This window comes from Amphiprion ocellaris, chromosome 2, assembly GCF_022539595.1.
Source record: "Amphiprion ocellaris isolate individual 3 ecotype Okinawa chromosome 2, ASM2253959v1, whole genome shotgun sequence".
Taxonomy (NCBI): Eukaryota; Metazoa; Chordata; class Actinopteri; family Pomacentridae; genus Amphiprion; species Amphiprion ocellaris.
Window position 1 is genome coordinate 33,877,611 of NC_072767.1, and position 255,010 is coordinate 34,132,620.

At 39.2% G+C, this 255,010-nt stretch overlaps 11 protein-coding genes and 2 long non-coding RNA genes across 40 annotated transcripts; 6 read left to right on the plus strand and 7 right to left on the minus strand.

The window, feature by feature from the left end:
* Positions 1–1,899: 1,899 nt before the first annotated feature.
* LOC129350156 (uncharacterized) lies at positions 1,900–9,319 on the minus strand. Of its 2 annotated transcripts, XR_008603450.1 has the most exons (5): positions 9,165–9,319; positions 8,080–8,180; positions 4,358–6,321; positions 4,136–4,294; positions 1,900–4,034 (listed from the first exon to the last, which is right to left on the minus strand). It is a non-coding gene; the product is annotated as an uncharacterized LOC129350156 (long non-coding RNA). The 2 variants fall into 2 exon arrangements; XR_008603452.1 differs by lacking the exon at positions 4,136–4,294 and having other exon boundaries at positions 1,902–3,917.
* A 776-nt stretch (positions 9,320–10,095) lies between these two features.
* traf3ip2l (TRAF3 interacting protein 2-like) lies at positions 10,096–17,768 on the plus strand. 3 transcript variants are annotated; one of them, XM_023290094.3, is made up of 10 exons: positions 10,096–10,304; positions 11,193–11,306; positions 11,524–12,164; positions 12,554–12,596; positions 12,717–12,781; positions 12,873–12,970; positions 14,058–14,126; positions 14,342–14,458; positions 14,574–14,648; positions 14,744–17,768. In XM_023290094.3, exons 2-10 carry the CDS (start codon positions 11,248–11,250, stop codon positions 14,888–14,890), a joined length of 1,314 nt encoding a protein of 437 aa, XP_023145862.2. In that variant the 5' UTR covers positions 10,096–10,304; positions 11,193–11,247; the 3' UTR covers positions 14,891–17,768. The 3 variants fall into 3 exon arrangements, with proteins under 3 accessions (XP_023145862.2, XP_023145861.2, XP_035813084.2); XM_023290093.3 differs by having other exon boundaries at positions 11,214–11,306; XM_035957191.2 differs by lacking the exon at positions 11,193–11,306.
* An 823-nt stretch (positions 17,769–18,591) lies between these two features.
* wwc3 (WWC family member 3) lies at positions 18,592–56,849 on the minus strand. Its single transcript, XM_023290122.3, has 23 exons — positions 56,156–56,849; positions 42,175–42,284; positions 41,792–41,992; positions 41,234–41,310; positions 39,911–39,990; positions 36,156–36,285; positions 34,697–34,846; positions 34,440–34,513; positions 31,242–31,490; positions 29,946–30,035; positions 28,951–29,522; positions 28,759–28,879; positions 28,273–28,353; positions 28,079–28,165; positions 26,680–26,875; positions 26,396–26,566; positions 25,103–25,227; positions 24,863–25,010; positions 23,045–23,209; positions 22,816–22,908; positions 22,500–22,730; positions 22,282–22,409; positions 18,592–19,368 (listed from the first exon to the last, which is right to left on the minus strand). Exons 1-23 carry the CDS (start codon positions 56,299–56,301, stop codon positions 19,302–19,304), a joined length of 3,492 nt encoding a protein of 1,163 aa, XP_023145890.1. The 5' UTR covers positions 56,302–56,849; the 3' UTR covers positions 18,592–19,301.
* A 3,006-nt stretch (positions 56,850–59,855) lies between these two features.
* LOC111581784 (putative claudin-24) lies at positions 59,856–61,271 on the plus strand. Its single transcript, XM_023290121.3, has one exon. It carries the CDS (start codon positions 60,073–60,075, stop codon positions 60,724–60,726), a length of 654 nt encoding a protein of 217 aa, XP_023145889.1. The 5' UTR covers positions 59,856–60,072; the 3' UTR covers positions 60,727–61,271.
* A 5,893-nt stretch (positions 61,272–67,164) lies between these two features.
* cldn34a (claudin 34a) lies at positions 67,165–72,317 on the minus strand. The gene is made up of 2 exons (XM_023290110.3): positions 72,166–72,317; positions 67,165–69,766 (listed from the first exon to the last, which is right to left on the minus strand). Exon 2 carries the CDS (start codon positions 69,708–69,710, stop codon positions 68,973–68,975), a length of 738 nt encoding a protein of 245 aa, XP_023145878.1. The 5' UTR covers positions 69,711–69,766; positions 72,166–72,317; the 3' UTR covers positions 67,165–68,972.
* Positions 72,318–72,385: 68 nt separating this feature from the next.
* shroom2a (shroom family member 2a) lies at positions 72,386–115,413 on the minus strand. Of its 10 annotated transcripts, none has more exons than XM_035957187.2 (13): positions 115,150–115,413; positions 112,623–112,833; positions 100,683–100,831; positions 88,152–88,253; positions 87,763–87,780; positions 86,986–87,108; positions 84,121–86,533; positions 83,225–83,310; positions 77,810–78,415; positions 76,693–77,265; positions 75,738–75,909; positions 74,219–74,491; positions 72,386–73,843 (listed from the first exon to the last, which is right to left on the minus strand). In XM_035957187.2, exons 2-13 carry the CDS (start codon positions 112,827–112,829, stop codon positions 73,571–73,573), a joined length of 4,995 nt encoding a protein of 1,664 aa, XP_035813080.2. In that variant the 5' UTR covers positions 112,830–112,833; positions 115,150–115,413; the 3' UTR covers positions 72,386–73,570. The 10 variants fall into 10 exon arrangements, with proteins under 10 accessions (XP_035813080.2, XP_035813078.2, XP_054861490.1 ...); XM_035957185.2 differs by having other exon boundaries at positions 84,121–86,557; positions 115,150–115,412; XM_055005515.1 differs by lacking the exon at positions 87,763–87,780.
* Positions 115,414–115,666: 253 nt separating this feature from the next.
* Positions 115,667–119,791, plus strand: LOC111581781 (synapse-associated protein 1-like). 3 transcript variants are annotated; one of them, XM_023290112.3, is made up of 10 exons: positions 115,667–115,767; positions 115,884–116,089; positions 116,979–117,097; positions 117,185–117,251; positions 117,742–117,815; positions 117,926–118,065; positions 118,207–118,358; positions 118,592–118,653; positions 118,759–118,903; positions 119,000–119,791. In XM_023290112.3, the coding sequence occupies exons 1-10, from the start codon at positions 115,682–115,684 to the stop codon at positions 119,125–119,127; spliced, it is 1,179 nt and encodes a 392-aa protein (XP_023145880.3). In that variant the 5' UTR covers positions 115,667–115,681; the 3' UTR covers positions 119,128–119,791. The 3 variants fall into 3 exon arrangements, with proteins under 3 accessions (XP_023145880.3, XP_023145881.3, XP_035813083.2); XM_023290113.3 differs by having other exon boundaries at positions 118,595–118,653; XM_035957190.2 differs by lacking the exon at positions 115,667–115,767 and having other exon boundaries at positions 115,774–116,089.
* Positions 119,792–119,913: 122 nt separating this feature from the next.
* On the minus strand, positions 119,914–141,289 carry LOC111581783 (AP-1 complex subunit sigma-2). Of its 6 annotated transcripts, XM_023290114.3 has the most exons (7): positions 141,191–141,289; positions 140,384–140,562; positions 137,431–137,539; positions 137,032–137,169; positions 135,259–135,289; positions 130,959–131,021; positions 126,805–129,787 (listed from the first exon to the last, which is right to left on the minus strand). In XM_023290114.3, exons 2-6 carry the CDS (start codon positions 140,560–140,562, stop codon positions 130,969–130,971), a joined length of 510 nt encoding a protein of 169 aa, XP_023145882.1. In that variant the 5' UTR covers positions 141,191–141,289; the 3' UTR covers positions 126,805–129,787; positions 130,959–130,968. The 6 variants fall into 6 exon arrangements, with proteins under 6 accessions (XP_035813087.1, XP_023145884.1, XP_023145882.1 ...); XM_035957194.2 differs by lacking the exons at positions 126,805–129,787; positions 130,959–131,021; positions 135,259–135,289 and adding exons at positions 119,914–124,291; positions 133,386–133,472; XM_023290119.3 differs by lacking the exons at positions 130,959–131,021; positions 135,259–135,289 and adding an exon at positions 133,386–133,472.
* A 1,924-nt stretch (positions 141,290–143,213) lies between these two features.
* Positions 143,214–148,115, plus strand: LOC111581787 (retinoschisin-like). Of its 2 annotated transcripts, none has more exons than XM_023290124.3 (6): positions 143,214–143,339; positions 143,813–143,838; positions 143,924–144,143; positions 145,762–145,903; positions 145,994–146,189; positions 147,407–148,115. In XM_023290124.3, the coding sequence occupies exons 1-6, from the start codon at positions 143,288–143,290 to the stop codon at positions 147,557–147,559; spliced, it is 789 nt and encodes a 262-aa protein (XP_023145892.1). In that variant the 5' UTR covers positions 143,214–143,287; the 3' UTR covers positions 147,560–148,115. The 2 variants fall into 2 exon arrangements, with proteins under 2 accessions (XP_023145892.1, XP_054875058.1); XM_055019083.1 differs by having other exon boundaries at positions 143,229–143,339; positions 143,816–143,838.
* Positions 148,116–151,097: 2,982 nt separating this feature from the next.
* On the minus strand, positions 151,098–196,285 carry LOC111581777 (cyclin-dependent kinase-like 5). 6 transcript variants are annotated; one of them, XM_023290101.3, is made up of 18 exons: positions 196,070–196,285; positions 193,718–193,752; positions 169,188–169,233; positions 168,883–169,019; positions 168,656–168,776; positions 167,935–167,994; positions 165,342–165,432; positions 165,033–165,222; positions 161,315–161,395; positions 160,269–160,435; positions 158,284–159,319; positions 157,762–157,863; positions 157,131–157,236; positions 154,977–155,082; positions 154,684–154,789; positions 154,330–154,452; positions 152,883–153,050; positions 151,098–151,663 (listed from the first exon to the last, which is right to left on the minus strand). In XM_023290101.3, exons 1-18 carry the CDS (start codon positions 196,131–196,133, stop codon positions 151,304–151,306), a joined length of 3,099 nt encoding a protein of 1,032 aa, XP_023145869.1. In that variant the 5' UTR covers positions 196,134–196,285; the 3' UTR covers positions 151,098–151,303. The 6 variants fall into 6 exon arrangements, with proteins under 6 accessions (XP_023145869.1, XP_023145868.1, XP_054875052.1 ...); XM_023290100.3 differs by having other exon boundaries at positions 154,977–155,100; XM_055019077.1 differs by lacking the exon at positions 157,762–157,863.
* An 8,985-nt stretch (positions 196,286–205,270) lies between these two features.
* LOC111581775 (sex comb on midleg-like protein 2) lies at positions 205,271–220,352 on the plus strand. Of its 2 annotated transcripts, none has more exons than XM_023290096.3 (15): positions 205,271–205,410; positions 206,787–206,899; positions 207,528–207,602; positions 208,080–208,150; positions 209,077–209,311; positions 210,582–210,670; positions 210,779–211,022; positions 214,501–214,766; positions 214,866–214,959; positions 215,075–215,278; positions 215,403–215,564; positions 215,918–216,046; positions 217,023–217,244; positions 217,369–217,532; positions 218,495–220,352. In XM_023290096.3, the coding sequence occupies exons 2-15, from the start codon at positions 206,878–206,880 to the stop codon at positions 218,618–218,620; spliced, it is 2,103 nt and encodes a 700-aa protein (XP_023145864.1). In that variant the 5' UTR covers positions 205,271–205,410; positions 206,787–206,877; the 3' UTR covers positions 218,621–220,352. The 2 variants fall into 2 exon arrangements, with proteins under 2 accessions (XP_023145864.1, XP_054874245.1); XM_055018270.1 differs by having other exon boundaries at positions 217,372–217,532.
* A 388-nt stretch (positions 220,353–220,740) lies between these two features.
* LOC111581776 (retinoic acid-induced protein 2) lies at positions 220,741–235,411 on the minus strand. 2 transcript variants are annotated; one of them, XM_055018273.1, is made up of 3 exons: positions 235,257–235,377; positions 229,126–229,175; positions 220,741–226,127 (listed from the first exon to the last, which is right to left on the minus strand). In XM_055018273.1, the coding sequence occupies exon 3, from the start codon at positions 226,048–226,050 to the stop codon at positions 224,422–224,424; it is 1,629 nt and encodes a 542-aa protein (XP_054874248.1). In that variant the 5' UTR covers positions 226,051–226,127; positions 229,126–229,175; positions 235,257–235,377; the 3' UTR covers positions 220,741–224,421. The 2 variants fall into 2 exon arrangements, with proteins under 2 accessions (XP_054874248.1, XP_023145867.1); XM_023290099.3 differs by lacking the exon at positions 229,126–229,175 and having other exon boundaries at positions 235,257–235,411.
* A 9,232-nt stretch (positions 235,412–244,643) lies between these two features.
* Positions 244,644–250,421, plus strand: LOC129347782 (uncharacterized). The gene is made up of 4 exons (XR_008600037.1): positions 244,644–244,783; positions 246,337–246,437; positions 248,188–248,288; positions 250,016–250,421. It is a non-coding gene; the product is annotated as an uncharacterized LOC129347782 (long non-coding RNA).
* The last annotated feature ends 4,589 nt before the right edge of the window (positions 250,422–255,010 follow it).

Consider the following 255,010-nt stretch of genomic DNA (forward strand, 5'->3'; position numbering starts at 1 on the left):
AGAACATAGAAAGAGGAAATGTTTGAAGAAACAACTTGATGTTTTCATTTCAGACTAGAAAATGCTTTAAGGCTTTAATCTGTTTTTGCTCTTTTTGATCGTTTGTCTCTTCTGTTTAATTTGATCTTCTGAAGTCTAACTGGTGTCTTTTCAAATGTTTTGTCTTTAGTTTGATTCTTCTTAAATGTTTAGTTTTGCTCTTTTCTCAACTTTTATTCTTTTCTAATGTCTGATTTGATTTTGAAATGTTTTGTCTTTTTAATTTTTAATTGTTTTTTCAAATGTTTTATCGGCTTGTTTGAAAAATTTCCTTTTCTTTCCCAGTGTTTAGTTTTTCGATTAAATCTTGAAGGTTTTTCTTTTTAAATGTTTCATTGTATTTTCTGTTTAATTCCTATTTAAAGTTTTATTGTCTTCAAGATTTAATTTTGTAATTAAACATTTAACTTTTTAATTAAATGTTTTGTCTTTTTAAAGGATTAATAATCTAATTAAATGTTTTGCATTTTTTAAAATGTTTAATATTCTTCTTGTTTAATTGTATTATTTTAAATGTTTAATTATCTAAAATATTTCATCTTTAATGTTTAATATTTTTGTTTAAAAAAATTTTGTTTAATTTCATAATTACATCTTTTGTATCTTCTGTTTATTTAAATAAATATTTTGTCTGTTTAATATCATTTAAATGTATTTAATTTTTAAATGTTTTATTGTATTAAATGTTTTTTTCCTTTGATTTAATTGCATTTTTTAATGTAGTTTATTTCTTTAATCTTTTTTTCTGTCAGGATTTTAACCCCAACCTTAAAAATGAAACAAACCCTGAAATCACAATGAAAATACTTCTGTTGTCACAATCATGAGTTAGTCAGTTATTCAGTTTATCAATTCAGCTTTATTTGTTTAGCACCTTTCACACGGATGACAAAACTAAACAAGCAAAGAGAAAAAACTATGCTAAAACTATGATTAAAACTCAAAAACATATTTTAAAAAAAAAAAATTTAACATGGTCATAAAATATGTTGTGTCCAGGGGATGGAGGGAGTTTATTGAAGTCTTCTTGGGCTCACATAGTAAATCATTTAAAATATAAACTCGATATTCAGTCTAAGGAAACTGCAGAACAGAAGAACCAACAATATCTCCTGTTTTCTCCTTTAATGAGTCGACTCTTCTTGTGCTTTCAGACCAAAGAACTACAGACTCTTCACAACCTGCTCAAACTCTTGGTACAGGACCTCACCACACGGGTCAAGAAGGTTTCCTTCTCCTCATTTCTACTCTGAAGCTCACCTTCTCCTGCTCAAACTGCTGACAAATGTTTCTGCTGCTCTAAAGTCTGGTCTCCAGAACTTCCTAAAAACTCTCAAAGTCTCTTCTGCTGCAGGTTGCTTTGTAGAACTGTTCCAGAAAACCTCACTAAACCACATGGAGGGGCCTCAAGATAGTCGTCCAAATGAAACCGTACAAAAACCAAACTAGCACAACCCAAACGCTAAAGTCTCCTGCAGCCTACCAGAGAACCTCTGAGAACAGAGAATCAGGACAGGAACTCTTACCTTCTGGACAACCAACGTTGGTTCACAAACAAGAATACAGAATGTGTCTGACCAAAAACCTCTAAAGACTCACTACAGCCAAGATAAAGACACAACTCAGCTGCACCAAATCCACTAATCACTGCACACATTAGCACCATGTGCTAACTGTGGCTAAAGAACCACATTTACCAAGACAACTATCTGGTACAAAGCCCTAAAACACACCAAGAAACACATTAAAGACGATTTTACTGCTGGAAGCTGCAAGCCAACGCCTAAAGAACAAACTAAAGCAACGGAGCCAAACCCGGTTCAGTGGTGAAGACAAGCAGAGGAAATGTTTGTCTGCAGCCAAATAAAGCAGGAAGACACTGAGCTGCTCAGGTGTTCCTGATAACACCAAGCAGCCACCTGGACAGCCAATAGGAACACAGCTTACTGGAAGTCCAGAGGGCTGGCTTAGTCAAGGAAATTTAGTTTAAAGTTGAAGCAGAAAGTTAACAAAGAAAGTTGAAAACCACCTTCTGATACCTGAAATCTCTGAGTTTTCACACAAAGAACACCTGAACATGTCAAACTGGTTCCATAGTAGAACCATCATTGTAAAAACGTCATAGTATGGTGTGTTGCTCAAAAAACATTAGGACCCGGCTGTCTAGGGTCGCCGAGGAGCAACACAAAAACAGGACAAACGCTGGTTTCCAGGGGGTTAGGAGGCTATTTATTTGAAAGAGTAAGTTTACAACAACACAACATGTGAGCAGAAAAATCACAAAGTCTGTCTTTAGTTCAGCTGAAAATATTAGTTTTTGTCTTTTTTATTGACCAAACTTTTCAGGAAGTAGATGAAGAATAATTAAAGCTCTCATGTAGAAGTCCAACTTATTTTGGATCCTTGTGGAGAGTTTAATCTTAGAGTTTGTAAAGCTGTTGAGTTTTTAGAGTCACATGGATTGTTTTGACATTTAATAACCGAGTCCTGAAATAAAATTACAGTTGTGGATTTCTGTCATTTAGTCTGGACTAAACAAATAACAGCAGCATAAATCTCAAACGTCATTATGAGGAGTCTGGATTGAGGTTTCTCACTTGATAATGATCAAAACATGAAATTTAGGTTGGTTTAAAGGAATATTCCACCTTAAATCTTTGAATGTTGACCTAAAAGGTTGGTTTCAGGAAGTATTCCACCTACAAGGTCCTCACACATCCACCTTAAAGGAACATTCCACCAAAAATCCTTGGACATGCACCTAAAATGTTGGTTTAACCGAGTATTCCATCCAAAATCCTCAAAGAGACCTGAGGGGCTGGTTAAAAGGAATATTCCACCTAAAACCTCAAATATAGACCCGAAAGGGTGGTTTAGAAAAAATCCTTCAATGTAGACCAAAAAAGTTAGTATGGAGGAATATTCCACCTGAAATGTAGATCTGAGAAGTTGGTTTGGAAGAATATACCATCCTAAACATCCTTAAATGTAGACTAAAAGACGGTTTGGAAGAAAATTCCACCTAAAATCCTCCAATGTAGACCTAAAAGGTGAGTTTAATGGTATATTCCACCTAAAATTCACTACTGTAGACCTTGGAGGTTGGTCTGATGGTATATTCCACCCAACATCCTTGAACATAAACTTAAAAAGTTCGTTCAAAGGAATATTCCACCTAAAATCCTTCAATGTAGACCAAAAAATCTTGGTGTAAAGGAGTATTCCACCTTAAATGTAGACCTAAAGGATGGTTTGGAGTAATATTCTACTCTAAAATCTTCCAATGTAGACCTAAAAGGTTGATCTGATGGTATATTCTACCCAACATCCTGGAACATTTACCTAAAAGGTTGGTTTAATGGTATATTCCCAGAAGAACCCTTGAACATTGGGCTTAATGGTATATTCCACCCAAAATACTTGTACATATACCAAGAAGTCAGTGTAAAGGAAATGTAGACCTAAAAGGATTGTTTAAAGGAATATTTAAACTGTTATTTTCATTATTTAATAATCTGTTATCAGTCAGAACCCTGGCAAACTTATTTTCATCAGTTTTTTTTAGTGGAAGTCACAAATAAAGGAGCTCTTGGTTTTTCCTGGCGTTACTGAGTCCAAAGCTGCTGTTTCAACACAGAACGTTCACATGCATCCACAAACCTCTCAGCACTCAAACACCCACAGACAGGAGGCCGGCTGGACCGAGGCTCGGCGGCGTCCTCAGACCCACGAGTCGGGGAGTCGCTGAACTTGTTGGTCCGGTTTGAAGGCCTCCGTGTGGTCCAGTAGAAGTCCACGTAGTCGGTGTTGGCTTTGAACCGCAGCGACTGGCCACCATCAGGTGGACCGGCTCGTCCTCGTAGGACTCCTCCTGTAGCCTTGAGGGAACCACAGGAACATTCAGTAGCTGTTGGAGTTCTTCCTGTCAGGCTCGTGGTAGAACGGCTCTGAAGAATCTTGTACTTGTCTTATCTGGAACAATCTAACAGCCTAAACTGTTAACAGCGGTGTAAAGAAGCAAACACACAGGCATAGATTAGGACTCAAACTAGATTTATTTTAGAAAACAAATCAGCTTAGAGGCATTTGTTCACACATGTGGCTGAATAGGAGGCCGTCCAATCAGATTCGAGGTCTTCACTCTGTAGGTTGTTTGTTGGGTGAGACTCTTGGACCTCCATCAGCTGACTGTGGATGTTTGATGGTCTTCCTCTCTAGTGCCAGATGATTCATCCATGAATTCAGCAGCTACAGACTGAAATGAAGCTCATGCTGCCGTTATTGAATTCCTGTTCCAGATCAAATGTTCAGAGCTCACCTTGAATGCAGCCGTCTGCTGTCTGATAGTTTTTCTCATTGTAGTCTTCAATAAAGTCTTTTTCCTCATGTCAGGATGTGGTGAGACTCTTTCTCAGTCTCTGCAGACGTCCCTCATTGTGCATCTCCAGAGAAGAAACAGAAAAACTGATCACTGCTTCAGCATCACAAACGCTCTCCAGCATTGAGAGTGTTTTAGGAATTCATTCATTGTGTTGTGAACTTTGAAGGAGCAGAAACTTTACAGCTGCCAAAGATATGAGCTCCAATTCTGGATGTTTTAGGAAATGAAGTTCATCAAATGAACACTTGATTTTTGCTGATAACTCTCATTAAATTACTGAAGAAATCCAACATAAAAACCTGTAAACTCTCAGGCAGCTTTTGTTAAAGTTTGTCTATAATTCTATCATCATGTTCTGGAACCAGGACTCTGCAGAAGTTCCTTCAATCAGATACTTGTGTGTTTCTATTTAAGGCCTCAGGTTTGAACGTACAGCAGAGGATTAGAAAGGAGTGATTTTAATATTTAAATCAGTCCAGTAAATGTTTGGAGTAAAAATGATTAAAATTTTGATTTAGATAGATTTGTGTCAAATAATATTGTAGAGTCTCACTTAAATATATCCAAATGAGTTCAGTGTATTTACATTTTATAGAATATTTGATTTCTTAATCTCAATCCTGTAGGGTCTGACCCTAAATATTATAATAATGATGCAAATTTAAATAATAAATAATATTGTAGTGCAGAGTCATAAACTTTAATCAGCTAAACTTACATAATAAATATCACTGTACAATCTTAACCTGAACATTCATATTATTGAGGTAAATTTACATAAATCATGATATTCTAGAGTCTTAACTGGAATATTTCTAACATTAATCTTTTTGTATTGTGCTGATAAACAACAATAACCTGACTTTCAGATAATATTTATTGTCTGTGATTGTGAGACTAAATTTCTCCACATTCTGGAACTTTACCTGCAGCACTTGTAGGAATAAATAAAAATAAAATCTGTTCATTTCCACATTATGCACATTTATTTATTCTTAATATCTCAGACTGAATGGTAGCTGGCAGTAAAAACAAACTCATCTGCTGGACTGCATTTCCCAAAATGGAAACATGGACAGAATTTAACACTCATGTATCCATGGCAACGCTAAAGTTTCTGCTTCTTACCAAAGTTCACAACACAGGTAAAGATTTTAATGTAAAACTTCAGAGATGACTGCTAACCATAAGTATTCTGATCAATACTTCATGATCAATATCAGGACAGATGTTACAACTCCAGCTGTTGCATTAGACTGCAGTTATTCACAGAGAAATTAAAACATCACATTCCTCATAAAAACTAGATGGGACTTTTATTAAATAAAGTGTTGGTGAATAAACAGTGTAAAAAGTGCAAAGCAGCTCCATTAAATCAGGAGATGTGAGACTTCCACAGCATGGATCACCATCTGCTGTGTTGATTCATAGCTGAATGTCAGAATGAACTGAGCTAGAAAAGCTGCTTTGAGCTGCAACATTACAGTCTGACAATCCAACACCATCACAGTTTTCATCTGGTTGTTTTGCTCCAACATGCTGTGAAGTTCAGTTTTTACCTGAATCAATACAGAGATTCTATTTCCAACCAAGACTGGAATAAAAATTAGAATGTTATGAGGTTATTAATGCAACTAAATCCTTTCAGATGGAAGGATTTACTTCTAAGTTCTAATTCAAGTTTCAGTTGGAGCACATTGCATTCACAAAGAAAAACAGCGATACCTTCATAGCAACATTTAATAAACCTAAAGCTTCCCTGTTGGCACATTGGTGGAGTTTGTTACTGAGCATCTGAACCTTAAATCCAGTGAGACGACCATCTTCAGTCGAGGCCAGTCAGAGAACTTCAAGACCTTCCATCAGCTGGACCAGATGTGGCATCATCTCCCTCTGAACATCTGGATGACAGGAGAAAAGACAGAAATCAAACACAGATCACAGAAATACAATTTATTCACTTTCATCATTTTATAAAAGTAGCATGAACTTTATTAAAACTTGACAACATCAGTAATGAAAGTAAATGTTTTTATCTCGTGTTGAAGCTAAATTTAAAGTCAATTTTAATGACAGTTTATCCTGAGAGGAGTGAGAATGGAGCTTTTCTTTCCTTTTTAGAATATTCCCTCAAAACATTCTGTTTATTATTGGCTTTAGAAGCATTTTTCTTTACTTATTTATTTTTAGATACCTCAGACTGATGCACTTTGCTGGTTTGCAGATAATTTCATGTACAATGACAGTAAAGATCTTCTATTATAACATATTTTGCTAAATCAAGAACTGCAAACCTTCTCAACCATCTCTCAGGCTGCAAAATTCCAACTACAACAAAGAATTATCTGATGTAGTTATTATAATCTTTACTGAACCAGCCCTGGAATTAATAAAAATCTGTATATGGATATGATTTTCTCTGATGGGACCACTAAAACTGCATACAATAAAGTAAATCTCTTCTGCACTGCACACATACTACACTTTTGTAGAACTCTGGATGTCAGAGTAAAGGCAGACAGATCCACCGATCAGCCACAACATTCTGACCACTGACAGCTGAAGAGAACAACATCCATCATCTTGTTCTAATGCAACGTTCTGCTGGGAAACCTTGACGTTCATGTGGATGTTTGACATGTACCACCACCTAAACACTGCAGGACAAACAACCCCCTAGTCTCCATGGCAACAGCAGTCCTTGATGCCAGCTGCCACCCTCAGCAGGACAAACTAAACTGCTCAGGAGTGGTCCGAGGAACACGACAGAGCTAAGCTGTTCACCTGGGTTCCACACTCCCCACATCCAGATCTGATTGAGCATCTGTGGGATGGTCCAGGATCAGCCTGGTCTAGGTAGGACCCACCCTGCAACCCACAGGATCCACAGGATCCACAGGACATCCCCAGAGGTTCTGATGAACCACTGGGTCAGAGGAGTTTTAGCAGCATAAAGGGACCAACACAGTATTAGTCAGGTGGTCAGAATGTTATACTGTTATATTGTCATGCTGATTATATGATCAGTAAATGTTACCATCAATTATAACATCCACATTGATCAGGAAAAAAAACAACTATCAGTTCATTCAGAAACTGTGGGGTTAAACCTAAAAACACAGACCTCAACAGCAGTTTGTTTCAAAGCAGAACACCAGCCGGTTTTCACTAAAGAAGCTTTCAGAGCAACAATTAAATGACAGTTTTGTTCTCATTGAGTTCAGTCAGAGTCAGCCTAAATAATGTATTCACACATTAGGAAAAGAAAAACTTTTATCAATATTTCATTTGTATAAGTACTTCTACACATATAGATTCCTCTTTCAAAGTCTGATCAAATCACGATAACTCTGTGTCCTGTTGTACGATGTTTTCCCAACAGATGGCGCTACCCTCATGAATGGAGCATCAACAAGTGACGTCTACAACACAACAGAAATGTCTGGAAGCCAGTGGCCACCACTTTGAGCACCTCTTGTAATTGTAGAGGCCAAAGATAACTTTTATTAATCTCGTGATGTCTGAATAAATTTGGTATTGAAGTATTTATGCAAGTTTTTCTTTTCCTGATGTGTGTAAACATTATTTTGGCTGACTCTGTATAATGGGTTTCTGACAGGTCACCAGGCAACATCTTTTTATAATAATGACAAACATACCTGCATTCTACAGGAGTGATTTTCCTCATGTGCAGGTAAAGATGTGTGAGGAGCTTAGAGATGACAGGAGCAGGAGTCATCCTCACTAATTCAGCTTCCACCTAGAAACAGAAAGACCACAAACAAACACACTGATATACTCTCAAACGTTCAACCTCACAGCCTCAAAATATCTGTTTAGGAAGTGTTGTGTTTCTAAATTCTGCTGAAAGCATTGACAGACATTCTCTTACAAGGTTGTGTAAAAAGCAGCCTGTCCTCTGAGCTACTGAGAAATCTTCCTGAACAAAGTTTCTACGTGTAAATCGGCTCAACAAAAACTAAAGCCTCAGTCAGAGATAACAGGTATCGCAAATTATAAACAACTTTCTTTGTTAACTCAGACTTTCTGCTTCAACCTCACATAAAAAGGGGAGTTTAACTCGTCAGGTGACTGAAAATGAACGGCTTGTGCAGTTCTAGATCCAAAAGTAGGATGTTTCAACTCATGTTTTACTACAAATACATGCAATAATAAATAAATACAATGGTTGGTTGTTAGTTTATTCACTATTAATGTCACTTTATATACTGGATTGAACTTGAGCAGTGGAAGAGAGAAGGAATTTAATGAAATTATGGAGATTCAGAGAGGTAATGTTGTGCAATGTTAAGTTAAGCGCGGTTTAATTCAAACCAGCTGAATGTTAAACTTCAGTGCAGCTGAACGGGTTTCAGTTAACCTTAAAGTAAAATAACTTTTTTAAAAGCTCAAATAAACAGCAGAGAAATACAGGTTGACAAGTTCATTCTAATGACGGACAGCTGCTGCAGCAACTAACACAGGTGTTCAGCGGTAAGTTAGCCACCTGTGTTAATTAGCCCGCTAGCTAACTTAGCTGCTTAGCTAGCTAACTTAGCCGCTTAGCTCGCTAACTTAGCCGCTTAGCTAGCTAACTTAGCCGCTTAGCTAGCTAACTTAGCCGCTTAGCTAGCTAACGCGTCCGGACCAACTGCTCAAACACGACAAAACACAACTCTTCACAAGTCGCTGACTTAACGTACAACAAAACAACGCTACAGGTTAGAAGTATTTATCTTCTTACCGTGTTTTACTCCAAAAACAAGGTCAACAGCAGCCAGAGATGCTACCAGACGTGCTGACCACAGATATATAGAAGACTAGATACGCTAGCGCGCTGTCTTCCATATATTTCTATGGTCTGACCAATCACTGCTCTTTGGCTCCGCCCTCTGAGAATCTTGTTGTCGTTTGGCTCCACACTTGCTGATGACCACTTCCGGTCTCAGAAAATGAAAAAACGGACCTTTTATCGTTTCTGTCTCTTACTGATTTTATTTTTTTTGTTATTCTAAATATAAAATGAAAATCAAAGCATTTTTTAAAATTTCGTATATCCCTTTTTGATCATGAAAAGGAAAAATGCTTTGTATTTCAATTTTATTTTTTGTATTCTAAAACGAAAATCAAATAACCACTTGTTTTTTGTTTTTCAATACCCGTTTCAGAACGGAAAATCCAATTGCCCAAATATACACGGACCCTTTTGCTTCTCCTTGTTGCAGTTTCGCTTCTATGTGGTTCTTTTGCGTCTTATTATATTGGAGTTTTTTTGCATCTCCATTTACATGTCTGTTTCTGGGCTAAGATCAAGGACACCCGGGCCGATTCCTTGTAGACGTATTGGAAAATCCGCCCATAATCATTAGAAAAACAGCTAAGAATGTTTTTTTTAAGCGAAAACAGGAGTGAATAAATGAACATTTATCTCTGCTGCTGTGTTGGAGGCTGGTGTTGATACATGTGCGGGTGTTAGCGCCACTGTGACATTAGACAGGTTATTAGTAATAAATCCTGTGTGTGTGTGTGTGTGTGTGTGTGTGTGTGTGTGTGTGTGTGTGTGTGTGTGTGTGTGTGTGTGTGTGTGTGTGTGTGTGTGTGTAGGAAGTGCGGTGCGCGTGCACGCAGAGGGCGAAGAAACTCCACCTTTCGAGCGTGTTCGCGGGGCCGCGCCTCGGCGGCGTATCAAAAACACAAACGGACTCCGGTGACTGCGTCAATATTTCACATCAGTGCTACAGACGTGACGCTGAGGACAACTTTTAATTATTATTTAATAAAGAGGCTTCGAGGCAGTTCAGGCTCATTTTTCAGGTCTATTTTCTTCGTTAACCGGTGGAGGCTGAGTTACCTGAAGGAGGTTTGATAATTTCAAGCAGCGACGGTGAGTTAATTTGATGTTATGTCACTTTTCCACGTTACCTGTTCATATACTTCAGCTATTATTCTATATTGTGTATGTCCTATGTGAATTTGTCTTAAGAAAAACCCATTTCATAAGTTTGGAGTAGTTAACTTCTATATTTACGCATATGTTTTGGAACAATTACGCTTTAACTTCGAGTAAACTGAGCTGAAACTAGTCACATGTCGCTTTGAAACACCGGTAATAGTTTCTAACTGTAATATTTATTTATGTACCTGTGTTCTAAAAGTCAGCTAGAAATATAAAAATAGACGGAGAAATATGTGGGTCAGCCTCAGTGGAAAGTGCGAACGACAGGCGACCACAGCTTCTAATGAGTGATTTACAGGAACAGTCTGTGATGTACTGGAAGATAAAAGCCCCTAAGACGAGGTTACATAAGCTTGAAGTCATATTCAGCAGCTTTATGGAGAAATTGTGTTCTGGAAAAAATTATATTTGACCGTTAAAATGTGTTCAGATTAATTTATTTCTTATTATATTTACTCAAAGTGAATAAGTTGCGTGGGACAGTTATTAAAGCTTATATGCTGATATAAAAAGTGAGAATATAGGAAAGTGTGATCATTATTGAATACTCAGAAATCTAGAGATGAGGTTCATCTTTAGAAATGTCTGAGGTTTGGCTCTTCCTGTCAGTTAGATTCTGCATTTCCTTATTCCCACATGTGCTTCTCCTGAGTATTAAACCAACCTCACATTTAGAGAAAAGTCCCCTGTGTGGGAGACTCTGTCATGTGCTGCTGCACTTTCGGTCAAGTCAAAAAGACACTCATTGAAGTGTGGGCTGATGCATGAGAAGAAATGCAAATATCAGATGCTTGGCTCCCTCTGTGCTGTTTAAAGTGACACCCAGATCCTGGACAGATTCTCAGGTGCAGCTCAAACCAGACACACATGGATGTCAGCAGGACGAGGCCCAGTGATGCTGCCCACTTCAGTCTACTCGGCACCAAATAGGTGACAAACGCCGTCGCAAACTGCAACACAGTGCAACGTAACATGAAGGATTTTTTTTGTTGTTGTCGTGTTTATCTGCAAGGCGGATGCCACAAGTAGATTCCTCACTTTGATGAGAAATGATAAAAGCTTGCATGTTAAAAAATGCAGCGCTGCAGCCTGACCTTCGTCTGTTTGACGTTGCTGCCTTTGATGAATGTGTTTTCCTGCCTTACAGTCACATCAGCCAGCTGAGCAGCCGCCACAACACCCCTGAAGAGGACGATGAGACCATGAGCACTGAGCAGCAACAAGCCGTCCACCGTCCAGACTCCACCTCCACCCGTGACGTCCGCCACACTCCTCCAGACCACGTTCTGCACCGCGATGACTCCGTGTTCAGCAGACAGCGGTCGGACCCAGACGTCCACACCCTCCCCCAAAGCAGCTTCTGCTCGTCGCAGCCCCATCGCAGCCTGCCGGCCGGGTACGTCCAGCCGACTCCGTTCCCGAGCCACGTGGACGGCAGCTGGCTCCACCCGAGCTTCCCCAGCGGCTCATCGGAGTACCCCAACAGCCTGCCGTCCTGCCTGAGCCAGAAGGATTACTCCAGTTACTCGGCAGAGAGCTGCCTGTCCAGATACAAGTTCCTGTCGCTGCCCAACAGCCACATGGCCAGCATGAGCAACCTGGAGCAGCCGATGTCTCTGCGCTCCAACCCGCCTTCAGCTGAGCTCCGCCACCACACGCTGTCGCCGTACTCGTGTTTACCGCAAGGAGCCGCCTGCTGCGCTCAGTGTCCAGCTGAGGCCTTCAACAGAGGCCCAGTGGCCAACAAACCCCACTGGCCTCAGTACCACCCAGCATACCCCCCCTACTGTAAGTCTGCCCAGCACAAAAATGACAACCCCTGCTCCATTTATCATGCTGCAGTATAACAGAGTAGTATAGTATAACAGATGAATTGATTAGTTATCAACATGTTAGATTCATGGTGAACTGCCTTGATGATCAAGTAATCCAGTCAAAACTCCCAGATTGCAGCTTCTTTAATGTGAATATTTTCATTTTTTTCTTCCACTATGACAGTAAACTGATTGTGTTTAAGTTTTAGACAAAGTACATTTGTCATCTTGGATTTTGGGAAACACTGATCAACATTATGCACCATTTTCTGACATTTTTACACCAAACAACTAATTGATTAATCAAGAAAAGCATCAGCAGTTAAAATGACTGTGAGTCTTATTTTGTCTGTGCTGCTTCAGATCCAGGTGACTGCAGACTTCCTGGAGCTGAATACATGCACATGTGAGTTGTTTTTGTTTTGTTTTTTTTTAAATTATGCTTCTACTTTACACTGATAAGATTGTGTGAGATGTTGTGTGTTTGTAATAAAAATATTTTTTGTTTTTTTTTACCTTTGTGCAGTGGCCACAACACTCCGCCCAAAGAGAGACACCCTCCCTTCAGCACGCCGCTGTCTCTGGAGCAGAGTGAGTGTTGACCACCAGATCTACAGATAATTGTTGACTGAGCCGCTGTGCAAACTCCTTCAAAGGTTTGTTCATTTGCTCTTGAATGCAGGGAAGGTTTTTGTCACTTACGAGGCGGACAACGACAAACACGTCAAAGAGATCATCAACTTTGTGGCTCTGCTGCGACACAATGGCTTCGACACGCATGTACGTACAGGGTTTTATTTCTTAATGTTTTATCAGAAACTGTAAAGGGTATACACTCCAGAAAAGCTCAGAAAAAAGAGGTTTCAAGAAGGCTTGAGTGTTTTCTGTTTTTAAAAAATCCCCAATATACGCTTTAAGGGATATGAGAAGCAAGCACTGTATCACCAAGTCTCAATCTAACACTGATAATTACCCTGAAATGACAAGCATATAATTACCATTGCTTTGAAAATTTTAATGATCACTTTTAAAGCTGGACAGCCTCTGGCCAGAGCTAAATAGCAGAAGCTCCATGAAAACCAGCTCAGATCCACAGCTGAGGCCCTTCTGGCTGTTCTGAAAGTCTGAATCTGAGGGAGAACTCAGCGTTTTGACACTCTGCCTGAGGAGATGAAACTCACTGACTCAATGACTCATTTTATAGACTTGCTTAATGGGCTTTTATTATTCTGTACGTTAGTACTGACATGCAGCCTTTTGTATTATTGCATCTTTTGTCTTTTTGTTTAGTTTTTCCTGCTGTATTTGGCTTTGAAGTGTGGCTTACTGGTATTATGTTGCCGTCTCGGTGTCCTACTTTTTGCTTTGTCTGTCAAAAAAAGTGCAATATAAAAAAGTTCTTATTAATATTATTAGAAATATTACATTGAGGCCATTTTTACAGCTTGACCAATATTACATTTAAAAGGAGTTTGAAAACACCGAAATGTTTGTTTCACTAGAGTCCAAAAGTACTCTGAGCTCAGCTCGTAACCTTTTTTATATCAGGGTTAGTTCAGCAGTTTATATTCTCCATGAATGCTGCCTCATTTATGTGACTTTAACAAATTAAATGGCAATAATGTTAGTTAGTGAAGGCTACCTGTGGTTATTTATAGAGAGGATTTGGCTGTCATGCTTTAGTTGTGCTATTTTCTGTCAGATGATCAAATTTTTTTTAGGCAGAAAATTTAGATACTGCAAAAGAAGCAGGTTTTTTTTATTAGTAATCGTTGACTACATGTAATAGTGTATGTTTTTGCCTTTGTAGGTTGCTGTAGATGTCATTGTTGGGTGTCAGGGGTTAAATAATCCGACTTCGTTTCAGATCGACATATTTGAGCAGCAGTTCAGAAGTATAAGCAAGATCGACTTCATGGAGCGATATCTCAGTGAGGTAAGATCAGTCAGAGCTTTCTAAGGAGTTGTAATTTATAATAAAACACAAGCAAAAAAAATGAAGCGAATACCCCTGGCGTAATACACCAACCTAGCCAAAGGATTGCACCACCTTCTGCAAGAGTGAACATGTTTAACGAGCAATTTAATAACCGCACAAGAATGAAAATGGCTCAGAGACGAGCTGTCATCTTATGTCATCTGCTCACCCAGAAAGAGTATCTGATCATCATCATCATCAGTCCTAAGTACTACGAGACAGTGACGGCCTCCCCCGTCGGCCTGGAGAACGACGAGAGGACCTTCAACACAGTTTACATCCATAAACAGGTCAGAGTCTGTCGCTGCTCCAAACCAGCACTGACACATTTACTGTTAATACTGTTGAGACTGAGGAGTGTATGTGTGTGTGTGTGTGTGTTTTTTTTTTTTTTCTTGTGTGCAGCTGCAGAATGAATTCATCCAGAATGGAAGCAAGAATTTCAGGTTCATTCCCATTTTGTTCCCCGGGGCCAGAAAGGTAGGTTTCATCCTGGGTGACAGGAGGTATGTGATTACACTTCAAAACCTCAACCGTCTCATAATCTGCTCGCTCTGTGTGTGTTTTGGAATCAGTGTCACGTCCCGAACTGGCTTCAAAACACACATGTTTATGGATGGCCACGGGATCGAGATGACATTCTGCGGCGGCTGATGAGGGTGGAGAAGTACAACCCGCCTCCTATTGGGGAACTACCGACCATCGTTTCCATCCCCATATAGAAAACTCAGACTGGACTGAAATTCTGGAACGCTGTCGGTCATTGTTGAGGTGAACAGGGACACATGTATGGAAAACCAATGCTGTCATAATTAGTTTCATTCTTCTTGGCTTTGACATTTTAATAATAGCGCTTGTTATTATTGAAAGGCACAACTGTAAAAGTCGGTCATTCGGTGGGAACAAATGTCAGTTTGTCACCTCACCTCTCGGTGCAGAATTGGAAGGCTAAAGTAGTCCAGAGATTTTCCTAGTCAGCTAGTTGTCACACATTTATGAACTCCATCATCTATCATCTAAATATACACCATAAAAAGATCTGAGGGGCTCAGAGAATGTTACAAGTAAGCTATCGTTGCTAACATTGTGCTACATCACAGACAAATACAAAACAACAGCTAACATTGAGACTTAAAAATATAAATATTCCAAGTGTGCAGAGAAAGCAGGCCGCAGCAACACTGACAAAAGCAGTAATTGTTGTGAATGCTTCAGAAAAACCAGCAAGGAGGCTGAACCTTTTAGTAATGAGCCTAATCATATAGTGACCGCAGTTATCACAGAAACTATAGGAGCCTGTCAGTCCGTTGTTGGCTGCACTGGACTCCTGTAAATAAAAACACATGGCCGCATCATCAGTCGTTCGGTGAACTATCAAAGAAATTGTATGTTGCATTCATGTTTCAGGACTGGACTTAACCACCCGACTGAACAGCTTTTCTTGTACAAACCCTAAGTTTGTATGTGACCCTCTTAGGTTGTCTTTCCCCCCTTTAAAATGAGCCCACACTCTGCTTATGTAACTACTGTCTAATAACTGCAGGGACCATCTGTGTAAACAACATCTGTCTGTGGGATTAAAGTAGATTTTTTTCCTTCTTATAACCATCTGACCAATCAAAACTTAGTCGATTCCCCTCATTGACTAGAGTTTGTTCAACTATTAGGAGAAAATCCAGCAAAATTTCTCTTTTTTCTGAATGTTCAATGTTTTAATGACAGTACTTGATGATAGTGTCTTTTTCACACCTGCAGGGTCCAACATTAACCAACTGATGCAATTATTTGTGTTTTTGCTTTCAAGCTGATGCTAAATTAAGTGGAGATTGTTAATTTGTCTATAGCACATAGAATAGATATATAATAATGACAATAACAGATATATAATAATGTAGGTCCCACTCCAAAAGGTCCCACGAGAAACCAGTGCTTGCAAAAGGTTCCTAGATACATACTGAATATGCACAAACCGGCTTTGGGGGAATGGATACGCTATCTCAGCTGCAGTCTGAATGCAGTTATTTTTTAATTTATGATGCGAATACGTGACGATCAGCGTTAAAGACTTAGAAGCAGCTCCTTCATCGGGGTCTGACTTTTACTTATAGTTCCGCTGGTTAGCCTCTTTGTGAATATTTGTGCTGAAAGATACCCAGCTAGCTACCAAATGTCAGATATTCAACTTCTTACTTTTTGGAGTACTTTTTGGAGTTTTCTCCAGAAAAAAAAAGAGTAACAATTAAATGCCATTTCATTGTTTTTGCCTCCCTGTGCGGTCTCTTAAAGTGGACGTGTTTATAGTTCTATACATGGTTCAACACTTTAGTCTGCTATGCTAATGGTCATCCTCTTATCAAACTCAGAAAAAGTCACGGGGCTTCTGAAAGTCTTTGTGCTTTTTACAGGATATAACAACTACTTACAGATTAAGCTGCAGCACTGTGTCAACCTGCTTATTCCTGAGGTGTGGCGAACACAATAACTGAACATAGCACAAGATTCCTGGAGAATTTAGAACTTCCTACGGTGCTTCGGCGTTGGTTATAGACAGCATGTACAAATCAAAGCATGTCTAAAATCCTGCAGCAACTACTTCAGTTCCAACTCTTTTACTGATGAGATAGAACGGTGTGGATGACGCAGAATCTTTACATCACACCATCCAACATGTGGTCACATGGATGTGGAAGGCATTGATTCACCTTTAGCTATCTGCTGTCCTCATGTTGCTTCTATGTTATTTAATCTAGGGTTACAAAGGATCATGGGATATAGGAGAAGCAAAAGAACAACTCAGATTGTTCACAATGGAAGTGTGAAATGCTGCTTCACCTATGCCAACCATAGATGAAGCCAACCACTCAGCTCACAGTATTATAATATTGAAAGGTACAAAAAAATGAGATGAATTGTGACCCCATTGGTTTCCCATTTTCATGTGCACGACGTCTTATTTTACTGGAGTGTGGCTGTGTAGAGATTGTAAGATGCTTGGTGAGTCGTTTCACTGGGATGTACTGTGTGAGATTCTTTAAATTCAACATTTTAAATTAATGCACAGAGAAGTACCAGCACTGATGTACCATAGAGGCTTAGCTTGTCACACTGATCTGCATTATGCTGAATGTTTACTGGTGCTACTCCAAGTTTATTCATTTTACAGCCTGACAAGTTTTTTGAAAATGAGTCAAATGATTGTACAATCTAAACACGTATCCTCATAAAAGTAAATGAGATTTTTCTAATTTTACCGGGAGTCACGTGCACATCTTCTAAATATATAACTGATATGATGAATGGCCTGATGATGTATTTACAGAGTGGGACAGCAGAGCTTTTAATTATGATACGTAAACATGGACAGGTTCGGTACACAGTCTTATTACAGGTGCCTGTTCACTGCAAACAGCTGCCCAGCTGGATGCAGTTACTGAGCAACAAGAACAGAAATGTCCTGATTTAATTTGATGTTTTGTATGGTTTTGTTGTCACATGTACATTGATCAGCTTTAGGTCTGTGGCTGGTCAGTTTTACACACCTCTGTAGGCAGCACTGGAATCACACATTTTCTTCTGGTATTAAATTATGTCAAAACTAAATTATGTTTTCAGCACTTTCCTCGAGAGTTGCTTTTACTGATTAACCAGGAACTGACTTGCAGGATGACTGTCAGCTTTTTCAGAGCACAAGGGAAAAAAAGCTAGCAAAACTGTTGTTTGATATCGTTCCAACAGATTTTTCATTTTATGTCTGCCTTGGAAAAACGTCTCAGTGGATCTTAATGTTAAATGTCACGATAATTAAACATGCAGCACTGAATGGTGCGTTTGTTGCACCAAAAGCTTGTTGCCTTTGGAAACACGAGTGTTTGTGAAGCTTGGCCCAAACTTCACATTTAACTGCAGACAAGCAGAGACCTGGAGTTATTTGCCTGCAGGGTCATGTGAGCATTTTTCTAATAGTGAGCTGCATTTTTTTTTGTTTGTTTGGGAGCGAGCCATGAGAGCAGAAAGCACTCTTTACTATCAGCTGCAGATGTTCCAACACGCTGATGGGTTCGACACTGCGATCGAGCTGCTCGTCTTGTATCGCTCAGTAGGATCGAAGCCTCAGAGCAGAGAAGCAGAGTAGATTGTGTCTCTCCTCAGGTTCTGTAGAAAGGCTCAAACAGGATGTTGTATCAAGATAAGTAGCTGACACAGCTGCCTGCCTGCCTGGTGTGTGGTAGAGCTTCTTAAGAATCTGCAAATTTAAGCTCAAATGGGTCATCGCAACCCGGTTGTGGTTAGAGAGAAATCATGTGTAATGCTGTGACACACAAATAGAAAATGTTTGCGTGTGCAGAATACGTCGTGTTCCTCATTCCAGATCAAGTTCATCGTCGGATAAATAAATCCTAGTCACCCATAAAAAAGCAGAGTGTCGAGACGCGAATTAATGCTTTTATCTTCACAAGAGGAGGTAACACTGCAGATGTTCATACAGACATCATAAAAAAAAAAAAATCTGAAGACAGTGTTTCATATATTCATCCATATATTGAAAAGTACATGAAATAATATTAATTTTAATAACATAACAAAAGGACAATGACATCTGTAATAAAAGTGGATTACAAAGTGACATTTTATGTAAATAACTCTTAAGAATTAGGTAACAGAAACAAAAATCAGACAATAGTTCCATTTTACTGTATGTAAAAACACTGAAGTGCTATTTGTTCAAAGCTACAAAATACACTTAAAAAGCAGGAAGCGTTTTTTTTTATTTCCTTCAAGGAAAAGTACTATAAAATAAGTTACAGTACAGTGAATTTCTCCAAACTGACTTTTTGTTCCCGTCTTCCAGCCTTTTGTAAGCACAAACAAGTAACTCATAGGAGGAAAGAGAGATCGTTTCAAAGTCATTTTCCCCCAAAATAAGGAGATGAACAGTCGAGCTGTCGTCGATAGCTGTGTGTCTAGTGTGTGATCGCGTTTATAATATTCGCACAAATGCTTCTGAACACGTGAAATCTTCATCATCTGCGTGTCGCCTTGTCTGTGTCCTCAGTAGAAAGAACTTTGTACTTCATGAGCTCAGAAATTTTAACAAATACTTCATGTTTAGTCACATAATACGGAGGCAAGCCCTCATACATCGTCAGCCGGCAAAGGAGGTATGTTGAACCTTGGTCTTGTGAAAAAAGCCATTTTCTCTCTGCAGACAAGGAACACAAAACGATTCAATCAGTTATTTGCATTGTGTCTGTAAGTTAACTGTTCAGTAACCTCTTTCATGCATGTTAAAGTCCAAGCAACTTTTTTATGCTCCTGTTCCATTTTTACTGACTCTGGGCTCGTTTTTCACTGCAGCTTTTAGTCCTGCACCTCTTTGGAAACGGCAAAATACAGACTAGAATTAGGGGGAACTCACAAATGTTTTGTGCAGTATTTCACGTGCACTGGTGTTACCAATACACTTAATTTGTTTCTGTATCTGTCTCGTATCTGCTCTGTCATCAGCCTGCAGCTCAGACCGGTTTAGCCAAATAGTCCCTGAATTTTTGTCACATGACTGTTGCTTGTAGCTGAGCCAATCGTCCCTGCTGCACCAGGGAGCCCAGAATGTTTAGGTTTTTACAGAATGTAGCTAGAGCAAAGATGGTATTTTTGGAGAATTTTTAAATGAGACATATACAAAAAAGTGATTTACATTACAGATAGATTACACCTGTTATTTAAAACTATGACACATCCCATAATATTGATGCTCAAAGTTGATTATAGAGGAAATGAACAGAAAGTGTGACATCTGGATGGATGTCAAACTGATCTGGTGTCAGTTTTTACCAGAACTCAAATGTGTTTTAGGTGCGGAATATCACACAACTAGTTAAGAGGCTGTTTGAAAATTGACATTTGATGATTCGTCCCATTTTTGCAGTTTCTGGCTCTGATAAATGGTGTACTTGAGGCCATTTGTTTGACAGACAGTGGTGTCTTAGGCTCTAGAGGTCCATAAGTCAAAATATCTGGGGGAGGCTGGGATATTAATCCAATTAAAGCTAAGCTATAGAGTGGTGCTTTTACCTGTGGGTCCACATTTTGTTAATCTAAGAGCGCCAGTGGCAGTGGTTTTAAAAATATTTCACTTTCACTCAAATGTGCCAACAAACACAGTGATGTGCTGTTGTTGTGTCAACAACTGATCACCTGCCAAGAACCGATTGCTGTTCACAGGAAAACGCGTGCTTGTAAAAACTGTATCACCAAGTTTAAAGATACCTACTTTTATCTCGATCAAACAGTCATAAAGAAATTAGCTTTTTTGCAATCATCCTCATGTCTTTGTGTTATTGTGCCTCATCTATGCTGAAAGTTATGACCAGTCCAGTTGTTTTCACTGGTTGAAATAACTTTGAAGAGCCAACTTGTAGTTGCAGTTTTCTACTTGTTAAAATGACTCACACAATGTGACTGAAGTGTTAATAATGCATCAAATGACTTCAGTTATTCATAAGGGTTACTTTTTAAAGGTTACAGCCCACAGAATAATTGCAAAGAAAATTCTTCTGTAAATCACTGGTTATTATAGTCTAGATCCAAAAGATTAACAAGGATATTGGACATAGCAAACATATATAGGCTACACATTGGAATCAGTACTGCATTATTGCCCCTCATGTAAATCTCATGTCTGATTACACTAAAAAAACCACAAAACATTGCTTTGGTTATTCAGTTACAAGAAAGGAAACACACCTTTGTTGTCACCATAGACACAAAGTTACGCAAATGTATGCGTCATGACTGTTTAACCCATATATAAGCAGCAGGAGACGTATATAAACTGGGAAACAAACCGCACACCCCCGCTGACAGCTACCAGATTTTGGCAGACGATCACATTTTGACAGTTTACCAGCAAAGGTAGGAAATAATTCTGCTGCCACGAAGTAAACATGGATGTAAACAATGCACAACTATTATGAGAAAAGAAACGCACTCAACAGTTTAGTAAGACTTTAAGCACACAGTAAGTCTTGCTGAGAAACACTGGATGTAAACAGAAACCTTCAGGGGCCACCTATAATGCTGCAAGGCTACGGAGTTCCAGGTGTGCATCCAGCAACGGCACATTAAGTTTGATTTGTACTTCTGTGTTGAAGTGCTGTAACCAGACGTGCAACTCCCCAGAAATGTGGTGACGCACACCGCAACAGCTGTGGTTCACTTGGCAGTAATATGCCACGTTTGGAGAGAATGTCACTTTGTGAAAACGTAATGCTCCTGTGAAACTAAAAGTAACGTGTAAGAGGTGGGAATTGTGCCTTGCTTACTTATAACACAAATCCAAGAGCCAGTGTGACTATATACCACTTCCTCCTTTTCATAACTCAATCAACTTGTGGAAACAAACTCGGATGTGTTCCCTCTTTTCTGAATTGTAGTAATTTTGTTAGAGGTACCTGTTGTGTAATATTTTCAAGTCCAACTCTAACATGATCTGCTGTTTCAATAGTAACTGTGTGAAATACAACAAGAACCTCAGGACTGTGGCATAGAAACCCCACCTCTAACTACAGAAGAGAAGAAATCAAGCTTTAGTATGAGAGTAGCTGTAATCAGTCAAGACTATTTCATCTTAATTGTAAAATTTGGTTGTGGGTCTCTTCTCAAATTATGTCGTGCTTAGGCTATGATTTCGTTGTCAGTGTTGTGACATTTTTATTGAGCTGAAAGACTAACCCCTCTAACACATCATATAACTGTCAGCATTTCTATATATACATATTTTGAACCTGTAAACATGCATAATAAGCAGACATTCAACAAAGCTAAGACAGCATTATATCAAGGTGCATAGAAGTAATGTGTTAGATGTCAGAATGTGGCTGACATCTAACTTGTAATTTTCCCTCCACCTCCTGATCTAAGAAAGCAGGCGAGGAAGTTCTATGTGGAGAAAAACTGAAGTTTTCTAAAATATAACACCTGTATACCCGGTTCACTTGGGAATGTCACATTACAAAGACTGTACACTTTCAGTTCTTCTCTTTAATCAGTGTGATGTTAACGTTCTCAGGAGAGTAAGACTATGTAAGCTGAGCAGGAGTCAGGAGATTCCAACCTGAATGTCTGCACAGGCAGAGGCTCCTTCTGGCTCTGTCCTCTCATCTGCAGGACCTCTTTGGAAGCCTTCCTCAGCCTCCTCTCTGCCGCCTCCTCCTGACGCTGCTCCTGCTTGCTTTGGCTGGCCTGTAAAACAGCAAAAACAGTCAGCTGCTGCTGGGCGAGGCTGGATCCGGTATGTGAGGTGGCTGTAGCTGGCTCCGCCTCCAGTCCCACCTGTCTCTGGGCCTCTCTGAGCAGGCAGCGGAAGCGCTCGTCCCTCAGGGCCCAGTGTGGGAGCTCGGTGGCCTCCTTGGATTGTGGCTCCTCCAGTCGCAGCTTCAGCTCTCTCAGGGCGCTCAGCTCCTCCATCAGCTGCCTCTGACGGGTCCTGCAGGCCTGAAGATCCAGCTCCAGGTCCAGGGAGGTGCGTGTCGGCTGCTCTGCCAGGGAGGAGCGATACGACTGCTGCTCGCACACATAAAAACACACCCCAGATAAACAATAAAAAGACACTCCTACACGCACAAGCTTAAAAACAGAGATACTATACCTGCTTGTATCTCAGTGTTCTTCTTTCCAATGTGTTTCTGACAAAAGGTGATTTCTTTGGCAAAGTTGAGCTGTCACTGTCACTGCGATATAACTGAAAGAAAAGTAGAACCACTCACTTCATGTAGAGAGGGTATTCACACTGGCGGTCTGAACAGTTGAGTCATAAACGTCAATCAGCGCTGACATCAGTCTTAAATCTTTCATTTAACTTTTTAGCAAAAACTCACCCGGCAGACATACTGACTCCGAGCACCAGGTGAGAAAGTCTGAGAGCGAACGATGGTGCTGCCGCGCATGAACGGTGAGGCGTGACCCCAGCGGCTGCCCCTCTCTTTAGGCCGGATACGCACCGGCTCTGGGAACAGGCCGTCTGTCATGGTGGCCTTCTCCACCTGCAAACAATGAACCACAAAATCCACCTGCAGGTTTAAAAGGAATGTAATCACCAAAATGACATTGTTTATTAATACTGTAAAAACATCTGGGTCAATATATAGTTGCGGGACTTTTTGTATCATAGTTGACATTTTTGCTGTTTTCAGGCCTAAAATCAACATGAACGCCTATAACTAAACATCACATGGTATTTTTAGTGAAAGATTCTTCTAAATATTATATATATAATTGAGCAAAACTGAAATTGAAACTTATTTCTAAAGATATTGTAGTAAACCTGTTGACATGCCATAAATCCACACTTGACTCACACACTACTTTATATTAAATAACTCAGAAAGCCTTGGAGTCTTGTCAGTCTTTTCTTCAGGAGGAAATGACATCATGTGGAGCAGGTCATGTGATCTGGAATTAACACACTTCCTTGAGAGATGTTTTTGTAATGGGGAACTTAGTTGAAAGTGATTTCTCAGACAGACACAATTTGTTATTTTCTATATAAAATTTGATATATTGCCAAAAAAGAAAGAACATGATCAAAACAATTTTTGAATAATCTCATTCTATTATTGTTTAGCTAATTAGAAGGTGGTTGTTATTAAATTCGGACGGCTATTTAGTTGACATTTTAGTGATATCCAGTTGTTTTTTATTAATAAATGATTGTTTCATAATAAATAATAATGGAATATGTAAAGACATGATCATAATGAATCTAAAAAAACATTTTTTTTTTACTTGTAATAACAATGTATGGAAGATGTATCCTATGGACTTCAAAAGTCCCTCAGTTATATATTGACCCAAGAAAACTCTGCACATTTTCAACTTTGTGACAGTCCTTGAACTACTCATGTTTGACGTGAGGTTCTGTTTGGTACATTGAGCAAATTCTAAATGTAAAATCACAATCTTTCATTAAAATCACTTTATATATTTTGCTTAAAAAATAGTCAAAAATAAGCCAAAAAAAAAAAAAAATCATGAGGTCTTCAGTGAAACCAAGCAGCAATTAGTGACTCAACTATGACCAACAGTGACAAAAAAAAAATCTGACTTTTGGCTGAACTGCAGGCAGACCAGAGAGAGGACAAATATGGAAACAACTGAGAGCGACTGAGCAGAAAATAAAACATACTAACAAAAACAATGAGGCATGGTTCAATGGAACACAATGGAGCAATATGCGATATATTCAGCATGGTGAAATGTTTTTACAGAGTTAATATGCACAGTAGTTTGAGAAAGGTTTAGGTTGTAAAAAATTAAGTAATAAGATATCCATAGCATGTAGAGTCACTGTTTTGTCCTGACTATTGGTAACACATGGGCACTAGGGAAAAAAACAGCTTTTAAGTTTATTCAATTTCTGTAAAATAAGCAAGGAAATTCATTTTTTTGTTTTTCTTTTTTGATAATTAATGGCATTCTGACTTTGTTTTAGAGCACAGAATAGATGTCTGAGTCCTCTTCTAGTCATGGTTGTGCTGCAAGACTTTATAGTGCTGTTGAGCTCACAGTGAGTGAAAATGTGACAGAAGCAAAAGATGATCAGAAACTGCTCAGGAATCAGAGTGTTCATGACCAATTCTTACTTTGTCAGTGCATAAAAATGAAAATCCACACAGTACCGATGCTGCAGACTTTACCTTTATAGCAGAGTGTTTGCTGGTAGTCTGGTCACAGCGCCCCACAGTGGTGATGCAGATGCCTTCTGCACACAGGCCCTCTGAACAGGGAGCTGTAAAAGCTGTGCTGTTACTGCAACCACTGTCCACCGACTCTGCCTGCCAACTCCTGCAAGACACATCCTCGTCACGGCATGCACATATGCTGGAGGCAGAAAGAAACACTTACAGCTCTTTGGCCTGAATGGAAAATACCGTCACCTTTCAGATGCCGCCTCCCCCGGCTCATCCTTCTTCTCCAGCCTCTGCAGCTCCAGCTCAGCATCCCGTTCCTCCAGGTGGGTGGTGGTTGTGTTGGTGCGTGACAGCAGAGTGCATACAGTGTCCTGTAACATTACGCAACTAACTCTCATCATCTTCACACTGTCAACATTCCCCCTCCCTCTGCTGACAGTTTGCTGAAGCTGCAGTGTGAAGGCTTGTTTGGCTCGTGATACACATTCTTGTCAATTACTCACACGAACAAGTTGTACACCTGCAGGATGTTGGCGAAAAGCTGCGTAGCAACACTACGAGGAGGAATTTCTCTTGAAGACTTGGCATGGTTTACAGCTTACAGGAATATTTATTTGATTTATTTTATCTTTGTTTAAGGCTTAAAGTCAAATCTCTGATCAGAAGATGTGTAACTGAAGAGTGCAATCACAACTCGCAAGCTGGATTTAGTTTTGTGTTTCTAAATCTCCTGGTTGTTTAATTTGTTTTACTTTTGTCCGATGCCAGCTGCAGTCATGCTTCATTTCATAATCTTTCGTAACTTTACAACGGTGTACCTTCTTGCCAGGTCTCCCATGAAAAATAGATTTTAATCTCAGTTGCCTTCCTGGTTAAATAAAGCTGAAATACATAAAATAGACACCTAAAATGAGGTCCACCTACATCAAAATAATCTATATCCATTTAAATGTACATTGTTTATATTTAGAACTTCAGGTACTAATGCATAACTACACCTAATGAGTAGGAATATTGATGTTCTAAGGTTCACAAAATGAAAAACCAAAGGAAAGAACTGTTTTAAGTCAAGGAGAATATACGCTGATCAATCACAATGGAAAACCACCTGCCTAATTTTGTATAGCCACCAAAACCCCTGCTCAGACATGTCAAAGTAACGTCCACATGAATGAGAGAACCCAAGGTTTCCCAGCAGAACACCACATTCTAGATGGACTAATAATGTTTTTCACTTCACCTGTCAGTGGGTTTTATGTTCCAGCTGATTGGTGTAGTGTAATGATTATTTTTTGAGGGTTGTCCTCTTTTTAGGTGGCTTTGCGCATTTCGCATTTTTCTGGTCACACTTCAGGATCACAGTTTTTTTTTTTTTAGCGAAGTTCCAGCAGGTGGATGGACTTGATTTGAAGGCTTTGAAGGCTAATAAACTTCTCTGTGAACTCTCTCCTGATCATGTCCTGATGCAATCTGAGTGGTCACTGTCATGCTGTTACCTGACACTGCTGTTATTCACTGATAAAACACATGAGTGTTTACCATGGCTCTGGGCCTTTGATCCTCATCCTGGCCATCGTGGTGTCTGCGGTGGCTGAGGCTCTTCTGTTCAGGCCTCTGTGACTCTGTCCCGCCCAACATCTGGACTCGCAGCCAGTGGTAAATCATCTCTGCACTTCCCTCGCAATCGGCTAGGCTCACCTGGGCTGTACCCTGCAGGAACACGCACACACAATTTCATCATTTTACTGTACAAGAAGAAAATCTAAACAGCTGAGGCCATTCATCAGCAGTGAGGTTGTTGCTGTCGAGGCTTTCAGACCCACCAGTAGCTCCTCCTGAGCCTGAGGTCCCAGCGAGCAGACAGATAGCTGCAGAGCGCACACCGCCAGGGCGTTTGCAGGGACAGGAATGCGGAAGCCTTCATTGAAACTCATCTGGCATTGTGGCTCCAACGCTGTACAACAGTAAAACGCACAGGCCCTGCCGGCGTCCAGTGGAATCAAGTGCACCTTCACATACCTGTAGGACAAGAAAAAACACAATAGAACAATATTCACACAGATTTCTGGGTGTTGATAAGTACTTGTCTTCAGAGTGTAGTCAGCAGATAATCAGTATCCCAGCTCCATCCAAAGGTTGCTAAACTGGCCAACCAGCATCTCTCCAGATCACTAATTTACATGTTGTATGTTGCACTTCATATTTTAATCTGTAAAATATCAAGTGTGGTTTTGTGGTTTGTACCATTTTTAAAATTTAAATTCAAGATGGTTTTATGTCTCAGATGTTAGGGTGCGATAGAAAAGTTCCAAGACCGACTGTAAAAAATGATACCGTACCATACTTAAATTTGGCTGCAACTCCTGTCAAAGTAGTCTCCATGTGCAGTGAAACACCACTTCCAGTGCTCATGCAACAGTTGTAAGTCTGTTGTTGTACTCTACGACTATGCTAATGCCCATATGATGGAAATTTTGTTATTTCCCCAAGTCCATGAGAGGCTCAGCAGCAATAGTGTGCTTGCACGGAATACATAGATGCACCTCCTGCACATCTGTAGTGTCCACAGCTGTCCCACCGTGACCATAAGGAATTAGAATCAAGGTTTAACACTCTCTAGAAGTCTTGTTATGTAAACTTGTCAGGCACTGTCTGTGATAGGTGACAAATCTCCAATGCTACAACTCTGCTCCAGTTTTAACTGAGAAATCGCAATTGCGCACCTTCTAGTGGTGACAAAAATGTGTGTGCCGCCGTGTCACGTGGTCTACTGATTTGTGACAGTTACTGCTTGTACACGTTACATGGGCATGACCATGATGTACTTCCTGCATGCCCAATATGAACAGTCTTGTAACTTTTTAATCACACTATGTATTTATTTCCTTGCCATGTATTTTTTAAGCCCATCAAACCCAGAGACCTGTCTGTCTCCATCATACTAATTACAAGAGCTGAGGGGCAAATATTGGATCCAGTCAAACTTTTTATCATTAAAAACTGCCGAAATGCTTCAAAAAGTTGAATATCAAATTGGAGAATGTGGCACGAGTATTTTTTCACCTATCAATAGGGCCAGGAAACCAGTTTGTCTGTGTTTTCAACAAACTAAGCCGAGCTACGCTAACAGGCTGACAGGTCTTCTTCTCATGTAACTTGCAAAAACAGCAAATAAGCCAGTACAACTCTATTGCACTAATCATCATTGCTGACAGCACTCACACTTTATAGCCGTCTCTCACGATTGACCTATTCAAATTCTTGAGCTGTAGCAGATGCAGTCGCAGAGACTGACAACTGGACTCCCACCTGTAAACAGGAAAGTTTGACAAAGAGAATGCAGCATTAATACAGAGACACTAACAGGGACTGAACTTGCCACCCACATACAGTCTCTACACTAACAGTTTACTCACAGCAGTCCCAGTTGGATCTGGGTGGGCTCGCTAACAGATGTCAGCTCTTTCATGTATGACATCTCATCGAACTCCTCTGCCCTGTTTGAGGAACGACAAAACAATGAATCAGCAAATAGTTCTCCTCCGTTAATTGGCACAAACTGTTTGCACAATCATCTAAAGATCGTCCAGCAATCCAAACAGCAAGATATTCGCTATATTTATTTCTTTTAGATATCAAAAGCAGTTTCTGTAGGAGGGTGATATTATTACCTAATCTTAGGATGGTTAAGATCTCAAGGTAGATTTTAAAGATTTAAAGAATTTGATGTTTTTCCTTGTTCTTTTGCAGACACTGATACCCTGTGATAGCATTCAATGCAATCAAAGCTGAAAGTGTTCTTTATTTTGACTGTTGCAGTCTTCTCCTCTTTCACTAGGAGGTGCCAACAGCTTGATGTTCATGTTTTTTTTTCAGTCTTGTTAGGGTGGATCTCCTCTCACCTCCTTCCCCAGGCCTCGAACACACCGCTGTCTGTAGCTAGAGCGTCTTCAGAAACACCTGCAGAAACTCTCCTGGCTCTCCTGCCACTTCTGTTGGCACTGTTGCCCCTCAGAGTCACTCCTACAGAAGAAAGCACGGTTATTTCATGAACAGTCACCTCTTGGGAGAAAGGTCAGATCTCATTCACTTGCCTGTGGAGGTGAAAGCCGCCTGAGCTCCGCCGTCTCTATGAACCTTGTTGTCCAGCTGATGCACAGCGGCGGGGCTGACCGTGTCCTCGCTGCTCAGCATGGCGGTGTGCGACAGCGTTTGAGACTGAGCCCGCAGCCCCTCCAACAGGCCGCGACTTGCCTGCTCCATGTACTCCTCCGTCATCTGGGTGAGTGGGCAGTCCTGAGGGGCAGAGTGGTAGGGAGTGTCCATGGGAGAGCTAGGCGGCGACAGGGAGGAGAGAGAGGAGCGGGAGGAGAGGGAGGCCAGGGACTGTGGGGTGTCGTGGGAGCGTTTGGGTTTGCTCTGGTTTATGGGGTCGGGAGTGAACATGGAACAGTCTCTGGACACGGTCTCTGGGGGAAGCAGGTAACGAAAGTGAGGGTCGAGAGGCTCTCCGGCCCCCTCATGGCGCTCATACTGAGGGAGACCATAGATGTCACTGAAACTGATGGAGCTCAGGGAGCCTCGGCTGGACGCCAGGGAGCCTCGACTGGAGGCCAAAGAGCCTCGACTGCTGCTGGACGACACCGTCAGAGAACTGGCTGAAAGGCTAGAGACAAAAGAATATTAGAAAACGGAAACAGTCATCAAATGAACAACGAGTAAATCTTTACAGAATGAGTGTGTGGACTAAACTTCTGGAGAAATTTAATTGTCTTTTGTTTCATGAATATTTCTTTCTCAAAGAATAAACATACAAGTGAGTGTGGAGTGAGAAGTGGGCTTTTGTTGTTGCTTTGGATTTGTCACAGAGACTTTTCTTTCATCAGCAGATTTGATCTATAAAATCGGTCACTTACTGACTCCCTCAAGGACTGCTGCTGTGCTAATGAACCTTTGAATCACTGATACTGTGAATGCTCCAGTGATTATGCATTATTTTGTTTAATCTGTGGTGTTTTGGTTCTTGTTTAATCACGTTAATGCTCCAGTAAAAAATTCAATAAAAATAAAGAATGAGTTTGTGCTTCACCTTTTCAGCTGGGAGTGAAGGTAGGTGGTGATGCGTGTTGCCTCCTCCAGCTGTCTCAGCAGGACATTCCTCTTCTCCTGCTGCAGGATCCTGTCAGGAGTTACACACTGATTTCATTTCATTTATTTCAAACATGCCACTGTATCATAAAGGCAAAAAAGAAAATAAATCCACAAAACAAAACAACTGAACCACATCCAAAACCTAGAATAATGTCTGAAAACGAGTAGGATGAAGTTTAATTTATTAACTCCGATATGCTAATTGATGAATAAGAAAGTCACTATTTAGACTTAAATGAGCACATCCATGTCTAGACATTTACTCAAGGGTAACATTTAAGGGCAAAATGTGTGGTCAGAATTCCTAAAATTCAAAGCTATCATATCGTCCTATATCAGAACACATCAGCCCTGCTTCTACTTTACTATAGCACCATACAGCAGCCAGCAGGTTCATATCAGAGAGCAGTGTGTTTATATCTTATAGGATAAACTGGGCTATGAGGGCACCCTTATTTCTCCTCCAGTTTCAAGAGCATAGCTGAAAAATTAACAGATAACCTAAGAGTGAACACACAATACAGTATCATATGTAAAAAGACTTACTTTAGTTATCATTTCCTTGATCAGCTGGCTTTTATACACACACGTCCCGACCCCTTACCAATGACTGTATAAAGTATGCATTATTACTCCGTCAAGGAACGCGGCAGAGTTATGTGACAATCAGCGTACGTTTGTCTGTTAATCTGTCTGTCCATGCGCAACATTATTCAAAGAAGGACTAACGGATTTGGATGAAATTTTCAGGAAAGGTCAGAAATGTCACAAGGACCAAGTGATTAGATTCTGGCAGTGATGTGGCTTATAATCTCGATTCATGGATTTGTTAAAGATTTCTGTGTCATTGCGAGATAGCAGCACGGTGTCACTGTAACTATGACAACAAGTGAACGCTACGTCAGTTGCCTGCTGATGATCCTACTACAAATCCACCGCTGCAGTCTTATCGGGACTTATCAGTAGGAAATTATACAATGAGTGAGCAGTCTTGGCGGAGTACTGTGCTCTCTGAGTACTTTTCTTGCATTAATGCTGTACTAATGATGATGATTTTATTATTGAATTATTAATACACCTAGTATTTATTATATGGATTTAATGATAGTATGTTATTGATTAGGCACTTTGACTTCTGAACCCGTACCAATTTTGCATTAGAAGGTCCTTTTTGGGCAAAAAAACAAAACAAAAAACAAACAAAAAGAGAGGTGACCATCACTATCATTCTCACCTCTGATTGGCTCCCTGGCTCTGGGAGCTGTGGGCCCTCTGCACCTCCTCCTCGAGCCTGGAGCGCTCCTCCTCCAGCTGCAGCAGGGTCTCTGGTGGATGCTGCTGCTTGCTGACCAGGATGATCTCCTGCAGGAGGGCCTCCTTCTCGCGCAGAAGCTGCATGAAGTCCCGATCACGGTCCGCCTCCGCCCGCCCCGACCAGCTCTCACTGTCCAGCTGTGCTAGCTGGTGCTGAATACTCTGCACCCTGATAGAGCAGTGGGAAGGATTAATGGGGGGAAGAACTGGTTTAAACATTTTACTGCTCTCCTCATACCTGGCACTGCTATGCTGACATGCATACAGCTGACAAATTTATAGTCAGAGGTAGGCAGGTACGTGCTGTGTCCGCTTAGTTGCGAACATTTGTTTACATAAACTCTGCTGGAGCCAAATGTGCCTGGCACTCTCACTGAATTACAAACAGCATGGAGTTCACATGCCATGATCAAGAGTGAGTGAAAAAAACCCTCATTCCTCTTGTTTCTCTTACACACTGCTCTCTCAACTCAGATCAGGCACTTTTGGATTTACTGTCATCGACAAGTTGACATAAACACACTGATTGTGTATATGCTGAAATTAAAGTGCCACAATAAACTGTTGTAATTGTTAACAACATCAAATCACCAGGGTTTTACCTGCAGAGAGGAAAGGGGTGTTTTACTCAGTGCCAAAGGAAATTCAATAGTGCCAAAATGATAAAATGTTACGGCAGTTGGGTTCTATTTACTGCAGCCTAAGAGACATTCTTATCAAATGTCCAAAAATAACAGGAAAATGCATGGATTTCTGTGACAAAAGGTAACAGTGATTCATCTTGCTCACAGATCACGTGTATTGCTGTGCATAGTCTCCCCACAAAGTCCCACACTGAGCCAGGAAAAACCCTGATTACATTTGGCAATCACACTGTAAGTTGCCACAATATTGTGACAGTATGTTGCCAAATATTGCAAGTCCACCAGACAGTGAGTACACTGGTTAGAAATACTTGACATACTTCTTTATAAGTCTGATCTGGTCATATATTGTATAATTATTTACTGCATTACAAATTGTTTGGCATCTGGAGTGGTTTGGGACAAATATCTGAGCCTTTTTGAAGACAGGCAGAAAAACATGTAAGCCACACAACCTATCACTTAAATGAAAAAAAAACTGTTATAAATTAGGATTGAGCATACTGAGAATGCTAAGTTTTTTAGTCAACATAATTGGTAATTTATAAATACAACTCTCTCTAATAATAATTCCAATTTTGCTTTGGTACAGGGTTTGTATCACAAGATAAGGAATCAAAACATAACTGTACCAATCTTTTGGAAATAAAGAATGTTGTTGGTGTGCTGTACTCATTATTACAAATAGTTTAAGCATAATTTGTGGTAAATTCAAATAGAGCTAACATCTATTTGTATTTTTGATTAATCCAACAATTGTTGTAACTTGATAATTCGATCTGGATTTTGGTCTATAAAATGTCAGTAAATGATGAAAATGTGTTGTCCAAAACCCAAGATAACACCTGCTACTGCCTTGTTTTTTCCACAACTCAAAAATATTCTGTTTACTGTGAAAGCGGAGCAAAATAACAGAATATATTCACATTTAATTAGCTGGTATATTTAGTCTTTTTTCTCTTAAAATATTACTCAAATCAATTATCAAAATAGTTGGTGATTAATTTAATACTTGATATCTATTCAAGTAGTTGCAGCTAAACTTGAATCAAGCTTGTTTATTTTTTATTTTATTTTATCATTCTAACTCAATTATGCTAAATATTAAGATATAGCCTGCAGGCAGTTACCTTTGTTTAGCAGATGAAGCTGAGGAAAAGTCTGCCTGCCTCTGTCCATAAATTCTGCCTACAATAAATCTAAAGTTTGTACTATGTATACAAAAAAGTGTAAAAATGACCTCAGTTTCATATTTATAATATGACAGTGATATCAATCCCATCATAAAATTCTCTGCCAGAAAGTAAATAAAAAAATGTTTAAATATTCCTTTGGGTTTAGATAAAGCTGTGCACTAGCATAAAGAAATATTTATAACTAGCTTCTAAACAGTTCTGTTGACTGTGCATTTTCTCTCTGAAGTAAAGCCCCTACCTGGATGGCTACATATTAATATTTGCAAGACAGGTTATTGAGTTAATGCTCCCTGCAGCTTGGCCTAAAGCTCCTAAAGTTCCCTGCACAAGTGTTTATGGCAACACTGGACAATCATCCCCACATAAGATCACATATTTGAACCCAGCAGACACTTCATGCCAAGACTATAATGACAGCATTCAGTGTGGTAATTTCTGCCTGAGCTACCTGCTGCATCAGCCAGTGGTCTTACAGGTGTACATCACTAAGATGTTTATTCAGAGTTAAATGGGATCTCAGAGAGTTAGCTCTCAGCTCAGATGAAATAACTGTGTTTATGTGTGTTGGATTTCAGACAGAGTGACTCAGTGACAGAGCATGCAAGTTTCCACAGGTCTCCCTTCTCTCTCCCTTTCCCTCCCTCCCAACCTCCCTGATGTCATGGTTGGCATTGCTGCTGCTGGGTCACCACAGCAACATGAATCTTGTAAAGAAGTGTGCATGGAGCCAGCGTAATAACACTGTTGCACACTGCAGCTCCTTATGGCTGCAAGACAGTGTCCGACCAGGAATGTATCAATCGTTAGATAACACACACCCTAATGACATACCTTTTGCTGAATTCATAGGTACCCTCATTCAAAAGTCAAGGAATTTCAGCCTCCATCCAGTGTTGATTTTGCCAACGTATAATATAACATGCACTATAGGGTGAGCTGGGATATATTTAACCGAACAGTGTGTATATTAAACCACCTTGTGGAGGAGCAGGGTGTGTGTTGAGGCAAGCGGTGGGCAGTCCTCTCTCTGGCTGCGCACACAAAGGCAGCACACAGTCAGCAGCAGCGTGGCCAGGCAAGAATGTGACCACCCAGCTCATTCTGCTGGCCAGACATCGCTCAGCAGCCACGGCCACCGGGCGCAAATACTATTCATAACACATCCTCCCACTGGACGACGCACAGGGAGAGGGGGTGACGGGGCCTGTGAGTCACTGCTGCATGCCAGTGTGTCACACTACTACGACTGACAAACAACAAACACCCAGACACACTTACTTTTTCTTGGCTTCCTCGTACTGCCAGTTGAGTTTCACTTTGTCCACCAGATGCGAGGAATCTTGGGGACCATACTAAAGAGAAATAAAACGTTACATGCATGGATCACAGGAACACATATTAACAGATTAGTCATTTCAAATATATGATGGGAGTATGGGAAGCTTCATGTGGTATAAATAAGTTAATTTAGTCATCACTGGAGCTACGGATCATAACTTCAGGCGCAGACAGGGAGGAGTAGCAGTGCCTCCTACCTCTCCCATGATGTCAGTCTGACAGCCAGTGTCACAGTACTGCTGCAGATTACACGAATCACCCACGGTTCCAGTGCTGTTCGCCACCTCGCTGGCCGAGTCGCTGATTGACAAGCTGCTTTGGAAGTTAACTGTCAGCTTAGCCAGGCTCTGTGAGATTAAACAACAAAACAGAATATTAACCCAGCTGAATCCCAAAACCTGCATGCAGCTTTAAAAACAAAAAATCATTGAAATGACACAATCTATCAGAGGCAGAAACTGTAAAGAAAGAAATAACAGCCACATTTTTTACTTCACTGACAGCCATTGAACTAATCGTGTGAGAAAACTCACCTACTCTAGATTAAAATTGTGATATTTCCTGAAAATAATTTTATACTACAGCTCCTTTCAAATATTCACGAAGAAAAGCACCACATCCTGTAAGAAAAAAAAAGGACTCCTGGGTGCAACTGAGAAGTCATGACTGATTCAGTTGTGACCAACACTGATGTGACAAAACTAAGGGACTATTTGGCTGAACTGCAGACTGTGGTTACATAGAGCACAGAAGTACGGAAACAAATTAAAAATGTACTGTCATAAAATATGTATAGTATGTAGACCCACCACTTTCCCCCCCTCAGTACTGGAAATACCTGTGAGCACTTGGAAAAAATTGTGCATGTTGATTCCAGGCTTTAATTATTTTTTTTTTACTTTCTAAAATAATAAACTTAATAAATTAAACTTTCATTGTGTCTTCTTTTTAAGATTTGGTATGATAGCTATCACACTACACTAAAAAATATTTTGAGCCGTCTCTATTTTTCGCCATGGTTGTGCTTTTTCCACTGAGGGATTTCATATTCCAGTGAAAAATGAGTCCACGTGAGCACAAAAAACAAAACAAAAAACTAAACATCAAAACAACTGCCAAAAACTTCATAGGTTAAAAGGGTTAATAAAACAGAGGTGTCTCTGGACCACTACAGCAGGAGTTAACAATACCTCAGAGTAAAATTTCCGCTGATAAAAACAACCAAAAATGCAAAGTGGCCTGCCAACAGGAGGTTTCAGACATGAAAAATTGATGCATCTCTTCTTGAAATTATCGCAACATCTAAAATCATCTGCCGTCACTACGTGCTCAGCTACATTTAGACATTGCCAGGAAATGCCTGAGCAAATGTGGCCTGAAACTTGGCCTGAATCACCGTCTTCTTACCACTCGATTATTCACTATTTATTAATACACCGTATGTTTTGGTCTGCTGACAAAATCGTTAGATGTGGTCGGTGATTCACGTCTGGAAATGTGTTTTATAAAAAGACAATGAGGAGAAGCTGCAGAAGAGTAGAGTTTAACAGACACTAGAGGTCAGCATCCAATATGCCAACAACAACGGTATCAGACGTAAACATCTGATGACTGGAAGTACAGATCATCTTTACAAGAAAAAAATAAAACTGATACCTGGATGAGGTCCTGCCTCTCCTTCTCGCCTGTGCTGATGGCCTTTTTGATGCTACGCAGTTCATTGAAGATGGCTTGAGCCTCGTCCAGCTTGTAGTTTGTCTGACTGCAGGACATCTTCCTGTCAATCCTGTAAAAATAAAAAATAAAAACATCAATATGGCCGCTATGATTTGTGACAAAGTGTCATGGAACTCATTACTTTAGAACCTGCAACCGACAAGCTAAGATGATCAATATATTATATCAATAAAATTTGGGACCCTTTCTTGAACAGATGTCTGCTTGGGTATGTAGGTTTTATCTTTTCCTTCCAATATTCTTATCGGCGTTCGGGTCTACAGTGTATAGTCTGACTCAGCAAATGTAGACTGCAGGTATCAGCCTGGCATTTCCACTCTATATTTCACATGACATTCTTCTCCTCCTCCATTTACATATTACCTCTTTCAAAATACTCTTGGCTACAGGAAACAACAACAACCACCTCCATTCAGCAACCTACATGTTGAAAATGGCAAGTTTAGCCAAAGATATGGAGCATGCTACAAGGCAGGCATGCTTGGTCTGTTTGGTAAATTAGCCATTTTAATGACAGCGCTTACCTCCCTGCATGAAAATAGTCCTCCAAAGTAATTCCCCCGCCAATATTTTGCAGGGACATGGTTACTCCATTCTGGGTCTAGCTTGGCCCATAACAATTGTGGTTGATTTAAGTGTTGGTACCCCTACAGTAGAATGATAACAGGTGCAGCCACACAATTCTCCAGCACTGACACAGCATTGTGGAGACTTGTAAGACTATAGTCTATACATGAAGGCCCCAAACTGACAAAAAGTAGTAAAACCAAACATTTTTTTTAGGGTGCTGCTATCACGTCACAGTGCACTAGTTGTCCATTCTGTGTGAAGGCTGAAAAAACAATCCAGAGTTGTAACACAGCCCTGGCTCTGTAAACAGAAAACAAACAAAGTGGCTTGGACCAACTGAAAGAACACTATTTCAGCGTGTCCTGTGCCTGTTGGGTTTGTGTGTGCATGTGTTCTTGCACAGGGCAGTCGGAAAGGGGGCAGTAAGAGCAAAAGGGACAGTAAATCTAATACATGCTAAAGATGCAAACTATCGAAAAATTAACAGTTGCTCTCCACACACACAGAGGCGCCATATTTAAAAATGCTGTTTAGGCAATTACACAAAAAGGTGTGAAAAGAAATACAAAGCTTTATGCTTATGCTTTATACCCCAATCAGATGCTAACAATCAGATGATGGTTTTAATTGTTTAAGTAATTATAAATATATTAGCAACTGATGTTTTGTTTCATTTTTGACTCGTTTTATTATTTTTCACTACATTTTGTCAGCTCTGGGATTTCATAGAAGTAGATATAATTTAATAATTTGGTTTTCTTTAAAAACTTAAATTGTGGCAGAATAGCTATCTGCTGCAATGTTTTTGCACATTTATGAATACACTGTAACTTTATATCAATATCATGACAGTGGTGAGGATGAAAATGTGTGGAAAGAAGCAGTAAGACCACTGATGAAAACTGTTATAGGTGGTTATTAAGCACTTCACTGAAATGTTAATATTTCTAATCTAAGCTTCTTTTTTTTTTTTTTTTTTTACGACAAAGACAAGACAGCAACTTTAAACCACATATACAGTCAGAAATTATAGCTTACATAAGAATTCAGTACAATCAAGGAGTTTCACTTCTTAACAAGAGGGTGGTGCTTTATATCACATGACAAGTCAGTGATAAATAAAGAAAAAAAATCATCCAATGAATATCTGAAGTATTTTTGTGTGGGAGGTAACATTCATCAATGACTCAAGTGTTTTCTTAGCTTGTGGTCAGTTATGAAATAATGACACTGCATGTGACAAACCAGTGTAAAGGTTGATTTCTGTCTAGTTAAGATTCTCCCTAATTTAGCAGGTGAAATCGGACAAGCTGTTTCACAGAAAACTTAAGGAATCCAGATGCCACATGGTTGAATTGTCTACTGATTATAAAATAATAAACAACAGAGCCATAACACATAACGAATCTGCATACTGATCTATGTTATGCCCAGTTAATCATCTTGCTTCTTCAGTGTGTTCAAGTGTGTTCATTTGGGGGGTGGGGAGTTGGTTGGTTGGAAGTTGGAGGAGCACAGCTCGGTGTCTCCTCCATCAGTGGGCCTGGCACGTGGCCTCCCCTCACCACAGCCTGCTTCCCCCACTCTCCTTCAACAGCAGGTACTGTTCATCCACCCGACCCTGCCTCTTCCTCCCAAAACAAGCCCTGCTTTGTTCCCCCCACCCCATTGGCAGGGCCTGGGAGTTTATAAGTTTATATGCTTAGCAAAAAAAAAAATAAAAAAAAAAAAAAAAAAGCACTACCCACCCAACCCTCTGTGCCTGCCTGTACTGACCCACCACCCAACCCCTGCCCCCATCCTGTGCACTGTAGAGCAATATAGATGTTCAGTCAGTTAACTTCCCAAAACTACCATTTGGGATTTTGGCTACAGAAACAGATCAGCGAAAAATGCAGCGTCTCAAAATTTATCAAGATAAGGTGGAGCACAGATGAGTACAAGAGATACTTGTGTGACTCCAACTCCTGAATTCTTTAAGTTAAGTAGTGACGACAACAGGGAGTGGGGTTCTACACCAGAAACTGTTTGTTTGCTTTATCTGATGTGACATGGTGTGGAGAACAATTAGCTATATTGCTGACAACAGCTGAGATTGGAGAAAAAACAACAGCCATAGGGTCCTCTCCTGGCCTCAGCCCTACTGGGCAAAAACTAACCCAGAAGGAACAATAGAACGCGCACACATACGCACAGACAAACAAAGGCACAAACACGCATACAAGCACGTATACACACACAAAAAAAAAAAAAAAACTCAAAAGGAGGATGCATCCATGTTTTCTGCAAGCTGTGTATTCTCTTGGCTATTCTGAGAATCACTTGAGTTGTGTATTATCTAAGAGATAAGGGACTCTTTGCCAGGACTCAGGAAGTGCAGAGGAATTTGCTGCCAGATATCTCTGTGTTTTTGAAAACTGCTTTTGAGCCCACACCTCCTCCTCCTCCTCCTCCCCTCTCCATGGAACAACTTCCTCTCCAGGCTGAGCCTTGGCTCCCTGCACTCCACTGGTGCATCCTCTTCCTGAGGTGGAGTCCCCTTTTCCATCAAAAAACTCCCTCCATTTGCCTTTTCTCAAACACTCTCTTTTTTCCCCCCTCAGAGAGGTGGAGCTTCTATTTCTAACATGAAATTTGGAACCATTTAGAAATGTTCCCAGAACAGAAAGACGCTATATGTATGTGTCTGAAAAGTAACACAAATTTGAGAAAGGACACTAAAGATTCAGGAAAACTTCCTCTAAAACAATTGGTGGAAAGTATATTCTTCTTTCAACATTCTCAGTTTCTATAATATGGGTCAAAGGGCTTTCTGCTTCAAATCGTTGACAGTTCAACAATTTTCTGCTGAATGAAAAGGACTCAACTATTTTTAAAGGGATATTTTAGCATCCATGTAACATTAACATGCAACAGTTTGGACATAGGATGTGGGCAGGAAAAGTAAAAGACAGTTTAAGATGACCAAGCATAGAGGGTGAGAGGGAATATGAAAAGGGAAAAGGCCGCTGGGTGGGGAAGCAGTGGGCCTGTTGTAGGAAGGAGAAGGGTGGTCATGAGAGGAAGGGTGGGCCTGGGACACATAGAGGCAGAGGAACACTCACTCCTGGAGGGTCTCCACTCCCATTTCCTTATACTGCAGCTCCTGCTTCACCTGGGCCAGCTCCTGCTTCAGTCTGGAGAGCTGCGGACACAAGTGAGCACCGGGTTACCATGGCGTACAATGGGCTTCTCTCACCACCATCGCTGGCCAAAACTGCTTAGTCATGACTATTCACATACAGGAATGCTCAGCTCTGTTTATACAGAGGCACACATCAACTCACAGCGGATCACACACTGAGGCATTCTCTCCTGAAAAAGTGATCTGTTACTGATGCAAAAATAACATATGGTGGTTGTGAAATGTGACACAGTCTAATGTATTTTTGAGTATTACAATAATATAAAATAGGACACCGGTGCTGTAATATACTAATTTTAAAGAGAAGTTTAGTTTATCATCGGTTTTATCTTCGTGTCGGCTCAGAGACTACCATGGTTTAGCAGAAAGTGTGTTATGAAATGGAGTTTTAAACAGATGAGCATTTTCTAGACAATGAAGGACTGGCAAAGGATGCTGTGTAGTGCCATACTGGGAAATGTATGACAAACTGTTGTTGGGGGGTTTGAGCTATAGTGAATCTGAAATCCACCTCTGTTGCTTTTGTTTTTAAAATTTCCCCACCCCTATTCTGGAGCAAAAATGCCTAAAACGACAAACCCAAAAAAAAACAGCTGAACCTCCTGAACCACCCTGCTTGTATAAATGAATCAAATCTTGCCAGAAAGAATCCCCCTGAAGTTTGTTATCAAAGTGTCTAAGAGCCTGAACATGTTGCAGGCTACACCCTCATATATTTACATTTTAGAACAGTGTTTGAGAAGGAAAATAATCTCCATCTAGAGGAGCGATTTAGCACCAGTTCCAAAATAATTTCTGTGCATACTAACACCATCTCACATGACCATTCAGGTCATGGCACAGTTGCTGCCTACATCAAATTATAAGTGTTGATTAATGGGTGTTGTCTGCTGTGTCAGTACAAACCTCAATTTGTCTCGAGTTGTTCTAGGTTTGTTCCAGTCGACGGATTTCTATAGTAACATTACAATTACGTCTTACTCATCTTTTCAGTACAAGACTTCAGGTTAAAATGTCTCGAGCCACCCTCACTCATATTACTGATCTCAGAGCAATGTCCTACTTGGCCCTGTGACTCAAGGACCTAGCCTCTGTCTGACCCTTTGATGGTGATCTCATCCTCATCCTCTTGAGGCCCCGGGCCAGAGCCACAGTATCCTGTAGGGGCCACACCCCAGCCCCCTTCTCTGCCCAAAAAGGGCCCCTCACTGCAGGCCATTGTTCTCCTCCGATAATGACTTACCCGCTCTCGTCTACAGGCTATTTCCACTTTGATTTGGTCAGGGTCGTATTTCGCGTTTGAGGACGAGCCGGAGAGCGCTGTGAACACACAAAAAGAAGAGAACACAGGGAGGACCGTAAGTGAGTGAATAGTGATGATTTTAAGGTTAACCTGTGATGGCAAGAGATGAAGGGGGATCCAGTGTCGTCTCCCAGTCTTTGTGTGTGACAGCTGGCTGGAGTCAGAGGAACTGGGTGGAGGTGGTTAAAGGGAGGGTGGGGTGAACAAGGAATGAGGATTTGAAAGATTTTCTATAGATCTGCATCCCCCCACCGGGTCTTGAAGGGACATCAGCAATATAGCATGTCCAGGCCAGATGATTAGGTCAACCAAGGTCGGGATTTTTGTTCTTACTGAGCCTGCAGGTTCACACGCTTCTCATCCTTTAATTTTCTCTCTCAATCTATGGTCATATATATGATTTTTTATTATAAAACACAGAGTTGTGCACATATTCTCAGTCAACTATGGGAGCTGGAAGTCTGTAGGGGACTTGAGCTGGAAATTAGTGCAGCTTACTGCTGGTGATGGAGCGATTGTCCTCAGAGAGCTCATGGAAGAGCAACATTTCCTGCTGAGCCAGCTCCAGTCGCTGCTGCTTGACCAGGTACATCTCCTTCTTGGCTTTGAGGGCCTCCTGGGCCACGACAAGGTACTCCTTCAGCATGCGCTCCTGCTCCTGTCGCCATTGAGTCCGCGGGTTCTCAATCTGGGTGGTCTCTGACAAAAGAACCAAGCAGAAAGGGCAAATCAGCAAATAATGAAGACACATATTCTCTGTATTGATATTAAGGGGACATCTAATGTTGAGCAAAAAGTGAAATCTGGTATTCGTAATATAATTTTTTCCAATCCAGAGTAAATTTTACAGTGTGGACAGAAAGGGCATGGGATGTACTCACTGTTAATGTGGTCGATGTAGTAAACTCCCACTTGCTGATCATAAACTTCCTCCCACCCAAGAGGAAGTTCATCGCCAACACAGTCTGCAAATGTCAGCGGTTTGGTGATCCTGAAAATATTTGAGAATAATTCAGTGCAACAGAAACACCAAGAAATTATCATCTACGCTTTTGTAACAGCTGCAGAGATAATAGACAAACTGTTAAGATTCTCAGTATCCTGCACTTTTTCTTACAAGCAATAAAAACTTTCCTTTACCAATAATCAGAACATTTCATCCATTAAAATGAATGCTTCTGATATAATACTGAGAATCAATTCCCACAGAAAACAGAAAAAATTATCACCATATTTAGTTTTACTGCATTCCCTTGTGAAATTGTACTCAGTTATTCTAGGAATACAATTCAACAACCAGCTCACAGAATACTGGTTTTCTGTCCCTCCCCTCCTACCATCAAATGCTCTGTCTCATTTATTACACAAATAAAATGGCATTTTCAATGGCAATTAAGGGGAAAGAAACAAAAAAAGCAATCATTTGTTCAGAAGGATATTCTCTCCCCAGCATCTCAACCTCTAGTAGCAAAAATACAGGCAGAGCCTATTTAATGAGCTGCAGTTATAGCACTGCCTCTATTATAACTTCAGATTTGTATTCTATTATTATTATTGTTAAGAAAACCCTTGTGTTAGCACATTTTTCATTAGAACTTCATGGTCACAAGCCAGAAGCACACAGTTTTTGTTTCATAGTGAAAAAAACTACAGCATTAAGAAACCAAGAATCCATTATTTTAGAATTGTAGAAAAAATATCACACATAAGTCAAATACTGAATATTCATTAAGCAGAGCATTAAGCAGCATTTCTTTGTACTTAAAACTACTCTTCTTGTATTTGTGAGATTTACAGGATTTCAAATGTACTCCTCAAGGAAGGAACAGATCAATTCAGGTAGCCAGCTGTTGCTAGTTCTGAAGGTACGTCAACGTAAACTGTGTTGATGCCCAGAGACTTCCACAGGACATTTCACACATAACATATCCAAAGAGCCTCATAGCTTGCTGGCTACACCTGCCTCACATAGTCCAAATTCTGGAAAAACGTACTTTAGTAAAGACTAAAGTTTGACATTTCTATGACATAGAAATGTATCATTTTAATGGCATAACAACACTGAAATGGCGCTAAAACAGAGCCAATAAACAGTCAACTGCAAAAAAATAGGCCAAATCCAAATCAAACTGGCTAAAAATAACAGCAGCTAGCCTTGACAAAACCTGATGATAAATTCACTTCCTTTTTCCCCATAGCTGTTTCTTGTCATTGAAATTTTTTTCACCCACCAGCACACCCCGCGACATGCTGCAACAGTGACTACGACAGGGCAGAGCTAATGACATCAGGCTGATACATGACTATGTCTACTAACCCAACACGTATCTGTGAGCTGCGAACCAGTGAGTCTGATGACAGCAGCACATACAGTAACTGATTACTATCAATCGGCACAGACAAAAGGGGGTCCGGCGACGGTGACCCCTTCCACCACAGTATGCTCACAATGCAGACGGTGCAGGAGGCCTGATCCTGGTGAGGTATGCATACAATGAGGGGACGGCCCAGAGAGTCGCTGAGACATTCTGCACCACATTCCTCAGGAGACAGACACTGCAGTGCTCCCCTTTGCACACACTCAGGACAAACTCACTTCACAAGATTATGCTTCCTTGTTTTGTTTTTTTTAAAGAGACAAGAAACAGGTTTTCATGCCAAATGCCAGCAGCACTGAGACACATGCTGATGGTTCAAATTAAAAGAAATCACAGATTTCATCCTCGTCTTTCAAAGGGGCCTTTCACAAATTGGTGTACTAACAACACCTGAAATATTTTCCAATACAAACATCTTGGAGCTGTTGAACCCTCCTTGATGATGAATCACACAGGCTTGTCAGTAACCTTTAACACATCAAATTCAATAAACTCTCAGTGCATTTTGGGAAATTCTGCATTACTTATATGCAAAGCAATATTATTGTTTAGTTAGTTATACAATAATGAGAGAAAATTTACTTGAGTGTGTCGTTCAAATACCCACTCTCAAATACTTACAAACATATTTTAATAAATTATCAGAATACAGAGTACAATTATACTGCCATGGACCTGAAAATATAAATACTAATTGTTATAAATGTTAAGCCTCCCACTAGAGAGGCCAAAATGAGAAAATATTTTATATTTGTGTTTGGAATATTACTTAATTGATTAACAAAACACTTGCCTATTCTGTCCAATTGACTCATCCAGCAACACTGACCCATTTTTAGCTTGTGACCTTTAAAATAAGGCTTAACCAATTATTGGTCTAGCCAATTATCGGGCAAGGTATTCAGCATTTTTTTCAATAATCGGAATCATTATTCTCTTTTTTATCCAATACCTACTTTAAAACGTTTCATGATCCCTCATCATATGTCTGTGAGCAATTCCAGCGAAGTATTACATCCTCTGATGATCGACTTAGAAACAATTCCAGACCAGGTCAAGCAACTCAAACAGAACAGAACAAAAGGTCTCCCGGCTTCGTAGCTGATCCCTACTTCCCCTTAGTATGGCCTGGACTGATCAACTCTGTATCTATTTTTACATGTTTTATACGTGTGTTTATGTACATTTCTATATTTATATATGAAGATTATTTTTTTAATCTAATTTTTGTTTTGTTTTTCTTTTCTTTTGTACTGGCAACTGTTGGGTGTTCTTTGATTGTGTTGTAATTGTCTGAAAACAGAAATTATAAATAAAATATGTAAAAAAAAAAAAAAAAAACAGAACAGAACAGAACAAAAAAAGGTAAGTGATACAAGATAAATATAAGAGAAATTGGGCATAATTCCAGTTTGGGAACGACTGGACTAAATGACTGATCAATAATTGCTACCTATTCGTTTCGCCTCTACACTATTACAAGCATTTTCTCCACAGAAGCACACAAGCTGTTCAGTCCTACAACAGACCCAAACATTCTCCCAAAAAAGAACTGCTAAGGCCCTTAGCAGTTTCTTAAATAACTGCACAAATCTACAACAGACAGGCAATAAGTAGCATGGTGACAGTGTTAAAAGGACCGTCACGTGAGCTATTGAATGCCAAACATCAGGACAAGACAAACACGAGCGCACTCCCTACCTGCTGCTGCTTTAAGTGTTTGTTAAAGGTAAACAAACGTCCAGACACTAACTGCTCTTGTAAATACTTAAACACTTAGAGGAGACAGTTCCACCTTTGCAAACAGGTTTTTATCTAAATAATGACTGAAGGAGGAACCATGACAAGACAAAGCAAAAGCATTAAAACAATATGTTCTGGACTGAGTCCAAACAGAGAGGATGACCACAAGTAGCTTTGGATGGGAAGCTGTGCGACGTCAGAGGGAAGTTAGTCCTGAACTGGCCTCTGACCTCCCCAGGGAGAGAGACGGGGAGAAAAACATGTCCTCTCACAGATCTGAATATCAGAAAATCTGAATGTTTGGTTTGTTACGCAGTCTTGTGACAGCAGCCTGTGTTTTTCCAAGTCATGTCTTGGTCTTGGGAGAGTCTGTAAACCGCTGCATAACAGACTCACACAGAGGAGAACACACAGCAGCATACAGCAGCAAAGGGGTAATGTGACAGCATGCATTTAAAGAATTCAGCCAGAATACAGTGAAATTGAAGCTAGCTCTGCCTGGTATGTCTTCATTTAAACCATTTCTGTCAATCAGCCTCAGTCAGACAAGCTCAAAGAGATATAATTGAGTCAATCCCTTGTCAGTGTGACACAGTGACCCTTAAAAGTCATGTTTGCTGACACTGCGAGACAGTCAACAACATGCATTAACCAGCAGAAAAATGCAGGTCTGACACTGCTTAGCTTTGGTTTTTAACACTAAACACTTATTTCTATAATAACTATATTCCTATAGGATTATTGTTTAGCTCCAATAGGATTACTGTAACTCTACAACAGGTGCTGGCAGGGAGTTTTTAGCCATGCTAATGTTGTCACTGTCTGTCTGTGGACTGGTTGTTTTGGTCCAAACTGAAATATCTCAACAACCAGTGGATGTATTGTCATGAAATTCAGTCTCCCGAAGATGAATAGTAGTTACTTCCTAACTTTACATTCATACAACCATCAGTTTTATATGTGCAGTTTTGAGTGAAATATAAAATCTGATTTTTAGGAAAGTAATTTAGAGCATGTTGGCATTATGATATTAGTTTTCAACGTACCCTCAAACGAACTAGATGTGTGTGATGTGCAGTTTGGTCAAGAAAATTAACCAAATCTAAGCTTGGAATTGTGATGCATTCATCAAAATGACTGTAATTCACATTTCTCACTTGAAATGAAGTATTTACAATAGCTTTGGTAAAAAACAAGACATTATGTGCTCCTTGGCACTGCCGAGAAACAATTACTGAGTCAACAGTCGCATTACGAAAATTCAGGGACTAGTCAGCTGAACTGCAGCCTGAGTTCACACAGGAGCAGAAAACAGACAAGTATGGAAACAAGTTGGAATGATGGAGAAAAAAAAAACACTTGGCCAATACAATAAATACAGAATGGCTCAAAAAAATTATACAGAGGAGCATGTTCTCAGCAAGTCGTTGGGAAACACATTTAGCAGAGTGAAATATATCTTTAGAGTTTATGTGCAGAGTAGTGAGATAAGTGCTTAAGTTTGTAAAATATCTATAGTATAGTAACCAGTATTGGTATCACCAGTGGGCACTTGGAAAATTGTTGTACGTGTAGATTCCAGGTATTTTCAATTTTTGTCAGATAACTCAAGAAAATACATTTGTTTACTTTTTGAACAATTTCTGGTACTGTAAGTTTGTGATACTGCACAGAGGACATTTTTGAGTTCTTCTTACTTCTAACCACGGCTGTGCTGTTTCCACAGAGGTGCAAGACTTTATAATGCAGGAAAAAGTAAGTCCACAGTAAGAAAAAATTTGCAGAGTCAGAAATGGTTTTGGAGCATTAAAACACCACTGTGCCCAGCCTCTCTAGAATCACCGTAGACTTATAGGTTGCAGTCTAATAGCTGGCTAAAAATTACAGCTGAAATTTTTTCCTAAATATTTTTCCTTGACCTTGATGGAAAATGTCATGAGGTCAAGGAAAGATGTCAATGAGAATTGAAAAGGACATAGGAAATGACAACCACAGTCCAAAGACTTTACCAATACTCAGCTATGCAAATTATGCTGCGATGGATGTTGTCATCTGTGAATAGTGTGTTGCTTTGAATGCTGTTACTAAAAGGAATTGTGTATTCTATGCTAAAGGAGAAAAGACGCACTGAAGCACCTTTTTCTTGGCATTTAAAGAATTCAACCTTATGGCTTAGATACTTCTGGGTCACTTTACTCAGTTAGGAACCTTTTTAGATTTAAAGACTATTCATTTCTATTGCAGAGTGCAGATTTTCAGCTTTTCTCTGTCAATATCTTGAAACTGTTGGTCTGACAAATCAAGACATCTGAAGATGTCACTTCAGGTTCTGGAAAACAACTGGATTAGTGGACAATTAGAATAATGACTGGTGGCAGCTCTAGTGCTGTATCTCAAGTCAAGCATTGAAAACAATCAAAGACCACAAAACAAACAAACAAACAATAAAGAAAAAACACACGCACGCACGCACGCACACAGACACACAGTACAATAGATTGGAAAATCACCAGAAATGTGAAGTATGTACAAGTTTGTAATGTACAACTGGGCTTAAGCACAAAAATATACATGCATGGCTAGTTAAGCTGCTCAAATAGAAACAAATGCATGCGGTTATTAATAAGGGCCGATGTTTTGTTCTAAAATTTTACACATTCTCCAGGATCCTCTTTCGATCCAAGAAGAAACAGAAAATGAGACACTTATCTGAAATAGAAAAACTAGAGACCGAGAGAATGACAAGCATGTTCAGCTGTGGAGGAATGAAATGCTGCAGGGCCTGCTCGTGTCTCACAAATTCCCAGCAAAATATATTTAGTTGTTGAAGACATTTGCTAATTCTAGAATAATCTGTGCCATCCTGGGTTGTCCCACAGGATATTTCTATCTGTAGCGGGCCCCCCTCTCCCCTTTGCCTGGTGACGGGCTGCTGCATGGGAAAGGCATGTGAAACAGGAGTCTGGGCCACCGGACCTCGTCTGGTTGGGTCATCCCCACCAGCTCCTTCGCCTTTGTTCCTGCACTACGACAATTAGGATGTGCCACCAAGATGACAGTGCATTACACTAAAAATAATATTGCTTCTCACATTTCATTACGGGACCCAAGAAGCTGGGTTTATGCTCTGGATTTGGGTTACCATCCTTCAGTCTGACCACAATGAGCTCACTAAGAATTGACAGCCACATGTTTTCAAGCTCCTAACAAAAATTCAAAGCCACTCCTGCCGCCTTTCATATGGTTCACTCAGTTCACATTAAATTAAAAAACATTTTGTTGACTACTCCTCCAACTCCTTCAATTTAGACATCTTGTCACCACAGAGTGTAGATGTACTGCTTTTATGACACTGGTGCTTAATTGTGTGATGGTTCACTATATAACTGCGCCAAACACTAGTGTGATAAAACACCCAGAGTCAACCACAGCAGAAGACTAAAAGCAAGCTGCATGCCTCAAATCAAAATCACAACGATAAACTTATCCAGCCACTGAGAGTCTTTTATCGTCACCGCAAACCAGCTGCTGAAGTCTACAAATACGATTTGAGGCTCGAACTCTGGATAACAAGCATTGCACATGCAGCCAGAAAAACAACAAATGTGATGACAGCAACACAACGTTGTAGGCATGAAGCGAGATTAGAAATTCTGCATGTTCCCCTTTTAACTCCAATTTGCACCACAAATGCCACCTGCTTTCATTCTCATATTGTTAGAGGGTGACAGACACAGTCTCTGAGAAAAAAAAAATCCCCAAGTGTCGTTGGCCTAAAAATTCCTTTCTGTGTTAAAAAAGAAACGTGAAAACAACTTTGGGAGGAATGTCATTTATGTCCAGCCTCTCTGAGGGCTGGCGCAGCATTTCAGAGCGTGGCCTAAAGCAGCCGACTGACAGACAGACGGACAGACACCCACTTCTCCCATTATGTGTTGAATCTTATGGAAATAGGTCTCTATAAGTAGACCAAGATCCCTGTCTCTGTACACATTTAGACAACGTCTGGACACATGGAAGGGAGCGGAGCACAGTTGGGTCAACTGTGATCCAAGTGAAACTGTCTCGCTATCAGGGCTGGAAGAGGAGGCTGTGTTTCTCAACTCTAATATTACTCAAGTACAGGTGGAGCACTTAAATAAAAAAGCAAAAGGAGCTCTTTAGAAGATCACTTTGAATACTACAGCACATATAAACACGGTGACAGGACCATAACAGCATCCAAGCCATAATCACTTTAATCATTCATTTACCCTCAACCAAGCGGTCGAGGCAGATGGCTGCCCTCCCTAAGCATGGTTCTGCTGGAGATTTCTTCCTGTTAAATAGGAGTTGTTTTCCTTCTCACTGTCACAATGTGTTTGTTCAAAGGAAATCATTGGATTTGTTGGGTTTCTCTCTATAATTCAATATTATATGATCTTGACCTGTGTTCTGCATGTGAACACCCAATCTGGATGTTAAAAGCCCATTAAATGACCCATTATCAAAGCACATCATTACTGTACACATGGGCCAGTAAAGACCCATTGTGAACATTGATAAATAGTAAGTAACCCTGACAACACAGGCAACCTCTTACAGTCAAGGGATTAAGGCCATGCAAACTCATCACCCTGGAAACATGCAAAATCTAATGTGCTAAACATAGTGGCAGGGTGTATTTTAACCCAAATCACAGTCCTTTTCTAAAACTTGCCAAGTAGTTTTGGTGTCTAAACTTAACCAAACACCAACAAAAAAGCAGCAAGTGAAAACCAAAATCAAAATAAGACTTAAGTCCAAAAATAATACTAAAAGAGACTGGACTTTAAATCCAGTTTCCTGAGTGACATTCCACTGACTTATGCCTCTTTCATTCCCTTCCCCTCTAAATGCAGACCTTTTTTCCTCTTTGTCGGCACAAAACTACAGCTCTACCATCATTAAATAAGGTGGTAATGGAGTAGCATACTGGCCTGTACATAAGTGGAATATATGCACTGATAAGAGACAGATGTCCTAAGATGACTTATGATGTAAACTGATGCTTTATAAATAAAACTGAACTAAACTATTGCATCCAATCTCTAAAATCAGTAACGCCTTTCATTGTAGCAAACGTATTCTCTCTGTAAAGAAGCTTCGAAATGTACTTTATTTTAAAACAACAGTAAGGCACTTTTTTTCATTTAAAGCTCATCAGTTAATATGTTGTATTTTTCAATCGTTTAGTCTGTGAAAAAGTTAAGTGTTAAAACAAGAATGGCTTCATAGTGACTCCAGGAAGTAATTGTGCCTGGCCAAGAAATACCTTAACACATAACTCCCTGTGAACAGAACAAAAGTAAGCATTGAAATGGCAGTTAGATGGACTTTATTACCTTTGGACAGCTGCTGCTTCACATTTGCTGTACATACATGAGAGCAGCATCAAGCGTCTCCTCTCACTATCAGCAACCAAACAAGTAATCCTTCTTTCCAAGTGTCAAGCCACCACCCATAGTCAGATTAGCATTTATAGTACAAATATAAATATTTAATGAGTAGTTTATTACACTACAATGTAGTTTTAAGTAGCTATAAAGCAACTCAAAACTATGTGCTACTGTACAGATAATAAACAGATAATTAATCACTATATTTTATTACAAAGCTGTAATAATGTCAAATATGTTTTGATATGGGAAGCTATAATTGTAGGTAAAGACTGTACACTAATAAACACTTAAAGATGGATTTAAATCTACTTGAGGTTACATTATATAGTGTAAACTGCTTCTGAAGGCTGAATAGACTTGTTGGGCAAAGTTAGAATCGTGACCACACTAGACTACTAGCAAATAAAAAGCAGTTGAATCACAGTAAAAGGAGAAATATTTCTAGTTTCTTGTTACCTCGAGTGTGATGTAAAGAATAGGCTGCAAAGTACAGAAACTTCGATACCAAATAGCTCTGCCGGTGTTGTCAACTGCATTTTTCTTTCTTTCTGAATAAGAATTGTGCAGATGTGTGGAAGGGAACAAAAAAAAAAACAATGGTGGCCCAGAGCTCGAGGTTGGTCCACAGAGTCTGGCATGTCCTGTTTAGGTAGCGTTCTTCACAATATACACATAAAACACAAACAACCTACAGGTCTGACTGCCAACTGCAGCCGTTGAAGAAGGGCATCAACTGAGAACTCGTGCAAAGCAGATTTTAAGCCATCAGTGACAGTTTTTATTGTTGTAAATCATTCAGAAAACAGGCTTGTCAGTTGAGAAAGCTGGACATCAAAGGGGGGGAAACGCCTGTAACACTAACTGCTGGAGGAAAGTGGTTTGAGCTTCCAGAACAAGGAGCGAGGTGAAAGACGAAGACAAACATATTGTGTGTCAATGAAAAAGAACACAGAAAACACATAGAGCCAAATGACACCGGATCAAGCAATGGCATGTTCGTAACCTCCCCCCACCAAAAGACAAAAAAGAGCCATCATAATGAAAACACTGGGGGAAGCAAAATAACAGCGGGGTTCAGCGCATGTGAATAACCTTTCGGTGCTGGAAACACAGCTCACCCTTTCCAGAATAATTGAATTTGGTGTGCTTTGTGACCAAGTATAAAGGCCTCCCTTTGCTGAGCGGCAGGCCGGCCATGGCTGTTGCATAACAGAGCTAATAAAGGAGGCCTATAGGGCCCTGGATGAGAGGAGGAGGTAGACACGTGGGAACTGCCTCTGTTCTGTTGCTTTGTCTGGGGCCGCGAGCAAGCACAGCCCCTGGGCATTAGTGTAGGCATGCCTAACATAACGCTCATTCCACAGTAAGAAAAAAGCCCCATAGAGAGGCTTGGCTTATCTTCAGGAGCTGGCCAGGATCTGCTTGAGGTATCCACCTTCCTCAAAGACATGAGCATCATCAAGAGTGAACGCAACAGTGAGGGAGGAATGTCAATGTGAGCGTGAACAGGGTACATGCTCATAGATGCCAGTTTCTCAGGTATCTGTGCACTGCATTCGCACATCGATTTAATTTTTCACTACATGCTGTCACCAAACCTAAACGGCTCCATCTCCAGACCCTCCACAGTCTGCATACATCCAGCGGGCGTGCAGGAACAAACTTGAACTCTGGCTGATACGCGGCTCCATTACAGCACATCATGATCACCACTGACAATTATGTTTCAGCTCAATGGCTCTTGTGTTTCAGTGATTAGGCGATAATCCACCATCGACACGCCTCTCTGCGGGTCAGCAGACTCGAGGCTCGCGCACAGCCAACAGCCCTTGCTGCAAGCTATATGACACGCCGGATCACAGGACGGCAGCACCTGCACGCTGCATCGACACTTAAGGTGGTCGCACAAGACACTGCATGGTGCTTTTGTTTGCTAAGCATGAATGAGGCCTTGGTTGTGCTTCAGACAAAACACACTATGCCCAACATACAGAGCGTTTGGTCACTGCCAAATAAGGCATGTTTCAGTCCCCAAAATCCCTAAGTTTCACAATGTCATGAAAACAAGTCTCCAATATAAACTACCAAAGCCAAATAAATATTGGTATCTGATAACTTATCAAGCATATTTTTACAATTACTCATTGGAGATTAAACTCAGACTTTCTTGTAATCCCAAAAGAATTTACCAGGTCTGTGATAGCAGCTTTTGAAAGTCTGGCAACTGAAGTTATTGTCAGAAAATAATGATAATATAACAGCAATAACAGCATCACACTCAAGACCTTACATAACTTGGTGGGAAGATTAGAGAAACTTATAGAACTAACATATTACTGATCACCAAAAGATTTTATTCCCTAATTAACTGTTATAAAGCCAATATGCTGAGCAGTCACTTGTTTTGCTGCTTACATTTTTAAGATATACAATTGGCTTTCTGTCTTGTATGACTGTACACAGATTATTTGGGGGGTTTCGGACGGCTATTCAGACAAAAGATGTATTTGACCGCATAAAGAGGACTTTCTGAACAAGTAGTGAATTACAAATCAAAATCCCAAGTTCAATGCAATTAGGAAATCACAGGGACAATTTGGGATATACATTATGCGGCACATATGACCAAAATGTATTTTATATTATTATTAATTTATTTAACTTGACTGCAAGGTATGCAGTACTAATATGCTGCTCCTGAGCTAATTTGAACGTCAGATATTCTGTACAGAAAAGTTGTATTATTTTTTTGCTGGAATTATTTTAGCATTATCAATTTATTTGTATACCTTAACAAAGTCACAGCTTTTGTGATTTGAAGCAGTTTCTATCTTTAGGTTCTCATCACTGCATTAGAATATAGAGCAGTTCAGTTTTGATAGTATCTCATGACTCAATGAGGCATCACATTTTAAATCTATCACACAGTGAATAATGAAATGAAGCTTTAAAAACTTGGATCACAAATCTCAACATTTGTAAGAAAAATCAGAATTAGATATTTTCCTCATATCGTTCAGCCCAACTGCATGATCCCCCGCAGGAAACTGCATTTAGTTAGGCTGTCTTCTCTTTCAGGGAATCACATCAATGGAATTTAGTAACACAGTCAAATAGATTGACCATGTCTTGTAACCATTTAAGCATAACTTTGACAAATAGCTTATTGAGAGCCAACTATGTGACACTGATGTAGTCTTGTTCCACATTTAACAGGATCACAGTCATAATATATCTACATCTGAGTAGATTAACTGTATTTAAGTGTATTTTATTAATTGTTTATGCCTTTTGTTTTCTACTGTTTGTGTTTTTATTAGAAAATAGCTTGACTTAACTACTATACAATCTGTGCTATATTAATTCACTTTGGTTGGGCTACTTTTACATTTAATTAAATGTTTATTGATGTTAATTATCTATTTTCAAACAAATAAAGATAAGGTAAGCAATCAACTTTAGATAGCAATAAGTCTTTTTTTCATATGCTCTAAAACAACACAAAAGTAATCTTGAGATAAATCATCATATACTGAATAGTAATATTTAAATACCCAAGCTGCATCTGACTACATTTTCTGATTCCACATATCACCTCTAAGAAATCTGATCAGTATGTTCCCCTCAGTTCAAGCCTCTAACTCATGATGAAGGTCTGTAATGAGATGTGACAGATACCAGGCAGGAATCCTGACACTGTCATCCTTTGATTTTAGTTGTACTTCAACAGAGCAGCTGTCAAACCACTATGAAACTCTTGTAATGGGTACATTCATCCTCTCAGCTTCTCTGCCATCCACATCATGCTTAAGTGGCATGCAAACAGTCATTTATCTGCAGCTGATGCAAACAACTGCATTTTTCAAGAGTGGCAACACCAACTGAGAAGCTGACACCTTTTTGTATCTGTTGCATGTTAGCAGAAAGTCAGCTTTAGCTCTGCGTTGTGATGTGATTTATTGGAAAGTCAGCATCAGGTGGTGACAGAAGACATTCCTCTGGCTAGATAACCAATAAATCACCAAGCAGCACCAGAACAAATGCAGAAAACATTCTTTAGTCATGCAAACGCACAAGCGCAGTGTGCCCTCCCTTGTACACTGACGACTATAAGATCTTGTGAAACTGCTATCAGCTGCACACAACAATGCTTAATCAACTTGCAGGGAGGAGGAGGTGGGCCCTTCAAGGAAATCAGGTTCTTCTTATCTAGATTACATGCAGCTACTGCATTCCCACTGCTGAAATCAGCTGCAAAAAATCCGGTGCAGAATGCGCTGTGCGCAGCTCCACATTGCCCTTTCCTTTTAAACAAAATTCAAACTGGACTTGTGCCTCCTGCCACACTCGGCAACTTTGTTTTTGTGCATTTCTGCCTTTCCCTCATTATACATCAGAGTGAAAATACTTGCTATAATTCCCAGTAATCTCACAAAGTCTGCTTTGAACGCCTGAATGAGCCAGTTTCTGGGTTGGTGAAATCCCAGTCCCCACAAAAGCACATCCTTGCAGCTTTCCCAGTGGCCCAACTAGCATTCCTCACATATTTTCACAAAGATTTCTGGGAGTTGGAGTTTAAAGCTCTCCTTGTGCTACACTACAGTCTCAAATCCAGTGAAACACACACATTGATGGCCATTTTGGGATGGCAGTGATATTAATAAGCGGACTTTAAGAGCTGTTCTTGACTCTCAAAGAGGTGTCTGCATGAAAAGGAAAGGAGGGCCGGATAACAATAGCTCTCTGTATTAGGTGTGTGAGCCAGGAATGTTTCAGGTCACTGGAAGTCATAAATCTACAGAGCTTACTGATGAGTCTGAATGACTGAGGTTTGAGGTAGACATCAACTTTTCTCCTGCATGCAGGAGGCAGCTCAGGTGACCATAATGACTGGACTGAATACAGATTGCTGGTTTGGTGACAACAAACTAACCAAGGGAGGCAGAGCTGCTGTCAAATATAATGTCAAAAAACTGTCAGACTTTGTGTTTTTAAAAGGAGAAATATCACTGTGAACATCTGCTGCATGGTAGGTGACCATGGGCGTGTTTGCAAGGGAACTTCTTCAAGAGTTGGGGAGGCCACAACTCCTGCCAAACCTCAGCTGATCCATCGGTTGTGGCTACATTATCCACCGCAACCTCGTCTCACATTAAAGGGAGGGGGGCAATTTTACAGCCCCGGTCCCGAAAAAACACAGCCGTGACTGGGAGCCCCCTCCCTGCAGCCGTCCTGCCATCTCCTCTGCAGTTTGTTAATTTAACTTTACTTGTGTGAGTGTGTGTGTGTGAGATCCCTCTCCTCCCGGGCCTTTAGCATACCTATCTCTGGGGTCAATCCACGAAGTTTGCCGGGTGTTGTGGTCGATGAAAAACACTCTGCCATCGTAATCCCGGGCTTCCTCCCAGCCCGCGGGCAGCGGCAGCTCCGAGCTCTCTCTCCGCTTACCGCCGCTGACCCACGGCATAGCGTCGAGACGGTGAGAGGGCTGAAGCCCCCTGCCCTGCTTTTTATCCCCCCGAAAAAGTCGCTCCTCACTGCATTACAACCAGCTCGACCTCGACGTGCTGGAGAATAGTGAGGCGAGTATGAAACTTTCCACCAAGGTTGTCCGTAGAAAAAGTCCCGCCGGAGGTACATCCAATGTCCTCTGTCTACAAACCCCCCGACAAACGGCGGTGCGGCGCTCTCACGGTCCTCGGTCCTCCATGTTCGCCTCCTCCACCATATTTCATTCCTCCGTGTCCATATTCGGAGGCGGATTTGCATAAACGGTCGGACGTACGACTGGGGGAGCTGCTCCGTCCAATGGCTGAACTTCAGAGCTCCACACTTTCATTAGAACTTATTAGTGCAGCGAAAACACGTTTATCAAACGGTTCATCTCGAAGATAATTCACTCAAAACTAAAAAAAACTAGCTTAAATTCTTTAGCTAACGCAGCTTTTTATCAGCAACCTGTTGATTCCCACGACAAATTTGTCCACTAACTCCACTAAAAAGTTGCTATTCTAATTATATAAAGATGGAATATGACTAAAATATGTAGTTTAAACGTGTTAAAGTTTAATTTAAATGAACGGACAACTCCCCCTGAACACTAACCCTGGTTTGTTGTTGACTGCGGGACCGTTGCAGCGGTGCAGCTGCGACGCCTTCCGTCTGTAAAGGAAACAGCAGCCGCAGTCAAAGGTTCCACAGCAGACACTGACTGTTCCTCAAGTAGAAAAAGCAGAGTACCAATACAGCAACCAAAATAATAATAATAATAATAATAATAATAACAATAATAATAATAATAATAATAATAATAATAAATAATAATAATAATGATAATAATAATAATAATAATAATAATAATAATAAACGCCATGTAAAAGTCCTGCATAGAAAAAAATACACTAAACATGACTACAATATAGCAATGTATAAATACTCCACTGCAAGTAAAAGTCCTGCATGAAAAATCCAACTTAAGTAAAAGTCTCAATACAGGAAGGTAAAAATGCTCAATGAAGTATCCTACTTAAACCAAAATACCAATTGCACAATGTAAAAGTGCTCCATTACATAAATGTCCTGCATGAAGAAAACCATAATTTAGTAAAAGTACCAATACAGCAATATAAAAGTACTTGATTACATATAAGACCTGCATGAACAATCCTGCTAAAGTAAAGGTGCCAATACAGGATGTTAAAAAAAAAAAAAAATCCATTACAGGTAAAAGTACAGATGAAAAATTCTGCTTAAGTAAAAATACATTATCACAATGTAAAAATACTACATTATATGTAAAAGTCCTGAATGAACAGTCCTGCTCAAGTGAAAATACCAATATATTTAATAATATATCAATGTAAAATACTCTGTTACATCAAATTTCCAAAAGAAAAATGCTACTTAGCTAAAAGTGCCAATACAGCAATGAAAAATACTCCATTACAAGTAAAAATCTGGCATGAACAATCCTAATTAAGTTACTAATACTGCAATTTAAAAATACTTTATCACAACTAAAAAGCATGTATGAAAAATTATTCTTCAGTAAAATTGCCAGTACTGCAATCTAAAAATACTTCATTACAAGTAAGTCTTGCAAGTATTAATACCACAATGAAAAAAAAAATCTTCTATTGCAAGAAAGAAGTCATAATGGAAAATTCTGCTTATGTAAAAGTACAATATCGCAAAGTAAAAATACTCCATTACAAAAAAAGTCCTGCATGTACTATCCTGCTTAAATATAAGTATGAATACAGAAATATAAAAATACCTGTTACACATAAAAGTCCTACACAAACAATCCTACTTAAGCAAAAGTACCATGCAAATGTCAATGCTAATGCCAATGTAAGAGTAGTTCATTATAAGTAAAAGTCCTGCATGAAAAATCCTGCTTATAAAAAAAAACACCACAGACATGTAGAAAAACTCAGTTAGAAGAAAAAAAGTTCTCTCAAAAAATCCTGTAAGTAAAAGTATCAAAACAACAACTTAAAAAACAAGAAGTATCTGTAAAGTCCCACCTAAGTAAAAGTGCTAATACAGCAATGTAAAAATACTCAATTACAAGTAAAAGTTCTGCATTAAAAATCATACTTCAGTAAAAGAATCAATACTGCAATACAAAAATATTCCATTTCATAAAAGTCCTGCATGACCAATCCTGCTTAAGAAAAAGTACTAATATGGCAATGTAAAAATACTTATTTACTTCAAACTAAACATTTATGTACCCAGTTAGTGTTCAAGTGTTTGACTGACATATTGCTCTCTAAATGGATCTTTGTCGACCTCTATATGTGAAGGAAGGAACTCCAACAACATACCAAATTATTTCCTCATGGTTCTCTGGTGCAGTGACTAAAATTCAGTTTGACACGAAATTCAAGAGGAATTTCCAGAGACGGGGAATTTCTGTTGCCAAACAGGTCCTGATTACGGTGTCTTCCTTCTACTTGTGTCACTGAAGAGGTTTTCCTCTGAAGTTGTGTTTCTCTCACTGTCAGAACACAAGCATGACAGGAGCTCATTTTTTCTGGCAAGAGTTTAAGTCTTCTTTGTGGAGACATCAGAGCAGTCAGCTGAGCGTTTTCTTCTCAGCCAGAGGAGGAGTTTGACAGGCTGGGGATTTTATCTGTGCATTTTTGCTTGTGTGTTTGTTTGCGGTTTGTACAGCTGTCTGTGTGTTTATGAATGGGAAACATTTTCTCACATCGCAGCTTTGATCTGCAGCCCTCCTACAATCGTTTCCCACAGGCCATGTAGTGTTCATATGAGAGCATACAATAAGCTGCACTGTTGTTTCACATTCAGTCACATGCAGCAAAAAGCCTGACAGAGAGCAGCGGATGAACATGACAGAAATATTCATGTATTGTTATATCTGCTAATGTCAGTAAACCTCACTGTCTGTGGGACACTTTTATTTTCTGAGGTAATGTTATCATTCATAGCAAATTAATTGAATCCCTAATTGTGCTTGTCTTGTGCAAAGGTGATTTTATGGTACATTAGTTTTACATACTAACAAGCTGATATTTTCAAAATTTTCAAAATATATCCAAATAAAAGTCCCCCTGTGGGATCAACAATTTCAAATAAATAGAAATTACCATTAGGGTGTCTTATGAGTGTTTAGCTAATCTCACTCACACAGATTTCACAGCATATTTAGAGGCCCAGCCCTGTTTATGAGAAGTTTATCTTTGTATATCATACAAATATTATAACCATGTTAAATTGTTTGATTATTTACACACTGATATTGCCGTCTCTCAGACAGAACACATGATGCAAAAAATGGACATGAGGGAGATCATTTTTGCAACATTAGCTATCCTGTCTGCATTTAATGACATCCCTTGTGGCCTGCAATTTTCAAGCAAAAAAAAAACTTTTGCTAGTGGTTTTGTCAAATAGTGGCCATGGCTGCCTCTGCCCCTGCTGCCCATTGGTACAGCCACGGCAGCAGGAGGACCACAAAGGGGAGGGCCGACCGGGCCCCCTCTCCTGCCAGCAACAGAAGATGTGAGCTCCTCTGAGTGGGAACTGTTTGTGAACGAGCTCGGAGTCCAGAGCCAGAGCGGTCAACTCTAATTATCAGGTGTCGCGAGGCAGCTTCTGTGCCGACTTGGACGTCAACTGGCCTCTTCATCTGAAGTGCTGCCAGAGAAGAAGAAGAACTCTTGTGGCTCTGTGAAGCGTGGAGGCCAGAAGGAGAGAGAGAGGAAACATGGACACATGCGCCTGCGCTTTGGAGCTGCTGGGGATGCTGGTCTACGTCGGGGCCTGGCTGTGCGCTTTGGCCACCACTATCTTACCTCAGTGGCTGACCATGTCCACAGCGCTGCTGCCCGTGGAGAGCTACGAGCTGGGCCTGTGGGAGACCTGTGTGGTCCAGGATGTCGGGGGGATGGAGTGCAGAGCTTACGACAGCCTGCTGGGCCTCTCCAGTGACCTCAAGCTGGCCCGCATCCTCATGTGTGCTGCCCTCGCTGTGGGCATGCTGGGAATTCTAGTGGCCATACCTGGACTTCACCTGGTCAACAGCTGCAAAGAACACGGCGGCAATCGAGCCAAGAGGACTTTAACCATCATAGGAGGGGTGCTGGGGATGATTTCTGGAGTGCTGTGTCTGATCCCCGTGTCCTACATGGCTCATTTAGCAGTGATACATTTCTTCGATGATAAAGTACCTGACGTGGTGCCTCGATGGGAGTTTGGAGACGCCTTGTTCTGTGGCTGGGCGGCTGGGTTTCTCCTCATAGTGGCGGGGCTACTCATGGTCACCTCCTGCTCATGCTCACAGGTGGAGCCTCAGCCAGTGCTGCAGCGGAGGTACCAGGTGATGGGCACAGATAGTAGGAAGCGCACAGAGTACGTTTAACGAACCAAATACCTGCATAGAGACCAAAAGCACAATATAATCACCTGTAGATCTGCACTTCAAACAATGATGTAAATATCTGGTTTTATATTAAAGACTGCCAAATGGTTGCTTTATCAAAAAAAAAGGATTTTATCAGCGAAATTTTCACCTTGTTTCAGCTACTTTCAATGACTCACCTGCACAATCAGACATTACATTTAAGGACTGCTGTGATCAGTAAACATGAGTATTTTTTTAAACATATGTTTTATAAAGCGCTTTATACCCCTTATTCTGGGATGCCTTTGTTTTACCCAAAAGAGAGAAAGAAAGTCAAGCTAGTTTAAGGGGACCTTTAAGCTTAAATTTAAAATGCTGTGATTGTAAATTAATGCTAAAACAGATTATTTCTTAAAGCACAAATTCTTCTATGTCTCATTTAGTTTGCTTATGAGCTGTATTGTGCAGCACATTCAGATGATTCACATAATTGTGTTTTATTACATTGCAATTGTATTGAAAATTTCTCTTTTGTCATTAAAAGAAAGATAATTTTAATTGTATTGGTATGTGTTATTTCATGGAATATTTTCCAGTTTGTACTGATAAACTGATGAATGATGTGAAGCAGTGACTGGGCTAGTCTTTGGTTATGTCACAGGTGAAAACATGGCTGCTCTTTTCCTTGTTAGCCATCTGTTCTGTGACTAACAGACGACCGGGGCGACTGAAAACAGCCGCCTCGGTGTGTCAGGTGTGTCTGTGGCGGTGGAAACACAGCTTGAGACTAATTCCATCAGATTTCCTGGTCACTCGCTGGGCTAAGCTGTGTTTAATGAACGCTTTAATGGGCAGTGTGTACTGTGAAGAATGTAGCACAAGCTGACATAATTACACAAATTTGCCAGGGTCAGGGGGCGCCACCGCTCTCTGCACTCCAAGCCTGTCTGTATCATTTACATACCCGCAGGTACAGTGACACAAATGTGTTATTGCAGGGGAGGAGGATGATTTATAAACCTCCATGTCCTAATCGTGGTGCTTTCGGTGGAGTCAGCTCTTATAGAATGAAGTTAATGAGAGATAATGATGTTGTCACAGGAGCATCTGTTGCCTGAGGGGCCCTTCTAGACATGGAGGGCTTTACTTCTAAGTGGCTAACAGTGGTTCTGTCAGGCCTCACAGAGCCGGAGGAGCCTGGGCTGAGAGGCACCCTCCCTCCGTTTGACGCCACACAGGCTGCAGGGAGGGCCTGGTGTCTCTCAGTGTGAGGGCAGCTATCAGCAGGGAGGCACTGAAAACAACTGCAGAGATGTTCCTTTTGATTACCGTAAGATGCCAGCTGCTATGAGAAGGAAATGACATGTCTTCTTCGCAGGAGGAATTATGTCTAAATACATCCGACTGCAAACAAACAAACCTGCACCGAGGGGTTGATAAGCAAACTGCTGGAATATGCTGCTGACAGTTGGCTCAGATGATTTATCGTGAGTGTAACATGACCTGCTATTCGGACAGCTCAGCAGAGATAAAGATCAGCTGAGCCTCGGTTCAAACTCTGACGAGATATGACAGAAACTATACTTTGTGAAATCAGTCTTGCATTACACGTGAAGACTCCTAAGCCCTCAGATTTTCCATACATTACCTAAATCCTCTTATCTGCCTTATCTGAGAGTTGACGGATGAATTATCTCTCATGTGCCACAAGATTCTTTGTCTGATGTCTTGATTTAACTTGAAGCAGCGAAAGCGACCTACTAAAGTGATATTTTCTGACAGTTTACAAAGAGACATCTGCAGCAAGGAAGTTTCAACAATAGTGGAGGACGAAGTATTCACACTCTTTACCAAAACAACAGGGTTAAAATAGTCCATTACTGGATTCAAAACCCTACTTTATAGAAAACAGAACGGCAGAGGCATTATCACTGAGTTGTACCTGAAGTATATAATGTAAAAGTGTTCATTTAATTCATTGAATATATGCATTTTATTGCTGTTTTAAGTTGCAATGAAGCTATTTATAGCTGCTATATACAGTGCCGTGAAAAGGTATTTGCCCCCTTCTCGAATTCTTTTTTTTTAATATTTCCCGCACTTAAATGTTTTAGACCATCAAACAAATTAGTTAACCAAAGTAAACACAAAATGCAGTTTTTAAATGATGATTTAATGTTTTAAGGGAAAAAAACTATCCAAACTTACCTGGCCCTATGTGGAAAAAGCAATTGTCCCCCTTGCTAAATCATAGACTAATTGTGGCTAATAACATTTTTTGGAAAGCAAGTTAAATTTCACGGACCACACCCAAGCCGGATTACCTCCAGACCTGTCCAATCAAAAAAATCACTTAAATAGAACCTGTCTGACAAAATGGAGTCGGCCAAAAGATCTCAAAAGCTGCAACAAAATGCTGCTATGAAAAGAAACTCAAGAACAGATGAGAAATAAAGTAATTGACATCTATCAGTCTGGAAAGGGTTACAAAGCCATTTCTAAAGCTTTAGGACTCCAGCGAACCACAGTGAGAACCGATATCAACGAAAGGAGAAAACATGGAACAGTGGTGAACCTTCACTACCAAAATTATCCCAAGAGCACAGCGACGACTCATCCAGGAGCTCACAAAGGAACCCAGGAGAACATCTAAAGAACTGCAGGCCTCCCGTGCCTCAGTTAAGGTCAGTGTTCATGACTCAACAAGAAGGAAGAGACTGGGCAGAAATGGCATTGATGGCAGAGTTCCAAGGCGAAAACCAGTGCAGACCAAAAAGAACATCAAGACTCGTCTTACTTTTGCAAACAAACATCTGAATGATGACTTTTGGGACAATTCATAAAGAAATCTGTGTTGAACTGTTGCCTTTTCTTTGATATTTGCGTTTCTTTGGATAATTTCACATTGTGGATACAGAACAGTTAAAATTAAACTGGTTGGGAAGTTAAAATAGTGCTTCATGGTTATACATTGCTCACCTGTAACAGTGCCAGAGCCACATTTAAGATCTTGTCTTTTTTTTTTTTTTTTTATTTCTTCTTCCTGTGTAAAACTTGACACCTACATGATCCACAATGGTCCATGTACCGTCCATTCAAAGCTGTGTTCCACTGCTTTGATAACAAGGTAAACTAATATTTACATTGTACAATATTTAGTTTTTTCTTGTTTTTGTGTTAAATTAAAAAAAAACAATCAAGTTAAACCTAAACCAGTAAACACTCGTTTTTTTTGCTTTTAAAGCAAAAGATAAATAAACAATTTATTTTTTTGTATGAACCTTTGTTTTCAGGTAAGCTATTGTTAGCAATGCTAGCTGATTAGCAGCCATTAGCAGCCATCTTGTCCGGTCTTGGTGAGGTTATGACTTTTTAAAGTTAGAAATACGACTTAAAAGAGCTTTTTAATTGAAATTGCTTGCTAGGGTTTTGAATGAGACGTATCATCAGCTTATGTGTTTTGATTGCCGCAACTGGAAAATTCAGAATTTCTGTTCTCTTACAAGGAAAACATCTAAGAAAATGCCACTTTCAGTCAGATTTCCTAAGTGGTAATTCGACTAAGCTTTCTCAACCCCAATTTCCACATTTTATGTAATTTCCTAAAAACAGCATCCCACACAGTAAACTGTAGGCAAGTATCAATTCTCTCTTTTTAACAAGTTAAATGTCTAAATGTTTTTCTGTTTCTTCAGGTAAGTGAACTACATGTCTGCTGACGAGTGTTTTTGAGGTCCTATTTCAGAGGTACACTGAACGCAGCATAAACTCTCATCTGATGCTGACCAAGTGACGTGACTTAAGAACATTTATCAGATTTTACACAGCTCCTCCTGCAGACACAAAGACTGCAAACAGACTGATGTGCAAAACTGATGGAGAAAGAATTACTTGTCTGGAAAATTGTTCTTAATTCATCGGCGTATGCTTTTCTGATCACAGTTCAATAAAGCTGCAAATGACTCTGAAATCTTTGAGTATCTGAAAAGTAACCACAGCTGCCAATAATTCCATCTAAAATAGAGATGGGTAGATAAACAGAAATAACTGTAATTATTTTCTCACCTATGGTTAAAAAAGGAGATGGTACTGAATAGATTATTTTTATCTGATCTTGATCAGTGAGGTTGACTTGTAATCTTTGAAGAAGATAAAAGACAATTTGAAGTATACCTGCTCATCTGCCTGGACCTTTACCTCCAATCACCTGTCTTTTATCTGCAAACAAGAGGTCATGAGTCGAGCTAAAAGGCTATAGTTGTGATAAAATTACATAAAAATATAATCGATATGACACCTTAGCATTGATCACCTCCCTTTCTTTGTCAGAGTTTTCTTATCTCTGGCCTTTCAAACAATAAAACATACAGATGTTTAGATAAAGCTCTGGGGATGTATCGGGCTTATCTGCAGAAGTAGCAGGGTGGTGAACACAGAGCAGAGAGAGTTATTTAAATACCTCTCTATAGGAATGCTTTTGAGTAATGTTCAGTTGTACTCGGTGAAATTAAAATCAGGCATTTTTACACTAGTGAAAAGTGCGTCTCACCACCTTTCTGCAGCGGTCAGAGCAGGTCTGCCATTCATCCACTTCTGAGACTTGTGTTTCTGACAGAGAGCTGTGCTCGTCTGAAGAGGGCCTTTTGTTCTGCAGCAGCTCGCCGCCTCCGGAGAGGTGCAGCAGGCCACTGGGCCACAGCGAGCGCCTGCGTTCCTTCCCTGGCAACAATCACCACAGTGAGGCGGCCTCCTCTCCACACTCACATGCCTGCTCTCGTCAGCCTCCCACCTGGGTCACATGAGGAAGGCCCCAGTTAACCCGACCCACCCAGATCCCTCTTCACATGGGGCCCGTTAGAAGCCCACACCTTGGCATGTCCTCTCCCTCCTTGCCTCCCTCCCTCCCTCCCTCCTTCCCTCCACCAGCCTGTGTGGTGATAATGCAGATCATCACGGTCATTACAGCACTAACTGCACTGAGATAAAGTTTATTATGACATCTGAGATAAGCATCTGTCCCTGAACTTCACTCCAATACAGCCTCATGGGCCACATGAAGCTAAAATAAAATCTAGCTAGCATGTTTTTATCTGTGTTTACACTCTTTGAATGAGGAGAACCTCAAGGATATTCAAGGAAGCTGGGAGAACTTTTAACAGGGTAATTCAGATTCCTAGCGGATTCTTTATATAGTTAGGCGTAGGCCTAACTGACACTTTAAACCTGCATTTACACATTGTTTGATTTCTTTTAGCTTCAAAACTGAGTTTTACTTAAGCTTTGCACATTGTAGTACTTCAGCATGTATATCATATACAATTTAAGCAACTTAGGACTGGCACATATCTTTCTATTGAAAGATTTGTGTACAAATGGCGTTTGACACTAATATAAGAAGTCCCTATTTGTCTGAATGTAAAACATCTCCATTTCATTTAGGAACATCTACAATATTGTCTAATGGTTTTATTGTGTTTGGGGTTAAAAAGTATTCCCTTTCTTAACAATAAGAACAAAATTGTCAAAAGAAGAGACCCAAACCCTACAAAGTGGTTCTTTGAAGGAACCATTTTGAACACAAAAGGTAAAACAAAAAGTTCCTTAAGCTTCTTCTACTTCTATAAGTGTATTACAATAAAATATATTATTTTATATGATTACTTTTAGTTAAAAACGGCTACAACTAGCAATTATTTTCACTGAATCTGATCAATCTAGTAATCTGGTTATTAAAATGTTATAAAATAGTTAAAAAGGTCTTGTTTGCCATCAGTGAGGAGGAAAGGAACCAGAAAATATTCTCATTTAAGAAGCTGGTATTAGAGAATTTCTTACTTGAATTACTCAAACCAACTCATTAATTATCAGGCAGTTGTTTAGTTGATTAAATGATTAATGGCTGCAGATGTAGTGACATTAACTATCATTGGTACTCTAAGCTCTTGAAAGTATTTTAGCATCTGCTTGGTGGTTAGCACTTTTACCTTGCAACTAGAAGACTCCTGGTTGGTGTCCCGGCCTTCCCGGTATCGTTCTGCATGGAGTTTGCATGTTCTCCCTGTGCAACCCTAATGAGGATTAAGCAGTGTAAAGATAATTGATGGTTTGGTTCATGACCTGTTTCTACTTGACTCTGGTTTCAGCAGAAACTTCAAAGACTGAAAGTAACACACGCAAAAAAACAACAACAAAAAAACAATAAGAGAAGCAACCACATTACACCAGTCTTGCTGACCTTCACTTGCTACCTGTGACTTTTAGGATGGATATTAAGATTTTATTGCTTGTTTTAAAGGCCTTAAATGGCCTGTGTATATCTGCAATCTGTTTGGGATCCTTGTCTTTGCTGTCCGGCCTCCTGAACAAGTTGTTGACCTCCCTGCTGCAGGATCACAGGCAGGCAAACTCAAAATCATCTTTTAAAACCTTTTTTACAACTTACTTTTATCATTTACCTTTGGTTTTAACTGATTTATTTAAACAGTTTTATCTTGTTACAAATTAATTTCTGGTTCTTATTACTTTATCATAGGTCTCAGCACTAAAACGACAGCAGTATGTGCCAGAGATGGACACTTCATTGACAGGAATAAGAAAATAACTGGACAGAATGTTTGACAGTTTCACTAAAATGCATTTGACACCATCTTGAACACACATAATGAAAATGCCAAGTTTAGTTCCAAAATAGCTCCTTCGCCCTACTTCACATTGTGAATACTATTTAATGTGCATAAATGTGAGATTATTGCTTTATCCTTATTTATTTCTCTGTATGTGTGCACATGTATTCATTTGTATGTTTCTTGTTGTTTGAACACTAAAATTATTACCTATGTGCCTGGAAAAATTGGCTAAAGGGGTTAAATCCAAAATAAAGTGGATAAATTGAGCATAAAGCTTTATTTCAGCGGATCTATTAAAAATGGAGCATTAAATGTTATCAATAATTATCAGCACTGACTCAAATAAAACATTGTATCGTGAAAAACTTTTCATCTATATTGTATCATATATTTTTATTGTAAAGTACTTTGTTTTTAAAAGGTCCTAAATAAATAAAGTTTATTAAATAGTATTCTGATTAACTTCAATATACAGCTTCAATTCCTGTTGCAGGAAGTTGCAGACAGAAAGTTACCTTGGTGACGCATGTAGCAGCTAAAGAGCTAACTAAAGCTAACTAGCATCCTACAGTAGTTAGAACTAGTAAAAAACGAAACAAAGTTAAAATTAGCATCAATAACAGGCTTACATTTATTAGATGTGACATAAACAAAACTCCAAATAAACGTTGAAGTTGCGCCACATTTGCTGGATGTGTAAAATATAAATTAGCGACCACAGTGGAGCATGTAGCAGCTAACAGGCTAACTGCTGCCTTTGAGGATTTAGTGGAGACCAAAACAAAACAACTCAACTATAAATCAGACTTACGTTCATCACGTCGACAGAAATACGACTTCACGATTGCTGATGTTGTTCTACATCTGCCAGAGGAAACTGATAATAAGCAGCTATTAGCTAAGTCATTAGCCAAATTATTTGGATGATGTTCATTTTTGTCGTTGACTGTCATAGGATAACGTTTTTTCTTTTACCGACAAATCAAAGATAAGATGGTTTTACCTTAGCTGACATGTTTCAACTGCAACTGCAGTCTTTTCAGAGCGTCATCCGACGTGTGCTGATGTGTCCTTTTTATCAGGTGACCGGTCTGACACATCTGTCAGAATCTGATTAGCCAAATTAGCTTTAAAGGTAGAAATAGAGCAAAGTTGTTTTTACAGTTTGTTTCTGCTGCAACCAAGTGGTCACAGAGAACAATTAATGCAGGTTAAAAGATGGTTTCTTGTATAGTTCTCAAGATAAGTCTCCTACCTGCTTTTATGTGCCAATTAAAAATTCAATCAAGGAGATTATTTTGTCCCCATCACTGCTATGTTCTTGTCTTCCTAGTAGTACCTGAAACAGTTTTTAATTTGCAGATTCTAGTTTGGAGAGAATGAAGCATTGGTTTGATATTGTGGATGATTTAGTTTTATTTTCATGTCTCAGTTTCATTAACATGTAACTAGCAGTGTTTTTAGGAATGTAGCATAATGGCAAATTTCCACATTGTAGTTAATAGTCCTAAATTTGATAACAAATCATTAGCATAACAAAGCATTAGACTTAAAGTGTATCTTTGTGTTCAGATAGCTGATGAAGTCTCTCTCATGGGGAAAATTGATATAAAGTCAGTTGTGTTGTTGATTTGAGTTTTACTCATTGGTGAATCCAGGATTATCGATGCCCAGGGTGTCTCCATCGGATAATTCAGAGTTCCGTGGCAGTGTTGTGTCCGTCCAGGGACCATGGAGCGGGTCCCTGGAGGCCTTGGAGCTCACACACCGCCATGTGTACCGGTAGCAGAGGAAAAACAGGCCGCTGATAAGCATCAAGATGGAGGAGAAGATTCCCACTCCAATGGCCGAGCCGATCTCCTGGCTGACAGGAGCAGCAGGCAGGTGGAACTTAGGGGGAAAGTCTATGGTCCTGTTGTTCAGCACCGAATTCATGTTCCACACCAGTGGCACCAAACACAACGTCGCTGTGAGCAAATACAGGATGCCTCCTGCCGCGAAGGCCAGCCTGATGTTCCTGCGGTTTTCCACGGAGAAGTAAACCATCCTCACGGCTACTGCAGCGATCATGTTCCCGGCCAGGCCGCAAATCACTGCAAGCATCATCAACACCTGAGCCACAACGATCTCCACCGGAACAAAGGTGTCGGAAATGCTGATGCTCCAACAGTTCTCCATCTTGGGGAGGACATGACTGTGGAAACACGCCCTCCAGATGCCCACCCAGGCCACGCCCGAGTTGATCACAGACACATTGTCCACCTGCCATAGGCGCCAGTCGTCGACGCCGGCCGTGGTCATGGTCAGGATCCAGCCCAGGAACCCGGCGATGAGGGCCAGGAACTGCCAGTGAGCTGTGTGAGCCAAGTAAAGCATCCCTGAGCTGTGAGGCCACTAATGCTCAGAGAGACCGATCGCTGCCGCCATCACTTCTGATGGAAACAAAAACATACACAGGGGTGTGAAAATGGCTTAAATGCATATTTACATTAGTATTGTGGTGTTATTTTTAGTTTTAATTTGGACTTTGAAATGTGACAATTTGCTGCCAAATTTACTCTGGGATACACCTTAGTGGGAACCATTAAAGGGTTGGTTCATCCAAATGATCCAACACACATTTCCTCACTTAACCTCTCACATCTTGTGGTTTGTAGCCACGTGGATTGTTATCTGCTGAGGTTTTGAGATACACACTTTAGAGATTTGTGACTCCAGTTGAGTCTACAGATGAGGAGGTGACAGGAATGTCTAAAATCAGTGTTGGGATTAGTCTGGATTATCCACGAAACTCACTGTCGATTGTTTTCTTTAGAACTATAGAACTTTCTTTCTGCTTATAAATATAAAAACAGATTATTTAAGGTGTATTTAGCTTTATCACATTTAAGTTGTGTACATTGCAATACTTTAACATGTAGATAATATAATATTTAGGCAAATTTAGATCTTGTTTGACTTTCTGTCAACAGATTTGTGTGCAAATGTCTCTTGACACTAATGCCAAGGTCCTTATTTGTCAAAATTTAAATAACCTTCACTTTTATTTTAAAACATATAGCATCCAATATTTTTATTATGTTTCAGGGTAAAGAAGTTTTCTACCATGTTACACTCAAAAGGTTTCTCCACCACGGAAACTAGGCTCTACTTCCAAGAGTGTATTACAATAAAATATGAAAACAGCTGTAATCATCATTTTTATATGGCTGCTTTTTGTGATGAATAGGGCTGCAACTAGTGATTATTTTCACTGATAAATCAATCAGTCAATCAATCTGTAAAACATGTTTTTGGCTAATCTCTTAATTATCTTATCAATCGAATGGTAGAAAATGAAAAAAGAGAGTAGAGAAAATGAAAAGCTGCGTAAACACTGACTTAATGCCACAGATGCTGTTCCATTACCACAATATGCCTGATTTTTCCCTTGAAAAGTGATAGATTTTTTTTTTTTTTTTTTTTTTTTACATTTTTCATTTTGTTTACATGTTTTTACTTTTACTTTTCTACTTATGTTTGTATTTTTAGGACATATTTTTTTCTACTGCTTAAATCCTAAGACTTGAATGGGAGTCACTGTAACGTAAAGAATTTCCCCTCAGGGATCAGTAAAGTATTTCTGATTTTCTGATTCAGTTTCTGTTAGATAACCTAGAGTAGAGACCCTACATCTGATATAGTTGAAGATAGAAAAGACTTAAAACAATTGCTATACTTCATATATACATCTTCCCCCCTTTTTTCGTTTAGCTCTTTTGTTTTTCTGTCATTGATTTTATTTTTTTCTCATCATGAACTGCAAATCCTGAGAAAAAACACACTACAGTTTGATTTATGTTGAGTCTGGAAAACTAAAGCACAATAATTTACTATAGGTCTGCGTTTGCTGTGTTTTTATTATTCCACTGAGATAATCATTATACCATATTTATTGCTTTATAGTTTAGAGCTGCACAGCCAATAAACTGGCAGATATCAGATTGTTGCAGATATTTTGTATCATGCTTTATGTGTATTTGTCTGCTTACATTGGGAAATTGCAGATACACAGATATGCTTGAGGAGGTTGTGTAACATTATCTCTATTTCAAGTGTACTTTTAAATTGTCAAACTTCTTACCAAGTACATAACTTGGTCAGAAGTGTTTGAAAAATGGCAAACATGTTTTTATATAGTGTGTTTATGTAAAAGAAATAATACCCAACATTTACAGATTAAGACATTAGTCCTCTAGTATACGTTAATATTTACGAATAATTCTTAAATACTCAGTTTATCCTGGCATATTGTTTTCATGCAAACACTAAACTACCAAACACATAATTAAACATGAAAACTTAGAAATATATTCTTGTTTTTCTTCCTTTAAGAACACATGTAGCAATAAGAGCCTGTGTGTTATCTGTCACCACAAGTATTCTGATTAATATCCATGTAAACTGTATATCTAAGAATCTTTCTGCATTGCAACAGTATAAGCACAAATTAAAAAAATACTGATTATTAACATAAACAGCACAAAACAGCAATAAAACATGATTAAATCCCTCCTTTTCATATGATTCAAACAATTATCATCCCAGATTTCTTTTGAAGTAATACAAAAAAATCTAATCTCTACAAAGTCAGTATACTTTACCTTTAAATATTTTGAACCTACCAAAAAAAAAGAACACCCTCTCAGAAGAGAGAATACAATTCTCAGCTACTTTTATAGCAACTGTATGTACAGTCAGGTCAAGTTCTGTTGCAGTTAATGATTGTCCATTTATATCTTCATGTAATACAGTAAAATAAAACACTGCTACATTTCATCTTTTTACTCACCTTCAAACTTCTCAAAATACAGCAAATCCTTCCACAGAGGGATCAAGCTGAGCAATAAGTCCACATCTTCTGTCAGTAATGTGAAAACCAAAGGCTGCAACACCGACTGTGAGAGATATTCCTCGTCATGTCAAAGTCTTTACACTTATTACTATCAGCAGACGGAAGGGTGTGGTGGAGTTAACGAATAACACGGAGAAATCAATCAAACCCTCCTGCGTGATTTCAGCAGACTCTTTATTTGAAAGTGTTAAGAGTCGGGGTGCAGCAGCACGTGAAGCGTGTGAAACTGTAACAAATGTGCAGAGCAAACATCCTCCAGGAGATTTAATCAACAATGTCTGAACTTTAGACATTTGAAATAACGCTTTGGAATGATTTAGTTCCATATTTGGCTGCAAAAAATGATCAACCTGGACAATTTTTTGTGAACTAGAAGTAACAACTGTGGTAGTTATGCATTCAACTTTGCACCGTGAATAACAGTGAACTAATAAAATAAAATACAGCAACCCTTGGTCATCTTACATGTGGCAATATCATAATCTAGACGAGATTTGCTGGCTGTAAATTGAAAAAAAAAAAAACCCAAAACAACACTGACGAGTAAACATGTAGAATGATAGAGCGGACAGTGACGTAGCTGATTCTCCAGGCACTTCAAATGTGAATCTGACTCGAGTCAGAACGTGAAGTGTTTCTCCTGTTTAGTGAAATTGAACAAGTGCTCTTTAAAATGACCAGTATCTGCACACTTTCTCTCCACAGAGCTGCTGCACTAACATCTTCATCTTGTGCTTATTGCAGAGGGAATGTTGCTTCGGTGAGGAAAGCACAAAAATTTTAGTAAAAGGCCACTAGTTTATATATAAAAGTTAATGAAAGTTGAGTGTGAGTCGAAATATTTGGCCAGATTTCACAGGAAAAAAGGGTTTCAGAGTGAAATTATTTAAAGGTAGAACATGATAAATACTTGCTCAGCGTGTAACACACATCAGGTAGCATGGCTGCTCAAATCAGTTGATAAAATACTGTCCCCTCCTGCACAGATTCAAAAGGCTACAATAAATTACTAAAAAAAAACCAAAAAAAAAACATAAAAACCAAGCAAAAATGGCATAAAGGACATTAGATACAGTGGTTGCCAAGAAAAGCAGCATCTTTTAAAAAGGAGTTACTCGTGGATGCTGTCAGTCCAAGTGGTGCTATGGCAGTCCAGTTCAAAAGAAAGAAGTATAGGAGCTCACAAAGTCACAAAATGCACCAGTCCTGGTTCCCAACACACTGCAGTTTCTCATCTTTGTCGTCCTCTGCTGGCCAAAGGGCTCAAATGCAACCTGGAGCCACATGAGCAGACTTTCTTTCAGAGTTTGGGCTATTTAAGACCTAACAGTATCAATCTTCTTCACAAAACCAGCCTCTGCTCTATGGGCAGGCTGTCCATCAGGCATTTCAGCTGCTCCTCTCCCAGTTTGATTTTGTCCTCGAGCTTGCGCTGCTCGATGATGAGCGCAGACTTCATCTTGACAAAGTGCTCATAGTCCGTGAGGCTGTCCTCCTGCAGTTGGTTAGCCAGGATGTCATAAACCACACGCTCTCGACGGTCCAGGTTCTCCTTCAGCTCCTTTGCGTCCTCGTGCTGTCGGATCAGCAACTTCCTCTTTTCAATCAACGTACGCTGAAGAACAAGAAAATATTTGTGAGGATATACCAAAGGTAATCTGAAATATTTTTAACTAACTAAAGGTTTCCTAGAAAAGCCACCGCTCATGCCCCAGCCTTCCCGGGATCTTTCTGCATGGAGTTTACATGTTCTCCCTGTGCGTGCATGGGTTTTATCTGGGTACTTCTTCCCAAAGTCCAAAAACATGATTCTAAATTGTCTGTAGGTGTGAATGTGAATGTGACTGTTTGTCTCTATATGCAGCCCTGCGATAGACTGGTATAGACTCCAGCTCCCCCCGTGATCCTAATGAGGATTATGTGATGTATAGATGATGGATGGACGGATGGATGGATGGATGGATGGATGGATGGATAAAAGTTTCCTCACCCTTTCCTCAGGAGTAGTGTCCTCCTCCAGACTGTTGAGGGCGTTCTCCACCCTGGCCAGGCGGCCTGACAGGGACAGCAGCAGGCTCACCACTTTGTCCAAGTCTCCAACAAACATCCTGAACTTGTCCAGTTCGTTGGGTTTGCAGACCTGCTGGACTTGGGCTTCCACCTCGTCCCCCAGAGCATTGTTGTCCAAGATGTCCTCCTGGAGACTCTCTCTGGCCTCCCGCAACACCTGGAGCTTTTTGCTGAGGCTGTCGATCAGCTCTTGCTGTATAAAAAAACACAACATGTGAAACCAAAGCTGAGAGATTAGTAACATTGACCTAGAAGCCGTTTTCAGATGTGGGAAATGTGACAGAGCTACTTCATCTCTCTGCTAAAGTGATGCATTCAGTCATTTAGACTTAGCTCACTTTAACATGAATGCCTCTCATGGCTGCATTCAGACATAAACATCAGTGACAGAGAGAGCCATAGTACCAACAAGGTATTTGTAATACATGCACAATTGGACAGTATATGTAGTGACATAAATCCTAATAATGCACTATAAACAAAATACCAAATAAACAATAATACCAGCTTATGAAACTGTACAAACAACCAAATAACCTATTTTATTCTAATTTTCTAAATATTTAAACTTTGGTCCATGCATGATGATAATCTAACTACTATTTTACCAGCAGTAAAATAAAAAAACTGTTACAACTGTGATGTTGCTCAGAACTCAGCCTGCAGCTATGTAACAAATGACTGAACTGCAGATCAGAAACTGTGACTCTGTGGACGAATGCTGTCTCCATGTCGAGGATTGTCCAGAATAAACATAAGGCCCATGTTGTTCCTTGAGCATAAATGTGCACATCTTTGTCTCTTTGCAGACAATCATATGGATCCTGCTGTTTTCTGATGCTGCAAGTATTTAATAAACTAAAAGGAAAAACTAATACAAACTACCAGAAGCAACAAACTAAACTTCAGTTCCTTTTAATGTTCTGTCAGAACCTTGATCATATTCACTGGTGAGTCTCATTTGTCTAAAGCAGGTTCCTTTCAGTATGGTTTAATTTTTATGGACATTTCAGTTTATAACAGATGTGAAATTATAGAGCAAAGTAAGTGAGAGAGGTACTTTGTGAGTCTGGCAGTAAACTGTGTCTTTGGTGCTCTGTGTTGTTTTTGGACCAATACTGGTGCTGAAATGTGGGAAAATTCTACCCCAAATCAACTCACACAACTCAAAGTTTGTGTCTTGTGTATGTCTATCGGTTAATGTGATGGCATGCAGTTCAGACTTGCGTCGTGTTGAAAGTGATGAAAAACTGTTAGTAGGTTCAACCTAGTAAGATGGCCGTTTTGAATTTTACAGAAAAGTGACCAGGGTCTCAATTCGATAACAAAGTAGACATCTTCAGATGCAATCAGATTAACAGGAAGGAGTACAGCCTGAAAGACCTTCTGTCTAAAATAATGTGACCAGTAAAGTTCACACAGTAATATGTCTTTAGTACCTTCTTGTTGGCCAAATCAATGTCCAGTTCATCCTCAGAGTCTTCCTCCTCCTCCTTTTGCTCCTGCATGTCCTTCATCTTGATAAGCAGCTCAGCTTTGGGAGCAGATGTGCTGTAATATGTAGCGCTGGTCACCATGGTGACAGCTGCTGCCATATTATCTTCCTTTTCCCTGAACACAAACAACAAGTTAAGTAAGAATGTTTCTCATATTACCAAACAAAACAGCATAAACTTTTGAAAGTTAAAAAAGTTCTTTTTTAGTAAGTTTTAGCTCACAGAAAAAAAACCCCAGAACAAATCATTTTATTTATAAATTGGCTTGTAGATATGAAACGGTATCCATATGCTGTCACAATCCATAGATCAAACAAGGTGTGTTAAGAGTTCAATACAAAAGTAAAATGGCTGCACTCCAGTTTTATTTTGGCTGGTTTGAAAAGAATATAGCTATACAACCATCTAATGAGGGAAGTCTTGCTGTTTCAATGTGCACTATGTGTGGTGCTATTCATTTGTAAGAAAAACTGTAGTGCAGACACAACTGTGTACAGGACTAAAATGCATTTTCCCTCAGCCCAGACCAAAGGGAGCAGAACTGACCTTCATCACTGATAAAAGCATGGCCATCCTTTATGTCTAGTACAGAAGCTAACTGTAAAGTATTCAGCATTTTCTTGATTATCAGTAGTGTTGTCATTGTAACCAGTTTCCAGACAAAATATTTAAATTTTATAATGCGCTACTTTGGCTCTAATGCAGCTACTTCTCTCAATCTGTAGTCACTGCTCTCTGGTTTGGTTTGTGGTTGTCCTGCCTACTGCACCATCTGATTGGTTACATGCTTCAAGTAATAGCCAATCAACATTAAATGAGAAAATTTTGAGTTTCCACTTTTACTGCAAATGTACAGTTGTTCCAAATATCAATTTTGGCCCTGATGTGTGAGGCTCACCTTTCCTCAGCAGGCCGGGAGTTTGTCTGTTTATTTTGCACCTTCCTGCGCTGCTGAGCTCCTTCCAACAGCTGCTCCCCCTGAGGGAAGATGCCCTCCATCAAGTCCATGGTCGTCTTCATCTTGCTCTGATCCAGAATATCAGCTAGTGATTTATCCTTCCCCATGATGTCTCTGGCCAACTCCTCTCTCTTCTGGTCCTCCTCCTCAGTCAGTCCTGTGGTTGCAGCCGCCCTGTTGCTGCTAGTCTCCTCTGTGGGCTGCGGTGGCTGCTGACTGTTGGAGCTGATGTGATCTCTTACAGTGGTCATATATGTGTCTCTCTGGAGCGTCTGAGCGGCCGGGATGTTGTCAGGCTCCCTCTGCCGGGTGAACGCGCAGAAGACGGAGTCCTGCCCTGCAGCTCCCAGACTGCCGAGCCTGGTAACACCATGTCCCTCAGCTTCAACAGCAGGAGGGTCGCTGTGCTGCAAAAACGGACAATTCTCCTTCCCTGCGATTCCTTCTGAGTGGACAATCCTGATGGGCACTTTCCTCACTGCAGGATTTTGGCTTTCTATCACATGCTCCATCCTGAAATACCAGAAACAGAAAGAATCTTACAAAGAGTTTCTCACTGCATGAAGAAAATGTCTTCTTGCAGTCATTCCAGCCATACGCCGATTTAAAGTTTCACTGGATGATGGCAACTGAGAGTTTTTCCATGCCCAGTGTGCTGGAATATCCACGACATCTGGACTCCTCCCACCACTTTGGTTTCTGCTAGCTGTAATAATCCTCCTGCACAGTCATAAGTTCACTACAGATGATATCAATTAGCTCAGAATCAAGAAAATGAACAAACAGCTTCGTGTTTGGGGCTTTAGAAGAACATTTTACATTTAGCAGAATTATCCCTTAACCGCAAGTGGCTTTAATAGAAATGCAGAGAATCCCTCTAATTTACTGTGGCTTGATAGCATTCACATGTTGATTCTACACAGGCAGCGACTCTCAATAAGCTCCTTTGTACATGGAGCATGAAGACGGGATGAGTAGAGGAGCTACAGTAACAGGCTAGCTGAAGCAACACTGTGGCACTTTAGAATAAGTCTCTGATGAAACAAGAAAACTTTACCTGTTGGTGTCTTCATCCTGCAGAGAGACTGGAGGCTTGTCGCTGAGTCTCTGTGGGGAAAACTGTGGAGATGGTGAGCGCTGCCCCTCCATGCTGACCAGCACTGAAGGTCTGTAGGAGGAAGCCGGGGGAGAGGAGGCAGGCTGAGGATTGGATGTTGATAGATGATGTACTGCCCCTTGTCCTTTGTCCACGAGTCCTTTGCCCTGCTCAGAATCTCCCTGTGCAGAGTGGGTGGCGTCAAAGGCGGAGTTAGGCTTAGTGTTAGGAGAACAGTGGGTGAAGACTTCACTCTGGGAACCAGTGAAGGACTCGTGGGAGTCGACCTCTGGGCATCTGGGTGGGGGAGGCTTCTCCAGCGCAGAGGGCTTTCTCCTGAGTCCAGACGGCAGCTCGGCGAGGCTGTGGTCATCAGGCGGAGGGGGGGGAGGTTCTGGGAGACTGTGAGAAATAGATGTGGGTCTGTGGTTCACGGTGACCGAGGCAGCTCTGTGTCTGCAGTCAGGGCTGGCTCCTGTCATGGGCGGAGGGGGCGGCGCTGGGTAATGTTCAAACTCTACAGGTTTTTCTCTCACTTTACAGTCACCTGGGCCTCTGTCAGAGAACCTGAGGAATACAATAGAAAGCTTTTAATTACACAGCCAGGCAGCATGGACTATCATCTGCAGCTCAATCAAATAATACGCTGTGGGAGAGGCCTTGTTCGTCTCTCCAGCAGCCACTGTGATTATGCCAGTATGACAAGACACGCGTCCCCCCTATATTCTGCAAGCCTCCTTCCTGGTAACTGTTCAGCTGGCAGCCTGAGGAGGAATATTTTAGTTCCCGCAAAGTCTGCATTGAGGAATAAATAATCCTCCAAGTGCAGAGAAGCAAAACCAGATCACTTTTTCCCTGCCTGATTCAGTTTTAACTCTTTGGTGGTGAAGTTAGGCCTGAAAATGGAGGAGGTCAAACTCTGAAAGCCTCAGGAGTCATTAGAGACCTGATGGCGAACAGATTTAAGCCTGCATGTGTTCTATCATTTAGCATAATTTAAGCATACAGCGGAGCGAAAAGCTGTCATTAACTGAGCCACCCAGACTACACAGCAAAAAGCTCACAAAACCAGTTCAACGCTATAGGGTTTCATGCTCGCAGATAACATCTCTATGCTGATACAAATTCAATTAGGAGCACTCGGAGAACATGAACACATCAATCACACAACTTTGACTGAAGACAAAATTGTACTGATTCTGCAGTCACAAGATAAATTACGGCGACTTGTGGACAGACAGACGCCATAACTCAAACCTCACAATTGGAATTCTTACAAGCTGCGACAAGTTACCCAATGAACAACTGTTGCTGGAGCTCACACCCTCCCTCGTGCCTCAGCTCAGCCTAGTGTGAGAAAGCTACCTTGTGGAAGCATGAAACATGATGCGAAAAGATTAATGCAGGATCCAGGAGGAGGGACATGACTTACTGTAGTTTACTATCATGTAGGTATTCAACTGATGACAGATGTTTAGATAAAATACATTCATTGACGGTGACTGTATGTACTGCACAACCCTCGGATAGGTGTTATCCATTTGAAAAAGGATTTCTTAAGCATTATTGCCCAACACAGGTGCCCAAACAATATTTTTTTCTGAAAACATACATCACTGTGTACACAGTAATGATCAAATGATGAGTTTTGAATTTTGAAAAAATCTTTGTTAAAATGTCTTTGTTTACGTTTCCATATTTTTCCACTAAAACTAAACTTTTGAACGTTTATTCTTCGGTGTTTATCGACTATTACTTGTGATGTGTAACTAAAAAGATTATGCTGCGGGCTGGACATTGGTCGAGACAACAAGGTGAGTACAGACAGAGAAGGCGACTGCATCAGAGCCAAAAATGTATTAACTCCACTATCAGAATCATTAATTTTTATCAGAAATTGGTTAAAAAGTAACGATAATTGGGAAAATGATGACTTCTGGATCCGATAATCAGTCAGGCATAGTATACACTGCAACATAATTTCTGGTTGTTTTCTATCTTTACAAATGTTAAAATTTATCGCTTAGTTATTCTTGGAATTAGATTTCCATATTTGTAAGGGCTATATTAACCGACTCACCCTCTGTGACGCTTTATTCCTATCATTTCCACCGAGCAGAAGTAAAAGTGAGCGTCCTTTCTGTTGGCTGGCTGTCCATGACAGAGGCCACCTGTTGGTGTCTCTTTACGCCTGTATCAATAACCCTACCTGGGTGGAGCAGGTCTCACTTAGCTCATCTCCCAGACTTTTCAATGACAATAACATCCTCTGTGCTGTTGTTGTAATGCAAACATGAGTGTCATATGGTGTGGCTCCTACAATGAGGTTGCTCAAGATTGGATACTCTACACCCTTCAATGAGTTTCACCTTGGAGAGTTTAGATAACGCACAAAGACTCCTGAATAACTGGTTAGAAACCATGAAGTCATCTTGTTCGCGTCACAATACGCAGTTTAGGAATGATCTTAAGTAATCAGGGAGATGTTGAAAGTATTGGTCATCACTGCACTTCCATAAAGCTTTAACACGAGATAAAAACCGTCAAAACGCATGCATCAGACTTTCAGTCTTTACGTTAGTTCACACAGCATCTTTAGCTAGGCCTTCCAGCCTGTAAACACGTTCTTTCAAACCCCACACCTCCCATTTGTAACTCATGTTTTCTGTTTAAAAACCTAAGGTGTCAAATTCAATTCTATTCAATAGTTTGTTTGGTTTTTTTTTTTTAGAAACAATTCACTGCATAAGTAATCTCAGTGGACTTAACAGTAAGGTCAAGACAAAAATCCAAATGATTTTCATTAAACAAGCATCTGGCGACAGTGGGAATCCAAGCCAAAGTCACAGGATACATTATACAACTGTTATATAGCCTGGATAATACTATCCATAAAGAATAAGCTATATTCCACGAGTAGAATTAGTGGAGTGGTCCTTTAATTCAGGAGTCTGGCTGTTTGAAGACTGAATGCAGGTGGCTGTCCTCTACTCAGTTGAACTGTTGAAAAAACGTACCGTATTCAAAATAAATGGCTAAATATAAGAAAGGAGACAGGCACAGTGGGTGACTTTAGATTTTACCATTAAACAGTAACATTTCCACAGATGTAGAAAGTAGAATTCCCCCTATATTTATAACACCTGCATTTGTCAACCCAATAAAAAGAAGAGAAAAAACTAAGAACTTTATTTTTAAAAAATTATACCAAAACAACGCTGCAACTTGTAACAACAATAATGCCTACGATGGAGGCGGGATTTTTTCTTCAGCATATGAAACACAGATATACTCTGAAAGTTCAGAGGGTTTAAAGTATGTGCTATTAAAGTAAAGAGGTTTTATAGGTGAATTCAAATTACTTGTATCATTGATGGGAAAAGCAGCTACATGCACATTTAAAAAAGTGACTTCCCCAAACATAAGAGTAAATCATGCCTATATGTGTGTTGACTCAGCAAGGACAATATCAAATGAGAAAAGCTGACCTACAGGACAATAAATATTTGAAAGCAATACAGAACGCCTGCATGCCTTGAACTATTTTCCATTATATTTTAACTGTCACTTTGTGTGTACATTTGGATTTGACATTTGCACCATGAATTGGTTTACATTCATATTCATATTAATAGCAATAATGATAAACAAAAGCTACATCAAGTGATTAATAAATGTTGTATCTGTCATATCACACCACAAAAAAGAGAAAAAAGGGACCTCTCCCAAAAGCCATAGTGGAGTTGCATATTGATTAGCATGATAACATTTGAAAAATAGCTGAAAACACAAATGTACAGATGAAACTGATAGGAATTTAAGTTTAACATGTATTGAGCCTTAAATATAAGAATTGGCCAACTGCTTAACATGAGTGCCTAAACCAAATTTCAAGGCATAGTCAATAATTGATACCTCATCCTCTTGTATATAATCTTCTACATGATATTTATAAGGAAAAAAAAATCATCTGTATGTAATGTTTTTTTTTTCTGCAATTTTTGCACTGTGTTTCTTTTTTCTTATCCATTCCTGCACTGCCTTTATACTTTTTCTTTGGAGCTGCTGTAACGGTGAACTTTCCCCACTGTGGGATCAATAAAGTTTAAAGTTTATCCTTAATCACCCAGCCATTGTACTTAAGACCAGGAATGTGATTCTAAAGGTGGTGCTGAATGCAAATTCAGGGGATCACCACAGTGATTAGGATTTATCCTTTGGTGACCACGAATAAATCACAAATGAATAGCTGTAACTGTTTAGGCATGCCAGTGAGACCTTGGGCTGAATCACTTATCAGTTTTAAAGATTAATTTGAAACAATACAATTGGAAAACTGGAAAGACTGAAGATTAAGATATACAAGGTGTGGCTAAAAATATAATGAGTAATGCTGTAATTCGGTTTTATTTCATTCAAGCAGATTGAAACTTTCAGGAATTGTTTATGCGTGCCTCTTTGAACAATGCATACTACATAGCTCAGTCTCATAATTTAACAGCGACACCTCATACATTGTGCAGCGTGTTTGCGAGCTTTAGACTGATGTCAATGGTTTTACAAATTCATGCTGTCCTCCTTGTGCTTTTGATGGTAATCTCATGCAGTAGTGCTCAGTCTCATGTTTTAAGTCTGTCACCTGTTTTGACCTGAAGCTTGACTTTAAAAACACATTTTACATTGCAAATCAAATCAGTACTTATCAGACAAATTAGGTATTTTTCAAAAATTTTCAGCCTTCATCTGGATCAAAGTGGTGCAACAAACAACACCACATACCACAAGTCACGGCATGAGCATGGATAAAAATCTAAGCATGCAGAGCAACAGATTTTACAGATGATAATGCCATGCCTTCAGGCTGGCCCCGTGAACTTGGGTCCCCATTACATTCCAATGGAGGGCTGATGGAACACTTCCTCACTGTCACAGACATGGTCAGATGCCTCGCCTACACCAGAAAGCCTCCACTAAATGACACAAAAGCGCAGCCAGAGAGACGTCTTATGTTGTCACAGCTGCGCCAAAGCAGTGCCACTGTTATGCCTTGACAGATTATAAAGACTTCAGTGTTTCTCGACAAGCCTGCTGCCCTCTTCCACCGATGAAGCTCAAGAGCAAAAACACAGCAAGATATCACACTTGATTGGACAAAGATGCTGGTGCCAGTGCAAAATTATTAATTAGAAGTTCAAAACGCATTTACTTTACCCATTAATGACAAATACTAATACTAGAATACTCACTATGATGCCATTTACTATTTCCAAAAGAAAACCCCGAGAGTTCAATACAAACATTGATATTTTTGCAGTTGTATAGTGTACTGACAGTCATTGGTGTTCCAGTAAGTTGCATCAAATGAGATTTACTCACCCTGTGTCAACGCTGAGCGGCTGAGCAGGTTTACTCTCCGACTGGGAATATTCTGTGTCAGACTTTCTTGCAGGAACTGGAATCTTCTGTAAATAAAGTTGAACAAACACAGATGCACTTATGCAAAAACGTCCAAACAAAAGACGCTTCCAGCTTTTACAGAAGCCGAATTATTGTCATTTTTTAATTATTCTCACCAACTCATGTTGCAGCTTCCTGGTTTCACACTACTACTGAAAATAACAATCAGTGGGTTGATGCCCCTCGCTTCCTTAAGCTGAGGGTGTGTCGTCATGAACAAACATGGATTAATATTTGACTTGGCTTTTTCCCTTGTTGCTTTTACTTCAGTCAGTACGTTGGTCTTAATGAGGCATAAAGCCACCTAGGCTTCATATAGCAGCAACATTCAAAGTCCCCTTCCAGTCATTGAGTTAACGCCTTAAAACTCATCTCTGTGTATCAAAGCTACATAATTAAAGTTTTTTACATTAAAAAAATCAAATAATTACCTCTAGAAATGCTACCTCTATAATCCATGGACATATGAAGGACTTTGATGTCCTCACCTCTCCATTTGTTACAGCTCAAACACATCAACTCACCAACAAATCTGATCAAACACCGTAAAACAACTATGCAACACAATAGTGAGTTGTAATACTGGAGTTATTCAGCCAGATGCGTTTGGGAAGTTTACAGGATTGTTTCAATAGGTCTTTTATATATGAAATCATGCAAGTCTAAATCAATGTTTTTGAAATTGTCACCAGTACAAGCTTTCATCAGACGGCTCTTTAAGTGACTAAAACCAGGTTATAAACAAATAGTCCGTCATTTGTTTGATAATTTCAATGAAATTTTGAGATTACAAATACTGTGAATCCGTGTCTCACCTGTCCATACATCTCTGCTGAAGGAGATGATCGGGACCTCTCATGGAAACAGGTAGTTTTGTCTCTCTCCTCTGGTCCTGGATCTAGTATGTTATCAGCTGATCGATACCTTCCGGAGGCTCTTTTTTCTGGAGGTTTCTTCTGTATATTCCACCTTGCCTCATACTCAGCGAAGGTGCCCAGTCTTTGCTGGTCTTGGACGGACTGCTTGTGAGCAAAGTAAGGGGCTCCTTGGGCCTCCTCAGGTCTGACCTTGGTTCCTTTCATTGTGTCCTCTGTTGCAATGGTGGAGGAAAGATCTCGGTCTTGGTTCTTGTTATGGCTATGAGGGGGCATGTGATTAATGAATCCTAAATTCCCATTTTCTTTTAGGAGCTTCTCTTGGTCTAGTGAGGAGCTGGCATTTTCACTGAGAGTTAGATTTTCTTTCATCCCAACTTCATGGATTTTATCTGGTTCAGAGAAACACTTCACCTTTTTTTCTGCAGGAAAACGCTTCCGACCACCAATGCGAGTTACCTGACCACTGGAAAGTCCTGAATTACTTGTTACTGACTCTGTAACAGTTGTCAGAGGGTCTTTACGAGCTGAAGATGGGTAGCTAGGTAAGGCCTCACCTGTAGAGTGCTCCAGTAGGACCGGCTCCAGGTCCCTCCTCCTGAAAGAAGTCGCCTTGAGCACCCTTGCTTGTGCTTCCTTTAGATTATCTTTGTAGGTGTTGGAGAAGGAGCCATCTGCAGAGGTTGGTGTGGTCCTTTCGGTTGACTTCCAGACATCCTGATCTTCTTCAGCCTCACACTCGGCACCAGGGAGAGTAGCTGCACTCATACTCTTTTGCAGCTTTGCTCTTCTCATCTGGATTTCATTTCTCAGTGTGGTGGCAAATCGTTCGCTGCGTTTTACCTGCTTACTCTCAAGGGACTCCTCTGTGTTTGTGCCTCTTGTTTTCTCACCTTGGCCTGCGGCATCCATGGAAAGTGAGTGAAGCATCGGTGTTGCCTGGGGGCAGATCTTGTTGCTCACTTGGCTGTGATGTCTGATGTCTTGGGGCAATTCTCTGTGCTGCAGGGGAAGAGACCTTCGTTGATCAGACTGTCTGCCTGAAGGACAACTCATGTACTGAGCTTCTGCATTTTGCGTGTTGTGTCCTCTCTGGCCTCCCCTATCATCAGGGTTAAGTTTAAGTACAGAGGTTTCTAGTACAGTGGTAACTTGGTGTTTGCCGTATCCATTATTGTCTTTACTGTGTGAGGAGTGCTGCTGTTGTTGGGGCAGATGATACTTGACTCTAGTGACTGTTTGTGGGCTGAGAGAGTTCCGCTCATTCCCAGTCTGTGTCGGATCTACACCTGTCACACTCCTCCTGTCCTCTGGTATTCCTGACAAAGACAGGGGGTTAGGCTGTGTGGGTTGACATGTAGTGAAACAGTAGTATCGGCTAGACCCACTGCTCTCAGTGTTTTGGTCAGTGGCTGTGGAGGACAGGGAGGTGCTTAAATTCCTCCTCTGGTTCTGGCCAGAGTGTTGAGTAGAACCGTTAGTAGGCAGTTCCTGCAAGCTACAATAGTAACCGCCTACGTTCTGTGGCTTTGGTGCGGATGTAACCCAGGGTTGAGGATAAAAAGTGCTTTTGTCACTGTGGTGTCTTTGATGGTAGAGCTGGTTAACATGTGGGCCTTGCCGAACATCACTGCTAGACAGGGAATACTGTTTGTTGGAGATGAACTGACTCTGGTTGGATTTATCGGACGAATTGTAAAAATTGTCACTGTCATTTTTCGGGGAAATGTTGTGACTGCGGCGATTTTCAGAGGAAGCCTTGTGTGAATCTGCTCCTTCTGGGTGAGCTATAACAAGCCCCCTCTCGTGTACCTTCGTTGCAGCAAAACTATCACTGCGAGCAGGAGGAGGTGGAGGGGGAGGAGAGGGTGAAGCTGTCTTCTTTTTTTCAGGGACGTTCCAAACAGGACCAAAGTTGGTGCGACTTGAAGTGGAATGACGGGAGCCAGCTGGATCCTCGGTCTGTGGACCATCACAGCCTGAGCTAACTCCTGGCATCTGAAAATATGTGAGCCTGTCATCCTGTCTGAGTCCCTCAGCAGTCAGACTCTGGCTGTTTCTGCCATTGTTGTGTTTTCCTCCTGCATCCCACTGACCAACTTTATAGAGCATGTTCTCTGTTGAGGCAGCATTGCTCTTAGAGAGGGTGTAGTCTGGTGTGCCAGAGCTGGTAGAGAAAGAGCTGTAGGCTGAGTCTCGTTTCCCTCCTCCTAGGTGCTCCATACTGTTGTTTGACTTGGCAGGTGACAGCTGACCGGCAGGGTAAGGGTGTGACACATGTTCTAGACTGTCCATGCTGCCAAGTGAGCTGAACTGGTCGGACACTCTGCGCAGGTTTGTCTGCTCCCAGCCGCTGGAAAGATCAGTGGAGGATGAGCTAGAGGTCACAGGAAATTACAAAGTGAAAAAAGGCAAACAACACTCTGTTTTTCTTCTAATACTATCAGGTTATGAATTATGTAATTCAATTTTAACTACCACTTTTTGGTATGTTCATTTAGTCACATTTACTTACATTTATTTAATTAGTTTTTAGGGCTCCAGAGAATACATCAGCATGAGCAAAGACAGTTTAAAATAGTAAATTAATACACCTTTAAACATCATGTCCTTGTATTTAGAATTCACAAATCCATATTTATAAAGAGGTATAGGATTGCTAATGTAAAGTAGGACTACATTCTCCTTATTATTTAGAGCTTACAAGACACAAAACCTAAACTATATCATCATATATTGGTAATCAAAAGTGCTTGATATCTAACATTCAGACTCAAGAGGCAAACTTCAAGATTCCAGAGTTACCTTGCATCATATCTAGTGTGCCAGACTGCCGTGGGTGGAGACTGCGTTTTGGCAGTCTCTGATTGGCTTTCATTGAACTTGGTAGAGTGCCAGGAGTGAGGCCTGCTTATGGGTTCATTCCGCCTGCAGAGAGGGCAAAAAACACACGGAGGATTAGAGGCCAAACCCTTATGGAAAACAGTATGTGCCTCCCCATATGAATCTGTGCAACTGGAAGTTACTGCTAAATGTAAAATGCAGCTCAACAAGTTAAAAAAAAAGTTTTGTTTTCTTTAAGCTTTGATGTGTTTTTTTTTTGATCGAGAACTTCAAATGTATTTACTCTGATGGCTTACCCTGTGTTTGTGTTGCCTCTTCCTTTGTATTTATAAAAAAAAAACGTGCATAGATTTCTTTTTCAAATCACATTGCAGTCAGATTTCTGTTTTTATTTCTCTTTTTTATTCTCTAAAAATGTTGTATGCACTCCCATACGCCCAACAAGGATCTGGATGTTTGTGAGCAAATGCAAACTCTGCTAGGAAAAGGTGAAGACGGTGGTCAGAGCTGAGTTATTTTCTGATGGTCTGCCTCTGAGTGCAGTGATATAGTTCCTGTGTTGCATGATATATTAGCGTTGCACTTATACGCCCTGTACATCTTTAGCTGCATCCGTATGGAGGAAGAGATTTGCAACATTTTTGCTTCTCTCCAACATTCACAGATGGAAACTGTTTTGGAGAGTTTTTAGCTGAGCACAAACTTTGTACAGTTGTCAGTTATGCATAAGCAACATACCCTTTAAAGTGGTTCTTTCTGAGATGCATGTCAAACAAACATAACACATAAGCAGAAAATAACAAACCGTAATCAAACACAAATTTATTTCAACAGAGACAGAAAATATGTCTACACATTACTGGCAGACAATGGTTTGCATGCTGTACAAATGGGATGGGAACATCATTCATCTAATGACGTGAACCACAAGACAATAAAAAAAGGCATGCCAATGGGGGCAGGTATTAAACCACAGGAAAAGGAGAGCTGCTATGAGAGGAATGAGGATTATATTATCACTACACAAATGATTTATATGATTATGGGCACAGGTCAGGCAGGAAAGAAGAAGAGGAGATGAGGAAGTAATATGTGCTACTAATTACAATGACGCCATAGAACCGTACCTCATGGAACTTCGCAAAATCTTCGTTAGAAAGCTTCTTGCCACATGCACGTCATTCTCTGAGGGCATTTTCTGAGCTACAATATCCACCATTTTCATATTCCTAGGTAACGGGGAGGAACACACACACACTAAGAGCTCGCTGACAATGGAAAGGACAAATACCAGCTGACATTTAGATTGTTCAAAGTTTCTGCACACTGCAGAGAGGGGAGATCTCAGAAACTCATCAGGATAAAGATTTCCTAAATTTCCTGTGATCTAAATGAATTATCACAGTCTTCTAATTGACAGGACAGTAGAGTAATACTAAATTCTACAACACTGTAAATGGCTGCTGAAATATGGTGTTATAGCGCCCTCTCCTGGTTACAAGAGAGCATGTGTTCAAATGTTAACATACTGGGACAAATGAGCTCATATATGATGTACAGTACACGGAACACATCAGCAAAATTATACAGTTTCACTCATCTCTCATTAGGCTCATTATCTTAACAGGACATAGTTGAGGTGAGCTGGCTGTGCTCAGACTCTGCCATATGGTCCCTGAGGGAACACAAGCCCAGCATGGGGCAGGGGGGGCTTAAGAGAATAGAGGATCTCTTACACAATCAGATCAGCCTCCTCACCCCTCAATGCAAGCTGTCGTCTGCCTCTCAGACAGCCTTTCTGGAGACTGACATAGTTTGACAGGCACACGTGACTTCAGTAATACTTACACCTGCAGTGATGCTGGTGACTCAGTGTTGTGGGGAGAGATTTTCTGCTTGTATGGACAGTACATCAAGTTGCATAATGTATAATAATGCACTCATAAACAAATGAGTAAATCAAAACTATAGAAACTGTACCCAACTGTCCAAATATCTAATACTAGCCTAGTTTATTTCAGATTCCTCCACACTGACAAATCTGTTTACATGTTATGATAACATAACTACTATTTTACTAACAGAAATGCAAAAATACCCTGACAGCTTTGATGGAGCACAGGACTCAAGCTGAGGACCACTGCTATGTAACAAACAATTTAACTGAAACTTATAAACATTGTTTCTGTGTCACAGCTCACCTGTCAGGGGTGAAGTAAAGTTCACAATGTGACCTGCTGTTAGATTCTGATTGATTGTGTCTCCATGTCAGGGGATAAATTACAGGTTTGAGTAATTAATACAGTTACTGCTGTTTTGTTGTGCCTAAATGCACAGGGCTCTGGCTTTGGAGAAACTCGTGGATCTTGCTACTGTTGAACAATGTAAGTGTTTAATAAAGTCAAAAGAAAAACTCTCACCAACAGCTGAAAGCAAAACAAACAAAAAAAACCAACTTCAGATTCTCTTAAAGTTTTGTCAAAACCTTTGTAAAGCATTCCTATTCATTACTTGTTGATCTAACCTTTCATTCACTCTCTTTGATGCAGGAAAGTTGTATTTTTATGGACATTTCAGGTTGTAATAGATGCAAAATTGTACAACAAAGTGAATAAGAAAGGTATTTTGTGATTTTAACACTCGAACTGTATCTTTTGCTAATTGTGAGGTTTTTGGACCAATACTGCTGCTCAAATATGGAATAAGCCTTCTCTAAATGACTTCACAAACTGAAGTACGTTGCTTACACACAGGGTAATGTAAGAACATACAGTTCAGACTTGTGCTGTGGTAAATATGATACAGAAACATTATTAGGTCTGACTTGATTTGATTGCTGTGACGAGTTCTACGAAAAAGTCAGCAGAGTGTATACAGAGACATGAAGCTGACAGTCAGATGCCATCTAAAGCAGTGCATCTCTTAAAGGGGCTTATAGGACTTTTGGTAACATTTTTACACACCAGGCTCCAACTTCTACTATTAGGAATATGTAATCTAAGTCTTACAATTAAATAAAACTTTAGAAACACTGTATTATTTATAGCCCCTGTCTACTAAAAGTAGTTTATCATTTCACTGCAGCTATAGTTCAGACCCTGGTAACTACTTCTACTGAAAGAGAATTGTGAAATACTGGTGTCACAATGGTGAAGAATTTTAGACAAAGCTTTCCTTGCTTTTATTCTCAGTGAACTCAAGACTTGCCCTACAAAGCCATGAGGTCAGTAGGTCCTACCCCTGTAGTCACTTTATCTAAAGGCCTTCAATGATCTAATGACAAGAGGTCCAAACAACATTTTCCTTTAGATGGAGACATGAAAATGAACTCCTGGGTAAAATGAAAAACATAAGCTAATATATTTTGCAACCTGTGCTCCTTTTAAAGATTGAGAATTTTCAGATTCAGACAGAGATTTGGTTAAGCTCAATAATGTGGGACAATTCCACAAAATTAATTGTGGATTAGAGTTAAGGCCTATTTAGAGGACAAAGAAAAGCCAACATGGAGCGTGGTCTTCCTCGTCTCCTCGCAGTCCGTGTTTCTGGGGCACTAGAAACTAGCCACACATGGCGCCTGCTATTGGTATGCAAATGAAGCTGGTTTTATTAGGCCTATCGTCAGGGCTACAGCTGGGCCAGCACAGATATGCTAGGAAAGTGAATCAGTTGGCTGGAATGGGGGCAGGGGGAGAGACTGTTTTCTGAGTGATCAGTTTAGAGCCTGATTTCACTTCAAATGTCCAGTACCAACCAGTCCACATTCAAAAAGAAACGGCCAACACATAAAGACGACAGTAAACAAAACTCATAAAAGTTGTGGACAAACTAATGGTCAGTTAATTAATGATAGTTTAGGAGAATACTGACAAATGATTTTGTTTTACCTACAATCCTCTTCCCTCAAAGATTAATTTGCATTTGGTTTTGAAATGTTAAGTCTTGCTGATCATGGTTTAACCTAAATGATGGGTGACCTCATACTGACTGATAAGACAACAACAACAGAGTATTAGGGTCAAAAAAAAAAATAACAAAGACGGCCCCAATATGTTGCCCAATAACTGTCTGATACTTAACAAGACAAATAATCAGCAAGTATGATAGTCAAACAAAGAAGTCTAAGGTTTAAATTATAAAAAGGGTTAAAACATAGTTAGGACTCACCAAACATCTGGACGAAGGATTTCAGAACAGACACAAAGAAGAAATGCCGTATCCCAAAGATACTCCAACAGTATTAGACTCGGATTGGGCAACAAAGTAAGACCAGTTGCACCCGTGTGCTGGTCAGGCGCCACATTCCATAGACACTTTAAAGACAGGCCAAAATAAAGAGACATGCAGGCCACTGAGATCTGAGCATCATCACACGACTCTATCACTGATCCCCTACCTCAAAACACATGCCAGCCGACAACAAAATATTCAACACAAAATGGCCATTACTAAAGTTCTCTGGACAGAATTAGTTTGAACACAGGAGATTTTCTTCAGGATTACTGGGGTTTTTTTTCCCCCTGGGAGGGGGTGGAAGAGTTTACAGCGAGGGAGGAGGGCTATTGTCACAGCCAGTCCCCTTGGAGTATTCCCATACCTTGCGTCATCTCATTGGCTCTAAGGGGCTAATATGCTAATGATGGGATGAAATGCCGGACTCTTCTCTTCCCATCTCCCCTGTTGTGAGGCAGACATGCATTTCTACCATTACTATGGCAACAGGTTGATCTCTAGGGTGCAAGGGCACCCCATTTCCTGAAAGCCTCGGGTAACGAGCATTGCAGCTGCCCAAAAAAGGAAGTCAGCAACACATGGCAAACACAACCAAGTAGCAAAAACTATTGACTTGTTGCTTTAGAATTTCTTTGTGATTCGCTGTTGCTAACTATCTATTTGGTAAGACAGCAACTAAAGCAATTTTTTTTATTGTTGATTAAGCTGTTAGTCATTTTCTTGTTTAACTGATTAGTTGCTTGGTCTATAAAATGTCAAAAAAAGGTTACAAAAAGTTAATTAGTGTTTCCCAAAGCCTGTCAGAATGTCCTCAAATGTCTTGTTTTGTTCAAAATTCAAAGATATTTAGTTTACCATCACAGAAGAGGAAAAAAAACAAAAATATTCACATTCATTTATGATGCTGAAATAACAGAATTTTTACTTTTTTCTTAAAATAGTTACTCAAACTGATGAATTGATTTCAAAAAAATAAGTGATGGACATTTGATAGTTGACAAGTAATTGAATTATTGTTGCAGCTCTGCTATATGGAATATTATATGGAATATTTCATACAGTAATGTCTACAAAGTCTATGGTTTTCTTTTACACTTGCTATATAAATTGCTCTTCTTGCCATCAAAGTACGATGTCAGGGGCCTTGGATTTCCTAGTGTTCATCTTCTTGCCAACTTTCACAGTTGAAATACGCCGACATACTGCCAGTATAGCAACTTTTGTTCACACTTGGTTCTATATAGCGAATAATTAACAATGCAAGAGTGCCAGCTGCTGTACCATTCGAAGGAAAAGGTCCAATGTCTCATTTGATTTGCAGGCTCTTAACTTTGTACATTATGCCAAAGTACAATGAAAAGAAAAGCTGTCTGGAAAACTTTTTCATGTAAAACTAAGTTGCTATAATTAGGGAAATGGCACTAACTTAAAGTGATATGTCTATTTTTTGCAAGGGAGGAAACATTCCTGCACTTGTGAGTGACAAACAAGTGTTTTTTTCTTGCTAAAAACATTCTCTGGCAAACCAACAAGAGATCTGGTGCAGGAAAGAAGCTTAGTGAAAACAGGTTGCAACCTAAAGCTGATAGGAAGGCAGTAAAATGAAGTTATCTATTCTATTGTGCGAGAAGCACTCAAGCATACAAGCCAAACAAGGTTTTCATTGTGAGGTAGAGCAACTGGATTATGTTTTTCACAGGTTTAACAAATGCATCTAATGTAATATATTAATGATACATGATATTGCTATAATCAAAACAAATAAATAATGTAACAAGACACAAATTATCCATATTGAAAAGATGGAGGGTGTTATTCTTGTATAAAATCCGGCTAAATTTGTCTCAGACCAGCTGTTCAAGTGTTATCTAATTTTGCTCAACATAGCTGAAATGTGCGTGAAACAGTTACTTCCCCACCCTATTAGAAATAACTGTCACTCTGTTTATTTTACCATCTTGCTCCAGTGTCTTTGTCTTTGTGTTTTTATCACCATTAAACCCAAATATCAAACCTCAATTGAGAGTAAAAATGGTGGCAATTAAAACTGAGGAATAGCTGGTGATTATCAGTCAGGTCATGTTCACTTAGCAAAGCAGGGCAATGACACAAAACAAAATGCAGCATCACCTACAGTATTACCGGGCAGAAAATGCTGAGGCTGTAAGCAGCCAACCTGCACTTTGCAGGTGAGCTGTTGGATTCCATTTGGGTCCCTGAAGGGGCTCACAAAGGCCTTCTTCAGCAAACCCTACAATCAAACCAGTCATGCTTCGGGTGAGAGAGGTGAACCGTGAGCAGCATGTAATGACCAGCACATTCCTGGGCTGAGTGGCATACCAGCTGTCAAGTCACCAGCTGCCTGCACTGACCCACAGCCCAGAAACACCTGGAAACCTTTTGTCTGAGGGTCTGAACAGCATCACAGTGAGTCCTCCCTGTCCTGTGTCTTAAACGTTGTCCATGTATTACATTTCAGGTTGTACTGGGGTCAGCTATAGATACATTTACCAACAACAAAATACTTAAAACATGCAGTCAGGCCTCACATCTGAGGAGAGAAACATACCAGATCATAAGATAAGCAACAACAAAAAAATTATGTGAGGATTAACTACAGTATACAACAGAACTGAATACACCTCAGTGTAACATCACTGAAATGTCAAATAATTCCAAATGATATAATCTCTCAGAAACTGCAGTAATTCTGTTTCTCTGATCAACAATCACAAACAAATAATTTAGACAGTCTGTGTTGAAAATCCAGGTCTCAAAATAGAAACAATACAACTTAAGTAAATATACCTGTAATGACTGACACACAAGTTAGAACATCTGTGATCACTGGTTAATTGTATGAACATGGGTAGAAAATAACCAGAACTTTTTCAGCTTTGGATCTATGGGATGTGTCTATCTGCATGTCTGCATCATGGCTCCATATGGAAAAGAACTGACACGGGAAAAATATGATTGTCAGACAGAAAATGATATGGGCCTATGTCCAACTAAAAATAAGTGGAAACACAGTCGCAGTCGTAATCAGGTGATATAGGATAATTCATAATATCACTAACCAGAGCGGCTGTGGCATTCTTCTAAAATAATGCCAAAGACAGTGCACTACTTGCATAATCTATTCAGGGGTAATCAATGGAAATCAGTTTCTTTGACAATTCAGTGTGAAGGACGTTGCATAAAGTACCTCTATAACAATCGAGGTAATAACATACTAACCTCCATGAATGCCATGCAAGAGAAAAAGCTTACATTGTCTTTGGCACAAACCTAACAGATTTAACATTGCTAAAGAACATGAAAAGAAGCCTGATGAATATTGGGGGACATTCTTTGGTCAGATGAGACCAAAATAAATGTATTCATCTCACATAAGTTCCAGCATGTATGATGTAAACCTGGCCAGGACTACCACAGTGATTACATAGTTCTGGCAGTGAAGCACGGAGGTGGGAGTATGATGATATGGGGCTGATTTGAGTGCAAGAGGTGTTGGTGTGATGACATTCATAGCTGGTACTATGAATGCCTGTGGATATACCAAAATACTGTCTGACAAGGTGACTCCCATTCTGCAGATACTTGGCAGAAGAGAATTATTCTAGCACGATAATGATCCAAATCAGACTGCCGAAATCACACAAGATTCACAAAAAAGAAGGAATGTGTGAAAACTATGGCCTGGCCAAGGAAGTCCTGAATCTAATAGAACACCTTTGGAGTGTTTTAAACAGAAAGGTGGAGCAGCACAACCCCTTCAGAAAAGAGAAGCTAAAAAGTTTCTCTGCAGAATGGTCAAACTTTTAAATCCTTTGGTATTTAAGTAATATTGCACAGAGGTGAACTTCTGTTGTATATTGTATATAATAATAATGACATAGCGTGGACAGTAAAGAATATCCAACCACAAACAACCTATAAAAGTGTCAGATATGATATAATAGTGCAAGCAAACATGTACAAAACTGTCAAAACAGTTTTAAGGTATGAGCAGCTATTAAATGTTTATGTAATGTCAGCCTTGACCTCCTCTGACTGAAGTTCCCCGAGGGCGATGTTCCCCGTAAACACTCCTAATAGGTAGTATGTAATGACAGAATGTTTCTAATAATGCATACGTGAGACAAACACTGCAAAAGATGCTGAACATGTTACAATGACCAACAAGCTGCTGATTATAGGATAAACCAGACAAAAAATAATAGACACAAACATAATAAATCCATAAATAAAACATTTTTCAAAACAGTCACAGTCAGCCTTGAAAAACATGCATAACTTATGTTCACCAAAAACGAACATTTTTTTTTTTTTTTTTATTAAGAAAATCCAGTTCAAAGTCAATATATGTTTTTTATTAGACTGTATGGTTAAAGAAAAAACAGCCTGTAAAACAAGAAAAATCTACTTCAATGAGTTGTACCAACACAGCTTGGCAATGGAACAAACCAAAAAAGAAAAAAAACAGAGGGGTGCAGTTAAGCCCAGGAAACACTGAACTCTCTAAACTATGATTTCCACACTTGAGACCCAAACAATTTTAAGAAATCTACTTACAACAAGAATTCACTGCACAGCATTCCAAACATACTACATTGGCTTATTTAGAAAAACAAAGCCCAGTAAATGTAAGCCACCACACTGCAACCCCTGCTGAATGCTTACACTGTAACTTAGGCCCATAAGCTTTTCCAGGTATAATTGGATTGTGCACCAAAACGGCGTGCAGCCCTCACTCATCTGAAACAGCCATGCACGTGTACGATTCTATTGAACGCTGCTTTTTTTGATACTGCAGCAACTATCAGGAAGAAACACAGAAGTGGCATTTTGCCTCAAGAGAAGATTTCTGGTCAAGTAAAAAATAATGAGGCTGGTTTATGATTGTGGTACTTCTGTAACAAAGCCAGAAGGGGGAAACCAAATGCCACAACAAACTTCAAGCCTCATGTTGTACAGTTTAATGATTCACTCCGCAGTTAGTTGCACGTACAGCAAATGCCTTTAGGGAGAGCAAAGCAAGGCCGTCCAGACTGCAGGGGTCCTTGTGGGGAATGTAGTCATAACTGCCACAAGCTGCTAAAGCAGACAAAGCAATGTGAACACATTATGGAAAAACAGGTCAACTCTGGTGATCATCACTGTAATATACCACCTTACAAGGCAATGTGGGGTTTAGTTAGTGCTACAAATTGTTTGTTTATGTGAGATCCAGCTGTGAAACTGCTTATTTGCTTTCTCTCATTAAAGTTACACTTATACAGTTGCTCAAAGACATGAGGAATTAATACTAGGACTGAAGTGTCCAGGTCGACTGGTTGGTCGATGTGCTGTCATCATGACAACTTGTCATTGGACAAATAATCGGCAGAATTACCTTCATAAGGAGGAAAGGGCTACAACAACAGCCTTCCTGGATTAATCCATTATTTTTGACAGCATAAAGAATAAACTACTTGTGAATACCTTCACAACACACAATTTTAAAGTGGCCTAGCCTAATGGGAACTGCTGATTCTTTCATATTTTTTGTTTACTTGGAGTCACCTCCAAACAGACTGACACTATGCCAAAGAAGATGGCCAAAAAGTTGAGTGTAAACTTTCCAAAGTTTGCATATCAATGCTCAACAACCAATATGGCACATCATCTAAAAACAGCAAGCTAATTTGTCTGAGTTATATTCCTCAATAGTTCGTGTGCTGGGATCACAAGTTGATATAGTTCAACTTTCAACAAATCATATGCATCTGGGCTGGTGCACACTGGTCTCATCAGAGTCTGTTGTTATCATTTAAGGATAAATAACCAGGTTGAAATGATTTAATATGCTACAAATACTACTTTTTGTTTCTTATTATTTATTCAAGCTTATATTGCTATCAGGCATAGTACATGAACAACCAACTGAGTGCCTGAAGAGTAAGAGCTCAGTGGACCAAGATTTTGTGATTACTGACTACATCCCTAATCCATATACTATATAAACTAAAGTGAAATTGAAATTTGCATTGTGTGGGTTGATGTGGGACAATTATAGTGTTTGACTGTATGCAGTAATTAGTGTTTGCAGGTTTTAAACAAATTGTGCACTGTGTGTGTAATTTAGCTATATCTCACTCGCTAATTTAGGTTTTGACGCATGCACCAGTTAAACAAAGTAAAATCCACAATGCAGTTTCTGTAAAATTCTTAATTTAGAATACTGAAGTTGCAGCACAGAGTGTACAGTGGTTTTGTTGAGGCATGTGCAAAGATGCTTTTCCCACACATAACCACACCTATCTGTTCTCTATGTCATTTGTGACAAGCCTCTCCCCTTCGACTCTCCTAGATGACATTACTCCAACTATTTCACATTAGTCACGACATGCAAAGTGCATGACTCGCTAAATCAAGCTCCTCCCTTCTGCTGCCTGTACAGAGACCACACCTGTAGACAGGAGCAGGTTCTGACAGCTTTCTGATCTCCATTCAAAAATCCAAAGTTATCCCAGAGATGAAAAGGAAGGTGTTTCACAACTGACACCTCACATGCACAGGCACAGAGCTTTAAGCAAACATCAGGGCTCCATGTGGGTACAAGCAGTGATGTGGAAAGCTACACTATAAAACATTTCCAAATCCCAACACCAGTTTTCGACACAACACACAGGCTGCAGTTGGATGAAAAGTAGAAGAAAAGGGGCTGGAATTGAAGCTTTGAGGTTCAGTAATGAGCCACTATCACTTTGCTGTATTCTAAATCAGACACAGACTTGTTATTGTGGCCTTGGAAAATGAATGACTGGAGATGCTATTTGAGACAGTCAGAACAAAGAAAATTCTTCAACACAGACGAGCAGAAGGAACTATGAGTCCCGTGGGATTGAAAGTCTGTGTAAAATGTAATATGAACAATAAGACTTGTCCTTGTAAGGAAATGTCTTTCTCCATTTAGAAGCAACAGCATGCTAAAATGACAATACCCAGATCCTTTACTCATGCCTCCAGCTCTTCAGTAGCTTAATCTATCCAGAATTTACTCCCCATTCTGCCCCTGTTTGGGAAAAATACAGATCATGTATTAACAGAGACAATGCTGTCTAGTAGCTAACAAGTAATTAGTCAGGACATTTAGAAATCTTTTGAAATATTGCAGGTCAGTCCATTTTTATTTGTCCAATGTCTCTCTTAATATCCATGAGAGAATTAGACATATATGTGTGTCTGATTGCCCTCGACTTGGGGCAGTTAGTTTACCCTGCCTGAGGTGTGCATCCGTTGGCTAAATCTTTGTTTACATTTGCAAAGAATGTGGTTGACACGTGATGTATGAATTTCTTCACCTTTCTGTAAAAATGCACTTGAGGAAAGTCAAGGTGTAGTCTTTTAGCTCTAGCTAGAACTTTGTAACTCCGTGCAGCTCTTGATCGTTTGTAGTTAAATATAACTCTATCAGATTAAAACCTCTTTTGTGTTTAAGTATTAATATAGTAATAAAGGTATTATTTAGAGCTTATCCACTCAGGTAATCTTCTTTATCTCAAACTTGTGGGTGTGTTTTGATCAGATTTGACTGACAATGGCTTGGAAAAATAAAGAAATAGTCACACAATTGTGAACAATTTGTGATTCAGGTTACACTGAACTCTGATTGGTGCACAGAAGCATATGACATCACATTTTACAACCCAGTCTCGCCCACTGCAAACAAGCGGGATGGTGTGAATGGACAGTTTTAGTTACAGGTTGTGCAACTCTCTGAAACTGCTGAAGGCCTTAAAAATGTACTAAATTTTCTTCTACAAACAAGTAGCGTAATTGCTTATACTACAAACAATTTGGGAAAAATGTATGTCCCTATGCAATCCCTTGTGAGTATTATCAAAAGTAGTAAAAAAAAAAAATGTTTTCCTGGTCCTTAATGAATGCTATTAGTCTTTCTTTTGAGATATTAGCTTTTTGATGTTCACCAAATCCAATAACTTATCCCTGTAATTATAATGTAGGTTAAGGATTACAGTTTCCTCATACAAATGAAAAAACAACAGAGCCTATTAACCTAATGAATCCAAATATGAGATAACAATTACAACTAAATGACTGGCAGATATCTTTCTTCTCTCTCGATTACATATGATGTACTACTGTAATATTAATGCAGACCTGAATGGTAAATAACTAGGCTCCCATCAGGTAACTGTAGATAAGGCCTTAATACTAATTTACTGGTCACATGACCCAAATCTAGCAGGTCATATCGTCACCCTTCTGGGAAAAGCAGTGACAGATGTAAATAAAGGACCCTGTCATATTAAGTAACTACTACTCTTACAACTCTGTGCTGTGTGGGAAACCATTGCTGAGAGTATGAATTTAATTGAAAAAATATGTTTTCAAAGGATTTTGGTTTTGTATATATGCCAATGACTTTTTTGAGTATATATTTACTCATGCATAATGCTAAGAATAGCATAGGTCATCAAATGAAGACAGATTGTTAGAGACACTAAAACATCCTTGTTTCCAGATCCTAGAATAAACATGTCTATTGAGAGTAAAACACAGTGAGTGAGACTCACAGCCTCGTCCTTGTGGAGAGATAAATGGTGAGTGAACTTCCTTGTACGGTAGGATTTGTTTAGGGATTACGTTATGATATGATACAATACAGAAAGAAATGCAGACGGCAAAGAGAGACAATGAGACTAGTGTTTCACAATATAACAAGGCCATTTGTAAGAAGGCGTCCCGGACTCAGTTGACAAATGATTCACCAGTTAAACAAGATATGAATACTAAACAATACGACAGAGTCAAGAAGGCACACGGACTGGATTTTAGCAAACACAGAGAATGCAACTATGTATCGTGGGCTCACTGATCATCAACAATCTGTTCTCTGGGCAAGTAGAAATGGTAGAGAGTATGGTGTAAGTGCTGCTATAGAGAAAACCAATGGATACTAGAAAATTTTTTCACTGAGGACACTAGATCAGCTGATGAGGAGGTGTGCTGCACTGGTAAATAAAATAAAACAAAACAAATTCTCAGTATCATAAAATGAAGTTTGCATAATAACCCCCCCTTATCCTTGTCACACCTGCCTAATTTTCTGTTTAACAGAAAATTATGTCATCCACAAGCTCTCTTCCTCATTCGTCATGACAAACTGATACAACCTGGCAAAACAGGACCGGCCAGCTACCAAGAGCACGATAGTGACAACTTAGAAATCCCAGAAAGTGCAGACTGGCTTACAGACACACAGCTGCCAGGGCCAGGATCCTCCGTCGCCACTCCTCTGTCACCTTGGTTTGTTGGAGCTGTTACCATGGTGACCTATTAGGCTAAATGGGGTAGTGACGGCAGCAGATGCATGAGGAGGGGGCACGGGAGGGAACTGGAGATTGGTTACCTACCTTTTCACCACCAGACTGAGGGTCTTGTGGGAGCCTTTCACGAGGCAGATTGCCTCCTGTCTGTAGCCACTCAGGGGAATCTCGTTGATGTTGACGAGCTCGTCTCCCACCTGGAGACTCACAGCTGCTGCCTTGCTGCCCTCCTCCACCTGGAACATAAACACAGCAGATGGAAAACTGAGAAATACAGTTGTTTTACTAAGAGACATACTTAAATATTTCAGCATGCCAACTTCTGGCAATGAGAAGCCATGATACACAACACTTTAGGAATCTCAAGCTATATGTCTATACTGCACATATTCCAGTCTCATTGTTTTTCATAGCGCTTCCCACACAGAGATTGTTTCAATAATACCAAAATGACTCAGGCGACAGAGTGGATTCTCCACTAATCACAAGGGTGGCGGTCCATGTCCTTGGGCAAGACACTGAACTTTCAGTTGCTCCCAATTGCAGGCAAGCACCTGACTTAAAAAACACCAGTGCTACCATTCTGTTTGCAACACCGGAGGGTGATGTATGTTTGCACCCTCATATCTGTAATATGGCAAAGATGGTGCAATTTATTTGTATTTTTAAGAATGGCTCCCACCTATTTCTGTAGACAACATAAACCAATCAGCCATAGCATTAAAACCACATGCCTAATATTGTGAAGGTCCTCCTCGTGCCACCAAAACAGCTCTGACCTGTCGGGACATGGACAGGGGACTCAAAGGGGCATGCTGTGGTGTCTGGCACTAGAATGTTGGCAGTAAATCCTTTGGTTCCTGTGGCTTTCAGGGTGGTGCCTCCATAGATTGGGCTCCTTTTGACGCGTCCCAATGGATCGGATTGGTAGCGAGGGAGTATGGAGGACCGGTCAATGCCTTTGGAACTTTGCTATGTTGTTCTAATTGTTTCAGAAAATTTCTTGCAGTGTGCCTAGTCGAACAGTCCAACTAAAGGGGGCCACTGCTGTCTGGGAATGCTATATGTTTGGTCTGGAACAATGTTTAGGTGGGTGGTACTTGTCAAAGTAACCTTCGCATGAATGCCAGGACCCAAGGTTTCCCAGCAGAACATTGTATTGTAACAAGATGATCAGTGTTATTCACTTCACCTGTCAGTGTTCCTAATGTTGTGGCTGATCGGTGTACAATTTAACAGTGGGAGCCAAAAGACTTATCATTCCCAAGAGGCTCCCACCACTATGTTGTGAAAGAGATTAAGTACCCTCATACAACCTCAGCTTGGAGCTACTAACTGCCTTCCAATACGTTTACACTAGCGATAAATTAAGAGACTTTTTGTGCTGTTGATTCTTCTTACATAGTAGAGCCTATGTTGTGTAAAAGAAACATGCCTGCAACTAACAAATGTTAGAGCAATTACTTTAACAGTTTTTTCAGTGCCTAGATAAAGTTTTCAAAAAAACCCAAAAATGAAGTCCACAACAATGACATTAGCAAACCTGTCAGAACTGAACTGTAATCTTGCTGTAATTTGCTGTATGATGATGTCTTTTTTGCCTGTCTCCTTATTGTGTTAGTATTTCAGATTTTTTAAGGTGTAAATTAAACTTAACCGTCATCGTTGGTAATCAAGCCAAGTGACCAACCAACATTTTTTTAATGTCTTTTTACAAATGAAAACCCGAAAGCAAACTTTGAGTGCTGACAGTTATTTCTGAAACACCAGATATCCAGCATTTTGCTGTCATTAAAGCTATCGCAAAGTGCTGCTGATTTCCTCCCAGTCTAACAGCAAATTACTGCTGTCTAGAACAGCATTTTAGAAACCTTGCAATTACTCAGCTATTGTGATGATGGAAAAGAATAACAACACTGATAATTATTACAAAATCAATGTCTTCATTTTAGGTGAGTTATTCCCTAAACAATAAGCAATGCTGACAACAACATGACCAAACACATACAGATCTGCAATGATACTTGTTTTTTGACAAGTTGAAACTTTACTTAAACAACTAACTGAATGAATAACTGATCAAAATAACACAAATTAAATGAACACATTGTTTAGAATCGATTACAAAACTATTAATCAAAGAGTTGCAGTTGCAGTTTTATAACTAATGCTCATCATCAACTTCACTCTCAATTTTGTGATAAATCTGGAATATTGTGAAATATAAGAATACATATGAACTCTGTCTCACTATTATCAAAGTTTTCTGGCAGCTGAGTAATCAAACCTAGCACAACATAGCTACAAGGATAACTGCTTAATGGTTATGTATAAAAAATGTACCATAAAGCTACTGCTCTCCTGATGAAGCACATTCTAAGTTGATTTTATAGTGTAACAGGGACAACAGACACACCACACTGTTTACCAAAATTAACAGCAGGTAGGCCAGCTTCTAAAGACAAGAATCAAAGGCTGTAAAATACTTCAAAAAGCTGCTGTACAAGCCAGTGGCATGGTGTAAAAACAAACTGCATTGTGTTGGTTTGAGGGCAGACACCTGGAATAACACAAAGGGATGTATAGCGAACAGTGCTGTGAACTCAGCAACTGCTAGTGTTGCTGTATCTCCGGAGAACTCACACTGACACGAGGGTCGACTCCAGACAGAAGATATTAAACTGACAGAACCACAGCTACAGCAGGAGGTTCTTCAGTGGGAGAAATAGCGTGGTTAAGGTCAGTGCTGTCCTCACACTGACGCACAAAGTCAGATATGAGAGGTGCAAGACAGCACGGCTCAGTGTGCAAAGAAAAACAGCGAGAACTTGCTTGGCACTTGGCACATTAACACACGAAAGCCAAGCTCTGCAGCTGATTATCAGCTCTCCACTCAACCTGTGAGAAGGGGGACTGTATGACTCAACTGCACAAGTATGTGTAGGTTTACAGACCATTACGTCTTATATGGCCTTTATCCTCAGCACAGAAAACCAGAGCCTCAGATAACACTAATCATTCTGTGGCCTCTTTCATTTTTCTATAATGCAGGGTTAAGGCAGGGTGGACTGAGGAGTTTTATGCTGGCTGGCAAGATTCCTGAGCTGTTCCCGATATGGTAGTGTATTTTGTTGAGAGCCTGATACATTTACTGTGAGTTACAATGTTTAAAATGGAAACAAAACAACCCAGTTTGACTGCAACTGGAGAACTATTCTCAATGGACAAAGTAGTTTGAATACTTTTAACTAAGAAATTGAAAGAATAACTAGTGCGAGTAATTTGAGCCTAACTGCTTATCTTCAACAGGGATAGCTTAGTGGTTGCAGGTTATGTATGATATGAGCAGACGGAAATGGATTTGTTAGGGCAGAAACCAATACCAGTTATTAAATTGAAATCCAGGGGTAAAAATTCTCCAAACACAAAACTGTGTAACCAGTCAGATAGTGCTGTGGCCGGGACATTGCTTGAGACAATAGAATAGTAGAAAGACAAGGCTGCATCAGAGCCAAAGCAGTGCATTATAAAGTAATCAAGAATCAGTAAAGAAAATAACAATAACGATAAAGTGAAAAATGCTAAACATCAGATCTGATAATCGGTCATGCAGAAAAATGGTTGACCCATTATGCACAGTATAGCCACTAAAACCACTAAACTTATACTATGACCACTTCCTTCTTTTATCTGTCGCTCAAAACACACAGGTTTCTACTGTAGACAAACAAAATGAGAAGGGGTATAGTGATGATCAGACCCAATATTCAGCATTTTTTTCAGTTTATTAAAAAACAATTCCTGATAAAACATATTAATTTAAAAGCTACTACTATAATGACAGATGTTGAAATATTTTCTCATAACTAAACATATTTAAAACATAACTTAAAAAAGCGTGTTTCAAATGTTCGTTGATGGAGTTTGTGTTGTTCTAAATGTTGACACAAAGATTAGAATTTTATTGCAAATGTTTATCTGTTCAAAAATACTAGTTAGTAATTATAGAACAAGTGCATGACAATTTATGCAGGACTCAGAAAATAAACTACAGAGCCCATGCTCATTTTAAGTATGAAAATGTCGCGCAGTGCAACAGTGTGGCCCATCGAATTCTTCTTGTCATAGTTTCTGAACTATAAAAGAACAATAAAAATATCACCAGCAGTTTTGCAGCACTGAGGGAAAGTAATAAAGTGTAGTTAGGTGGGGTTCTAGTGGCTCAAAAGGCTTGGAAAAAGAAAAAAAGTGGAGTTTTATGTGTTTTTTATTTAAAAGCTTTTCACTTTAGGTAGTATTTTCCAGTGTTTGGGGGCAGATGATGCTGCTGCGCTCGTATTTTTTGGGTGGCTTAAGTAAGCTTTTTTGCATGAAGTTGTGAGCATGTACAGTAGGTAGTGAAGACAGGAATGTAAAGCCTACACTGAAAGAATGAGAGGAAGCAAACTCATGCAGGAAAAGAGGAAAGACAATATGAGCTACTATCATTAGTGCAAACAAGTCTTTCTGCACATTTTTATGAGCCCAAAAAAGTCACTCAGGCAACTATTTTCTATAAGCTGCTCCATATACGGTACGTACAAAAGAAATGTAAGAGTCTTTCCTTTAATTCAACACAACCTAATGGAAAACATGGCTCAACAAGAAGAAAATGTTTAAAGAATGTAAATACATTAAGGAGCAGCTTAAAAAACCCAAAAGTGCAAATAAAGCTAACGTTCATACAACACCAAGGCAGGAGATTCACACCGTAGAAGCCCCATCAGCATGAGCCATACCACTTCCTTTGTTTACCATCTTCCTCCAGGCTACAATCAGTTCACATGCAGCCATCCTGGATTCCTGTGTATCCTCAAAAATAGCCTTATGTCCCTCTGTGGGTCATGAAGGGAAGGATGTGGTGGTGAAGAGGGCAAGGAATGTGTCTTTTCTGCTGACAGATGTCCTGTGCAGCGAGCTGACAGGGCACTGAACCCAGACTTTATGTATGGTTTTAGGCATTGCCTTCACACATCATTGACAATGTTCATTGTAGTTTGACACGGCACCAGAAACCACATAAACAAACTTAAACAAAGCTGACCTTTTCTCAACTTCCATTTCTTGAGGTCAATAACATCTGTCTCTGTAGCTGGAGACAGGAAGAAGTTATAAACATCTGTAATTTTTGCAAAGCTCTCATTACATTTGGACACAACAAGCATTTTCTATGCTAACCTGAACATCTGTGAAACAATTATTGACATGACTATGGCATCTACGGAGTTGCCATCACTTCACAAAAAGCAGGACTAAATCACTAGACATCTTTGTCATGACAGTTTAAGAAGTACAAAAGATAACCCACAAAAGGAAGACTTCAGAGAATGTCAATCCTCAAAACAGAGGACAAAGACCATATAAAGACTGTTTAAGTTTGTTATATCACTAAAAAATGTATTATGAAACGCAAAGTAAAATGTAAAGAATTTTTTTCTCCCTTGCAGCTGTGGGCTAAGTTACCAACCATAAAAAACTTAGCACACAAGTTTTGGGCACAATGGCAAAAGATATCAGCAAGATGGAATGATGATAGAGGAAGATAGTTGCTTGAGCCTCATTCACAGGTTTTCTGTGAGACCCAGCTGTCTCTGAGGAAAGTTTGTATATTACTTTGTATAAAATGGTACTACAACGGTGGATGTTAGTGGTGATTACTAGTGCTCCCTCAGTGTGCCTCTTTACAACTTTTTCTTTCTATTAACAACTTCCAAATTTCTCAAGAAATATAAGGAAACCAAGCTGTTTCGTAAATTCTGACATCCAGGGAAGATGAATTTTCTGGATAAAGATATAGCTAGCTAGCAAACCATTGGCTGTAGTAGGTGTATATTGCAAGAGAACGACTGACAGCAATGCACTTTCGGTTATAGTGTTAGAGGGAGGGGTCATGCTAAGTATGGTTCAAATGTGTCATTGGCATGAACTGCTGGCCCGCCCAAAAAATCCTGAATGCGAAAATGACGAAAAACAGTAGAACTAGACCGTTCTACTGTTTTTCAATGTTTTCAGCAGTTATTTTCTGACATGTATAACGTGTTTAGAAACAAATCTCTGAATTTCCTTCACATAGATTTTAATTTTGTGACTCGGGTGTCCAAGATACACAAAAATATTAAAAACTCCTCGACTCCTAAAGTAAGTATCTTGCCAATTAACTGTTAAATGCTCCATGATGTTCACCAACTTGTCACTTACTTTGTTTTCCTGCAGGACAGTCAATTAAACGTGGCCTTTTACAGCTTTTTAATTGGAATCAGGTGCTACTTACACCCTAAACGACACAACGTTGACTGTAGGGAAAGTTAATCTGAACTAGAGATAGACCAGTTAACTGCTGGCTTATAGCTAGGCCAATAAAATTATGTTTTGAGAGAATCGGCATCAGTTAATCAATTCACATCAACAGTCAGCAGGTATTTCACAGGGTCAGTAACTGTAAAGATGCATAAGACCAAAGCAATGAACTGAGAAAATCTAAACCACAGCTGAGGGCTCAACTATTCAAAGGTCTCCTTTTTGAAAACACAGTCACTTGATCATAGGAAAGTGTTGCCTTTGGCAGCTTTAAAGCAGGTAGGACATACAAAAACTAATCAGTGACCTTTTCTATCCATGTTATCACACGATTGACTGGGTATTGAATCCTCAATACATTTTTGATGCTGATTAATGTGTGTCAATGCAACCAAGCCACAAAAACTGTCAAGTACCAAATGCTGGAACTGAACCCTTAATCAAATTTGTGCTCATTCTTTCTTTGGACAGGTTCTGAATGTTGTGCTTATGTAAGGCCGAACAGCGCCATCAAAGAGCACACACTGCTCTGTTCCTTCTTCTCTGGCCAATCAATAATCCTTCCAGTATTCCATATTCAAACCTCCAAAATCCCAACTTCCACAAACAGAAAACTATCTGTTTGATGCCTCTTACCACACACAAAACTTTTTCCTATTCTCAATGAATCATCTTTGTTCTGAAGGTTGAGCAATCCCGGGGCAGTCAAATCTTGCCCACAATTCTGTCACACAAAGAATTTAATAATTGGTACAACCTGTTTACCTGCAGGTGATTTATCACAGTGTGTAAGAACACAGATATTTTTGGAGTGAGTTTGGCACAGCTTCTTTAAGAGCAAATAATATTTTCTTCCATATAAAATTTGATCCTGGCAGAGGAAACACATGTATGCGCTGCATACCCAGCTGTCTTGTGTAAAACAGGATTATTTAAGTTTATTGAGACTAAGGACTTTAAGTCCATGAAGACCTTGAGCATAACCTAAGCTATGAGAGGAATGTCTAGAATTTTAATTAGATCCAGGATATTTTTTAGCCAATAATCTAAACCTGTCATCAAACTGTGGGCCCTTTTTATTATCTTTCATTGAAACGACCAGAGAGAATGCATAGAAGTGAGAAAAGAGCCAAGAACATTATTGATTTAGGCAGACAAATGGACAGTGCATGTTTCTCCGGTTAATACATAAAATACAGACATTCTTGCCAAGACCAAACTGTGCTCACTGGATACTATTCTGAAATTTTACAAGAAAAACATGGACACATTTGAAATCCATTCCAAGCAGATGATTTTAAAGAGATGTGTTGCTGTAAAAACAGTAAGGCGGTCATCTGTCTCAACTGGTCTTAAACAGTAAGATGGAGAAACTATATTTAGTAGCCGGACTTTTATATCTCATAATACTTCTCAGAAGAAGAGCATAAAGACAGAGCTTTATTGCAAAATATATAATCTAACAACTACTATCAACAGATTCTAGCTCCAGCATTATGGTCAGTGCAGGATAGAGATGCGAAAACAGCACTCGAAAAATACTACATAGTACACATAAAGGTGTAAAAACAGTTTACAATACCTGTATTTTTAAAAAAAAGGGCAGATAAAGAGCAAAATGCACAAAGCCTACACTGTGGGTACCACTGTGTCTGCAGTATGTCCACATATTTATGTCATCAGACAGACAAATGGTGGACATAAGAGGCCTTAAACCCTTTTTTTCTATCAAGCAGACAGAAACCTGTAGAAATACTGTAAGAGGAATTGTAGGTTTACTTGCATCTTTATCTGGTTAACACAAATAATTCAAGAACACACCTTTATAAATCAGTAGCTATAATCTGATAGGTGCTCCAAAAGCCCACAGCCCTGACTTAATTTATCCCATCATGCCATTCCAACGGGCTTCAGGCTGTCACGGATAATTCACTACATCTAGAAAATCAAACAAAGCTCCAACATTCCTCCCCTGCTCCTGGTACCACAAGCTACCCTCCGAACTGAAATTTAACCCGGCACTGAAGTATGAGAAAGCAAAAGTCCAGGTGAGATCTAATAACACACACCGCAGACTAAGTGACAGCAAACTAAACTCTGCGGCATTTCAAAAGACAGCTTGACAAACACGTGTTGAGTCTAGTCCATGACTAAACTACTTCATGAGATTACTGAAACTATTCTATAAATGCAAGCAAGGAAGACTCTGGAAAAAACATTCAATATTATTTCAAAGGAATGTAATTATAGAGAAGAAAGGTTGGGAGTAAAAAGTTGCCAAAAGCTTTTGAAGCGTTAACATCTCACCATCTGATGCAAGTAGCTCCACTTTAGTTGGTCCTCGGAGTGCAGATGTTGGTATTCAGTGACAAAACATTAACAATTAAAATGCTGTCAATGTCAAACCAAAGAACTGCAAAGCTGGGCAATGGTTCACCCCTCACAGTTCAGCAATGTGACCTTGCCATTCAATCTTAGAGCTTAAAGACTTAAAATGGTCCAAATTCTAGTCATTTCAATCACATGCTTGCAAAACCGACGGTAATGAGGTGACAATGGGTAAAACTGTACCGCTCTGAGCCCCAACGGTGGAGTTTTGCCCATCTGTGAAGAACTTTGGACCCCTTTTTGGTCAATACAGAAATGACAAACAAAAAAAATCAAGCAGGGACGCAGCTGGTGCTGGTATTTTAACGTACCAAATTAACTAGCAAGGTCTTTTGTAGTAAATCATTACACAGTCAACAGAGGAGTGAGGTTACAGTGTGATTTCAGAGCTGACTGGGTTGCTCTGCGATTAGGTAATCTCCTTCTCATGGGCACTGCATGGGTCAAAACACCTACTTAACAAAATACATGGTATAGAAGAATTATGAGCTATATTGCATGTGCTGTGTAATGTGTAGGTTTTGGAGATATAATCTACTTCATAACAGATTCCATCAAACGTGTCTAATGGTTTGGGAACATGCTTTGACTGACCGATCACATTTGAAAGGACACAGTTAAGACTATCTCGGTAGAGTAGCTAAATGTAGAAATGCTGGCATTAAACAGTCTATATCAGGGCTGAACAATGAATCAAAATATTGCTGAAATCACAAAGCTGTGTGCCTGCAATATTCAAATTAAAAGAGCTGCAATTTTTTGGATAAATGTAAAATGTGTCCTAACAAATAATTATAAATGAGGCATTGTGGCGCTACAAACCTGTCCTGGCCTACAAATCATATTATCCACCCTTAAGGGGCTATGTTTGTTTGGTACAGGCTACAGCAAAAAAATAATAAAATAAAAATTTAACACTAACAACAAACACATTTTTTTATGTTTCCCACTGGAAAACAAATGAAAAAATATCTGCCAAAATAATTGCATATTATTAATATGATCTTCACATAGTATTTAACCTCAGTCTAAAGTCATATTAACAACTGCCTGAGACTGACTTTGGTACAGTTCAGCTAAATGATAACATGAGCCTGCAAACATGTTCAATATCGAATATTTTGCTGGACTGTCTTTAGCTTTGACTATGGCACTCATTTGCTGTGGCATCGTTTCGATAAGCTTTCGCAATGTCAGCATTTATTTCTGTCCAGAGATGTGCTAATTTTTCACCAAGATCTTATACTGATGATGGGAGAGTCGGACAAAGTCTTCTCCAACACATCCCAAAGATTCTCAACGGGGCTGAGGTCTGGACTCTGTGAAGGCCTGTCCATGTGTGAAAATGAAGTCTCATGCTCCCTGAACCACTCATTCACAATATGAGCCCCATGAATCCTGGCATCGTCATCTTGGAACATGTCCATGCCATCAGGGAAGAAAAACTCCATTGATGGAAAGACCTGGTCATTCAGTATATTCAGGTAGTCAGCTGACCTCATTCTTTGGGAACATAACGTTGCTGAACCTGACCAACCCCAGATCATAACCCTAAACCCCACAGGCTGGTAGGCACTAGACATGATGAGTGCATCACTTCATCTGCCTCTCTTCTTACCCTGATGCCCCCATCACTTTGGAAAAAATCTGGACTCAACAGACCACATTTGCTCCTTGAAGATGATGGTTCACCACTATCCTTCAGGTTTTAATGATGCGTTGGACGGTTCTTAACCTGATTTTAGTAGCTTCAGAAATCTCCTTAGTTGTTTTCTTTGCTTGATGCAGGTCAATAAATTGACACTTCTGAGACAGATTAACATCCTTTCTATGACCACATGGTATGTCTTCCGACATGAGAAGCTCCTCACTGCATCAGCTAGGGATAAATAAATTGCTGCCAGCTGAAACACATTCATCACTGCAGTAATTATCCAATAGGAGGCTCTCACCTGTTTGCTTAGTTAAATCCAGATGGTAACTTTTTTTGGCCAGGCAGTATAATAATACTAACATTAACAGGGATGTAAAAATATCAGCATGGTCACTGGCATCGGGAGATAAAAGCTTTAACATGAAAATAACAGCAAAATGCAGAAAATATCTGTCTGGTTTAAAGTTTACTGCTTTAATGGAAAATATTACAACAAAATAAAAGTGCTATGTTTTTGCATCTAAGATGAATTAGTATTAGTACTGGCAAAAATCAGATATTGCGCATCCCTATCAATTAGCTTAAAACACAAAGTATAACAAAAGCTAATGGGAATGTCCTTAATTTGGCAAGTTATTTAATTCTAAATCAAAGTAATGGACTATTTGAATTTTTGACATGATGATGGCACTAGATTAAAAGTTGCAAGTTCTCTGAAGTCATTATTTGCGAACCATGAAAGTCTACATACATTTTGTGTTCATCCGTCTTGTCAATGTTGGGATATTTTCCTGGAAACTGTAAAACATCTGTATAAAATATCATCAGTATATTTGACTGTAGCACCATGACATTCTATGACAAGTCATACGTTAGTTGTTTCGACAGTACAGTTTAATCTCAACGACCAACCAGGAGGTTTTCAATGTATTCCACTAGCACGCTTAAGAACAACCAGCTCATACTAGCGTGTGTTCACAATAATAAAATTAGTATAACTTCATCTCCTCTCTTTCTCGGTGTTTCATTTTATTCTCTTGTATCACACAAGAAAAATCCAAAGCAACATGCTTGCCAGTAAGCAGTAATGTTTCAGGTGTCAGAACAGTCAGCATTTTGTGCTTCATTAGATGACGGCAACTGGTAAAATTATAGTCTTAGCTGGTCTGGGCAACTACTGCCAAAACACAGACAGTAATGTTGAACTTTGCCAGCCACCATCACCTGCGGCATTGTGTTAAAAGTCTCGTGAATTTGAGATATTTGAAAATATAATTTGTTTGGTATCCTGTAGTGTGGAATGATGTGAGGATCATTACATGAGGAGGGACATTTGAGAAGCTAATGAGCTGCTGATGTTGATGTAATTGCACACTGACAGTAAAATGCACACCTCTGACTCATATTCCTGTAGCTTTAGGTCATTAAATAGGCTGAAGGTTTTAAACAATGAAAATGACTGTCTGGAATGAAAATGTCACTTTATTGGATGGACATTTTGGATGTGTGCAGAGAGACTTATCAACAATGCACTCTTTTTTGAATGACAATTGACAGCTAAAGCCCTTCCCTCCAATGAGACAACTCACACTCAACACCTCAGTTCTCTGCTGTATTTGATTTTAAAAAGAGTCATTTAAATTCTTTACCTTAGTGATAAGCAGTGGCTCCCGGTGCTCCAGTCCCCCTCTGAGCGTGAACCCCCACGGGGCACCTCCTGAAAGAAATACATCCACCAGCTTCCAGCCTTCACCATCTCTGGTCCTTTGATCAAGTTCTCCTGATTTCTGCATCACATGCCAAAAGCTCTCTGCTTCCGTACAGCGAGAATCATTTTTATATCCCTCGGCCTCCATTGTACTGTTAAGAAAGTAAAGAAACAAGAGCAGTGGAGAGTGTCCTATTAACACATAATAGCAAGCACATCTACTAAAACAATATAAGCACATACAACCTTTGATCATGCATAGCAGCATTGTCACGATGATTGACAAACCATTTCAGAAATGATCAAGGTTTAACTGATCAGTTCAAGAACTCAGCAGAGTCTGGGTTCACATAGCTTGCTTATCATTTTGAAACGCTTGAGAATGTAAAAACATCATGATCACGAATATGGTGAGCACACTTTATTCATGACCTAGATGGCTAGAGAAGCTATAAAAGATAAAATGTTGAATTGTACATATTATCATTCATCATAATTCTTGTTACATGTGTCATTGTGTTTTTTATGTCCATGTTTTTGTATGTCCATGTCTTTGTGATACAAATGGTTACGTCTGCTTTAGGCAATACGTATTTGTTATTCTAAGTAATGCTGCAATAGATGACTGCTGTATCACAGTCTGTCTGTTTGATGCAAGACAATTAATCCTCTCTGTGAAAGCTTTGTATTATTACAAAACATGAACACTAGTAAATATGACTAAACATGCAAAAGTATACTTTATAATTAAACAAAATTTGGGCTTTATGAAAATGTCATTTATACTAACATTGAGTAATAACAATTAACTGATAAGTTGTCAACTATTACTTTCCAACTATTCACATCATAGATTAATTAGTTTAACAATGTTTTTAAAGATAAAAAGTCTAAATTCTCCGATTCCAGCTTCTTATATTTCAGTATTTTCTGGTTTCTTTCATCCTCCTCTATGACAGTCAACTAAATGTCTTTGTGATGTGAACAAAACAAGACATTTGGGGATGTCATCTTGGGCTTTGGGAAGTACTGACTGACATTTTTCATCATTTTATAGACCAAACAAATAACTGATTCATCTGGAAAATAACTGACAGATTGAGCGATAATTAAAACAATCATTAGTTGCAGCTATAATTTAAATATAGCCATTAAACAGCCTGACAGAAAAGAAAAGCTGTGGGGAAATGGGATTTGGGGTGAATTCAACAACAACATCAGATACATGTACATTCATTTTCACAAAAGCAACATTAACAGTCAACACATTTGGATAATAATATATTTAAATAAGGGTGTTAACTTTTGAAAAACATGTTTGGCTTACTTTTATGGGACAACAAAAGCATTTTAAAAAAGATTCACATTTTAAATATTTCTTACACTATCAAATACTATTTCTACACAAATCCCTCTCATTGTAAGAGTTCAACATTATTACAGTAGCTTTGGTTAAATTCAAGCTTTTAGAAAATGTTTGTTTATATTATTTCATTAAGCAAAGAGATCACATTTTATTTGTTGTTGCATTGACAACTTTAATGGTTTAGTAGTCTGATTTCTTCTGTATTGTGTCAGACTTAAGCTGGTATCAGTGACAATATTTGCTGATACAAAGGAAAAAATGATCACAGCAATGTTATTGAAGAATAATATGGTAAATCTATACATAAACATGGCAGTGTCTGACAGAAAAGCTGTGACGAAATAGAATTTAGTGTAGCTTGTGGACACTGTTGCAATATCAGGGGCATGTACAAGCAAGAATACCAGAGAAAGATGTCATTGCATTAGTATTAGTGGGTGTTTAAATAAGGTTCTTGACAGCTAGCCTTTAGAAAAAATACGTAAGGTAATTTTTTGGAATAAAAATAGAAAATACTCTGCTTAGCGTTTAATGATTATTTCAACGCAACTGAGTGTAAGAAATGTGGGCTGTCCACGTACTTTCAATGACAATGTAAAACCTAATTTTAAAAAAAAGTAACAGGTAAAAAAAAAAAGACAACACTTTCATGTCTGGATTGTCGTATACAAGAAGTCACAATGCTTTTAATTTGAAATTAACTTCTCATAGAGATGAAATAAATACATTGGAGTTAATTTCGTGACTTCTCTCGTCATGAAAGGTGTTTTGCCTCAAGATATACGCTATAAAAACAAGCCTTGTGTGACTACTTCAGGAAATCTTAACCCTGCGTAAACACCTGTTGTCATACTACGGACAGGCTGAGGTAAATGTAATGCTCTTACGTACAACAGAAAAAACAGTCGAGAAGCAGAATGGAAACCATCCTCAACACGAAATAAGCCAAACTGAGCAGAGTTAAATGGACCTGCTGTTTTACATGAGTAATCCAGTCTTCGTGCGAAACATGTCCAATCACGAAATTAACTTCTCCACTCAGTGAAACGCACACTTTTATCAGAAAACTTCACAAAAGTCGTAGTGAAACGAACAGCCTTACCTGGCAATTCAACTGGCGGATAAACCGGTGAACACGAAAGCTTCGTCGGGGTGGCACGCAGCTATATCCCAGCTTTACGCTACACATACTTCATCTTTTGGAACCGTCTATGTTTTCAAACAGAGTCACTTCTTAGGCTAACTGTGCCAACAATTTCGCGGAAAACGCCGGTAATTCTCACAGTTTAAAACGCAGCAGGTCTGTCCGTATGCTACTTCATGATACAAGCCGAGAACGACACACTGACACACTCAGGAGAGTTTAAATTAGCTAAGCTAAAACTAGCTCTATCCATGGACAACAGGGATAACAAGTGTAGCGAAACGCAGCGCAAGCGTGCCGCCTACTGTTAGCTAGCTAGTACTCTTCCCTCTGAAAATTTTAAAATTAGAGATATAAACGCGTTCTAACTCAGAAACTGAAGGTAAAACATTTCTGTCTAGAGCGTTCCATTTAATTTGACGTCATAAATCGCTTTTTAATGAACGGTTAACTTGGTTTCTAACAACTTTATGGCAGCGCGTTCGTTTCCATGACAACTTGTTCACCTAAGGGTAGCCAGCAGAGTCAAACCGAACCGATTCGCGAACTAACAATACAGTACACTCGCGGAAGTGGGTGAGTACTGAAACGTCACCAGCTATAACTTTAGTTTCAAAATTTCTGAAAAACGACATATACACAACTAAAAACCATCACTGGAGCATGTTAAAGAGCTTATTTTAACTTTTCAGGCACTACGTTTACAGTATGTTTAAGAACTGGGGGACGTGGCTCGGAATAGAAAACGAAAATGCCGAAGTTAAACAAGAAACCGAGTCTGTTGTTGATGCTGAAGAAGACACGAACTGTGGAGTAAATAAACCTGCGGATGAAAGGGAGCAGACCAGTGCTGCCGAGAAAGATGATCAACTTCTCCAGAAAGCTAAGGGTCTCGGTGGTAAGTTTGATAAAGTTAATAGACTTTGATGTAGCAGTAATGTTGACTGTCGCGTCAAGTCACCGTTAATTCTTAGCACATTTAAACCAGCAGCCAGGGCTACACTTAACGATTATTTTTACTGTTGATTAATCTGTGGATTTTTTCTCTCCATCAGTTAGTTATTTGGTTTGTAAAATGTCAGAAAAAGCTTGAAAATGTCGATCAGTGTTGTTCAAAGCCGAAGATAATGTTCTCAAACATTGTCTTGTTTTGTCATAGAGGTGGAAACAAATCAGAAAATGTTCCCTTTTAAGAAGCTTGAATCAGAGATTTTTTTTTACTTTTTTCTCTAAAAAAATGCTCAAACCAAATATTTTCTGCTTTCAAAATAGTTGGCGATTAACAGTTGACAACAAATGATTAATTGTTGCAATTTTAATTAAGTTAGAGTGCTTTCTCTCCATAATACTATATACTCCAACAAATTACCAGACTTAAAAAAAAAAAAACATTCATAACATGCAAAATCATGAATGGAAAATTTGAAGATTTCTTATGTGCAAGCGTATTAGAGACGGTGGAAAGGGAGAAACTCTCTTTTAACAAGAAAAGGCCTCCAGTGAAACTAGACTCACAGAGGTCAGTCATCTGTCTTGACCTGCAGAAAGCAAAAGAGTAACTGATTAATACAAAACAGCAGGACGATAAAAGAAGCGAAAAGTGGACATGACTAAGAAACTAATTTTGGTTTGAAATTGCCAGTGGTGAGACAGAATTTGATGAGGAACAGGAGACCAAAGACGCCTTGTCGCCTTTGATTTTGAGTGGATACATGTGCTACACATGGTTAGTTCCATCTGAGATCCATGTAAGCTCAGTATTGCTGAATTGACTGGTTTCTTTGCAGGTTACATATATAATTTCGCCAGCAGTGCCTCAAAGAAACTGTCTGAATCCGTTGTTGAAACAGCACAAACCTTGAAGAAAAGTGTGGAGGAGGGAAAGATTAATGGAATCATTGATAAGGTAAAGAGCTTTGCTGTCCGTAATTTGAATTATTTCTGCTCCTTCGGTGTACTAAGTACTATTTGAATAAATGTTTTCTTTCCTCAGACCATTTTAGGTGATTTCCAGAAAGAACAAGAAAGATTTGTTCAGGAGCAAAAGGCCAAAAAGTCTGGTAAGTACTTCTGTATTCTGTAGATCTTTTCTGTTTAGATTTGAAGTCCCTCTCTGGTCATTGATTAAAACTCTTAAAACTCATCTCTTTGTATCAGAGTTACATATTTAGAATTTTTTTCCATGAAAAAAAAAAGACTTTCTACCTTAAATGGCTTAGATATAAGTTTACACCGTGATGTCCTTTAGAATATGCAGAATTAACTACCCCTCTTAGCTTGAGCTCAGCTAGGACTCTGCTCACTGTAACACTGCAAAACTACTCAACACAACAGCAAGTTGGAGTAAATCAGCCATACATGTTTGAAACCGGAAACTAACCTGATCTGGAGAAGAATGATGATACAGAAAGCCCCATCCACATTTTCACTGAAGGGTGTCTTTAAATTGGTTATTTCACTTTCAAAGCAAACATGTACTCAGTCAAAACTTCATAACATGTAAGTGCATTTACTTTGCAGTAACTACAGGCCAGTTTTCTTTGTCCCTAGGTGCTGCTGTGCCACCGTGGGTAGGTTATAATGAAGAGGAAACCACACAGCAACAGATTTTAGCTCTCTCAGCTGTGAGTATCCATATAAAACATCTCTTTTTGTATAGAAAAATAGTCAAATTGTGTATCTCTATGACGCCAGAACAAATAGAACTTCATTGTGTGGTTTCATTTGACGGCAGGACAAAAGAAATTTTCTGCGAGACCCTCCTGCTGGGGTGCAATTTCACTTTGACTTTGAGCAAATGTATCCAGTCGCCATGGTGATGCTGGAGGAAGATGAGCTCCTCAGGAAGATGCGCTTCCATCTGGTCCCCAAACAGTGAGAACATTTCACTTACATATTACCTTTGTTGTTTTCATCATATTCACCCTTGCATAGGAGTGTGTTTAATAAAGCAAAGATGATATAGTTGCCTTTCACAGTGATGACTAAGTTGCTCCTCTGTGGGGTTCTTTTTAGGGTGAAGGAGGAAGCCTTCTGGAAGAATTACTTCTACCGTGTGTCCTTGATCAAGCAGTCAGCTCAGCTCACAGCTCTTGCAGCTCAACAGGCTGCCGAGCGGAGAGACATGGAGAAAACTAGCCCCAGTCATGAGGAGCTTCATCATATAGGTACAAGAGTTTTGTTTTCTATTTATAGCTTCTCCTACAAAATGTTGATGAGACAAAAGAACAGTAGTAAACCAAAACGTGAGTTAACCTTTTTAAACATAGCATTTTAGATTGGGTTTTGTCACATAATCTACATAAAATTGAATAATAAAAACAGCAGTAGGTAAAATAGAATATGGGTTAGTTTGAACTTGGTAATACTGTTGTGATATGATTTCAAAAAATTGTTTCAGCAGATGTAGTTAAACGGAAATCTCCCCCAGCCATCCACAGAACTAAACCAAAGTCAAGTGAGGTAAGCCACCTGTTTTCAAAGTATATGCAGAAAAAAATCCTTCTAAAATGATGATTGGACTCAGATGAGCTTGACTAAGACGACCTTCTGTTTGTGTTACGAAAGGATGAAGAAGAGATTTCCACCAGTCCACCCGTGTCTGAATTTGTAAGCGATGCCTTTGACTCATGCAAGATAAACGAGGCCGACCTGCGCAAAGAAATGGAACAGCTGGTCCTGGACAAGAGGGAACATCCAACCCCACAGGAGGGTCAGTCTTTTCCTTAAATTGGGTTAGTGCATATTTGTAGAGCTGCTTGCCAGAGTTTAATAGGTGATTCACTGTTGCTTTTTTTTTTTTCTTCAGAGGAGACTGCAGACTGGGAGCGAGAGCTGCAGGAGGAGCTTCAGGAGTACGACGTGTTGGCTGATAATGACAACCGAGATGACAACTGGGACAGAGAGATTGAAGAGATGCTGAAGGAGGACAGTTAGAGCAACTACAAAGACACCTACAACTTAAACTGTTTGAAGGACACCTTTCAGATCAGAAACTATGTAATGATTTACTACAGCATTGGTCCTCACTGAATTTCGGCTGAATTTCAATAACATTTCGGTGTCCAATTAACATGGCCTGAGTAGTTTTACAGGTAAATAGCGGAGAAAAAAATGTCCTGGATCTCAGGTTTATAATGTGATACTGTGAGAAGCTTTCACAAAAGACTGAAAATTTGCCCAGGCATGTAAAAGATAACTGTAAATACTAGAAGTACTGTAAGGCTAAAGAGTCAAACTGACTCTGCAATATTTGTTACACACCAATATCTATGTAAAGTTTGCTACCATGAGCCACCATAAGGAAAGGATAAAGGAAAATTTGAGCGTGAAACATTTAATTTCCTGCGTTCTCAAGAAATTTTATGCACCAACTTGTACCTTTTCTGCTCCAATTTATGGTGAAAACTTTTCTATTTATGTAAAGAAAAAGTGTATTCAGTAGATGACTGAACATATGTTTTTATGATCCAATGCATCGTCTTCTCTGTGCCGCTCCAAACAAGCATTCTTCCTCCTATTTACCCAACATTTTGTGTTCATACTTATAAAAACTGCAGTTTATGTTGTCACATTTTATTAAACATTAACTTTATTATTACATCCGGTGTATTTTATTTTTCTCTCATGCGCATCAGTCTTGCTTTTACTCATCTTAATCCAGTAAAACTCTTCAGCTGAATCCTTATTTGACCGGCGCAGAATGAATGAGAGGAAACAAGCTGTTGGTGACAGTCTCTCTGCCCCTGGAGTGCTCTTTATTGCTGAACTCAACAAGAAAACACGACCTTCCTCTTACGTCCATTGCAGATGCTGATAACAGTAAACACAAATCCAGTAATGTAATACACAGGTTCTGCTGCACTCATGCTGTAGCTACTGTATAATTCACTAAATACACAGTATAGAATAGATTCTATCAGTCACACCTGTTGAGATAGAGTAAACTATACACAGTCAAGTATACATGAAAATGCTCATCTGAAGTTATAGAAAAGATTTAAATACTTCAACATGTAAAACGGTTATGATATATAGAAGAAGTTGCAAAATGGAAAATGTGAATATCATTCAAACATACAGTGCAAGAAAACATAAAATACAGATTTAATGTGAGTTTATCTATTTGTACAGTCCTGTGTCCAAGGCATTTAATGTGTATATAAGTGGAAAGTTTTTTTTCACCTTAGTGGCTGTAAATGACCGTTTTGGGACATTAAAAAAATCTTAATACTCTTCAAGGGTTCATGACACTATTGCTATTTTTATTTTATGGTCACTTTTTTTTCCAGTCACAGTAGTGAATAGGTAGTTTACATGCTGTACAGTGTGTCACAGGTGGCTTCACAGGCCAGAGAGTCTATGCGATTTTCCACTGAATAACTAGCAGTGTGGGATAGACAGTGAAACGGCTGTGACAGAGCAGTTTTCAACCAGTTTTATAGTGAATGAAATGTTGCGTAAAGTGGTCGAGCTGTAACAGGTGAAACAACATGGCAGTAGGGAGATGTCCCTCAAGCAGTCTTCATCAAAACAGATAAAATAAGTGAAAACATCTGTAAACAGTGTGGAAAATGGGGGAATTCCCAAGCTCAGATGGTCATTGTTCTGCATGATTAGCATAGATTTGCTACTTAATACTGTTTCTTAGAGTGTAGAAAAAGAGGGAAACTGGGATTAATTGTTTAAACCCCCCATTTTATTCATCTCTAATTTTTCAAATCAAACTAAATTACATATAAATGTAAGATTAAAGCTCTAATAATCAGTGCTTTGATATGAGCAGAGAGTAACTGAGAGTAACTCAACATTCTGTAGATCTTAGCCTTATTTAGCTTTTGGTTTTGATTTAAATGCCATAAATTTACTGTATAGTTGCTACTCTCACTGTTCCCATTTTCTAACAGCGATATTCATGAACAAACTGTGATGAACTCTGTAACAAAGATCAAATGATTACTGGCCAGGTCAATTACCATGTGCGATATTAAGCATTTTTTCAAACATCTCTTTAAAACAAAAATTCAATTCCAAATAGAATAAATTAAGTTAAAAATGTGCTGTATTCGCCTCTCTATCTGCAGTTACCAGTCTGTGATCTTGAACACTATTTGACTGGTTATGCGTCATGGGCAAAATCCTATAAAGTATGAAAACTAAATATTGAAAAGTTCTGTTATAATTTAACATTTTAAACGTAAAAAACAAAGCATTCCAACAAAGTTTTGTGTTGGAGTGTGCATTATTTAAAATTTTGACACCAGGTATTTGACTTCTACTGCAAATGTATATCATTCTAAATACTGGTCTCCTCGATTATTATTAATCTGTTCTGGTATCAGCCCTGAAACACCATATAGTATTCCTACTTTGTATGCAACTAAGCATTGTGGCAGATTTAGGCCCAGTCCACTCGTACATGTCACAAAAACCTTTGTTCACATGAAAATGCAACAAGCACAACTGAAGCCCTGCAAAGAGCATTGAACAAGCGCAATGTGGCGCTATACCTGTAAACCTAAAGCCATGGTGGCCAATCAGAAGGCTGTAAAAAGTGGTCCAACAACGGTGCATTGAGGATCACATTTGTAGACTGCTTCTGTTCCCTCATATATTGGAAGAACAACTGTACAATTATGTGTAAACATTAAAAAGTCACGTTAGCAAGGTTAGTACCAGCAATAATTTGGCCACATGCACCTCTGAACAAAATCGTACAGAATCTGTATTGTAAACAAAGTAGCTCAAACTCCAAAACATCCGAAAGTCCCTTCCTGCATGTAAACACTGCCAACAGAATTTCTAAAATCCTAATGCTGAAAGAAGTTTTTCAAAAGCTCCCTTTTGATGTGTGTTTTCATGTGGATGAAAGGACAAAACACATAAAAAAAACAAAACAGTTTTAAATAAAATATGTGTACAAGTGGACAAGGCCACAAACAAAGCTAAAAAAGACAAAGAGCTTGTATCATGTTTCATTTGAATTTGAGGGGAATTTTAAATTTGTTATTTCACTGCATCAATTTATGCTCAAAATGTATTTAAGTGAAAGAAGACACAAATTAATTAAACAGTCTTCTGCTTCTGATATGTCTTTATCAGGGAGAACAATGGGGATTTATACCCTGAAATCTATGCCCACGGTTCCTATCTACATGATTCTGACAGGATGAAAATGTTTGACACCTGCCATTCTGCAACCTTGAGCCCAAAAATAGATCATTTCAGCTTCAAGTTAAATAGTCCTGTGTCCTAGCTTGAGTATTTACATAATGATTATTTCCCTCAAGTGACATCAGTTTTTTGTTACAGCTTTTGTCAAGTGAAATGTTTTCATAAAATAAATAAAAGAGAATCACAGTAGTAAACATGAAGAAAAACATTCTTGCACATAAATAAAATCATATCAGTGTATTTACCTGCTACATCGCAGTGGCATGCAAGTGCTTCTCTTATGCATTATTAATATATTCTCTCTTTTCAGATATGGACATCAATCAGTGATTAAGGCATTCAACATTGAGTGGGATCTGCCATTAGAAACTAATAGACCAAACAGTCAGACTATATAAGTGGTAATGGCCTGTAAACTGAGAGAATCCTCATTTTAAAAAAATAAAAAACATTTAGAGTTTTGAAGCCGCTGCAGCGTCAAGTTAAACTGCAGTGATGCATTACAGTGTAAGTACAGTGGGTACATAATAAATGACAAAAAAGTTCCACGATGCAGTGTGTTAAAGAAACACATGTGAGACGAAACAACTCTTTGGTTCTGTTAATGTAATACTTTTGACTTCCCTTTGTGATATAATATAGCCTATTCTCTAGGTTAGAATGACACATTTGAGATATAGAACTTTGCTTCACAGAATAAAGTGATCACATCAGCTTTGGTCAAATCAAAATCAAGCAGAAATCCACTCAGTACAGCTTCTGGGTGCAGACTGGAAAGCAACATAAAGTTTAACCCTTGTGTCGTCCTGCGGGCCAAAATTGACCTGTTTTAGAGTTTGAAAATGTGGGAAAACAATATATATTTTCACAGTGAAACTTCTGATGTCCACATTTTCAACATTTTTGGGAAATCTTTGAACATTTTTTGGTGGAAAAAAAGAAATGTTAAAAATGTTTCTTAAGAACATTCACAAAAAAAATCAACCAAAATCCAGCGAATTTCGCTGGATTTTGGTTGATTTTTTTGTGAATGTTCTTAAGAAAATATTAGAAGTTTTACTGATATATATGTAGTCACTTTAGATATTTGTAGGATTTTTTTTTTGGAAGATTTTTACTCATTTTTTGAAAATATTTTCTTGTCAAATTTGAGGGATTTTTTAAAAACAAAATTTTTAAGGGAAACTTTTAAGGAATTATTGGAATTTTCTTCCAGAAGGTTTTGCAAATTTCCAGAAATTTGGGGAATTTTTTTGCGGAATTTTTGGATTTTTTTCAGACAAGGAAACAATATTTTTGTTGCCCATAAATGAAGACAACAGGAGGGTTAATTATGCTGCATTTCTGTTTGTCAACAAATGAATAACTCAGCAGGAAATACACAAGCAGTGCTACATTGTCTTTTAAAAAAGTAGAAAAAAGAACTGTGGAACATACAGTGGTGGAAAGACGTTTTCGAACACCCCATACATTTGCATGTATATTGCATTAAGAATCACTCCTAGGTCTTAAAGTGTGATTTCTTTTAGTACAATCACTGCCATAATACTAAACAAATCCTAAAAAAGCCATTAAAAACTTAAATTTGACTGGTTCCATAAAAATAAGAAATTTTGAGTATTTGGTTATTTGGTAGAATTTAATTTTTCCACAAATATTTCCTGATAATATTTGAGATTGTGTAAAATTTTAAGGGTGTCTCAAAACTTTTTTCCACCACAGCAGGCGAACAGGAAAACCATGTCGGGGTGTGTGTGTGTGTGTGTGTGGTGTGTGTGCGCGTGCTCAGAGGTGAATGTGAGTGGTTATCAGCTACGTACAGCACAGTAGCTGGCAGATGATGGAGTGTGTGGCGAGTGGATGCTGATGAGGACAATGTTTATGTCAGTCCAATTTCCTCCAGAACGCTGCGAGGGGTCTCTGCTTCCTGCGGAGGGAGAGAAGAAGCTCAGCTCCAGTGAAGCGCTCAGTGAGACACAAACACAGCTCATTAAACAGTGTGGCAGCCCCACTTATCTGCTTTAATGTTGGGATGTTTTAAAGACATGACAACCATTCAGTTCACACCCCACATTCTGAATCTGTGCTTTTGGGTTTGGTGGTGCACGAGCAACACTGATCCGTATTATCGATGTTAACACCGAATTAAATTTCGTACACGTGAAGTGAAAGAGTTGACTTGTAGTTCAGTTCACCCTCTAAATTCGAATTTATCCTTGAGGCCTGACAAATATCATAACATTTGCAAAGCCACCATTTCATTCATTTTAAAGTTGTCATTGTTTAGCTCTTCTTCTTCTCTGTGTTTGTGAGTGCATCACTGTGCTGTTTTGTTGTTTTTGTTACTGCAAAATCATAGGCTGCACATAAATTAAGGAGGTAGTGACTATGACAGCAGCCAGTGGTTTGTGAACTAATGTTTTGAAGCCTCAAATGACATTTTGGCCATCTTGGTATCACAGCAAGTTGTCACAATCACCATGTAGCCACGCCCTAAAGGATGTTCTGCTTTATCATCTATTTTACTCTAAATTGGTCTATATTTTAGTAAATATGTTGTTTTGAAGGAGACTTGAAACTAGCCATTAAAGCCATTAGAATTTTTTTTGAGTAATGTAATAAATCAAGCAAGAAATAGGGTCGCTGTCTTGTAGGCTTTTACACAAATGGGATTCCTTTTGCTGGCTGTTAGAAATAATGCAGGTTAATGTCACTTCCACGTCGGCTCCTATTTTTTAGACCCAGAAGCTATGGATGTGTTCAAATATCTTTACTACCAGATAGATTTATTGCGTCCCCATACACTATGTCAAATGTAACATGCAAGAAATACACGGATGTCCTTGCAAGCCACCATGCTTCTCTAGCCATTCTGACCTGCAATTCTCTGAGCGGCATCTCCGCAAGTATAAATAAGTTTGAGCCACCAAGAGTACATTACAGACTGCAAAAGTAAAAGCTTAAAATGCAGTAGTATGTCTATGTAGTGTGTTGCAACTGTATGCATACTACATGAAATAGTACATATTTTGTGAGGGAAGCTTCAGTACACACTTTCAGTAAAAGGAAAAAGTATTAACAACTGACGGCATCAGTGTATATAGCCTTGCACCTGTCCTTGTAAAATTTAAACACAACTGGAGCTCAACTCTTTAAAACAACAACACTGCAAGCAGCGGCTCAGAAATGAAGCAAACTCATAAGTGCAAAAACCGCAGTTCCCTAAATGGCCACATGGGGCTGGCACTAAAAGCCAGTCAGTCTCATAGACAGCCATGTTAAAATGTCTAACTTTACAGCACAAATAAACATGTTCACTGCCTGGAACAAAAACAGTTTGGGCCTCTACAGCTAACTTTCCTATTCATGGCAACTATATACAACTAAATTGTATTAAGGCTTAAGATTCTGCATAATTAAGCATGGCTGTTTTGCGGGACGGAAGACCCAGAGATGTTTAAATGCTCTGCCTCAAGCTCCACTCCTCCACCTTCTTGCTAATTTTTGGATTAGCCGGGAGTTGGGTGAGCACTGCCAAGATGGCAACAGCTGGAGCCGTCACACTGAGCTTCAAAACTGCTGTTCAGGAAACATATGGTTGATTATATAGATGCGTTCATCCATTTTTATATACAGTCCATGAGCATATTTAGTTGTCACAAGTTCCACAGTGGAGCTGCACTAATAGTTTTACATTAAATCAAATCAATACATTAGTGAGCAACACTCAGCTTTGTAATTCACTTCTCTATGCTAATATTTAAGAATCTGATACACAAATGGTTGGAAAAGTTGCATTACTCTGCATTTATAATATCAATATGTGCACATACTTGCAAAAAAATTAACACAAGATAAAAGACAGAAGAGCTCAAGCAGCTGGTCTACCATTTATCTGATGCATATTTACTTTTCTATGCAGGTTGTACATAACTAAATGTGTCACTTTAATTGTGGATGACAACACAGGAAATCATTAGAGGTGGTGGTTTGTAGCAGAAAAATAGAGAAACACTTACTTTGGCATCCTAAAACAAGGTTCAGCACAAAGTAAAGAGAGGAATTTCATCAGAGCAGTGAGACAGAAATATTGCTTTTTACTGAGAAAAAAACACACTTCTACGCAGTGACTTCGTTTTCAGTGCAAAATGTTCAACCCAGACCTTGAAACATCAACTATGCATTATTCATCAATTATAGACTTCTCACTCATGGGGAATACTTTGTTGGAACGATGAATCCCTTGTCACCTATTATGTAGGCTAAACATCTGCAAAGCAAATGGAGCTTAGCACAATTCAGTCTGTTTCTGGCACAGGAGAACAAAGCGGTTGCAAAACATTACTGAATATCAGCTTGGATGTCAGAAGGTGAAACATGGAGGGAAACACGATAAACTCAGAGAACTACAAGTAACATAAAAGAAAGACACCAGCGTGCTTCACTGACAAAGAATCATAAAACAATTTATTTAATATCTACTGTACACATTGATGAAAGTGTCACTCAATTTATTATTTATAATAGTCTAATATTGCAATTTGTCTTCATTAGTAGGACACAGATAAACAATGACAGATCATATAAAACATTTTTAGTGCTTAATCAGTGTGAATTTTTATTATAGATAAATAACTCCTAAGGCTAATTAAGTGTTTTTAAATGTGCATTATCATCTATAGAAAGTTAAAAGAACATTTAAGCCCTTTTCAGACACAGGACAAGTAGCATTGCTGCTTCAGACAGTTAAAGTGACAGCATTTTGTCAGTCAGACATTGGTCACTTTTACGTTAGAAGTTCCTCACGGCTTCATATCCACCACAAGGATGCAATACTTCATAGCTCTGCAAGATTGGACTTCAAGGTTCAAGGTGTGACTGATAAACAAAAGACTAAACCCAAACCAAAGGCAAATTTATCACCATGGAGAACAGGGTCGTCACGATCTAATGGCAACACACAGAGCCATAGTCTAAACAGTTTAATGATTTGTTAGACAGCGACTAAGTCCAATCTGTTTACTAAAGTCAAAATGTCAAGCTTCTTCATATTACAGAGATTGTTCTTCACCACAGTCTCACAGCAGAAATATTTGTGGCAGTACCCTAATTACAGTGTGCATGGATGCGTCCCTATGATGATATATAATCTAGAGCGTGATCTCACTCATCATTAACCATCAAAACCACATTGCTCATCCTATCTGCATGTCTATCTGTTAATGTGACTGCATGCAGTTTGGACTTATGCCATTTTGAAGGTTACATGTAAATACTATTGGGTTCAACCTAGTCTGACTCACGGGATGCAAACTTTAGGTATAAGCCTATCATTTACATTGCAATTCTTACGTGGCTGTCTCCTCCCCTTCCATTATCTGACAGTTCTCTTAGCGATGGGAAACAACTACAACAACCTCCTGGCAGCCTGTAAGTTTTGCCAAGATTTTAGATTATTCAATAAAGCAGCTCTGCTTGTTTCTTTCAGTGAATTAACCATTTTAATGATGGTGCTCGCCTTCCTGTGTGCAAATGTTTCATCTAAATAATCTCCTCATCACTATTTTGCAGGGGCACCATTGCTGCATCCTGGGCTAAGCACTGCCCAAGACAATTATGATTCCTTTGGAGGTACACATAATACCCAGTGCTTTTGTCCACTGTTGCAGAGTGATAATTATGTCCAGCCAAACCACTCTCCAGTGCTAACACAGCACTGTGGAGGATGGTCTGGACACGCAAGACAAGGTCCAATCCATAGACTGTATAATAAAGAAGTGACTTTCTTATACAGGCGATGGTCCGACCTAGAAAGATTGCCGTCACCACTTTAACAGAAAAGTGAGCATGGTGCTCACATTCAGATACTGTCAGATTAACGTAAAAGAGCGGATGTCTGAAAGGGGCTTTAGTGAATCAGTGCAAAGTGCAATACTTCTTTAGCATAATCCTACTAATACCACTTACCTTGAGAGTGGGCTCCATTCTATGTATTTAAATAATCACAACTATAAATAATTTCAAAGATTTAAAAATAACATCTCAGCTCAGTAGTAGACAGAGACTTAAAAACTGTTCGGTCTTCTAGTGTGTGCTATAGTCTGAATACAGGTTTGTTTTGATTTTTATACCCAAAACAACTCCTAGAAATCACAAGGAGAACACCTCAAAGTCAAATACATATGATGCAAAGTGAAAAGATACAAACAAAAATCAAAAATAGATGTGATAAAGGAACAGATAACACACAATTTCTATTGCAATCACTTCCCACTCATGGCTGACATAAATTGAATTCAGACAAAACATGACCCGTGAGGCAACCAATAAAAACATAAACGATAAAACCAATGGGATGAACACCTTTTGGGCATGAGAGTAACTTAAGTGTGAAGGTCATGAGTCTGGTATCTGTGTTTAAGTAGAATTCACATAATCATATTCTGTGACCTGGCCTTCAGGTGTTTATTTTAAAATTTTGTGTTGAAACTTAAAATACTTGTCCCTTAAAGGTATATTGCAAACTTAAACACAGTCAGACACACTTGTGCATCTGTACTATAACGTCTGCAACAGGGGGCAGACTTTCTCCACATACTGAGCGGCAATAGCACAGATGGCCATAAAAAGGGGGAGGATATCGTGAACATCGATCATGAAGAAATAATGATGAGACCTATGAACTCGGGTTTCAATCATTTGTCATACTGATCCAACAGTGTGCAGATTTTCATTAAACCACAAATTTCAAACATCAAGTTTCACTTTTGACTTTGAAAAAATTCTCAAACAGAGTAAGCAATTCTGAGCTGACATTCCACCTACTAGATTTCTTACTGAGCCTTAAACTACGAGACAAAGGCCAAGAGAAAGAATAAGTGGCTCTTGAATTTAAACTATATGGGTCTTTTTCCTTTTTGTTTTACTTTTGGGTCTTGATAGCACATGATGCAAAGTTGCAGCATTACAGTGATAATAATAGAGAGATGTTCAAATGTTCAGTGGCTCAATGACAGGCATGTAACAATATATCACCACAAAACATGTAGTGACTCAATAAACACATTGGTGATGTTGAAAAGTTACATTTTCATTCCAAAGTAGCAGAAGATTGACTGCTACTGGAACAATGTCTAATCCAGCCTAATCGTCATTATTTACTTTCATTTGTGGTAGCTTTAGATTTACTGTTGATATTGTGAATAGTGTATATCATGACTGTCATGTTGAAAATACTGTTACATCATCCAACCAATGGCAATGTCAGGTGCTCGGAGGACAGAAAGAAAGGTGCCAGGCACTGAGGAGCTCAGCATGCAGGGTGGCTAGCAGCAGCAGCAGCAGCAGCAGCAGCAGCAGCAGCAGCAGCAGCAGCGATGGCAGCCAATCAGTACACAGGCACATTAAAGTACTCATGACGGGGCTGAGGGGAGAGAAATGCACACAGCTTAGAAAACAAGACGGCTCTGAGTCGAAACAGCCTCCTCATTCACACACAGTTCACCCACAGGACATGCAGGAGACAGAGCAGCTGGCAAGAGGCTTTCTTTCAAACACAAACTACTGTCACCCCTGCTTCCTCTTTTTCTACTAAAGGAATAGTCTGGCAAATGTTTGCTTATTCACGTTAATCTGGGGTTAAGTAAAAAGACAGATTACACTTTTATGTTTGGCTTAGCTTCATTTAAAGACTGGAAATAGATAGCCTGAACAGTAAGCTTATCTTAATTTAGAAAAGGTGCCCACATGTCTGACTTACCTCAGTAACCGTGTTTCCATACAGTTGTCAAACAAATTTTAAGCAAACTTTTGAAATTTTGCAATTTTAAAACGCAAACTAGTAGATGAAGCCCTACAACAAAACCAGCTACAAAACCTCGATGATGCAGAGGAAACAAACAAAGCTTTGGCCATTTATGAAAGAAAAATGGAGATAAGCCTTCAGGAATTGTTTTTAATTGGGCAAGTTGCAATTACTCTTTCATGTCAGCTGGTATTTCTCCTATTTTAAGCTCTACAGCTATGAACGCAATGAAAGAGGTAGAAATAGTTGATCAGTCATGTGTAATAAATATTCACTACATCAGAATGCATTCAAAAAAGGTGTTTCTATCTTATGTTATGCACATGAACTCTTTTTCAATAAAGTGATAAAGATTTTTTGCAAAATTAGGCACATTTTTAATATTTTTTCCATTTCAGGTAACTTTTTCTAATGCAATACTTCAAAATATACATTGTAGAAACACGGTTAGTGAGGGAAAAAATAGCAAAATACCCCACGTGAAATGTTCATTTTGTGAGTATAAACGCTTTTAAACAGTTTAAACAGTGTGTTTAACCTAAACTGCAATCACATAAACAACTTGGTAGTGGACAGAGCCAACGAGACGTTAACACACAAATGGAGAACAAAGACACACTGAGACAGACTTTGGTTTCCGATACAAACACGTATTGTCAGCTGTACTATTAACAGGAGACCATGAACGAGACCAGGAGGACCGTTTCAACCAGCAGGAACTGTGCTACACACAGACTGATAAACACAGTAAGACTAGAGGGCTCTAAATCCACAGACACAAAGTATTCACCTTCGCAGGCCTAATTCTGGAAAAGACCAGAGGACTCAGAGGCCATATTTGGGACCATCACACCTGTGAGGCAAACATTATTTTTTTTCATAAAGGACAAAGACAAACAGAATAATGCACTGCTGGCCACTTTGGATTGAGTCTAAGTGTCTCAGAAACCTACGACGCTACACATCTATTGCAAGAGCTGAGGGAGCAGGAGATTAACGGTGCACCACCACAATAACTGGGCCCTTTTCACGGGGACGTCTCTACTCAATTTATCTCTGATGTCTCCCGTGAAGAGCTGAGCTGAGCTGAAATCTTCTGAGGCATCATTATTCCAAAAGAAGATCTGCTTGCTGGCACCAAAGTAATGGCCAGCTCCTGAAAAATATTTCATTAAAGGCTTATTAAAATAGCTCCCACCAAATCCCCTGTGGTATGTTTTCCACTTAATTACTGCACTGTGGTCCTAATTCCAAACGAGCCCCTGCATCGTTTTACCCTGCAGCTATTTGTATCCACTAACCTATGTGCACATTATGTTTACATTTTGAGATTATCAGTGAATTTTCTTTCTTTTTTATCATCTTCTGCACCAACATTACACTGGGGTGTTTTTAAAAGTTCCAGCTGAGCAGCCTGATTACTAAATTACACTGTCAAGGAGTTTGTTAACTAAATTGTTTCTCCCTGTGTGACTCAAACCCAAGAAGCATTTTTGAATTTCATCTGATTGCTGTCCTGATTATAAAATAATCACAATGGGAACAGGCAACACAGTAATAACTAATTAATAATGAGCACTTTCCTTTGGCCCATAAACAATGCTTGTTTTCTGGCCGTTTATAATCTTTATGTTTATTATTAATCCATGAAAAGACCAAAAGAAACAATAAACTGATCCAACTAATGGATATTATTGGTACAACTGTGACGATTAATGGATTACTTGAAATATCTTAAAATAATTATTGTGATAATTGATTAGTTGGTATGAGTAATTTAAAAAAAGTTGATATTTCTCTGATTTCAGCTGCTTAAATTTGAATATTTTCTGGTTTCTTTCATCCTCTATACAGTAAACAGAGAATCTTTGGGTTGTGGACAAAAGGCATGTGTTCACGGACCAAACAACTAATTGATTAATCTAAATAAAATTATATAACATCAACAGATTATTTGACAATGAAACACTTCTTACTTGTAGCCGTAGTTATTAGAAACTAAGATGGCATCATTTCCATTTCCAAAAAAAAAAAAAAAAAAAAAGACTTGGTTCATTCATCAGATAAACTTTGTTGAAAACTATACTTTACTGGTCACATTAAAATGAAAACCAGAAAGGCACATCAAAATCTCCAGCCTAAGATTTTCAAACAGAATTATTTAAAATAAGTGACAATGAGAATAATCGTTAATGGCAGTCTTTATGGTCAGTGTAGTCGAAGCCTGGTACACCTGATTCCTCTGTGCCAAAACGACACACATCAAGGAGCCACAATGTTGCACTAGGAATGCATTCTTTTACTACCATGAACACACACCCTGTGATGTGTTTTAAGCCGACCCCACATACACCATTCTGCTACCCCATATAATCTCTAGCACATCAAATGAGTATTAATTCCAACTAAAAATAGTCTCCAGCAGTTGCTCTGTTTATTATAGATTGAGTAACATTTGCTAGAAATTCTATTCTTAAAAAAGAAACTATATATTTATGGCCTGTTATAAAGAATTACAATTTCAGTTGGCACAAATGGAACTTGATCTGAGAGCCACAGATGCGTGATGAAAGTCAGCTTTGTTGGTTTTGGTCTTTACACGGGGTTTACTGAGCAACACCACCTCATCCTTTCTCTGCATTAATTAGAAGATGTACAAAATGGAAATGTTGAGCCGTAAAAGTCTAAAGAATCAATATTAGTATACATAAATGTAAAATACTCTTTTACACACACACACATATATATATATTGTTATTGTTAGTGTTTAGAATCCATTATTCTGAGCAGTTTCATTCAGTGCTGTTAGTAAAACATCAGGGTAGTCTTCACACAGGCAGCACAGCTCTTTCACTTCAAATTACTATTCAAAATTCAAACTGAGTGTAAATCTTTTTTTTTAAATGGAAGTTACATCAATGAAAATGACATAATCAATTCTGATTTTATGCAGTAACTTAAAAAATATCAAAATTTAGGATCATCAACAGCTTTGACCAGATCAGTGTTGGGTTATGCTGCCTGTTAGTGAAACTGAGCGTATTCACACACGTCTGAAACATTCGAGTTTGAGTTCATGCCTGTTATAACCCTCACGTCTGTGTCATGTATGTTTCACTCAGAGTTAAGAGGGAGAAAAACATGCAAGTAGAAGTTCACAGCACGCAGAACTGTAAAACCCATGCTGACTGACTGACTGCACCAGTCTAGTAGTTACCAAAAGCCTGGATGGTAGCATGGATGGACTCAAGGCCCTTTACAAGAGCTCCTCATTTGGCAAACTTCCCCAGTCTTCACTCTGGCTCTATAAATACAGAATTGAGCCAATCAGAGAAATCTTTGTCTCTGCCTCTCAGGGTGAATTGGCACTCTTGATGTTTTCGACTCCACTTCTTTCCAAAGTGGGAAAATCAACTGAATGATTGTAAACAACTACTGTATTTATGCACTTACAAGGAAAACCCCATATTAAGAACTTACCATAAGCCTTTTAGGATCACAGTACAACATGTTCTCTACAGTGTGGCTACCTGATGGTGCTGCTGACCGTAAATCATTGAACAGCTTCACAGTTTGTCCTTGGGGATTATGGACTTGGCTGGGCAGCTGCTGCCTCACAGCTAATGGTGATGGGCCACACATCATTACCGACTATGAGCTAATTTATACTCCAAGTATGGTAACATGAGCAAAACTTTAAAGTGGGTTCAAACTTTAGTGCAACTTTGTTTTGCCTGAATTATGTCTTATTCACCTGAAAGCAGACGTGTCAAACAGTAAGACAGAAGAAGGATATTACATTTATAGTTCAATAGATATTAACCAATTAATTGCCAGGCTAATATTTCCAGTAAATACTGATTTTCTGCAGGGTATTTATATCAGTGCTTTCGTATATTTAATCCCTAATTTTATTATGTTAAAGATACACATTTTAATCACTTAATAGCCATTTTGTGAAGTCTTTTTCTGACAATTTACATAAAGAAATTGTCCCAAAGATATCCAGTGCTGGCTGTTCTCTACAGTTCACATCACTTTCCTCCAGTGGATGTTAATGGGCTGTCAGCAGTGACCTGGTTTCCCTTCTCTGAACTCATTAGCTGTGGCCTTTTGATGCTCTAACTGACTAAATTTTGAGCAAACAAATCCAGTAAAACCCATCAGCCCACTGCCTGCCTGCCCGATTAGATCTACATTATACTAGACCCCTTTGTAACACCAAACACAGTGTGCATTTTACTGATTTCATGTATATTCAACAATAACAACTGCTCTTACAAGCTCATACTGACAAATTATTTTGACAGTTTGTTTTTCATTCCCTACAGAGATTTAATATAATCACATTCATTCTCTGCTGTTACGTTTCACATTAATTCCATGACTGCAAGGTTAAGGTATGTGACATGTTTACGCTTTTAGTTTTGATGTATGACATTAATGAACTGAAATGACAAGTGAACCAGTGTGATCAGGGTTAGTTAGTGCTCTGCTTACTGTACTTAGAATCAAAATTATACTTGCTGGGACACTGTGGTTTAGCTGCTGTCATTATGCTCCCTCTAAATGAAATGCTTCTCTAGAACACTTGTGTCCGTGTGGTCTCAGCAGTGCAGACAATGAAGCTTTGTTTCTGGGCTGCAACCTGAACTCTGCTCACTTGCGACCATAAAACCAGGTCTGAAGAAAGTGTGAAATCACAGAGCACAGAATTACTCTTACATAATACTCTTAGATCTTTACCACATGTGTATTTGGATGATATTAAAAAGTAAATATTCTCTGCTAATGCAAACTACTGCATGTTAGGCTTTACCTCTAGAATCAAGCTACTTTATGTAAATATGCCGCTGATGAAGATTTACAGGTTAGTGCTTACGATTACAGTCACAGTAACAAATCAAGGTTGATTTGATGCAGAAAAAACACACCAGCAACTTTAATATTCACCGTGAGCTCCCAACACTTGAAATATTTCTGTTGCTGGTATGTTGTTTCTGCAGGTGTTTGCATTACGTTGGAGAATCTACAGTCCATCTAAGGCTACTGATCTACAACTACAGCAAGGTTTATTTCACCAACTGTACCTGCAAACAGGCGCATCTGAAAGTCTATATTCTGCAGATCACAACAGTAAAGAAATACACAGGCAAAGAGAGAGAGATGTGTCAGCTGAAAATCAAGGGTAAGATCAAGCAAATCTAAATGCAAGACTCTTTAAGCACAGTGAAAAGAAAATCACAAGAAATATACGGATTTGCAAAAATGAAGCTGCACAAATCATCCCAGTACTGTACTCATGCAGCATGAGCTGAAAATTAAAGACAGACGTGGTCATCAGGAATCCGACACTGACCAGTGTGAGAAAATGTGTGAGAAAGAGAGACCATGTAGAACAAGAAGTCCCAAGTCAACCCCCTCTTTGCTTCACAGAGATGTAAGGCAATACAGCAGAGCAGGTTCATTCCTGGCTCAGAATGAACCTTTGAAGCACGACAGTAACCATGATCTTCAGACAGAAATCTATGCATTTTCCTGTTGTTCTGACCATTTAATCAACAAAAATGTGTATTATTCTTGAGTAAATGAATACCCAAATAACAAAACTTGCTGCTTAAAAATCTCACTGGGGTCAAAAATTCCTCTACGCAGGAACACACCCTGCACGCTACAACAATTTACCTCAACACTCCCTGTACAAGCTAAAATAACCCTAGTCACAGTTAAGGGTAGCAAGGTCCACCTTTCTTCGAGTGACTGTAAAACATTTATGACTTAATTTGAGCATTGCTCCTTATGTGGAATTAAATACAGTAAGATTCAGCACACGTCACTCTGAGAAGCACAGTCAGTAACTTACACTACTGCTCTGATAACTGCTTAACACATTTATGAACCTTGGGTCAAATGGAAAATATCATGCCAAAGATGGTGTTACGTTCTGAGGGGGAATCTAATTTATGTATACTTTAAGTATTTTTTCCTTTAACTATTTGATATACGGAGCCTAAGAAAGTATTTATCCCACTTGGAAGTTTTCCCTTTTTATTTTTTTCCAACATTAAATGATGGCTAATTTAATTTGGCTTTTTTTTTTGGGGGGGGGGGGGGGGGGGTGTCTGTGTCTGTGTCTCCCATTATCTGAAACTTTCTGACTTCGTGCCTTAGTAGGCCTGCAGAGGTGAGTAGAGCTGGGTGTTCTACTTCTCGTTAGAGCTCTTTTTCATTTGCTGCTCTGCTATATTTGGCACTTTTGATGTGTACAACAAAAAGCTGCACTATCATTGTCTTCCTGAAGAGACCGTCTGAAAATGTGTGCAGTTTGGCAGTTGTTTAAATACCGTCTCCCCCGTTGGTATAAACCTTAAGCGCATCTGATTTCCAGTCTGGTGGGACAGAACTAGTTCTGACAGACCATAATCCAGCACTTTTCGTGTACTTTATGTGTTTCCAGCCATCTCTTTTTATACAATTGTCAAAAAACCCTGAGTGGAGTGGAGAAGTAGGATAGTCAAAAAAAACAGTTCAAATAAAGCAAAGAAACTGAAGCGTAAAATTTAATGTATCACCATAAAGAAGACATACTATGCAGGAAATGGTGAACAAGAAGTATTAAAACATACTTGATGTCATCCCCAGTGACCAAGGTTGTCACAAAAAATAAACAAAACAGAAATCTTAAGAAATATAACTCTAAGTAACTGATTCATCTCTACTTCTACTACACCCCTCTCTGGTCTCAAAAATCAGAAATGTCTGCTGATAATGAAAAGAAAAGCAGATTACAAATGAAAAGAAAGAAACTTACTTAGTAGCATGAAATCTCACTTATCCACAGTGATTTTTATTAAATGTCTTACCTCCTGTAGCAGGTCGGCCTGCTCGATGGCCTTCAGTACATTCTTTTTGGACGTCTCCTGAGCTTCACCTCCCAGCAAGAATTCATCCAGAATGAAGTAGGCCTTCTCAAAGTTGAAGATAATGTCCAGCTCACACACCTGTTGAACAAAAATGGAATAAAACTCATTATGAATTAATGCTACTTTGAATCTAAATCCCCTAAAACTGAGACTTTTGGAGATGTTCTGGACCCTATTTTTGTCTGAAAACTCTGTGATTCTATGCAAGCAGTTGTCGTGCAAGTTAGCAAGCATAAGGTTAACATATTAGTGTGGATGCTGCCAAAGCTCAACAAGTACCCATAACCCACAACAACGACGCAGAACATTTAAGAGTGGCAAGAGACAGGACCAACGCACGCTGCCAAAGTATTTATCCAGCAGCTCCACATATCTGTGGATGATCTCCAGGGTGATGAGCTCATTGTCCTGGTCCTCTATGGCACAGCAGAAGTACAAGCTGGCATATCTGTAACACAAAGACAAGCCAATCAATTTCAACCCAACAGTCCAAATAATTAAAAACAAAAAAACAGGCTTTTAAAAAAGCATCTTTCATTGCAAAAACTGCAGTGTCAGGTAAATGTAAGAGGAGCTGACTGCATTTTTATCACTTAGACGGGATCTTAAAGTGATATACCGTCTCCCACCTCACTGTAAAGGTGCTGAGAGAGCATTTCTCTGTTATTATTAAGGATTGCTGTTTACTGTGTACAGGGTATTCATTTAAAAGCCAGAAGCCGGATGCAGAAGGCTGAATCAGTTAAGCCCCATTCTGCCAGGGTTCTTTATCCCTGATAATCCCAAAGGCACTCCTTAAGCATGTGATGATTGGCTAATAAAGGAGCTGGTCAGTTGATCCCTCGCAAGCAGAGAGGCAGCAGGGCACAGTGGACTGGGCTGCACATTTCACACAGAAAACTCTGGTGCAAGTCTCAGCCTTAACAGAATTGCAGCTTGTTGGATTTGTGTCGCTGGTTTGCCTGATTAATTTGAATTCCTGATTGTTTTGTGATCCACTCCATCCCTGCTTACTGTTTGTGCAAATGAATGCACGATGCAGCCAAGCTCAGGAAACACAAAGGACTCAGTTCAGTTGCTCAGTTGTCTGTGGTTTATAGAAGTGAGGCAGCACTTCTACTGCAACTGACTCACACCAACATGGACGGCAACAGGAAGTTAACAGGTCAAACCTTTTAAAGCAGAGTCATATTCCATGTAGCGGAGGTTCCCAAAATAATATGCATCACTGTGTTGTATGTTTTGCATAATGTTGACTTCTCTCATGACAGAGACCTCAAAGTCTTACTTGATGCCACATAATAAATTTCCAAGTTTAATTTGCAAAAAAATCTAAGCAAATAGATAGTGATAATAGATGCAGCCTCTTGTCTGATCCCAGACTGAATTGGACCAGAGCTACAAGTAATGGACTTGCTGTCAACTACGAGAATTAAAGGTCAACAATTTTTAAAAACAATGAATCAATTCGAGTAATTTTGTAAAACAAAACAAAAAAAATCAAAATTCTCAGATTCCAGCATCTTAAATTCCAATATTGTCTGATTTCTTTACTCCTCTATGCAAGTAAACTGACTATCGTTGGGTTGTGCAAAAAACAGCACACAACCAGAGACTTCAGGAAACACTGCTCGACCGTTTTTTGACATTTTAGATGTAATAATCAGTTAATCGAGAAAATGGTCAATGAAAATAATCACCTTAATTCTTAGACATACCACGATATAGATTCATGAATTTAGGTTGCAAAGGCACCCAGCCTTAGTGTTAGTCCTGATTCAGTGGCAAAATTTCACATTTTATGGGGATCTGCTTTTAATAAGATGCAGCATCTTTAGTTTATCATCTGGTGAAGAAGCTCTGGTCATTTACGCAGGACCAGAACTACAACAGTTCATCAAAAGGCCAACAGAATCACTTAGTCAACAAACAGGAAAATAATTCATTATTTTTCAAGTATATTTGCTATTCAAATGTGAGCATGTGGTGCTTTTGTCACTTTTAATAGAAGCATGATCATATTTTGTTGGAGTCACAGTCAAGCAGATTTGACTCAATCACTTTGAATCTGTGGTAAACAAAAACTGGCATTTTTCTGCATTTTCTGTCGCAAAATGATTCATCAACCCCTTGACATGCTATTCTTCTGACAGACAGGCTGCATGTTGAAATATCAGTTCCTGCACCTTATTAAATCCTCTTACTACAACCGTGTGCCTTTTCAACATACAGCATGTCTTCATGTTACATCCTTTTGTTGCTGCGCCTTATCAAAACCTTAATAATGCGCTCCACATCTCATCTTTCCAGGTCCCTGTTCACTTTTTATATCCTATACGTGTGATTGTACACTATAAACAACCTACACATCAAACAGCAGCCCATGTTATTGTCTTTGATGTATTAAAAACTATTTCCACTCGATGTCCTGTGGCTCAGTTGGGTGTACCAACCATCTATCTGCAAATGTGACCTGACACCTTATTATTCCCATCTCCTCTCTATAGAGAAAAGGATACATATTCTGACCTCTTCAGTACAATCTAAGCACTTTTAAGTGATGCTTTTATGCCTTAGCAGGATGTGAAAAAGCCATCTTTGTTGCCTGCTACAATTTTACATGTATTAAAAACACAAATATGCCCCAAAAAATAAAATGTTAATGCGCTGAAGATGGAACAGGTCAAATTAACATGACTAAATGTAATCCAAGTTTTGACAAAACATTACCAGGAGCTTAAGTTCAGTTTGTTTCTTCCAGTTGTTTGTAGGAGTATTTCCCCTGAGTTTATATCATAAATATTCTAGTCTAATAGTTATTCAACAACAGTAACCTATGTAACCTATGTCTGAACAACAGAGTGCCCTCACTTTAACAGACAGACTGATGATGCAGCAACGTTATATAGCCCATGTCTGAAAAGCGCTTCACGTGACCACTCAACTGTTGCAGGGGGAAAATAAAAAATCAGACACAAATTATTTATCTGTAGAGAGTGAACAAACATCTGGTTGCAAAATCTGTGACTGATCAACAGCTCCAGTGCTGTGTTTGTCTGTCCCCGCTGGGTCACTCGGGTTCACCGATAGTCTGCCTGCTTGTCCGTTGGCACGGCAACAGGATATAATGAGGCAAAATTAATGCTCTTTCTTGTTGTAGTCTGAGTGCAGCCACGATCCCTTTGGTATCACTCTCTCCTGGTTCCCAATGAATGATGTGTCTATGAATTGGCCAGGGAAGTGTGAAAAACAGAAAACACTTTGTTCATAAACAAGTCCAAATTCTACCCACCTCTTATACACAATCTTCAGGTCTCTCCACTCCAGAAAGCTGCACATTTTGGGTTTCCGAGCCAGGACTGTCTGCACCAACTCTCTGGTGATTTTCTTTTTCTCCTTATCAGACAAAGGCACGTACCACTTCTGAAGCCTGAGCTTGCCTTGTCGACTGAATAGAAGCATGAACTGCATCTGAAATGAAGAGATGAAGTTAAAAAAAAAAAACAGAGAGAGAGATGAGAGGACAGAGTGGGCGGTTAAAGACATCCGCAGAAACAGAAAAAAACATCAAAAAGCACTTTTTATATATTGTTGGGTATAGTTGTTCTGATTCTGACAAGTTAAATTGAGGAGATTATTACAGCAGCACGTGGGGTACAAGAACTGCATGACAAACTGAGTTTAATCAGGTCAGTGAGACTTAGAGAATCAATGAACAGGACAACATTTGCCGTAATACTGTAACAGAATACAACAGGACAGTGAGTTGGTGTTTGTGTACTGGCTGCTGCCATGTGTTTGAGACAAACAGCGCACTGTTTAACTTCATGTACAAATTCAGGTTAAACAGTTAAAACATATAACGTGTTTTAACACTGGAACAAATGTCATTTCCACACCCTGTTTAAAAGCCTGTTCTCTTCAGTTAGCTACACCACTTCACCGTTATCAACACAGCCCGACGGAAGTACACCGTTATTCAGCTGTTAGCATGAGCACGTCCTGCCACCGGTTTGCTTCTTGAAAACACAACATGCGCCCAAACGTGTGTGTGTATGTTAAATTAAAGAGAAAATTACACAAGCTCGAAACTACTTACCTTGAATTATTACACTGTTTTCCCCTCTGAAGAAATGAGCCACCCAACGCCGCCCTGAAACACCGACAGTTGACATCGACCTTCCGATTGGTCAGTCGGGGACTCATGACGTTTCTTATTGGCTGATAGGTTTCGACAGTGCCCGCCTTTTCGACGCTTATAACTCAGGAACGTAATCATGATTGGCTGCTTTTGGAAGCAATCAAATCAAACTACCGTCCTTTTAAACTTCATGGGCGGAACTGTTTGAGTCCGTACTTAATGTTTAGGTAGAAGTGGAGAAATAAGTAGTTTTATCACAGCCAGGAATGAAAAATACCTGACTTAAGAACAGACAATCGAGTGATTTACACAGTTTTTGACAACAGACAGGAGTACAAATAATAAAAGTTACATTAAAGATGAAGATTTATATACAATAAATAATACAACACACATTTAAAAAACTCACATAATTACAGATTAAAAAAGCAATAGTCAGACTTTTTGACTTCTTACAAAAATCAGTGTGTAGCCAAGGTCACATTTCAGATGTCCAAGAGTTGTTAATAGCTCAACCAGTGATTTTTTTCCCCCCTTTAAATTTCTCACATGATTTCATTCCAATAAATGTTCCAATGATCAAATATCTCATCAAAAATCAAAGATAAGAGGAAAATAGATTTGTATATGTGGATCTAATTTTCCTTCTGTCCCATTAATCATGTGACGGTCCTTCAGATTTATCTGCTGTCCCTTTATGTAAAACCGGATATAAAGTATTTCAAACCAGCAACAGCTACAACAGTAACATGCTGCTGACACACTGATGCTTCACTAATAATAATCCAGTATCTTACCGCAGAACTACATTTGGGCAGACAGGCTTTTCAATCACAGACTGTCACATCTGGAATGCATTACCAAACGAAATTAACATGTTAGCAGATTTAAAGCCTTTACAGCAAAAGCTAAGTATTAGCTGAAAGAAAAACAAGAATGTACCCACTTATGATATCTATAAGGTCTGACTGACTGTGGATTGTGTCATTGTGTGTGTGCCAAGGCTGCTCAGTCGTTGTATGATTTCCAGCAGCTGAAAAAAATCATGGCAGAAATCATGGTACCTTAGAATATTGCCATTTAATATAGATGTATCCACAAACAAAATGACCTTGCACTGAGCACAGGCGTGTCTTATGCATGTGTACGTTATGTGCGGATACCGAGTCACGTGACCTAAATATGTAGTGGGTATAGGGAACTGATGGGACTCAAAAACACCTCCACAATTTAATCAGTTGTTCCTTGTATCATTTCAGATGGATAAGCCCCAATTAATCTGCAGCGGTGGATTTGTAGTAGGATCGCAATCATGTGATCGTCAGCAGGCAGCTGATGTAGTGTTCACTGTTGTCATAGTTACAGTGACACCATGCTGCTATCTCGCAATGATACAGAAATCTTTAACAAATCTGTGAATCCAGACTATAAGCCACATCACTGCCAAAATCAAATCAGGTGGTTCTTGTGTCATTTCTGACCTTCCCTGAAAATTTCATTCAAATCTGTTGATCCCTTTTTGAGTAATGTTGCTAACAGATGGACAAACAGACAGATAAACCAATGCAGACATAACTCCGCCCAGGCTCCACCTCCTTGGCGGAGTAATAATATGTCAGTCGAAGGAACCAAAACCGATACTTTAACGTTAATACTTTAACCACATTCAGCTGCTGGTAGTATGTACCTTTACTTAAGCAGCAATTTTCCAACATCACTTTTACTTGAAAGGTGATATTTTCACACAACTGTATTGGTAGTTTATTTAAGTAAAGGATCTGAGTACTTCTTCTGCCACTGAACTTAAAATGCTTTTAAAGAAGATAATCTGACTGCATTTTTGCATAGACTGCTGCCATCAAGAGTGACACTGCCTGCTGATTTATGAGGTGCTGGTGTTTAGTACAGTTGCAGTAAAATGGAGCAGCCTAAGGGAGGTGTCTGGACCAATAAGGAGTATTAGACAAGGCCATCGTGGGCCTGTGGATTACAGTAATCCTATCTACTAGAGTTGGGTATCACACGCTCCTCATTCCAGCACCGCTGAAGAGGAAGATGGAGGTCACTACTCGTGCTGCTGTGCTGCTCCTCCTGCTTCTATCTCAGGGTAAGTCACTGTGCACCTGCAAGAGGGAAAATATGACAGGAATCTGCTTTAAAAAAAAATCAACGACTAAACTCACTGTTCTGGCTAAATTATTGCATCTTTATGTAATCACACTAAAGAGTGCTTAAGTAGGGAATATAGCAATGAGAGTAGTGCACTGAAATGTTGTTGCAATAAAATGAGACTGGCTATGTATCATTTTCTTAGAGGCTAATAAGCACTAAAGTGTTGTGAATTTCCTGTTTCTGTAGCAAATTTCCTCTTCTGGTTACATATAATCATCATCAAATTAGACACATTTGTAGATTTCATGCTCACATCTGCAAAAAACATCAGAAGCTTATCCCTCACAGGTTGCTTTTAGTTCATTTCCTCCTTTAATGTTTTCTTTTTCCTGTACAATCTGGTCTCAGCCTGCACGTTTTATTCTACCATCTGCTTTTACGTTTCATGCATCTGTTGATGTGCTGTAGCAGTGCTCACTGTTCACTCACAGGAGGTAAGACAAGCACCGTAAAGAAAATGATCTTAGCTGATTCTGAGAGCAACCTTGGATTCACTCCCCCCCCGTGTGCGTTGTTCAGGAGGAGGAGGTGGTCGTCCAGGAGGAGGTGCTGCAGGAGGAGGACCAGCAGGTGATCGAGACGTGGACGAGGAACATCAAAGCATGCACCTGTGATTGCGAATCTGCTGAATCACCGACACACAGTCCTGCTGTCACACCAGCTGTCCTGCCGACCTCACCGCCGCCACCGCCACCACCGCCGCCAGCACCTCAGGGTCACCCGCTGACCTGCATGCCAGGTCAGGATTCCACCATTACCCCTGACCTGGACTCACTTTGTATCCCCTCTGTTGTGAAAATCAAGGTTTTTGTACCTTGTCAGCAGGCCCATATGGTGTTTTTATATGCTAGAAGACAGGCAATGAGTGGAAAAAGCAGCGTACGCCATGGCTGAGCATTTTCACAACAGTCTCAGAAACACACATTCAGACTTTTGGGGTTTCATATGCAAGAAACGAAAAGAACTAATCCTCTCAACTTGCAGGTCTAGACTTTCTGCATCATTATTCTTCCTCAGAATCTGTTTTCAGTTCACACATATGTAGCAGAATCACCACAATATTATAACTTGCCATTTTGCAGCATAGCAGAATAGAGTTAAGATGGGATGAGATTATTTTCATGCAAAACATTTTGCAAATTTGTATTTTCAGGGGTTAGATCAGCAACCCTAGAGGGATTTTAGTAGTTCTTTTAGGAACTAAGCCTAATATTTCCTCAGCTGGGGCACATCTGCAGCAGAGCAAAATCCCCACCTCTTTGATTTTAAAATTTTTCAACTAACTTCTCACTGTTAGATGAGAGGGGCCTGCACCGACAGCTCAGTGTTTAGAAATGAACAACTGTGAAGAAGAGGCCTGGAAAGGCAAATGCTGGTTAGATAATCTCATTACCTGTGCAGGAATGTGATGAGCAGATTAGGGAGCCCAAAATAGGGCGTGCCCTTCACCTAATAGCATGATACCGGGCAAGGAAGCGAACATCAGATGATGCTCTGATCGTCTTCTTCCACCTTATCACGCAAGCCTTCCGAGTGTCAAATCTCACTGTAAGCTCGATGAGCACAAGCAGGAAAGCTGGGCCCTGCTAGTGATCAAAGTTGGAGCACAATTTAAATGTTGTGCAATCAGCCTGGAGACGACTGATCAATTTTAATGTCAGTGCACAAAATAAGTGTCCAGGTTTTGCAGGCAAGGTCAAATTAGCCGTTAAAGTCCCTCTGTGGTGTTTGATTTAACCTCTAAAAAGTTATTCCTGTGTGTCAAGGTAACACATTTAGAAAGGTTTTCAATTAAATAATCCCTTCCTGCTTGAAAAAGGATGGATGTAACTCTATGCTGCTACACTACACAATGGCAAGTTGTTATACTGCTGGAGTACTTCAGCTACATGAGTCTGAACTAGATTCTGAAGAAGAATAATGATTGAAAAAGCTTCACCCTGCAAGTTGACGGGATTGGTTCTTTATGTTTGTGGTGTATGAAACCATAGAAGTCTGAATCTGTGTTTTTGAGATCAGGACACTGTAGTTTCAAGGCAAAAATACTCAGCCACGGTTCTGACTACTTATTCCAGTCATGATGTGTCTTCTAGCATATAAAAAGCACAATCAGTGATTGTTTGTCTATATATGTAGCCCTGCGACAGACTGGCGACCTGTCTAGGGTGTCCCCTGCCTTCACCCCAAGTCAGCTGGGATAGGCTCCAGCCCCCCCCCCATGACCCTAATGAGGATTAAGCGGTGTGTAGATATTGGATAGATGGATGGAATGTGGTCATGTTAGCAAGGTGAAAAACAGGATTTTTATCTGCAGGTGTCTTTGAAAAACATATTAACTGTCACACTGTCCTCCTCAGAATGCCCCTACCACAGTGCTCTGGGCTTTGAATCTGGATCTGTGACCTCGGACCAGATCAGCTGCTCCAATCAGGACCAGTACACCAGCTGGTACTCCTCATGGATCCCCAACAAAGCTCGCCTTAACAACCAGGGCTTTGGGTGAGTCATAACAACGTACCTGCGGTTCATGACACATACTACACATTCTGCAAAGAAAAAGAAAACAAAGAGTATGTGTATTTTTGTTAGGTGTGCTTGGCTGTCCAAGTTCAACGACCAGTACCAGTGGCTGCAGATTGACCTGAAGGAGGTGGGCGTCGTGTCCGGTATCCTCACTCAGGGTCGCTGTGATGCTGATGAGTGGATCACCAAATACAGCATCCAGTACCGCTCTGTGGAAACCCTCAACTGGATCTACTACAAGGACCAGACAGGAAACAACAGGGTAGCTATACAACATACTTCTCAGTTTATTAACATGTGAGTCGTCCCGGCTTTATCGATAAGACACACATTACTCTGCTAAAGAAGAAAATATGAGTATAATAATATTGAGCGTGCAAAAATCTAACTAATTATGTAATTATATTTTCCTCGTCAACCATTTACAAAGATGATTTTTTATGAAGGCACAAAGTGTTCAATATGATTACTCAAAAATATAACAATAAACTGAAGAAACAGCTATTTGGAAAATACATACAAATATAGAACAAAATACGTAATATATGTAAACCAGTAGCTGTGAAAAAAAGACAAATCACAAAAATATTGAAACATCAAACATGCCACTGGGTAACTAAGGTTATTGGAATTTATTTTTTTAATTAAAGGATATTAAATTAAACACAATAATGACATAAGATCAGATATTTTAAAAAAAATCTTTAAATAAATAAATATAGCATTAAATACTAAAAATAAATAAATCTAATGTTAAATAAAAATGAATACATTTAATCTGTTATCTATCTCTAAAATAAATAAATATATTAAATACTAAAAATAAGTACATCTGCTATTAAATAAGAGTATTTTTAAAAATAAAACTATTAAATATACATTTATTTTTTATACAAAGTAGAATGACAAAACACAGTTTGCAATATTATGTTGAGTTATAGTAATTCATTTCATTTCTTTATTAGCTGATTTATGTATTGTGCACATCTTATTGACATGATTATATATTTAATGATGTGCAATTTATGTTTTTAATATCAGACACTTTATGGGTCCATAGTGTCAAACTAACATGTATAAAAGGTAACGAGCATAACAGTAAGAAAGTTGAATATTTTTAATACCTTGAACTGATTCTGTTTAACAGTTTCTCAGTCAAAAGAATATTTCGGAGTTAATTTTTATTTTTTATTTTTGTATTTTCTTGCTGCTCACTGAGTCCAACACATTTGTTAGTTTTACTGCATTTCACTAAAATATATTTCTCCAAAAAAAGGTGATATGATAGTTTAAAGGGACTTTTTAGTATATTTTCACTTTAGTGCCGTCTTTAGATCTATACAAGAACAAAGTGGGATTCACATATAGAAAAAACTTGTTTGTGATTGAAGAGTTTCTCTGGATCATTTGTACATTTGAAGAGTAAATGCTTAGACAATTAAATATTCCAGTAATATCTTTATATGCCTTTCTCTGTAGGTCTTCTATGGGAACTCTGATCGTTCCTCCACGGTGCAAAACCTGCTCCGTCCTCCCATAGTGGCCCGTTACATCCGACTGCTGCCGCTGGGATGGCACACCCGCATCGCCATTAGGCTGGAGCTGCTCATGTGCATGAACAAGTGTACCTGAAGTGCACTCTGCCTGCTCTCTCCTCACCGTCCATCCTTCCCCTGCCAACCTGCCACTTGCCAAAAGGGGAACATTGGCTCAGCACTGAAAGATCCATTATGTTACTTTGATATGACCTTCATTCCTTGAACGTGTCTGTCTGTCGTCGGTGAGGCTCGAAACACATTTTGTGTCACTTGATACACCATTTATCTGTCTTAAAGTCTGTAAAAAGTTGTTGTGCTAATATGTAAATACAAAATTAGACACCTTCCTTGATGCATTCCAGCTCAAAATACAATCTGAAGAGAAAAAAAAGAATACTTGATGATTTATTCATAAACTTTCTTTAAATCCGAGTCAAGAAATAAAACAGATTCTACAGATTACGAGTCAAATCAAATGAGCTTGTTTTATTTGAGATTTACTGGTACATATGTAAACATGAATATTTTAAAATTGTTAAGCATTCATCTGTGGGTTTATGTTCTCATGTAAATGCTCTTGTTGGAAAAAAAAAGCAGATAAACACTGACTATGCTACTAATTTGTGTCTGTAATAAAAGCACAAACTTAATACTTGATTTCATTTAAACAGCTGATAAACATCTTCTGTTATAAATATTACCAAACAAGTAGTCACACATCAGTATTAATATAATACACGGTGCTCCTTCAGCAAAACGATAATCCAAAGAGAGAAATGTATTGTGTCAAGTACAGAGTGTGCACAGTCCTTACAGATGCACAACACACAATACGATACGGTCATGTCTGGACTCAGTGTGTTACTGCAGAGTGTCAGTCTCCACACGTGATGAACATGAAGTGAGGAAGAATTTACAGAGTCGGAGCAATATTGCTGAGCCACGCAGTCTCTTCAAAGTGCAACATTAAAAAAAGGTTAGGATTTAGTTCTGCCAAGCTACTCTCATGGCACTTTATTTCCAACAGAACACAATGTTACAGTACAGATTCTGCCCCCACCGTGTTTCCACTTTAAGGTTCCTTAAAAGCTCGTCCCAAGTGGTTCAGGGAGTGAAAACGGTTAAGAATACAGTAGAGCAGTGATTCCCAACCAGGTGTAGCCTGACGGATACTTCAGTAGGTGCACATGGAAAGACTATAGACGAGATGATTTGAAAAAACACATCATAACTTGATTAAAGTCAGCTGTAAAAACATTAGTTTACTGTAAAATTATGCCTTTTGCAAGAAGTTAGCAAGCAGAAAAGGGTGAGCAAGCTATTATTAGTGATGGAACGGTGGAATAAATAGCTAAATTATAGACATATAGTGAAAAAACTAAATTAAATGGACAGCTAACATAGTTAGCTAGCATTAATGTAAGTAAGAAACAGTGAAAAAGCAAAGAGAAATTGATAAAGGGTTGAAACAGTTAGTTGAAAGTCCTGGGGAAATGGCTTAAACAGCAAAAAGTAATGGAAAAAACAATGAAACAGCTAAAAGCAGAAAGAAATGGTTGAAAATTTTCACTAAGATCATGGAAAAAAGGCCAAAACTGTGAGCTAAAAGTAATGGAAAGCAGCAGAAACAGCCAAACAATGAAAAATAAAACAAGTAAAAAGCTAAAAGCAGACAAAAAATGATTCTAAGAATTAGCTAAAAGTATGAAATAAATGAGTAAAACACTTAGTTAAAATTAATGTGTAAGTGGTAGAACCAGCCAAAGTAATAAACAACACAATTAAAAAGCTGTAAGTAGAGAAAAAATGGTTGAAAAATGTAACTAATTTACTCGAAGGTAATGGATACGTCGTAGAAGGAGCCAGAAGTAATAAATAAAACAATGAACAGCTAAAAGTAGAAAGGAATGGCTGAAAATGTAGCTAAAACTAGAAAGAAATGGCTACAACTTTAGCTAAAGTATGAAAGAAAGGCTAAAATTGTGAGCTAAAAGTAATAGAAAGCAGCAGACAGTCAAACAAACACAATTAAAAAGCTATAAGTAGAGAAAAAATGGTTGAAAAATGTAGGTAATGGATACATTGTAGAAGGAACTCGAAGTAATAAATAAAACTATGAAACATAAAAGTAGGAAAAAAAATGCTAAAAGTAATGCATAAACGCTTGGAACAGCCAAATTAGCATATAAATGGTAAGTGTTAGCAAAAGGTAATGACTAAATAGTTGAAATTGCTAAAAGTGTTCAATAGATGGCTAAAATAGTTAGCTAAAAAAAGAAATCATTGAAATGTCCAGCTGGTTTCACTCTTAAGTGGTAGCACTATGAATGTAAATGTGAAAAATTTGACAGTTTAACTGTATGAAAACCACTTTAATATAAATGGAGGGATAAAATCGTGCTTCAGAGGGCTGTTGGAGGATGCTAGAAAAAAAAAAGAAGTTGGAAGTCACTGCACCGGTACACCCAGAATGGCTTTTAGGTTCCTCTAGCTGCTGTAAAAAATAACCCTCTAACATTGATTGTGGTCAAAAAAACACTACTCATATCTTATAAGTAATTTTTTTACAGCAGTTAAACTTCATATAGTGTTTTGGGTGTCTGTCTTTAACCGATTAAACAAGTAGAACCACTTGGAAGTGAAGCAACAGATTGCCTTCATTAAATCCTGGTAGTGAGGGAAGTCATCAGAGAGAAACACAAGTATAAACTTCACATATCCTTGTTAATAACTGGATCCTTTGCTTGAAGCAGTGCAAAGCATCAAGTTTGTTCTACTATATATTTTATCTATAAGGGTGTGTTATGACACTTTTACAGAGATAAACATTTTGGTAATACTTTTTAATACGGTTTGCTCTATTTGAGATGATTAAGCACAGTTTTAATTGTATAATATTGGTTTATAATATGAAATGATGGTTTATAGTCAGTGCCTACATGTCAGTGCTCAACAATCTCAGTCAGAATACAGTAAATGCAGTGCTTCATGATCTCCCACAGAGGGCGATGTTGGTTAGGATTTCTGTTAGTTTATGGCACCATAGTTTCTAAAATGGCTGCACTTTATAAAGACATAAAAACCTAAATATCCTTTTAAAAAAAAAAAAAAAAAAAAAAAAAACCCAGAGCGATCAGGTCTAAGTTTTCAGATTGTCTGCGCCATTTCAGAGAAACTGCCCACACTACAGCTATAATTTAAGAACAAGACTGCGCAGTTGCACGTTTGAGCATCTGTAACCCGTCTGACAGCACATCCAAAGGCAAGACAGCTTGGACAGAGAGTTACAATCCTGGGTGAGATGAACACAAGTTACTGACATTACCAATCTCTATTGTAACAACTGATAAAACTTGGTTTAGAATGCCTTAGAATAGTCTTAAGGAAATACTACGCAGTAAAATGTACTATATTTCTATATTTAATAGAAACCAAAATACTTACACTTAAAATCTACACTTTATCTATCCATTTATATATATTTAATTTGTAATATATTTACTTTATAATACAAATTATAATCAGAATTACATGAGTAATAATATAAAGTCTATCAAACATGGAAGCTTTAAAAAAAATTAAGACATAAAAAGGCTTTTGGCCTGTTTGCAAGCAGTGTGTAAAACTGAAGGTTTGGTATCTGTGTGTGTGTGTGTGTGTGTGTGTGTGTGTGTGTGTGTGTGTGTGTGTGTGTGTGTGTGTGTGTGTGTGTGTGTGTGTGTGTGTGTGTGTGTGTGTGTGTTGAGCAGGTGTACTGTTATACAAGGGAGCAGGAGGCGCATCAGAGGGGAATAAAGAGGAGTCTGAAGTGGTTATGAGAGCTGCAGGCTGATGGAGATCACAGAGCCGTCTCTTTCAGGTCGTTGAGGTTTGGCATACGAGATCTGGACGGGCGTCCGAAGCCGTGCCCGTTCTGGCCTCCCTTGATGCTCATTTGCTCGGGGTAGGGGTTGCCCTCGGGGCGGCCCAGGGCGGACGAGTGCCAGCCGGACTCCAGCTGTCCGGGCAGCGGGTAGGCTGCCTGTCGGCTCTTGAGCTGGGGCGTGCTGACCCCTGAGTGACCTCGGCTCTCAGTGAAACCACCTTGAGCAGACGCTGAGTTAGGCAGCGGCTGGTAGCGCATGTCAGAGGGAGGGTTCTGGTTGGAGGACGAGGACGAGAGGTGCAGGAGTTTGCGCAGTGACTTCAGTGGCTGACTCTGAAAGACACATTGCAAACAATTGATATATGTAACATTCTTCACAGGTCGATGATTTAACCCCTAAAAACTCATTCCTGTGTATCAGTGTTACATATTTTGAAGTTTATCTGTGAAAAGAATTCCTTTTTGCCTTCCTGAAAGTACTTTAGCTCAAAGGCTGTTGTTTTCAATGTTCTATATAAATAACGGTGATTGGACTTGACTTAAAATTACGGAATTCTACACTGGTGCTTCCTCTACAATGTTTGAAAGTGTAAAGTCACCTCATTCTCTCCATTTTGTGCAGCTTGAGCACACTAGCTCATCTATGACTCTGCTAAAACACTGCAAAACTACTTTCAGCATACATTTGAATGGAAAACTGACTCTGAGGAAGAATAATGATGCAGTTACCCTGCAAGTTGACAGGATTTGTCAGTTATGTTTATTACACATGAAGAAGTTTAAATCTGAGCTTTAAAGAAGCTCATTAGGAAACTGATAATTGGAAGGTGGGGTAAAAACATTGCATAACTTTATTTGATACTGGCTTAAATATATATGGTCAAAAAACACTAATGTTAAAACAAATATTAAAAAATATTCAAAATATTAAAATGGAATAAAATCCATTCATTACAAAATGTGGAGGTAGATAAAAACATGACAGCAGTGGGTAACTTTATTTGCATTTCATGTGAATTTAAGGGAAAACAAGACATTTTAATGGGGTTTCTCATATATATAAAGGTGTAATACTTATTTGCCACAGCATACACAGTATGTGCAGCATTTTAAATAATCTTCTTTTTGTGTTTTCCTTAAAGGTTTTTCACCTGATGCCTGATGGCTAATGGCTAACACTGACTGCTTTGACAAGTGAAACTGATGGAACAAATGAAACTGTCAAACTAAACTGCTGAGCTTACAAATAAAGAAGAAAAAGGAAATGTTGTTTGGCCATTTAGTGGAATTCAGTCAAAAACTGAGTAGATGGATCGATCTCTTTCAAGTGGAGAAGCTGCACAGATTCTTTAGACACAACTTGACAGGTACACTGCAGATTCAAAGTGGAAATGCACAGAAGTAGCACTGACTGCGTGTTTAGCTCATGATATGTCCTCCAGCATATAAAAAGCACATTACAAACATGTTAATAAGGTTAAAAAAACACACAACTGATTTTCACTAATGGGGGGTCTTTAAACGAAACCTTTCGAAACAAGAAAATACTCACTGGAGAGTGTGAATCGGACAGTTTCTCTGGCGGCCAGTCCTTGTCCCTGTCTCGGTCCCGGTCTTGGTCTCGGTCTCTGCTCTTGTCACGAGACCTGTGTCGGCTGCTCTGGTGACTCGAGGACCTGGAGGACTTCTGCATGACTGAGTCCACACCTTCATTAGGAACCTGTCACACAGAGTACGTAGGTATAATTCATCTCACTTTTAAACCGAGGTAGTTCAGCACAATGTTAAGGACAACAAGAAACACAGAGAATTTGCTGAAATGTCTTCTCTGAGGTCAAATAAACTACAGATTTTTCCAGGCTTGTATCAGTTTAACAAAACCTCATAATGTGCTTCAGCAAACAGATGAGCGTGTTTCGTGTTGGCCTGTACATGTGTTCATTTATCTCTCACATAAGTTATTTTTGATAACTGATTGGTCTCAAGTGCAGTGGAATCTTAAAATTAAAAATAAAAAAACATGACATGCATCCAGAGTCAAACCCTGAGCATTTTCTGATCTGAGGAAGAAAAGAGACAACTCCACTCGTTTCTGATGGATAAATGATGCGCTTTAAATGTGAAGGTTTAGTATTTTCTCCTCTTCAGGCAGTAAACACTGTTTTCCACCAGCTCTGAGTCTGACTGCCTGATTCCTCCTGGCCAGATTGCATTTATTTGTGCTCTGTCATCAGCAGTAACCCCCCACCCTCCCTCAAGAATCTGAACAAACTGTCACATATAAATAGAAATGTGAAGGGAAGAAAGAGTCTCAAACACCTGTTTCATGCTGAACCATTGCTGCCATAGAGGCGGCAGTCAGTTTAACTAAAGGTCAGAATGTGGTGGCTTTCATATTTAGCGGCTATTTCTGTACTGATCTCTGCTCTGCAATAAAGTCTTGAGTTTCAATTCATTTAGAGAAGTTGATTAAATGCTTCTGGTAGGTAATGAAGCTTCATTTGAATGTAACTAGGCACAAAGACTCCTAAAATCTCATGTGATTAACTAAAGCCTGAGCGTTCTCGTTCATCCTCAGCTCATAACCAGAGACATGCTGTTAGGGCTGTGGCGGAAATCATTGAAATCAGATAAGCCAAACGCAAAATAACCAGTCAGATCTATCCGTTTAACTGGAGAAAGCCTTAATTTTCATTAAACAGAATTTTCCAGGGGTTAAAGCCATTATCTGTAATGTAATGGTTCCAAATAGGAGCATTTTTGCCTATTTGTAGATGTTGATTTATGATGAAACTGCACCCGTGGGGATGGATCTGGCTGGTTTATGTTAGCAATTCATTATCAAACACAATTCACCATCATTGTAAATTCTCAAAGAAAACCAGGCATAGAATGGCACAATAAAACAGTGTGGATTAATGTTGTTAATGCATGCGATGTTAGATGGGTGACGTGGAGGAGGTGAGTGAGTGAGTACAATAGTGTAAAACAGCATGTACCATGGGAGAAGACACTACAGGGAGGACTCTCACAGAGGAACTATGCTTTATGTTATTCTTTGGGCTAAACAGAGGGAAAAGACATTTCTTGATGACAGGAGGCCTTCCTTCAGGGACTTGCATCTGTAATATAGAGGCACATGACTGGTGGCACAAGTAAACATGGTGCACATAACAACAACAACACAAAACAACAAAGTGTCAAAAAGGCAAAACATCTGAAAAGCAGAGGAAGCCAAACAGCATGTAGACAGACAACTTAACAAACAAGATACTGACATTAAAGGTTATTTTCAGGAAACGTTGCATCCAAAAATGGCTTCCGTCCTCAGACGCACTTTACAGACAACTCACCATTTGTGATTTTTTCTTCTTCTTCTTTATTGCTCTGAAGAAACCCTGTTTCTCCTTTTCTTTGGATGGCTCAGAGGCATTCAAGACCACAGTATCTGGGCCAGTCCTGAAAATAAATCAAAGAGTACTGAGATGACGTCCCAGCAAAAAAACATCCCAATAAGACGAGACAATTTCAGCCACTAAGCATGTGACCAGCGTGAGATTAAATCTGACAGTAAATTGTCCTGACAGCAGCAACAGACAGTGGTAGACAAAATAAACTATTTTTGGTTGTTAGAAGATATAATTACCAGGGGTCAAAGGCAGGCTGACGTTTGGAGTGATTTGACAAACCGCTGCCGTCCCCAGACAAGCCAGAGCCCCGACTCTGACCTCTGCTGTCATGGAAGGAGTTGTCTGGCCGGGGAGAAGGGACTGTTCAACAAACACAACAAACAGGTTCACTCACCTTTCACATGCACAGAGATGTTAGCAGGTTCTCACTAAATTAGCATGTTGAACCCTGCATTATGTGTCATAACCTGTGTCAAACAATACTGGGAACTGTAACCAAAAAAAATCTACTGTTTTGGTAGGTAACATGAATAAATATTTAGAGATATTAACATGAATTTTAAAAAGAATCTAATAAAGGACAGCTGTGTTGTAGTAGTCATTAATAGCTGAACTAACAGCTGAAAAGGAAAACTTCACAAAAACGTGAGTTTTGTTTAATAAAGCCAGTATGTGTAGAATTTAAAGTGGTGCCCCATTGCTAATGTCAAAAAGACACAGAGGCACGTAGAACCCCAGTACACTAATACCCCCGTGCATATTTGACACTGAAGGAATGCACTAAAGCAATACATTGCACAAATTTTGACCGGTTTGATCTCAAACAAGATCAAATGTTGTCAAAATACTAGCAGAATCAGTCAATATACTGGCATATATTCAGTATTATATTTGCAATAAATTAAGTATGTCTGCAGATGAGGTGATAAAGTAACAACAAATACTACTAAATTAATGCTGTACACTGTATAGAAAAGATGGATGCATGTTAACATGCATGTTAATTTGCTTTTTAATCCGGAGAACATGTTTTATATAAAGTCTTTGAGTAATGCTGAAGATTTTATTGAGGGAATTTACTATCGGTGTCTTCACTACATAGCCTGTACAGTAGGGAGCACTGACAAGTTTATTTTTCAACTGTAAAATATCTTGCTCGGTACACATCACTGACCATTTTTAGTCATGCCTGACTAGCATGACACTTACTTTGGTCCAGACTAAAATGTCTGGGAAGCTATTCTTTGGATTGCTATTAAAATTACATTCATGGTTCTTGTAGGATGGATCCTGTCGCCCCTTTAAGGATGAATTATGATACTTTTATAGTCCCATGACTTTTCAGCAGGTTGCAATTAGATTTATTTTTTATCTAGTAAGAAATTGCATTCAAGTGGAGAATTTGTGCTAAAATGCTTACTTTTAATGTTGTGGAATTTTGAGTATGTTAGCACAATAAAATGGCTCCGTCATCCTGGTAATCCTTAGTGTTTCAGCAGAATTTTTTGATTCTTGAAAACGTTTCGCTTCTGATCCAAGAAGCTTCCTTTGGTCTAAATGACTGGCGGAGAGACCCAGGTGCTTATTCTCATCCCTAGATTACATGAATCAAGGGCCGTTATTGAATTTCGACTGACATGACCCACAGACTCATCGTGTAAATAATGGTGAAATTTCCTTGAGGGATCTCAGGAATATGTTAAAAACATCTGATAAGTGGTGTTATAGACTCAGCTCTGCAGGGTCAACTCTAAATACAGGAGGGTCCTCAACACCATTTATCAGGGACTTACAACATAGTCAGCACATCCATCCCAATGTAGTTTTACCATCAATAACAGCTTGATTTGAGGGGTAGAATAGATACCTGGGACTCCAACTAGTCATTAGGAACCGAGGAAGCCTCTTGAATGAGAGGTCAAATGTCTTCAACAACCAAAACAAAAGTCCAGTTGCTTCTACTGAAATGCTTAAGATTAGCATGCTAACATTAGCATTTAGCTCAAGTCACCTCTGTATCTAAGTGCAGTTTACAGAGCTGCTAGCTTGGCTGTCCATTGCTAGTGCTGTTTAATTACCAAAATAAATGCTATATTTGTTGAGCTTTCACATTTTTAAAAAAACTGCCAAATATCAATTTTGGTGACAGGTTCAAAAGTCTACAGGTTGAAAGGAACTGTAATTATATAAAATTCATACCCATAGTGGCTTTGAGAATGACCTAATTAATTAACCAATGTGTTTTTACAAAACTATTTTCCCCTCTGGGTTCTCTCATTAGCAATCCAGTGAAGTGTTCTGATTAAATCTGAGCTAAAGTCTTGACTTCTATAGTGGAGAAAAAGGAAAAAAAGCCACAGCACAGAGACATCCCTACTGACTAAACCAACCTCTGTAGAAACTGCCCACCCGCCGAGGCATGGATTCGCTGTAGATGTTGCGGTTCTCTTTGGAAGAGCCCCCATCTTCTGTTTGTTGGTCATGATATAAGCCAACCTGAGTCACAACAGAAGAACTAATCACACAAAACCTCAGATGCTAACTGCTTTGCATGCCTCTCTGTGTGAAATGATACCTTTATTTACCTGAAAGGACAAGAAAAAAATTGGGGGCGCATTGATTTACGAGTGGTCTTCATAATAAAACATCTGTAGAGGCTATAAATGAATCCCAAAATCAAACTGAAATGTGCTGCGATGACAAGCTTGACTGTGCTATCATAAGTAGTCACATTAGAGGGAAGCAAAGCACACAGAGAAAATGAAGAGGCATCTGATGTGAAGAGACAGAGAGAGAGAGAGAGAGAGAGAGAGAGAGAGAGAGAGAGAGAGAGAGAGAGAGAGAGAGAGAGAGAGAGAGAGAGAGAGAGAGAGAGAGAGACAGAGACAGAGAGAGAGGAGAGAGAGAGAGAGAGAGAGAGAGAGAGAGAGAGCAGTTCATGACAGCAGTATCCACCCACATCCACACTCTCGGAAGACTGGATGTGGGTGGGGAATGGTGGGTGCAGGCAGAATGTCGGACCTCGCTTTTTTGCCGCTGTGTGTGAAAAGATGCGGTGTTGTCCCTGGTGGAGTCCCTTATTGGGGGTCTGCTGTGGGTGACCTCAGTGGGTGCCTGTTCGCTCTGTTAATGGAGACATGATGAAGCATGAAGTGAGCTCAGCATTGCAGCACATACAAATACAGACACGCACGCAGTATATATACTATATGTGTGTATACAGTATATATAAATATACAGGCAGCATGATTCACTGTATATCCTAAGAAGAAAGCCGCACTTGCAATGATCATAGATGAAGCTGCAGGTATGTTAATCCTGCCTTCGCAATTCATTACAAACTTGGGCCACAGGCTGAACAATCTAAACACAGATCATATTATCAGGCGCCACCAGAAAAAAATCCTGGCTGCATTGTTGGGCAAGCTGAGACTGAAGTAGAGATATCCAACAAAACTGGGTGTAGGCATTTCATATGATTAGATCCTGTAAGACTGGGCCTTCCTTAAGGTTGGGGAGGTTTGAAGTGGGTTGAAGACTGACCCTGCTCATGTCTTCTTCCCTGGAGGAGCCTCCAGAGTGGCGGGGCAGCGTGCGGTGCTGCAGCTGTGGAGACAGGAGCTGGAGGCTGCTGGCTCTGGTGGGAATTCCCTGCCCGACCGACAGCCCCTCGTCTGCCCCGTGTGTCCTCTGGTGGTCCCTGCGTACGTACATGGAGTGGCGGTGCGGCCGCTGCTGGGAGGAGAAGGGGCTGGTGTATCCCTGACCGTAAGCCAGAGGGTCATGTGGGGCAGACAGAGAGTGAGAATGGCTCCTTTCGATGCCACTGTCTCCAGGATCAAGAGCATCCGGTGACTTGGCCTCCTCTGATGTCTTATGGCGGGTGGAGGAGCGTCTGTAGGAGGAGTCCAGAGTGTTGCTCTCTCTGTCAGAACGCATGCTTCCTCGGCCACCAGGTCCCAGTCTGTCCACTCTGCGAGGTGCTGGGCTGCTTGGAGCTGTGAGATCAAGGCAGCTGGAGGGAAAATAGCGAGATGTAGGCTCATCTGCATAAAGATGCACATCATTTAAGTTCCCCACTGACTTGGCATCGCTAAGCGTGCCATAGCTCTTGGACAAGTTCAGGTAGGCAAACTTGGAGGAAGGCGTGGAGCTGTGGGATTCCATGTAGCTGTGTCTACTGTGTTTGTCCCCCGACTGAAGCGTGTTGGTCTTCCCTTCCACAAAAGAGTGACGGTTCTGCTGTGAGCGGAAGTTGGATTTGAGGTACTTGGCCCCGGGGCCGTCGGACACCTTGGACCCTAAGTTCATCTCGAAGTCGCCTTTGCTCTTGGCCTCACTGGGACTGAGCAGATGAGGCAGGTTGCTGCTGGCCAGGTCCATGCTGCAGGCAGTGGAGTGGTTGAAGATCTGCGGCTGGTAGTTCTTGGGATGCAGGGTGGGACTAAGGTTGATGCCTGCTGGCATGTTGCCGTTGAGAAAGCTGTCGTTGCTGGGGTGGAGGTCTTCGTGTCGTGGTAAGCTGGAGCACTCTCTGCTGCTGGAGCGGTGGCTTCCTGAGCTCTTTCCCCCATGGCTCCTGAGCAAAAGCAGACAGAAAGGACATCAACACACTAGGTATCAAACAATCCATTTTACACAATGAACTAGATAATACACAGTAAACTAGTGGATACTGGATGTGATGGCCTAGTTCCTAGTTGGTTAAAGCTATACCAAAGTAATAATATAGTGCACAGAAATGGTCAGGTGTTGTGTGCCACAGGGATTTATTGCTAGACCCTTACTCTTCATAATATATGCAAATAGCAAGAAACCTACAGTTAGGGTTCTTCTTCTGTATGCAGACATTGTTAGTGACTTTTAAATGTGTGATTCCATATTTCGTCAAATAGTGATTTTGTCCTTAATTTACCTCAGCCGCAGAAGATCAGAGAACACTTCTTGTAGCTATACATCAAAAGCTCTCTAATATTTGAGTGGACATAACCCCTTAATTTCTCAAAAGGAATTTTATTGTGAAATGTTTAACTTGCATCCACATTTCATGACAGGCACCAGAATTTTAGCCACCCTTGTTTTTTTCCAGCAATGTATTCGGGAGCCTTTATTTGTTCATGTTGACTGCACAGGAATTATCTCAGATCCAACTTCCAATTAACTGGGGTGACTGAGGTGTTTACAAGATCAAAATTTATCAGTCAGTTTTTGGATCACAAAAATCTGGAGAAGTTCTAGACCTAAAATAAAGGGAAAACTATAATATTTGTTCTAAAACAGCATGTTGTGTGTGTGTGGCTTTATTATGGAATAAAATGAAACCAAACAGAATATTTTGGAATATTCTAACAAAAGGAGTGACTTTCTACAAATGTCACTAAATTGTGATGCTGCAGATAGTTTAGCTAATGGTCTGTTGATTAAAAACAGCTGGTCAAATTTAGCTATGAAAAAACCCATTAACTTGTGTATCTAAACAACAGGGAGCCACTGGCAAGCTTAAACCAACTGTAGGGCTCACGGCTGACCTGCTGGGGGTGGTGTTGTCTCCGTGGTGAGGTTTTCTCTTGGAGGAGCGTACAGGTGTAGGTGTGGGTGGGCCGGGCCGTTCCACCAGCCGCAGGGTCTGGAAGGCGTGGTGGTTCAGGCTCTGCTCTGTGAGAAAACGCTCTGTCGGGTTTAGCAACAGCAGGTTCTGAAGCACAAACACACAGAGGGAGCCCGTGAGTTCTCAAGACACCCTGAACATCCAACAAACCGAAACAGTCATGCTATTATGAGTCATCGCCATTATCATAAAAGTCAGGCTGCTGCTGCATTTAATTGTGTCTTGCAGTCACCAGAGAAGCCAAACAATGATGTGAAATATGATTTGTGACAGCTTCTTTTTTCTTCCCAGAATAAATGTGTTTAATAACCTGTCTACATAGACTTTAATAAAAGCTGAATCCGGTATGAATGCGCTCAAAACAAAACCCGTGACATGAAGACGGTTTGTGAACTCTGGGTGCTGCTTTGTTTTTATGTAACAAAAATCCATAGTGGCAGCTACTTTCCTCGCTTCTTTCTCAACAGAAGCGATGAGATGACCACCCTCTTTGCAAGCCGTACAGCCATGTGTTAGCAAATAGCATAACTTGTTAGATCAATGGCTAAACTCAACTTGGTGATGAGAAAGATGCCTGTCTTTGCTGAAGCCAGTCCTGAGATGACACTATGTTAGCAGTGAGTCATTATCTGCTGGGAAAAGCGCAAGTGCACAAGCACAGCCCACATTCTTGACATGGAGCTCCTGTTTACAGTGCAGACACAGCAATAACAGCAGTGCTGGAACCAGGATATGAGCTGAGAGATGCTGAAGCAGTGAAGAGGTATCATGCAGTCACGACGTAAACACGATGATAATGATGCAATTATCAGATGTCTTGTTTATGAAAATTGGATTTTTTTATGGTTACAGAGTGCTTTCATGATACTATGTGAGTAGAAATAAACTGATACTGAGAAACTGTGAAAAAAATAACATTCCCCTCAGCAGAGAAGCATTCAGCTCTGCCAGAGCCGTGATACTTACCTTCAGCAGGTCGAGCAGGCCTCCGCCGATGATTCCCAGGTATCTTCGCTCCAAGGTTTGGGGGTGGTTCACAGCAGGAAACTGGAGGATTAGCAAAAACAGAGGATAATAGTAGTGTCAGAAATGTGATAAAATACTATATAATCACTACTTTTCAGAAAGAACAGCACTATCAGCCCACTGTACCTGTTACGTAATTGGCTTATTTTAAATTCAAATGGTGTTAATACCTCAAATCTGAATTTTTTAGATGTTTTATTTCATTTTTTTCAGAATCAAGTATATTACTGATAAAAACCCATTCATTACTGTTATTATAGACTTTTTTATTGTGTTATATTTTATCATTATAATTTAAATTTTTTTCATTTCATTTTATGTTTATCTTGCAAGGCACTAATACATGCAACTACTATATAAACCGTGTGGATTTTTATCATTATTAATAATGTGAACCAAAACACAACAAGACAAATGAGCTAGTTATTAAACCGGAATAAAGGAAATTGAGACATTAGCAATTCTTATCACAGAGAAATAAATTATCTTTTAGATAATTTAAGTTTTTATTTGATATACATTTGATATTAAGAGTTCCATATTGTGCCCTTTTCAGTAAATTTATCAAAGTCTAATATGTGCCCACAGTGTGTCTTTTAGTTTTTCAGCTCAAAATACTGCAAAGATGGTTAATGTCACCTTGACTGTATAACCCCTGCTTTTAGTCTTGTTCTGAATACATTATTTTGACCTGAAAATCAATGAGCTGCTACTGTTCCCACCCCCAGTCAGAGCTGTCAATCTCAACTAGAGCTGGACGACTGTTGCTTAGTTAGGTGTTACATACTGCCGGGGTGGATTCTCTCTTTCAAAGCTAGGAGGCTAACCAGTTTTGGGGATACTTGAGGAATGGCAGAAGAAAATATCTTCATATCTTAACAGCTTATATTTTAATATTTTAGTTTATTACATTAAAAGTTCATGAAAACCACAAAACACAATTAAAATGGATTTACATCATATGGGAGCTTTAATGCTGTATTAAAGAAGGCTCAGTCCAGGATATTTTCCTTTGGAAATCCTTTGAAGTTAGTACGAAGCTGTCAGAGTTTCATGGCCAGTGTCTTGTTTTGTTGTTGTATTTTGGTGTCATTGCCAACATGAGGAAAAGGATTAAGGTCCCTCGCTGGTCATTGATTTAACCCCTAAAAACTCATCTGTGTATCAAAAATGATATATTCCTTACATTAAAATAACAGCTTATTGGGAAACTGCTTCTGAATAAGAATAATAAAACAAGAAGCCCCATGCTGTAAGTTGACAGGATTGGTTCATGAGGTTTATTACCCTTAAACCCCAGACGTTTGACACTGTGATTTTGAGTCTATCATTGGTAAACTGCACTTTCAAGGTTTAAATGTTCAGCCACCGCGTTGATTTCTTATTTCAGTATTGATGTGTCCACATAAACAAGGTAACACACTTTATTTTCACCAGCGGTGAAGATTATTCAAAAATATTGGTTCTATTATTTCTTCCATTCAGGAGTAATAAGAAAAAGTTATAGTGAAAAGAAGATTCTAAACAATACTTTGGTTAAAGGTCATTCCCTGTTTCATGGTCTAAAAAGCCTGCAAAAGCTTCAGTAGGCAGAAATCTGGAAATGCCAGAAAAATACACCATATTTTGAAAATGTAAAGTCCTCCCTGTCATTTCTGTTGCACCGATGACCAAGGTAGTCAAGCTAAAGGTCAATGTTCTTTTGTCATCTGACCCTGGATTCAAATGCTGACCTCCAAAGTGACAGTCTTCCATCCAACCCATTGCACCACAACATCCTATTCTCATTGGGGACTTTGTTGTGATTTATACTATCTCACCCGACAGCTCTGAAAACCTGAATATGGAGACAAGAGGAGGTTCAGAAATCTAGTTGCCTCTTAGATCAACTGACTTACAATATACTAAAAGTTTAGTAAGTTTAGTATTTTTTGCCCAATGATGTCAAAAGAAAACTGTCTACTCTGGCTTTAAGTGACCAATTTAGGATGCAGATTCGCCCCAAAATTATGTCAAAGGCCTTTAGTGTACACAGCTATGAAATGATCCCTGATACTTGCTTGTTTCATGAATTATGAGATGCAATTTTAAAATGTCTTCTTACTTTATATTTACTGCCATCATTTCAAGAAGCATAGCTTAAGGCTGGCCTTTAATCAGTTCATTGATTCATTATATTGTAAAACACATTGTATTTTAACGGTGGTCCAAACAAGATTACCTGTTATTTTGCATTTAAGCATCACTGCTATTATGGCAGTAAGTCTTTTATATCTTGTTGCTTATGCCTATTTCTTTTCATTTGTTTCATTTCATTTTATTCAAAACCTCAGAGATCACACTATTTTCAGTGGTGCTGAAGCACATGGAAAAAATGCAGATACATTTAAAAACAAATAGCAATAAAAGCAGAATACATGGCTATGTAAGACAAAAAAAATTAATTTAAAAATAGACAGTTTGATTTATATATCCTGGTATTTTTGATGGTATAATGTGATGAAACCAGATACATTCTGTGAACCAAGTTTAATATCATGTTAGCATGACGAAGCTCTTGTCAAATATTTTAGAAATGTCCTCAGCGGGTGTCAAAACGGTGCCCATTTTTATCTTGCAGATGCTACTACTCCTAAAATTACACTTTGTTCACTAAGAGCACCGTTGCATGTGATTTTACCCACATCCAATTCTCCTTTGTCAACCTTTCATTTTGACAGAATTTTTTTCTTCTCCTTACTATTGTGAATTTTGCCATTTGCCAGAAAAAAAGCACGTCCAGAAGCTGTTCTTTTTACATCACACATTTCCAAGTGTTACAGATAGCACATCGTAGGTGGCCGACGTGATAAAACAACCATCAAACATCCTGTGTTCACTCACAAGTGTTGTGTGCTTTCTTTCTGGTCTGATTTATTTTAATAAAAACAATTTATATGTTTCTATCAAACACCATTTTCCTTTCTTATTGTCTTCCCTGCTTATTGGTGAAGAGTTTGCAGGCTCATTTAAATGACAACAAGCACAGATATGTTGTGGAGATGGATTTTTTTTTTCCTTGAGCGAGTACCAACAATAGCAGGCGCTCAGTGTTTTTTTTAAGAAACCTCCCCATCCAACATGTGCCTGTGTTACTGGAGAGAGCATTTTACTGTAGAAGAACAACTTAGGTATTTATGAGCTTGAATCCAGACAAAAAATATTCAACGGATTAAAACATTTCCCTGCACCTATTATTCCATTTTTTCACCCAAATATGGTCCAAAAAAGGGGCATTTTGCAGACTAATAATGATTTCTTGTGGTGAAGGCAGGGAGGAGAGGGGAAGGATTGACCCAGGTCTGTTGTACCACCAGAGCACTTATCACAGCCTTCCTTCACAGTGTATACAGGATACATGATACAGGATGAGTCATTGTGATCCAATCAGTCACGGCACAGCAAACTCGCCAGAAAAAAACAAAACAACAACAAGCAGAGAGTGTAGAGACAGAGCAGGGAGAGAGAATAAACAAGGGAGGAAGAATAAAGAGGAGGAAGCAGGAAGAGTCAGAAGATCAAGTGGAGAGCAACGCAAGAAGAGCAGTAATAAGAGCATCAGGGAGGGATGGATCAGCAGAGCCAGGGTTGGGGTAAAGGGGTGTGAAAGGCAGTTTACCCTCAGTCCGTGGAAGCGAGGGTTGTTATAGAAGAGCTTCATCTGCTCTGGTGGCAGGGGTCCCAACACTTTCTGGATGGTGAAGAGCTGGTCGATCTCGCTCTCTCCAGGAAACAGAGGCTGCCCATCACTCAGCTCTCCTAAGATGCAGCCCACTGACCACATGTCCACTGCCTTCCCGTACGGAGCCCTGGGAGCACAGATTTAAGGTTGTTGGTGATAAAGACCAGGCATGAGAATAAACAAAAAAAGGATATGTCATTGTAGTGTCACGGTTTCTGCACAAAGCTAAAAACACAGCAGACGTACCCGAGCAGGAGCTCTGGAGAGCGGTACCATCTAGTGGCCACATACTCGGTGTAATTGGCATCAGTCCCTTCAGAGAGATTACGTGCAAAGCCTGGCAAGAGAAGACAGAGGAAGCAATATCGTATAATGAGGAGGTTTTTGATATGCTCTACATGCTGAGAAATCTAAAAATGATTTTAGCTGGGTGCCTCTCTGGATGCTCATTATGCTTCAAAGGTGCGAGTTACAAAAGAACTTGAGTTAGGTAAAATATGCATTGATACAGGAGAGACGACAGTGCACTGGCAAAACTACAGTAGTCAAATTATCCTGGACATTTTTTAAACACATATCCAGTCACAAAGTTTAGTCATTTTTTTAATCCTGAGGCAAATTTACAAAGTTAGTTGCCTGCAGTAGACAGCCAGGGGACTGTTAATGTTGAGAGTCCCAAAACGAGTGTAAACAGCAAGTTTGGCACTATCCTGAGTTTAAAAAACGGTCTTACAGTACCTCTAAAGCTCACTGATTAACATGTTATACCTCCTTTATTTAAGCCATACAAAACGTTTAAAGAATGTCCCTGTGACTGGTCAAGAAGTAGTTTTATGGATAACATATTTTAGCTTTTGTTCCAACCAAACAAGACGTAGGAATGCTGGTTTCATCTATCATCAATCTGTTAAAGTGAAAGCATTGACAGTTTCTTAACCATTTAAACTAGTGTCCATATGTGATGATAACCAAAGTACTACTTTGCTTTAAAATAAAGCAGCTCTGATGGAGCTCAGTACTCAACCTGAACATGGCTGCTATGTAACAAATGATTGAACTGCAGCTTAGAAACTGGGCTCACCTGTCCGAAGTGAAAAAAGTGCACTGTGTGATCACAGACTGTATATAAAGACCTTTATATACAGTCTATGTGTGTGATTGGCCATTAGATGCTGATCTATCCTTTCGCCATGTTGAGGATTATTTATGATTACAATTAATTCATGAATTTACCAGTGCCATTGTTCCTTTGTGCCATGCATGTAAATGTGAGGAATTCTCTTGTTTGGAAACAATCGTATGAAATTTGCTGTTGTCTGAGGCTGCAGATAGCTAATAAACTCAGAGTAAAGACCCCTACAAACAGCTGGAAGCAACAGACTACACTTCTCCTGTTAATGTTGTGTGAAAAACCGGATTGCATTTTTATTGCAACCATTTTTATTGGTGGGTCTCATTATTCTGACCTGTTAAAAACACTTTCGTCATCAGAGAATAGACATTTTGGTTGAGAAAGATGTGTTTTGTGATTTTGGCGGAATCTGTGTGTTTCTGTTATGTTTTTAGATCAATGTTGGTGCTGAAATGTCGAAAAAACCTTCCCAAAATCACTTCACATAATTCTAAGTACGTCACATGTGTGTACATCTGTTGATATGACTGCAGTAAGACTGCCGTCACAACTTTGACAGGAAATGACCAGGATATTAATTCAGATATGAAGCTGACACATTAAGATTAATGGAGAGAAACTGCATGTCTGAAAGCATTTTAACTGTATTATCCATTTATAACTTGCTTTATAAATATCCTACATATGCACATACAAATGTGTGCTAGCACCTGTAAAGATTAAAGAAACATAAATACAAGATATAACGTGCTAAATAATGAGCTTTAGGGGTGCTGCTGGTGGATTTTTTTTTTTTATTTTAGACAAAGCATGGCTAGCTGCAAAGCTAACTAAACCACCTCCAGGCTGCAGCTTCATAATTACTGTACAGACCTAATAGTTGTATCAATCCTGTTGTCCTTTTAATGCTAACATTAACAGGAGCTTAAGTTCTGTTTGTTGCTTCCAGCTGTTTGCAGGAGTCTTTCCTCTGAGTTTATATCATAAATACTCTAGACGACTAGTTATTTGGACAGTTTGATGAGTTTGATATTAGTTTAGATTTAGTCATTTCTTTATTATTACATTATTATGCTTTACACATCCCTTGCCAGACATAAATAATTTTCCCAAAATGTCAAATTTTCCTTAAAATGGTTTACAGGTTCATTTAATACAGCTGTTAGCATGAGATTTTCATTTCCAGTTTGGTCATAATATCTCAAAGCTGCATCTATAACAAAGACAATATACATTGAAAATGACTGCACAGTAAGACAGTCTCAAACGTAAACCTTCACAGCGGAGTCTGTTTGGCCTGTGTCTTTTCTCTCAATGCCTTTGGCTGACACAGAGCAAACAGCAGGTCTTTAGTCTCTCACTCCAGATTGCCTGCATGATGCTGGCATTGCCATGTTTTACGTTTCCCCCTGTTTCTGTTGCGGCGCCACCAGGCTGAATCAAAGCGTGATTAGGCCATTGTTTCTCAACACGTTTCATTAATTGAGATGAGAGAAGAATTCACAGCAGCAGTCCGAAAAGCAGCAGAGGGGGACGCACATAGAGCTTTAGATAACCGGATGAAGCCTGCCTGCTGCACTCCTGAAGCACTGGTTTCAGCCAAATATAGTCTCTGTTGAAAATACTCCCTTTACATCATCACAGCTTGACTGTGTGGCCACATTTCTTACAGCTCTTACAGTGTGAGGGTTTCATAGAGGCGCTCACCAAAGTCACATAACTTGAGGACGTCATCAGAGCTGATGAGAAGGTTTTCTGGCTTTATGTCTGAGGAGGAAAAACACAGATGGGGAGTAAGCTGGCGACGGGCATCATCATAACATCATCACTACCACTGATTTCTGCCACCACATGTTCATCAGTCCCAGTGAGAACAATATTTGAATGATGTGTCTTCATGAAAATAGCAACAGGGGAATCAAGAGAAGTCAAGTCATATCAGTAAAAATGCACAGATTGTAAAGCAAAGCCATAACCCATACACCAAATCCCTCGGTAACAGTATCATATGTGTGCCTGGGTATACTACAGGCCATTTGGATGCCTGCTCTGTTGCTTTCCATGTGCCAAAAGCTCACATGGACCATCTGGTTTCCTGCTCTGCTGCCACTGATTCACCAAAAGCTCTTTCTCTGAACAATGTAACGGTTAGTTACAGTGCATCAGACAACCTATTAAATCTCCACTTCACTACAGAAAAATCAACAGGCTTAAAAAGTTCGATTTTACACTGCAAAATAAACAATAGTGGTCCTAGTTGCTTCTGAAAATGCGAGCACAGATGGTGTCCAATAGTAATTGCTGCACTCTGTATGTTGCATGAGCCTCTTCCAGCTTAGAGGGCCTCTTCTCTGCCTCACCAACACTTCCTCTCTGTCATCTGTTCCCAAAAAAAGTAAAGAAAAAATAAGGAAAATATAGATCTTACCTCGGTGAACAATATCATGCTTATGGCACCAGTGAATTGCTTTGATTAACTGGAAGATGTAGCTGCGCGCTTTCTCAGACGGCACACCGTTGGGTAACTCCTCAAGCAGCTCAAGCATATTCTGAAAGAGAGGAAAAAAAACACAACCGAAAAACAGAAATGACACCAGGCCATGTGACAGAAACAGAAAAGAGTCAGTGTAGAAACAGTCTACAGAAGAAACTTACCTTCTCCACATACTCAAAAACAAGATAGAGCTTTCCTCTTCTGCGGAAGGCCTCTTTCAACTCAACAATATTCTCCTGCTTGAGGGTGCGGAGCATCTTAAGCTCCCGTAGTGTTGTTTCTTTAACCTCCTCATTTTCTGCATGGAGGTGAGACGGAGAGAAAATCAGGATCACACTGAGGTTTCATGCAGTGATAAATATGATGATGTGAGACAGAGAAATAAAAGAGGACAAACTGCTTGACAATAAAAATCGCAATTGTTCTCTGATGAGGCATTCCTCATTGGAAACAAGAACCCTCTCACCTTCACTGTCCTTGAATTTCTTAATGGCCACAATTTCATTGGTCTCCTGCAATGAAGACACAGAGCAGGCAGTGAGAAATCAATCTTTTTTGTTGTTGTTGTTGTTGCTCGTGTCCATGCATCATGACAGCAGTAAAACACGACAAGAAAGACTGAAAACAAGTATAACAGTGCTATGGTGGTCTTTACAGCTGCTTTTAGTAGTGAACATAAGTCAATTCTGGATTCAGTTGTGTAGGCTTTGATTAAACATATATAAATGGTTGAATCTGCAAACACACACCTTTATGTCCAAATCCACAAAAAGCTTATCTAATTAAACAGTGACTGGACAGAAGGTAACATTTATGACTTGTGCTTATATCTTCTAGATTTGCAACATAGGGAGTCACACTTATCACTAAACCAGACTTTTGTCAAATCTTACCTTTTTTGTGAAATATTGTGTAGTTTTACCTTGTCAGACATTTGTTTTTTGACAAAACATCTGCTCTGAGCTGTCAGTCAAATGACAGAAAAAGAACTGACTATTGTCAGGGCTCCCTCCTCTGTCCCAGCTTCATCCTCCACCTGACCTCCCTCATCCTCCACCTGACCTCCCTCATCCTCCCTCATCCTCCCTCTCCTTCCTCCTATTCCTCTCTCCACCTTCCTGCTCTGTCCAGCTGCTGTTCATCACCAATCACTCGTCAATGGAACTCCGGGCAGCTGTGGTGCAGCACACCAAGATGATTCTATAATTAGGGGTACATTTCAAGTCCATGGGGTGTATTTGTCAGTTTTATCAAATATTGTTGGTCATTTTTTCAAGCAATGACCAATTTCAGATTGGATGATATTTCTCTTTCATTTAAAAGAAAAAGGTAATGGGTTCCATAATTTATTTAGCAAAAAATACAAATTATATATTGGAATTTACAGCTTTTGTGCTGTCCAATTTCTTCAATGTGAAGTTTGCTCTTAAAACTTAACAATAAAATATATGTTTTTATATATTATTTCAGCATTAATTGTTCAAAAATAATCATTAAAACATGATAAAGCTGTTTTTAAATCTATTTAAAATATTAATATACATGACACTTAATTCACTTAATGTCTGTCCAAGAAATCATTGTCAACTGTGTTACCCACTGATAAAACCCCTATAAATCAGCACTGGTTTGCTCCAAAGTCACATGACTCACATTGGTGGAGGGCACATCCTTTTTGGTGGGAACCCTGAAGACAGTGTGGTAAGTTTCAACTCCTCCTTGCCAATATTTCATCAAAATGATTGTCTACACATGGAGCAGATTAATTGTTCGTCAACTGTGTTATCAACATTTTCTTGTGTACTTACTTTATATGTTTTAATGACAAAAACGTAAAGAAAGCACACAGAAATATGAGTTGATCATGGTCATGTGCTGACATCTTCAATGTCTGTAGCTCGCACAAAGTCCAAAAAATGGAGGAAATGTCAACTGTGTTACATGTCAACTGTGTTACCCATCAAGTGTAACACAGTTGACATGGTTTATTTTCATAGTTTATGCTTATTGAGCGTAGTTGGTTTAAACACATTAACTTTATTATACTGTTTTTACACATAAATTACATAATGAAATATATACAAATGTAAGAAGGTAGTAATTACATAAATAATAAATAAATATAAAAACAAATAATATTCAAATAATAAATCAATCAATCAAAACAAAGTTTTCATTGCAAAGAAAGGTTTCTCTCTTCTTTTCCTAATGTGTCCTGTCAACTGTGTTACTTCTGTCAACTGTGTTTTGTTGTCAACTGTGTTACATATGATTTTTGTGCCATAATTACATAAAATGTTGGCTAAACTGTAATATAAATGATGAGGGACATTTCTAGAGAGTGAGGACTTACATAATAATGTTGAGGAACTTTTAAATTCAGTGTAATATGGATTTGTGTTTAAAAAAAAATAGTCATCCTTGATGATAATATCCTGCAGAATATCAATTTTCAGCTCAGAATTCTTATTTTCAAAGCAGTTAGACAAACAATAACAAATATCTGTACGAATAGACCCAAGAAGTTGCAAATAATTGTTTTATCAAATGCGTAGTACTTAATTCATGTCTTCTACGACACAACTTTTGTCCGTAACACAGTTGACAAAATAATGAACTAGGTGTTTATGTTGATTTAAATATTTAAGAAATCATTAGTGGTTAAGCTGGCCAATTAATGGATTTAGCACAATCCAGGGGTATACTATAGAAACATATAGAATATTAAGCCAAAAAGAACACTGATTTTTTTCACTGTTTGGTTGATCTGAAATGTACCCCTAATTATAGAATCACTCTGATCATCCTCACCATAAAAGCTGGCCACACATTCCACACCCTGCCAGATAGTAAACTCTGCTCATGCAGTCAGTTGTCTCACCTTGCACCTTTGCTATAAGTTCACCATTGAAAAAGCCTTGCCTTGTCTAATCCTGTTTCTCTTGTCTAGCTCCGCTGACCCAGCTGGCCGGTTCCACCTGCTCTGCCCCCCTCCATCTCCTGCACTCCGGATCCAGCCCTGACCAGACCTCCCCCCTGCCTCCCTCACCTTGGACCTGCTGCCTGCTCCTGGATCCCCTACCTGTCGTGGAGGGTCTCTGCCTGCCATGCGCCCCCCTCAGCTCTGGAAAACACCCCGCCTGTCGCCCCCCTGGAACGAGGCCCTCCTGCCCGCTCTCCGCTGCCAACCTACCCCCACCACGGACGAACGCCAACCGGGCCGCTGGTTCCTGGTACAGTCACCCCCTCATCCTCCGCTTTTAGTTCAGTTACTCCAGACATCAGTTTTCCACCCCATCCAGCACTCCCTTAACCTCTGTTTAAAACAATAAAATCCACCTTTGTTCTTGCCTCAGTCCCTCGTCTGTGTGCTCTCTGCTCGGGTTCACCCCCACGCCGAGACAACTATTGATTGACTGCTTAGCAATTTTTCAAGTATAAATAGGATAAATTTGACAGTTACACATTGGCAAATACTCTGTTTACTGCTTTTCTTTTTCTAACATCATAGTTAATTAAACTGGGGAAAAAATAGGGAGCACTGCACTTCAGAAGCAAAGAAAATACCAAATTAGGAAGTAAATAAAGGTGAAAATAAATATGTGGATAAATGAATGCATTACTAAAGTATGCATATGTATTATGAAAGGATTTATATACTGAAAATCAGAGTGCCTCGGATACTATTCGGACTGCTGGCCAATACCAAGTGGGACAATCATTGTTTTTTAATCTTAATTTGTTGAACTGGGCTTTGGACTCTTGGTGAGACAAAGAAAACATTTGGAAAGTCACCTTTGAGGACAGTTTCTGATGAATAAATCAATTTTAAAAAGACACCAAAATAATCATTAGTTACAAATGTGAGCTGCACAAACTCTTAAAAAGGTTCTAAGTAGATTTTGTTTCATGTTAAGGGGTCACCAGCTTGCAAAAACTGGGAGAATGATTCACAGCTGAAAAGTAGCACAAACAGAACCAGCGCACCTGGAAATGCTTATTGCTTTTGCAAAAAACCTGCATAAACAAACCATGTCATTTGTTTAAAGGTATGAGTGACATGAAATAATCAACAACATATGGAGCAAACAGATAACTTCAGAACCAATCAGCACTGATTCCCTGTTTTCCAGAGACACTTCTTGTCATCCCTTCATAAAGTTCTCAGTGAGCGACGCTCCACCGCTAGCCCCGTTTCTCGACATGTCCTAGTTAGGCCTGGTATTTCTGCCTATGGCTCAGAGCTGTGCTCCAGTTCCCCCCTCCCTCAGAAAGCCAGAGGCAGCATCACAACGCTCCAACATGGATCACAGTGAACAGCGAGCCCTCCTCCCAGCACTGTGAAATATAAGATGACTCACAGCAGGGTTAGCTTCATGCACATCACGGTACTGTCCAAGATAGTTTGAGTGAAGGGAGATGATGAGCAGCAGAGGACAGACTAAATAACCTGTTTTATATCTAAACCTGCTTCACTAAAGGAGAAAATAACACCTGATCAGTAGCTACATGTACATTTTAAAATATCAGGATCAGATGTCTTGGAAATCATAGGCTTTATTTGTATGTACTATGCATTCACCTGTATATTTATGCAACTCTGCACATTGTTGCTGGTACCTGCAGGAATACACTGCGGCGTTTGAGCTGAAATAATACAATACTGTCATTGTTATGAAGTCTACTACTGCTGTCACCTTAGTGGACTAATCAGGCAGACTAAATGTCATTTTAATTAATCTGTATCGGTTGATATGATTTAGATGATTTAAATTGTGTGTTTTCTCTCAGGATTAAAGATTTATCTCCTGATTAATGTTGCTGTTAAGTGCATGAACATGTTTTTCATTCACACGCTTTCTGATTACAAGTGGTCACTTCTTAAGTTGATATTTTTTTTATTCTAAGTAAGTGCACTGCAGACAAAGTGTAGACCTACTTAAGCAAACAGAGACAACGCAGACTGTGATAAATCAGTGTTCATTCAAGTCAAGCAACTTTATGTCTCACTGGTTGCTATTGCTAAATGTTTTTTTTTTTTTTATCAGATGCAAAACAACAGCATGACATTGCCATAATACTGTACATCTGCCATCGGTGGCCCGGCTCTCTAAACCTCAGCATCAGCATTAGAATAGAACAGAATAGAATGGCTTTATTGTCATCATACATGGGGGCATGACGAATTAGCGTCTGAAAAACCTACATCAGTCAATCGCTAATATATCAAGGTTAAGTTATGTTTAAAAAAGGAAAATCATCAATCAATCCTAATAATAAAAGGCAAAAATGTACGATATAGCATAATGGCTAAGACTCACAGAATTAAGAGTCCTTGTGGTGGGTGCGAGCAGAAGCGTTGATAGTAAAGTTGAAATCTGAAGTTTAGCTCAGATAGTATTATTGTAGACGCAGACTTGTTCTTGTGATGAACGCATGTTTCTGTTTTCTTTTTGGTATTGTTTCATGATTTAAGAAAAAGTCTTTTAGACCGAACTATTAAAAAAAAGTTACTGAGTCAAGACACCACGTTCTCAGTGACTGTATTTACATGCATGTTAATATTCCAAATTTGTCCACATTTGGGATAGTGCAAACAAACACAAAAAAAGAAATCCAGTTTACGAGGGCTCCAAAACTCTGATTCACCATAGTAACGGGTAAAAAAAAAAAAGGTGCAGCGTCTCCATTTAAATGCAGTGCAGCCAGAAATGTAGACCATGACATTTATCTTCAAAAACAGGAGAGAAGAGAGGACCCAGTACGTTCACAATCCTCCTCACTCTGAAATATCAGAAATAAATCTGTATGTAAATTCATCATGCCTCATCTGCACATGTAAAGCATCAAAGTTTATCTTATCTTATCTCACTGACAACATGATGCTAACTATGAAAGGATTGTTCATCAGTGCAAGCAAACCCAACACGACAAATGATCATTCAGTGATTAGTGCCTAAAGTGTCTGAAGCCTCTTAAAGAGGTTTTATTCCTTAAAGAGTAATAATAACAACAAATGTTTCAGTGAGGAGGAACAGAATGGGAACCTGAGAGCAGCCTTAAAGTCCACAGAATCACAGCGTTATAAAGAAGGACAATGTGTAGATTTTATTCTGAGCTGGGGATGAATCACTGTCTCTATCCTGACAGTGATGATAGGATAGATAGATAGCTCTTTAACATCACTGCCTTATTGATCATAAGGCAGTGATGTTAAAGAGCATCCATGGCTCTCAATCAATCAATCAATCAATCAATCAATCAATCAATCAATCAATCAATCAATCAATCAATTGTCCATTTTGATGTCTCTAGAGATTTAAAATTCTGCAAAGGAAGCATCAATAAGAAATTTAGAGTTGAAGAAAACCTGCCAGGTTAGGCTCACAGAATCAGTTACCATGGTAACTAATCCAGTTAAAGTTACTGCTCTCTCTGGAAAAGAAAATCCAGAGTTTATCTCATCTCAGGTTTAACAAACTTAGAGGTTTCACTATAAACCTGCTTTCTGGAAGAGACTTCATGGAGCATACTTAGGATTCTCAGAACTGGGAAAAAAGGTTAAGTTATGTTTACCTGTGTTTCTGAAACCAAGATAAGATTACATGCACAACATGGGCTAACCATTTTTTTTCAACAGTTTGTGTAATATCAGTTTCAGTATCATGTGTAACATTTAATTTCCAAGTGCAATACTTTGATTACATGCGCAACATTTCATGTTAATGTACAACATTGTCAGTGTAAGGTGCTGTATTTCATATTTCATTTCTCAGGTGCAATATTTCATTTTCATGTGCATCATTTGATCATATGCGCAATATTTCACTTCAATGTACAAAACTGTCAATGTAACGTGCAAACAAATTTTTCATGAGCAATATTTAATTATTATGCATGACATTATTATGCTGAATGAATGAATGGTTTATTTTGGTCACGATATTACAGTACATTAATTTCATTTTGTGCGTTCAAATAACAAAGAATTATTATACATTCTTACAGTAAACACCCCCCCCTTCCCTTCTTCCTTTTCTTCCCTTCCCTTCTCCTTCCCTGCTAGCATTATTTTTTACTGTTCTATTTTAGCCTCATAATAAGCGTACTTATTTTATTTCTGTATTGCATCACAAATATACCTTGTCTACCTTTTTGACTTTTTAGACATTGTATTTTTTATGTTATGTCATCTAGCTGTGTTTTTTCTATGTAATACCTGGAACAAGAATTTCTTCTTCACTCCAAATACCTGATCCAGGCTCAGTTCTGATGAGCGTCTTGCTGGTTTTATCAAAAATGTAGTTAAGCTCAAACTGAAGTGTAGAGAGGTCTGTTCACGTGCTTCTTTCAGTTTATTTCACTGCTCATTTATTTTTTCAGTTTATTTTACTGCTTGCTTATCTCACTTAAGTTCTATCCAGGCTCTATGACCCATTTGTCAAAAAACAGACCTACATCCAGGCTTCCAAACATCCCTCTGAAAAGTGTATTGTTGACATCATCGACAATACTAAATGTTTTCCTACTCTGTGAAGTGGACACAGCAGCCTGTCAGTAAACACACACTTAGCACTGCAGAAGGAAGAAGCACTGTATCACACAGCCCGAATCTCTCCGAAGTGAGTCCTCACACACAGGACTCCCACAGAATAACACTGAAACTAGTGACTTTAAAACTTCAGGGAACCAACTTTTCATTTGCTCCAATTCACTCCACATTACATCAGTCATTTAAGTCAGTTCAAGTTATTTCTGCTTCAGGTACAAGCCGTACATTGCGCTGCAGTCGGACTAATAGTACATCCTGCGTTCACACTGATCTCTCATTTGTTAACAGCCACCCAAGAGCAGCTAGTAACAGTCTGCTGTTTATTGTGAGTGCATGTTCATGTCGGAGGGATCAGAGCAGAACACCAGGTGCACTGAACCTTTTTGTGTAACGTTTTATTTTAAGGAAAGGGATCTTTAGGAATTCCCGTGTGGCGATGGACTGTGAGGCTCATTTATGTATCAGAGAAACCAAGCTGGGTAAATTATTATTTACTATGAAGAAGCTGTAACTCTCCCACGACCTGAACTGCATAGATTAAGCCCTCAGCTCAAACAACCACCTATTTGATACTTAGTGAAGTCAAGCAACCTTAGGGGCAATATCAATATCAAAAACAGCAGGATAAAAAGGCAAAAAAGCTTTTATCACAAGAAAGGAAACTGATTCTGAAAAATAAAGCATAATATTTAGAAAAATGCAATGTGATCTATTATGTGTAAAGTGCTACTGGATAATAACATAATCATTCAGCAATGCTGTTTCCGACCTTCATTTTCTTCACATTTTTTGCTACACCTGCATCGGTAAAGTCGCTGCAGGTGATTTGCCCTTGAAAACATCTGGAAGATATCTGCTGTGATGTAAATTAAGTCGTGATTAAAGCACGTTCACACATACACTGATACATTGGTTTTATAACTATGTAAAACTCACCCACTGGAAATGATAAAAGACATCAGATTAATTACAAAGCTATTCATTGTTCATAATCTTGATTAAAACAGTCATCTCCTGTGTTTTCCAAGGCACAATTAGTCAGTGGAGGATGCAGTCATAACTGTGTTACTTTGTGCATCATGCTGTCATTTTCTTCCATCTGGTTTGAAGTTTTCCACTGCTGATCTTCTGTAGAAAACTACAGTGTTGAACCCAGGGTTAAGGACATTGATTTTGTGTCAAAGACTTGCAGAGTACAACACAATCAAATCAGTAATGTCAAGATCCCATGTTATATTTCTGTTTGCACCGTCCAGACAAGGAGATCAATCATGAATGTTTCAGCTGTGAAATTCGTTAACAGCCTCTAATAATAAATGCTTAAAGTGCAAAGCCTACAAATTGTTCAATGGTAGCAGGAAAACTACCTCAAACAAAGCACAAAATGAGACTGCAGATTGTTTAGGTTGCAGTTTGGACAACTCCCTCAGTAGAATTCTTGATACATTCACACAGCAGGCCCTGTAATGGCCCACTGAGGATCTCCCAGCAGCAGTTTGCTGAACCAGCACTTCACTCGGTGCAGGGGACTGCAGGTGATGTTCAACATGGCAGACACACAAAGTCTCTGATGATAACTCCTGTGGACTTTCACTGGAGTGGAATTTAAACTCTGAGTGGAGTGAACATTGTAATGCAGAGCAAGTTCGTTTACCGAAAAAGGAAAAATTACCTCGCACACTGTTTTGTATCAACATGTACTGATCCAGAGCTCTGAACTTAATGTCTGTATCGGTACCATGTGCCCTCAATTATAATTTATCTTTAATACTGTGCTTATGTTGGAAAGTATCTTTCCTTATCAATCAACCACAAAGACAAATATGACACAAAAAGAGCAGCTTACTGAGCAACTACTGTAGGTCTGCTGCAGCATCTCATCTAACACTGACAAAAGCAACAGCAATTCAATTCTCTGTCTGCATCCCAAACATTGACTGTATACATGAAGTCACCCAGAGGTGTCTTGAACAGTGGTTCCTATGGTCAGTGTGGTGACTACAGCCTTCACCATCTTGGCTTGGTTATCATGTATGGGGAAATTAGCTGTAGAGAGCAAAACCGACTTTTGCACCAGGCTGTAAACACGTCTATTTCTGCTCGAAAGTTGGGCATTTTAACAATGGCACTGGGGATTCACTCACTTTTGGATACAGCCTCAAGCGGTGATTGGAGGAACTTTAGTTTTTGGAGGTGGTTACGGCTCAATTCCAATCTGCAACCCGCAGTAGTCAGAATTGCCACATTTAGGACGCAGTATAAGCCACCATTCTACAATGCTGCTGTTTTGTTAGCTAGATAAAACAACAACCTACCACACGGAAAATATCTAGTTTCATCAATGATTTGGATTGTACAGTGTCTACAAGCTGTCTAACACACTTCTGGAGTCAGCTTCGAGTGGTTATTCGAGGAACTGCAGTTTTTGGCACTTTAATTTTTCAGCCATGAAGATTGCCGCTTGATCTGCGACATCAGTCGTTTACAGTAACACAGAACTGAGCTGTCCAGTAATAAAGTGGGCTGACTCACTGTATGGTATTTGCTTGATACGTAAGTGATACACACTGATGTAGGGCTGGGCAGCAACTGAATGACAGGGTTCACAGCAAAGAGAAAGTGACTGAGTGAGCCAAAAGGCACATTAGGTGAGGTAACTTAATGCAAGGTTGTAGCATGACAAAGTAGTGCTTTCCATTCATTGTCAGCACTGTAATGTAGTGATGTGTCACCACTGAGAACTTAACAGAAAACTCACATCCAGGACGCGCACTAACAAAGGTTACATCAACAGGTGGGCTCGGCCTGACAGCCCCAACAATGCTTCATATTCGGACCCAAATTAGCCTCCATCTATCAGGGGACAATGACGACTTTAACATTCAGACAGGAAACGTGCGTCCCTTCCACATCTCTCCGTCTCTGGCTCCTGATAGGACCACACAGGCAAGTGCTCCACTCAAGGTGACCCATTTAATGCTAGATGTGAAAGTCCTCTTTTTCCTCTCCTGTCCCAGTTTCTGTTCACTGGGTGCAAAAATAACTGCTCCCTTCAAAGGGGGGGCGACGTGTTTTTTTTTTTCTCCACTAAATAAATCTAGATGTTATTGACAGCCACTCAGCTCATCTGTGAGGAATAAGATTTAAGCAGACTGCATCAATTCTACTATGTGTGGAAACCGCAGCATTGGTTACATGATCTAAAAAATGAAGCAGAGGCAATGATAAAGTAAAAGATCATCAAAAAAGGGAACATTTATGATCATGATAGGACAAACAGATCACTGCAGAGTGGTGGTGATTCACTTGATGCTACATGGCAGCTCCTAATATGGTGATGGGTTTAATAGATCTAGACAACACATTAAATTAGTCATTTTTTGACCATTGTGTGGTACCGCTATTTAACAACTCAAAGTCACAGGCAAAAGCAGTGCAAACATTAAGGAATCATTTCCAGCAGGTTGCTTTCTCAGTGGGAAAGTGATGCTGCATTAAAGGGTCAATTATCTATGAATCACATGTCAAGGTAAAGGCTTAAATTTAAAATGTTCGAGAAAAATGTAATGGCCACACCATAATGAGACATCACACCTTGTGTTTCTCCTTCACAGTCTCCTTTACATGTAGTCAGAAAACTGCAAAATGCAAGTTTCTGTCAAGCTTAGCCATTTCAACAATAATGATACGTTTAGATTCAGTTGTCTTATCTTTAACTTTGTGGCAGACTGCTATTAGTGATTACATCTGCCCCAGTCAGTTAAGATCAGTTTTCTTAGATGTGATAATGATGGAGGCAGTTAGTCTTGCTACTATAGCTGACATTTAGGGCGATAGATTTTCAGATGTGGGTGTGTGCAAAATAAAAAACAATATGACATCCCAGATGTGTGATGGCTGCTCTTGCAACCACACAACTACAAGTGAAGTCGGTAACACATTTTAGTTCACTTACTTTTGAGCAGTTTTTGTCAGCCGTATTAAACATACAAATAAATGATCATAAATCATAAAACATACTCATGCTTCATTTGGCATTTGTTGAAAGCATATTAGTTTATTACAGTAGCACATATATTTGGTTATCTTTTGTAAATTCAACATTATGTGAAGCTATCTTGAGTTCTACTAAATCTTTTTAGTTTAACTGTTGCTGGGGAGAGTCTAAGCTTCTTGCCGGGGTCATCCAGCTGTGTTTAGGCAAAATATGGATTTGACAAATATGGACAACAGGCAAATCAAATGTCAGCCACATTTATTGGGAACTGGGGTTAATTAATTTGTCAATATTCTGTATTTGATTTGGCATTAAGATATTTTTGGATTCATTCTTTGTCAGGTCAAGTCTGAGTTTTGTTGGGTCAGTACAGTTGGTTTATTAGTTATTTTGTTATCATAGCCATAGTTTAGTACAGTTCATTTGACCTCTTTTATGGACCAATAATTTTAGTGCTTGTTTTCGTAACTCAATTTTAATCTTTTTGTTGTACAATAAATCTCAGAATCCATCTGCAGTTCCACATACATTCCAGCAAGAAGTCCTTAACAGAAAAGTTTTTTATGTGTCATCGTCCAAAATTTGCGTGAATGTCACAATGTTAGTTATACTGTTATAGGATCCCATTTCCATACAGTGTGACTATTATGTGAGGGGGAGGAGACTCTCACCACTTAAAGACTCCTCAATAGAAATTCTGTAACACCAAAGATGGCGTCTATATGTAACGTGTCAAACCCCTGCCTCCACAAAGTGTGTCTGCTTTGGAACAATCAAACCTTAAAGCTTCTAGCTAATTGTGTTGTTGCACAAAAGCAAGGACAGTGTCATGGAACATGTTCAGGAGAATTATAATCTGTGGGGGAAAGTGCTATTTAAACCCTATTTTGGAGCAAAATTTGAGGGCAGTTTTTATCAGTTGACTGGTGATTCAATGCAGGTAATAAATGTCCTGGTGGCCACTGAAGTTATTCAGTTATGGCTCTCTCCCCATTCATTTAGATAGAAACCTGGTCTTTCTAGCTTCAAATAAGTGCTCAGCAGTGTTACCAGATGACTGCTGAGTGGCGAAACTTTCCCATATAGATTATGAACAAGCTTCTTACTTAAAATGATGACATTAATAGAATATGGAATGAAAACATGTGACTACCAACAGCTGGTCATCTTTTTTGATCTGGCCTTAAAGGTGTTGATAGACCCACTTCTATTTTTGGACATGGCCATTCTCTGAGCTAAGAAAACCAGATGCTAAGAGTAGCATCATCTTCACAACAGACATGAGAGTCGTCTTAATGTTCTTACTTAATTCTCAAGAAGAATGGATGAATGAATGCTTCCCAAAATGTCAAACTATTTCTTCAGACTTTGGCATCTTAGAAACATGAAGCTACTGCTGTGACCTTAAGGAATTTTAAGCTCTTTTTATTTTGGTGACTAATTTACTTTTTAATACCAGATGGAGAGCAGATACAGAGAACTGCAGAGTGGTACAAATTTGATTAAAATTTTATATGTGTGCTCTGTTCATCGACTTGATTGGTAGCAGCGGCGCCCACAGTACTAGCTGGCACAGAAGTGAGGTGCCTAAGGCTGAGAGTGATACACCGCGAGGGGAAACTATACAGACATTAGTGCCTGTTGAGCTTATTACCTAAAAAGCAGGATGGCATTTCCTACATAAACAAGCAATGATATAAGGTTTCATACTGGATGCATCATTCTGAAAAACGCCACTGACTGGATTGTACATGCTGCTTCATCATTGGCTGAACATGTTCTCTAAGAATGGCTTCATTTTGGCATCTGTCTTTGGCCCTCGGGGCTTCTGTGAACCTCAACCGTGCCAGGAAAATACAACCCCACGCCATAGTGGAGCTGCCAGCAGCGTTCACCATAAGAAGCAAGCATTGTGCCCGTAGACTGCTTTTGGCATGTGCCACATATGTTCTTGCTCACTTGCTAATAATAGGATGACTCACGGATCATGTGATGCTTTCTGCTGCTCAGTAGAACACTTGCTGTACTAATTGCATTCAACTCACAAAACTGCTTGTTTACCTTTAATACCATGACTGATTATGCAATGCAGTCTGAGAACAGTGTGTTTTATTGTCTGCAAAGTTTCCTGCCGACTAATTCATAAAAGTACCAACTTATTGAGGGAAATTGATTTATTTGTTTACTCGGCTGTCTGTTTCTTCTTGCATGTCACGTAATGCCTGTCAGAAGGTATTTCTATCTACAATCAACTCTCAAGCTAGCATCTTTCCCTTTGATTTTCATGCCATCATGTCATTATCCTCTCTTTTCATGGCGCATCAAGTTCAGCAGCCTTTCTCTTCATCTTCCAGTCAACTTAACTCAACCCTGGTGTTACAATAAACTTATTATACCATTTGTCTTAGTTTTAACAACTGCGCATCAATGTGAAAACTGTCTGTGTGCAGAAATAACCCACCCTCTTTACTGTCTTTTTACCTTTAAACACATATTTTGATGTTTATAGGCAAAGTGCTGAACTCTACACCTTACACAATTATCAGAATACCGTCATCTCACATTAGTCTGACTTGCTGTAAAGACACACTTTGTGGCAAGACAGAGAATGCAAACTAATGCATTTGAGTTTAATCATACTGATTATTGTTGCTTTTTTAGCTTATTATGTAGGATTTACTGTCATGCACTTTGTAATTTCCCTCTCGGGTCATCAATTAAACCCCTAAAAAGTCACTTTCTGCCCTAAAATGGCTTAGATGTAACACTATGTCATTGCTTCCTATAGACTGTGCAGACATATAAAGTTCCTGGGTCTTTCTCAGCTCATCCCTTCACTGCTTACTGCAGCTCAAGCTGCTCCATTTCTCATAAATGCAAGACCTTTGTGTTTTTAAACAGTTTTAACAGTAATTTTTTGAGCAATTTAATGGTATTTTACTTATTTTCCCAGTTTTCTTAAATTACAGATAATATTTATCAGTGTTAACCCTATGTACTTGCTCAGGCATCACGTACAATAAATTACAATTATTTTTTGTTGGTATAAGAATTTCCTTTGGGATTAATACATTTTCAGTTTATCTTATTTTAAAAAAGTAGCAATTTACATGTTGACTATAATAAAACAGGCCAAAACTGTACATAACATCATCAAAATCATCATTTGTTTGTTTACAATAAAAAATACACAAATATACAAAAGTATTATTACTTAAAATATCACTATTTTACAGACATTTGGCATTATTTTCACAGTTTTATAATGCATTTCAGTGGTTTTAAAATATTTTTCTGGTAGATTTTCAGTTTTTTGTGGAGTTTTTATTATTTTTTGTGTACTATATACTAAATACTATACACTATATGTGCTATTCATATGCAATCTAAATACAATCTAAATATATATTTCATAAAACATTTGTCTATTAAAAAATTACTGTACACTGTTATAAAATGCAATATGGATATATTGTCTGGACAATAAACCAAGCCCTGCATTTACACTTGCTGTTTATGTGCTTTCTGTCAATACTGTAATGGGCTCTTATTTCATATGTACTTTATACTAAGCAGGCAATTAGGTGCGAAGGTAACGAGCCTATATACTGTCAACCAAAACAAACAGCAGGCGTTAGTTTACCAAAAGCGATTTAATATGCAGGCTGTACTTATGTTTTCTTTTGATATGGAAACGAAAAGGCAAAGAAGACGAGTCCTCACACACCTGCTCTGCAATCTCTTTCAAGATATCTTCATGTTGCAATCGTTGTGTGCCACTAGAATTTTATTAATGAACTGAGGAGAAAATTTCCTGGACGTATATTGATATCTCATATATCCATCTGCAATAAAGACTTTTTTTCTTTGTGTTGCAGCGATGCAAACATACTTTAAGGGCTGCATGTATAAACGACCGACTCTGGCTGAAATCCAATTATAATATTCATGGCCACGGCTTTTTATAATGAAGCTTTATTCTATACATGAATAAAAACATATGGCACATAAAACAGTGCCTCAGACCTTACAAACTGATATATTTATCAAGGAGACAAAGCCATGAGTCTGTCAATGTTTAACCTCTGCAGATAGAGCGACTTGGGAAACTAGTTCATGGGATGCACATTCAGAGTGCTGATGTGTGTAGTGCACATTCCTAAGAGGTGTTCCACGCTTAAACAAATACAACAGCTATGTTTACCCTCTCACTTCTACAGTTCACATACTGCCACATGCTACAGAATCCACCAATGATCGTCTACAAACTTTATCCAGGATTTAGATTATATGCACGAAAGAAGTCTTTGAATTTGACTTACCTCGGTGGTAAGTTTCCACGAAGTCTGTAAGTCAACAGGTCCCACAGTTGAATGGGAGTATATCAGTGAAACTAACGACAAACAGAAAATGGGTCACATGTTCAAGGACACTGAGAGAAATCTCAGTTGCTATGAAGCTTCTTTTTGGATGAATACTGCAGTATGGTGACGTGAAAATTTTATCACAATGTAAAGCAAAGCTGAAAATATGCATCGTACTAATCTGACAACATCAAAGTTTTTGGTTACATAGAACCCATTTTTGTCAGTTTTGTAACATAAACATGGCCCAGTCACACAGGATAAGCCTATAAAAGGATTACATTCAGTACTAAATCTTTTCCATTAGCTTTGCTGTGTTACAAGTGCCCAAAACCTTCTAGTCTTAATGTAAAACAGTCTATTGCTGGGCTCACTCAGAGCCATATGAGAGGAATCTGTAATCTACACTGAGCAAACATGCCTTCTATGATGTGTCGGTGAACTCAGGGTCAAACTGGAGCCAGTAGAAAGGGTGGTTTCCACTCCATGTCCTGATATTCTCAGTATCGTCAACACTGTGAAATAACAATCGAAACCCCAGCAGCAAACATTATCAAGTTAATTTTGCAAAATAACTGATACTTAATTTTGAGAAAATACCAGCACTATAAGCAACAAACTGAGCATTAAAAGAAAATATATGACAACATATTTAATATAATTATAACTAAGAATGTACTGCACAACATTGGAAATGTCTTATTATGAGTTAGTATCAAGCTACTGTTCATAAGGTGATATGGTTTTTCAGTGTAATTAATATGAAACAGTAGTTCTTGCAGTCATAAATAATGAAATTCAATACTTTTTTTACAATTCATTTCACTTTCACAAATCACACTGTGTGTCTTCAGAATGATTTGATTCTTTTTTTTTGATCTAACAAGAACAGCCATTGACATATTAATAACTAAAGGCATCAGTATACTCTGTTGAAGCTACTTGTCGGTATGGTTGAACAGCTTTAGACACCTGTCTCTCACCACACACACACACCTTTCCAGCATCGGAATTGGAAGGGTCTGCATCTGACTGCTCTGACTCACCGGATGTAGACTGTGGGTGTAAACCTGCCATTGGCTGCACATTTTACACAGCATTCTCCTCCCTTTCCACTATCTGCATGTTATTGTTTTCAAAATCCTTTTTGCAATAGCAAAAAACAACTTCCTAGCACCAACCTACACATAAAAAATGGCAAGTTTTTACAAATATGTTTACAACATTTGCTGTCCAACTGTGACATTGTTGTACATTTGCCAACTGGTTATGGGAAAAGGTTCATTTTCCAAGCATGTTTCACCAAAACAAGTTTCGGTCCAACACTATTTTCCTGGGTTTAAATCTTTCAAAGATGATGACGTGATTGGTTTAGCGTGTGTTTCTTGCACAACGAGTTCAGACAGACTAGTCTCCAGCACTCACACAGCTCTGCTGAGGAAGGTTTGGCTATGCAAGTGTCAAACAATTTCTGTTACCCTCCAAAACTGGCTAATTTTTTGTTGTAATTTGTCGCAACTACGTGTGACTGTCTTCGCCATTTGGTTCTTGCCAGTCTTCCACTACACTTTCAAGAGTGGCTGTTCTAGACAGCAATGGACACACAATCTATCATTTTCACACTATTTATTCCCCACATTCACAGTTATTACAATGTCTCTAGAATGTGTAGGACATCCACAAAAGTCCTACTGTTAAAATTTTTGTATTTCTTTTTAAAATCTGTAGCTTCAACTTATTTTAAAAACAGTTACACACTAGCATCTTCTAGGCCACACAAGCATTACTCAGCCTCTTAACTAGCTTACAATAAATTAGCCCAATTCATAGGGTTTGTCAAGCATCAAGAGGAAAGAGAGTCCTGGAGCATCCTTGTGGCTCACTTGGCAAAAGGTGGATATGAAGCAGCAGCATCCTTCAAACTACTTGAATGAGGTAGTCTCCTCATTTCCTCTTATCACACCACAATAAAACACTGTATTCCCAACAGAGAGTGGGCCAAAAAAAGAATTAGTGAACCCAAACATGTTCTTGTGGTTATGCATTTACAAGTAATGCAGTGACAAGTAATTAATAAAAGATGAGCGGGAACTACAAGGCAAAAGCTTCTGTGTCCCCCAGTGTGCTCAACCCTTCTTGACATAACTGCATGTTGCAGGTTTAGCGTGGGTTCGCTTTTTATGTAAAAGCTGTGGTACAAGACTAAGTGAGGCTAAAGTACTGAAAAACATTATTCAGAAAAAGAGTTTCTCTGCCAAGTGTGAGGTGATATTGCGAGGCTGCTACATCAAGCATATATCAACCCCGTATTTACATTTGGTCTGAATTAAATTGGCTTGCATAGGTGAACCGCTGAAATGGTCACAGTAGGGTGTCACAGTTTTCTGAAATCCTGCACAAAGGTATATGCAATATATACAATATATATACATATAACCCAGACCGAGTCCTATAACATTGTCACTGCAGCAAAAATCTACAAAATATACACACAACAACGGCAGACTTTGTTTTACATTTGGGGGTCTATTTTGTTATCTCGATTCCGTGGTTCAATTTGAGTATCAATCTATAAAGAGAAAAATGCTTGCTAGAATAATACCAGGGTTTTTAAGAAATCCACATATACATCATCTTACATACTTCCCACATCTACGTTGACTGTTAAAACTAAAAAATAATGTCATCACCAAACTGACACATCCTTCTATCTGTGTCACCTCTGTATACCACAATCAGCTGACTGTCTGTGTAAAGATCCTGTAAAGCAGATGTGGGGTATGTACACTGTAATTCACCAGCTTTTTAAATAGATTTCAATTATTGTGTGAAAACTAGTGACTGCATTATTGTCTATTTATGTCCTTTCTATATCTGGCTGCAGATCTTTCTTGGATCTAATGGTTCCTCTTAAGCACATGTATACACCAAATCCAAGGGGCGTGTCACTGAAATAAGTATGTTCTGTAAGAACGAGCAGCTGCAGCAGCATAGAAATGCAGCCATTTTCTCTGCCTGGCCAGCAAACTTCCCTGCCCACAGTCACAGCACAGTCCAACCCCTGGTAGGCTTATGCGTTATTCAGCTATGTGAGAGTCAGCACATGTGTGTGTTTGCATGCATGAGGCCTGTGTTTGACTGTGTGCCAGTGTCTGTGTGTATGCACATAATTATGCAGCATAGATCTGTGAGTTAGCCCTTGAAAAAACATGTCGGTTCATTCACACTAGCAATACAATATTTTCCAGATGGCATCGGTCCACACTGATCTGCAGCCAGAGAATTCATCCTCCTGTGCTTCCACACGTCAAACGATAAAGTCGCCAACAGATATTCTATCAAAACTGCATATACTATTGCAATTTTAATGCACACAAGGCCAAAGAATGTGAGGCTAAATGTCAGACTTCTATAAGTTTTTTTATGTGCCAGAGAAATAAGAAAAAAGTGATGATCTAATTAAAAATTAGATTTACACACTGATGTCAAACCGACTAATGGAAACACAGCTAGTGAATGATCTCTTTAATAGTTTTTTAAACTACAGCACTGTTACCACATTGCAGAAAGCAAACCATTACGATTTACGTATTTGCTAATTTTTGAGATCCCGCAGACTGATTAAATCTTCCAGGTGCTACTCACCTGTTATTTTAACAAACCTGTCTGCTTTTAATAATTTAAATTAAGCATGGGAAAAAAACTCAACTAGCCTGTTTCCAACAATATAGAGCATTCTATTTCAGTTTGCAAGAGATGCTGACATTTTACAGATTTGCTGGCATGGATTACAATGCAAAATTTCTTTAAAATTGATGGACTGATTGTTTAGGGGGCGTACAAGCTGAAAACATTCCACAAATGTTGCCAATTCAGACATCCCCCATTGCATCCGACTGTAGGCTCAGTATTCACTTTCTCTTAGCTTTAGTTGATCTCCACCAACTCCCAAAAAGATTATTTCATCTTTGCTGCCAAATGTTCCACTATATTCACCAACTAATCAATCATTGTTTCTTTGCTTGAGTTTTGCACCACTAAATCAACAATATTCCAAAAAGGTGCTAAAAAAAATATAGTATTCAGGTGTAATGTATTTTAAAAAGAACGTATTAATGACATTTCCCAGGTTAATCATCTCCTCATGTCTGGAAAGCCCAGTTTGCCCTGATTAGTCAACTGGTCCAGTGAAACTGGGGTAACTCTGGTCATGTACTGTAACCACAGATCTATGGGCACTGGGATGTACCCCTAGCAGAAGTGGCTCTAATGAGAAAATAATGGCAGACTGTGCTCATTTTCAGTTTGAGACTATGCCAAATTAGCCACGAGGCAGGTGTTATGCAAACGTGTTACATGGTGATGTAGACATGTAACAGAAGAAAAGCCTGGACTTCAAACGAGGCATTTCAGGCAGGTAGGAGCAGTGTTTTCTGCGATAAAAATACACTCCCGTTTGACTTAGTAAGCTTGCAGTCTCCTTACATGCTGAAATAAGCTACTACATGCTAAATGAAAGAGAAAAATCCAAAAAGCATGAATTGGGCTCTTTAACTGGAGCCCTACGTAGATATATGAGGTGAATATCAATATACTGCATAGAGTTTGAAAGTCTAATGATGAAACATCCATAAGGCAAATTAAAGTACCCTTGAAGCAAATTTGTGATTCTTCATATGGACTTTTTGCATTTGTTTTTCAAAGAACTGTGACCAAATTGGGCACCTTAAAATAAATTGTGCAACAGCAGCACTTTCTATAAATTCTTTAGCATTTCTATCACAATTGCATGTTATTTATCAGCTACAATCCAGCACATGTTCAATCAGTCACAGCATTAAAGTCACTGACAGGTAAAGGTGAATGATATTGATCGTCTCATTACAATGCAACGTCCTGCTGGGAAACCTTTGGCCCTGGCATTCGTGTGGCTGTCACTTTGACACGTACCACCCACCTAAACATTGTTGCAGACCAAGCACACCCACTCATAGCAACAGCCCTCCCAGATGGCAGCGCCCTCCCCCAATAGACTGCAAAAACCACTCAAAAACAACACAAGGAGCACATTAAAGAGCATGAGGCATTGATCCCAAATCCAAACTCCCCAGATCCCAGTGTGATTGAGGATCTACGGGATATGCCACAACAAGCCAAATCCACAAGACCCACAGGACCCAAAGGATCCCAGTGTCAAACACAACACGACATCCCTTAGAGGTCCTGTGTCCATTTCTTTACAGATCAGAGGTGTTTTGGTGGTACAAGGGGGACCTACACAATCTTGAGCAGGTGGTTTTAATGTTGTGGCTGACTAGTGTATATGTTATACAGATATATCTGTGGCTATGTAATATTGGCCAACAATTTTGAATTAAACAGTTCTGACAAACTTCACTAGTAAAAAAAAAAAAAAAATTAAGATGTCGAATACTGCAATTGTGTTGATAATTGATTTTCGCACAAATAAACAGAATATAGCAAGTAGCCTCCATCTGTTGTGTAAGCCTAACTGAGGCCTATTGATGTGAGTTCAGTTGTTTAAAATGGAGACATTGGCATTTGCAGCTGCCCAGGCCTGTGATCAATCGGTTCGAATAATAAAGTCCGGTAATTATAGGCTGTGATTCCGGCTTACAGCAGGGCTATCCTCTGTTTTCCGGACATCCAAATGCTTGCTAACATCAAGTCTCCCTGTTGTTGTTGTTTTTTTTTACATTTCTTACACGTAACCTAACTTGCTGGCATTAGAAACAAAGATAATGGATGCACTAAGTAAGATCATTGCTGCAATAAACACTGTAATGGAAGCAGATGCACAGCAATTGCAGAACAAGAAAAACATCAAGGATTTTGATTAGAAAGGCTGAGAAAGTGTTTTGTCTCTTTCCTGCAGATCTCTGTAAGTAGGAGGCAGTTAGTCTCTCTTATTCATACTGGATTGCTGTCAATTCCTGGCACAGCCTCTTCCTTAAATGGACTGAGATGACAAGGCTATTACTGCAGTGTGGGTCGTCTGCTTTTCATAGTCCTGCTATTTTCTTTTTTTGTTTTGGTTTCCGTATTCTTATGCTAAAAATTAACTGCATCAAGACAAATCGAACAGAGACACTTATACATGAATGAAAACAAATGGAGCAGAGGATGAATTTAAGTTGAGCAATTTGTTGCCATTCAAAGCAGATCTTTTTCAGTGATGAACCCGAGCAAAGAGAAATGACTACAGACAGTTATCTCTGTGGGAGCATCTTAGTAAAGCCCTTTTCAGACGTGGGATACATTACATTGTTGGTTTCATCAGTTTGTTAAAGTGACAGCATTCTGTAATTCAAACAAAGATCATTTCGATGTTCCTCATGTCTTCATTCAGACATACCCTCAATAGTGATGAAGAGAACCACGATATGCCAACAATCTTTATTATACACTAAAATTGGATAGCATATCAAGAATTTAACTGTAGCCTATAAACTGTGATTGTGTGTGACAGCTCACCTGTCTGTGGTGAAGAAAAGTACACAGTGTAACTTGATGTGAGATTCTGACCAATCCTGTCTCCATGTCGGGAAAACTTGTAATTGTAACCAGCCAAAATAATGACGTTAAAGTTGTTGTGCCATGTGCATAAATGTACACAACTCTACAGCTGTGGAGATGCTCCTATGGTCCTGCTGCTGTTTGAGGCCGTAGGTATTTCATAAACTCAGAAGAAAAACTCAAACAGCTGGAACCAACAACTGAATTTCGGCTCCTGTTAACATTTTGTCAGAACCGAGATTATACTTATTACTGGTAAGACTGGTTTCTGACCTGTTGCAGACTCTGTCATCATTGCAGTAAAGTTTTATTTGTATGGATATGTCAGTTTGTGACAGATATGAAACTGTAGAGCAAAGTGAACAAGACACATTTATTGATTTTGGCAACAAACTCTGTCTGTTTGGCTCTCTGATGTTTTTGGACCAATACTGGTGCTGAAAAGTGGAAAAATCCTTCCCTAAATCAGTTCACACAACTTGAAGTACGCCGCTTGTGTCTGCCAATCTGTTAATGCAATGACATGTAGTTCAGGCTTGTGCAATGTTGAAATTAATACAGAAATTATACTAGGCCTGACCTAGAAAGATTGCTGTCATGACTTTTACAGAAAAGTGAATCAAGTGCTCATTCAGACATAAAATCAACATATTTGAATGCTCTCAGACTAATGGAAAATATTGCATGTTTGAAAGGGGCTTAATTGTGAGGCACAGGGGCTACTGGCAAACTAAAATAGACTGACCAGGTGCATGAAAGGTACTTGCTCCAGACAAACCGCATTTAAAAAACATTGTCTAGATCTGATGTTTTCTTCGCTCCTGTGGAAGCTTTCTTAACCTCCAACAAGCAAAAATTTGATGTCAAACTATCATGATGTCCTCATTAAACAAACAAACAGGTCCCTTGAACCAACACACTCAAAGAATAAAGCTGGTGCTTTTCATTTTGTTATTATGGATAAATCCCATAAAGAGTATAAATCCCTTCTCTGACTGCAGGTCCAAATCCAAATCATGTCAAACCACAGCCCAACTGGCACAATATATATATGTGTGTACACATATACAGTGGTGGAAAAAAGTTTTCGGACACCCTTAAAATTTTAGACAATCTCAAATATTATTATGAAATACTTGTGGAAAAATCTTTTTTGTGTTTCAAAAGGTGTGGCTGCATTAGACAGACACAAATAAATACAAATGATATTCTTTTTGTTTATTGTTTACAAGAAAAATTAACAAAACTAAATTCTACCAAAATGACACAATACTCAAAATTTCTTATTTTTATGGGACCAATCAATTTAAAGTTTTTAATGGCTTTTTCAGGATTTGTTTAGTATTATGGCTGTGATTGTACTAAAAGAAATTGTACTCGAAGAGTGCACCTAAGAGTGATTCTTTATGCAATATACATGCAAATGTATGGTGTGTCTGAAAACTTTTTTCCACCACTGTATATATGTATACACACATACACAACACTGCAACTCTTGCACAAGGTTCACTGCAATTAAGTTTAACAATCTCTTTTCTCCTCACTATTTCTGACTACTTTTTTCTATTTTAAGGGAATGTTTTTTTTTTATCATGTCTTGTTATCGCACAGCCTTGTGGAACAGTCCCATTGCATTTTACTCCCCATAGCCTATGTTTTTGTAGCACATAAAAAATAAAAACTCTTGAATCCCAAATCATAAATCAACTAATAGCAATTTTCAGTTTCAATTAATCTATTAATTATTTTCTTAGTTAATTGGGTAGTTCCTCAGTCTATAAAATGATGGCTGAAAAATTGTGAAATATGTCAATCAGTGTTTCCAAAAGCCTCAGATGACAAATGTCTTGCATTGCCCACAGTCCCCAAGATATACAGGTTACTGATGCAAAGAATCACTCTTTCAGAAGCTGTAATTGGAGCACTTCGCCTTTTTTAAAACTAATTATCAATTCTCAAAATAGTTGGCAATTAATTTAATAGTTGTCAACTAATAAATTGACTGATTAATCATTGCAGCTCTAGTCTGTATCTCTAAGTACCAGTCCTGTTGTTTTCAACTGAAGACATGCTTCGAAAACAGCTGAAGGATATTTTAAATATTAAAGAAAAAAAACAGCTTAGTGCTGTTGTTTTTAGCAAATGTTACTCTAACAGAAGTGAATTGTGCAATTGTTGGCTGACTATTCTCAGCCATGGATTAGTCCACACTGGTGCTGTAGTGAGTATTTACAGCACCATGGCGGTGTATGTGAGATTGACTCAGGATATATTACAATGCCCCTGTTCATTGTAAGGAACAAACATGTCACCCAGTGAAACAGTGTTGCTCATTTATGTGTTTTCAAATAAACAATGGAGCTCTACATCAAAGAGGAATTACCTAACTCTGGCTATACACGTAGTATTAATTAGTTCTGGGCTTTTGTGAGATTTGTTACAACTTCCTTTATCCTTTAAAGCCTTTTCTGTTGCAACAGTTTGTTCGTGTGGTAAATATATTACATAAAATACATAATAAAACAACGATAATGACATGACCTTACCTTGTGTCGGCACTTCAGAACAACACCATAGGCACCTAAAATAGAAGCAAATCACATGATTAACTCAATTTATTCATGCATTCCAAGCTACTTTTTCCCCTCTCAAGTAAAATTACTTCACTTAAAATCAGACTCTCATTAAATAATAAAAAATGACAGCAAAATTCAGTTTGAAAATGCTGATGTGCAATCAACATGCCAGTATGATGTATCATAATGAATAAACAAAGACCATCTCATTTTATATGGTTTCTCATTGTTACATAAAGGGAGCTGACCAATAATGCTAACAAGTCTGGAAACTAAAGAGACCACAAAGTGATTTTACATCAGCTTTTTAATGCTTCTTATATGTTCACATGAATTCAAGAAAAACATCCTCCCCCTGTAAAAGGACAGGTGGTTTAGAAAGTAGGACACAAGTGTTGGCAAGCTACTGTAGTTCTGATGTTATCGACCCTGGCAGTCACACACACATCCCCTGAGGGTTCAAGAGGAATTCTTGGACTGAGCAGGCATATGACGAACTGCTCCGTGCTCCTTTACACACATCAGAGCTACAGAAGTTATCTACTCTCTGCAAGGGACGGCTCAAAGATATTTACATTTATACCGATGCAGTTTAGACACAGACCTAAAACTTAACGCAAATTAATTGGATTCATTTTATATTACTGTCACTGTTTTTATAAATGCAGTTGAAGAAGACAGTGGTTTTCATTCATTCTAAGAAGCTAGAACCACCAACTTGAAGAATCTTATTAATTCATGACAGTCAGTGTGTAGATGTTGCTGCTCTTTTGCTACTAAAAAGCTCTGAATTCTTTATAGCAAACAGCTAACCTGACAGAAAATGAAACCTAAAAGACAAAAAAAAAAAATGAGCAAACACGGGTACCATTAATCAGATAATGTGCATTTAATGTAACTTCTTGTATACAAAATATTTGATGTTCATCCACTGGCAACTTGGATGATGGTGTTTCCAATGAGTACTAAAAAGCACCAAACAGTATGATGTATATAATCAACATGCCAATTCTTTAAGTCTTTTCATGTGATATAACGCCATATAATCTTTAGTTATTTATATTGTGCAGCAGCCTGATATCACTAAATAACGTATAAGTAACATAGATCGCGAAATTTCCTTAAAAGTGGTGTGCTATTTCATCTGATGATGTCACATTGCACAGTCAAATCCGCTACCACAGGATCTGAGAATAAAAAAAGTAAATCATTTTTGATTGGGGTTTCATTTATAGCAGACATTTTTGTCTATGAAATGGTCAAAAACTAAAGGAAAATGCACAGATATCTTTCAAATAAGTCATCTCGATCATGCTTCATGTTGTGTGTTGTCACCTACCAAAGACCCATTCTGAGGCAGGAAAAACTATGAAGATGTCAGCACAAGATGAAACAAAAAAAACATTTTTTGTAGGTTATGTGTTAAAAGATGCAAAACCACAAAAAGGATTCCCCCCATTCAGTTTTTCCTTAGATAAGGAGCTGGAGATTCATGATGACATTCTGTGTACTTTTAATTGCTGGGGTGAGCCCACATGCAGCACTTAGTTTTAAATCATTAACAAAATTGACTGACCTCAAGATCAGTGAGGAAAAATCTATGTTGCCGGATCAAGTGGAGCGCACTGCGCCATGAGTGCAAAGGCGGTGAGTGGAGAGTGGACTGAAAAACTTCTACAACTTTACGGTTTAATGTGGCACTAAAAGTGCTGACTTTCTTCCAGATCGACTCATCGCTGGACTGGCACTCCGCCTTTAAAATCCAGCTCAAAGTTTCCCTGTGTCTTTTAGTGACACATTATACACACATTATAAAACTTCTAGGATGTGGGGGTAGGGGTGTGAAAACTGGGACAAGTGGGTGGCCTCACCTCAGGGCTGCTGCCACTTTATATCAACCAAGTGGCTCAAGGCAAAAGAGAAGCCAGGAGATGCATTTCAGGGGAAATTAACTATTAAATCACAGTGACCCATTCATATTTATTACAGTAAAGCTGAATTACCCAAACAACACAAGAATATGAATTCAGGACACAGCACCTACCTTTAGTTTTTTACACTAAAATTCTTTCTGATAAATAAACACAAAAATTATCCTTGACTTTACTGAGTTGTACAGATCGGGCTTTTAATGGCCTTGCTCTACAGGGAAATTGGTTAAAAACAATCAAATGATTGCTCACTGAAAAGCTCTACCACAAAGTGTTCATGAAAGCAGTGGCTGAAAGCTTCACTGAACTAGCTATCACTGTCACAGAGCAAAAGTGTTAACAAGAAAAGGCTTTTCACATTGTCACAGTTTTAGTAAATGTGCACTCTTACCTTCACCCACAATCCCAAGGACTTCAAATTTATTCATTACATCACCAATGTCAGGGATCTTCATGAAGTCAAAAGGTTTGTTGTGTGAGGTGCATGGAGCTCAGGCACAGGGGCCCCGGCTACAGGATGACACGAGGCGGCCAGCTGTCTGCTTCGGAGAGGTGAACGCTTGCTGTAAGCCATAATATCCACCACATTCCTTCTTCAGTCTCTCCTCTTCATCTGCACAAAACAAATGCACCAAATTAAAATACACACAGTATATTCCCACTTACCTTTAAAAGCATATTGGTTAGTGTTGTCAATAACCACAGGTAAAATATCACAAATATCAACAAACTATTTGCTGTGAAAATGGATTCAAAAATTGCCAGCTTGATTGTTTGTCCTTTTTCCAGAAGAAAATATGACAGAAAAGCTCCAGAAAGGACACTTCAGTGACATTAAACTGGTACTCCTGGAGCTTAAAGGGCTATGGCAGCAGTAGTATTGCACCTCTTTTAAGCTGGGGGACTTGTGAAAGGTGGAGTAAAAAAATTAAAAATCAGTGCAGGCTCAGGCTGAGGTATCCTGACTTTTAGACCCTATTAAGATTCAAGCTCCAAAAACTCCTACAAGTTCCAGAAAGCAATTTAATACCATCTTTTATTAGACCTTCCTTGCCTGTCAAATGCCCTCATTTTTCAAACTCCATGCCCCCAGTTTATAACGCAGGCTTTCTGCCGAATAATTGAAGTCTTAAGCATTACTCAAGACAACCCTGATTATATCATCAGGGTTATTTTCTCAGCTCTTCTCGACAGCTACAGAAGAAACTGTACAATTGTTTTAGCAGGCTGTGTAGCACTCCACATTCTGAGTAAATAGACCCTAATGTGTGAAATCAGTGCAGCGTCCCTTCAGCATAAATTAAGCAAATAAAAAGGTGCCATATTTAATGCTTTGTACATTAAATAACTTACTATATCTTATGAAAATAATCTAAAAAAAACAAGGCTTCTTCATGCATTCCTACCTTTTTAAGATAGTAAAACAGCATCACACAGATTCCTAATGTGATCAAAGCCTCTCTTTTGGTATCCACACACTCTTATTGAATCAGATAAGACTCTAGATACCACTTTCTCCATTTCATCCTCTCCTTGCTGGAAAGCTCAAGGACTTGCCTACTCACACTCCCCAGTCTCCTACAGTGCTGTGGGCACAGGAGCTGCTCATCACTATGCAAAACCTCGGCACCAAAATAAACTGTGTCTCCCAGAACGCTAAATATCGCTGTGTGGTCTGTTACTCCCTTATCTTACTCAGCAGCAAACCCTCAGCACAAGCAAACTGATAGCAAGTGTAGGCAAACTTAAGGAAGACGATCAACACTTTCCACCTTAGAGAAAATGCCTGTTGTTTGTAATCCTGAGCGTGTTAATGTGCTTCCTTCATCTTTTCAGTTCACAACCCACGCGGGGTGGCATGCAGTCTATTGTTTTCCAGGGGCAGATTTTAGCCAACTACTCACCAGGCCCACACCTAGAAGGCTAATATGATCAGGAATGCACTGGGCATCGCTGTGGATCATATATTTCGTCTCTATCAACAAAATGACTCATGCGTGGTAATGGACTGTGAGTGTGTGGAATTCAAAAAAACAGACCTTTAAACCTCTCCACATGATCAATGCACTGTTTTCTATCTGTCTTATGTGTCTGTGATCATGAAAATTACACAAAATGGTGAGAATTTTGCAAAAATAAAGGCTCCAGCAAACAACGTCACTGACATTTGAGGTAATGTGACAGCCATTTGTGAGAACAACACAAAATTAGAACAACAACAAAACAAACAGGCTTGCATTTCTGATAAAATGTTGCATTATGACTACAAAAATGTGAAAATTACTGCTGTTTTTGAAAATATTTCATGTGCACTTGTCCTGTTGCTTCTTGTTAGAAATCTCTCACATCTTTCACAGCTACTAAACACACGTAACAGGGCGAAATGTGTCTGTCAAATCATTGTTTTTAACAGGAACTGGAGCTCTGTACTGTACAGTCCGTTCAACAGACTGAGTGTGTGTGTGTTAGCTACGACTGCCCACAGAATGAATGTAGCTCCCACATTTTCAATGCAGAGCAGCAGAGAAAAAAATCCAACAAGTCACACGTACGACTCCATTAGAATCAACTTAGCACCAGTTGCCTCACGTAAACACCTTTCTAGGCCGGACTCAGTTTAGTTATTGAGCCAGTTGTGTTTTCTCGGTGCTCTGTCTGATTCCCAAAACACAGAAAAACGGAAAATTAGCTAAAAACAAACCTCAAGCGCGCCTGTTTTTGAGCTTTTACTGAACATATTCACGTTAAACTCAGAGCTTACCAGTCTTATCTAAGTAATGATAAATTAAACTACTCACTCCGTCACTCTTTGGGGGAAAAATGATGGAACTGGGCCCATATATCCACCCACCAACGACGATATTTTCATTGCAGCAGGCTGCTACAGTAACTGGATCGTGCGGTTGACAAGCTGCGAGCACATCGCCAGGCAACAGTTTGAGTGGCGTCGCGGCGACCAATAAAAACGCCCAAATTGCTTGCTTATGGGAACGCCCTCTCCATTCTGGCCAATCATAGAGCGGAACTGCTTCGGGGGGAAGAACACCGTGTTGCGGTCTGAGGGTGTTTCGTATGTGGTGGGATATTATTGTTCTGATATCTCAATTACATAATTCACAAAATCACACCCTGCATAACATAATTTATCTAAAGTAGTTACAGCAGTAGACGCCTTATAGTTTAGAAACATTATGAGGCAGCAATATTTAAAAACACAGAGAAAAAAAATGGAAATCAGGCCATTTGCACCTTATTATTGTCATTAGGTTGCTGTGCATGGAGTTTATTGCGTAGTATAATAAGATTTTCAGAGCCTTCTTCTGAGAACACATTATAAGTTTGCACCAAGGAAAATCTTTGCAATAAAAGAAGAAATTTACAGCTTAAGATGCCTCCTGACAACAACAAAGTTCATCTAATATACAGACAGAGAGGCATGTAGAAAAGCATTTCATTTAGTAAATGGATTTATTTTTCAAGTAATCACACAGTTTAAATGCCATTATAGGGAGCCATCTGTATTGATGGGACTTTTTGAGAAGTAGATTGCATCAAATGTCAACTGAACTCAGCATCAAAACCATGTTACATTTATTAATCTTGGATATAAATTTAAAAGCTATGCATCTCTCTACTGGACAGATTTCAGTGAGTACAAAGCGAAGCAGTGCCAGCTTCATCCATTACCCCTACTTCATTTAGAACTGACATTTAAAACACCGTGCATAACTTTTTCAGTGTTTTTGTGAACCAATGCTGCCACCCAAAGGATTGAGATAAAACTGAATAAATCAATAAATTGTACAGCAATGTTTAAAGTTTAAAGAACCCATTGCAAATATTGGAATTGGTGAGTTAAAGTAGATACTTTAATGGCATGATGACATTTTTTTTGTTTTTTGTTTGAATTTGCATGAGTTAATAATCAATAAACACAAAATACGTTGGTCAAAAGGTTATTGTTCATCTAGCTGGTGTGATGAAGTTTTTCAGCGGAGATTGTCCAGGAATCCCATCTTCAATCAGCAGCTCTTTACAACCACAATGCTGCAGCAGAGATCAGGAACCACAGAGCTCTTTAAAGTGTTGTCAATTTCAAATGCAAAAGAGATGTAAATTAGCATTTGTAAAATAGGCAGAGACTAGCTACAAGGTCCTGCAACTTGATAAGTGACAAAATGGCAACAAAATTACAAAAGTGAGACACAATAGGTCTCAGATGTGTTACAAACGACATGCAAAACACCCAAAATGAGGCTCAAATTAACCTCATGGAGACACAGAATGACAACAAAATGATGCAAAATGACCACGTGGCACACAATGACTAAGCTTAAATGTCAACTTCAGTGTCCATTGTGACACAAATATCAACCATGAAGAGATTCAAATGGCCACAAAAAGACTAAATAAATTACATTAAACATCGAAATTATCAAAATAGGACAAACAACAACAACAACAACAAAATGACAATAAACAGAATACAACATGGTTATAAAGTGATCCAAAATAACCAAACTGTGGCAAACAATGGTTACAAATAGAAGCAAATTAAACCAGTTTAAATGCAAACAGCCAAAAGACATGCAAATGATGAAAATGAGACACAAAATGTCCCAGCAATGATAAAAAGAAATGCAAAACAACCCAAACGAGGCACAAAATGATCTAAGAGACACAAGATGGCTACAAAGAGATGCAAAATGACCAAAATAAGGCACTAAATGATCTAAGTAAAAGATCAATGACAATAGTGACTTAAAAACAACAACAGAATATACAAGATTAGACAAAAAATGACCAAAATGAGACAAAAAAGAGGTAAAGAATCATCACAAAGACATGCAAAACATCCCAAATGTTTCACAGAATTACCTCAAAGTAGCACTGAATGGCTATATAAAAGATGTAAAATCATGAAAATGAGAGACAAAATAGCACAGATGTAATTCAATTCAACAGTAATGCAAAATAACCAGAATGAGGCACAAAATGACCTCAAACAGATACAGAATTGCTGTGGAATGATGCAGTCGCAAGGAGACAAAATAACCAAGAAGAAACATAAAATTGGCAAAATGGGACAAAAACAGTGATCATAAAGCATTTCTTTGTGGTCAGATACTATATGATAAGTTTATGACTCCACATCTGTGAGATGCACACCTGCAGACACAAACTAATGATAAATCTGCCTTTATTTTCTGCTTTTTTTCAGCACATCTGTGTACAGGAAGCCATTGCTTCATAATCGAATCATGTAAATTACTAGTAAGTAGTTGATGAGGTCTACAGGCAGCTGTAACTTGTAACAGCATAATCAGAGTCATTACCATATCCATATCATATCTGTGATCATAATTATAATGAGATACAGCACATCACTTTTTAACCTGTCTTCATGATCTCTCAGTTAATTACTGTGATGAAATGCCCCAGAGTCAAAACAGCTATAATATTCCATAATCTGACAGCAGGAGGTTGAGCAAAGAAAATACTCTCTGTGTAGACGTTCTTTAGCGTCATAACAAACCAGTTTGGAGGATTTTGATCCATTCTCTTACAAGAAATATCAAAAAAATGCATGATACCTCCAACACAATTCAGTCATGAGCATTTTAGAAAAAAAGAAACGTGGTTAGATAGACCAAAGAAGAAACGTAATTATAAAAATCTGTGCTCGAGGTTTCAACTACATTTTGAGAACATGTGACAGCTTTTAGGTTGGTAATCCTCAATCACTGTTTAATGCCAAGGACAAATTACAGATTATAAAACTAATTTGCATGTCTTTACATTTTGACAATAAATACCAAGTATCCACACAACATATAGAAATGCTAGATATACTGAAAAATATAAAATTTTAGATTTGATGGTTCCAGCAATGATATTCTGCTTTGTTTTTCTCAGTGATGCAAGCTTTTTTTTTGTATGATTTGGTGTTGGCAGAGAGATTTCCTTCTGCATATCTGAAAAACATGGATGAGAAACTCCTATAATTGCCTGTATCATGGCCCATTTGAGAGAACCAATTCTTACTGAGAGCTGGCTCAAAATAGCTCAGATCGCACTGACGCAGGAGATAAATATTGCAGGGATTATGAAGACTTTTTTTCACCCTTTTTACCAAACAAAGAAGTCAAACTTAGTCTTGACATCATTGTTGAGTAAATGGAGTATGACAGCCGCTATACAAACCAATTTTTAAATGATTGAGAATCCGCTTCTTATGTTTATTGTATTAAAAATAGCAATCTGCAATTTCAGAATTTTCACACTGTATCCAAAAAACTGCTGAAATTTGTGCATTTTTATATCACTAAATGTACATTCTGAAATACTTAAACTCCTTAGAATTTTTTTAAATGACATGACTCATGAAAGCAGTGAAAGTAGAGCAACTGAACAAGAACTGCAAACTTCCTGTAACCTCATGGAGAAGAAACAATGGAACATGCAGAGCCAGTGAAAATGAACAACCACAACCCTAGTGGTGGTGGGGGAGGCACATTATGTACATTATCTACTGTAGGAGGAGTAACAGCACCAGAATTTGAAATTTCACCTGTTATAGCTATTATACTGTAAGTACATGTGACTATGAGCATTAAAGTACAGTATTGTATCAACAGAATAATATTACTGTTGCTTTTATGTGTATGATCTTTTCAGCAGGTCAGAATGGAGCCAATCTGAATTAATTTACATAGTTTGTCGCTTTAATCCGCAAAAATATTATATCAGATTTGATTAAATGACTTAGTGCCCTTAATAACAGCACTGGGAAAATCTGCTTTGTTAAGTTAGACTGCTATCACAAAATCTGTTGTAAGAGCGCTACCAACCATAACTACAAACTCTTTCATCTGAAAATAAAAACAGATATTAGCATCCTGTTTTCTTCCATCAGAAAACAATGATCAACCACATGTGCGTGTGGTTGATCAATGGGACTTTTGATTGATATGGCAGAATAATCTCGACGTTGTGGAAAAATTGTGGGTGGGGGAAAACACATGAAATGGGACAGTGATTGTGAGTCATGCACGACTGTAGATTGAGAACACGCTATACCTCTTTTACCATTAGTCGACTGAGACATTTCTTTCCTTGAAGTTTATGGAATGCTGTTTTATTTATTTAAAAAAACCCTAATCATTCCTATGAAACAAATAGATGTGGCATTATTAATTAAAAAGCCCAAAAACAAGTAAAAATTAAAGCTGCAAGCAGCGTTGGACGGGTCCTCGCATCCTTGCCGGTCGGCGAATCCACGCACGTCCACCAGGCGGCGCTGCGACCGAGAGTGCATGTCGGCCTATGGATGCGACGAGGGCCGGAGTCTGATGACACGTGTAAAATTTCAGGCAAATTGGAGCATGTTCAGGCTACTTATAGAGCTTTTCCTTCTATCCACCAAGTGGCGCTATGACTGTGACTGTATTTCAGCATGCGAATGTCATCAGGGCGGGACTCTGATCATACATGTAAAGTTTGAGGCAGATTGGAGCATGTTTAGGGCAGTTACACAGCAGTTGATGTTTCATGGCGAAGCACCAAAATTCAGGAGGCTGCCATGGCCACGCCCTCAGACTTAAGGTGAGCATTTTGATAACTTTTGATCACCCATGCCTGGAGTACATCCTGGTCAAATTTCAGCTCTCTCGGTGTTACCCTGTTTGAGTTTATAGCTTTTGAAAATGTACAAAAATGACCCCAAATCGTCAAAACATATGACATATAATTCAAAATGGCCGACTTCCTGTTGAGTTTTGGGCATGGGTGTCAATTACATTTTTGTGTGTCTTGACGAGTTACATATGCCTACCAAGTTTCATAATTCTAGGTAACACGTACTGGCCGTAGTAACTGTTTGAAATTTTCCAGGTGGCGCTATGGAGCCATTTTGCCATACACATGTGCAGTTTCCCTAAAATATCAAATGGGTTGCCGGTCCAGATATGTGTGGTAATTTTGGTGAGCATTTGAGCATTTTTAACCTGTCAAAAAGTACTTTGTTTATTACGGCAACGATGCGTTGCCACGGCAACAGTGTTTTATGAATCGTCAAAATCTTCACACTGTGGCATCGTCTAGGCATAACCAGTCAGCTGACCAATTTTCAAGATGATATGACAAAGTTTCCGGCAATGGTAGGTGCAAATGTAATGACAATTACTTCCCGTTGCCAATAGGTGGCGCTATGAGTATTTCTAAATTTATGAGTGTGGATGTGTTCAGACCCGGACTGGTGTCCATCACATCAAGTTTAGTCCAGATTGGACCATTTCCAGCTGAGATATTAATAATTCAATTTTCATGGCGAGAAATCGAAATTCGCCGCGCCGCCACAGACACGCCCCTTGACGACGAGTCACCATTTTCTCTGGGAATCATCATCAATGTGTTCTGGCGTATGTCACCAAATTTGAGGTGAATCTGATCAACCTGCTAAGAATAGTACATCAAAATGTAAAAAATGTCAATTTCCTGCTACCACAAGGTGGCGCTATGACTGTCAATGCATATAACCACATGGATGTTGTCAGGGCCGGACTCCGATCACACATGTAAAATTTTAGGCAGATTTTCCAGGGGGCGCTATGGAGCCATTTTCCCACACACATGCGCAACTCCCATAAAATATCAAATTTTTCGCCAGTCCTGATGAGCATGCCAAGTTTCACGCGTTTTGGGGTATGATAAGGCCGCCAAAAAGGCAATTCAAAAGACGGGAGAAAAAAAAATAAAATAAAATAAAATAAAATAATAATAATAATAATAATAATAATAATAATAATAATAAACCCGACGAATTCCAATAGGGTCTTCGCACCGTCGGTACTCGAACCCTAAAAATAGTCCTTTGAAGTGTATCTTTATATAAAAATCAAAACCTATTTTTTGTGATTGCATTTATTTACTCATTAAATTATTTCAGGATTTATTTTATAGCCATATTTTCTTATTTCATGAGAATATTTATCCATTTATGTTTTCATTTATTTGTTCAATGTTAAATAAAAGAGCATTTCATAGAAATTGGTTGTGTGTTTATGGAGACTGTGGTTTTGTTCTCGTTTTCCTTGTCCTCTTTTGATTACCATATGGTAACCTGAATTATCCAAACAATAGAATCAGTTTAGCAACATTATCTCATTATCTGTTTAGTATTATTCTGTTTTGACTTCCAGTTATCTCGTTTCAATGATCTTCTTAATATTTGTTAATGTAGGTTATGTAATTCAGAGGAGAGTTCTTACCTCGTCAAGTTTTTTTTTTTTACAAAGCAGACTTTCGTGTATTTGTATGCTGTTTATTATTCATTTATTGCTATTCAGGTAACGTGTTTACAATTTTGATCAATTTTGAACCACAGCAGTAGATGCATGAGAAAGACCGTGTAAAGATTCGACAAAAGTAGATGGATAACTCTGATCACTTTCTGGAATCCCAAACTACAACCCGAGCAGTCTCGACGCTGATTGGCTAAATTCAGAAAGCCTGTGTCTGATTGGCTGTAGGTGTGAGTAGCACAAGTGTTGATTGGCCTGCTGAGCTACACCTCCTGAATCCTGCACACCGAGTTTGTCCCGTTACGTTCGCTCGTCGTATTTCCTATCTTTGGCATAAATTACATGCGTGTAAGCATACACTACATTCGTGAAAAAATGGCAGCTGACGAATAGAAAAAAGTGGATCTTCACTCGAAAAAACACGACACTTGTAAGTTTGTTCTGCAGAATTAATGGAATAGAGTTTCGGAAAATTGGCAGTGGAAGCTACTAGACCCCAGTTACGTTTATTTCTCCTTGATAATATGGAAGAAAGTGTTCTCAGAGGGTTAACGCTAAGGTTAGCCAACCTAGTTATTAGCCAGCAGCGGTAGCTAGCGAATCAAGCAGTTCCAGTTGTCAACATTGGGCCCAGACTATTACCTGTAACCGTATAGCGTTAATGTTAAGCCAGAGAGTAAAGGTGCAAAATTAATATGAAAAATACCAGTTTTCAACGTAACATTATGTATAAAGTAAATTATAGCTACTTGTCTCGGCATTTAGCCTCGCTAGCTGTTCCCAACGAAGTTAACATAAATAGGCTGATGGGTGAGGTGACATAACTAGCTAACATCCACAGGAAACGTTGAAGTTGGAGGAAAAAAAACATTAGAAAATGTAAATCATTTAATATTTTTCTCGATATAAGGCAACGATTATTAGAAGTTGTGACGTTAGGTATAGCAGGAGACAACCAAGTCCTTGAATGTAACGTTGAATTAGCTCGCAGAATAGCAATGCTAGCTTCATCATAACAGTCATCCAACATGGCTAATTTTACCGTTAATGAATCAGCCTGTGTATTTACTGTAAAACGGTGGTTGGAGTTGAGAACACGCTCTCCCCTTTTACTGGTCTTACACCCATGCATATATTCTGGTTTATTTCCTTCCTGTCAAACTCTCTGATTTGCAGGTGAAGTTCGTGTTAGCATTTGGCTGGTTTTTGGAAATGCGGAGGGAATGTACACAAAGTTAAATACGGTGTCATATGTGCTGTCCCGGTACACCACAGGCCTGCAGTTGAACCTCATGTGAAAACCCACCCTATCACAGGCTTCCTGTCTCAGTGGGAGTGTCTGTGATTGGAAAACCACACTACTGTACGTGAAAGAGGTTCTGATGTGTTTTACTTTAACAGAAAAGTTCCTTTCGCTAGCAGCAGCCCCGTGTAACCTGCCTTCAGGTTTCATGTCGTTTCTGGCTGTGGGTTGTTTTTAGTGGTGATTCTCTTTTTGCTTCCAAATATATCTAAATTATCACCTGATTGAATGTCGTTGTAGTCCTTATAAATAGACCACAGAGGCCACACAGCATAGCATCAGTAGTTTTTTCATAACTGCGTTTTGAAATTGTTTATTACGTTTTTTTTTTGGTTTTTTTTGTTTTTTTTTTTGCATTCTTAGCTGCTAATGCCAAAACACTTAGTTTATGAATACATCAACAGGGGAGTAATTGTTTATTGAAGTAATTTTTTTAGGCAAATTATTTATATCTGTTTGTTTTCCTATTTATATGAAATGTTTTCCGCCTCTGATATTTTCAGGGCAAGACTACACAGGCACGGGAACAATCCGGGCGGACATCCTGCTCTTTGTTTATTGCCATAAAAGCATCACCCTTGGTCATCTGTCACCATGGGAAAAACTCCGCTAAAAGGCAAGGAATTGTCATTTGGCTCAGAAGAAAACAGTGCTCATAACTTTCGATGTGGAAAAAGCAGATTATTTTATCTTTTGAAACTGTTAGAGACATTAAACACTGATTCTAGACCCTTGTACAGTGATTTTCCAGGGTCAGAATGGGCCTTTTAGGGATTATGCACAACAGTAAGCAGGTTCGGTTGGGATTCAGTAAAGGGAATAATTCTGTGTTACCTTATGTGACAGAGATCATTGTATTTTACTGGTATATTTGATGATCTGATGAACAAAAATGTTTATTATGGTTGACTAAATGAGACCCCAACCAATAAAACTGGTTAAAATTTATCATTAAGTATTTCTGTTTATACATTTAATCCATGTTTATGAGTTCTTTGTGTTTAGACTGTAATTTGTAACACATAGATGTAAAGAAAGTTCTAAAGTTTTAGAATAAAATTTCCTAGAAGGGGTTTACCTTGCCTAAAGCAGCAAGATGCAATCATTTGAGAAGATTGAAATGCACAGCTATTTTAACTGCTTTAAAGGCATTATTTACTTCTCTTGACAGATTTATAGTGCAAATTTATGAGTATTTTACAATATTGATTAAATTCTTTTCATTTTGTTTTTCTTATTCGTAGACCAGAAAGATGGCAAAAAAGAGAAACCAGGAAGGACAATTCCACCAACAGGTACAACTCCTGCAACAACGAAAGGTACATTTTTTTATTTAGTAGTTTGTGATGGATTACCCTTGGATTTTTTAGTCTTACTCTCATATATTTCCTTGGTTAAGCACAAGAAGAGCTGTAATTGGTGTTTACATAATTGAAACCACCTTGAAGTCCTTTATTTTGAGGCATGTTGTTGCAACAGAGAGAGGTTTGTTCACACATTACCAGTATCAATTTGAGTCTAGATTTTCTTCAAGGTTGGACATCTTTCTAAAAAGTTAAGACATAATTACATTTTCTGTAAAGCTATGAGAAAATTGTCTGGCTGATGTAAGTGATACTTGAGAGAGAAGGCGACTAAGCTTATAGTTAGAGACAGTTAACTGGTAATATTGGGACATGCTGCTCGCAAGCATTGATTGAATTTTTAAAGTTGTTTTGTAAGCACAAGATTTACTAGTTGGTTTTTTCCATTAATTTTTACAGTCAAAGCATAAATTTGTTCTGTTTTCTACATAGATGCTTTCAGTTGGGAAGAATATCTAAAAGAAACGTCATCCATACCGGCTCCGTCAAGCTGTTTTCGTCAGGTGTGTTCTTCTGAATTTATTATATATTTACAGGGGGAAATTTGCATGTAAATGGTGTATTTTAATAAATTTGGAAATAATTTGCAAAACTTCATTCTTGGATAAAGCAAAGCTTTGGAGTCACTGGCTATGTAGTGTGTTTAATTTCTTTACCTAAGCTAAGTAGATAGATCACCATTTAATGCACCACAGTACGTACGTCAGCAGGTGAATGTATCATCATTTGACGGCACTTCAATACAAACAACATTAAATGAACTGCACTCCACTGAGCACTGATTCAGACTGTCTCTTTCAGAAGTATGCTCAGGCTGTTGCTGGTCCAAACTGTTTGATTCACTTTATTACATAACTAGTCTCTACAAGCACTTTTTATTATGCTAATATTTCAGCAACCTGTAATTTACAGCTCATGTCAGACAGTGATTGATTGTGGTTTTGCTGTCTGTTAATGTGGTTTTAACAAGGAAGTGTACTGTGAATCACAGCAAACAACAATGCTCTTGGTCGCCAGTCTGTGGAGCGCCGCTGCTAATACATTCTGATTCAGACAGTGATAACAGGAATTCAGTATAGTGCCTTCCTTTGGAAAATTTGATAAACATTTGTACATTTGTGTATTGAACCCCCTTTATAGGCATTATTGGAGCATATCCATGGTTCTATAGATTCTTTAGTACCACCTGGATTTGTCCACTGTTTAAAAATTCTGTCTTTATGGCTTTCAATGCAGCACCACCCTCACTGTTTACTGTCACATAGAAGCAAACTACTTCTCTTTCCAAATGCTATGACACATGTTTAACTTTATTATGATATTATGTAAGCTTGGCTTGAGCCGTGGGTTGATTTATTAACAATTTGTTCGAAGTGTATTTGAGCTGTGTTTACAACGCTGACTCGTTGCATTTTTCTAATATCTGCAGGACAGAATCCCACCCTCCAACGACTTCAAGGTGGGAATGAAGCTTGAAGCCCACGACCCACGCAATTCCACCTCAGTTTGCATTGCCACAGTAATGGGTTTAACTGGGGTTCGTCTTCGTCTCCGTCTGGACGGGAGCGACAACAGCAATGACTTCTGGAGACTGGTGGACTCCTCTGACATCCAGCCTATTGGCACCTGTGAGAAGAATGGAGACATGCTGCAGCCACCACTTGGTGAGACAAGCACATTATTGATGTCACTTGTAATTATATAAGGAAAAATGTCATGCTTCACTACTTATTTTTTTATGCTCATCAATTTATAACAGATAATCTACCCTTCCAGATTATTTATTTAAAGGAATATGTTTTCCATTGCTGTAATCTCTCTGTACATTTCTCTGCATAACTGCTATTGGAGGGTTAGAAATAATCAATAGCAGTAAAAAAACAAAAAAAGAGCAATAGAATTTAATACTAGACTAAAAATGAAAATTACTAGAAATAAAATTTGATACTAGCAGCCTCATGAAGTTAACTGATTTGACAGGAGTGATTTTAAAAAAATTAAAAAAAATGTTTGCCTTTATATACTGGCTTTCAGAAGTTCAAAAACATTTTCCATAAAAATTCACACTTTTATTAATGTGCTAACATAATTGCACAAAGATTTTCTAATCATCAGTTAGCCTTTCAACACCATTAGCTAACACAATGTAGCATTAGAACACAGGAGTGATGGTTGCTGGAAATGTTCCTCTGTACCCCTATGGAGATATTCCATTAAAAATCAGCCGTTTCCAGCTAGAATAGTCATTTACCACATTAACAACGTCTAGACTGTATTTGTGTTGAATTTAATGTTATCTTCATTGAAAAAACTGCTTTTCTTTCAAAAATAAAGACATTTCTAATTGACCCCAAACTTTTAAACGGTAGTGTATATTTATATTTTTAGCAAGAAAACAAAGATGTGTGCTCATCGGTGATTAAACATTAAATTGTACACATCTAAAATTAATTCCTGTAAGCATGGGTAGAGTCATTAGGAATCTAAAAAGCAAGATATTGTGTGTTAAAAAAGATTCCTTTAATCCAGTGAGCATTTTATTTATGTGACAGAAACAGTGTTAGTGCTGTCTAGCTGGAAAGGTTTCTCCTGAACAATCAGAGTTGACTCAGAACAGGTGACTATCCACAGCAGTAAACAGGATTGGTTTGTGCTGCCTTATTTGACAGGAATCTATGCTTTTGCCTGGTACTTCCAACCATTTAATAAACTACAATGTCTGTTATGCATGAGTAAATGAAACCCTAATTGACAAAGCAACTTAAAAAAAGATGAATCACTGAAACTGCTGTGTAGGGGCCTCAAAAATCCTTCTATTCAGGAACAACCCTGGCAGTACTGAATATTACCCAATAATTAACATTGTCTGTTAAAAACTATTTTTTTTCTCAGTGAGTTAAATCTTAGTTTCGTGTTGAAAATTCCCTCCTCCAGGATTTCGGATGAACGCCTCCTCTTGGCCCATGTTCCTGTTGAGAACCTTGAATGGAGCGGAGATGGCACCAATAACCGCCTTTAAAAAGGTTTGTTTTACCTTTATAAAGTGTCTTATGCAGGCTGTATAGCACCATCATACTGTCAGTTAAAATATTTAGAAGTTGTTACAGTGAGAATCTTGCGCTTGCTTTCAGGAACCTCAGAGGCCCCCCCAGAATAACTTTAAGCCAGGCATGAAGCTGGAGGCTGTAGACAAGAAGAATCCTTACCTCATCTGTCCCGCCACCATTGGAGAAGTAAAGGGCGATGAAGTCTTCATCATGTTCGATGGCTGGCGGGGTGCTTTCGATTACTGGTGCAAGTACGACTCCCGGGACATCTTCCCTGTGGGCTGGTGCTCCCTGACGAAGCACAGCCTCCAGCCACCAGGCAACAGTGGTGAGTGTTGAACTCTAGGTGGCAGCAGATGGCCACTTGTGCCTCAGTGAAGCAAACAATGAGGTTTGAGGCAGATGCTATTGTTCGCAATCAGTGTTTCATTCACGCTCATTTAGCTGCAATGCACCCTCCTCCTCCCCACAGTCAGGAAATTGCACCCACAGCTAGACAAATATAAACACAATTACCATTAATCATCTCGCTTGTTGCTTGCTCTGATAGAGTGAAATATACATTGCCTAATTTTTAGCAGGTGCTGGACATACAGTAAAAGAAAGCCCGAATTTCGCTTCTGGATCTGTGTGTCATCTCTTGATAAATATTTGCACATCTTTTAAGGAAGATCTAAAGAGAAAGATGTTTACATTCAACGGAATAGTATAATGGTTCTCAAAGGTTCTATTGAGGTCTGTGATAAGTCTGCAGCTGGGTTAGTGGTTTTGGTTGATGTCCAAGTGGGTGGTAAACAAAGGTAGCAGGTAGTCTTTGTACTAAACTCCAGGAGTATTTATGAATTATTCCACATGGGATTAACCATCGGAGCCCTAAGCAGTTCCAGGGCCTTTTTTAGTCCTGCCACTGTCCATTTACTTACTATGGGCTCATTTTTCATTGCAGTGTAAGGTCCTGCACATGTGTGAGTACAACACAACCACAACTAGAAGTAGAGAGAACTCAATAGTGTCATAAACAATTATTTTAAAAATGGAAGCTAAATTTATTTTGCCAAAATTGAAAAAAAAAAAAAAATGGATTCAACATGTACAACATTTTTCCAAGTGCCCTCATTTGCGGCGCACATTTCACACTACTCTGCAAATAAGCTCTAGGAAGATATTTCACCATGCTTCCAAAATATTACTGACAACCTGCTCCTCTACATACCATTTTTGAACCATAGAGAACTTCCCTATTAAGTTTTATTTTGCCCTCAGTGCTGGAATTTGCTTCCATTCATGCCTCCTATCTGCTCTGGTGTAAACACAGCCTGCAGTACAGCTTAATAGTAACTAAAGTTTTGGCCGCAGCTGCGTCACTCATGGCTTTTCGGTTGTGCAAATTTTTTGTTTTTACAGACTCATTTAAAATCTTAATTTCTAAAAAAAAATGTTTGAATGAAGAAAAACGATTTTGATGAAAATATCACAATTCTGAACCTAAATTTGGTTAATTTTCCTGAAGGAATTGCATGTCACACATGAATAGCTCCACGACTGCAGGAAAGATAAAAATCAGGCCATTCTTTTGTTGTAGAAAGGTTTTGTCTTTGTTAAATAATGTATTTTAATTTTTTATTTATTTTTATTTTTTAAAGTTAACATACCTTTCAAATATGGTGGGTTTGGGGTTGAGAAGGGTCAAGTTTCAGCTGACAATAAAACATTCTATATGGAATTAAATTAGGAAAAGTTATCAGAGCTCAGCAACAGGGCAGTCAACTGCTGGGAGCTCAAGTTTCTGAAATTTGGATTTCCCTGATTAGATACAAAGTTCTTTTCTGTGTTGTCTTTAATATGTTTTCACACACAACATGCTCACTCTGGATGATCTCTTTTCAACATCAGTCTCTGCAGTGGCTTCATTCCGAAATAGGGTTGCTTAGTAACAAGTTAATTGTGGTGTTTTCATCGTGGTAGACTATGGCGACATTCAGAAACAGGCGTGTCAGAAGCACGGAGCCATCAGTTGTTTATAACATGTAAAACTGCAGACAGAGTGTGGAGTCGGGTCTTTGTGTTTGTGTGTGTCTCTGTTTGGGTGGGCAGGATGGAACAGGATTAGAAGTGGGAGGATGTGGATGCAGGAGGAGGATTTATGCTCCTCACATCATACCTGTTTACATGGAAAAAAATATGTTTACACAAAAGCTCAGTTCACTGTCTGCTGCACCACATCTGTGTCTAAGAGTCTGCATGGAGAGGATAAGATTACCAACCATGAAACGAGAGACTTACAGCCCTACTACTGTTTTCTTTTAAATGTACTTTTACCTGCTCATGCATGGCCTCTAATAAAGCACACAGACCCTTTCCCTACCACACATTTTAATCTCCTCACCCCAGGAGATTTGTTTTATTACTTGGCTCGCTATGTGTTGGTATTTTTAGGTAATCTCGAGTACACACAGAAACAGACAATATTTCCTAGCTAGATGAGCTGTTCCTTTCTGAGGCTTTCTGCTAATTTTTCTTTTAGCATGTTGACATTTTTTTAGATCTGTATTTGGCAAACGTTTTTGGTGCTTTATAGAAAGCAACATTCACAACCATATATAGACAGCCACCAAAAGTAAAGATGGACTGGTGATCCCTCTTTTTTAGTATTAGTGACATTATAGAGACTTAATGCTTGGATTGTCCTCATGTAGGAGTCAAGTATTACTTTAAATAATTGATGTATGTTCAGTGTTACTGTTTTGCCTTTACCTTTCATTTTGTGTATAAAAAGAGGAAAACAATCAGTATTCCATTCTAGCATTGCAACTAATTATACTATCATTGATTAATCTGCTAATTATCTTCTTGGTTGGTTGATTTTAAAAAAAGACTCTGTCTCTTTGAGTGTCAAGTGTTTGTTTGGATCAATAGTTGGAAAAACTAAAAATATTTAAAATTGTAGACAGCAGAGAAAAAAACAGTATATTGTCACATTCCAGAAGATGGAACCAGTAATCTTTTATTTTTTGTTGTTTAAATATTTTTTTTGCCCACTGAACTTCAGGTTTCTATGACAATCTCTCTTTTTTGTCAGAATATGTTAAGTGCAGCTTTGCGTTACTATAGCAGGAAAATTTGTTGTAGTAGCTGTTGTTAGTTTTATTTCAAATTATAGACATTATTTTTAGAGGCCTTGGGACTTTATGTGTTTCAAAAGCCACTAGTTTCTGTTGTAAGATGGCTTTAATACTAACAACGCTGTTTTACATGGTCAGTGAAATGCATGTTCATGCAGAAAGTAAAATTAAAAAAAAATAAAAAATCAATGAATAAGTGAATGAAGCTGTATGACATGATTTGGAGCAGGTCCCATGTCATTTCCAGTAATGAGATACCACGTCAAAACCCAGATTGGCACCAGACGTACTCTGTAATTTGACTTTAGTATCTGCCACCAATAACAGTGCTGCTCTCTACATTGATCAGACATGATGACACACAGTTTGTCTCCCTAATCAGCCAGGAAAGACTCCGCAGTGATGGAAGTTGTAAACCATTCTTCATTTTTATTATCCTCTCCTCGGACAGAGAGACTACATGCTTGCATTTATTATCCAAGCAAAGACCGCTGTGCATTGCTTGCCGAGGCCCTGTTTCTTTTTTGTTTATATTGTATCCATGTCTGCTTTTCCTTTTAGTTTGGGGAACATTTCATCTAAGTTTTTAGTACACTCAAGACTGTCATAATCAATATGAAGTCAGTATTTGTGCTTTTGTCAAAGACATTTCTTTCATCTACTCCATTGATGCTGTTGTTACAGTTACTCTGCCAAAAAATCTGCAAATTCTCCCGGCGTCGCCCTCCAAGCCCAGCAGGCGTTCCATGCAGTCCCCCTACAGACTCCCCAACCCTCTGCCCCCTTTGCCTGTCAGGAAGGGGGTAAGAGGCCGTCGGCCCAAGAGTGAGACCATCGCTCTACTCAAAGCTGTCGCAGAAGCAGCAGCTGCCCAGAATGGAGCCGTTCCCGAGGACACAGAGCTTGTTCCCCAAGTCCACAAGAAGAGAGGGCCCAAACGTGGAGGCAAGGTAAGACTCAGCTGAACAAATGCAGACCATGATTGATGCTTAAACACATCCACAGTTGTTATGTTAAAGTGTGTCTGCAAATTATTGTGTATTTTTCAGAGGAAGTCCAAGATTCTCCAAAGTCCAACACAGCTGCCCAGCATCCAGGTTTCACAAGAAAGCCCTCCCAGCCTCAACTCAGTGGTTTCAACAGGTAAGAATGAACAGTGGTTTGATCCCCACAGTCAGCAGTTGCACGCTGCTCCACTGAATTAAAGGTATCATTGGAATGTCTAATTTTTTGCTCAATGTGTTTCTTGTTGTTTCAGTGTGCGTGTATGTGAATAAGCATGGAAACTGTGGTCCCCACCTGGACAGGAAGCAGATGCAGCATCTGCCAGACCACTTTGGCCCGGGACCAGTGAATGCTGTGCTCCAGCAGGTGGTCCAGTCATGTATAGACTGCGCATACCAGCCTAAAGTCCTGCTCAGTGCTCTGCAGAACGATTCAGGGGGAGGAGAGGTTGTCAAAGGTACAAACACACAATACCAGTTGTTTAAAGTCGTTGAGTTATTGGAATTGAAAAACTGTCACATTAGATGGCTGTTTTAAGATGACTGATGGAACAATAAGACGTGTTGTCCGTGTTATCCCAGTGAGAACAGATGGTGGAGTTCGTGTCGTCAGACTACCATCAGCCTCTAGTGCTTCCTTTGTGCTGCGATTTTTAGAGACCATGTGTCGTCATCTGCAATGTGACAACCTGTTCAGCAGCCAGCCGTTCAGCCACTACACTACTTACGACAGGAACAAGTCAGGTAAACGCTGCATTCCCTTGGTATTTCAGAAACGTCACTGCTTCATCAGGGTAAAAGTATCTATTGGATCAGAGAAAGTAAAACTGAAACAAAACTAAAAGGTGTCGCTGTCATGAATTCCACATGCAGCACCAGGACGACCAACACCAATAGATTGCCTGTGACAGATGTAGAGTTTTGTTGTTGTTGTTTTTTCACTTTTTAAAAAGGTTTTATTTCATATATCTATGCAAAATGTAGGACTTCTTAGTAAAGTTTATCAGTATAAAGTTGTGTTGTCCTGTGGTTCATATGTACTTGCAGTAGCTATTGACCCTCGGCTAAAAATGACTTTTTCCTTGGTTGTTTTCCAGTGAAAGAGGAGGCGTTGGACACTCCCTCTCTGGCACGAGGCAGTAAACGGAGTCTCTCTGGAGTCTCTCCACCGTATGCAGCGCCTCTGTCTCCTAAACATTTACGTGCTGAAGCTCATCCTTCAGAAGGTACCACTGACCTTGCTGGTTTTCTATTGCTGTGAAACACTTTACACTGTAACAAAATTTCTTATTCCTTCTTGTTTAGTAGGAAATATATAAGGTGAAATAACTCAGAAACCTCCTTTACCTCTGGGAAAATACATCCTCACATGTTGTAATCAGTGAAATATGCTTTTTTTTATATATTCACAAGAGGATGTACTGCACAAATATTGCACACTTAACTGAACAGTTTGCAAGACTAACCATGCTGAGTAGTAGATTACCTACGCTCTTATTTCTTTGTCAGATTTGGCCTTGTGCTTTTGCACATTTGATACCCTGAATGTGGGAAGAGTCAAAAATTAAAAACCCCTAAATGAGGACTTAAATTTAGTGTTGTCAAATCTGTTTGATTTGTTGTGCCAAATTTTTTTTCTGTGAGGCAACAAAAGGCTTCAGCTTACTCAAACTATTGTAGCAGAACGGCAAAGCTGGGAAACTAATCATGCAGCAGCCTGGTGATGATACACACCAAAGCAGACTCTGACGTTGTCCTCTAACAGACCTGTCATCATGTTTTGTTTTGTTTTTTGTTTTTTTTTTGCATCACTAGCTCATCACTCTTTCTACCTCTGGGTCTGCTTCCCAGAATTTATTTGTATATAGTTTGTGCCAGGGTAAATTGCAGTTAATATCAAAAACACATGCAGTTTTTGTGTTTCTGTATTCCTTGTGTGTGTCATTCAACCTAACTGAATGCACAGTGATGTTGTCAGCACTAAATGGAGTTGTGTCTGTGCTGTCTGGTTCTAAGGAGGAATCTACTGTACATTCTAACTGCTGGAAGATGCCAGTACTTCAGTGTGAAGTTTTTTTGTTGCTGCACTAGGATGTGTCTGCAGAGTTCATGTTAGGATGTGTTGCGGTTTGTCTTGAAGGCAGATTAAATTGAATTTTAAAGAATAACACGTTGATGTCACTTGTGTTTTCCTCTCTCCAGCAGAGACTCTGCCCCATGAAGAGAACGGCCTAATAAAGGAGCAGCGCTACATGGATTCTGCCTCCAACTCCATGACCCCTCGACCCCAGACAGTGCGTAGTTCCTCCAGTTACCACTCCCAGGCCAGCAGCCTTTACCACCACAGCAGCAGCACACCAGTGCGTCGCCTTTCCTCTCATCCTGCAGAACTCAGCTCTACGCAGTCTCACAGACGAGTCGAAGGTACAGAAAAAAATCTGTGGGAGTAGATTATTACCAGTTCAATTTGTGCAATTACTCCAGGGAGACCATTACAGACAGAATCGTGAACAGATGCTTCATATTTTCAATCTGCCTGCTTTTACAGCAGCCAGCTCCACCACAGGTCCTGAGGCTCTGGTGTCTGACCGGGAGAGTCTTCAGCTGCCCAGTAAAAACCCCTCCTCCTGGTCCATTGAGGAGGTGATGCAGTTTGTCAGGGATGCTGACCCTACAGCATTAGCACCTCATGCTGAACTGTTCAGAAAACATGTAAGTTAACTATAAAGAACCACAAGGTTTATGTTCTGTATGTAAAGAATGTCTACCCTTGTCTACTGGTATCCTTGTTGTCTTCTTGTGCAGCAATACCATGCTCCCAGTGCTCCCAATCTTTACTTTAAGGCTTACTTCTGTGGAAGTCTCACTATGTAAACATGTCCAGGAGTATCTGTAATGGGTGCAGAATCTCCTACAGTGTGTCAAAATGGTGTCCCTTCAAGTTGAATTTTATGTTGAGTAGCTCGAAGAATTTAAAGGAAGCCAAATTTAGTGATGAACGAACCTCGAGTTGTTATAGCCAAAGATCTGTGTGCAATCTGTGACTACGCACGGAGCACATTGAAGCATCTGCATGTCAAAGTGTTACAGTACAGGCCTGTTGCGTCAAATGTTCTTCCTTCGACAGTGAAGGATGTTATAATTGAAATCTGTCTAGACAGTCAGGCCCTTGAGGGCTGATTCCTGATGCACAATCACTTGAATGTCAAAGAAAACAACAACCATGCTGCTGCACTCCTGACCTGATTCCACTTCTCTGGTCTTAAAAACTGCAACTCTTCCACAGTGGAAAGTGCTGTTAGTCCACAGAGCCACCTCTAATCACCAGTGATGAACCTTGAGATGAAGGTTGGATCATGCTGGCTGTTGACTGTTGACACACACTGTGACATTTTTGTCTCTGCTTCAGTTGGCGATCTATAAGGAAATCACAACTGGGCATCTACCAGAAGCCACTAAAACATATAACACTGGTCCTGATGCTCACAGCATGGTGTCACACAGTCTTCTGACTTGTCATAGTTACTGCATGACTGTTCTCTGCACAATACAAACAGTCACGGAAATGTATGATCGCACCACATACATAAGATATACTATGCTTTGGCTTTGTACATGTTTTTTTTTTTTTTTTTTTTTTTTAATATACTGAATCCTACTTTTTGTTTCCTCAGGAGATTGATGGAAAAGCCCTGATGCTGCTACGGAGCGACATGATCATGAAGTACATGGGTCTGAAGCTGGGACCTGCGCTGAAGTTATGCCATCACATAGAGAGGCTGAAACAAGGCAAACTGTAAGAGCAGCCAGGGAAGCCCCAACCCTGCCAGACCCATGAGCAATAAGCCCTGAAGGAGCCAGCATTTGGATACTGACTCATGGGGCATGCAGGGGTTACATGTTACTCAAGACTCCACCTGGAGGGACAGAATCGATGTTACAGCTTCACCCCGACTTCCAGAGTGGAGAAAGTGTGCCGTGCATTGCTGACACATTACCTCATCCCCTCATCAGTGAACAAAAAGCTGTTCAAGTCTCAGACTCCACTGACTTTTTGAAATCCCAAAGGAAAATAATCCCTGTAGTGTTTACATTGCATAGCACATGTGCACACGTGGACACGTTTTTTTACGGAGATGAAATGTTTTGATCCTGGTTTTGGATCCCCAAAGATGGAGAATGTTTCTTCTTATATAATGTTTTTAATATCGTTGAATTTCCAGTTAATAAGGAAGCGTTGGTATGCTGAAAAAAAAATTTCTACAGATGTTCTTCCCCATGCTCTTGAAGAGAATTTGGATGCTCTCGTCTGTGCTGTTGTATAGCTGTTTTCACTTTCCACGTGTATGCCTAAAGTATAGGTATATCTGCCTGCCCGAAGAATGCCAATATCAACGCATTCCACTTCTTTTACACAATGCTAGACAGACGCTTCCTTTGTGGTAACATTATCGGTGTCATGGTAGGCATCATGATTCTAAATTAAACCTCACGTTTTCCACGAGCGTCCTGCAAAATCACCACGTCATCTATTGTTGTGTCTTAGCGGACCCTAAGTTGCCTCCTGCTGGTCTTCATAGAGTTCAAACCGTTTGCATCTCAAGCTCACACAACTTCATAGGTTGGTTCAATTTCAATGGAGAGAATGTTTAGAAAGTGCAAGGGCTTTCTGTGTTAAGTTTTGATGTAATATTTTTACCAGTCATGTATCATTTAAGCTCGTCGGTCTGCCCGCGACCTCAGTGTTGTCACTTTTGACTTTTACAATCACTGTTAGCGATGAAAACAGATGTGTACAGTTTTATGGGTTTAACCATGAATATCAGCAACAGAATGTACATTTTGTAGAAACTTAATATTTTAAGGAAATCATATACATTAAGTTAGAAATGTGAAGCTAAAGGGGATTGGGGTGAATATTTCACAGTGAATTCCATTCTTCTTTTTAATACTTAACGCAGTGCTTTTAGTTTCAAATACTCCCAGTACTAGACTCTGCCTTGCTTTACCTACGACATCTCTCAGGTTTATGTGGTCTTTGTTAGTACAAGCTTTTGTAGCATACTGTTTATAATATACTTAAGAATTTTCTTGTTATCCCCTGTTTTGCCCCCTCACTTTAAAAGACTTGTGCCATATGATATTCAACACAGGATCAAACTGCTGTTGATTTCCCTCTTGCATCTTCTTTGAAGTACTTGAAAAATGTGTTGCAAAACGTCACTTGTCCATTATGTCACACCAGATAAACAATGTGTTTATGATGTTGTGTATTTTCCTTTTTTTCTATAAAGCTACCAAAAACAAGGATGTACATGTGGTCTTCCTGATTCATGACTTGTGCATTTTTACAGAGGACTGTTTCTCACCTATTCCAACTTGTATCGCTTACAAGAACATGTCATGAATTGGCTGATTTCTAGAGTAATTCAGGAAACTGGAAGAATTTATACAAAACGAAAGCGTTGCACAATAATAATTGTATACTGTGTAAGAATCCCCTCAAAGTCCATCAATAAACTCCCAACATGAGCCTCTGTGATGTTTGTTTGGAAATTTTCCCTCTTCAAGTGTGAGAGAAAAGCTCAGCCTGCTTATGTTTGTTTATGCCATGAAAAGTAAGACAATAGCTGCCAAAACAATTTGAGAACGCTTCACCAACTTTGAAAAAATATTTGAATCGATCACATATGTCAAGATCGTGTTCTCAGGCTGGGTCTTGAAAGTTCACAAGTGTTCTCACTCAGCAGTTCCATGAAGGCAAACCAAATTAGGCATAAATCTTAAGATTAACACAAAGGACATGTCAATTTAGGACTGATCTTTCACAATCAACACAACTTAACACTGCTGTTGAAGTTGGACTGTGGAAGCTAACACAGCTGGTGCAGTGCTGAGAGGAGAAATGATTGAAATACTATAAATAAACCAATCAGCCACTGTATTAAAATCACAGACAAGTAATAGAAATAACACGGATCATCGTGTTACAAAGCAATGTTATGCTGGGAAACCTCGGATTTTGACATTTATGCAGATGTTGCTTTCACATGCCCCACCCACAAAGATGGACGAAATCCATGACGTCACAATGAGGTTTCTAAAGAGGTGTTTTGAAGCTCAGTCGGATGGTTTTGGTTGTTGCCATCCTGGCAGTTTCTCACTCATGTTAACTCCTGGCTAAATGAGCAACAAGCTGGATCGTGACAACATCTAGTTGACACTAAAAGCAGCCGCACCCTTATAAATACACATAAATTTAAGACTCAATACAAGCTAAATGGCCGAAATACACTATATTGCCAAAAGTATTCACTCACCCATCCAAATAATGAGAATCAGGTGTTCCAATCACTTCCATGGCCACAGCTGTATAAAATCAAGCACCTAGGCATGCAGACTGCTTTTACAAACATTTGTGAAAGAATGGGTCGCTCTCAGGAGCTCAGTGAATTCCAGCGTGGAACTGTGATAGGATGCCACCTGTGCAACAAATCCAGTCGTGACATTTCCTCGCTCCTAAATATTCCACAGTCAACTGTCAGCTGTATTATAAGAAAGTGGAAGTGTGTGGGAACGACAGCAACTCAGCCACCAAGTGGTAGGCCACGTAAACTGATGGAGCGGGGTCAGTGGATGCTGAGGTGCATAGTGCCAAGAGGTCGCCAACTTTCTGCAGTCAGTCGCTTCCTCTTCCAACATGACTGTGCACCAGTGCACAAAGCAAGGTCCATAAAGACATGGATGACAGAGTCTGGTGTGGATGAACTTGACTGGCCTGCACAGAGTCCTGACCTCAACCCGATAGAACACCTTTGGGATGAATTAGAGCAGAGACTGAGAGCCAGACCTTCTGGTCCAACATCAGTGTGTGACCTCACAAATGCACTTCTGGAAGAATGGTCAAAAATTCCCATAAACACACTCCTAAACCTTGTGGACAGCCTTCCCAGAAGAGTTGAAGCTGTTCTAGCTGCAAAGGGTGAACCGATGTCATATTGAACCCTATGGATTAGGAATGGGATGTCACTTACGTTCATATGCGAGTCAAGACAGGTGAGCGAATACTTTTGGCAATATAGTGTATATACAAATTCACTCTCTGTACACTTATTGTGACTAGGGAAGTTAGCTATTGAGGTCAAAACTGTTTTTGTACCAGGCTGTAAACATGTTTTTTCTGTAGTATAACTGAACATTTTATCATGGGGTCTGTGGCAATTGACTTGTGTTTAGAGACAGCCTGAAGTGGCTATGTAAGGAACTCCAGCTTGGGCACTTATTTTTGGAGTCCGGGTACCAAGACACCTACAGATGCCCTGTGTTAATACATCAACAGGTCAGGGCTGGTTTGATGCCATAAGGGGGCCTACACAATATTAATCAGGTGGTTTTAATGTTGTGAGTGATCGATGTAATCACAGTAATATTCATTCATATTAGCCTCTTAAAGCCAGACCATTTGCTCAAGTGTAGCCTTTGAATTACATTTGGGAAATCACTCAATTGCCTATTTCGACACATACTGCAATTGATTTGCAATGGAATTGTTTTCTAAAGTCAAGCTTCAGTTCAATATTCTCTGTGCAATATAATGAAAATATTAGATGAAGCATTACCACAGGAGATCCTACCAAATGATGACACTTGTCACTTAAATAGGACATCATGAATCTGTAAAACTGTTGACAAAACAGTTTAAATCTTGAATCAGATGCACTGCATAATGTATATCCCAAACTGCAGCCTTTGTGATTTGCTAATTGCTTTGTTTCACATTGCAATTGAAAATCAATGAATTGTTCAGCCCTAAAAGAAAGTCAAAGTTTACAAAAAAAACCCCAAAAGATCAATAACAGCCAGACAAGCAGATTTAGACCTCAGAGATTTTTAGTTCACTTCCATATAAAAAGCACACATACTGTACAGAAAGCAAACATTTAACTGCCAGCACATTTCCACTGATCAAAACTGCTGCTGGAAGCAAAAAAGTGCTTCAGCAGACTGACCATTGCAAAGGAAGCTGCATCTTTTGTCTCCCAACTGATCAATCAGTATACAAACACACTGTATAAATAAGAGTTGTACAAATAATAAATTAGGGCAAGATCCTGTACAACTAAAGTGATCAGTTCCAACTACTAAACCAAAGAGCTCTCTGCTGAAAGGACTGCAGGCATGAGTTACGAGGAAGATGTTCTGCTAAAATACACAGACATAAATAAAGAAGTGGTACAAAACAAAAAAGAGCTTCTACACATTTTCCATCTCAGTTCATCTAGACAGTCTGCAGATGGCTGTTATTAGTTCTTGGCCTGTAATTCACAGATTTACATAACTGCTGTAATCCAAAGTGGGGCAATGCAGTTTCACCAGAATAGATTCAGACACCCTGTAACTTCTCAAAACTAAACTATGACAAAGTGCACTCAATAGGATAAATAAACACACACACGTACACACTCAACAATATGCTCCACATTCACAACTCTGGTCATAACCAAAGCACAGAAAAATACCATGCTCCGCAAAACAGGAAAAATGACACCAAACCACTTGGAGCAAATGTTTTACACAAACATGTCTGATCAAAAAGGGGGGTCGGAGTCTGATCAATACTGATTCTAATAACAGACTAATCACACACACAAATACACAAACAGTATTTCTTCTCACTGAAGCCATAAAAAAATTTTCTTTTTCAATTTCATCTCAGCCGATTTAAATTGAGATCAATATCTAAGCTTCCAACTAGAGTCACTTAAGTCTTTCCATAAAAACAGCAGGGAGTTACAGTGTTTTATAATGTAGCTGCAAGCTTCGGTTAACTCAGCCAGCAACAAAAATAGCTCTTCTGTAGCAACACTTTCTTTATATTCGGATAGGCCCATAGGAAAGATATGTTTAAATGTGAAAACAATTAAGAAGTCCCTTCTTCCTCCGCTGTTAAACAAAATAAGATTGCATTTTGTTGCGACCGATGTTTTTTTTGCCAACATTCATTTAATGGAAATGTGGCTCCGGCTTTTCCAAGTCATTATTAGCCTGTCATGCTAAACCCCAACCAATCAAAGAAGAACAAGTTGCTCCAGCAAAGCCTTATGTGAGTTTCCAATGATGGGACATGTTTTAACAGTCGCGTCCTGCCTCTTTCTCTTTTTTTTTCCTTTTCTTTTTTTCCGCTTGTCAGTGCACTTATATAAAAAATTACATGTGGAAACAAACCATGAACCAACATGGAAGAATGGAACCCATGTGTCTTTGCAAGTCAAACATGTTCTTCAAGCATCTCTGATTTATCTCCAAAGACACACAGAGAGCCCAGTGAGCTGCCAAACACAGAAAAGTTTCTGGTTTTCTATAACACTGTAGGCTAATGCATTGCCAAAAAAACAAAAACAAATGCACAGCAATTTAGAAAAATCTAATGGAAAGCATTTTTGTAACTACTGTGTCCCACTGTCACACATTCAAGAGTCTCACTTCTGGAGCTTGGACTGGACTTTGATTACAGAACGTCCCTACATGTGTTTTATGTTATTCGGTCTGGAAGGATTAGCAGAGAGCGGTTCAGCGATTATTCCCCCTCCAGTCAGCACTCTCACTTCCTGGGCAGCAGCGCCGCAAGTCTCTGCTTCTTAATGGGAAGGAAGTGGATCTCCTGTGAGCTGACCTTCTTCAGTTTGATTGCTCTGCTTTTAGAAACCTTCTTCAGCGGGTCGTTGGGGTCGTGTTGTTCCCCGCGTGACGCCGACGGCACTCCGTAGAGCTGCTGCAGAGATGCCCCCTGGCTGCCGTCCCGTTTGATGGAGAAGTTCTTGGTGGAGACTCCCGACAGGCCTTTAATCTTCCCGCAGAAGATGGCCGGGATCGCATCTTTCACCGAGACGATGACCTTGGCCGTCTGCGAGGCGCTGACTATCTCCAGGTTTCCAGCTCCGCTCAGAGACGCCTCTTGACCCAGAGAGCTCGACCCGGCGGCACTGCTGTCAACCAGCCACTTGTGCTGCCGGCTGAACTCCAGTGAAGCCAGGCTGCCCAGGAGTTTGGAATCTAAAGTCTGAGTGCATTCAACACCCAGAGACAGAGCAGTGCCGCCTGGATCTTGACTGGACGGTAAAGCTGCTTCTCTGTCGGACTGAACACACTTTTTTCTCACACCAGGCACTGATAGGTCGAGCACACTGTCCTGCTGCGGACTGGGATATTCCTGTTTTGGTTCAACTGGACAGGCCCTGACAGAAAGGTCCAGAGCCTGTCCTTCCTCTGGAGGAATCGAGGACAAGGACACATTTTGTGGCTGGAATGGCGGCATGCATTTCCTTGAAGACAATGAGGGAGAGGTAGTATCTTTTGGCGACGTCTGAGTGCTTTTACTCACAGTGCAAACTGGTTTTGGCATGTTTCCCTTGGAGTCCTCAGTCTGAGGGACAGGGATGGGGATGGGAAGTGGAACCGGTAGAGGCACTGGCAGGGGGATGATGACCGGGTAGGGCACTAGAAGGGTGGCAGGAGGAACCAGAGGGGCCAGAGGGGAGGTGTAGGGAGGCGTGAGGGGAGGAAGGGGGAAGAAGGCCGAACCTGGTGACTGACAGGTAGAAGAACCTGCCTGGGAAGGGAAGAGGTCCTGCAAGATGGCTGCAAAAGCTGGATTCTGGAGAAGAGAGAGCAGGTTAGCTTCCTGCGTCTGTCCTGCCGCCTTCTGGTCGGCAGCTGGAGGTAAACCAAACGTCAAAGGGTTCTGACACAAGACATTGTTCTGGAGCGGCAACTGTGTGCAGTTAGTGCTCTGAGGAAGAACGGAGGGGCTCATATGCTGGAGGACCTGCTGGTCTAAAACCAGAGGGAGTGACACTGGGCTTTGGCTCGTTATCAAGTACGGTGCTGCCCCCATTTGGCCGAGCTGAGGCCCGGCAGCTCCGGCCATTTGGAGGTGGATGGGCAGCATCAGCGGACTCTCTCCCAGACACACCGGGTGGAGCACAGTCGTAGCTACTTTAAGCGCCACACCTCCTGGAGATTCAGCGGTGGGACTCACCACTGACGGCGCAGGAGCCTCTGTCAGGTTAGCCCCTTTGCTCAGTCCTGTCGCATCGCCGTCGCAGGAATCAGCAGCAGCGAGTGGATTTACTCCATCTTCCACTTTGCTGGTGACGTCTCCTCCTCCCACCTCAGCGCTGCACACACCAGTCTGCGGCTGTGTCACGGTTACATCATCGTTACCCTCCATGATTCAGCCTGAAGAGTCAATAAAAATCCTCATCAAGTGTTAGTGACAGGTCTCATCCATTATTCTTCTTTGTAGCCCTGAAACACAAGAAAGAGAATGTTTGATCATGAGCAGCACTTTCAAAGCAACTCTTAGAATGCAAAGAATCTGACATCTGCGCTCAAAACTGCACACAGTTTCATAGAATTCTCTGGAATTTGTCCTTTATGTGATCACATTTGAAGGATACTCGCTGTGTGTTATGTCCTACAGAGCTCAGCAGGGACTGCCGCTGGGAAAATTCTGTATGTTTTTTTTACATTCAGCATTATAAACAGATTTGCTACACAATAATTACAGAAAAATATTCTCTCAAAGTAAGACTTAGAGTTAAATTACAGCATACTGCACAACCATAAAAGAAGGCAAGTCATTAAAAAGAGATTACAGAAGAACTGAGGCAGCAGAAATACTGTGAGTTACAGTATCTTGTGTGGATATAAGTTCAAAACACTGGTTCCTACACGCCCCATAATGAAACCAGTCTGCCTGGCAAACACCCATGTCTTTGAAACTCCACACCTTCAGCTGGTACATTCTGGTATAAATGTGGAAATCTGTTCTAACTTTGATGACATGTTTTTAGACAAAGCTCCCCCAGAGCCACACAAGATGACAAGTAAAACTGGTGGATTATCCCTTTAAATAAAGCCCAACCAATAGGACCAGGCTCACAACATTTCCTTAGTGACAGTAGCTGCTCATTGATGGAAAATCACTCCCGCTGCTGTAAAAATTAAAATGCTTTAGCTGTTCACTGTAGCAGAATTTTACACCCCATTAATAATTCATATCAAATATCATCACAAGTAACCAAACCAGCACAGGAAATTAAAACTGTGAACACGACTGGATATCTATTGTATGACCCAGAGCTCAATTATTCTCAGTTGTAACTGGGATTAAAAATGAAAATGTAAACAGAGAATGGCCCAACACAAACATAATAATAGAACAACTCATTAAATTAGCTTGGTGTGAACAGATACTGATATTAGGAATGCGAATTTGTATGAAAACTGCTTTAATATTTTCTGATATCATGTCAGTAGAAGGGTAGTGTCATCATCAAGCAGGATAAGAACTAAAAAAAAGGAAATAGGATAAAGTGACTTTTTCAAGCAAAAAAGGGCTAATATTCTATATGAGGATCAACCATCAGCCACAGTCCAGAAATGCACATATTCAATATATGAAGTGAAAATTACATATTATTTTTTAATGAGAAAGACAAAGTATATGTAGTCTTAAATCTTGGGGTCAACCAATGTTCTTTTTTTTTCAGGACCAATACAGTTACTGATAAGCTCTTTTTACTGCTGTTTTGCACAGATAAGGACTAAATATTTCAGTTTTGTTGTATATACACAATGACACTAAAGATATATATATATTGATTTATTCATATTGATTACTAGCAATCAAGTAGAAATTTGAAACTGATACATATTACAGAATGAAAATCTTAATGTCAAAATGTAGAAAAACTCAACACAAATCTTCATTTAAGTGTCTATGTTGATTTATGCTTCATATAGGTTTGAAGAAAAGTTTTTCAGCATTTATTCTTCAGCGCTGAGTGGTGACAAGTAACCAATCAGATGAAGAGAGGCGGCAACATTAGAACCAGGATAGCACATTTTTTAAGGAGAAAAAAGTACCAATTAATACTAACAAAATACTGATTATCAGTTAAGTTAAATGGTCCGATTGACAGTCAGCCTACTTAGAACACATCTCAGAGGGATTTTGAGCTATCTGAACAAAGTAGGTGACATGAAGACGTGTTATTCATAGATTAATCAAGGAATATTTAACAGACTTATCAATGAGTTGCAGTCTTCGTCCTAGAGTGACTCACATTCCTCTCTATTCTGCTGCTTGTGTTTCCTGATTACAGACGTACTGTAGAGAGTTTCCTTTATTTATCTGCCCATCTATCCATCCCTCCCCTCCTCCACTCATCTCCTTTGGTTCGGTCGCAGAGGTTAAGCCTGAGGTAATAAGCCATATGCAACTGAAGGGAGGGAAGCTTTTTATTAGCGAGACATAGACCCCCCAGCTAGAAAATCTACACAGTAAAGGTCAGACGGGAAGACATGACCCAGTTTTGATCAACTATTTATCCATCAACTGAGACAACATCTCCGTTGCTGTTTTGCTTTTGTAAACCTGCTGCTGTGTGTTGCTCTTCACTACATGACACCTCCACACAACACATGTCCCTGCTGCACTGGCTGTCAACCCCCCATCCATGCATGGTGATAAAATGTCCCCCGGGTGCCTGGAGAAACAATGCACCCAATGTCAGCGAGGTCAATTATTCACACTGATGGGAGCGACAAGGATACAGTTCAGGTCTTGGAAAGGGGAGAAACTTTAAATGCCCTGAAAACAAAGTCTGCTGTATCTTTAAAGTGAAAAACTCAATTAAATGCACGCATGCAGTTCCAATTTTCTAGCAAAAGCGTGACACTTTTTTTTCTCATCTGAGCAGCTTTCATGTGGTGTTGGGTTGCCTCAGTCAGCAGCGAGGAGGAGCCCTCTATCCCCCCAGGCTGGGTTTAGATTGTTCTCTAGCATAGATGAGACATTGTAATAGGGCTCTGATGGATTACATGGAGGACTCTACAGCCAGGCGCTTGGCTGATAATCTTGTCGCCGGTTCGTGCATGGGAAAGGTCTGGAAAGTGTGGTGTGCACCTTGGGAATAGGAAAACATGCCTCCAGATACTCTCTAAGAAGCCAATAAAAGCCTTCTAGTTTGAAGCCCCTGTGCTTATTACCCAACATACACTAGAAGGGACTGGTATTTTTTTAAAAAATAAGGTGTAAATTCTGTGGATGATGAGCTGACAGGTCCTGGCAGTCTACATCAGAACCTCACCAGGACTAGATTTTTGGAGCACATACTGATTTTAATGAGCCAGAAATTCTAGTTTCAAGATATCGGCTGATACTACATATATATTTATCTCTGTGGTAGAGTTCTATTTCTTCTCAGTGATGTATTTCACAAACTAGTTAGCAGCTTACCATGAAGACAAACTCCATCTGCTCAGCTGTGATGCCTACTCTAGCACGTGCTGCAAACAGTGCAGAAAGTAGAATAAGAAATTAGCTTTATCTGAATGAAGTTCTGTAAAAGAAAGTTTTCACATGAGTGTATATTGGCTAACATGACAGCATATCTGTGACAATCCAATATGTCCCAAAAAATATTGGTAAATTGATATTTGCATCAGGTTGTAGTCTACTGTATTTGTGTGTTATAGCACGTTGCTTCACAAATCATTTAGCAGCTAACTGTGAAGACAAAGCTGGACTAACAAAGCTTGACCTCGCCATCTGCTCAGGTATGATGCTGACTCTGCTACATGTGGTGCAGACAGTGCTGAGTATTATCCACTCAGGAGTCCCTCTGCTGCACAAACTGTTATGATACAATTACCGAAACACCCCATGCATTTTTTCCGTATGATGCTCTGTAAAAGGAAGTTTAATACCTGTGTATATTAGACAACATAATATATCTGCGACAGGCAAATATCGGTCCATAATATTAGTCAACTGATACATCACTTGAGTTGCAGTCTGCTGTATGCGTGTTAGTCTTATATTTCTTTTCAGCAATGTATTTTACAAGCAAGTTAGCAGCTTACCATGAAGACAAAGCTTGACTCCAACCACCATCTGCTCAACTATGATGCTTACTCTGCTACATGTGCTGCAGACAGTGCTGAAAATATAATAAACTAAGCAGTTGAAGCTCCAAGGATTATTAGGACAACTACTCCAAGGAGCCTTTACATCTGTGACAGGTCAAAAAAACTATCGGTAAACTGATGTATCAGTCAGGTTGTCGTCTACTGTATGTGCGTGACTTAAATCTCTCTCCAGCAGTGTATTTCATGAACTAGTTACCTGCTTACAATGAAGGCAATGTTTGACTCACAAAGCTTGGCACCACCGTCTGTTCCATGCCAACTCTGCTACACATGCTGAAAATTTTATAAACTAAGGAGTCAGAGCTTGTTTGCTGCAGAAACTATGTATTGACACAATTTATAAATTACCTCGTGTATCTTTATCTGCATTATGTTCTCAAGTGATCATATTGATGTAAATCGACCCACATAATAACGATCCTAAGATGTCACATGTTTATTTTAGAAATTGCAGTTTCAAGTTGGTAATCTCTTTTTGCCTGTTTTAATATTTTATATTATTGTATTTTGTTGTAATAACTGATTCTACTAGTTTTACAGTGTCACTGTCGCAGCGCTTTGGTCAACTCTGGTCGTTTTTTTTTTTTTTTTTACATGCTTCATAAATAAATTTGATTTGATATAGATCAGTAACAATATCTGTGACAGGCCAATATCGAACAAAAATATCGGCCAACTGACACATCAGTCGGATTCCAGTCTATATGTACGTAATATACTTTTGTGCCACATTTACTACTTTGTCCTCATAGGAAAGACTCATCGTACAAGTCCTGAGTCCACAGGCCAGACAAAAAGGACTTGTATCTGTCTTGCACATACTGTACAAACGCATGAGCAAAACTAACAGATTTTTTTCCTAACATCCTCAGTGCCTCACTTTTCTTTTTTACAGGCCTAATATTCTAATTAAAGACTAGGAAATTCTATTTTTCTCCAGTTTGGATGCTGGAGTCTCACTTGCATTCCAGGAAGTTTGAGGCAAGACATTTCCTGCTTGATAACACGGTCATGCGGTCCGTGATACGATAATACCTCCCTGACCGATATGAAAGAAGTCTTTCTTGGTTTGAGGCGCCCTGAACTGTCCACTGATTCAGCCCGACTGTTCACAAAGTGAGGAAATAACCCAAATAATGAACTCACTTATTCTGCCTTTTTAACCTTGGGGTACAATTGCTTTTTACACATGAGCTTATGTGTGTGGAAATAAAAACTGCATCAGCAGGCATAACTCTGAGCCCTTCAGATCAGGTGACCTAAGCAGTAATCGCCACTCGGGTGGGTGACATGTTTTCGGTCGGCTCCCCCCACAGTTGGCTCAGCAGTTCACAGGTCACTGCTCCACCTCGTCTTCAGCTGAATCATGTGAGAACAACTTCAAACTCTGCAGATGAGCAGGAGGAGGAAGCTCAACCAAAGTGAACCAAAGCACTCAGAGGCCGTCTTTGCTTTATTTCCTGTTAGATTATCTGACGCGGTGACTTTGCTTTGTCTCTGTGTTATCACAGATAGAGAAGGTCAGAGATAAATGTCACATAAAAGATGACACATTCGACAAATAACAAAGATAATAGACAACATAGTGCAGATTTCTCACGTTTCAAATCATCCCTAAACAACAACAAAAAAAAGAAACTTGCTTCTATGTCACCTGCAGCTGGGACAAAGATAATTTTATATTCTTTGGCCAGTTTCGAGCTACAACACTTTGTGCAAAAGGTGCAAGTTGTTGGTTAAAATAGAGGCAGCCAGCCAGTATAACTGTGTTAAACTGTGACTCACCAATCAGACTACTACAGTGTTGAACGATTTGATTTAGTGAGCATCTGTTCTTTTAATAGAGAGATATCCAAACCAAACCAAAACACCACAGAAGAAATCGATTTTGAAAAAGCCAGACCAAATAAAGTCCTAATGGTTTTGTAACTGTGGAAATAGGACAACTTCCTCAAACAAGACAGGCGCTTATTCCCTTTTTTTGCATAGCTAAATCCATGTCTTCACTTGTTCCTCTTTACATTCTGCTTTAAATTCACCTTGCAGAGCCCATGTCCTTGTGATCAAATGGAAAAGATGAAATGCTACCAGCTCCTCCGGCTACACCTAACACCTCATAATACACTGGACACACCAGCGTAAAGCTGCACACAATCATGACAGATGGTCTGAGAAGAGTAAGAAAACTGAACCTAACTTTATTTCCATAAATAGCTTCAGGATAAACTTGTTAATCTTTCTAAATCCAGCTCAATAACAGAGTTGGTGTTCCTCATTTCCACATGATAATCGAGTTGGGGATATTAAAAATAGCTCTGGCATAATGCAATTTTCATGAAATATGAGCTAATGGAGGAAACATGCAACACAAACAAACTCACAATCATGTGTTTGAATGGATGTACACTGATAAAACCAGCAGCACATCTAATGCCGTTCGTAAATCTCACACGTCATCTGTAAGAGGTCCATGTTCACTAGCCAGAAACAGCTAATTGAGTAAATAGGCTAGAACAGACCCACGGAAAGCCAAATGAGAACCCTCCCCTGTCCCCGTTACTGTAATGATTTCCACATTTCCTCTTTCCCCCCCACTTTGCCTCATTGATGGAATGTACGCCATAGTAAGTCAATAGCAGAGAGAAAACAACAACGCCTTAACTCCAACTGCATTAAGCTGCACTGCGGTCCAAATACATGACATAGGACGACTCTCGCTCTTCTCTGGTATAGCTCCGCTTTGTTCTGGGTTTGATTCAGACCAGAGGAAACAAAAACACGGGGGATGGATGGAGCACGGCTGATGATCTAAAGGTCATCGCCCTCGACACCCCTCCGCTCCAACAGCCAATTACATCTCATTAGAGAAGCACCAGGAGCCTCATCATGATGCACAGCGCTTTCACATCAGTGCAGATTATCTTTTATTCAGCTGGTTGTCTTCCAGCTGATCCCCTAAAACAGATGTCACGATAGCAATTCCACACTCATTAATACAACTGAAATAGTCATCACGAGGACTGTTGTGCGACATCTAGTCTCTATTTTATCCAGCAAATCCATTACAGAAAATTAAAATTTAATCTTTCGAACATTTTAAAGTCTCTCTCAGGTCATTTTTTAAACACCTAAAACGCCACATACCAATACTTATTAAAAGTTTATTTTCATGAAATGAATCCCTTAAATATGCCACAGAAAGCCCCGCAGAGCAACTTGACAGGACTTGCTCCTTAGATTTGTTACATATAAAACACCAGAAGTCTCATTCTGAAAACAACAAGGTGATTTTCACTAGAAAGGGTCTCATAAATATACTTGGAGTTATCATTCATTCATTAGTCACCATTTTATCCAGTCTGCCTTTTAGAAATCAGATGAAACGGTAGCAAATTCAACCATATTAAAATACATTTACACCAAGGACCTGCACCACAACATGAAGCATGATCGACTCTGCCTCTTCAAAGTTATGATCCTATACACCTAAACTTCCTTTTCTTACGTTTTGAGGAATTTTGTAATGGATTCCATTTGATTGTAGTGCATCACAAATACGTATCTAATCAACATTTTTGCCATCTATTTTACTGCTTCATAGTTGGTCATTGTTAGCCAACCAATCAAATATTCAATGAGGTGGGACTTATCACCCTGGTAACCCAGAAAATGAAGGAGATGTTTCAAACATATAGATAAGGGTCATATTTTAACCCAAATTATGACATATTTCCTAACTAACCAAGTAATTGTGATGAATAACTGAGCGTCTAACATGTAAAAGTGTCCAACAAGATGTAATATTTTCCCTACCCAACCTTACCAGACAGTGAATGAAAACTAAAAATAAACGACAGAAAACAAAACTTAAATAAACAAGACTGATGGGCTTTAATTCATGATGGGACACAAAATCTGGTCCTCTGGGTTAAAGTAAAGTCATCTCCATCCTCTCCTAATTTGAACTCGGTCGCTCACAAATCACATTTGTTTCCAAGTTCCCCTAAAAACATAACTGAGAAAGCAGTTTAGTTGAAAAGGAACATAATTTTGTGGAGAGACAGGGTTGGTATTATTGTACGAATTAGCAATTAAGTGGTTGCACAAGTGTGGGAACAGTAAGATATTTTCCCCCTTATACAAGCAAGGAATTGACTGATTATCGGCCTGTACGACTATCAGATCCAATAATCAGCAGGTTTTTCGATTACTGGCATTGATAATGGTTTCCTGATAATACAAATGACTATAAAGATGTTCTACTGTGGCTCTGATGTCATCTTTGTCTGTCGTTCCTCTGTGGTCTCGTAATGTCCCGCCCACAGGACTGTCCGATTGGTTGCACATCACAACAAACAGCCAATCAGCACGGAAGGGTAAATACTGGAAGGTTATCTTTTAATTAAACATGTTTAAAGGGTTTTGTTTTGGAGTTGATGCGATTCTAAATTTTGACATTCAGATTTTGTGGTTCCATATATCGGTTATCAATCTCCTTGATTACCAACAATCGGTATCTTTGAAAGAAAACATATCAGTCAACCAGGATGTGCATCATAAATAAGGCATTATTGCACTCATTAGTAATTAAACGGTAGCACAAGACACACTGACGATGGAAGTTTAGAGTTAGGGGTTAGGGTAGGCTTATACAAGCTGGAATTTAGAAAGAAGAAATTGTATTAGAAATCAGAAATCCTAGGCTGTTCAACGAGCCGTTTCTCTCCAGTCTGGTCAGTGTACATGTGACAGGACACCAAGTTGAGGGTATGAACGCCAGAGCTGTTGCAACACAGTCTGTCTGTCTGTCTGTGTGCCACTGCCGGGTTCATGTGAGGATATTTTCCTTCCTTCTCTCCACTTCCCCTGCTCTCACACAGACATCCAGCCTCACCGTGACAGATCTGCTCATTCTGAGGCCGGTGGGCCCCTGAGGTGTCTGGTCCCCGCAGCCAGCCGACGCTTCGCCATGAAAGGCTTTCAGGAGGACTGTGCGCCGTGTTTGCGCACATCTCCGCACATCTCACGCAGTAATACGAAGCTGTGAAGGCGCATGAGGCTCCGCTGACAGCAGCAGGGCGCAGACAGACGTCCTGGCGTTAAATAATAACCTGTTATTTCCCCTTCACGCTCAGCTGGCGCACATTTAATAAAACCAGCTCAGGCACTACGCGTTATTCCGAGCTAGCTGCGCACATCGCCTGCGAAATAGGAAGGAAAGGGGCTTTAATGCCTTTTAGAACAGACTCCATGCCAGTGCCGGAATAATTCCCAGATAATCCACGTGCCAACGTTAAAACGAATTAATATTTCAGCAACGCAAAAAAATTTTAAAAATACAAAAAATGTGAAGAGCCTCGGCTCAGCCTCTCCGCTGCTTTAATGTGATTCTGCCATAAAAAATGCCAATTTGGGCTACAAACAGCGACGTTTACTCACCTTTCAAGCAGAGGAGCAGCAGCAGCTTCCTCGGCGACCAGGTCTCTCAGCTAACAATGAATGAGAGACGGAATAGTTGGAAATAAATAGATAAGGTCGCTATTTATCTCCTCATTGCGGTTCAGTCGAAGCGACTCCAGACTGAAGCTGCGCACGCAGCATCGTCAGCGGGTCCTCCCTCCTCCTCCTCCTCCTCCTCCTCCTCCTCCTCCTCCTCCTCTCACAGGGACAGAAAAACAGCAGATGGAAAAAAAGTGAAATAATAAAAATAATGTGCAATAGGAAATAAAAAAAACATGTATATTAATTAGCCATCATTTTGAAAAGCCTATATTACTGTTTTATTTTATACGATGTGTCCTTTGGATGCCTGTCCAGAAATGCGGGGAAACCCTTACTGTAGGGGTCTTTAATTTCCAAATGGTTCTAGTTAGGTTTCCTAGAAAAATAGTACAGTATTTGAGGGAAATGGAGACATGATTAAACCCAGTCCCACTGAATTAAATCCACCAGCAAGGATTTAATTCCCGAGGGCCCTGCGGTTCTTAATAGATCAGAAAATGTGCCATTAATCTGTAAGCCCTGCATAAGAAAAATGTTTCCAGTCGTACCATTTTTAATATTATTTTGATTAAATTTAACTTAAAGCAACCATTAACCATTAACTGACTAAAATGTTAATGGACAACACAATGGTCTCAACAAAGGCAGTTAACATGGATGGGACTAAAAGTGTGGGGAGCCCCGTTGGGTCAATGGAACTTGCCAATACTCTTTCAGTAAACAAATTTACTGACATACTGAGCTGAACCTACTCAGTCAACACAGTCATCTACCCTTGGGCTAGGGTCAGAATCAGGGTTAGTTACACTGCTGAATCTACGAAAGCCTGAGCAAAATTGTAGGTTGGTGGCGTTTGCCTTGGCTCTGCAATACCACGCTCTATCATAGTTCACATCATTTCTCAGTAACGCATGTTTTTCAGGGCTTACATTGTATGCATGCTGTTTAATGGGCTTAATAATGCCAACATCCACATCATGCTCAAGAACATTTGTTTCAGAAAGCACATCAGGAAATATACACTTGACCTCATTCAGTACAGACTTCAGGTCTGCCTTTGTCTGAACTCAAATGAGACAGGTAACTGTGTGTGCTGTGTGATGAATCAGCGCTCACCACAGCACAACTGACACGTCTGGATTTATTTGTTTCTTTATACTGATCAGAGGAAGCGTAGTCATTCTTCATCACGTTGATGTGACACGATCTTTGTTTTTCCCTGTGATCAGGAGTTGAAACAAGGTACTCCAAGTTTCCAACCCTTTTCTCCAGGGTTTACGGTCCAGAAAACCATGCTTCAAGGGGAGAACCGACAGCGGGTAATAAAATCAGAAGCTGATCACTGACATCAAATGAACGAGATTGGGCTTTTTGGTGACACCAAAGCTTCATTTTGGTCTGGGACCTCTTTGGATTCTCACATGCAGTCTCACAAGCTCTGCACAATCAGTAACAAAACACAGAGACACGATCAACAAAAAAAAGAGCTAGACTCTTCTTCCAATAGTTCTTCTTTGAGTAAATCCATGGGCCTTGAACTCTGTGTCCAAATACAAGTTCATTCGGACTGAACCCCAAAGATTCCTGTACAACCTCATGGACTGTGAACATAACCAGAGGGACACCTTCATCCCATTTTTTTAAACTCCTGACAGTAGGTTCTTAAATGGAGATCAAATTTTTATCTCCATTTTATCTCATTAATGCATTAATTAATTAACGCTGCCAATTATTTTATCGCGTTAACGCGGTTTGTATTATTGTGAAAGTCCGTTGCTCACTGGCTCTGAATAGACAGACAGAGTAACCATGAGTCTCAGTAACTAACAGTGGAGGGAGGCTTCAGCAGACTGGTTGGATGCTGCATGAGGGACAAATAAAGATAAACTAATACAAGACAACCAAACAAATGCCACAGTGAAGTAATTAGCTATAGACTGCATTCGATTTGTATCGTGAAAGATGTCGGTCTGAGGAAACTTTCTGGCACGTATGAGCCTCAACCTGCATCACTGGAAGGTAGTTTTTGTGTGTGTGTTGATATAAACCAGGACTATAGTCCCCAATGCAGTGGTCATGGGTTCGAGTCCGTCCCACGGTCATTTGCTCTTCTCCCCACACTTCCTGTCAGTCTCCACTGTCCAATATATCAAAGCCTAAAAAGGCCAAAAAAAAAAAGTACAAACATGGATTCACAGACTGAAAAGTCTTCTGCACAGTCAGTCCCAGCTGTGGACTTTTTTAGTGTTCGACCACTAGTATGTTTTCTGACGCTGATATAGTACTACAAATACAGACTAAGAATAATTTGTATTAAGTTTAATGGGGGAAAAAATGGTGTTTTACCTAATCTACAGGTGAGGTCCCTGACAAGGGGTTAAACCAGAGGGGTTTTTAATAGGTTAATATTTTTTCATTCAAACAGCACTTTTGACCAATAAATTGCATTAGGTTTCACAGAACAAAGTATGTGATTTTATGATAATTTGTTGAAAATGTAATACTCTATTCAATAGCTTAAATCTACCAATTGCTAGCACAGCCTAGACAGTAGTTCCTGAACTGTACATTAAGCCCTGTCAAAGTTTTTTTTTTTTTAAATAAAAAAGCCCTATCTTAGTTCTTCTATGTACAATTTAAAAGCAGCGCAAGCAAAAGGCTTTTTTGAGTGCTAAAATATTCTTTCTTATTTAATAGCATTCTATAGAAATATATGCTTTAAGTTTCATAGAAAGAAATGTGTGATTTTACTGTATTTTCAGGGTAAATCTGACATTACATCTATTTAATTGCTAGTGAAAGTTAGCCAGAGATTCACAAACTGGGTAGGACACCTAACATCGGTTTAAACCTGAGGCATAGTGAGATTCTTCATAGGATTGGTTCAGGATGTAAAACATTTATTTGTAGGCATGCACATAATCGGCAATATATGGTTAAGTAATACATTTTCAGTATTATCGTGATTAAATGTAACCTTAGCCAGCCAAAACCGACTCAAATAACCATCAAAAATGCTGTGAGACAGAAATGAGAAAAGAAGCATGGGTGGGACTAATTATGAGGAGGCTTAAGGTTGTATGATCTTAACTGCTGTAATTTAGGAGTAGTATGTTTTCTGCAGTCTAAAATATTCTCTCTTTTCTGACGGTGCTCTTGACAGCTTCATCCTGGTGACTCGGCTGATGACAGCAGAGGTGGAGAATGGAGTTTGGCAGCTGTGGATGAGAGTCTGGTGGGGACAGGGCCTGGTGAGCCGGATCCCCTGGGTCTCCATATCAGTCCCAGCCAGCCTCAGGCTCTGCCTCGGGCCCCGGGGCCTCTCATTGTTCCGCGGGGAGGCTGTTTAATGCACTATAATGAGCCCCACAATATACCCTGGTGGCTCGATGGTGACTTTGGTGTGGTTACCTCCTCGGTGTCCCTCCCCCTACCCCGGCTGCACTCAGGATTACTCACAGGAGGAAATGTGTACAGCTCACTTCAATGTGTTGGTCACATGCTGCACCTCTGCAATCAGCAACCAAACATCCAGTGATGAATATTAGACAGTTTTTCATCTGAATGTAGATGTAAACCCCTCGCAAGTCTTCTTATCTTGACTGTCAAAACCAATTCTTTGTGTGTGACTTTTATGCTAAACGTTCTGCAAAAACATCACAAATCCAAAATATCTGACACTGCTACCATATAAATTGGATTCAGTAATCTCCAGTCAATATTTTATTCTCAGAAATAAGTTCTCTTTGCATTTAGAGATAATATGTAAATTATTGGGATTGACAATCTTTAAAAGATAAGACAATTTCTACTGTTGCCAGAATTTATATATTTCTGTGAACTGTCTTGACATAAAAACACTGTGACACCATTTTCTTCCAGTATTTCAAAGCGGTATATGAATGATTAACGTAACAAAGAGGTGAAAATTCTGGAGTTTTGTATTTTTAAAGAATGAGCTGCTAAATAAATTGCTATTAAAAAGAAAACACAAACTAGTTTTGTGGAGAGCTTGAAAATTGCAATATTCTTACCCCACCCTGAATTAAGACAAATAGAAATTAATAAAAAATATGATGCTGAACTTGAATTATACAGTAAGATAACTATATAATATGAAAAAGAATAAAAGAAAGTTTGTTTGAGACATTTAGCTTCTTCATAGTTCTGTTTTTTGTCATTATTCAGTATGAAAAGAGAGAAAAACCCTTGCTGGAGACGCTCAGCCAGCAATCACTAATTAGCTGCATGTGTGCTGTGTTTTGCATTGTGGACAACAGCTGATACAAAAAATTTAAGTCCTATCTATGTTCAGATAGATTGTATGAATCAATGCAATTTTTTGTCTGTGTGTGTGTATGTGTCTGAAAAATATACAAAAACTTGCTCCTGCTGTTTCTGGCTGTGTACAGTTATCGTTTGTGCTGCTGGTAAATGAGTCAGTTTCACTGGTCGAGTGGGGAAATTCCAAACAAAAACCTCTGGAGCTGAAAAATTAAGGCCATACAAAAGTACCAAAAATTGCAGTTCCTCAAATGACCACTTGAAGCTACATCCAAAAGAGTCAGTACCCATAGACCCCCATGTTAAAATGTCCAACTTTACAGCATAATTGTCTATTATAGCTAATTTCTCTGTTCATGGCAGCCATAAGGGGGGTTATATTTTTGTATAACTTATGCCTTTGTATTGTGTTAAACTTAAAGTTATGTATAATTAAGCTCGTGGCTGCTGTCACAGGATAATCCATGACTCACCTCTGCTCATTTTTGGATTAGCTTGTAATTGTCTTGTTTAGCCAACCCACCACATTATTATTTTGCTACAAGGAGACACAATCATGCTGGCTTGTTTGTGCACATTTAAACCAATCAAAGTCATCTTGGGCAGGGCTAAGTGAAGGATGGGACTTCTGTGTTTCCTCAAAATAGTGACGGGTGGAATTGTTTGAATGGAGAATTTGCTGCAGGTAGACAAGCAGTGTGAGTAAAAAGGACAATCTACCAAAAAAACTAAATAAAATAGACAAGATGCCTTAGTGCATGATGCAAATCCATCCTCAAACTTGAAGTCGTCAGTGTGGTAAGTTGCTGCCCAGTTTGTTGTGGGTTGGATTGACTACACTGAGCTTCTAAACTGCTCTTCAGGAAACCTATGCATGATGTAAGAGTTTGTCAATCTTTACATGCAGTCAGTGGGAAATTTATTTGAATCGGGCGTGCTTTCTGTCCAACCACACCTTTATAGAAACAGATGTGTTCATCTTTTCAACACTCAAAACCCATTTTTTCTAAATTATGGCAGAAGTAAAAACCTAAATTTTTACAAATATGCTTAAAATAAAACCCAGAAAGGCTATGAGTTAAAAAATAAAGGATACCCTTTTGCTCTAACAACTAAAGCTTTCCTTTTCTGACTCCCATTCTCCTATCTACTCAGTAATTTCCACACAGTCCCTAACGTCTGCTGTGAGTCAGTGCTGAGAAGCTGTGTGTTCATTTGGAGGTCTTAACTCCCTTTGTCCTCATTCTTCATAATCAAACAAAGATAAAAGTCATGTTGGGCTGGCATTTTCTTTTAAGGCCTCTGCAGTATCTACTGTACTGTCTGCAGAGCCACAGGGCAAACAGTGACACAAAGCCAGCTACACAACACAAAGACAGCAAGAGATATCTGTAGTTAACCACCATCAAAGCGTGTAGGGCAACCCATCATGGTGGGATGTGGTGGAGCTGGCCTTAGATATTTTATTCTCAAAGTGCAGTTCAGTGCACACATTACATTTGTGATACATCCCACACATTTCTCTTGAGAACAAAAATACTGGATTTCTCCACCCACTACCACTCATGCCAAGCCATGCTGTCTCCCATGTTAATCGAGGTCAGGGTTCATGCTCAGTGTGCCCTTTAATGGGTACCCACTTGGGATGCCAAACAGTCCAAGGCTTTGTTTACCTTTTTTTTAAAAAAAATTCTTCACTCACAATCTGAGCTCAGCTGACATGCACCGACCAAGAACAAGGCGTTTTTGTCCGTCATGGGCCCGTTTGACATTAGCCAGAGCAACAAAGGGAACTGACTGTGGAGCTGGAGCCTGACCATGAAAATGACAAAACACAGGAAGAAATGACATGCTAGCAGCTGTGGCTAAGAGCTGTTGTACAAAGAGGAACATGTTCTGACTAATTCAGATGTTTAAAAAAAAAATAATAATACCACAGCCAGAATACAAAGAGGCCTACTTTAAATTTACGCTCAATTTGCATTGAATCACCCAGTGGACATTCTGCTATGGATTCAGCTGAAGGACACCCTCTAGTCTTCAGCAGCTCTCACACATTTTGCGAGGACACCTTCACAGCCCACCTTACTGCCTGACCCTGTACAACCCGGCTCAGGGTCGACATTAAATCACATCAAACCAGATAATCTCAAGGATCTGTAAGCACAGCAGTGATGGAGCTATACAGGCTGTAGCTATTTGTAAGTCAGAATAATGCTCCAAACCTCTAAGAATGGTTAGAAAACAACAAAACATTAACATATGTCTGCTTAGGATCATGCATTTGGTTTAAAAGGCAATATCAGTGCGTTTTGGATGTGCATTCTAAGCCCTAACCCTTGGTATATAAACTTGAATTTGCAATTAGTTCATGCACAAAATGTTTGATATATATTCTTTTTTCTATTTCTACCACTATGACAGCAAAGCCTAAATCATTCAGTCAGGCTGTTGTGGGAAATGGCCCCATCTAATGGTTTAAAGCCAAAGCACATGCTGCTTTTGGTTTTGTGAGAGAATATGGCGATAATTTGTCTTGATTGTAAGAAGATTATGAAACTTTACTGTTCCTGTGCTGATGTCATGAGAAGCATAAAGTGGAAGACAAAATGTTCAGATACTTTACAGAAGTACAACTTACAGTACAAGTCTGTAAAAACACTTTACTTCTGCATTAAAAATGGCACTTATGTTAAAGGAAACGTCTATTATAAGCAAATGTACATTAGGCATAGAAAGCAAAAATACCTGATGTGGAAAAATGAACCTTGTGGCTCAGGTACTGGGGCTGGTTGTCTACTGATTGCAAGGTTGGTGGTTCAATATCCCATCCCCTCCACATATCAAAGTGTCCTTGGGCAAGACACCAATGCCATTGGTTTGTGAATGGGAAACACGTTATAAAGTGCTCTGAGTACCACTAAGGTAGAAATTTACTATCTAAGTGCAGACTATTTACTGTTTTGCTGCTACAGTTTGTTAGGACATAGCTAATTCTAACCATTTTTTGCACTGTAAGGGAGTTTCAGCAATAACAATGCACCATATTTTATAAATTGATCATATGTTTTGTATGTAAAATCTTCTTAACCCCAAACAGTTTCCGGACATTTTCCTGCTCCTGTCCCATTTTTACCCAGTAGCAATGTTCCCTCTAATTGTTCATGAGTCTGAGCAAACACACAAACTCCCTGAGCGTCCCTTGGACCACTGTGAGCAACATCAGACGTGTGCACTGTGGTCACACCAGCATCACATCCATTCAAGTTACATGGTTCATTAAAAGAATCACATTACAGCATTTACATTTCTGTTAAAACACTTTGTCAACAGGAGCCAGTTGAAGGCTGCAGTGATTTTGGTGACACTACAATGTATAAGAGTGAAGTTATTGAATATTTGTCTCTCTTTACTGTTGCAGCGGTTTTGCAATTTGCAAAGCTTCGACACTTCATTCAAAACATGGTTCATTACTCGAGGCCTCAATGACACACAATGCTCGAGTAGGACATCTAGTGGTCAATAAAATGAAGTGCAATCAAGACGTGGTCGTTGGTTCATGGCTTGTTTTGGATTTGATTCGCCATGCACACATTCCTGTTTGACTACACTAGATGATTGTATGGGTTCTAGTGGACAGAAAAATAATATTATTAGTAACAATAATGACAATAACTATTGAAGAGCACGTTTCTTATTTGCCATGTTTGTCTGTAACCCTATATACTCTTCACTTATATTCTGTGTTATGAAACATTTAAACGGTGCTGCTACATTCATGAGATGCTCTACAAATACAGACTGATGTCATTTTCACATGGGGCTGGTGCAAATAAAGATTATATGGATTGTTATGGATTTTGGCAAAGTATGTCTTGGGGTTTATTGGTAAAGAGGTCAGTAAAGAGGGTGTGCTTATGTAATGGGTTATGAGTTTTTATTGAGAAATAATTTATCAACAGTTTTGGGACTCAAGCAGTTCCTTCTTTTACTCACTATCTCCCCAGCCTTAGAAAAAAACCCTGTTCACATGGCACAGATGAGGCTGAGGTACACAGGAAATGTCTGGCTCCATTGTACAAGTTTGGGTAAATGGTTTTGTGGGTTGCCCAGTAAACCAGTGGGTCTGCCGTTCTTTCTACAATTGCATTCGCTGTGGTGCTTTGCATTTGCCAGGCTCTACTTGCGTCTTCGTCCAATAGGCTCCACCGTTGAACTGAAAAATATTGAAGATCATCATCATCATCACCAGAAATGTCAGTCATTCCCTATTCAGAAGAGAAAAAAAATACCTGTGGAAGGTGCTGCTGGTGGTGGAGGACGAGGCTGTGGTGGTGCTTGTGATGTAGATGACTGCTGCTTGGCATTCTTTATGTTAATTGTTGTGCATTCTGTTATTAAACGTTCTTTCACACTGGCTGCCACTCTGATTGGTGAATCCAAAAGTTTTGAACTGCAGAGCCACAAGTGTAGCAACAGCCAGTGAACTGTTTTTTTCTTTGGTTTTTTGTAGTCTGTCAGCTAAGCACCTGACAAGGTTCTGTGCCAGGTGTTGTGTCATGGGGGTGGTGATTTGGGAATATATATATATATATATATATATATATATATATATATATATATATATATATATATATATATATATATATATATATATATATATATATATATATAGATAGATAGATAGATAGATAGATAGACAGATAGATAGTAGTATGTCAGCTTTCGTATTTCGTAGAGAATATATATATATATATATATATATATATATATATATATATATATATATATATATATATATTCTCTACGAAATACGAAAGCTGACATACTACTATCTCTCAAAGCAAATCATGGCAACAACAGCAAAAAAACCAACCTACTCTGCGAAAAACAATTCAAATGAACGACACTAAATAGGGATCTTCTATCCCGGAACACTCTTGATCCTGCTGAGTGATTCACCTAACAAACCGAACCAATCGGGTGATTCGAAGCAGTTGAGTGCTTCTAAACGTCACTGAAGTGATTCAACGTCAAGAGTCACGTGACCAAACCACGCCTCGACACAGTGGCTCGATACGTTTGCTTCATGAGCTACAGCGCATGTGTCGAAACCTCGGGTAGCAGAGGACCATCACTGTCTGTGGCTGCTGTTGACCTTGTTTTTGGAGTAAAACACGGTAAGAAGATAAATACTTCTAACCAGTAGCGTTGTTTTGTTGTACGTTAAGTCAGCGACTTGTGAAGAGTTGTGTTTTGTCGTGTTTGAGCAGTTGGTCCGGACGCGTTAGCTAGCTAAGCGGCTAAGTTAGCTAGCGGGCTAATTAACACAGGTGGCTCATTCATTAGAATGAACTTGTCAACCTGTATTTCTCTGCTGTGTATTTAAGCTTTTAAAAAGTTATTTTACTTTAAGGTTTACTGAAACCCGTTGAGCTGCTCTGAAGTAATTTATGGAATGGACTTAGTGATGAGTTGAAACTGTGTAGATCTTTGGTGAGTTTCAAAAAAGCACTGAAAGGCAAAATAATCCAGGATTACAATGTAAAATGACTGACGTGAAATGATAAGAAGAACAATTTAGAGTAAAGTCTTGTTTTGTTTTTTTCTTTTTGTCTTTTATTTCATGTATTACTTATATGCTGAGGGATTCTATGGATTGTACAGGATAGGCAAAATAAGCCTTGGCTTCTGCCTATTCCTTGTTTCGGTTACAGAACTCGTAAAAAGAAAAGGGGAGGGGGGGGAGTAGAAGGCGGTGGGAAAGGGAAGAATATGTGTGTGTGTATATGTATGTATATATATATATATATATATATATATATATATATATATATATGTATATATATGTATATATATGTATATATGTATATATATGTGTGTGTGTGTGTATGTATGTATGTATGTGTACATGTATAGATATGTGAATATATGTTATTGAATATATATGTATATTTTTTCTTAGATTATTTTGTGTTTTTGTTTTTCTTGTTTTTTGTCTTTTTTCCTTTCTTTTTGATCCTCTTTCTTTTTTCGGGGGGGGGGAATTCTTGCAAGAATGTATAATATATTTTTTGAACGCATAAAATGAAGTTTTTGTACTATAATTTTGTAACCGAAATAAAACCATTCATTCATTCAAGTTTAACATTCAGCTAGTTTGAATTAAACTGCGCGTAACTTAACATTGCGCAACATTACCTCTCTGAATCTCCATAATTTCTTTAAATTCCTTCTCTCTTCCACTGCTCAAGTTCAATCCAGTATATAAAGTGACATTAATAGTGAACAAACTAACAACCAACCATTGTATTTATTTATTATTGCATGTATTTGTAGTAAAACATGAGTTGAAACATCCTACTTTTGGATCTAAAACTGCACAAGCCGTTCACTTTCAGTCACCTGACAAGTTAAACTCCCCTTTTTATGTGAGGTTGAAGCAGAAAGTCTGAGTTAACAAAGAAAGTTGTTTATAATTTGCGATACCTGTTATTTCTGACTGAGGCTTTAGTTTTTGTTGAGCCGATTTACACGTAGAAACTTTGTTCAGGAAGATTTCTCAGTAGCTCAGAGGACAGGCTGCTTTTTACACAACCTTGTAAGAGAATGTCTGTCAATGCTTTCAGCAGAATTTAGAAACACAACACTTCCTAAACAGATATTTTGAGGCTGTGAGGTTAAACGTTTGAGAGTCTATCAGTGTGTTTGTTTGTGGTCTTTCTGTTTCTAGGTGGAAGCTGAATTAGTGAGGATGACTCCTGCTCCTGTCATCTCTAAGCTCCTCACACATCTTTACCTGCACATGAGGAAAATCACTCCTGTAGAATGCAGGTATGTTTGTCATTATTATAAAAAGATGTTGACTGGTGACCTGTCAGAAACCCGTTATACAGAGTCAGCCAAAATAATGTTTACACACATCAGGAAAAGAAAAACTTGCATAAATATTTCATTACCAAATTTATTCAGACATCATGAGATTAATAAAAGTTATCTTTGGCCTCTACAATTACAAGAGGTGCTCAAAGTGGTGGCCACTGGCTTCCAGACATTTCTGTTGTGTTGTAGACGTCACTTGTTGATGCTCCATTCATGAGGGTAGCGCCATCTGTTGGGAAAACATCGTACAACAGGACACAGAGTTATTGTACTTTGATCAAACTTAGAAAGAGGAATCTATATGTGTAGAAGTACTTATACAAATGAAATATTGATTAAAGTTTTTCTTTTCCTGATGTGTCTATATATTATTTTGGCTGACTCTGAACTTAATGAGAACAAAACTGTCATTTAATTGTTGTTCTGAAAGCTTCTTGAGTGAAAACCGGCTGGTGTTCTGCTTTGAAACAAACTGCTGTTGAGGTCTGTGTTTTTAGGTTTAACCCCACAGTTTCTGAATGAACTGATAGTTGTTTTTTTTCCTGATCAATGTGGACGTTATAATTGATGGTAACATTTACTGATCATATAATCAGCATGACATTATAACAGTATAACATTCTGACCACCTGACTAATACTGTGTTGGTCCCTTTATGCTGCTAAAACTCCTCTGACCCAGTGGTTCATCAGAACCTCTGGGGATGTCCTGTGGATTCTGTGGATCCTGTGGGTTGCAGGGTGGGTCCTACCTAGACCAGGCTGATCCTGGACCATCCCACAGATGCTCAATCAGATCTGGATGTGGGGAGTGTGGAACCCAGGTGAACAGTTTAGCTCTGTCGTGTTCCTCAGACCACTCCTGAGCAGTTTAGTTTGTCCTGCTGAGGGTGGCAGCTGGCATTAAGGACTGCTGTTGCCATGGAGACTAGGGGGTTGTTTGTCCTGCAGTGTTTAGGTGGTGGTACATGTCAAACATCCACATGAACGTCAAGGTTTCCCAGCAGAACGTTACATTAGAACAAGATGATGGATGTTGTTCTCTTCAGCTGTCAGTGGTCAGAATGTTGTGGCTGATCGGTGGATCTGTCTGCCTTTACTCTGACATCCAGAGTTATACAAAAGTGTAGTATGTGTGCAGTGCAGAAGAGATTTACTTTATTGTATGCAGTTTTAGTGGTCCCATCAGAGAAAATCATATCCATATACAGATTTTTATTAATTCCAGGGCTGGTTCAGTAAAGATTTATAATAAATACATCAGATAATTCTTTGTTGTAGTTGGAATTTTGCAGACTGAGATGGTTGAGAAGGTCTGCAGTTCTTGATTTAGCAAAATATGTTATAATAGAAGATCTTTACTGTCATTGCACATGAAATTATCTGCAAACCAGCAAAGTGCATCAGTCTGAGGTATCTAAAAATAAATAAGTAAAGAAAAATGCTTCTAAAGCCAATAAACAGAATGTTTTGAGGGAATATTCTAAAAAGGAAAGAAAAGCTCCATTCTCACTCCTCTCAGGATAAACTGTCATTAAAATTGACTTTAAATTTAGCTTCAACACGAGATAAAAACATTTACTTTCATTACTGATGTTGTCAAGTTTTAATAAAGTTCATGCTACTTTTATAAAATGATGAAGGTGAATAAATTGTATTTCTGTGATCTGTGTTTGATTTCTGTCTTTTCTCCTGTCATCCAGATGTTCAGAGGGAGATGATGCCACATCTGGTCCAGCTGATGGAAGGTCTTGAAGTTCTCTGACTGGCCTCGACTGAAGATGGTCGTCTCACTGGATTTAAGGTTCAGATGTTCAGTAACAAACTCCACCAATGTGCCAACAGGGAAGCTTTAGGTTTATTAAATGTTGCTATGAAGGTATCGCTGTTTTTCTTTGTGAATGCAATGTGCTCCAACAGAAACTTGAATTAGAACTTAGAAGTAAATCCTTCCATCTGAAAGGATTTAGTTGCATTAATAACCTCATAACATTCTAATTTTTATTCCAGTCTTGGTTGGAAATAGAATCTCTGTATTGATTCAGGTAAAAACTGAACTTCACAGCATGTTGGAGCAAAACAACCAGATGAAAACTGTGATGGTGTTGGATTGTCAGGCCGTAATGTTGCAGCTCAAAGCAGCTTTTCTAGCTCAGTTCATTCTGACATTCAGCTATGAATCAACACAGCAGATGGTGATCCATGCTGTGGAAGTCTCACATCTCCTGATTTAATGGAGCTGCTTTGCACTTTTTACACTGTTTATTCACCAACACTTTATTTAATAAAAGTTCATCTAGTTTTTATGAGGAATGTGGTGTTTTAATTTCTCTGTGAATAACTGCAGTCTAATGCAACAGCTGGAGTTGTAACATCTGTCCTGATATTGATCATGAAGTATTGATCAGAATACTTATGGTCAGCAGTCATCTCTGAAGTTTTACATTAAAATCTTTACTTGTGTTGTGAACTTTGGTAAGAAGCGGAAACGTTAGCGTTGCCATGGATACATGAGTCTTAAATTCAGTCCATGTTTCCATTTTGGGAAATGCAGTCCAGCAGATGAGTTTGTTTTTACTGCCAGCTACCATTCAGTCTGAGATATTAAGAATAAATAAATGTGCATAATGTGGAAATGAACAGATTTTATTTTTATTTATTCCTACAGGTAAAGTTCCAGAATGTGGAGAAATTTAGTCTCACAATCACAGACAATAAATATTATCTGAAAGTCGGGTTATTGTTGTTTATCAGCACAATACAAAAAGATTAATGTTAGAAATATTCCAGTTAAGACTCTAGAATATCAGGATTTATGTAAATTTAGCTCAATAATATGAATGTTCAGGTTAAGATTGTACAGTGATATTTATTATGTAAGTTTAGCTGATTAAAGTTTATGACTCTGCACTACAATATTATTTATTATTTAAATTTGCATCATTATTATAATATTTAGGGTCAGACCCTACAGGATTGAGATTAAGAAATCAAATATTTTATAAAATGTAAATACACTGAACTCATTTGGATATATTGAAGTGAGACTCTACAATATTATTTGACACAAATCTATCTAAATCTAAATTTTAATCATTTTTACTCCAAACATTTACTGGACTGATTTAAACATTAAAATCACTCCTTTCTAATCCTCTGCTGTACGTTCAAACCTGAGGCCTTAAATAGAAACACACAAGTATCTGATTGAAGGAACTTCTGCAGAGTCCTGGTTCCAGAACATGATGATAGAATTATAGACAAACTTTAACAAAAGCTGCCTTACAGTTTACAGGTTTTTATGTTGGATTTCTTCAGTAATTTAATGAGAGTTATCAGCAAAAATCAAGTGTTCATTAGATGAACTTCATTTCCTAAAACATCCAGAATTGGAGCTCATATCTTTGGCAGCTGTAAAGTTTCTGCTCCTTCAAGGTTCACAACACAATGAATGAATTCCTAAAACACTCTCAATGCTGGAGAGCGTTTGTGATGCTGAAGCAGTGACCAGTTTTTCTGTTTCTTCTCTAGAGATGCACAATGAGGGACGTCTGCAGCGACTGAGAAAGAGTCTCACCACATCCTGACATGAGGAAAAAGACTTTATTGAAGACTACAATGAGGAAAAACTATCAGACAGCAGACGGCTGCATTCAAGGTGAGCTCTGAACATTTGATCTGGAACAGGAATTCAATAACGGCAGCATGAGCTTCATTTCAGTCTGTAGCTGCTGAATTCATGGATGAATCATCTGGCACTAGAGAAGAAGACCATCAAACATCCACATCAGCTGATGGAGGTCCAAGAGTCTCACCAAACAAACAACCTACAGAGTGAAGACCTCGAATCTGATTGGACGGCCTCCTATTCAGCCACATGTGAACAAATGCCTCTAAGCTGATTTGTTTTCTAAAATAAATCTAGTTTGAGTCCTAATCTATGTCTGTGTGTTTGCTTCTTTACACCGCTGTTAACAGTTTAGGCTGTTAGATTGTTCCAGATAAGACAAGTACAAGATACTTCAGAGCCGTTCTACCATGAGCCTGACAGGAAGAACTCCAACAGCTACTGAATGTTCCTGTGGTTCCCTCAAGACTACAGGAGGAGCCCTACGAGGACGAGCCGGTCCACCTGATGGCGGCCAGTCGCTGCGGTTCAAAGCCAACACCGACTACATGGACTTCTACTGGACCACACGGAGGCCTTCAAACCGGACCAACAAGTTCAGCGACTCCCCGACTCGTGGGTCTGAGGACGCCACCGAGCCTCGGTCCAGCCGGCCTCCTGTCTGTGGGTGTTTGAGTGCTGAGAGGTTAATGGATGCATGTGAACATGTCTGTGTTGAAACAGCAGCTTTGGACTCAGTAACGCCAGGAAAAACCAAGAGCTCCTTTATTTGTGACTTCTACTAAAAAAACTGATGAAAGTAAGTTTGCCAGGGTTAGCAACACACCATGCTATGACGTTTTTACAATGATGGTTCTACTATGGAACCAGTTTGACATGTTCAGGCGTTCTTTGTGTGAAAACTCAGAGATTTCAGGGATCAGAAGGTGGTTTTCAACTTTCTTTGTTAACTTTCTGCTTCAACTTTAAACTAAATTTCCTTCACTAAGCCAACCCTCTGGACTTCCAGTAAGCTGTGTTCCTATTGGCTGTCCAGGTGGCTGCTTGGTGTTATCAGGAACACCTGAGCAGCTCAGTGTCTTCCTGCTTTATTTAGCTGCAGCCAAACATTTCCTCTGCTTCTGTTCCCCACTGAACCGGGTTTGGTTCCATTGCTTTAGTTTGTTCTTTAGGCGTTGGCTTGCAGCTTCCAGCAGTAAAATAGGCTTTAATGTGTTTCTTGGTGTGTTTTAGGGCTTTGTACCACATAGTTGTCTTGGTAAAGGTGGTTCTTTAGCCACAGTTAGCACATGGTGCTAATGTGTGCATTGATTAGTGGATTTGGCGCAGCTGAGTTGTGTCTTTATCTTGGCTGTAGTGAGTCTTTAGAGGTTTTTGGTCAGACACATTCTGTATTCTTGTTTGAGAACCAGCGTTGGTTGTCCAGAAGGTAAGAGTTCCTGTCCTGATTCTCTGTTCTCAGAGGTTCTCTGGTAGGCTGCAGGAGACTTTAGAGTTTGGGTTGTGGTAGTTTGGTTTTTGTACGGTTTCATTTGGACGACTATCTTGAGGCTCCTCCATGTGGTTTAGTGAGGTTTTCTGCAACAGTTCTACAAAGCAACCTGCAGCAGAAGAGACTTTGAGAGTTTTTAGGAAGTTCTGGAGACCAGACTTGAGAGCAGCAGAAACATTTGTCAGCAGTTTGAGCAGGAGAAGGTGAGCTTCAGAGTAGAAATGAGACAGAAACCTTCTTGACCCGTGTGGTGAGGTCCTGTACCAAGAGTTTGAGCAGGTTGTGAAGAGTCTGTAGTTCTTTGGTCTGAAAGCACAAGAAGAGTCAACTCATTAAAGGAGAAAGCAGGAGATATTGTTGGTTCTTCTGTCGATCTGCAGTTTCCTTAGACTGAATATCAAGTTTATATTTTAAACGATTTCCCATGTGAGCCCAAGAAGACTTCAATAAACTCCCTCCATCCCCTGGACACAACATATTTTATGACCATGTTAATCTGTTTTGTTTTTTTTTTTTTTTTAAATATGTTTTTGAGTTTTAATCATGGATTTAGCATAGTTTTTTCTTTTTGCTTGTTTAGTTTTGTCATCTGTTTGAAAGGTGCTAAACAAATAAAGTTGAATTGATAAACTGAATAATTGACTAACTCATGATTGTGACAACAGAAGTATTTTCATTGTGATTTAAGGGTTTGTTCAAGTTTAAGGTTGGGTTTAAAATCTTTTCAGGAAAAAAAGATTGAAGAAATAAACTACATTAAAACAATTAAAGGAAAAAAAACATTTAACACAATAAACTTTTAAAAAGAAAATTAAACATTAAATACAATTAAATTATATTAAACAGACAAAATATTTAATTAGATAATTAAACAGAAGATACAAAACTTGTAATTATGAAATTAAACAAATTTATTTAAACAAAAAGTATTAAACATTAAAGATGAAATATTTTAGATAATTAAACATTGAAAAAGTACAATTACACAAGAATATTAAATATTTTAAAAAACACAAAACATTTAATTAGATTATTAAACCTTTAAAAAGACAAAACATTTTACTAAAAAATTAAATGTTTAATTAGAAAATTAAATCTTAAAGACAATAAAACTTTAAATAGGAATTAAACAAAGTAAAATGAAGCATTTAAAAAGAAAATTAAACATTAAAAGGTGGTAAAACATTTAAAAAGAAAAACCTGAAAGATTTAATCGAGAAATTAAACACTGGGAAAGAAAAGGAAAATTTTCAAACAAGCCAATAAAACATTTGAAAAAACAACAATTAAACATTAAAAAGACAAAACATTTGAAAAGACACCAGTTAGATTTTAGAAGATCAAATTAAACAGAAGAGACAAACGATCAAAAAGAGCAAAAACAGATTAAAGCCTTAAAGCATTTTCTAGTCTGAAATGAAAACATCAAGTTGTTTCTTCAAACATTTCCTCTTTCTATGTTCTTGATTTGATTGTGGACAGATTTACTAAGAACTCATTTAAGAAAACTGCTTTCCGGATAAAGTCTACTAGTAATTGAAGGCATTGATCAAACTAATGTTACCTTCTGATCTCCACAAACTCTACTGTTCAGTGAAGAGAATCAAAGTTTGTTGAGGATTTCTAAAAACCCCACAGGTGAAGGTCTGAGAAGAACTCAGATGGATGGTCTAAATGTGAAATCAAGACTCATGGTCACAAGTTTTAAGGCTTCTGTTAACCAGAAAGTTCAAACTAACAGAGAAGTACTGAGAAACTTTTAAGATTTCAGTCCTCAGACTGTCTGAAGGTTCAAACTAACAGAGAGCTACTCAAGAACTTTTCGGATTTCAGCCGTCAGACTGTCTGAAGGTTCAAACTAACAGAAAACTACTGAGGAACTTGGAAGATATCAGTCCTCAGACTGTCTGAAGGTTCAAACTAACAGAGAACTACTGTGGGACTTAGAAAATTTCAGCCCTCAGACTGTGTGAAAGCTCAGGTCCTGAGGACTCGGGAGGTGTGGAGGCTTGGAAAGTCTTGGAACTGAAGGTTCAACCCTCCAGCACAAAGGCTACAAGTCCAACCTCCTGAGAAAAATGGTCGAGTCAAGACTCGAGTTAAAAAAAAACTCGAAAACGACAAAAAATAGATGATAAATGCGCAAAAAAAAGAAGAATTAGTATCTGAGCGAGTAGCTCAGGGGGATAAGAGGAGAGACTACGGAGCGGAGGGTCGCAGGTTCAAGACCCACCACCGGCACTTTTCTTTGTTTGTCTTTGCCAGGATTTTGAGAAAATTTAAGAAGTGCCTGGTCTTGAACCAGCGACCTGCAGCTCCATAGGCAAATCCTTAACTCACTGAGCTACAGATCAGATACAAAGACATAATTTCGTCGTCCCTTTGGCATCGTAGTTCCTGAAGTGACCACATGGGTGGAGCCAAGGCGGAGTCTGGGTGGAGTCAGGGCGGAGAGTAGGCGGAGAGGTGGGTGGCGGCCTCCCCCCTCTACTCCCCCACCACCCACCACAGCCTTCCCCCGCCCGACGAGTTCTTCGAGTCTCCACGAGTTCTTCGAGTCTCCACAGGTTTTCCCCAGTTTCTGGAGTTTCCACCAGGTCGGAGGCAGAACAAGTTGTCATGAAGAGGTGTTGAAGTCGGCCAGGATGGACTGACTTTTTACAGCGACTAGGAGGAAGACGACGAGAAGAGCAGGTCTTTAACCACCATCCATAAAATCCATGGAGTCGACTCCAGAGAAATGAAGGGAAGTCAACTTTTATCAACCTCCATCCAGATGTTCAACTTCATATCTTTACTTTGACATTTTTAGCACCACAAACCTTTAGTATCACACTTTATTATCATTCATTAGGACTTTAATGGAATCCACCAGCAGATTTAGTTTTTGTTGAGAAACTTTATTGTCGTCGTGGGACTGCAGTATTTAAAACTGTTCCTTCTATTTGACCTCATGTTTATTAGTTTTAATTTAGAAAGTTATTTTAATTGTCGATTAGTCTCTTAAAAACCAAATAATAAAGTCAAGAGGTTTAAATTTCTTACTTTGTCATATTTTAAATATGACAAAAAATATATAAAAATAAAGCGTCTTGAGACAATTTGACCTGTAGTTGGCGTTATATAAATAAAATTGAATTAAAATTGTATGTATCTCTTTAATGTTGGAGTAATTCAGCCACATATGTTGGAAAACACATTTTTTTTGTCCATTAATCTGTTGATTGTTTTCTCCAGTAATTCATTTCTTGTTTTGGTTTATAAAATGTCAAACCCAAATATATTCAGTTTACTGTCATAAAAAACAAAAAGAATTACATTCATGATGCAGGAATCAGGCAGTTTTTCACTTTTTATATTAGTTTAGTCAGAAAGATAGTTGATAATGTGTGAATTGTTGCAGCTT

Bases quoted from the DNA above. Each gene is read 5' to 3' on its own strand.
- LOC111581784 (XM_023290121.3), top strand. From the start codon at position 60,073: ATGGACACATGCGCCTGCGCTTTGGAGCTGCTGGGGATGCTGGTCTAC.
- cldn34a (XM_023290110.3), bottom strand. From the start codon at position 69,710: ATGCTTTACTTGGCTCACACAGCTCACTGGCAGTTCCTGGCCCTCATC.
- LOC111581783 (XM_023290114.3), bottom strand. From the start codon at position 140,562: ATGCAGTTCATGCTTCTATTCAGTCGACAAGGCAAGCTCAGGCTTCAG. The intron at 135,290-137,031 runs GTAAGACATTTA...TGTGATCTGCAG, and splicing joins AGGCCGACCTGCTACAGGAG to AATATAGACTTTCAGATGCG. The intron at 131,022-135,258 runs GTACAGTTGGTG...TTTGCCTCACAG, and splicing joins TCAGATGCGCCTGTTTGCAG to GTGTGATGGTCCCAAATATG.
- LOC111581777 (XM_023290100.3), bottom strand. From the start codon at position 196,133: ATGAAGATCCCTGACATTGGTGATGTAATGAATAAATTTGAAGTCCTT. The intron at 155,101-157,130 runs GTTGGTTTAGTC...TTTGTTGAACAG, and splicing joins GGTGGGCAGTTTCTACAGAG to TCCCTTCTCCCCGGCCAGAC. The intron at 151,664-152,882 runs GTGAGTATTTTC...TGTGTCTTTCAG, and splicing joins TGTCCGATTCACACTCTCCA to AGTCAGCCACTGAAGTCACT.
- LOC111581775 (XM_023290096.3), top strand. From the start codon at position 206,878: ATGGGAAAAACTCCGCTAAAAG. The intron at 206,900-207,527 runs GCAAGGAATTGT...TCTTATTCGTAG, and splicing joins GGGAAAAACTCCGCTAAAAG to ACCAGAAAGATGGCAAAAAA. The intron at 207,603-208,079 runs GTACATTTTTTT...TTTTCTACATAG, and splicing joins AACTCCTGCAACAACGAAAG to ATGCTTTCAGTTGGGAAGAA.
- wwc3 (XM_023290122.3), bottom strand. From the start codon at position 56,301: ATGCCGTGGGTCAGCGGCGGTAAGCGGAGAGAGAGCTCGGAGCTGCCG. The intron at 31,491-34,439 runs GTAAGTGTGTCT...CTGCTCTATCAG, and splicing joins TACGAGGAAGCCAAGAAAAA to GGTGCAGAGTATTCAGCACC. The intron at 22,731-22,815 runs GTATAGTATCTC...GTGTGCGAGCAG, and splicing joins GAACACTGAGATACAAGCAG to CAGTCGTATCGCTCCTCCCT.
- LOC111581787 (XM_023290124.3), top strand. From the start codon at position 143,288: ATGGAGGTCACTACTCGTGCTGCTGTGCTGCTCCTCCTGCTTCTATCT. The intron at 144,144-145,761 runs GTCAGGATTCCA...TGTCCTCCTCAG, and splicing joins CCCGCTGACCTGCATGCCAG to AATGCCCCTACCACAGTGCT. The intron at 146,190-147,406 runs GTAGCTATACAA...CTTTCTCTGTAG, and splicing joins ACCAGACAGGAAACAACAGG to GTCTTCTATGGGAACTCTGA.
- LOC111581781 (XM_023290112.3), top strand. From the start codon at position 115,682: ATGACAACTTGTTCACCTAAGGGTAGCCAGCAGAGTCAAACCGAACCG. The intron at 117,816-117,925 runs GTGAGTATCCAT...ATTTGACGGCAG, and splicing joins AGATTTTAGCTCTCTCAGCT to GACAAAAGAAATTTTCTGCG. The intron at 118,066-118,206 runs GTGAGAACATTT...GGTTCTTTTTAG, and splicing joins TTCCATCTGGTCCCCAAACA to GGTGAAGGAGGAAGCCTTCT.
- traf3ip2l (XM_023290094.3), top strand. From the start codon at position 11,248: ATGTCAGCAGGACGAGGCCCAGTGATGCTGCCCACTTCAGTCTACTCG. The intron at 11,307-11,523 runs GTGACAAACGCC...CCTGCCTTACAG, and splicing joins GTCTACTCGGCACCAAATAG to TCACATCAGCCAGCTGAGCA. The intron at 12,165-12,553 runs GTAAGTCTGCCC...GTGCTGCTTCAG, and splicing joins CCCAGCATACCCCCCCTACT to ATCCAGGTGACTGCAGACTT.
- shroom2a (XM_035957185.2), bottom strand. From the start codon at position 112,829: ATGGAGGCCGAGGGATATAAAAATGATTCTCGCTGTACGGAAGCAGAG. The intron at 77,266-77,809 runs GTAAAGTTTTCT...CTGGTATTTCAG, and splicing joins CAGGATGAAGACACCAACAG to GATGGAGCATGTGATAGAAA. The intron at 75,910-76,692 runs GTGAGCCTCACA...GTTTGTGTTCAG, and splicing joins TCCCGGCCTGCTGAGGAAAG to GGAAAAGGAAGATAATATGG.
- LOC111581776 (XM_023290099.3), bottom strand. From the start codon at position 226,050: ATGGAGGGTAACGATGATGTAACCGTGACACAGCCGCAGACTGGTGTG.